The sequence below is a fragment of the Halichoerus grypus genome, chromosome 14, assembly GCF_964656455.1.
Source record: "Halichoerus grypus chromosome 14, mHalGry1.hap1.1, whole genome shotgun sequence".
In the NCBI taxonomy this organism is placed as follows: domain Eukaryota; kingdom Metazoa; phylum Chordata; class Mammalia; order Carnivora; family Phocidae; genus Halichoerus; species Halichoerus grypus.
Window position 1 is genome coordinate 23,269,359 of NC_135725.1, and position 288,358 is coordinate 23,557,716.

Below are 288,358 nucleotides of genomic sequence, written 5' to 3' on the forward strand. Positions count from 1 at the left end.
TCTAGAGTGGAAGAAAGCAGACTACCTGGGAATGGGGGTGGGTGGGACAAGAAGGAGTAGGGAGCACACAAAAGATTACAAAGGGGCATGAGAAAACTTTGTAGAGTTCACTGTCTTGATTGTGGTGATGGCTTCACAGGAGTAAACAGGCCAAAACTTAAAGTATATCCTCTAAATATCTGTAGTTTATTTTATGCTAATTATAATTCAATAAAGCTGTTAAAAAATACCTTTGTCCAGCTATACAACTCTAAAGTCATTGATTTTGGGGACACCTGGGTGGCTCAGTTGGCTAAGCATCCAACTTTTGACTTGGGCTCAGGTCGTGATCTCAGGGTCATGGGATTGAGCCCCATGTGGGGCTCCCCACTCAGCAGGAGTCTGCTTGAGATTCTTTCTCTCCCTCTCCCTCTGTCCATCCCCCACCCCGCTCTCTCTCTCAAATAAATAAATTAAATAAATAAATACATAATAAATAAATAAAATAAATACAAGTAAATAAAATAAAATAAAAATAAAATCATTGATTTTGTTTAAAGATGTGATTTTTGTTTATTTGAAAATCGAACGGTGCACTCTTCCCCTAGCCTTACATTTACACAAACCAGCACCCTCGTAATCTTGTATACGTGTTCACTTACTTATGTCTCCCTGTTAAAGAAGCACCCTCAAATATAAAACCTACTTCCTTTCAAAATAATGACCAGTTAAAAGTGATTGTCAATCCGCCGGCCCAGGTTCATGGGTATTTCATTTACTCTTATGGCATTGATCTTCCCCTTCACAGTCCTACCTCCGAAGCAAGACTAGAGGCTCCTAGGCTTGTGCATTCCCAACCCAGACACAGCCAAGGAAGCTTGTCAGAGGGTAAACAGATGAGAGTTTGTTCAACCAAGTTTATTAGCAATATAAAGAAGAATCAAGCAAGACTGCATTCTGTACATTATAGGGCCTACAGGGGAAAAAAAAATACCAAACCTCTCAGAAACCTCAGCCCACGGTACTCTAAATCAGGCAGCATGTCCCTCAGCTTTTCATACCTCTTCATTATGGCTTGTTGGTTAGTTTGCTGAGTTTATTTCTAGTTATTCTATTTATTCTATATATTATTCTATATATGATGTTCTAGTTATTCCCCCACTCACTTCTAACTTACCCACACCTTTGCCAGCTATCTGAAGAGTCACCATGCTAGAAAGCCTACATGATGTGAGCATGAGGCATAAAAGTAGCTAAAATTCTGATATGACCTTAACACCTTCCAAATTATATATTCAAGCACTTGAAACGTTTAGTGGCTGACTAAGCTTCTAGAAGCCATAACTTAGAAGATACTCAATGCATTTTAAATTAGAGGATCACTTGATTTCAGCAGAGCTAAACACCATTCAGTGGTTTCAATTATGTCGTGATTAAAGAAATTACATTTATTATTTGTAGGATTTGCCAAGGAAAGGGTGCCAAATAACATTTTTATCGATGATTGATACAAATAAACACACACATTATAGACATAGCAGTTTACGAATCATTATTTAATTGTATACTTTTGATGATGAAAGTCCTATTACAAGGTTGTCAGCAAACCCTGTTAAATGTCACTCCTTGAAAAAGACCTGCTGGGAGTCCTTTGAATATTTTGAGATGCACAGGATATCTGGGTAACAGTATGCCTTTCTGATACTATCACATTCTTTTCTCCCCCAATTTGGAGAGTGAGAATTGAAGATACAGTATATCCAACTCATCAGTGGTTGCCCCCTGACATCTACCTCATCTGTTTACTTTTCTTTCCTTCCTCTTGCCATCTAACACCATAGAAACTGTCGTTAGTTCTTCAGGGCCCTCCTGGTTTTAACGAGACTGAAAGGACTATGGCAGGCCAGAGGTGAAATGTACAATCCCATGTTTCTCTCTAGTATCAGTCTCATTTGAAAAACAGAATAAATTTCAAGTTGGAGCCACATGGGAATTAACGAATGAGGACTTGATGACTCAGAGGGCAGAAGTCTACTAGAATAGTGTATGTAGATAAGAGGTGGGGCTCTGAAGTTAGAATCAAAGTTGATGAGAAGAGAAAGGAACCGGTTCCTAGGAAAGAAAAAATGAAGGGCTGCCGCTCCATGCTGGGTAAATTATGAAAAGAAGTAAATGAAGTCTGAATTCTGGCTCTACTGTTGGAAGCTATGTGACCTCACCGTCTCAATTTCCTCATCTACCAAAAAAAGATAATATTTACCTTATAGTATCCACTGCTGCCCCAAATCTGTCATGTTATAAATAATGTAAAGTGTGTAAATATTTTAGAATAGTCCCCAACACATAATAACTGCTTAAAAAATGATGTGGTACTTCTGTAGTATTTTCCAAAGTATACTAAGAGGAAAATGTATTTTATGGGACATTATTTGGCATTATGTGAAAAATAGTTCTGTGGTCAAATTAATTATAATACATGGAGTCAAACAATTTTAAATTGTTTTTTTATTAATTTTGGACCTCTGAAAACATTTAATAGCCTAATATCTTTTGGAGAGCTATTATATTTGGCATTTCCCAAATTTATTGGATCAAAGGACAATTTTGGCTACATTCTATGGAAAATTCATTGGCAGTGGTTAATTACCTAATGGAAGACAAAGAATTTACTTAGGGCACTGGCAAATGAGAAAGTTTAGCTTCAATGAGTGTGTTCATTTCTAAAAAGAAGCTAGTTTTAATTTTAGCTTACATGTACTTTCTATTTTAATGTCTAATATTACTTTATTACATAGTTTTATTATGTAATAAATGTGAAATAAATATTAGAGGCACCATAATCTTCCCAATGCTCAGGGCTTCTAAAAGGTCTTTGAGAAAAACTGGTCTAGTATGGCTTGAATTTACCTTCATAGAATTAGTAAATAAGAGGACCTAGTAAATAAATAGTAAGTATCATTCATAGGAATTAGAGAACTCTGAGCAGTAATGGACTTTTATAATAATAAAGGGTCAATTCACCAAGAAAACATAGCAACCCAACATGTGTATATACTCAGAAGAGCTGGAAGGGAGGGCTGCCACTCTAGTGGGCCCATAGAGGAATTTTGCCTTAGGATGAATCAAACCTGGAATCTCACCCATACTTGATTTAGATGATATTTAAATGAGATTTCAGACTTAGAGTGAATGCTGGAATGTGTTAAGACTTTTAGGGCTACTGAATGCATTTTGTACATGAGAAGTCCATGGATTTGGGGGAGCCAGAGGGAGGAGTGTTATGGGTTGTGAACCCCCAAAATTCCTATGTTGAAGACCCAACCCACAGTACCTCAGAATGTGCCCACAGAGATAGGGTCTTTAAAGAGATAATTAAAGTTAAACAAGGTCATTGGGATGGAACCTAATCCAATATGACCAGCGCCTTTACAAGAGGAGAGTAAGACATCCATAAACCATTCATAAGCCCAAGAGAAAGGCCTCAAAAAGAAAAATTCTGCCAACACCTTGATCTTGGCCTTTTAGCCTAGAGAACTGTGAGAAAATACTCTTCTGTTATTTAAGCCCTCAGTCTGCGGTACTGACTAGCAAACTAATATAAATCCAAAATATATAAAGTAAAACTGACAGAACTAAAAAGAGAAATGGACAATCCACAATTAGAGTTGCAGACTTCAACACTTTTAGTAATGGATAGAACTAGTCAATAGAAAACCAGTAAAGATATAGAAGAATTGAATAATATTATCAACTACCTAGATGTAATTGACATTTATACTGTAATTTGTCATTGTGCTTAAGAATTAATATGTACAAAATGCCACCAAACAATAGCAGAATACATGTTCTTTTTAAGTGCACATGGAATATGCACCAAAATAGATCATATTATGTGTCACAAAACAAACATTAATACATTTCAAAGAACTGAAATCATAAAAAGTGTGTTTTCTGATCATAATGGAATTAAACTGGAAATCAATAACAGAGATAACAGAAAAGTCTCTAAACTGCTGGTTAAACAATCTTCTAAACAATCTATGAGTCAAAGAAGAAGTATCAAGGGAAATTAAAAAAATATGTTGAACTGAATAGATACAAATATAATAAATAAAAATACAATGCATAAAATATTTTTAGAATGCAGCTATATCAATGCTTAGAAGGTATTTTTAAATAGCAGTAAGTACTTATATAACAAAGAATAAGGATCTCGAATCAACAATGTTAGCTTCTACCTTAAGAAACTAGATACAAAAAAGTAAATTAAACCCAAATCAAGTACCAGGAAAGAAACAATAACATTAGCAGCAGGAATCAATAAAATTAAAAACAACAGTAAAATCAATGAAACTAAAATCTTGGTTTTTTAAAAAAATAATAAAATTGAGCAATACAGTCAAATTAAAAAAAGAAAAACACAACTTAACAGTAACATGAATGATATAGGAGATATAAAGAAAGAATAATAAGGGAATACTACAACAACCCTACAAACATAATTCAACAACTTAGATGAACTGGACAAATTCCTCAAAAACCATAAAGGAGCAAAACTCTCTGAAGATGAATTAGATAAGAGTTCTTAACTATTAAAGAATTTGAATTTGTAGTTTAAAATATCCAAAAAAGAAATCTGCACTCCCATATTATCTTATTAGGGTACCCTATTAAACATTTAAGAGGAATTAACACCAATTCTAAATAATACCATTCAGAAAATAGAAGACCCAGAAAAACTTTGCAAACCATCTTTTTTAGTTCAGCATTATCCTGACACCTAAATGGGACAAAATACTTCAAGAAAAGAATCCTCAACAATATATTACTAAATTGAATTCAGGAACACAAAGAATAATAATAATCCATAACCAAGTAGGATTTATCCCAGGGATGTAAGACTGGCTTAATATTTGAAAATCACTCAAGGTAATCCACCACATTAATATTCTAAAGGATAAATCCACATGATCTTATCAATAGATGTAGAACATTTGACATAATTCAACATTCATTCTGGAGAAAAATTTTCAGCAAACTAGGAATATAAAAGAACTTCTACAACCTGATAAAAGGCATCTATAAAAAAACCTACAGCCAAGATCACACTTAATGGTCTTGTGAAAGATTCTGTGAAAGTGAAAGACTGATTACCACCAAAATTAGGACCAAGGTGAGGATGTCCACTCAATACCACTATTTAACATTATACTGGAAGGCCTTGCCATTGCAAAAGACAAATATATATAAGTTACAGATATCAGAGAGGAAAAATTAAAATTGTCCCTATGTAGAGATGACATGATTATCTCACAGAATCTACAAAAAAGACAAAATAAAACTCTAAAACTAAAGGTGAGTTTAGTGATTATACACATAGTCAATACAGACATAAGAATTTATTTGTATTTTTATATACTGACAATCTACAATTGGAAACTGAAATTTAAAAAATTTTAGAAACTGAAATTCTAAAGAAAGAAATTTTCATGATCTGGAGGTAGGCAAAGAGTTCTTAGATGTGGCACCAAAAGCATGAGCTATAAAAGAATAAGTTGATAAATTGGATGTATAAAAATTAAAAATTTATGCTCAATCAAAAACATTGTTATAAGAATGGAAAGACAAGCTACAGACAAGGATAAAATATTTGCAGTTCACATACCTGAAAAAGGACATGTATCTAGAATATATAAAGAACTCTCAAACCTCAACAGTAAGAAAACTAGCAACCCATTAAAAAAATATTCAAGACTTAAACAGATAGCAAAGGGGGATCTGGATGAAAAATAAATACATGAAAATATATTCAGCATCATTAGCCATTAGAAAAATTGAAATTCAAACCAGAATGATGCATTCCTACATATCTATTGGAATGGTTAAAGTAATACTAATAATAGCAAATGCTATCAAAGATGAGGAGCACCTGGAACTTTCATACATTGCTGTTGGTAATATAAAATAGTACAACCATGGGGCACCTGGGTGGCTCAGTCTGTTGAGCATCCAAATCTTGATTTTGGCTCAGATCATGATCTCAGGGTCAAGAGATCTAGCCCCATGTTGGGCTCCCCACTCAGCGCAGAGTCTGCTTATCCCTCTCCCTCCTCCTCTGTCCCTCCCCGTTCTATCTACCTAACCAAAATAAATAAATATATACATATATATTTATATATACATATATGTACACACACACACACACACACACACACACACACATACAAACGAAATCTTCAAAATGGTACAACCACTATGCAAAACAATTTGGCGTTTTCTCATAAAATTAAATACATATTTATTATATGACCCAGATAGTTCACTCTTGGGTATTCACTCATGTTTTTCCTTTCCTAAAACAGTGAACATAAAGGACTGAGTTGTTGAATATGGCAGGACCAGAGACAGGAGGAGATGACAGTTGTGATACTCATAAACCAATGAGCAAACAGAAGTTTGGATAGGCTAACAACTTGCCTGAGGTCACATAGATAGTAAGTGGCAAAAGTGTATTCAAATCTGAGTCATTTATTTTAAATTCTGTGACTTTTCCATTGTATTTTAGTGAGATGGGAAGGAAGTTCTTTTGTTAGAGAACTTCTCCTGCGGTGTCAGAGCAGGAGGGGCCACATTATGATTTTCATGGGCCCCTTCTTTCATAATATTAATTTTAAACCTTACTTTTGATATAACATTTAAAAATTTTTTTTTTAAGATTTTGTTTTTTTAAGTACTCTCTACACCCAATGTGGAGCCCAAATCCACAACCCTGAGATCTAGAGGCCCAAGCTCTACCAACTAACCAAGCCAACCAGGCACCCAGCCTTTGATGTAACTTTAAATACTTCAAATGTTTTCCTATGTTAGGCAAAACTTAGTAGATTTTTTCAAGGGCCCGAAAATTTTCATTTTCTTTAAATTTTCATTTGAAGAAAATGAAACTTTTTCTTCAATTCCAGAAGTTTGTTTTTTCTCCTGATTTTAAAAGAAATTAAAAATTTTTTTGTGGCACCCTAATGTGTTGAGTGATCAGCAATATGCCTACTGTGTCTAATGGATAAATTGACCCTGCAGGCAATCTAAACATTGAGAAAATCCTATATACATTTCTTAGAGGAAGGGCATGATAGTGGCATTACAAAAATGATAATGCTTCTCACTCCAGTTGGCTTAAATCAGACCTTCAGGGAAAGGGTTAACACATAGTTATTATGTTGCTATAAGCAAATGCATTTGAATCGGTGGATCTTTACATTTTCTTTCCAGTAAAACAATTCAAACTCATTCGCTTCATCCACACCCATATACTATTAATTGCCAAGTGATAGTGAAGAGAGAATAATGAAGGGAGCAGACCCTAGGTTTCTAGGAAACTGTCAATCAATTATACAGCTTCCTTTCTCTGTTGTTGTAACTATTGGACCAACTGAGCTCCCTGAGCTGCAGTAATCAGCAGTAGCTGGGTGGGCACATCATTACCTGCATCCCCTACAGGGCAAAGCAAAGCTGATATTTTCCACTTTCAGACATCACTACTCTTTATCAAGGCTATAGCACACCTCTAATTGGGAATGCTACCATGAATCAACCTTTGGTCACACCTCTCAAATATCATATGAATTTATTTAATTTGCAGCTCTCTTTAGTAATTTTCTCTATTTCCCACTTGTGTGCCTTTATTCACGTGTTCTTTCTGCCTCAGGTACTCTTTTCCCTCTTCCATTTATCAGCCTTCTTGGCCAACCTTCAAGATCCAGGCTCCAAAGCCACCTATTTTTTGGCTGCTTTCCAGACGCTTGCTCTGAGAGTTAATATCTCTTTTCCTTCTATGTAAATTCTAGTTATCTCTGCCTCTACTCTAAAACACGTATTGTAGTTAACTGTGTTGTGTCCTTCCCAAGTCCAAGAAGAGAGTACCTTTCTTATTTTTCTATCTTCCATTCTGCCTAGAAAGTATTCAAAAGCAATTGTTGAATTTGGGGATTGAGTTGAAGATCTTTAAGTTCATCATAGCTATAATTCTTCCCATTTGAATCTCAGGTATCTTGATTTGAAAGATGCAAAATATGCAACCTTTGGGCATCTGAAGAGCTAATGCATGTTGCTAAGCACTTCAGACAATCCTCAATGTCTCTGAAATGTTATACTTCAAATAATCTGTTAAGGATTCAGGAAGAAGTCACTCAGTTAAGTCCCCATGCATTAGATCAAGTAGTTCATCAGAAACCACCAGTGACACCTTAAAGCAAGACCCCAAGTTACCTTTGATCACAAAGTCTTTGGCAGCTGCCAGTGTGCTCAGGAAGAAATGCCTGTATTTCCCCAAGTCCAAGCTCTCAAAAGGAGTATCTGCATTGAATCTACTTCCCACCTTCATCATTCCAACTTCCTCCAGGGTTATTACTAAATAACTTATGCAACTGTAATAGCTACCATTTCCCAAATGTTGACTGTATTTCAGGCACTATTTGGTTAAACACACATTGTGTCACGTTCCCTTAAAATATCCCATAAAGTGGAGATCACTATTTCCATTACAAATAAATTCAGATTGGACCAAAACTGCTCAAGATGACTGGATATGTTCTGCACAATCCCATTGGTGGTCAGAAGACCATATCTCTTTCTTCTAGCAAGTCTGTAGCATAAAGGGGAAGCAGCAGAGATGTGGGGGGTGTGTGGGGTTGTCTCTGGCTTGAAGTGGCCTAACCTTGTGTTCTATCACACGTCTCACACGTGCTTTGTACAAGGTAGATGCCCAAGAAATGTTGGGGCCGCCGCTGCTGCTGAACATTTATATGAACTCTTGAAAATCTTGAGAATAAAAGGCCAGGGAGAAGTAGTACTTTTAACTCCACAAAAAGAGGCGCGAAGTTTAGAGGCAGGAAAGACTAGAAATGAAAGATACATTCAGAAGTTCATGGCTACAGTTCACCAGCCTTATACTTGAGGAGGCTTATAGATACCTGAGTGCTTCTGCTGTATGTACTTCCTACCTCTCCTTTCTAAGAAGATAAAGGGGGGAGAGAAGGGAGGCCATGCTAACTTCACAAATATACATTTGAAATTGTATAGGAGGAGGAGGAGGCAATAAAACAGATTTTTATGATACCACTTGATGTTTAGGACTTAACTCCCTTTCTGAATATCTTTAACTGGGTGAATTAAAGGAATAATAGTGAGGACCCAGCCATATCGTATCAAGAGAATACAAGCAAGATAGCGAAGGTCCTTTCTGTCCACCTAACACATGGTGGAAGGTTTCTGTGGCTCCCTTCTTTTCCTTCAAAGACTGTGTAGAGCTTCCCCAGCCCATGCACGGGTCTGTCCTAAAGCCTGGGAAGTTTCTCTTAAACATGAGGCTTCATATAACAGAAAAGGCCCAGAGCTGGATTATCAGATACTTGAGTTGAGACCAATAGTGCTACTTAAGGCAGATTTGCAGATTTGGTGGAGTCACATGAGATCCCAAATCCCTCATCTTCAAGAGCTAGAACCTCTAACACTTATAATGCTGATAACTAACCTATCCACAGTGTTGTGAAGATTCAGTGGGATAATATATGAAGCGTATTTTGCAGCGTATTCAACATTTACTTCATATTTTTAATTATTTTTGAAATTGAAAATCTAAAAAACTAAGACCATGGTAATAAAAGAGCTCACAAAAGGGGACAAGTTTAGCATTCACTTGGGAATTAGACATAAAACAATCCTTTTAAAATGTGTTTTTATTCTATGTGGACATTGATTTATCATAAATTATTCATTATGTCTTTGAGGCTTGTTTAATCAGACAGAAACAATCAGAAAATGTGTAGGTCTAAGTGACTTTAGATATATGCCCACAGATTCACAGATTATCTTTGTTGCCTGAAACAAAAATCCTGGCATGGGGCTGGGAGTACTGAACCAGCAGGATTTCTCTTTTCTTTCCTCTTCCTTTCCTATCTTTTTTCCCCTGGGAAGTCTATGAATATCATTTTCTTCTAGTATTCTGTTACCTTTTCTGGGCTTCTAGAGGACTACATGTTTCCTACAGAATTAAACTTCAAAGGCAGCAATAAAGAAAAGTTTTGTGCAGTTTTGCAAACATAAGGGAAAAAAATCATAGATCCTGTCAGATTTGGAATCAGAATTAATTTTTCATAAACAAAGCATGATCCACTTAAAGTAGCCAACTTAGATGGCAAGAGAGATTTCCTCAATGCTACTAAAGCAATCCCCTGCCAGAGGCCTTCAGTAAGAGCATTTATAAACTGGGAAAAAAGGACTCTAGAATAACTAAAACCATTTAAAGCAGTAGGGAGAAGAAAGCCCAATTTTTCTAAATTTCTGATTGCCAGGAAAAAAATTCAAAAAATAAATATACATTATGACACCTAATTCAACCCCCCCCATTGACTAAGGGAACCCCATCTTGTGTAACATATGGCCAATTCCAGGAGAAGGTGCTTTCCGGTAAACTCGAAAGTCATACAAGATAGTAAGCCATCATCACTCTTCATTCTTTTGGAGGACTTAATAGGGATGTAATGGGAAAAAATGCTATCACAAAAAAAATTGATTTCCATTGGAAATAGGAATTTTGCCAGTTGACTATACCATGATTGGCTTCCTCACTTATATTCTGTCTCTGCCTACTGGGAAGCACTTGGAAAGTTTGGCCGAGCATCATCATTTCAAGTTCGTTTCATACTGACAGGAGTAAAAATGATGCTTACATATATGACGTTCCAAAAATTGCTTTCAAGACATCATTACTGCAATGAACATCTCAGAATGGGTTTTTTTCCTGTCTTCTTTCACAAACAGCTTATATAGAATATTTTCCCACCTCACATCCTTTTAAGTAAAACATCAATTTAAGCCTAGCAAGACTCTAACTGGGGAGCATTTTGATTCCTTGGGTGGATATGGTGACAATGTAACTAAACTTGATGCGTGGGGGAGGGCTTCCATTTTTTAGCATTCTGAAATTCCAAAAGCAAGTCTAGCTTTGCATTTTTGCCAAATTGGAGCTTATGGAAACCCTTCAGGGAGTGATTTGGGTTGCAAAGTGTGCTAGGGAAACAAGTTCCTTGACTAAGTGAGCTACCTAATGAAAAAAGATAGAAGGTAAACAGCAGCAATGACAGGGCCTATTATTATAAGGTTAGCCCAGCAAGAAAAAAGACACCAAATGTAAATACACATATTCATATTTAAAACATATAAATGCAAACCAACACTCCATGGTGCCAGGATCAAATTCATTCATTGATCCCCAAAGTTCTGGGTTCTACTGTTTGCCCTGGAGCAAGAATAGTGATGGTTCCATTTTCTCCCTGGTCTGATTGGTTTTGGAGCTGATGTCAATTGCTCCCTTCCCCTAGAAGTTCTCCATGTCTCTGTATATGTGCCTGCCACCCTGAGAAGTTAGGACTTAATGTGTTTACATGTAAATGGCAAGATAGAAATACAGATATAACTCCTCGTGGCAAGTCACAAGTGGAAATCCCTAAACTCCTTGCCTACTTTAATCTTGAGTGAGATGTCAAATCTGAGGGGCAAGGCACGGGGCAACCATTCTCTACGTGAGTATTCAGAGCATATAGGTTAGAACCCATAGTTCTAGTTGGTTCTTTGTATATTTTGGATACAAGTCTTTTATTGGATATGTCTATTTGCAAATACTTTCTCCAATGTAGCTGTTTAATTTTCATGCTCTTAACAATGTCTTTTGCAGAGTGGAAGTTTTCTATTTTAATGAAATTCAACTTATCAGCTTTCATGGATAGTTCTTTTGGCATTGTATCTAAGAACTCATAGCCAAGGTCACTAGATTTTCTACTGTGTAATCTTCTAGAAGTTCTGTAGTTTTGTGTTTTACATTTAGGTCTGTGATTCATTTTGAAAAATTTTTGTGAAAGATGTAAAGTATACGTATAGATTCATTGTTTTTTAACTTTGTTGTTGTTTGGTTTGGTTATTTGTTTTGTTTTTTGCCTGTGGATGTCCAGCTGTTCCAGCACCATTTGTTGTAAACACTATTGTTTCTTCGTTGGATTGCATTTGTTTGTTCATCAAAGATTAGTTGACTATATTTGTGTGGTCTGCTTTTGAGCTCTCTGTTTCATTGATCTATTTGTCTATTCTTCTGCCAATACCATGCTGTTTTGATTACTGTAGATTTACATTAAGTTTTGAGGTCAGATAGTTGTCAATCCTCCAACTTTGTTCTTCTTCAATATTATGTTGGCTATCCTGGGTCTTTTGCCTTTATATATAAACTTGTCAATGAGTTGTGTGTGTGTGTGTGTTTTTTTTTTTTGTAATGTAAATTCAGGGTACAACCTACAGAGTCTAAAGATTACTAAACCAACATGAAAGCATATATTTCCACTTTTACATTTAGTAGAGTAAACATCGGGTGATCATTTAAAAATAAAGATGATTTGTTTGTCACAAACTCAAATGATCTTTTTCAGAGCCCCTGTCTTATAAGCTATGTTGCTAGGGGAAGATACATTTTTCCTCCTTGCTACTTGCAAGTGTCATTTGTCAGACCAAGGCAAAGAAGAACAGAAGTAATTTCTAACTGTCATACTATAGAATGTATAAAATTGTGGGCCCTGTTATGTTTCCTCCATTTTTCTTGAATGATATGGAAAATGGTACATTCCAAAGGCTAACAACTAGTAGTAGAGATAGGACTTTATTTCTCCCAAAGATTACGCACAGGAAATTTGAGATACATCTTTCTCTAAAATTCAAAATCTTTTGGATCCTCTTCATTTAATGCCTTTGGCTTTTCAGGTAAAAACTCAAGTTTCCCTGTAGATTTGAAGCAACTTGGGCAATTTTGGAGAACAAACATATTATGTGGACTATCTGTATTAGGACCAGAAATGGGTTCAAATTCTTGGAAGAGGGGCACCTGGGTGGCTCATTCAGTTAAGTAACTGCCTTCAGCTCAGGTCATGATCCCAGGGTCCTAAGATGGAGCCCCATATCAGGCTCCCTGCTCAGTGGGGAGTCTGCTTCTCCCTCTGCCTCTTCCCCCACTCATTCTCTCTCTCTCTCTCTCTTTCTCTCTCTCTCTCTACCTAGCAAAAGTAAATAAATTTTTAAAAATCTTAAAAAACCTCTTGGAAGAGTTAATGCATATGGTAGATTAAATCAATAATTGTTAACTCTCCAAAATCTTCCATCAGTTCTTAGAGCCTACTCTTCTTTCAGAGGCTTTCCCCTGAAATCTTGACTCATTCTAAAAACATCTTTGTGAGCAGCTTTTCATTAACAGGCATGTTCCACATTTATTTAGCTGCCATTCTTTCCTTCATACCTGTGTCAACTCTGTTAAACTTTGTAGGGCAAGGATGGGTATGTCAATTTGACCCCATGTAATGAGACATTAAAAGCAAATTTTCAACAAGGAATAGGATAACAATCATTTACAGGAAAGAGTACAATCAGTAAGTCTTCAATAGGAGACCAAGGTCATGCTGTAAGCATTTTATATTGTCACATGGTGGTGTTAGTATTGGGCTTAAAAAAAAAAAAAAGAATCAGCAGATCTTTGCACACATGCACACATGCGCACACACACACACACACACTCAATGCAAAATCAGATCTTCTTCCCATGTTATCAGCAAGGAACATCCTTCATTGTCCATTCTTCTCATTTTCTAAATAATAGGAGTCCCACCCAATGGAAGTCCTGTTTTGGAGTGACTCATCTCTTTCAGTAATATTACCAGCATTTCCACTCTGTTCCAGTTACAAGATGCAGTCGCCAGAATAATTTAATGCCCTCCTGCTAATTGCCAAGGCTAATAGAGGAACTGCTACAGCTCTTCAAATGCTTTTCATTTACATGTTGATTTCTCACTTCCCACTTGGGAAAGGTGTGTTTGGCTCTAACTGCTTTTGATCTAATGGTTCTGTAGTCTGACCTACTTTCATTTTTCTTACTGCTGACATTTATTTTATTTTCTTTATTTAAGGGCAGAAAATAACAGAAAAGGTAATCAGCATGCATTTAGGTCGTTGTAAGTGTCCCAGTTACATTTGCATTTTTCTGCTTAAAGTCTAGTGCTGCCTTTGAATGATTTACGATATTTGGACAAGGGGAAAAATAACACTTCCTTCCCATAAATCCAGAGTGAAAACAAAGAGAATACATAATCCACCTGCCTTGATTTGGGACCATGTAAGTTACAACAACTACAGTCATAGATTTTTGCCTGGACTCCCAGATATCATCCCTTTAGGACCAAAATCCAGGTAAGGCAGAGAGCCTCACATTCCCCCACAGCACTAGAGGCTTTGAAGGACCCAGCAAACAGAAGCCTACCTTTTTGATTACTGAGTTTCAAGGCAGAGTGTGATCTTTGTCCCATATAGGAGAGGTGACATCCAACAGAGGAATCCCAGAGCTCTGTCTTACTCTTTTACTACAGGGAATAATACAAGAATTATGTGTGCTTCAAGGGTCATTTACATATTTCAAGAATCAGAAGGAGGTTGGTATAGACCTGTAAAATGATTAAGTAGCAATGAGGACACTGCAACTAAGAAGCAAAATTGTGCCACACTATTGGGCACAGATAGAATCACGGTGATGAGTTTAGTAACAAATGGGCCCCAGAGGGGTAGGAGCTCATCTGAGCCACCAGTTAGAGGGCCTTACATCAATCAGTTTCTCAGTTATGGTTTTCTTTTACTCCTCAAGAATTCAGAGTGCAGCATTTCCCAAACTGCTTTCTACTTTGTGATAGTTGCTCCTAAGATTTCTGTAGTCAAATTAAGTTTGAGGAATGCTGGTTTACAGAAAGTTTGTTCTTTTGTTTTTTTATTTATAATTTCTCTTTTTTTTTAATATGGAGATGTGTGTTATGACTCTTCCAAAAGAGAGGAAAGGTATTAAATATATTCCAAACCAACTGACCAAGGAATTCCCTTTATGAAATGACACTATTCTGTAATTGTTACTGAAATCACATGTGCATATGGTTACAAAATCAGATTTCCAGATGAAATGGTAATGACCATCACAGTCTCTGACCCCCATTTCTGGCCACTATATTCCTACTCCAGCAAGAAACTTCCTTTAACCAAGTCTGTTTTAAGATTTTCTGGTCATTACCTAATTTTTCTATCACACAACTTTACTGAGTTATCAACTTTTGAAATGAACTTTTGACCATCTGCTTTGATGGGCTGGGATTTTTAGTTAACTCATACCGTATGACTACTCTGCCTCCCCCTCTTCTTAAAATAGCTGAATAATTATTTTTAGTCACTTTAATCATGAGTTTTGTAACTTTAAATGAACACACACAAAACTGTTTCTTATGCCATGTACTTTTTTTTGTCCTTTTTATTTCAAAGTAATTTTAGATTTATGGAAGATTTATAAAGATAGCACAGAGAGATTCCATATGCCCTTACGTAGCTTCTCTCGATGTTAACATCTTATATGGCCATGGTGCATTCATCAAAATAAAGAAACTGACATTGGTATAATACTACTGACTACATGAGAGACATTATTTTTCTCTCAGTGTATTATTTTCCTGTTCCACAACCCAATCTTAGACAGCACATTGTATGTAGTTGTCTTGTCCCCCGACTCTCCTTTAATCTATGAGAGTTTCTTAGCCTTCCTTGTCTTTCCATCGCCCCAAACTTTCAAAGAATAATAGTCAGGTTTCTATCCAGTGTTTTATCATGACTGTACTGAAGTTATGGCTCTGGGGGAGGAATACCACAGAGGTGCCCTTCTTTTCATCTCAGGGGTATGTGACATCAGTGTGACTCATTACTGGTGATATTAACCTTGATCACTTGGATCAGAGGCCATCAGCGAAGTTTCTTCACTGTAAATTACCATTCTTCCCTTCCTGTGCACTGTTCACTAGAATAGCTAAGTGCAGCTATCCCACCTCAAGGGTGGAAGAATTAAGCTCTAACTCCTGCAGTCATGAGTACCAAAGAGTTTATGGGTATATGTTAAAATCACCACAAAAAGATAGTAAATTTGGGGGGGAAGATACTTTGAGACTATGCAAATCTTCCTTAAAGATTCTCCCGCTAATTTAGAATTCATCAGTGGACCTTGCCTGCAGTAATTATTACTGCGGTATTCTAATGGTGATTTCCTATTTCCCTCATTACCTCTGTATTTATAAATTATCTTCTATAAGGAAGATCTGTTCTCTCTCTCCTATTTAGTCATGTATGTATATATGTATTCAAATGTTATTTATATCAGTATGGTCTCATGGATATTGAACTTTTTTCTTTGGGTTACAATTCAATAATATAATTCATTTTTCTCACTTAAATTCTTCCACTTTTAACCACTGGCAGCTCTTTCAGGTTAACTCTTACGTCCTTTTGATGTGCTACCTTTTTTTTTTAAAGGACTTTCTTACTTTCTGTCACTATGAGATAGTTCAGACTCGTATTTATCCTAACCCAACCCTAAACAAGCCATTTCTCCGAGGTTTCCCTGGTTTCTTTTATTAAAGAACGTTACTTAAAAACAAATATCTGGGGGCACCTGGGTGGCTCAGTCAGTTGGGCGTCCGCCTTCGGCTGGGGTCATGATCACAGGGTCCTGGGATCGAGTCCTGTGTCAGGCTCCCTGCTCATCAGGGTGTCTGCTTCTCTCTCTCACTCTCCCTCTGTTCTCTCCCTCTCAAATAAATAAATAAAATAAAAACCAAATATCTGGATCCTAGGTGATCACTTCTGGTGAATGGACTATCACTGCTTGTATAGCCCTTTTCAATGGACAGGGCTAGGAAATGAAGTAGGTATGCTGACCTATGTGTACACACATACCTATATTGATTTCTGTACTTGTGTGTGTGTGTGTGTGTGTGTGTGTGTGTGTATAAACATGAGTTCATACTGATATCTCTGGCTCTATCTGGCGTAGGTTTCAACCTAGTATTTCCAGCTTGCTTATTTGTAACTTGTTTCTCTGACAGTGAAAATGGCTGGGCTCTCATAATCTACAATATGTTTATTTATTTACTGAAACTACTGTATGGATATAGTTAGTTTCAGAGTTGCTAAATCATATTCCTATAAGAAAAAAGTTTATAAACTAAAATATAATGTTTGTGTACAGTTTTTCTTTCTTTAGGCTTAGAAAATCTAACCTTACTCTTTTTCAAGAAATTTAGCTTCTTTCTTTCCTATCCCCTTCAATGAGTTTATTGCATTCACTTGTAATAACTCTATTAATGTGGAATATTACAGATTATGGCAAAGTGATATATCCATGATCACAGTACCATATAGAAGAGTTACACTGCCCTAAAAATTGCCTTGTGTGATCCATTTGTAGTCTACTTCTCCTCTGTTCCCAATTCTGGGAACCACTAAACTGTTTTCCATCCCTGTATAATTTTGCCTTTTCCAGATTGTTTTATAAAGTAAATCATACAATATATAGACTTTGGGGTCTGATTTCTTTCACGTAGCAAAATACATTTATATTTTATCCATGTTGTTGAGTGAATTAATAGTTTGTTTCTTTTTATTGCTGAGCAATATTCCAATGTATGGATGTACCCAGTTTATTTATTCACCCACTGGAAGGACATTTGGATTGTTTCCAGTTTTTGACAATTATGGGTTTTTATGAGAACATAAAATTGTAATTCCCTTGGCAGCATGACTGCTGAGTCATATGGGAAGTGTGTGCTTTTAAGAAATTGCTAGACTCTTCCAAAATGGCTGTACCACTCTGCATTTCCATCAGCAATGGAATGAGAGCTCCTGTTGTTCCTCGTTGTCTCTAGTGCTTGGTATTGTCAGGGTTTCATGGGGATTTCTTTTGTTTGTTTTTACTTTTAACTATTCTAAGAGTTGTGTAGTTGCATTTTATTGTAGTTTTAACTTGTATTTCCCTAAAGAAATAGCCAGTGAAGCTGCATAGGCACAGAATATCCCTTTGTGGAATATTATTAATTACTTATTCAATTTATTTAATACATATAGGACTATTCAAGTTATCTATTTCTTCTTAAGTGAGTTTTCATAGTTTGTGTCTTTTAAAGAATTGGTTCATTTCACTAAGCTTATAGAATTTATGGGCAGAGATTTATTTTTAGCAATTTCCTATTATCCTTTTAATCTTTGTTGGGGGAAGAGTGATGCCCCCTCTTTCTCTCCTGATATTGGTCTTTTGTGAGCACAGTGTTGTCAGCATTGGCAATGTAAAAATAAATATATAGCTAACTTTAGAAAAGTTTCTCTTTTATTTCTCTTTCTCTTTTTTTCTCTTTTATTTCTTGGTCAGTCTGGTAGAGCTTTGTTCATTGTAATGATTTTCTCAAGAACCAGATCTGAGCCTACCGGCATTAAATAAACCTCCTGTCCTCCAAAAAAAAAAAAAAAGAACCAGGTTTAGGTTTCATTGATTTCTTTTTTTTTTTTTTCTGTTCTTAATTTCATTGATTTCTGTGCTAATCTTTATTATTTTTTTTCTTTCTGCTCTTTTAGGTTTAATTTGCCTTCTTTTTCTAGTTTCTTATTTGATAACTTAGATTACTGGTTTTTAGATCTTTTTATTTTCTAATATAAGCATTTAATGCTATAAATTTCCCTCAGAGCATAGTTCCAGTTGTATCATACCAATTTTGATGTTTTATTTCCATTTGAATTAAGTGTGAAATATATATATATATTTTAATTTCCCTTTTGACTTCCTATTTGACTGAAAGGTAATTTAGAAGCATATTGCTTAGTTTCAAAATAGTTTTTACTTTTCTCTATATCTTTCTGTTGTTGATCTCATGTTTAATTTTGTTATGAATCAAGAAGATACTTTGTATTATTTAAATTCTTTTAAATCTGTTAAATTTGCTTTTATGGATGAGGATATGGTCTATCTTGGTGAATGTTTTATGTGCACTTGAAAAGAATGTGTATTCTGCTGTTGTTAAGTAAAGGATTCCATAAGTGTCAATTAAGTCACATTGGTTGACAGTATTGTTTTAGTCATCTATAGCCTAAATTATTTTCTACTTACTTGTTTTGTCAATTGCTGAGAAGAGATTGTTGAAGTCTCCAACTATATATTGTCTATTTCCTCTTTCAAATCTAACAGTTTTTGCTTCTGTATTTTGAAGCTCTCTTATAAGGTGCAAATACAATTAGGATTTGTAGGCTTCTTGAAAAAGTGCCCTTTTATCACTATGTCATGTCCCTTGTTCCAGATTCTTCCTTGCCTGAAATTAGCTATTCCACCTTTCTTTTAATTAGTATTTGTATAATATGCCTTTCTCCATCCTCTTAAAATATCTATGTTTTTTATATTTAAGTGAATTTTGTAGGTAACATTTAGTTCAGTCTTGCTTTTATCCATTTTCACAATTTGTCTTTTAAGTGGAGTGTTTAGATCATGTACATTAAAACATTTTTTATATGGTTGGATCAACATCTGTCATCAAGCTAACAGTTTTCTATTCTTTTTTTCTTTTTTCTGCTTTTTTCTTGTGTTAATAGAGCATTTTTATGATTCTATTTTATTTCATCTCTTAGTTTATTATTTATACTTTTTTCTACCTCTTTTCTAAAGTTAGCTATATATTTATTTTTACATTGCCAATGCTGACAACATTGTGCTCAAAAATTGTAATTCTGAAGCAGTCTCCTCTACTTTGCCTATAGGTTAGGCCTAAATTTTATATTTACAACACAATGGCTATGTAATATTATTCATTGGAAAATCATAAATTGTGCAATGATTACATTTCCTTCTTCTCAGTTAAGTACATAATCCTCTGCACTACTCACAGAAAAATATCCAAAAGGTTTCCCATTTCTAACATGCCAATAAGTACTCAAAAGCATACTGCATTTTGCTGTGTAGTTGAACCATAATTTTCTCAAGCAGTTTTATTCCTTATTTACAGTGTTTTTAATTGATGTTCTTTCTTTCTCTCCGTGAAGATGACACATATGTAATAGTCACCATATCCTTATCTTGTCTGAAGTTTACATTTTTCTACTGGTAGAATCCATTCAGCTATTTTCCTTAAAGCCCACGAACTTGCCATTGCAATTCTGACCATGACGTTTTTTGCACAGTATGTTATTCTTTCGTAAGTATCTAATTATCTTTTTATTTTATTCCCTCTTTATCACATTTTAAACTTATTTCACTGATTCATTTTTCAGGAATCCTCTGTTCTGCTCAAATTTAGATTGATTTTTCTCTAGGCCTATTGGGACATTCATTACTGCTCTCCTAGTGTGGAATAACTGTTCCTTGGATCCTGTAACTTCCTCCTTCTAGAGTTGCTTACTGCTTTGCTGGAACACTTCCTTAAGAATCCTCACAGGAAAGTGTGCTTTGGGAGGAATATGGGTAAAATTTTTATCCTTTACATATCTGAAAGCTGCCTTTATTCTGATTTCAAAATAATAATGATGATGATGATGATGGTGGTGGTGATTTGCTTAATAGAGAAATACATGTTAAAAACAATTTTTCTGTTCCAAATTAAGAACCATTGCTCCAATTTTGTCACCGAGAATTTTGATACTCTGACTCTTGATTCTTTGAAGTGATCAGTTTTTGCTCTTTGGAAGCTTATATAATCTCTCTCTCTCTTTTTTTTTTCTGTACTGAAATTTCACATTGATGTGCCTAGGTATGGGTTTTGTCTTTTTTTTTAAGATTTTATTTATTTATTTGACAGAGAGAAACACAGCGAGAGAGGGGACACAAGCAGAGGGAGAGGGAGAGGCAGAGGGAGAAGCAGGCTTACCGCTGAGCAGGGAGCCCAATGTGGGGCTCGATCCCAGGACCCTGGGATCATGACCTGAGCCCAAGGCAGACGCTTAACGACTGAGCCACCCAGGCGCCCCTAGGTATGGGTTTTATTACAAGTATGCTACTTGGCACTCAGAGCTTTCTTTCACAATCTATAGTCAGTCAGACGTTGTATCTCTTGGATTGACCTTCTCTCACATTTTATGGTAATCTTTTTGTTCTACATTTTATGGAAATTTATTTACTTTATCTTCAATGACACTGTATTTTAGTAACCATAATTTTATTTTTTAAGATCTCCTATCATCTAATTGTTCCAATTTCATATCATTTGCTTGTTTTGAGGGTTCATATCTTGTCAGTTTTCTTGAGTACAGTAATAAGAGGGGTGTTCGTTTTTAGTTGCTCTTTGTTTGCTTAATTTCATTTCTGTGTCCTAACTCAAGGGTCAGTTTTCTATCTGTTTATAATCTGTTTTCATCAGGGGTCAGTTCTTCTATTTGTTTATGATCTGTATTTTTCCTGGTTTAGGCTGTTCTCAAATGTTTGACTAGAATTGGTTACCCAGTCATATAAGAATAAAGCAATAAAAAGAATGGGATTTGTGTTATTGGAGAGGTTTTATAACTGCCAGTGATAGTTTTAAGATAAGTAAGGTGGGATGGGCCCTTCAGGTGATAGGAAATGAAGGATTTTATTCTGGGACACAATCATCTACACTAGCTACTCCAAAATCATTCAAAGCAATTTGTTCGACTCATTTCGGAGGAAAAATATCTGAGGTTCATTTGGTCTGAGATTTAAATGCCTGGTTGTCAGCCCTCTGTAACTCAATATGGGGTGGTTTATTGTTCCGCGTAGACTTCTGATTAATTATTCCCTATTGTTTTAGATCCATCTTTCACTCATGCTCCATTGGACTTGCAAATTTGAGTTAGAAGCTTTGTCAAAGTTCTACTAGGAAAAGTCAGCTGTCTTATTCTCAGAGACTTTTGTCTGTATAATTTAGGCTTTGGTTTCAACTTCTCAGGTTCATCAGTTGAAAATTCCATCCTTTTTCTATCTTCTGGAAATTTGATGGAGTTTCTCATTCTATATTATGCCCACTACGTTCCCTATTATCTTTATTATTTTGGGTTTATACCAATGTTATTCTTTTAGTTTTATTCTGTTGAGATCTTGTGAGGTAGAAGGGATAAATGCAGTTACTCAGTCTGCTATCTTAAACCAGAAGCTTTTGCAACAAGTATAAATGTTCTTCCCCCAAAAAAGTGATAAGATACTGATAGCTGTTAAAGTTGCTCTGATGGAAAAACAAATAAACAACACTCAAGTGGGAGTTCAGGAGACAAGGGATCTAATCCCAACTCTGCTGAGAAATCACCCCTTTTCACGTAGATAATTTCCTCATAAATTAGGGGGTTTGCCTCCACACTGCCTCTGGTAGTACATGACTCTTACCCTTTTTCATGGAAATCACTATGGTGAAGTAGAAAGAACATGGGCTTTGTGTCAGATGGATGTTAGTTTAAATCCTGACCTAGCCACTTTTCGTCCTGAAGACATTGGGAATTATTTACACCTCACTGGGTCTCAATTTCTTAATTTCCTAGTGATATCTGCCATGTATGCTAAAAATAAAAATGTATATATCTTTGCAAGCACATAAGAAGATATAAAATGAATATAAGTAAATATATTATTTGGATTTAACACAAAATTTTACTAGAATACAATGGCGCTTTGTTATACTGTTGTGCCGATTATTCTCTGATTGCCTCCCTAGATTCATTTTCTACATTCTGCCCAGCTCTGAGTCCCGGGGCACCTGCCTGGAGCATTTCTTGGGTACTCAGGCTAAGTTTGAGATTAGAGGACAAGAGAAAGGAGACAAAGGAAGTTGTGGGAGAGGTTTTTTTCTGCTCCTTCATTGCAGGGCAGGTGCCTCCTGTCATAAATCTCAGTCCAAAAGCCCCTCCTCTGCTGTGCCAATTTACCTGGGCTTCATTAACACTATTTCCCTCTTGGGCCCTTTGAATGTAAGAAGGTGGAAACATCCTCCTGTGATGTTTGTCTCTGCGTGCTTCACCATCTTATGTTTTTTTCCTTAAGCCTACCCACCCTTCGGTAACTAAGACCTCATTAGAGTCTTTTCATTTGAGCTGTCTTGGTTTATTGTTTCTTTCCTGGATCATGATTGATATAATTGGTGACTAAACATCTGTTAAAAGCAATGTTCCAACACATGTCTTAGAGAGAACAAGGATGGGGAGAAAGACAAGAAAAGGTATTTTCTTCCTTAAGTGGTGTGGATGGACCCTGTAACATTTTAAAAAGCCAACAGTTTTCTTGGGAACCTTTCCAGCTCTCATCTTCACCCCTACCATTTAATCAGATTTCACAACAAATATTTTCCCAAGCATCAAATTGCAACACCCATGCTGGGCAATCAGGCTGGTAGCAGAAGTGCCATGGGGTGGCTTTTGGTGGCAGGGAGATGGTGTTAACCTCTTTGATAATCTACCTCAGCCTTCCCCTTCTTGATATGAATGAAGATTTGACATTTGCTTAACCTATGCAAGTCCACAAAAAAGAGCATTATCCTATTTTCAACTTCTAAACTGATGGCCAAGTCTAAGTTCCTCCTGTGTAGTAATTCTTGAGCTGCCTCTGCCATTGTGTCTTCTCTGTCCTGCCTAAAATCAATCAGAAGAAATTGTATCTGTAACATCATTAATAGGACCCTGGACCAGGTCACGTGCCTGTCTTGTGTTGTAAGTTCAGTACCTTCTGCATACACCAGAACGCCAATGCAGATGAAGCTGTTGGGCATTGCACAAAGTAATTTATCAGGACTCTTGTGCTCTATAAATTGAAGATATAGTATGCAAACATAAATCAATAAATAGTTAAATAAATACAAGTGAAGTTACTGTCATTGGTGAGCTCATTCGGTAGGGTACAAAGAGCTGTTTGTCAAATATAATTACCACCATTCTCCCAAGAAGAAGCAGAGGCTTCCTTGAAAAGAACCTTAAGTATGATGCAATCATACGATATACTATTACATCGTATGTTCTTTGAATCTAAGAGGGAGGGGGGAGGGAACTTACCAAACTGGGTGGAGAGATTCTTCAAGGCTGAAAATACAGGGAGAGTAAAAAGTTGAGGCTGATGTAAGATGAAGAGTCAATATGCCTGAAACAAGAGGAACAGAACAGCAATAACAATTTTTAAAAGTACATTGACAAATAAACACAAGGAGTGATCCTGAACACTGATGTTTTATATTTTAAGTTTATAAAGAAAAAATTTTAAAGAACATAAGATACTTCCCAGTAACTCAGCATAATGTTTTTAAACAAGGGTGTTTATGGCCCTGAATTCCCTGGGATTTAAATGTAGTGACAAAGTTTTAACAGAGTTTTCAAGAGAGGACTATCACCCACTGCTTTTGATTGCCTTCCTTCTGTAGTTTACCTATAATTCTATGAACTTTTTAAACAAAAGTCAATAAAGATTAAAGAAGTGTGTGGTTTTATCCATGGAACTTTGCTATGCAGAAATACTCTAATGAAGACAAATGGGTAAATCTTGGTATGTAAGATAATCTTTTCCAAAGCCCCACATTTTTCCCTTTTATTTATATATATGTGAATGTACTTATTTTCTAATATTTTAGAGAAAATTTTAGGCACATAAAAGTAAAATAAATAATGTAAAAGTTGCCCTGGGGTGCCTGGGTGGGTCAGTCAGTTAAGCGTCTGCCTTCCAGCTCAGTTCATGATCTCAGGGTCCTGGAATCGAGCCCCGAATCTGGCTCCCTGCTCAGCCAGGAGCCTGCTTCTACCTCTCCCTTTGCCCCTCCCCCTGCTCGTGCTCTTTCTTGCTCTCTCTCTCTCAAATAAATAAATAAAATCTTTAAAAATAAATAAATACACAAAAATAAAAGTTGACCCATCATCACTGCCCAAATTTTATATACACTAACACTGTATCATATTTTGTGTTTTTAAATAAAATAAATAATTACAGGAAAAATGATGTTCACTAGTGTTCACTCCTCAACCCTATTCAACTTCCTTTCTCCACAAAGTTTATAGCCATCCTGAATTTGATGTTCACCTTTCTGTTCATGTTTTATTTACTGTTTTATTACCATTTTTAGCTTTTCTACATTCATATGTGAAAGTAAACAATAAAGATAAATATTTTCTTTTTAAAAAATATGCAATATTGATATACCTAAACTTTTTCAGTTATCTTAACAGCTGTATAATAGTATATCATATGATTGCATCATACTTTACTTACTCATTCTTCTACCATTACTATGAACACCTTTGGGCATATAGCATTATCCATAGGTGAAAGAATATCTCTTGGGTATTTACTTCAATGGGAAATTACTGGGCCATATTATAAGCATTTTTTATTTTGCTAGAAACTACCAGCTTGCCCCACAAAGTGGTTGTGCTAATGAACATGCTGTATATGAGAATATGATTATTCAAGTTACTGCCTTCTCTCCAACCCTTGCTATTATGAAGCTCCTTAAATTTTTTGACCAGCTAACTGGTGTGAAATACAATTCCATGGTTGTTTTAATTCATCACTTCTTGATTTCTAGTGAAGTTGAGTATACTTTCACATGTTTATTTCCCATTTGTCCTATTTCATGTTTGTCCTTTTCTAATTGATTTGTAAACTTTTTCAGTATTTTCTGGATACTAACCTGTTTGCCCATCATCTACATTAAAATGTCTTACTGCAATATTTTAGCTTCTACTCTGATTCTTTTGCCCTATAAAAGTTTTTAATTTTCACGCAGTTATATCTATCAGTTTTACTTTCTTTTTTTTTTTTTAAAGATTTTATTTATTTATTTGACAGAGAGATAGAGAAAGAGCACAAGTAGGCAGAGCAGCAGGGAGAGGGAGAAGCAGGCTCTCAGCTGAGCAGCGAGCCTGATGTGGGGCTCGATCCCAGGACCCTGGGATCATGACCTGAGCTGGAGGCAGTCACTTAACCAACTGAACCACCCAGGCGCCCTATTGGCTTTACTTTCCCAAGGGTAATGGCTTACATGTGTTGCTTAAGAAATTATTTCCTATGTTTTGGTCATGAAGATAATCTCCAAAATTTGATTCCCAGTGATTTTATTTTTCCAATTTAGATCTTTATTCTACCCAGAATTGATTTTCATGTGTGAAGTGATATAGTAGTCTGATTTTTTTTTCTTCCAAATAGAAAGCAACATGTCCTAACTTTAGTTATGGAACAGTGCTCTCCTTTGCACTGATTTGAGATGCCATTTTCATCGTCTAAGAATTCTCAAATATCCCTGGGTCTTTCTGGGCTCTTGCTTCTTTCTTGTTGAACTAAATCAACACTTGATGACACTATGTCATTTTCACATTACCTAAATACTATTGCTTTATTATAAGTCTTGAAATCACATGGGGAAATTCCCTCCTACTCTTTTTTTTTTAAGTCTTAGCATTCTTGGGCACACACACTTCTACGTGAATTTAAGTATTGATTTTTCAACCTTGGCAAAACAACCCTGTTGGTATTTGAATTTGATTAGAATTTATAGATTAGTTTGGGTTCTTCCCATATTTTAAATCTGTTTTAAATATTGCCACATAAAATAGCACAGACACTCAGGAAAGTACTAGAGGTCAACCAGCCCATATACTGTGATTAAATTACAAATTTAAATTCATTTTAACTGCGACATGTTGAAGAGAAAGAGAGGAGTAGAATCTTTTCTGTAGTTCACAGATTTTTTTGCAGTTATTCTAACAATCTGGCTAAATTAGACATGTTATCTCAAAGGTTTCCATCATCCTAGATCTGTCAATGAGCTGTAAACAGAGTCAGAATAATGATATGATCAATATTTAGAAGAAATAATGATTGGGGCACCTGGGTGGCTCAGCTGGTTAAGCGTCCGACTCTTGATTTCAGCTCAGGTCATGATCTCAGGGTCGTGAGATGAGCACCAGGTCTGGCTCTCTCCTTCTGTCTCACCCCTCCCCCGCCCGCATTCCCCCTACCCCCGCTCACGCACATGCTCTCTCCAATCTCTCTAAAATAAATAAATCTTTAAAAAAAGAAGAAATAATGATTAAACAGTATATGCTTACTGAACAACTACTTTATTTCCAGCACTGTGCCCTATTCTACAATACACAGAAAGTAGTTTCAGAATTGCTAGCCTATGATACTTATTTGTAATTCTCATTTGTGAGAAAACAAATTTACTCAGTAGAGTTAAATATGTTTTTATATACAGTCAAAACATTGTGCTTAAAAATTACTTGAGTATTTTTTTCCTTTGGAATGGTTATGTTATAGGAAATACAGTTAGGTTTATTTTTTTCTGTTTATATTGTTTTATGTTTTCTTTTCCCTCATCTTTGTTCATTTAGTTTTGTTTAATTTGCCATGAATATGTGAAACAGTAACATGATTCCATTAATTCTCTACCAAAAATTATATTCAGGGAAATGTCACCCCATACCCCTTTCACCCCATTCATACACATCCCTTCTAACAATCACATTAGTTTCTGCTTTAGTCTGTTTCATTTTACAAAGATCAGTAGATAGATGTTTGGTTATTTATTTATTTCTAACACAAAAAGAAGCATAGCACATATTTCTTTTGCTCTTTAATATTTTCACTTACCAATATATCCTGGAAATTACTTCGTATCAGTTCAGAGAGACCTTCATGCTTTTTTATGCCTGAACATTACTCCATTTTGTGGATAAACCATAGCTTATTGAACTAATCTCTCTTAGGTATTTAAGATATTCCCACTAATATGCAACTATAAGCAAAGCCACAATGAATGATCTTGTGCATATGTATTTTTGTGTTGTTGAAGAGGTATCTTCAGGGTAAATTCGTAGAAATGGATTGCTGGGTCAAAAAGCAAACACATATGTAGTTTTCTTAGTAATTGCCAAACTTCCCTTCAATTTATATTTCCTCCAGCAATGTGTGAGAGTGCCTATTTTCCCACAGACACACCTCTGATAGGTGATAAATAGTACCCCAGTGTAGTTTTAATTTGTATTTATCTCATTATGAGTGAAGAGGCTTTCTCTGTAAGGTTGTTACTCAGAATTTGCTTGCATCTCATTAGTCTGAACTTACATGGTCATACCTAGTTGCAAAGGAGGCTGAGAAGTATAATCTCTATCCTGGTAGCCATGAATCTAGCTAAATCTTGGTTGGGTGTGGGATCTAGAAGTAAGAGAGGTGCTGGGGAATGAAAAGGGACAATAAGCAGTCTCTCTGACAAAGTTCACTAAATGGTAGCTAGAAATTTATTAGATATATTATACTTCTGAGGAGTTAGTTGTTTATAAAGTAATCACTCAGGATATTCCTACTTAACACATATCTACTCAGTAATACTTTTAAAACATATGGATAAGATAATAAGTGCCTCACCAGAAAATGAAATTTTGGTGGTAGAAAATTAATATGGCTCAGAAGTGTTATGATAAAACTAAGTAGAAAATTCAAAGAAGACACAAAAAAAAATTGTACCTAAATTTGTGAGGTTAAGGAAGGCCCTCTTGAAGAAGTAGAGTTTAAGTAGAACATTAAAAGTTGTTCTCAGGAAGAGAAGTGGGTGGGCAAAGTAGGAATGGAGGATTTCTGGGAGAAGGATCTAAATGTTCAAAGTCCTGGAGTTGAGAAGGAGCGAGCATAGTTCAATATGTGTCCAAAACTTTGTGCAGTGAGGGGAGAGCTGAGAGATGGCCTGGAGAGAGAAACTGGGGCAGATCACCAGTTACCTTCTGGGTTCTGCCAAGAAGTTTGTATTCTATCATTCTATCTGAGGGCAGTAGGGAGCCATGTAAGAGTTGTAAGCATGAGAGAGACAAGTCAGATTGGTGATTTAGAAAGACTGTATCATATAGAGGATGCATGACAGAGGGGCAAGACTGGGCTAGGGTTACCAGAGAAAAAGAGAGAGAGTGAGAGAGAGAGGAAGTGAGGGAAGGAGGGAGAGAGAGCTGAGTCAGGTTACAAAACCATGATTTCTAATCATCTTACTAAATATCTACCAAAGATTCTTAGGTTAATTATGAATAAATTGGTTGAAGTCAGAAGTCTTCTAAATTAGGATAAGGGACATCATGTGGGGGAGGAGGATTGGAGTGATTTCATGGTTCTACCTTCACAGACATGTAAAATTCTGTTAATGTCCTATTTCTACAAAGGTATACCAATAAAACGGAGGAAGAGGATAGGTTTTGAGTAAAATATAAGGTTATTTTAAGATATTGTTCCTATCACCAAAGCACTCAAAATAACAGAATCCATTGGAAAAGGGAAAATTTCAAAATCTAATCTAAGTTTATTAAAGGAATCTTCCAAAGGACAACCTTCTTACTGCAATGTAGATTTAAATTAACTGATCTGTTGTATGGTGTGAATTTTTAATTAAGGCCAAATGTATATTCTCAAGATAAGTGGAGGATTTCAGCAATTATTTAGTTATTTGAGGCAAATTAGCTTCTTTTCTTGAAAACATCTAGTTAATTATGGTAAAAATATTGGATTTATTACTTGCATTACCTGATAATTGCCTCACTTTCTTCTTTCATTTAGTATCTGCCAATGTAACCTCAGAGTCCTTCATAAAGCTCAAAAGTTAATAACATCAAAGACCTCTTGGAAACTCAAGCTGCTGCTGTTTTTATAAGCATAGCCCATTCATTGGTTTTTCTAGGGGAGCAGGGTGGGAAAGAGCGGGGAGAAAGCTTGCTGCCCTCAGAGCTAACTGGTGCTTATAGTATCCCTAGGGGCAATTTCAGACATACACACACACACACACACACACACCACAATCCAAATGTTTCTCATCTTGAGCATTGTGAATAATTAATCATTTCTATTTCCCAAATAATCAACCATCTCATTTACCCTTTAATCTCCTCCAATGTGACAGAAATGGCTGGTATATGTCAAAACCATATCACTTAGCAGAATCGTTGCTTAAACACATTTGAAAGAGATAATCATTGCTATACTATGGTGTTTGGAAACTCTGGCTTTCTCTTTTGTTACCCAAAGTTTAATCTTTCTAAAAATCAATAAAGAGAGTAATTTTTTTATAAACGAGTCTATACTTCTTCTAGTAATGAGGTAACTAAGGTTTAGTCTGCAGTGTGCCAAGAAAGTTAAGAGCTAGGAATTCTTGTCCAGTTTTCTCTATAGTTAAAACAATAAAACAGGGGTGCCTGGGTGGCTCAGTTGGTCAAGCATCAGACTCCTGGTTTTGGCTCAGGTTGTGATCTCAGGGTTGTAGGATCCAGCCCTGTGTCACGCTCCACACTCAGCAGGGAATCTGCTTCTCCTCTGCCTCTCCCTCTGCCCCTCCCCCTACTAGAGCGTGAGCTCATGCACATTCTTGCTCTCTCTCTAAAATAAATAAATAAATCTTTAAAAAACCCCAATACATTACAATGTTTAACATTCAGTCTTACATGGATTACATATTAGTTGGGCTGAAACTTTAAAACTGCATCACTAATTCTCAGTTATCATTTCATGCCAGCATTATGCACACAATATTTTGACAATTTCAGATCTTTCTTCTTTGTCAATTTCCAGGAATTTGAGGTGTGATGGAATAGGGTACAGGGAGGTTGGAATGATTTCTTTGTGTTCTGGAGGCCAATGTAGATGACTTCTCTGATTTCTTTTCATGCTGGAGGAGTCAGTGGTTTGAATGCTGTCTACTAATGAAGATTTTAATACATTTGTGCAATTTACAAGCATGTGCTCATTTTTTCTAAATGTTTTATTGTTTTAGTCAATTGATTGATGCCAGGGTGGTTTGAATAAGCATCCAATTGCTTGATTCCCATTAGTAATTCAGTTGCAACAAGAAATTCCCACTTAAATGTCTGATGACTTCACATAAGACTGAATCTTGTTTCAAGGTTACAATTAAACTGGTCAATCACTACTAAACCTTTCACAGCAAATGTAGTATCAAATATCCATGTTTTGCTCTATAATTATCAGCCTCCCTTGCAGTTAGATTGGGGTAAAAGGATTATGCCGAAGCCAATGGATGAGAGTGGAAGTGATAAAAGCCATTTCCAGGCCTGGACTTAAAAAAAATTTTTCAGTTGATCTTCCAGTTGGTGTATGTTATGTATGTTGTGCAAAGAATTATTGCAGAACATAGTGACTTAAACAATCTTAGTTTCTGTGGATCAGGAATCTAGGTATAACTTAGCTGGCTGCCTCTTGATCAGAGTCTCTCAGAAGATTATGTTCAAGGTGTCAGGGGGGCTGCTGTAATCTTAAGACTCAACTTGGGGAAGATCTGCTTCTGGTTCATTCATGTCACCTGTTGGCAGGACTCAGGTCATCCCCAAACCTTGTGTGGAGACATCAGTTCTTTGTGATGTGGGCCTCTCCATAGGGCTGCTACCCACATTATGACAGCTTGATTCTCCCAAAGTGAGGATTCCAAGGGAGGAGAGAGTGAGAGAAGGAGAGAAGAAGCTGAACAAGTGAGAAAGACAGAAGTTAGTCTTTTCATAACCTAATCTCAGAAGTGACTTCCTATCATTTTTCAGTATTCTGTTTATCAGAAGTGAGTACTTAGATCCAGTCCACACTCAAGGAAAGGGAATTACACAAGAGTGTGAATACCTCGAGATGGGGATCATTGAGATCCACTCTAGAGGCTGTCTACCACACATGGAGATCCTCAAGGTCATGTGTCCCAGACGGTGCAACTACAAGATGGAAGCAGCCTAAGTGAAGCACCACATTTACACTGAGAACATCAACCTTCCTCAAAGGACCTGGTTGCAGAGAGAGAATCCCTGAACTCCTTGAAAGTCCCTCCTCCAAAAAAAGCACCTGGGAAGGCTGTGCAGGTGCAGGTATACCTACCAAGAAGATAGAAAACTTAACGTTCATCACCCAAATCAAATGACTGATATTTCTTTTGTGCAAGTCTTCTTATACATAAAAGTGAAGATTATTCCTATTCAATATATTTGTTAAAATAACTAAGAAAGATAAGTGAAAACACTTACTTGAATCCCACTTAAAATAGCATCAAAATGGAAAAAAAAAAAAAAACCCAACAACCTTGGAAATAAATTTAACCAAGGTAAAAGATCTGTACATTGAAAACTATAAAACATTGAAGGAAATAGAGGAAGACACAAATAAATGAAAAGATATTCTGTGCTCATTAATTGGAAGAATTAATATTATTAAAATGTCTGTACTACTCAAAGACATCTACAGATTCAGTGCAATTTCTATCAAAACTCCAATGGTATTTTTCAAAGAAAAAGGGAAAACAATCCTAAATCTCATATAGAACCACAAAAGACCCAAGTAGCAAAAATAATACTGAAAAGGAAGAACAAATCTGTAGGTACAACATTTCCTAATTTTTAACTATATGACAAAGTTAGAGTAATCAAAACAGTATGGTATTGGCATAAAAACAGACACATAGATCAGTGGAACAGAACAGAGAGAGCCCCCAAATAAACCCATGCATATATAACCAATTAATCTTCAATAAAGGAGTCGAGAATATACAATGGGGAAGGAAGAGGTTCTTTAACAAATGGTGCTGGGAAAACTGGACATCTACATGCAAAGGAATGAAATTGGACCCATATCTTACACCAAACACAAAAATCAACTCAAAATGGATTAAAGACTTGAACATAAAACCTAAAACTATAGACTTCTAGAAGAAAAGACGGGGTAAGCTCCTTTGCATTGACCTCAGCAATAATTTGTTGGATATGATACCAAAAGCAAAGGCAACAAAAGCAAAAAGTAACAAATGAAACTACATCAAACTAAAAAGCTTCTGCACAGTAAAGGAAACCATTAACAAAATGAAAGGCAACCTGTGGAGCGGGAGAAAATATTTTCAAACCACCTATCTGTTAAGGAGTTAATATCTGGGCGCCTGGGTGGCTCAGTCGTTAAGCGTCTGCCTTCGGCTCAGGTCATGATCCCGGAGTCCCGGGATCGAGTCCCACATCGGGCTCCCTGCTCAGCGGGAAGCCTGCTTCTCCCTCTCCCACTCCCCCTGCTTGTGTTCCTGCTCTCGCTGTGTCTCTCTCTGTCAAATAAATAAAATCTTTAAAAAAAAAAAAAAAAAAAAGGAGTTAATATCTACAACATACAAGGAACTCACACAACTCAAGAGCAAAAAAACAAATAATCCAATTAAAAATGGGCAAAGGACCTGAATAGACATTTCCCCAAAAAGAAATACAAATGGCCAATAGAAAATGTGCCCAACATCAATAATCTTCAGGGAAATGCAAATCAAAACCACAAAGAAATATCACCTCACACCTGTTAGGATATCTATTATTAAGAAAATAAAAGATAACAAAATGCTCGCAAGGATGTGGAGAAAAGGGAACCCTTGTACGCCGCTGGGAGGGGGATGTAAACTGGTATAGCCACTATGGAAAATGGTATGAAATTTAAAAAAAATACACACATAATAATATAAAAGATATACACACAATAATATAAAAGATATAAAAAAGAACTAATATATATATACACACAATAATATATATATTAGTTCTTTTTTATGCACATATATGCGCAATATATATTTGTATACATATATATGTGCAATGGAATATTAGTCAGCCTTAAAAAAGGAAATCCTGCCATTGATAATGTGGATGAACATGGAGAGCATTATGCAAAGTGAATTAAGCCAGACAAAGACAAATACTGTATGGTATCACATACATGTGAGATCTAAAAAAAAAAAAAAAAAAGCTTGAACTTAGGCTACGGGGTGTGGCAAATAGGGAGAGGCTAGTAAAAGGGCACAAATGTCCAGTTATGAGATAAATAAGGTCTGAGGCTCTAATGTATAATATGGTGACTCTAGTTGACAATATTTTATTGTATAATTGAAATTTGCTAAGAAACTAGAACTTACTCTCCGTCCAAAAAGGTAACTGTGTGAGGTGATGAATGTGTTAGTTAAGTCAATGGTGGGGGTCCTTTCATAATGTATGCATATATCCAATCAGCACATTGTACATTTTAAATATATTACAATTTCATTTCACAATTATACCACAATAAAGCTGGAAACAGCCTAGATTCACAATTCTCTGCTAGTTGGAAAGACATGAAGGAAATCTTCCCAATTCACATCACACTGTGGTATGAGCAAGTAATAAACTCCTGTTGCATGAAGGCCCTGACATTTCAGAGTTCATTTGTTCTGGGAGCATTAGGCGAGATTAGCCTGACTAATGTATCTGCTTTCATTTTCTGACACCCTAAATATATACATTTCTTCATTTTTTTTACAGATTCTTTTTTTCAAGAGCCAGTTTTCATTTTTATCACTGTTAACAATTATTACCAAACTAGTATTGAACTCTTGGTCTGTGTTGGTCTTTTTGTAAGTGTTGAAGGTAAAAAGGGGCAACATGTTGTGTCTCCTGTGTTAGGTCAGAAAATCCTTCATGGCATGGGCTGGGATGTATTTATTCATTTATTCATTTAAAAATATTAACTTTATATGCATTTTCATATACTCGACATTTATCTTTATGCCCCCATAGAGCTTTACTCAGAGTAGGTGGGAAATTAACTTTATTAAATGAATGCACTTAGAATCCAAGGAAATATTTGTTGAACTGTCTTCACCTCTATCCTTATTCCCCCTTATCACTTATCTCCTACTCGCCCTTAAGGTTTGGGCTTAGATAACCTTTTTTTCAAGGAAGCTTTCTGCAAACCTCCAATTCTGAGTTGGATGTCTTTCACGTGCTTCCAAAGTACCACATGCTATTTCCTGCCCTTATCATGCTCTATGGCAATTGCCTGTTTGCTTATATGACTTCTCAAGTGTGAACTACTGACTTAATAGCATTACTGTTTGCCCAGCATTTATTACCTAGTACACAGTAGGGATGCAATCATTCTTTAGTAAAAGGATAAGTGAATAATAGCATGAATAGTAGAGGCATTAAAGCTTTCCAGAAAACCTCTGTAAATATCTCAAACATGAGGACACTGAAGCATCCTGAGTTTGACCAATCGATGACTTATTTGACCAGGCTACAAAGACATGATTTTTCTCATCAGTCAAGGTGAGTAAAGGGAATTCATGGCTCTATAATCCAAGCAGCAGAAGAGGCAGGCAGAAGGAGAGAAGGGTGATAGATATTAGCTATTAAGAAGCATTGATTCAGAAGATGAAAGCCAGACCTATACAACATGGACCATGGTGCTCTGCAAGACAGAATAGACATGCATGTAGAGATTATTGCCTGGGAAGAAATACCTCCCAAACTATGGTGGAAAAAATAGCTCTGAATTTAAAAGCTTTGTATGCACAGGCCACAAATGTGGGGATTCATGTGTAATGTCCAGAATAGGCAAATCCATAGAGACAGAAAGTAGATTAGTGGTTATCAGGGGATGGGGAAAGGGAATTGGGAGTGACTGCTATCAGGTATGGGATTTCTGGGGGGAAGGATGATGAAAATATTCTGAAATTAGATAGTAATGATGATTGCACTACCTTGTAAATATAAATCTAAATGCCAGTGAATTACACACTTAAAGTGGTGAATTTTATGGTATGCAAATTATATCTCAATACAAAAAAGCTACTGAAACGTAAGATAGTATGTTATAGCTTTTATGTTATAAAAATGAAAATATCTGCATTAATTCTAGAGACTAAAATGCTCTCTGGCAACACTCCAATAGCTAAACAAGTTTTAGCAAGCTCTGGATTATTCAGAATAATAATTGGAAATAATAAGAATAATATTTTGAATTATTTTCCAGAGTAATATTTGGAAATTGGAACACTGGCTGGATATTTGATAACATTACAATTTTTTTTCAAGTTTTTACTGTGATCATAACAGTATTATGGTTATGTGTGTGTTTAATGCAGTCCTTATGTTTTAGAGATACATATGGAACTACTGAGAGATGAAACAGTATCCGGGATTTGCTTCAAAATAATGTAGAGGGGGGAATTTGATGGAGGAAGAGAGATGTAAAAAGAGTAGCCATAAATTGAAAGAAGTATGAAATCTACGTGGTGGTACATGTGAGCTCATTATAATTTTTTTCTACTTCCCTATGTGTTTGCAGTTTTCCATGATAGAAGAATTTAAAAACAAAATTATATAAAATATACTAAAACATACTTTGAGGAAAATGTGAATATGAAAGGGAAATTTACAAATATCAGCGTATTTACCAATGCTGTGATAAAACTTTGTTTTATACAAATTGCTATTGAAAATATTCAGCAGCTAAAGCCACTAACGTAAGCACTTGGAACATTTGGCTATGAATGAGTTAGAAAATTCTGTTACTCATTTTTTCCCTCAAATACTGCTGGTATTGGCTTGGAGCCTGGAAAACTGACTTCTAGTCTTATGTGCCTCTGAATATCCGTGTTAACCTGAACAATCCACCTACTGCTCTGTGCTATGCAAACAATTGGAGGTCTTACCAGTGCAATGAACCAGCCTCTATTTGAATAAGTGATCTTATTTTTACTCCATTCCACTAAAAATAATTAAGATTGGGTTAGCAACACATGTCATAAAAGCAGTGATTGTGACACTTTTGTTCACTGATATATTCCCAATTCTTATCACAATGTCTGGTACATAATAGATATCCTAAAAGCTGTGAATGAATGAACGGATGGAAGGATGGATGAATGAATTTTAAATAAGTGGATTTTACATAAGTGTAAGTAAATCCCAATATATCATCTTTGACTGTGAATATTTATATCTAAATTTCAATAAAATTTTTAGGCTACAGTTGCATTTCTCTACTGTCTAGACTAGTGGTTCTCAAAGTAAAACATCCATAGGAATCATCCAGAAGGCTTGTGTATAGATTTCTGAGTCCTCCTCCAAAATTCTTGAATTTGCCTTTCAAACAAGCTCCCAAGTGGTGCTCATGTGGCTGGTCTATGGAACGCACTTTGAGTAGCATTAATAGAGCCAGATTTTGTCACCAATTCTCTCCATCAGAATTATCTGGGGAACTTTTTAAATATTCAGATTCCCATGACTTCCCTAACACCTGCTGAATCAGAATTTCTGAGAGTGAGTCTCAGAAATACAAATTTTAAGAAGCTCCTTGAGTCATTCTTATGTATGCACACTCAGGTTTGAGCCTAGTGCTCTCCAGGAGAACTCTCTGAGATGTGGAAACGTTCCACATCTGCACTATCCAGCATGGTGGCAGCCGGGCACACATGGCTAGGGAGCACCTGAAATGTGACTACTCTGCCTGAGAAACTGAAGGTTTTTTTGTTTTATTTTAATTAATTTTAACTCACAGGTAAATTGCCACTCAGGTTAATGGCTACCATGTTAGACCTCAAAGGCCTAGATTTTCAACGTTTCCTTCTTGAAACTAGGATTTCCTTCAGTCACAGCAGAAGGGGAGACCGGGGTAGGAGGTTCCTAGGATCCCATCCTTTTCTACCAGAGCAGGTCCCCTTGGTTACCTTGAGCTTTCCTTTGATAGCATGGTTTCCCTGCCAACTGGAGTCCATGGCCATACTGAGACATCCCTAAAGCTCCTGGGAAAGATAAATCAAAGTGCTCTGACACATTTTCAAATGAATGGCACGTAGTTAGCTTGATGGAATCATTATCTTTCTGCCACATAATTATGCTTTGAATCTATTTTAATGCCAGCTTCTCAAGGGATTCCAAGTACACTCACCAACTTATTATCTCATTAATCCTCATAATGACTTTGTGAGCAGGAAAAAAGGACTCAAGTTATTATCCCCATTTCACTTGCAGAAAAACTGACTCAAAGGAAGTGAGTAGTTTGCTAAAGCCTCCCCAGGCAACTCCCTTATGGGATGTTATATTTTCTAGCACTTGCCATTCTCTGTAAGCATTTAAGATTCCTACAGTCAAGGACACCTCAGCCGCACTTTAAAATGCGATTTGCTTTCTTTGGCACTAGTTATCCATGCGGATGAAACTGGACCCTCGGTGAAATGGGACAATCCCAAACTGGACTCAGCCATCCTAGAATTCTGTGACAGCTTATGGCTCCTAGACTTCTCAGGGTTTCGTGGTACAACTCACAGGCTGCTAAATTAATAAATTTATTAAGCACAGCAATGTCCAAATAGGCATAGCAACACATACACTAATTGTATTTTTTTCTTTTAAGAATCACAGTAGGGGAAGGAGGAATGATCTGGGTGGACTAAGAGATGGGAAACTGGAAATGAAATAATAAGTATCTCTCTCCAAATGACAAATTTCAGGTCCTCCCTAGGTGATTTAGTTTCATAGCAAGATTTATGCCTGGGGCACCGTCCTCAACTAGATAGATTGAGACAGGACCATAGGCCATCACGAAGTCAAAGGCATGAAATAGTAATTAGCTACAAGTAGCCCAAGGAGACTCGAAAATGCTGTCAAAGTCCAAAAATTTGCAAAGCCAGCTACAGCTTCACTTTGCTTTATGCAATGTCATTTGAGCTACCTACACAAAGCCTAAAGAAACTAAAGCAACATCTCATGGATGGGTTTGTCCTGTTGGGAGGAGGAAAAAACTCCCACTGTCCTCTTGGTTTTCTTTAAACCAGAGCTTCCTTTCAAAAAGAGGGATGGGGGTTGAGGGGGTGCAGCTTCTGGTGGATGTTGGGGGGCAGGGAAGAGGAGAAGGAGAGGGAGATGAGTGCATGAAATCGGGATGGCATCCCCTGAGTTTAAAATGGAGAACACCTCCAAGAAGAGAGGCCCTGGGTAGACTTTATTCACTTAATAGACTTTAAGTGCCTGAGGACACAGTACAAACTTGTATCACATTATCAGACAGGCCCCCTCACAGCATCAGTGTCGGCAGAGGCTCATGAATATGTAAATACTGTATGTATCTTGGAAACATGCTTGACAAGAGAATAGCTAAAATGAACTGATTCCAGTTATAAGCCCATCAGCCTGCCATTCTTTATGTTTGAACAGGCAGGCTATTGCTAGGTGACAGATCATTAAGGCTATCTACTCAGTCAGCGGAAATGAAGAAATAATTTGTTCCTAATAACCTTCAGATGACCTCCCAGGCAAAAGAGAGTCTTTAAAGTGCTGTCTCTGCCGATACATGTCAGGCAGTGCGTGGGGTTCTTCTGGCCCCACAGTCAGAGCGGGGCGCCTGGTGAAACAGATTAATAAACACCTACTGACAGGGACACATCGGGAAAAGATCTCATCACCTGCCATTATCGGCGTGATGAATAATTCAGAGCTCTCCATCAGAGCCGGGAATTTCAGGCTGCACGGGGCTGTCGGCTCACAGGGAGGAGGCAAGCACGAAGGCGCTGATTGCCAGGATTAAACGGGGGGGGGCAAGGAGATATGCTTCTGTCCCAGACTGTGTGGGCTTCAAGGGGGTGGAAAGGCACAGAAAGACTGGTCTCTTTAGAAGGTAACCAGTAAGGTTTAGGGCCAAAGAGTCAGCAGGAACCTTCTCAAAGACTCCCAACCGTCCAGAAATATTGGTGCCCAGGGCAGGCCCCCAGCCCTTACTTGTCTATCACCGTTGTCGACGAAGGAGGCCCCAGCCTTTGTTTCTTTATCTTGCTGGTAGCTTCCGGAGGAACAGATAGGTCAGTCTCTCCAACATGCCCCTCACTCCTTGGGTACATTATTTTGCCCCCATTTCTACTTTCTTCCTATCTGTGAGGAAATATTCGCGGTACACATGTAATTACTATAACAGCTTTAAGTGAGACAGGCTTCTGTGGGGATCTCAGGATACTGTCTATCAGCTGCGTGATCCTGACCATCATATATGACCTCTCTGGACTCAGTTCTCTGATCTGTAAAATGGGTTCAATAATATCTGATTCGGACAGTTATTGTGCATTTTAAAAACGAGCATGCATGGAGAGGTCCTAGCAGAGGCCTGGCACTGAGCAAGTGCTCACTTCAGGCTGGAGACAAATAGCTGGAGACATCTACCCATCTGTTTTTGACCAGAGACAAGGCAGAAAACAGACTGCACAGCCAAATTTGGTAACTCAAGGGAAGTTAAATAAAGGGACCATTTCCATAGGTGCCCACAGAGTTTAGCAAACCAACAAGAGAGTGTGACATGCCTCAGGACTAATAACAGCAGGAATCCCTTATCTCCTCTAGGACTTAAGGGACAATCGGAGAAAGCCAGCTATTTAGGATGAGAGGTTTTCTGCCTGAAGAGACCTTCTATAGAAGGTCCCAGCCAACCATGATGACCTGGCAGGATGTGAAAACAGGATAAATATCCCCCTTTGCCAGATGAATGGATAAAGAAGATGTGGTTCATATATACCATGGAATATTACTCAGCCATCAGAAAGGATGATACCTACCATTTGCATTGACATGGATGGAACTGGAGGGGATTATGCTAAGTGAAATAAGTGAAGCAGTGAAAGACAATTATCATATGGTTTCACTCATATGTGGAACATAAGGAATAGCTTGGAGGACCATAGGGGAAAGAAGAAATCAGAGAGGGAGACAAACCATGAGAGACTCTGGACTCCGGGAACCAAACTGAGGATTACAGAAGGGAGGCGGGTGGTGGGATGGGGTGACCGGGTGATTAAAAACAAAAACAAAAACAAAAAAAAACACCTAATTTAAAGTAAAAGAAAAAAAAAGAGTGTTTGAATTGGCAATAAATGTTTGATTGAAAAAAAAAGAAAATCTCAGTTAAATATTTAAAGTTATTTTGTAAAAAAGATAAGTTCTTTTGAACAGTAAAAAAAAATATATCCCCCTTTCCCAGGGGATCCCTTTCACTGAACCCAACTAGAGGCTAGGCAGGAGGCCTGTTGATTTAAGGTCAGCTGCCTGAGGCAGACATGAAGGTGGGGAAAGGTGGGAATTGAATCTGGAGGGACAAACAGAAGAGAAACAGCCTATCAACTGACTGATCTGATATTAGGCACTTCTCCATCTATGGTGCTCTTTCAATGTATGTAGAGCAAATTAAAGACAAACCAAAAGAAAGGGCACATCTATGCATTTTAGGACCTTATAGACTAGACTAGTTGGGGTGGGGGTAAAGGGAGAGAGAAGAAAGAGAGGGAGAATTTCAACAGTATAATGGGGTCAAGATAATTTAGGTTATCATTTAAATCATTGCATATCCTTTACTAAAGCCACTTCACCACCTCTCTGGTTTGGTCATCCATAAAATGAAAACTTTGAACTACCTAATATCACAGACCTTTCCTAGCATGGAATTAATGACCTAAAGCATGAAAATAGAGTAGTTCCGTCATGCTTTCCCCTTCCCTTTCCCAAGTAGGTAATGGCATGGAAGACAAAGATTGCCATTCTTTGGAACTCAGAGTCACACAACATCTCTTCCTGAACTTGAACTTGATTGAGAGCTCATTATACTAAAACACTTTTGGTGAAATGTGTACATCATTCAGAGCCTACTCATTCCATGTGTTCAGCCCAATTTGAACTTCACTGGGCTGGAGCTTTTTTATTTTGGTCAAGAAGTGGGAGAAAAATGTGATGTCCTTTTCCTAAAAGATAAGCAGAGAAAAGCCTCTGGCCAGAAAACTAGAAGACCATAGATTCTTTTTTTTTTTTGAGAGTGAGTCAGCTCCAGGAAAACATCACTTTAAAGAATCTTGTTAAGTGGCTTAGAGATGAAGTGCATTTTCAAAAACATTTGGTCTCAAGAAATAGATCGAAAGTAAGGATGCACTTGGTAATTTGAGGGCTGAGAGGAGAGCAGGTAGGAAAGTGAGCAGGGCTGAAGGACACAGACTAAGTATAGTAGGAGATGACCTTGAGTAGATGTAACAGAAACTCTACATCATCTTCTTTTTAAAGCGCTCTCAGTGCCTTTGGTTCTACTGTATATTGTATAGAATCTATAGAAATAAGGAATATACCATGCTAGAGAAGGAAGACTTCTACCAGGTCTCAGAAGGCCTTAAAGAATAAGCTCTTCAGTCATTTGATTCCGGAACTAATATGTCATTTACTCATTCATTCTCTCTTTCATTCATAATTCATATTTTCAAGAAATATTTATTGAGTACCTATTCAATTCCAGAAAGTCTTCTAGAAATATTCATAACTCACTTAGATCTCATAGTCAGGGGAAGTCTCTGAATTGTAAATGATAAAGAAGAGCCAACCATGAGAGGGTTAGTAGAGAGAACATCCCAAGCAGGGACAGAAACCAATGCAAAGGCCCTGGAAGCCTGACGAGGAACATGAAGAAGGGTGGCGTGGCTGGAGGGTCATGAGTCTGGATAGCGAAGCCTGAGACTGGAGAGGAAGGAAGGGAGCAGGCCACGGGGCTTTGTGAGGGTACTCCCTACCACATCTCCAGACTCCAAATAATGAGAAAAAGCACATTGCAATGGAAAGTTCAAAGTCTTGTTGAAGTCGGTCTTCACATGTTAACCTTGCATCATAATTCAACAGATGGAAATGACAGGGCAAGCTCATCCAGTGATATGAAGAAGCCTCGGGGATGCAGTGAAGCCACAGTGAAGCTGCCCAGGATACAAGTCCTCTGCCCTTCTCTTTTTGTTAGCCAATATATTTGCATTTTTTTCTTACAGTTTTGATAGGGAAAGGTCTAAAAGGCCGTGTTTTACCAACACATTCTCCTGAGGCTCCACTATAGGGACAGGAAGGTCACATTTCAAAAAGGGACACAACAGAATAATTGGCCAGAAGCATGCAGCCCATCTGCACAGGAAGGGGCTGGAGATACACTCTTGTTCAGGAATGGAGAGGGGTCCCTGCTCACATGGCCTCTTTCTTCTGCCTGGTGTACTTTCGCCCTTGGACTGGAACTTAGAAGTGTTAAGAGGAAAACCACTGGCCCCAAATGGTGTCACTTAGACCAAGTTCCCAAGCCAGGCCTAATACTTGCTCTAACTGCAGTTTCAACCTCCCCCAGAAATGTCAGGAGTGTTTCAATGGGCTCCGATGAGTCTGCCTCATGGGCCCTCTTCATCCCCTGCACCGGCCCCGCACCAAGGAAGATGAGGTAATCTGCATGATAAGACCCCTTAGAAGTGGTCTTGCCTGAAATAGTCTTTTTCTTTTGCTAATAACTTTCTTGCCCTGGCCTCCTTCTGTAAAAATCTTCCATTTTGTATAGCTCCTTATAGCTCCCCTCTACTTGCCAGATGGGATGCTGCCCTATTCATGAGTCATTTAATAAGGCCATTAGATCTTTAAAATTTACTCCATTGAATTTTGTTATTTAACATAGAGAACACCAGTGTATGTTTTCTGGGCCTTTGGTTTTTCTCGTAAGTTTATTTCCAATATCTCTAAAAACATGGTTTGTCTTCTGGACACAGAAAAAAGGGAGGGCTGTTTTCCTCCAGGAACTTGTCTGAATATGGGTAAGTGTGCATGTTTCTGGAGAAGTTCCACTGATCATTTCCGGCTTGGGCTATGTTCTCCTCTATGTTGCTTATTATCTGAAGGAATCTGTTTCTGTTTTTGTTTTTGTTTTTCCCAGTAAATCTAGCCTCTGGGCTCTGCCATGCATTGGAAACTTTTTTCAAATGCAGGATCATTATTATAACCAGTAGCCATTAAATGCTTAAACAAGGCAATTACTGAGGTAAATAGTTAAATTTGTAAGTGACAAAGACGCTAAGCCAAAGAAAGCAGGGAGGGAAAAGAATAAAGGTAGAGATGATTTATAAAGAATGTCAAAAGAGAAAACAGTGGGTGTTTTGGTTTCTTTCTTCCTTCCTATGTCATTACACAGAATGATGAAGAGTTTCTTACACCAATAGGATTAAGACGTCTGCTGGAAAGGAAAATGACACCAGGCAGAGAGTCAGGAAAAGTAAATCCTAATTAGGGTGACCATATGTTCTGATTTGCCCAGGAAAGTCCAAGTTTCCACCTGTTCTTCTGGCATGGTTACTAACAATGTTCCCCCTACACTTTCAAAAAAATTATCTTTTGGGATGATAAATTATATGGTGGCATTAGCCTTAACGCTGCTTCCTCCAATAAGTGGATTTGTGTCTCTGGGTAAATCCCTCACCAATCCAAACTTCAGTTTTTCAAGAGTTTAAATGAGATTGTAACTAAGGTGCTTTTTATCCCCATATTCTGTGGTTCCGTTAAGGATAAAAGAAGAAAAAGTAGAATTTGGGGGATTATGGAATGTATATGCTTCAAATTAAAGAGTATCACTTACTTTTTGGGGGGTACGCTTACCTCCTTTGTCTTATCTAACAGCATTTATTAATGGTGATTGGAAGGTTACTCTATGTAGGCATTACACTAAAGATCTTAAAGTCATTATCTTATTTAATCCTAACAAAATTATTACAGTTTTTATTTTATGTGGACTCAGTCACTCGAAACCATCTTTCAGACCTAATTCTGAGTATAAACCATCATGCCATATCTAGGATACTCTCCTCAAAAACAACAAAGAAGGTACTTGGTGCATCAGCCAGGATAGGCTAAGGTACGCAGCAACAAAAAGGAACCCACATTTTTACTGCCTTAAAACATTTACTTCCCAATCATGTAACATGATCATGAAGAGTTATCTGGGGGTGCTGCTCTGTACTGTTCTCTCTCCAGAACTCACCAGGGGTTGATGGAGCAGTTACCATCTGGACTGTGGTCCCCGTGTATTGGTAAAAGAAAAGAGACAGAGTGGCACATTTTATGCTGGCTCCGAAAGCTTCATCCAGAAGAGACCACATCACTTCTCTTCCTATTTCACTGCCCAACTCAAGTCCAAGAGAACAGGAAGTAAAACTGTACAATGAGCCAGGAAGGAGAACAGGAATATTTGGTGAAAAGCACTAGTGACTACCACACCAGGGCATCCCCAGAACAAAAGATCTAAAGTCTCTCTTTCAGCTTTTGAATTCTCTCAGTTCCAATTCTAAGCGAAATTTCATAGAACGAGGTGTGCATCTTGATTCTGTTTCTTTAATACTTCATTAAACTCTTTGTTAACCACAGACTTACTAGCTCACCTCTGCTAAAACAAAAACAAAAACAAACCCAAAAAAAACCAGTTTCTTTCTATCCAAATAAGCAAGTAGAATGATATGGATATAAACTACTCCTGGTCCAATTATGCCCATCTTGTCTCTCAGAAGGTCTTAACTGTATCTACAATACAACTAAGAGATGACACTTCAGTGAAGGAAAAGGTGTGTTTACCTCAGGAAAGAGTGTCTTTATGACACTGATCTGCTCTGATGAATCCACTAATGTGAAATTTCTGACCCAATAGGCAGTGATTGCACAGCTCTGAGACTCCTCTCATTATTCATGAAATATGTGCCGTGCGGTGTCAGTGCTCTCCCTGCAGACTCACTGCCAAGCAATTACTCATTTCCATCACTTAGCTTTTTTATTATTATTATTTTTCAGTGGGTGTCTATATATTCCACACACTCCAAGAAGCAAAGCACAGTCCCAGAATGAAAATGATGCTTGTCTTGTTTGATTTTAAATAGAAAAGCACTTTCAAGTCCTTAAAAATTGATGTTGTTTTAAACTTTACAACAAGCAAGAGGGGAAACTGGTAGCTGCAGAAATAAATGGAGAGCAATCAGGAGCGTTTCCACTGTTATACATATTTGCTACCCAAGAGCTGCTGGAGGGACTATCTTATATATCCTGATTTATTTCCCTGACTCCCCCCCCAGGAGCCCTTAAGAGGAACAACGAACCAGAAATGGCAACGGAGCTCTGGTTGCGGTCCTTTGCCAAAGGCAGGAGTACTCAGGGGCAGTGGCCCATGCTTAGAAAAGGGACAGGCTCCAGGAACCATGTCCGTTTCTCATCACAAGGCTTGCTTGTTATGTCCTTGCAGATATAAAGTCTAACGTTAAAGAATGACTATCTTTTGCTGCTCTGTGCTATAATCTGTGCACAGCACTTGTAGCCCTGTGGATAGGCAACTGAGGAATATTCCAACCCCAGAAGTTGTGCCAGAAGAGTTTTGGAAATGATGAAACTTTATTAAATGAAGTGTCCTCAGTCCTAGACTCCAATCCTCCTGTGTGGACAAAATCTTAAATTCTATAGTCAATTACAGTTATGGCCCCAGCTCTTCATAGTCCCTTTATCTACCTGTTCTCATGTGAATTGGTGGTTCCTCATTAAAAGGGCAGAGTCTCTTTCACCATTTTTTTGAACATGAGCTGGTGTTATGACTTCCTTGGCCCACAGAATGCGCAGAAGTGATGGTGGACCAGTTTTGAACCTACATCTCTAGTGTCCTTGCATGTTGTCACTTGACCTCTCTTACACTCTTGCCATCACCATGGGAATGTGTCTGGGCTAGCCTGCTAGAAGGTGGAGCAGCTCCAGGCTGCCCTAATTGTCCCAGCCAAGGCCAGAAAGAATAGTTAACAGCCAACTGACCCTCGAGACACATGAGCAAGCCCAGCCAAGATCAGCAGAGCCACCTAGCCAAAACTCAGCTGCCCCAGACACATAACTAATGCATGTTTATTGTTAAACAAGTCACATGAATAACAGACTCATATCCCATCAGGAAATTGTGACTTTTCTTTTTTCCTTTCTCCCACACCTCACCCAGATATATTTTATTTACTTTGATCTTTCAATTTTCTTCAGTTTCTTTATTTTATTCCACATATTATTATTAAGTACATAACATTGTACTGGATGGCATGGTTAATGACTAGTGAACCAGAGAACTTGCTCTTAGGGAGCTCTCATTCTAACACAGCAGTTCTCAGTATTTTTTATCTTGACTTACTAAATGGATGGCATTAATATGCACAAGGTACTCTCAAGAGTAAATTTGGGGTTATGAACAATTCTTAGTGAATTTGATCCTTCTCTACCCGTGTTTCCTATACCCAAGAAATGGCACTTGAAAAAGCTAGTGAATCAAAGCAGCATTAAAAAATTTGAAACATATCATAGATGTCACCCTAAATCATTTGTATGTTGTTATTTTACCTACCATTTGCTATAAATAACTTACAACACACTTCCCTGCTGATTGCTATATCCTAGGTTTTGATGTCCCAGATGAGAGCAACTGGCCTAGTGGAAGGAGCATGCTGACATCTGGTTATTAACTGCAATCCAAAGCACACTGAAAGGAGGCTTAGCAGAAACACAAGCAAGGGATTGTGGGGGGGGACTCAGGAAGGAGCTGCACTTTCCAACTGAGACATAGAGAGAGGTTTCCCAGAAGAGTCGACATCTGATCTAAACGTGGGCTTTTGACTGAGATTGAATCATTTCGTTAATAAGAGAACACTCTTTAGCCATCTCCTCCAAACCCAGATGTCCCCCAGTCCTTTTGACTGGGCTCAGTAGAGGTTGAAATTTCAATCAGAGCAAAGAAATTGGGCATTATTGCCTCACTTTACTAAGACAGGTGGTGGGGAGGCAACAACTCAGAATGTGGAGCTCTGAACACAGCTTCCCTGACTCTGTTGCTATGTCTCCCCCAAAAGGATGTTGGGGGAGTCAGCTTCCCTCATGTGCATTTCCAGACAAAAGGATAAGTCAGGTCAGATCCACCAGTTCTCTATCCTTTGGTTAACAGCAGACCTGGGACAAACATGGCTTTCTTCTCCCTGGGCTAAAGTTCTTTCCACTTTATTGAATGTTTGATGATCTTTAGAAGTCCTTTATAACCTTGGCTTCTGAATCATGTTTTGAGTCTTGCCTGCCAGTCTAAAGGCAGGATTTATAGATACCATCCCTCCCACTCCTGCTTTTGAAGACCAAATCACAGGAGTCAAAGCTGCTTTTTACAGACAGAGGCCTTAGGGATTCTAGAAGACTCTATTTTCAGAAAAACTATTTCCCTGTTTCCTCCTCTCATGCCTATCCTAGCAAAATGTGATCTTTCAGCTTTGCTCTACTATATGGTTTTCCCATTATGGAATGGCAGAGGAATGGGAAATAGCTCCCCATTGGCAGTAGGTGGTACAATGAGAGCAATAAAGTTCTACAGAATGTATTGCATAAAGAAGGTTTGGAAAGGTGCATTCTTTTGTGGAGTTTGAAAAAAACTGGAGCTTCACTGGCAGATGGAGAAGGTGTATGGAGCCTTTGCTCCCCTCTAGGAAAGTCACAGTGCAGACTTTTAACATTTAAAAGCAAAGCTAAGCCATCCTCTTCAGTTACCAATTGTTTTGAGAAACAACTGCTGGCTCAGCCCTAATAGAGACTGAATGCTTGATGATAGTCTGCAACCTGTAGACTTACGGAATGCCTTGTTACCATTATGGCATCCCACAAAGCAGTACTCCTGACCAGGGAACTCATGAACAGTGTGCTGTCTGATACACCAAGCCATAAAGTTGGATGGGCATGGCAGCACTCCATCATCAAGTGGGAATGCTATATATGATACTCCTCATGAGCACGTGGCTCAGATTTTCATGGTTTCTACTTTTGCTACATTCCCTCCTTTCTTTCAACCCACCTCTAGGGATTTATGAGGAGTTCCCTATGACCAGTTGACTAAGACAGAAAAATTCAAGCTTGCTTTAAAAATGGTTCTACATAAGCTGGCAGGATCTGAAAGTAGGTGACTGTTACACCATAGCCTCACCTGGGGGTGTCCCAAAGAACAGTCTGGTGAGGGGATATTCTGCCAGCAGGAAGAACTTCCATGCAGCACACCTGGTTATTCATTTTTGTCTAGGAAGAGAGAGAGCAACATGAAATTACATCAATACTAATGGTTTGGTTGCATGGTCAGGGACTTGGAAGAATACCACATAAACACTGGTGGCAAGGAGGTCTGGAGAGAAGCCTCTCTCAGATCTCTCAGAATAGGCAAAATATGAAAAGATTCTTTTTTGCCTCACAAAAGAGAAGCTTCATGATCCAGGTGGGTAAGATGACCAATTCTGTGGCTGTTGGTCAGCCTCTTTTCTGAGCAACAGCTGTCCTTGCCCATTAAGCTAATAAACATAGTGACCATGTCAGCAGGGATGGAGGTTAGGCATGGACTCAGCAACATGAATTTCCACTCAACAAGGCTACAGCCCTGCTCCAGGTGCACCACACCTTGCTGGCTGTGCATCCACAGAGGCTGTAGCTGCACAGGGACAACATGGGTCCCTCCCCCGTGGATATCTCCTTAAGCTCCCCCTTTGTTGTCCCAAGTTGGTGGTAGGATGCACTGGACTTCTTGTATTTCTCTTCAAACTCTGACTTCAGAAGCTTGCCAGTGGGCATCCAGAGGCTGTATTAATAATTCTTTCCCTGATCCTTCAACTTCCACTTCCCCAGCAGGGGGCCACATTTGCATAAAGTCTAATTTCCATAATAAATCTGTATTTATTTTATGAGCCATAATACCCATGAGGCTTTCTTTCCTTGACTGAACCGTGGCAGGTGAAAGGGGATTAGGAAATGGCCATGTAAACCATTCACTGAGGCCCATGAAGATTGCTAGTTTTTCAGGAGGTGACTTGTATTTGCAGTTTGTTCAGTCTGGAAGGTGAGGATTAGGATGGGGCGGGCTTCCCATGTGTAGAAAGAAAGAAAATGAAATACTCCGGGTCCAAAATAATGTTAAAGGCTTACTTTTGATAGTAAGACTGCATATGATTTATGTTTTCCTTTTTTCTACAGCTCTATAATTTCCAAATTTTTTACAATAAATATACTTGATCTATCACTTGATTAGTGGAAAAAAATAACAAACTTTGTTTTGAATAAAGGCAGGATATTTAAATAGTACAGATCATTTGGCAACTTACATACATACACTAGGGCATAACATGCAATCCACTTGTTGAAGAGTTGAATTAATCAGTTTGCACCCAGTGTCAGTTATGGTTCAAAAAACATCCTGGTTTTCAGTACCTCATACAATAAGTAAGACTCACTGGGTGTGTTGGTGAGGATCCTCCAGCTACAAGAAGAGGCTTCCTAAGGCTGTTAAGTATGGTGGTTTGTTGTAAGAACACATAAGCCATTACAATTGCTAGACTTTTTAGTTGTCCTAAATTTCATGGAGGCACAGAGTAGAGAGTACCTGGCGCTTGGGCCTGGGTTGAGGTTCCTCTGACTCTGAAAGATCTCTTAGGGACTTGGGGGAAAGTTATGAGTCTTTACAGAAATACTTCACTAATAGATGGTTCAGCTTCTTATGGTTTTCTGTGTGTGTGTGTGTGTGTGTGTGTGTGTGTGTGTAGTTCTAACAAAATTAAATCATTTCTAAGAAAAAATTAAAAATCCATCTCATTCTTCGTATATCAGAAATATTTTATCTTACAGGCAATGGGACGTGATAGTGAAGTTTGAAGCAGGAATGTAAACTGTTCAAGTCTGAGGTTGAGATTAATAATGAAACCCCCCTGGGGCGCCTGGGTGGCTCAGTTGTTAAGCGTCTGCCTTCGGCTCAGGTCATGATCCCAGGGTCCTGGGATCAAGCCCCGCATCGGGCTCCCTGCTCCACGGGAAGCCTGCTTCTCCCGCTCCCACTCCCCCTGCTTGTGTTCCCTCTCTTGCTATCTCTGTCTCTCTCTCTGTCAAATAAATAAATAAAATCTTTTAAAAAAATTAAAAATTAAAAAAAAAGTAATGAAACACCCTGAAAATGGTACAAAGAGAAGAGTCACAGAGGCAGAGAAGCCAACTAGGTTGCTAGTATAGCAATGTGGGCAAGAAATAATAGTGAACTGACTCAGGAAACCAGCAAGAAAACCAGCATGAAGAGCCAAATGTTATGTTAGAGAAACTAATGAAAGTATTAACATAGTTAGAAACCTATTAGTTTAATTTTAATGAAAAGCCACATTTGTATTGGCAAAGAACAAAGAAAGGTTTGCCCTGCTTTTAGGCAAATGTATGTGGGATTTACAGTGCTACGGCTTTGTTAATAGCAGATTCTTCCTACCCATCTGACAAAGCAAATTGATGAGGCGTGATCCTGTGATTGCTATTATCTGAATGAGGGGAAAGTACTGATCACCAGAGATTAGACCGTGCTGCAGAAACAGCCCCCAGTCTCAGTGACTTAAAACCGCACATCACTCACACTGCATGTCCATCATGCTTCGGCTGGGGGGCAGCACTATTCTAGAGCTCGGCCCTAGGATCAGGCTGAAATTGCAGCCACCATCTGCCACCACCATAGGAGGGGGAAAGAGGTAGTGGCCAGCCACACAGCAGCCGCTGAAGAAGCCATCCGCAGTGGAACAGGACATTTCATTGGCCAAAGTAAACCATACAGTTCCACGCAATGGCTGGGGAGTAGAGAAGTGTAGTCCCACTACGTGTCCGGTCCGAAGCAGAAATCTTTCTGTGAACAACACTAACGCCCACCCCACTGACTATGGCTCACGGTTGGCAGTGATGTCTTGGCTGCCTTGAATCTCATGAACCACGCAGAGATCAGGAAACATGATTTAAAGTAAGACCCACCTGCAGCAGCAAGCAGTGATGCTATTAATTCCCACAAGCTTAGTTTGGAAGCCCTAAGGTCTTAGCTATTTATAGTTGCAAACACCCGCGACATTTCCTGACACATTATGGATGGGGAGCACAGTAATAGCCTTAGTAGAATTTCCGTTCTGGTTTCTGTCTTGTCAGGAATCTTCCCTGCGGTCTACCTAGGGCCTCCCCAGCCGTACCCTGGGCTTGTTCGTCACCTTCTGCCCTGCGGCACACGGCGACTGTTAAGCAGGTGTCCTCTCTCCCCGTGGGGAGGGCCTTGCGTCCACAAGGCTTTGTGAGTGCGGCAGCATATGCTAGTGGAGCACTGGGGCAACGGGCTGCGGGGCAAAGTCGGGGACTTAGCTGAATTAGAAGCATACGCTCTGGATATTCTGGTCTGTAGTCTTTACAGCCCTCTTTCTGCTTGCCGAGCAAACCTATCTACTTTCACGTGATCTGCTAGCATTCGGGATTTATTCTCTGCAATTTCTACTAGATCCAGTGGCCACCTCTCATCCCCTTGCATCCTCACTTTCTATAAACTGGAGAGAAGATGGTCTTTAGCAATAGTTCTGCAGTCCTTGCCAGAAACAGACAATAGAAGTAGTGCTAGAATGACGAGGGCCTTAAGACATCCCCTATGCTGGCCTCCACCTTCTTGGTACCCGCCAGCCCTCTAGGCAGGGATCCCCACACTTTCCTGATGACAATGAGCAATCAGGGTGTTGGTTAAAATAGATTACCCATCCTAGCCTGGGGAAGATGTGAATCAGCAGGTCTGGATAGAACCCAGGAGTTTGATTTAAAAAAAAAAAAAAACCACTTGAGATGAATCATATTGTCAAGCAAGTTTGGGAAACACTAGACTGTTACCTTCCTCTTGCAATGCCTGGATGTTTTTCAGCTTCACCAAACAAAGCTGCAAACCTGGAGAATACCACCACCAAGCCTTTCTCAAATAATCTCAACTCAATCTGCTTTTTTCCAAAATATTTCAGCCTCTAAGTATATTGAGTGTACTTTCATATAGTTTTATATAGTGTTGGGCTATTGTCCCCAGCTGCTGTGCTATGTATGTTTAGTTTCTCCCTAAAAGTATACTTTCCCTACGGTCAAGGACAGTGCCTCTACTTTGTCTTCCTCTCTCTCCTCCCACATCTAGGGACATCCATCCATCCATCCATGCACACACCTATCTACCTACCTCTTCCCATCAGAGTGGAAACTCCCTGAGAGCTTGATGACGCTTGCCTCATCCACGGCATCTAGAACTGCTCCCAGCATATACTATGGACTCTGAACAAATGAGTTTTGACTTGTGGGTTAAATTAAAAAGAAAGTTTTGAACAAGTCTGAGACATCTCAAAAGTCACAAGGTTGCCTGCTGTCTTCATGGTGCTTTATCAATATGATTATTCCTTTCTCTCCTCCTTTTTGCTCTCTTTCCAGTTCCTGTCCTTTTCTTCTGTCTAGATTCTCCTAAAGAGTGTTTTGGTTTTTTTTACCTAAATGAGTGGATAGAGCAACAGAAGCCCAGAGGTGAATACAAGTCGCGTCGAGTTTTGACTTTTGCCCAGCCACCATCTACTTCTCGTGCTTTGGTTGACAACAGTCTGAGTCTCCCTCAGGGAACTGTCTCTGGGTTGAGGTGAGATTATCCCAGAACTGACCAATCCACATATTCCTTGGCTTCAAGACTTACTTCAGGAACGGCTCTATCATCTCTGGGTCTAATCGAAGTTTGGGATTCTTGCTGGGACTCTGGGAAACACTGGCTCTAGTACTGCTTAGGCTGCTAGCTGGAAGAGCTAGTTTCCGGGAGCCCGCCCGTGGAAAGGGCCTGCCTGACACTGAAACTAACCCAGAACAGAACAGGACAAAGTACTGGCCAGAGAAGGAGATAGGCACAGTGTGACAGCAGGGCACGGGCCATGAGAATGTGAACCAGAACAATCTTTGGGACACACGTTCTCTTTTCCCTCACATGAGCACCCCGAACACTGACTGTGTGTGAAGCATAGTCCTCAGGGCAGGCTGGGTAAAGAAGAGAGCTTTCTTTGCAAGAAACAAACTGCCCAGGTGCTCTGCCCCCACACAGCCAGGCCAGCCTCTTGTCCTCCTTGACCCATATCACTCAGGGGCTTTCCTAAGTGCCCTTGCATGCTATTCTTAGGTATCTGCACTCACATTCCACACCGTCTGCGGTAGACTTGTTTCCACTCTAGTCCATGAGCTGCTCCTTGAGGGCCGGGGCGAGATTTTCCACCTGCAGGTGCTCCATGCTCAGTCCACACTGGTTACGCAATGCAGGGGTACACGTGGTAGATTACAGAGTTCACCTCTAAGTTTCTTCACCTTCACCAAATCCAAGGGACAGGCCTCCACCAAAATTTGGACCTACTTAAAGGAAAATGCTTCTTGTTTTCTTGACCTTGCTGGGTGGAGATGAGTCAGCTATGAACTGAAGTCATTGGCCCCACTCCTTCTCTTTAGAGATGACAGCCTCTGGACAGTCTGTGAGGAGATATGCCACTGAGAAGCAGACAGCAGCCTCCGGCCACTGGAAGAGACAGGCCATGACAGAGAGCCTGGCTCACTGCTCCGCTCACTGGAGGATGGCCGACGTGGCCCAAATGCCCCACGACACTCTGTGAAAAGTGGAAGGAAAACATTTCAGCACCCAAAGGGAGAGGACGAGAGAGTAAGAGAAAGAGCAAATAGAGATTTTTTTGCTTTGGTTTTGTTTATAGCATCGACTCCTAAGGAAACGGGAGAACAGCCATCCTTCTGTTAAGTACATGGATCCCACTGGATGGAAATGCAGGCTGAGGCACAAATTCCTGGCTCATTTCTCCCTTCCTTCCTTTCCTTCCTTTCCTTCCTTTCCTTCCTTCCTCCCTCCCTCCCTCCCTCTCCCTCTCTTTCTTTCTCTCTTTCTCTTTCTTTCTTTCCTCATAACATTTACCTCCAATTGTTAGAAAAAGTTGGTATAAATAGTTGTTTTCATTTGAGAAACACTTTGAAGATTCCACATCTTAGCTATTGTGAATCACGCTGCAATGAACATGGGAACACAGATATCTCCTTGAGGCACTGATTTTATTTACCCAGATATATCCCAGAAGTGAGAATGCCAGATCACCTGGTAGTTCTATTTTTAATTTTTTAAGGAACCTAATAGCTATACCAATTTACATCCCTAGCACCAGTGTACAAAAGTTCCCTTTGTGTCTGTTGGTGGGTGAATAAACAAAATGTGGTAAATATATATAATATGTATATATTTATAGATCTCTATATAGTTACATGCACACAGTGGGATACTATTCAGCATTAACAAAGGAGATACTATTATTTGCAACAATGTAGATGAACCTGGAAGTGAAATAAGCCAGTCATAGAAAGAAGAATACTGCATGATCTCATTTGTATTCAGAATCTAAAAAGATCCAACTCATAGAAACAGAGAATAGAATAATGGTTACCAGGAGCTGGGGGTTGGGGAAAATGTTGGTGAGATGTTGGTCAAAGGGTACAAAATTTCAGTTGCATGAGATGAAAAGTCTGGAAACCTAAAGAAGAGCATAATGACTATCGGTAATAACACTGTATTGCATACTAGAAATTTGCTAAGAGACTGGATCTCAGGTACTTTCACCACACACACAGAGAAATGGAACTATGTGAGGGGATGGACATGTTAATTAGTTTTATAATCATTTCACTGTATATGTCTATCAAAATATCATGTGGTACACTTTAAAAATACAAATTTTCGTTAAGGAAAAGAAAGGTCACTTTTTCTCAGTAACCAATTCCTATTACTGAATGGGATTTTGACAAGATTTTTCTGCCTAAAGGGAGAAGCCACCTTTACTCACTACTTCTTATAAGTGCTACTGGCTCTCTTCAAATTACCACATTACCTCATTATCTTCTTTTTGCCTTGTCTACCTTTTCTTCTTTGAACTCATACTGAAATCATGTCCAAAGAATGGACAACCACGTGTGAGCAGGATGGTGATCATGAAATACATATTGCACCGAAAAATAAATGCCAGTGGACATGATTCAGGCAATTAGACAAATATTTCTTACCTCTCAGCAAATATTTTGATGAACAGATCCCTTCTAGGGCCATTACTCTCACATTCCTTGTATCATCTTCTCAGCTCTGCTAGGCTCCCTCCTTCTTTTTGCTGCCTGCCTTGAGGGCAAACTTTAATCAAAATTTATATGTAAATCAAGATGGAAGAAGGTTCCTTGAAGAGAGAAGGAGCAAGGTGGTGGAGGAGTAGGAGACCTAAATTTTGTCTGGTCCCAGGAATTCAGCTAGATAGGGATCAAACCATTCTGAACACCTACGAACTCAACAGGATATTGAAGAAAAGAATAGCAGCAACTCTCTGAACAGAAAAGCGACCACTTTCTGGAAGGTAGGACGTGCGGAGAAGTGAATCCGAGGTGATATTTGGGAGGATAGACGGCGGGGGAGGGGCCTCCGTCGGCCACTTCTGGCAAGTGATAGAGCCGCGGAGCACAAAATCGGAACTTTTAGAAGTTGGCTCCGCTGAGGGACGTCGCTCCAGTGGCTAAGCGGGGGGTGGAACCCTCGTGGGACAGTGTGGTCTCAGGACCCTCACAGAAAGACCGGGCAGGCCTGAGTGCAGCAGAGCTCCCAGGTATTGGAGCGGGGAAGCTGGCTGCAGAGACGGAGCCAAGGCGCGGCTCTCAGCTCGGGGTTGTCATAAACCGTGATCCGCGGCACAGTCGGGCCACTGCTCTTCCAGCAGGGACCCAACAAGCGGCAGATCCGGGGAGACTCCTCTTCCTCCCCTGGGAGGAGTGGTGCGAGAGCGCACCGCAGGGATCTGCTGGGTTTGGAGACTCCACACGGGGTCGGGTGCCAGAGATAGAAATGCTCGGTCACAGGCTGGATGAGCACGGAGTGCGGCTGGAGACCAGGGAGACGGGAGTGATTGACTGCTTTTCTCTGGGGGCTCACTGAGGAGCGGGCCCCGAGTTCTCAGCTCCTCCGGGTTGGAGATTGGGAGGCCACCATTTTCACTCTCGTCCTCTAAAGCTGTACGGAAAGCTTGCAGGGAACAAAATCTCCTGAGAGCAAACCCGAGCAGATTACTTAGCCCGGACTGGGCAAGGGTGGGGCAATTCCGCCTCCAGCAAAGACATTTGGGAACCACGGCAACAGGCCCCTCCCCCAGAAGATCAGCGAGAATAGCCAGCCAAGACCAAGTTTACCGATCAATGAGAACGGCAGAACTCCAGCGCTAGGGGAATAATGCACATAGAATTCATGGCTTTTTTCCCCCGATTCTTTAGTCTTTCAAAGTTAATTTTTTTAACTTTCTTTTTCTTTTTTTTTTTGAATTTTTCTTTTTCCCTTTTTCAACCATCTTATCAATTCTTTTTTTAAAAATCTCTTTTTTAATTTATATTTTTAGAGTCATAATCTATCCCTTCATTGTAGTTAACCTTATTTTTTGCATATATATAAGTTGTTCTCCCTTTAAAATTTTGGGATACAGTTTCTTCTAACAGACAAAAATATACCCTAAATCTCTAGTGTATGGCTTTGTTCTAGTCTCCTGCCTAATCACATTCTCTCCCTTTTTTTTTGTTTTGTTTTTTAAAAAATTTTTCTTCTTTCTTTTTTCAACCAACTTCTTATCTAATCAATTCCTTTTATAAAATTTTGTATAATTTCACCTTTATACTCATATTCCATCCCTTCATTTTTGTACATATATAAGTTTTTCTTTCTTTAAAATTTGGGGAGGCAGTTTCTTCTAACAGGCCAAAACATGCCCAAAATCTAGTGTGTGGCTCTGCCTGATCATATTTGTTTGTTGTTGTTGTTGTTCTTTTTTATTTCCCGTTCTTTTCCCCCCGGTTTCAGGTCTCTTCTGATTTGTTAAGTGTATATTTTTCTGGGGTCGTTGTTACCCTGTTAGCATTTTGTTCTCTCATTCATCTATTCTCCTCTGGACAAAATGACAAGATGGAAAAAATCACCTCAAAAAAAAGAACAAGAGGCATTACCGACTGCCAGGGACCTAATCAATATGGACATTAGTAAGATGTCAGAACTAGAGTTCAGAATGATGATTATAAAATCCTAGCTGGGCTTGAAAAAAGCATGGAAGATACTAGAGAAACCCTTTCTGGAGAAAGAAAAGAACTAAAATCTAACCAAGTCAAAATCAAAAAGGCTATTAATGAGGTGCAATCAAAAATGGAAGCTCTAACTGCGAGGATAAATGAGGCAGAAGAGAGAATCAGTGATACAGAAGACCAAATGATGGAAAATAAAGAAGCTGAGAAAAAGAGAGATAAACAACTACTGGATCACAGGGGAGAATTCGAGAGATAAGTGGTACCATAAGATGAAACAATATTAGAATAATTGGGATCCCAGAAGAAGAAGAGAGAGAGGGGAAGAAGCTATATTGGAGCAAATTATAGCAGAGAACTTCCCTAATTTGGGGAAGAAAACAGGCATCAAAATCCAGGAGGCACAGAGAACCCCCCTCAGAATCAATAAAAAGAGGTCAACAACACAACATCTAATAGTAAAACTTACAAGTCTCAGAGACAAAGAGAAAATCCTGAAAGCAGCTCAGGATAAGAGGTCTGTAACCTACAATGGTAGAAACATTAGATTGGCAGCAGACCTATCCACAGAGACCTGACAGGCCAGAAAGGACTGGCATGATATATTCAGAGCACTGAACGAGAAAAATATGCAGCCAAGAATACTATATCCAGCTAGGCTGTCACTGAAAATAGGAGAGATAAAAAGCTTCCAGGACAAACAAAAACTAAAAGAATTTGCAAACACCAAACCAGCCATACAAGAAATATTGAAAGGGGTCCTCTAAGTAAAGACTGAGACTAAAAGTAACATAGATCACAAAGGAATGGAGACAATATACAGTAACAGTCACCTTACAGGCAATACAATGGCACTAAATTCATATCTTTCAATAGTTACCCTGAATGTAAATGGGCTAAATGCCCCAATCAAAAGACACAGGGTAACAGATTGGATTAAAAAAACAAGACCCATTGATATGCTGTCTGCAAAAGACTCATATTAGACCCAAAGACACCTCCAGATTGAAAGTGAGGGTGTGGAAAACAATTTACCATGCTAATGGACATCAGAAGAAAGCTGGGGTAGCAATCCTTATATCAGACAAATTAGATTTTAAACCAAAGACTATAATAAGAGATGAGGAAGGACACTGTATTCTACTTAAAGGGTCTATCCAACAAGAAGATCTAACAATTGTAAATACCTATGCCCCTAACATGGAAGCAGCCAATTATATAAGGCAATTAATAACAAAAGCAAAGAAACACATTGACAACAATACAATAATAGTAGGGGACTTTAACACTCCCTGTCACTGAAATGGACAGATCGTCTAAGCCAAAGATCAAAAAGGAAATAAAGACTTTAAAGGACACACTGGACCAAATGGACCTCACAGATATATTCAGAACATTCCATCCCAAAGCAACAGAATACACATTCTTCTGTAGTGCCTATGGAACATTCTCCAGAATAGATCACATCCTAGGTCAAAAATCAGGTCTCAACTGGTACCAAAAGATTGGGATCATTCCCTGCATATTTTCGGACCACAGTGCTTTAAAAGTAGAACTTAATCACAAGAGGAAAGTTGGAAAGAACCCAGATACATGGAGGCTAAAGAGCATCCTACTAAAGAATGAATGGGTCAACCAGGAAATTAAAGAAGAATTTAAAAAATTCATGGACACAAATGATAATGAAAACACAACTGTTCAAAATCTTTCGGATGCAGCAAAGGCGGCCCTAAGAGGAAAGTATATAGCAATACAAGCCTTTCTCAAGAAACAAGAAAGGTCTCAAATACACAACCTAACCCTACACCTAAAGGAGCTAGAGAAGGAACAGCAAATAAAGCCTAAACCCAGCAGGAGAGAGAAATAATAAAGATCAGAGCAGAAATCAATGAAATAGAAACCAAAAGAACAGTAGAACAGATCAACAAAACTAGGAGCTGGTTCTTTGAAAGAATTAATGAGACTGATAAACCACTGGCCAGACTTATCAAAAAGAAGAGAGAAAGGACCCAAATAAATAAAATCATGAGTGAAAGAGGAGAGATCACAACCAACAACAAAGAAATACAAATAATTATAAGAACATATTATGAGCAACTATATGCCAGCAAATTAGACAATCTGGAAGAAATGGATGCATTCCTAGAAACCTATAAACTACCAAAACTGAACCAGGAAGAAACAGAAAACCTGAACAGACCCATAACCACTGAGGAAATTGAAGCAGTTATCAAAAATCTCCCAACAAACAAGAGCCCAGGGCCGGATGGCTTCCCAGGGGTATTCTACCAAACATTTAAAGAAGAATTAATACCTATTCTTCTGAAACTGTTCCAAAAAATAGAAATGGAAGGAAAACTTCCAAACTCATTTTATGAGGCCAGCATTACCTTGATCCCCAAACCAGACAAAGACCCCATCAAAAAGAATTACAGACCAATATCCCTGATGAACATGGATGCAAAAATTCTCGCCAAAATACTAGCCAATAGGATCCAGCAGTACATTAAAAGGATTATTCACCACAACCAACTGGGAGTTATTCCTGGGCTGCAAGGTTGGTTCAACATCTGCAAATCAATGTGACACAATACATTAATAAAAGAAAGAACAAGAACCATATGATCCTCTCAACTGATGCAGAAAAAGCTTTGACAAAGTACAGCATCCTTTCTTGATTAAAACTCTTCAGAGTGTAGGGATAGAGGGCACATATCTCAATATCATAAAAGCCATCTATGAAAAACCCATAGTGAGTATCATTCTCAAAGGGGAAAAAATGAGAGCTTTTCCCCTAAGGTCAGGAACATGGCAGGGATGTCCACTATCACCATTGCTATTCAACATAGTCCTAGCCTCAGCAATCAGACAACAAAAAGAAATAAAAGGCATCTGAATTGGCAAAGAAGTCAAACTCTCACTCTTCGCAGATGATATGATACTTTATGTGGAAAACCCAAAAAACTCCACCCCAAATTTCTAGAACTCATACAGGACTTCAGTAAAGTGGCAGGATATAAAATCAATGCAGAGAAATCTGTGGCATTCCTATACACCAACAAGGAGACAGAAGAAAGAGAAATTAAGGAGTCGATCCCATTTACAACTGCACCCAAAACGATAAGATACCTGGGAATAAACCTAACCAAAGAGGCAAAGAATCTGTACTCAGAAAACTATAAAATACTCATGAAAGAAATTGAGGAAGACACAAAGAAATGAAAAAATGTTCCATGCTCATGGATTGGAAGAACAAATATTGTGAAGAGGTCAATGCTACCTAGAGCAATCTACACATTTAATGCAATCCCTATGAAAATACCATCAAATTTTTTAAAAGAAATGGAACAAATAATCCTAAAATTTGTATGGAACCTGAAAAGACCCCGAATAGCCAGAGGAATGTTGAAAAAGTAAAGCAAAGCCAGTGACATCACAATTCCGGACTTCAAGCTCTATTACAAAGCTGTTATCAGATATAGGAGGAAAAGATGGCAGAGGTGGGGACCCTATTCCAACTCATCCCCGGAATTGAGCTGGATATCTACCAGACCACTCTGAACACCCACAAAATCAGCCTGAGATGTAAGAAGATCTGGATCTCTTCAAACAAAATATTGCACACAGTTGGTTTCCAGGTACGAAGTAGGGAGCCGTGATTCTGCAGGCAGATATGGGAGGATAAACGGCAGTGGGAGGGAGCATGGCCGTGGGGATCCTACACCGCCGGTGAGCAATAGCCTCCCATGGTGGGGATGGGGCACAGACCCGCAGACTGGTAGCAGCGGGGAAAGGACTTTAGAGGAAACCAGAGCAGCAGGGCCACACGTATGAACTGGGGGCGGCTGGTGGTTTTAGAAGCACAAAGAACAGAGATGAGCCCCAACCTGGAGGTGAGGAGTGGGAGCACTGCTGAGGGGCACACAACCCAGGACACTGCAGTTTATAGCAGCACAGACAGAAACAGAAATAGTGTGGCCTGGAGAGTTCACTGAAGAACAGACTGCAGTCTCTCTGCTCTGAGGCAAAGGGTTGGAAACAGTCTCTTCTGCTCTGACTCTTGGAAGAGACACAGAAAGCTGCCAGGGAAAGCCGCCAGAGAACAAAAGACCCCAAAAAACCGGTTCCCACTGAGCCCATCCCCCACCACAGGGGGCAGGGCAACTCTGCCCAAACAGGGTTGCCTGAGTAACAGCACGGCAGGCCCATCCCCAAGAAGAAAGGCTGGGAGAACAAGAGGCCAGCAATCCTAAGGTCCCTAGAAAACAGGTGCATCTTGCTTGGATTCTAGTCAATAATTTGGACTCTGTACATTCCCTCAACCACCCATCAACAGAATGACTAGGAGGAGGAACCCACAAAATAAGAAAGACTCAGAGATTATGACTTATGCCGCAGATTTACAAATGGATGCAGATATAACCAAGATGTCAGAGATGGAATTCAGGCTAGCAATTGGGAAGACAATAGCTAGAATGGAGAAATCAATTAATGGCAACATAGAGTCTCTAAGGGCAGAAATGAAAGCTGAATTGGCAGAATTTAAAAAGGTATCAATGAGATCCAATCTAATCTAGATAATCAAACAGCTAGGGTAAGTGAGGCAGAAGAACGAATTAGTGACCTAGAAGACCAAATAATAGATAAAAAGGTAAAAGAGGAGGCCAGGGAAAAACAACTCAGGATCCATGAAAATAGAATGAGAGAAATAAGTGACACCATGAAGCGTTCCAATGTCAGAATTACTGGAATCCCAGAGGGGTGGAGAGAGAGAGAAGACTAGAAGATATACTTGAGCAAATCATAGCTGAGAATTTCCCTAATCTGGGGAATGAAACAAACATTCGTGTCCTAGAGGCAGAGAGGACCCCTCCCAAGATCAAGGAAAACAGGCCAACACCCCGGCATGTAATAGTAAAACTTGCAAATCTTAGGACCAAGGAAACCATCTTAAGGGCAGTTAGGGGGAAGAGATTCCTTACGTACAGAGGGAGGAACATCAGAATAACGTCAGACCTATCCACAGAGACCTGGCAAGCCAGAAAGGCCTGGCAAGACATATTCAGGGTACTAAACGAGAAGAACATGCAGCCAAGACTGTCATTTAGAATGGATGGAGAGATGCAGAGCTTCCAAGACCGGGCAGAAATTGAAAGAATATGTGACAACTAAGCCGGCCCTACAAGAAATATTAAGGGGGGGGAAAAAAAAAAAGAAATATTAAGGGGGGTTCTATAAAAGGATAAAGACCCCAAGAGTGATGTACAACAGAAATTTATAGGGATAATCTATAAAAACAAGGTCTTCACAGGCAACATGATGACAATTAATTCATATCTTTCAATAATCACTCTCAACGTGAACGGCCTAAATGCTCCCATAAAACGGCACAGGGTTGCAGATTGGATAAAAAGACAGGACCCATCCATATGCTGTCTACAAGAGACTCATTTTGAACCTAAAGATACTTCCAGACTGAAAGTGAAGGGATGGAGCTCCATCTTCCATGCCAGCAGACCTCAAAAGAAAGCTGGGGTAGCAATTCTTATATCAGACAAATTAGATTTTAAACTAAAGACTGTAGTTAGAGACACAGGACACTATATCATTCTTAAAGGGTCTATCCAACAAGAAGATCTAATGATTGTAAATATCTATGCCCCCAACATGGGAACAGCCATCTACATAAGCCAACTGTTAACCAAAATAAAGAGTCATATTGATAGCAATACGTTAATTGTAGGAGACCTCAATACTTCACTGTCAGCAATAGAACAAACAATCCTAAAATTTGTATGGAATCAGAAAAGACCCTGAATTGCCAAGGAAATGTTGAAAAAGAAAAACAAAGCTGGGGACATCATGTTGCCCCATTTCAAGCTATATTACAAAGCAGTGATCACCAAGACAGCATGGTACTGGCACAAAAACAGACATATAGACCCATGGAACAGAACAGAGAGCCCAGAAATGGACCCTTAACTCTATGGTCAAATAATCTTTGACAAAGGAGGAAAAAATATGCAATGGAAAAGACAGTCTCTTCAATAAATGGTGATGGGAAAATTGGACAGCCACATGCAGAAGATTGAAACTTGACCATTCTCTAACACCATACACAAAGATAAACTCAAAATGGATGAAAGACCTCAATGTGAGACAGGAATCCATCAAAATCTTAGAGGAGAACATAAGCAGTAACCTCTTTGACATCGGTCACAGAAACTTCTTTCAAGATACATCTCCAAAAGCTAGTGAAACAAAAGCAAAAATGAACTTTTGGGACTTCATCAAGATAAAAACTTATGCACAGCAAAGGAAACAGTCAACAAAACAAGGAAGCAACACACAAAATGGGAGAAGATATTTGCAAATGACACTACAGATAAAGGGCTGGTATCCAAGATCTATAAAGAACTTCTCAAACTCAACACCCAAAAAACAAATAGTCAAGTCAAAAAGTGGGCAGAAGACATGAACAGACAGTTCTCTGAAGAAGACATACAAATGGCTAACAGACACATGAAAAAATGTACATCATCATTAGCCATCAAGGAAATTCAAATTAAAACCACACTGAGATACCACCTCACCAGTTAGAACGGCAAAAATTGACAGGGCAAGAAAGAACAAATGTTGGAGAGGTTATGGAGAAAGGGGAACCCTCTTACACTGTTGGTGGGAATGTAAGTTGTGGAGGTTCCTCAAAAAATTCAAAATAGGGGCGCCTGGGTGGCTCAGTCGTTAAGCGGCTGCCTTCGGCTCGGGTCATGGTCCCAGAGTCCTGGGATCGAGTCCCACTTCGGGCTCCCTACTCAGTGGGAAGCCTGCTTCTCCCTCTCCCACTCCCCCTGCTTGTGTTCCTGCTCTCACTGTCTCTGTCTCTGTCAAATAAATAAATAAAATCTTAAAAAAAAAAAAAATTCAAAATAGAGCTACCCTATGACCCAGCACTTGCACTCCTGGGTATTTACCCCGAAGACACAGATGTAGTGAAAAGAAGGGCCATATGCACCCCAATGTTCATAGCAGCAATGTCCGCAATAGCCAAACTATGGAAAGAGCCGAGATGCCCTTCAATAGATGAATGGATAAAGAAGATGTGGTCCATATATACAATGGAATATTACTCAGCTATCAGAAAGGATGAATACCCAACTTTTACATCAACATGGATGGGACTGGAGGAGATTATGCTAAGTGAAATAAGTCAAGCAGAGAAAGTCAATTATCATATGGTTTCACCTATTTGTGGAACATAAGGAATAGCATGGAGGACATTAGGAGAAGGAAGGAAAAATGAAGGGGGGAAATCGGAGGGAGAGATGAACCATGAGAGACTATGGACTCTGAGAAACAAACAGGGTTTTAGAGGTGAGGGGGGTGGGGTGATGGGTTAGCCTGGTGATAGGTATTAAGGAGTGAATGTACTGCATGGAGCACTGGGTGTTATATGAAAACAATGAATTGTGGATCACCACATCAAAAACTAATGATGTATGGTGACTAACATAACATAATAAAATTTTAAAAAAAAGCTGTAATCATCAAGACAGTATGGTACTGGCACAAAAACAGACACATAGATCAATGGAACAGAAGAGAGAGCCCAGAAATGGACCCTCTACTCCATGGTCAACTAATCTTCGACAAAGCAGGAAAGATGTCCAATGGAAAAAAGACAGTCTCTTCAACAAATGGTGTTGGGAAAATTGGACAGCCACATGCAGAAGAATGAAACTGGACCATTTCCTTACACCACACATAAAAATAGACTCAAAATGGATGAAAGACTTAACGTGAGACAGGAATCCATCAAAATCCTTGAGGAGAACACAGGCAGCAACCTCTTCGACCTCAGCCACAGCAACTTCTTCCTAGAAACATCGCCAAAGGCAAGGGAAGCAAGGGCAAAATGAACTATTGGGACCTCATTAAGATAAAAAGCTTTTGCACAGTAAAGGAAACAGTCAACAAAACCAAAGACAACCGACAGAATGGGAGAAGATATTTGCCAATGACGTATCAGATAAAGGGCTAGTATCCAAAATTTATAAAGAACTTATCAAACCCAACACCCAAAGAACAAATAATCCAATCAAGAAATGGGCAGAAGACATAAACAGACAATTCTGCAAAGAAGACATCCAAATAGCCAACAGACACATGAAAAAGTGTTCAACATCACTCGGCATTAGGGAAACACAAATCAAAACCTCAATGAGATACCACCTCACACCAGTCAAAATGGCTAAAATTAACAAGTCAGGAAACGACAGATGTTGGCGAGGATGCGGAGAAAGGGGAACCCTCCTACATTGTTGGTGGGAATGCAAGCTAGTGCAGCCACTCTGGGAAACAGTACGGAGGTTCCTCAAAAAGTTGAAAACAGAGCTACCTTACAACCCAGCAATTGCAGTACTGGGTATTTACCCCAAAGATACAAATGTAGTGATCCAAAGGTGTGTGTGCACCCCAATGTTTATAACAGCAATGTCCACAATAGCCAAACTATGGAAAGAGCCAAGATGTCCATCAACGGATGAATGGATAAAGAAGATGTGGTATATATATATATATATGTATGTATATACACACAGACACACACACAATGGAATATTATGCAAAATCTTGCCATTTGCAACGATGTGGATGGAACTAGAGGGTATTATGCTAAGCGACATAAGTCAGTCAGAGAAAGACAAGTATCATGATCTCACTGATATGAGGAATTTGAGAAACAAGACAGAGTATCAGAGGGGAAGGGAGGAAAAAATGAAACAAGATGAAACCAGAGAGGGAGACAAACCATAAGAGACTCTTAATCTCAGGAAACAAACTGAGGGTTGCTGGAGTGGTGGAGGGTGGGAGGGATGGGGGTGCTGGGTGATGGACACTGGGGAGGGTGTGCACTATGGTGAGCGCTGTGAATTGTGTAAGACTGATGAATCACAGACCTGTACCCCTGAAACAAATAATACATTATATGTTTAAAAAAAATTGTAGGAAGGGAAAAATGAAGGGGGGGAATCGGAGGGGGAGATGAACCATGAGAGACTATGGACTCTGAGAAACAAACTGAGGGTTTTAGGGGGATGGGTTAGCATGGTGATGGGTATTAAGGAGGGCATGTATTGCATGGAGCACTGGGTGTTATACACAAACAATAAATCATGGAACACTACATCAAAAACTAATGATGTATGGTGACTAACATAACATAATAAAATTAATAATAATAAAAAAGAAGAAGATTCCTTGAAAATGCATAAAGCCAAATTCCACAGTGCTGGAGAAAGAGGTAACACTCGTGCAAATACAGCTAAGTATTTAATCAGCAACTCTGATCCAGCTCATGTGGAAGGGCAGATGAATAGGATTCCTATCAGGTGTGCCCAGCTCTTAAAGACCTAGTGTCTTATTCTCTTCTCTGGCAAATACGCTTACAAAATACAAGCAAATCTCCAAGGGCTACTCTTATGCACTTTATGCATGTTACCAATTTTCTAATCACTCATATGATGTTCACATAATGGCTTCTATTAACGCAACAAACAAGTTTTGCAACAGTGCCCTACATTTGTTTGATGCCTCTTGGTATTTATGTCTCCTGACAGTGATGAAAAAGAATCCCATGTCTTCCTTGATATTTTGAGGTAATTATTCCCAGTTGCTGTAATACAAACTGATTTGGCTCCAGTGGAAATCCCACTAACGGTGACAACCTGGTATTTGCTACCATTTGATCTCAGGAACAAGAATACTGCTTTATATGTCTATGTTGATACAAGTTTACAAAGAGATGTTGACAATTGTTGTGTATTCCGAAACACAGAGACTTGAGCTAGGTGTGACCCCTGAAACGAATGGCCAGTTTAGGTCTTACTCTCAAGTTTCTCAACTGACGGAGTAGAAAACAATAGTTGGTTTGCTAACTGTTGTTCTTTAGTATCATTTATATCCCCCTTTTCCTCCCCTACAAATGTTTTTCCTCAAATATGTAAGAATGTAGCATTGGCTATATAATTTGTGTATCGCAATCTAACAAATACCAGTGATAAAAATTGGTCCTATTTTATGTCATTTTTGGTATGGGTGATAATAATAACTAGTTTTAGGCAATTATATATCAACATTAATCATCATAAGATATGATTGAGTAGTTATAACTGTATCAATGAAATAGATGAAGGTGTAGGAAAAAAGGGGGTTTAGAAAGAGGTTGCAGACAGATGTTTAGGAGCTGACTTGCAGCATCTAGTTATGTACATCCCTCCCAACTTTGTAGTCAGTGACACCACATGGTAGCTTGACATTGGCCACCATGGAAGCATTTACACCACAAAAATTAGCAAACACTACAGATCAAAAACACTACTCCCCCAAAAGCTGGTTGGTAAACATTTGCTTGAACACCACTGGTTACAAAACTAGTAAGTAGTTGATTTGAGATTTAAACTATGTTCTGACTCCATCTTGGGTGGAAACCCCTAGCCAAAAAGTCAGGAGGCGTTTTAGCTTTGCCATGGAATTTTACGTCCTTAATTAAGCAAGCCCCTTCATGTGTGTACCCAGCATTTCATCATCTATAGCATGCAGTTCCTGAATCTTTAAATAATGAAGAGAAGTAAAAGGAATATTTAAGGGCACTATCAGTATATTTTTGCTTGTGAGGACAAGAGTCTGAGCTTTGGTGATCACCACCCCCGCACCATGTTCACTTAGTAGAATTGAAGCGAGGACACTCCTCTTCCCAGCCATCCTTCTCTAATCCCCCTTTCCCTGACCCCTTTTGGTAAAGTTCCCTCCAAAGCAGATTCTGAGACAAGGAATGGAATGCAAGTGATTTGTTATGGAAGTTCTCCCCAAGAAAGCCTGGGAAGCAAGATAGGGATGAGGAAGAAGCCAAACAAAGATGTGATTTCAGGAGAAAGCCATAGGGGCTCAGGACCATACATTATACCTCAGTTTGTCTGGCCTCAGATCAAGGGAACTGGGCTTTTGGGCACACTCCCCCCCTCCCCCACACACACACAGCCATTGGCTCTGGGGGACGGGAGTTAAACTCCCAGGCACTTTGATCTCTGCCTAGGGGGTTTGATTCCAGCACCATCTCTGGAAGTCAGAGATGCCAGTCATTAGCAGCAGAGCCTGGAGAGAGGGAAATGGGTGCACAGAGCTGGGGAAAAGGATGCAGAGAACCGGTCTTGATCCAGACTAGCCAAGGGTTAGCTGTTGTCAGAAAAACTGACATGATTTGTCTACTCTCCTCCTGGCCTGATGGAGGCATATTAGGGAACTACAGCACTCACAAATCTAGAAAATAAGAAAACAGTCCTTCCAGATAAAAATATCCAGTCCTATTTCGGAGAGACAGACAGACAAAGGCAGAAACAGAGATAGGGAAAGAGCATACATGGTGGACACCGCGGCCTGTGTTAACCTGACTGTGAGGGAAGTGGAGAGTCACTTGGGGAGGACACACAGTGTGTCCCCCACCACAGGTTGCCTCTGAATATGGAGCTTTTCATGTTATGACATGTCATGGTAACTGACAGTTTTCGGCACCCACCCTCCCCCCACCCTAAGAAAGAATAAAAAGTACATGGCCAGTACACTTTGAATGTAATTGGATAAGTGAATAAATGTAAGTGTATATTTATACTACTCTTTAGGTTTGCTTAGCAAAGAGATTGTACCAGATTTTTTGGCTGGGCATTCAGACTAAGCATAATGCAAAACTATCCATTTAATTGAATGGCATTCATGCCACAGGAAACCATTATACATTGAGAAAATCTCTTTGTAGTCCTGCATCATTTCCATGAAATCCTAATGTGCCACAGAAGATAGGGAAAGGGAGACAAGCATTGAACATGAACACTTGGAGACATTACTTTTATTGCATCTAAGCAGCCACACTCCACCACACACACAGTGCTCACCAGGTTTTGGTTTGGATTTTTTTGTTTTGGTTTTGTTTTGTTTTCTTTTTTTTTCCATTTAAAATCACCTGTTTATTTAGCTATTATATTTCTGTATCTGATAATGTATTTAAATGTGAGATATAGTATATAGCATTAATTGCCAAGTTGGTAACTTCTAAAATCATTCTCCGTATTTTTTTTTTTAGGCTGGACAGTATTCTATTTTATTATGTTATGTTAATCACCATACATTACATCATTAGTTTTTTAATTTTTTATTGTTATGTTAATCACCACACATTACATCATTAGTTTTTGATGTAGTGTTCCATGATTCGTTGTTTGCGTATAACACCCAGTGCTCCATGCAGTACGTGCCCTCTTTAATACCCATCACCAGGCTAACCCATCCCCCCACGCCCTCCCCTTTAGAACCCTCAGTTTGTTTCTCAGAGTGTTTTCTTTTAAAGAGTTATTTATTTATTTTAGAGAGAGTGAGAAGGGAGGGGCAGAGGGAGAGCGGCAATCTCCAACAGACTCCCTGCTGCTTCAGCCCGAATGGGGCTCATGAGATCATGACCTGAGCTGAAACTAAGAGTCAGCCACTTAACCAACTTAGTTACCCAGGTGCCCCACAGGTTTTGTGTTTTGGGGGGTTTATCTCCTATATCATGCAAGCCTGCATTTTTTTTAAAAGATTATTTTTCTATTTGTTCCTTTTATTTTACAGTGTAATCCTAGTATCTCAGGGAACAGAAAATCCTAGTGTGAAATAGTTAATAAGAGTTTTTAATAATCATTACTCATAAAATCTCAAGTGGCTTTGGTGGGCATCTGGTCGTCATTAAGAGGATTGAATTTATCAGACAAGTCATTTTGCTTAATTAGGTGGCTAACTGGCAGGGTCTTTCTTACTGAAAAAGGATTAAAATAATCAGTGAAAGCCTCAAGAAGCCCTTGATTGGACCATTTTGTCATTGTTTTAGTGGGTATCATCAAATTCCCACTTGCAACCGCTAGGAATTAATTCAAGTTCCAGGACCCTGCATAAAGCTCACATAACTAGTTAGCCAATTTAAACTAGGGCAACTTAACTAAAAATAATAGAGTGAATCAGTAGCTCAGGTCCTAATTTACACAGAGGAATTCGTGCTTTGGTATGATGCTTACTTTAAGTATGGTCAATTCCTACATTTCCAAGTCTAGCCTTAGAACAAGTGTGGCCTAATAACTTAGGAATGCCCAGTTGGCAAGCTCCAAATCATCCTTAGGTAGAGAAGGGGCTTCAGAGATTACAACAGATGTTTTAATTGGACATACACCAACTGTTCTTTCATGCAGAAACTAATAAGCTACAACTCAGTGGCATGTTCATTTTTTCATATACTGTATATCAAAAAGAAAAGGAATGCAACATTTGAGTCCCAAAGTTTAAAAAAGAAGAAGCCATCTAAACTATTTAAAAAGGGATTAGCCCTAGAGTAAATGATCAAGGAGATGATTGGTTTAAGTGGGAAATACTAGGGCAAAAGTCTGGAGTGCAATATCTCTCTTCACCAATACTAGGGGTTCTGACACTTTAATAGGCAGTTCAAGCCTTTCTCTTCTGGTAGTGTCTTTTTACCTTATTCCTGGATGGGAAACTGAATTCTAGTATTTGAATTCAAACATTCCCTGAGAATCCTGTGGAGGCTGCCCACAGCTCCTAGGTCTAATGACTCTATCAGGGTAGAAGAAACAATAATAATTGGATCCCACGAGCCTCTACTTGCAAGAGTCAAGGAATGGAAGGTAAACTGATTGAGCTGTGTGGCCAGGCAACCAGACTTGTGAACACCATTTGACAGAAAACAACCAGAGAAACAAGAAGGAGAGTTGGCCCCAGGGATCTCCAAATGCATAGAAGTGCCTATGAGTGTACTTGCATGCTCCCTATCTAGGATGGAGAAATTCCGGGCAGAGTTTTCCAAACCACTAATGCTTGCTTACAGTGAAGAAACGTGCTATATATGGCCTACACCTTAGATAGGTTCCTTCTTAAAATCTGTGACCTGAAGTCTGAAGCTGAAGCCACAAACCAGCTGGCCTGTCCTCACATTAAACTGTCTTACACAAGCTACCTTGTCCTCTACATAAGCTGAATTTTTTTTTTATTTTCAATATTTCGCTTATCATTTTTCCCTTCCCACAAACAAAGTTGACTGGAATCTTGCAGACATCAAATTTTAAAACTTTCCTATATAATTAATTTATGTGCAAAATCATGTGATCCTGGCAACATGGGAGGTTTTCATAGATTTTACCAAAACATAATAACCTAATTTATTTGTAAATGGGAATATATCAGATAAGAGGATAGGCTTTGATACGTGATGATCTTATTAACAGAAGCCACACAACTCGTGAGTCTTGATTCAAAATATTCTCTGTGTCTTACGCCTTGACCAGCAAATCCAAATAGGGTCACCTAAAAGTTCAAGTCTCTCATTAAAACTGCCATCAACTACTTGTGTATCTGGGAAGATTGGAAATTTTTTGGTCTCCAGTTTTCCTAAACAACAAAATGTGCGGGTTGGAATCCAAAGGAATTCATTCATGCTGCAACATCTATTTTCTTTTATTGACCATAGTCTATAATAAATTAGAAAGTTCACTGTAGCAGGAGGTGATTTTGTTTAAGTAAAAATTTAGGAAGAGAAATTTGGTAGCAATGTTAAGCACCAACCACAGAAGGGTGATTGTGGAGTGTGGTGAAGAGAAGTAATCATCATAAATGCCATTTATTGAGCACTTCCTGCAGACTATGGGATCCTCCAAGGGCTTCCTTTCATGGGCTTTATTGGTCTAATGGGGCCAATAGACTATCATTCAAAACACATATCAACATTTACCATTTCTGCCTTCTCAGAGGCGTGGCTTAATTCATATCATGGATCTCTACTCTTGCTTTCTTCTTTCAAATACTGGTAAAGGAGGGGACATGGAAAGATTGACATTTCAAAGTCTCTTCTGGAGTTGCAAAAAATAAGACTGGTTTAGTGAATTCTTGAGTAAGTTTGACAGGCCTCCATTCAAGTGGAAGGAAGGATAGTAAGCTAAGATAAAGTATCTTCCCAGGGGATCCAAGTTTGAGACGCTCAGAAAAAATGGAGTGAGAGGATAATATAAGAAACATATAGAGCCAGAGTTTACCAAGCCATAGAGCTACATAAAGCCCCCTCATCTCTCCAACACATGAGCTGAAGGGCTCAAGTTCTACAAGTCAGAATGGAGTCAGCGTAGAAGACAAACATCAGACATGAGAAATTAGAACTGATATAGGATAGTAGCACTCCATGGAGTTCCCAAGAATCTTGAAGAAGGCTTTGCTCTTCACATATAACAAGGAACGAAAGCATAGCACTTGTTTATAAGTCTAAAAGGACAAGAAGACCTCAAACAACTTGGAGATACTTCACCCTTAAATCTTACAGAAATTCTATAAAGTACATATTGCCATCCCCATCTTTGATCTTTCTATCCCACCATGGTCCCAAGAAGAGCATAACACTGTGTGTGGTTCAGGAAGAAAAATGAAGAGGGCTTGGAGCTTTGGTTTTTCAGGATGTCCACCAAAAAGCCACAATCTTAGGTGAATGGCATCAAGGACAGTTTGGGAGTGAGGTGATATAATGGTGGTGCTCACCATTGATTTCCCAAAATGGGGAAAGTGAACAGAAGCAGGATAAGATGTTCTGTTTTTACCTAGATGGTAATTAGAGGGTGGAATTTCAGAATACCATTTTTTAAAAGATTTTATTTATTTAGTAGAGAGAGAGAGTGTGTGCACGAGTGGGGAGGAGCAGAGAGAGAGGGAGAAGCAGACTCCCTACTGAGCAGGGAGCCCAACTCGGGGCTCAATCCCTGGACCTTGGGATCATGACCTGAGCTAAAGGCAGATGCTTAACCGAGCCACCCAGGCATCCCTCAGACTACCATTTTTAAGGTGTTTCTCACTCCTGTGACTCTCTGACTTGAGCAGCACAATCCCATCTGTGGTAACTGGGTGCAGCCAGAGTATCTGTGACCTACCTTTTGGTCCTGCTAGCATTCCCATAAACATCTGGAAGAGGGGAGTTTTTTGGTTGATTATGAAACAAAAATAATACTCAAAGAAAGGAACTTTCCTCCCCAAATGTCTTTTCTTTATATTCTTTTTTACTTGCTCTGCTTTTGTACAAAGTAAAAAAAAAAAAAAAGTATATTAACCCTTTCAGAAGATTCATGACCCCATCAGATAAATTTGCCCTCCCACGTTATCAGTACTAAATGTCACCCTATTGCCTTTACATTTATCATAGTTCATCTGAAGGATCAAAGCAAACTTCTAGTTAGTTTCCCAAAGTGGTTCTGCATAGTGTCAATTCTGGTGTCAAAGTCTTTGAGTTTATAAATGAAGATGCTGACAGAATGGGAAAGATTTGTTTGGACCCTTGCACATTTTTGCTTTCTCCCCTTGTTTGGAATATCTGGTTAGAATTCAGGATGAATTCTGTGTCTGTGGCAAGGAATAAGACTAACCAGCCCGTTATGAACTCAGAACTGGCACTCAGATTTAATGATTCTTATCTACTGATAACATCTGATGAGGCTGAGTCAATGAATAAGAACTACATGCTCTTCTGAAAAGAAATAGGCAAAATAGAATCAGTATAATTTGTGCTAGAATTCTAGGGTTATAGATGAAATGAAGATTTTTTTTAAATCATAAAAGTATTGGAAGCTTACCACAGGAAATTTGAGAAGTTTTAAAAATTTAAAGCCATCCATTTCTACAGTAACATTTGGTACATTTTTCTATATGTTTTGCATATATTTTAGAGTATGACTTATATGCAATTTGTTATACTGTTTTTTAACACATCATTTAAAAGGCTGATGCTGTAAGCTCTCTCACTAAAGATATTCAAGTGACAAAATAAATTCCTTATTGCATTATTGTAAAACCATGATTTATGTGGATTATGTGGATTCAAATACAGAGGATTTTAATTTTTTTTTTTTTTTTTTACTAAGTAAAACTGCGTTAACATGGGGGGTAAAATCTAAGTTTCTTTTTACCGTGGTGATAAAAAGTACTTAGTGTAGTTATAGTGTTTTTACCACAAAAATACTGGAGGGAAAGCAGCAGGCAGATTGGTGCTACTTTCCAGGCATGGCGGTTGAATCTTTGAATATGTATGTCGACGCTTCGCATCTGACCCTGGTCAGGACAAGCAAAACAAAAGCCATGTTCCTCCTGCTGTAAACAATAGCAATGACCCCGGGGTGAGAAGAGGCCCCGGCTCCAACAACACACTGCTGTTCCTGGCCTCTGAGCTCGTAAATCGTCTCTTTTTCTGTTGTGTCCATTCTACGTTTTACAGTTTCCAGCTAGATTCTGGTGCAGTCATTATGGCTATGGCCCAGGTATTTGTGCTTATTTGGGCCTGCCCAGTTCTTGTTGAAAGGTCACTGGCTCTTTGATTTTTTTGAGAAAAGACTTCAACCATGTTTTCCATCCTAACAATGGTTCTCATGGCTGTTATACTTCGGAAGCTGTGGGAGGTGGTAGTTGATTTTGTTTTTCTCCTATGCTACAAAATCTTTTTCAAGTTTCATTTTTCCTTTCTCACTCTACTTATTTTTTTCTCATGCAACTTTCCAATCAATGGTTCATTTGTTACCTAACCCTCCCAACGTTGTTTCAGGTGCTCATTTTCTTCCCCATGAGATCCTTTTGTCAGTGTTCTAGTGGACTAACTATGAAGGAAGGTCTTCTCCTTGCCACTGATTCCTCCAGAACCTCAGAGATCTCCCTGAGTCACAGGACGAGAGCCAGAGAGTTAGAACTCAGAAGGCCAGCCATTCGAAGGCATGAGGCCAAAAGCCTTGCCCTAATGTTGAAATGTTGTTCTGCTAATGTGTATCTCATGCCTAGTATTTCTTATTAATAAGACACTAAATAAGGGGCAATCCAGTGTTTCCATTGCCAAAAGAAAACGTCTCTCTTTTAATTAATCAATGTAAATGGGCCTTTACTGGAAAACAGAAGGGAAGTGTTTCTAGAACTCAGGATATAATGTTACCTCAGGGAATACCGTACCCTCTTCTTATTTTGAAGTGGAAATTTTTAAAAAATGCAGAGACGCTAGGTCTGGACAGGCTGAGAGAAGGTTCACAAATTATTGCCGAACAGGTGCTTTTTTGTAAACTCAGGACTTTTGTTTCTCAGTTTACTTTGGCTACAATTCATTTGCATTCAGTCTGGTGGGAGCTCAAATCAAGCAAATTATCTGGATGGAGCAATTTATGAAACAAGAAATAACTTATAGTCAAACTCCACTTCTTCCTTATTTCTCTTTCTCTTTCCCTCATGGACCAATGCAATTATCGCTCAGCCGGGGACTAACATAAATATTGATCAAAACAGGAACCCTGCAAGATGACTGCTTGGCTTGGCCTCGCTGCAACTTCCTGGTCCTTAGTGCCTCTCCTGGTGCAGAGGATAAGCTGCTTTCATTTCTCAGTTCCTTTTTGCTTTGGTTTTTCTTTCAAGACAATCTAATTTAAATTGATCCAAAGCCACCCAATTTTCCCTCCAATGTCATATAATCTATTGATTAACACGGACATTTATACAGGATTATATACTATGTAAACCAAAGGAGTTGACTTAATTAAGGAAAATCAGGAGGAGCTAGATTTCAAAAAACGTGAGCTGAGCACATGCATTGTCTTCTCTCTTTTCCCTAAATCTGCAACAGCATCTCCAAAGAGTGACAGAACCCAGGATGGAGATGTCGGCAGATGAGAGACTAACGGAAGTTTGGAGAAAGGGACCTCTAGAAATGTGAATCAGACTAACATCAGATTTTTCATTGGAATGAAAATATTACAAGGCAGCAATTCTGTCCTTCAGACTTTGAAAGTAAAATGATTTAGAACCCGTAATTCGAAACCTGGCCAATTTTTAAGTTGATTGTGAGGGCAAAATGAAGTTCTTTTTGGTAAGACAATATCTTAAAATGTTACTTCTCCAGAACTGTTTTTGAGGAGGACACTTCAAATTGTTGAACTCAGGGCCCTGAGTATGGACACTGAACAGAGGGAATGGGATCGAGAAACAGAGGCAATAAGGAGTCGCATGAAGAAAAAGTCCAAGAAGGTGGTCTGGGGATCATCAGTCCAGATGCAAGTAGAAACCGACAGAATCACTAAAGGATTGATTTGCCCAACAGTTAGGATTTTTTCTTAAGCTTTCATTTTTCGTTTTTTTTTTTTTTTCAACCTTTTGGAGGTATACTTAATATGCAAAAAGTTGCACATTTAATGTATACATTTTGATGCACATACCCATGATACCATTACCACAAAAAAAGTAATAAATATATCCATCACCTCCCAAAGATTTCTTGTGTCTCCTTGCTTTGTGATGGTGTATGTGTGTGTGCGTGCATGCGTGTGCATGTGTGTGTGTGGTAAGAACACTTAGCATGAGATTATATCCATTGAACACAATACCCCATTTCCCCCTCTCCTCATCCCCCGGAAACAACCATTCTGTTCTCTGCTTCTGTAAGTTTGACTATTTTAGGTATTTCCTGTATGTGAAATCAGGCAGTATTCTTAAAAAAAAAAAAGGAGGGTGTCTGGGTGGCTCAGTCAGTTAAGTGTCTGTCTTCAGCTCAGGTCATGATCCTGGGGTCCTGGGATGGAGCAGCTGTGGTCTGGTTCCCTGCTCAGTGGGGAGTCTGCTTCTCCCTCTCCCTCTGCCCCTCCCCCAGCTTGTGCTCTCTCTTGTTGACTCTCTCTCTCTCAAATAAATAAAATCTTTAAAAAAAAAAAAAAAAAGGAGAGAGAGAGAGAGAAAGAAATCAGGCGGTATTTGTCCTTCTGTGACCGGCTTATTTCACTTAGCATACCTTCCCAACCCATTCATCTTTTTGCAATATTTAGGATTTTCTCTTTTGAAGCTTTTGTTTTGCTCCAACCACGGACCCCTTATTTGATTGGGTGAGCTTTCCTTTAAAAGCTGTCCCCTGAGGTGTTTTTGCTGTCTTATGCTCTTCCCCTCCTACTGCCTTGGTCTGAAATACTTTGGTTATGTCAGTTTTGCCACAGTAGGGGCAAGGACAGGACAGGATTTCAAACAAATAGAGAAGCCGGTAAACAGTGTTAATGGGAAGCCCATTTGTTTGTTCCTTTATAAAACAATGAGTGAAACCAGGGGCAGGATGGTGGTGGCAAAAAAGGAGCAAATATTAATCTTTCATAAAGGGAATAGAAAAAAATCAACTATTCAATGATTTAAATATTTGGCAAGTTGACCATGACATTAGATGAGTAAGTCAGTAGGCTCCAACTAAAATATCTTCAAGGAAAAGGAAAGGATTTTAAGAAACTACAAAATGAATAAGAAATGAGGTTATTAGGGATATGACGAGAAAGGTATATGTATCATCTCCTGAGAAAAAAGCAAAGCAATCAAAAACTCCAGGGGAGGAAAATGCTGTACAAGAAAAGTGTAGCGCCAATATGAATTTGAAATTCAGCATGATTTTGAGCAATGTGTACAGTTAAAAAAAAAGAAAATCCATTTGATCTTCACATAAGGAACTTTCTTGGTTGAATGAGGGATGGGGTAGCGCTGGGACCATTAGAGAAGGAAATTTGATGACAGCACACTGTTGGAAATGCAAAAAGCAGTGGGAATGAGCTTCAATGATCAGAACATGCCTCTACTTTTCTATAATTCTTGCTGCTTTTCCTTACTCTGTCAGCTGAGCTCTAAGGCTGGCTTCCTCTTCAACTGCAAGATGGCTGCCTGTGTCAACAGAGCCTCATGTTTCTTGTTTCTAATTGAGGAAGGGGAGAGGGGGAGTGGAGTCCCATAATCATTGAGGTTGGCCTTCATTGGACCATCCCTGACCCAGTCCTCAAGACCACCATGTGCTGATTGGTTTTGGCATGGATTATCTGCAGAAAACAGAAGACGCTTGGGTGAAGGCAATTCTACCCAAACCACAGACTGCTGTGCCACAAGGGAGAGGCAAAATGGGTTTGTGGGAGGCAAACACAACATGCAACATGCCCTACTACTTTCATAGTTTGTAAACTTTGTAAAGAGATGTGACTTTTCCTTCAATTTCCCTTCAGGATTTAGAACTGCACTGTGCAAGTATAGTAGCTACTAATCATGTGTGGCTATTCACATTTAAATTTTAATTAGTTACAATTAAGTACAGTTAAAACTGGTTTTTCAGTTTTGCTAGCCATATTTCAAGTGCTTAATAACCACACATGGCTAGTGCTACCATATAGGACAATGCAGATTATAGAAATTTCTATCATCACAGAAAGTCCTAGTGGACAGCCCGATTGGCGCATAAATGCTCTGACTTGAGGATGTATGTTTTCTATGAAGTACCCTCCTTGGATATGCTTTATCTGTGACTACAATGCCTGTTTTTCCCCAAAGCTTATTTAAAGAAACATGGAGGTTTTTCAGCTTCAGCAATATTTCTTCCTTGTGTACTTACTTTTTCAAAGGAAAGCTTCCAGGGGTGACTGGACAGAGATTAAGAAGTAGATCAAATTTTTCGCCTTTCAGCCCTTTTTGGTTGCCCCTTATCGACCTGTTCCCTGATATGCCCTCCCTCTAGGTTGTGCTCCATTCCATTTTCCTCCTCAAACAGCAGCTGATACTCCATGACACAGTTACCATTAACTTAGCTTTTAAGGTGCATATCTCATTATATTGAAATTGATCTTAATGTGTTCATTAATGTGTGAGTAGTGGCTGGAGGGCTGGCACAAACTTTGATGCAAAACTCTGTATTTAACAAAGAAATGATTCAGTGGTAATTGAGTTAGCTAAATTTAGTAACTGATTGCCAATATAATTTTTTTTTTCTGAGTAGAAATAAATTTCTTGGGGTGTTTGAGGGATCATATCATTCCAGAATACACAAGAAGGAGCTGAAGATGGTGTGGAGTAAGCAGAGTTCTTCAATGTTTCTATTCAGGCATAAGGAAAAAGGCTTTGGAATAGGAGTGATGGGGATAGGGAGTGATTTAAAGGTTTATGAGTGTTAAAAAATCAGCTAAAAATTAATGGGACAATAACATAAGTATCATTTACTGGACACTTGTAGATGCCAGGTACTGCTTTACCTGTAATATTCCATTTCTTATTCTCAACAACTCTGTGAGATAATTACTATTATTTTCCCATTTCTTCATTGATAAGGAAACTGAAGGACTGAAATGAAGTGACCCTATATACGTGAGCCAGTCTTGTGATTCCAGGCTTGGCAGGCAGCCTCTGTGGCTTAATCACCATGCACTGGCTTGAGGAAGCCATTAAAACTTCCGAGTACCAGCAGCTGGCCTGTGTCCTACTATGGGCTTTGAATCTTTGCTATACCTGTTTATCAGGAAGTAAACACAGACTGGGAGTTCTAAGGTTAGTTGATTGGTTTTTATGAATCCCCCATAGCTGAAAAGATTCTAAATAGTCAAAGTTTGCTTGAGAGTAAGGAAATCCAAGTCAAGCTAAGCAGCAATTGATAAAGTAGAAATTAGTAGTAAAATCTATTCAACATTTACTTAAACATCTATATTAGTTTAAATCTTGCCCTATATTGACTTAAATCTGTTCTATGATAATGACTAGGGAATGTCAGTTATTTTCAGAGTGCTATTTTCCTATATATGGTTATATTGTTCTACAACAGAGTAGCCATAGGACTTTTCAAGGATCCAGGTGTCCCTCCACTAAGGCATTTTTAACTGCTTTAGTGAAGGGAGGTCCTTCTGGGCTTTCTTATTGGTCGTAGTTGGGGGATGGGTGTGCAGATCACACATGATAAATCCAATCTACCATTTGGATTCTCTCCAAAGCCTTTGGATTCTCTCTTCCATTACATGACAGGGAAGCTCTGGAATCTCAATCTCTTTTTTTTTTTTTTAATTTTTTTATTGTTATGTTAATCCCCATACATTACATCATTAGTTTTAGATATAGTGTTCCATGATTCATTGTTTGTGCATAACACCCAGTGCTCCATGCAGAACGTGCCCTCCTCAATACCCATCACCAGGCTAACCCATCCTCCCACCCCCCTCCCCTCTAGAACCCTCAGTTTGTTTTTCAGAGTCCATCATCTCTCATGGTTCTTCTCCCCCTCCGTGGAATCTCAATCTCTTAAACCGTAGACCACCATGGAATCCGAGTTTCTGCCCACCAACCAATAAGCTCTTAGAGCTACCTACAGCTGCATGAGCTAACACATTAAATCCAAAGAGTGAATTGAAGGAGAGAGGCAGTAAATTAGTAAGTGGCACAGCTAGTTATATATTGTTTACTGAAAAGAACAATAATCCTAATTGTTTAATTTCATTCAAGGAAATACCTGAAACATAACTCAGAGAAGTTAAACCCAGAATCCTCCCACATTTTCTAACAAAGCTATTTGCAAAATTCTACTTGTAAAAATTCAGCCAATGAAATAGAAAGCCAGATAAATGTCCTTTTTCTTTGTTTGTTAAGAGATTGTCTGCATTTCAAAACACTTGTCACAGTCTCCTACTTCTTGTGTTATGACTCTGTGCAACTGGAAGGGTTTTTGGCATGGCTGTATAAACCCATGCATTTCACAAAGAGAAGCAAGAGGGCCTGATCACAGACAATGAAACCTCTGATTACAGGCTAATTATCAGTGTGGTCTGGTCACTTGCTGACCCCTGTTGCCCCAAGACACCCGTATCAATACACTATACTGCCTTTCAACTTCATGTTTATAGTGGCATACAAAGCATTTCACAAAATAATGGGAAATGAATTTTCTGTGACTTAGTGGTGAAGGAGATATTTGGGGGAAAGGAGAAAACTTTTTCCCTGGGACTATCCCCCTTACTAAAGGATAAAATGAAATTGAGAGCAATATGGATTTGGTCTGATCCTGCCACAGGCTGGGGAGGGTGACTCGGCTGAGATAAATAGATAACACCATGTTTCCAGATGCATGTTCAAGGCATTACCCTTAGGGAATACCCTGCTATCCACACTTGTCTTTATCAGATAATTTTCAAACACTTTATTTTTTATTGCTTTTACCTTTTGTTGGTGGTGGTGGTGAAAACTCTCAAGTTCTACTCTCTCAGCAAATTTCAAGTATACAATATAGTATTATCAATTGTAGTCACCACGTTACACATGAGATACTCAGATCTTATTCATCTTATAATAGTTTGTACCCTTTTGAAAACCTCTTTCTGTTTCTCCCATCCTCCAGCCCCTGGCAACTACCATTCTACTCCGTTTCTAGGAGCTCACCTTTTGTTTGGTTTGGTTTGGTTTTTGATTTCACATATAAGTGATACCATGCAGTATTTGTCTTTCCTTGACTGGCTTAATTCACTTAGTATAGTGCCCACCACCACCTGCCCCAGTCCACCCATATTGTTGCGAATGGCAAGATTTCCTTCTTTTTCAAGGCTGAATAATATTCTGTTGTGTAAACACACCACATTTTCTTTATCTATTCATCCATTGATCAACACGTAGATTGTTTCCCTATCTGGTTATTGTGAATAATGATGCAGTGAACCTGGGAATACAGATATCTCTTCAAGATAGTGATTTTGCTTCGTTTGGATATATGCCCAGAAGTGGCATTGCTGGATCAGACAGTAATTCTATTTTTAATTTCTTGAGGAAACTCCATACAATTTCCATAGTGGCTGTATCAGTTTACATGCCCACCAACAGTGTGCAAGTTTTCCTTTTCTCCACATCCTTGCCAGCATTCGTTCTGTCTTGTATTTTTGATGATAGACATCCTAACAAGTGTGAGGTGCTATCTTGTGCTTTTGATTCTCATTTCCCTGATGATTACTGATGTTGAACACATTTTCTATTGGTCATTTATATGCCTTCTTTAGAAAAATTTCTATTCAGGTCCTTTGTCCATTTTTCAATTGGGTTGTTTGGTTTTTTGCTATTGAGTTATATGAGTTCGTTATATATTTTAGATATTAACCCCTTATCAAATGCATGATTTGCAAATATTTTCTCTCATTCCATAGTTGTCTTTTCATTTTGTTGATGGTTTTCCTTGTGTACAGAAGCTTTTAGTTTGATACAGTCCCACTTTTCTATTTTTGCTTTTGTTGCCTATGCTTTTGGTGTCAAATCCAAAAAAAAAAAAAAAATCATTGCCAAGACCAGTGTCAAGGAGTTTACTCCCTATGTTTTCTTCTAGGACTTTTATAGTCTCAGGCCTATGTTCAAATCTTTAATCCATTTTGAGTTGATTTTTGTTTATGGCATAAAATAAGGTGCAATTTCATTGTTTTACATGTGGATATCCAGTTTTTGCAGCATCATTTATTGAAGAAACTCTCCTTTCCCCATTGTATATTCTCAGAGCCTTATCAAAAATCAATTGATCATGTTTGCATAGGTTTATTTCTGGGTTCTCTATTCTGTTCTATTGATCTAAATGTCTGTTTTTATGCCAGTACCATACTTTTTAAAGTTTTTAAGTTTTGCTTACTATAGTTTGGTAATATAGTTTGAAAGAAGGAAGTGTGATGCCTATATCTTTGTTTTTCTTTCTCTACATTGTCTTGGCTATTTGGGGTCTTTTGTGATTCTTATGAATTTTAGTATTCATTTTCCTATCTGTGAAAAATAACACTGGAACTTTGATAGGGATTGCAATCTGTAGTTTTAGGTAGTATGGACATTTAACCATATTAATGTTCCAATCCATGAACATGAATATCTTTCCATTTACGTGTGTCTTCTTCGATTTCTTTCACCAATGTTTTGCAGTTTTAGTGTACAGATCTTTCATCTTCTTAAATTTATTCCTAAGTATTTTATTCTTTTTGATGTTATTGTAATAGAATTTTTTTCTTAATTTCTTTTTCCAGATATTTTTTTTGTTAGTGTAGAGAAACACAACTGATTTTTGAATATTGATTTTGTATCCTACAACTTTACTGAATTTATTACTTCTAACAGTTTTTGGTGGAATTCTTAGGGTTTTCTATATCTAATATCAGGTCATCAGCAAACAGACAATTTTACTTCTTCCTCTCTGATTTGGATGCCTTTTATTTCTTTTTCTTCCCTAATTGTTCAGGCTAGGATTTCCATTATTATATTGAATAAAAGTGAGACTGTGAGGTGAGAGTGTGCATCCTTGTCTTGTTCCTGATCTTAAAGGAAAAACTTTCAGTTTTTCATCATTGAGTATATTAGCTATGGGCTTGTCACATGTGGCCTTTATTATGTTGAGGTACATTCCTTCTATACCCTTTGTGTTCAGTTTTTTTTTTCTTTATCATGAAACAATGTTAAGTTTTGTCAAATGTTTTTTCTGCATCTATTGAGGTGACCATGTGGTTTTTTATCCTTTATTTTGTTCATGGGGTATATTACATTTACTGATTTGCATATATTGAACCATCCTTGCAACCCAGGAATAAATCCCACTTGATCATGGTGTACTTTCCTTTAAATGTATTGTTGAATTTGGTTTGCTGCTAATATTTTACCCAGGAGTTTTGCACCTATGTTCATCAGGGACATTGGCCTGTAGTTTTCTTGTGGTGTCCTTGTCTGGCTCAGGTATCAGACTAATGCTGAACTCGTAAAATGAGTTTGGAAGTGTTCCCTCCTCTTCTCTTTTTTGGAAGAGTTTGAGAAGAATTGTTATCAACTATTATTTAAATGTTTAGTTGAATTCACCAGTGAAGCCAGTGGGTTCTGGACTTTTCTTTGTTGGGAAGTTTTTGATAGCTGATTCAATCTCCTTAGTAGTAACTGCTCTGTTCAGATTTTCTATTTCTTCACAATTTAGTCTTTGTAGCTTGTGTGTTTCTAGGAATTTATCCATTTCTTAAAGGTTATCTACTTGGTTAACATATAATTTTCATAGTAATTTCATATGATTCTTGGTATTTCTGTAGTATCAGTTGCAATGTTTTATCTTTCATTTCTGATATTTTTCTTTTTTTTTTCTTAGTCTAGCTAAGGGATTGCCTATTTTATTTATCTTTTCAAAAAAATTAGCTCTTACTTTCATTGATCTTTCCCATTGTCTTTCTAGTCTCTTTCATTCATTTCATTTTATTTACTTTCTTCTACTAATCCTGGGCTTAGTTTGTTCTTTTCATGCTTCCTTGAGGCATAAAATTAGGCTGTTTGAGTTCTGTCTTTTTTCTTAATGTATGCATGCATCACTATAAATTTCCCTCTTCAAACTTCTTTTGCTGCATCCCAGAAGTTTTGGAATGTTGTGTATCCATTTTTATTTGTCCAAAGATATTTTTTTATTTCTCTTTTCATTTCTTGTTTGACCCATTGATTGCTCAGGACTGTGTGTGTAGTTTCCATGTATTTGTGAATTTTCCAGTTTTCCTCTTATAATCACTTTTTAGTTCTATACCATTGTGGTCAGAGGAGATGTTTGATATGATTTCAGTCTTCTTAAATTTCTTCGACTTGCTCTGTGATCTAACATATGATCTATCCTGAAGAATGTTGCATTTGCACTTGCAAAAGAATGTGTATTCTGCTGCTGGTGGATGGAATGTACTATACATGTCTGTTAGGTCCATCTGGTACCCTCAGGCAGTAGTTTGTGAGGTATGCAGTCAAATCCCTTGCCAGGAAAGACTGGAGACTGGTGTTTTTGCCTGCTCTCTCTGTGCTGAACCCTGAGGGGATAGCTGTGGCAAGTGTTTATGTGCCTTTTAACAAGTGTTTCTTTGTTTGCTATAGTCCTGTGGGACTTGTGAATGTAAGCCCTCTTCACTTTCAGAACTAGATGATATGGGCACCTGTCCCTTGGGTGGTAGCCCACATTGGGACACAAAAAAAATTATGGTCCAAAACTTTCACTCCCGTGGGAGAAGCTGAGAGTTGGGGATTCCCTCCTGACTGTATGACATTGTGCCAAAGGTAGGGTTTATTGTGAGAGCATGTCTCAGTCTTTCCTGTTTTAAAGTAGGCATTTCTTGTCATCTGATGTATAGGAGTCCCTCAACTCATTTTTGGATTTCTCTCACAGGGAATTGCTTTGTGTGGCTATACTCAGTGCAATCATGGGGGGAGGAAATTCAGGAGGAGCCTCCTATGTCACCATCTGGTCTGGATCCCCCAGGTTATCTCAAGTACTTTATAAAGGAGTAGAAATCTAGGAAGGAGGATGTGAGAAATTATTTCTCACAGATGCAAAATTAATATTGACATATTAGTTTTAGAGGCTATCATATATTGTGTCCTTTAATCCTGATGACTCTCCAGAAGCACAGGTGTTATCATTCCCATTTTAGAGATAAGAAAACTGAGTCCAGGAAGGATAAATGACTTGCCCACATTAGTAAGTCTCAGAACCTAGTTGACAAGTTGGTTAACCTCCTCTGAGGCTCCTATTTTTTCTGCTTTGTTGCCTCTTAATAACAGTTAAATCTTGTTAAAATACTTATTTAGCATCCAAATAAAATGTCTTCACAGCCTACACAGGGAAAATGCATCAATTATCCAGGCAACTGGAACAAATAAGACCTATGGTAGGAGAGGAGTTTATAATTATTTAGAAATAAACTGCCTATTTTATCCAATGTATTATAACAACTCTCCATTTCTTCCTTTCTTTTTCAGTAAGTCTAAGTACATAATGCCCGAAATATAATTTCTCTCACATTATTTATGGCCTCCTTCCTTCGATGTAGCTTTCTAATTGTAACAGGGTCAGCTTCAATTTGCCATATGGAAACTTAATTGAAAATGAGTGGATAATCCAGTCCACTAAAATGTCAATCCTATAAGGAGAGAAAAATAGGTCAAGTTAATAATTTAGCCTCATATAAGATTTACTGCCTTTCTTATTTTCTACACATTTATACTAGTCTTTTGTGAGTACTGGCTCTGGTTTTGAGAATTGGAAAGATCTTGCCTATAAAGTGTTCCATAAAGTAAACCACTGAAGAACTCTGAGGCTATCTGCTTTTCTCCTATAAAAAATGTTAATTAAACTTGATAGTATTATTAAAAATGATATTATAATGCATTGTCAAACATAATCCCAACATGTAATAAAAAGTATTAATGAACATAGATGTTTTTGTGAGTTTCTCCCCGTTTTGAGTCACATATGTTGGGCTAGAAAGAATTAAGTCCTATGATTTGCTACTTTAAAGAAGTTATTTCCCAACAGTAGACACCTTAAAAGCAGAAACTGGAGTCCTAGTACCTTGAATGAGCCCCTGCAAGGCCCTGTTCTCATTCCCTTACACAGACCCCAGTGAGTTTATACACACACACCTCCACATCATCTTCAGGTTTCAAGAAACACTTTTAAAATTATTAACTAGTCCAATCTATTTTCTTCAGATGAGGAAATGTGCCACGCATGTCAAAGCCTGAAATCACACAGTTTTCCACAGGCAGAAGCGGTACAGAACACAGGTTTTATGCCTAAACTGCCATGCTTGTGGCTTGCACTGCAGGGTCTCCTTCAACCACTTCCTCTTTAAATGCAGGAAAAGCTCATGTTCAGGGGGCATGCTTTACTTCAGAATTTCCAAAAGTCACTCACTTTGAGGAAAAGTTGCAGAATAACTTTCCCTGAAGAATAAAACATGTTAACTAGATACCCATCTGTTCAGGGCCAGAAAGGAGCTATGTACTCTTCAGAACTTGCTTCCTCTCCTATATCACTACCCTCCTCCATCCTATCTGCTATTTACATAGATATAATTTAGTCGAAGCTTTCAAAGAACTTGTTTCACTAGAGTCCTATTTATTTTGATTAGGAGATGAATCAACCAAATGTATGACTCATTAAAAAATTCAGCTTCATTAAATTTGCTTATAATAAACTGCATCCATTTAAAGAATAAAATTTGATGAGTTTTGACAGCAATACCGGTGAACCACCACCATTATCATGTTACAAAACATATTCATCACCTCCAAAAAATTCCTCAGGCTCTTTTGTAATTTATCCTTCCCTTAGCTCATAGCTCCAGGCAATGTTTGGTCTGCTCTTTGTCCCTATAGATTAATTTGCATTTTCTAGATTTTTATATACTCTGAAGTCTTTTGTGTCTCAATTTTTCCATCCATGTCGACAGTTCTTTTCTTTTTTCTACTGAGGGGTATTCCATTGTATGGATATGGTATTTGGTTTGTTTATAGTTTAAGGCCATTATTAATAAAGCTTCCCTGAACATTCACATACAAGGATTTATATGGACAAATGTTTCATTACTCTTCTGTAAATATCTAGGGGTTGAATGGTTGTGTGGTAGACATATGCTTACTATTTTAATAAAAAAACTGTCATGTTTTCCAAAGTGGTTTTCCATTTTATACTCTATCAATGATATATGAGCATTCCATCAGCTCCACAACTTTGCTAACACTTGATATTATCAGTCTGATTAATTTTAACAAGTTTAATGGTTATCTGTTAGTATCTTATGGTCTTAATTATTATTTCCTCAATGATTAATGATGTTGAACATTTTTTCCTGTGTTTGTTGGTCACTGTACTTCTTTTTTGAAGCATGTGTTCAAATCTATTATTGAGTTGGTTGTCTTCTTCTTGAGTTATAAGATTTTTTTTTTAATAAATTCAGGATACAAGTTCTTTTTTAGGTATATGTTTTGTGAATATTTTCTCCCATTCAGAGTTCTCACCATTTGCACCATGGAAACATTAATGGTCCCTATTTTTGAAGCATATTATGTAGATGGCAAACAAGCCAACAAATAAGGTTACATTGTATTATTCCACAATTTAATTTTAAAATATACATTACACACTTATTAGTAGTGATTATCTTCTCTTCATCCCAGGTTGTAAATTATGTACTTCATAGTCTGATTCTTCTTCTCTGAAAAATAATACATTACAGTTAATGCACGGGGTCTTTCTTGACAATAATATCCTTGCTATTTTAATGTCTAATTTAACACACACATGCACACACACATAAACACAAGCACACACACACAATGCAGTTCAATGACCCCAAACCATAATTGCCAGTTAAGCGTTTGTCTTATGTAAATGGATCTCTTTTCAAATGTGGAAATACCTGCTTAACAATAGTCTTGTAATTAGCCCACAAAACAGGCATGAACATTTATTAGAAAAACAAAGTGGACTCAGCTCATTTCCAGCCTGAGATGCTGAGCATCAAGGTTGAACTCAGAAGAGCTTTTATAACCAATGGATACAGCCCTGGAAATGCAGTTTCCCACTAGTGATGCCAAGAGACCCTTGAGTACAGAATCAGGCACTGTGGTGATAAACATCTGACATTTTCATTTGCAAGTATTCATGTTTCATTTTAGATAATGTTCCCTCTATTTACTTCTTCAGCAGCAATGCATCAAATATCCTACAGTGTAATCCTTCTCTCAGCACTTATCAATGAACTATGAAATAGTATTAAATAGAATTAATTAGAAGTTTTAATGAATCATGTCTGTCCTCATTTATTATACAATGTAATTTTCAAGGAGTGATTAATTACGAGTTACAGATGAGTGAATGGTTAATGTAGTTTGTTAACCTTACTAAGGAGTGACTGTACACAGCAAGCTGCTTCTCCTCTGTTTATTAGCATGCGGCTTTGTACCACCATCAGTTCAAGTGAATGAAAAGGTTTTAGTGACTTTGCAATTAATATGCACTGTCAGCTAATAATTTATTCCCTTATTTTCTTTCCTGTATATCATATGAACATTGTGAAGATTCAAAAGTAGAATTTAACCACCCTTACTTTGGAATGTTTCTTTTTTTTTTTTTTTTTTTTTTTTTTTTTAAGATTTTTTTATTTATTTATTTGAGAGAGAGAGAATGAGAGAGCAAGCACATGAGAGGGGGGAGGGTCAGAGGGAGAAGCAGACTCCCTGCCGAGCAGGGAGCCCGATGCGGGACTCGATCCAGGGACTCCAGGATCATGACCTGAGCCGAAGGCAGTCGCTTAACCAACTGAGCCACCCAGGCGCCCTCTTTGGAGTGTTTCTACAAAGCTATTAGTTTGCCCCTAGCACGTCCACCTGAGCTGCATGATTATTTTAAGTAGATCCTATTTAATACAAGGTGGCTCGTTTGAAATGATTCTCCCTGCATATTTCCTTGAAGAATATACCAATTTACCACATCATTACTATCATTATCTAAAAAGTGGTAGCTGGCTGCCCTTCATTTTCAATTTTCTTAGATGCACCTTTCAGAAGCTGAAAAATGCACAAGCTGACAAAAATGCAGTGGTTAAATACAGAATAATTTTGTGGACAGAAAGTAATTGAGAATGGCATATAGGAATGCCAAGAGGTTTTGTTTTTTGGTTTTTAGTTTTTGGCTTTTTTAGCCTTCCCAGCAGACACACTCATAAAAGACCATGGCATCCCTGGGGATGAGTCACCATCTCACAACATTCTAGTCTGCTTCTTCTTCAAAGAACTCATTTGCTGTGGTTATATGGAGGTGGAAACCCACTTGGCATGCCCCCACAAACACCTCCGTTTGCTGGCTGAACTGCAGACAGCGAGCAGCTCATTTTGCTGTGCAAAGCAGACGCTAGTGTTTTCTGCTCTGTATCTAGGGGAGTTTTGATAGCTCTTTGGAGGCCCAGCTAACCTCAGTAGGAAAAATAACAATACTTATTTATATTTGTGTGATATTTAATGATTTTCATTTTTTCATAAGTATTATCTTATTAAATCTAGGTAAAAATTCCATGAATAAAGAAACTATTATAAGATGTTAGCTGACTTGTCCAGGGCCCCATGAGCAGTGAAAAGATAAACTAAACATTCATAATTCAACAAATATTTACTGAGCACCTAATGTCAGACACCTACTAGTTGACTGGATAAGTCTAAGTCGTTTCCATCACGGACCTTAGATACCAGTAGGGGAGACAAGAAATAAATGATTAAAGATAGTGATAAGCCCCGTAAAGAAAATTTGAAAAGGAAAAAGTTCAGAGAGAAACTGGGCATGAGGAAGGTTATTTTAGACAAGGTAGTCCGAGAAAGCCTCCTTGAAGAGATGTGCTATCAGAACAAAACTGACTGATGAGGAGTCAGTTAATTGAAGAGAACATTCCAGGCAGAAAGAACAGCAAATCCAAAGGTCCTGAGCCTTTTGGTGTGTTTGAAAAAGTGCAAGAGACCGATGTGGCTGGAGAGAAATGCAGCAATGGAGAGATGAAGCTAGAGAGATACAAAGGGGAGATCTTCTAGTTAGTTCTCTTGGAGGTGCCAGCAAAGACTTGGGATTTAAACTCAAGAGATAATGGGTGTTGAAAGGGCTTTTCCAATCCAATTCTGCCTAGAATTTCTAGGACATGAGAAATGGAAGATAATGTGCTAGAACATCAGGTAGCATTTTAGTTTCCATTTCTCATTTTAAGGAAGAGAAGTAGAAAAAAGAGCTTCCCCTGGAGCCTAGAATTTGAAGCTATTAATATAAAAGTATACTGGTAATGTCCTATCTTCATTAGGGGACTCAACTGCCAGACGAGCAATGCTCTTTGAAGTCAAGGACTACTTTTTATTCTGTACTGCACACAAATCAATGTGTTGTGTTTCCAATCAGTGCTCTCTGAAATGAACTGAATGACCTGATATTTATTGCTCTGTCCAGCCCTAGTCTGAAAAATCCTGATAGGAGATGCCATGGTATTTGAAATCGCTGTAACAGAACAGAAGGATCCAGAAAGCAGCCCTCACTTAGCACTTGGCTTCACAGTGTGTGTGCTATCGATTCAGGCATCCAATTTGTCTGTAGTGGGGTATTGCTAATCCCTGAGGCAAGTGTGTAATAATGCACTTATTTTGCAAGCATTTTCTTCTCTTAAACCTACATTTTCTCACCTACTTCCCCAAGTTAAACTATGAGGAATTACAAATGTTAATTCTCTAAGGACTGCTATGGAAAATCTATTCCTGCTTCCACTCTATATAGACTCTGAGAGGTGATGAGCACAAATAAAGGAGCAATACCACTTTATGTTACTGCAATAGGATTTTACTCAGGAATCTCAACACCATAAGCTCCTAAAAGCCAGAATTTTTTATTAAGGAATTTTTTAGATGATCCATTTTAAAGTACATGCCTTTGTAATCACAAAAGCAAGTGCAAAAGAGAAAAAAACCTTTTTGGGCTACTCTTCTTAGGTTTAGTGGCCAGGCAAGGTCTATTCCTTGATGTGGTGATGGTTTCATGTGTGTATGTATATGTCCACTTTATTCTAACAGTAGTAGATTGGAAGGTAAATTGCAATGTAATAAAATAATATATGAACACAGGTATATGAAACAAAGTTCTGGCATTTGCCAAGTTCTATTGCATAGTAGTTAACAAGACTAAAAGGGGAGAAAGAATTTTTAAAATTACAAAATATTGTGAAAATGCTAAACTGTATGCTGCATTATAGAGAACAATATTAAGCTTCTCAGAAGAGATATTAAGTTAAAATGGAAGTTTGAGGAGAAAATTCACTGGTCAATTCATAATTTAATTTTTTAATAGACATTATTTTTTATAGCAGTTTTAGGTTCACAGCAAAAGTGAACAACAAATCCAAAGAGTTCCCATATATCTCCTGTTCCCACCCTTCCCCCATACCCACACAACTTCCCCAGCTATCAACATCCCACACCAGAGTGAGACATTTGTTACCACTCTGGTGAACCTACCAGTTGAACCTACATTGACACCTGATTATTACCCAAATTTTATCATTTACATCATGGTTCACTCTTGGTTTTGTGTATTCTCTGGGTTTTGACAAATGTATAATGACATGTATCTACCATTATGGTATCATACAGAATAGTTTCACTGCCCTAAATAGCCTCTGTGCTCTGCCTGTCCATCCATCCTTTCCTTCAACCCCTGGAAACCACTGATCTTTGTACTTTGTCCATATGAATCTACTTTTTCAACTCTAAATCCTATGAAGTTTAAAAACAAATCAAATATTTCAATGAAAGTTTAGCATTTGAGATATATTTTAAATGTAAAATATAGATCAGATTTTGAACACAAGTATGAAAAAAATGTAAAATGTCTCAATCATTTTTTAATGCTGATGACATGTTGAAATGATAACAGTTTGGCTACATGAAAAGAAATAAAGCATGTTGTTAAAATTAATTTTATCTATTTATTTTTATATTTTTAATGTGGCTGCAAAAATTTTAAATTACATATGTGGCTTACATTATATTACTGGACAGTGTTGCTTTAGACTTATGATAGCTGAACTCCAGAAATATCATTAACTGGGAGATCAAGCATTTCTCAGACATTATGAGTAAACTGCCTTTTACTCTATTTCATTAAATTCATATTAGCTAAAAATTTAAGAAATTTGCCTGCATAAATATGATTAACTGACTAGGCTAAATAATCATCAGCTGATACGTGGATGTAGTGAAGCCACATGGGGAAATTAAACATTTTAACCATAAACATATAACACAAGTCCCTGTTTTTTGTATGATATCCATGGGCCTTATAACCACATAGCCCCATTTTGCCTGCAAACACCATGCCACACAGTGCCATCAATCAACTCTTTGGTATACATCTGTTTCCATGTGGACCCTTGATCTGGTAACAAATGCAGAATTTTCCCAAGAAAATAGATAGAACTCGCTTATTTTTATCCCAGGCTGACAGCCTTTTCTCTTCTTTCTACCTTGTCATACATTAAATATGAAATCAGAAGGAAGGAGGGAGAAGAAGGCACTGCAGAGGGTTTTTGGAGAGAGAACAAGTGGAGGGTTACACACCTGCACTCTCCTTTTTCTCAGCTCTTAGATTCACTGATGCTTAAAAGGGGAAATTGCACTTAAAAGTGCTATATTGGTACTGGCGCTCAACCCAGTCTCCTCTCTCATCTGTGCTTCCACAATGCTGGGGGGTGCAGGGCAAAGCAGGGACCCAGTCTTTCAAAGTGTTCTTTTCATGCTCACTCAGTGCTTTCCCAGTTCTCGGATCCCACATACGGCATGCAGAAGGACGTGAAAAAGCATTGACTGAATTCCGAATGGCACATGATTGTTTCTGTTGCAGCACACATTCTAGAGCAGCTTTGTTTCAGCTCCCAAGTTAGAGGATTTTCATTAGATAGTTGGATTAATCTACAGTAAAATAACAAATCCATTTGTGGAGTGGGTGCAGGGGTATGGTTGTCCATGAAGAGGGAGCTAGGACGTGTACCTCACAGTATTTATAGCATGATGCTGAGAGAAAGCAATAAAAGTTTAATCATCTCTAAATACCCCGACCTTCAGGGTAACTTGAAGGTGCCCCTTTGTTAGATTTGCAAGTTACCCAAGCTTCTACATAACACATAGCACGATTCAATACCTGTCTCAATGACTAGACTATAGAATAAAGTAAAGAGGCTGTCAGCTCAGAATAAAAATAAGCTCCAGGAGGGAAAATATGGGTCTGGACTTTATTCCCAAAACCTACCCTAGTTCCCGGCACAGTATGCACTGAATAAAGATTTATTAGGTGAATGAATAAATAAATGCGAGAATGAAGAGGTTACATTTCATGTTCATCAGTAATGCTTTACTAGAAAGGATACTTTGGGAAATAGACCACAAGCCCATACGTATGGAATGATAGAAATCAATGAAGAGAGTATCTCACTCACTTTTCAATATAAAGTGCTCCACTATCAAAAGTCTGTACTTGTTCTTTAACCAGCTGCTGAGATATGGCATTGTAATTGAGGTAGATCATCATCTATATACTAGGATGTAATTTTTTAAAGTCTAAAGCTAATAAATCAAGTGTGTGTGTGTGTGTGTGTGTGTATTTAAGATATACTATTAACATTAAAAGGGGGGGGCGCCTGGGTGGCTCAGTTGGTTGGGCACCTGACTCTTGATCTCAGCTTGGTCTTGATCTCAGGGTGGTGAGTTTGGGCTCAGATTGGGGTCCACACTGGGGATGGAGCCTACTTAAAAAAAAATTAAAGGGGCGCCTGGGTGGCTCAGTTGGTTAAGTGTTTGACTCTTGGTTTCAGCTCAGGTCATGATCTCGTGGGTCGTGAGATGGAGCCCCGCATCAGGCTTGGTGCTCGGCAGGAAGTCTGCTTAAGATTCTCTACCTCTGCCCCTCCCCACCCCCCATTTTCACTCGTGTGTGCTCTCTCTCTAAAATAAATAAATAAATCTTAAAAAATATTTTTTAAAAAAAGAAGCAGAAATGATTAAAAGCAGTTGATTCTGAGGAGTGGATCTTGGGGTCCTTTAAGTGACTATTCCCGTGTTTGTAAGTCCTTCTGTATTTCGTTAACATATTTGTATTTTTTTGATGAAAAAAGAAAAATCTCTCCCTATCCATTTGCTAATAAGTCTGCTTCATAGTCACAAATTTTGCACTTAGTATCCTTTGTTTTATAATACTAAATATATTTTCTGAATTAATTTATAAGGTTCTTGACATCACACTCATGTCACATACATCTTTATACTTCTCATAATATATAGTGCAACATGCTCTATATAGTATATATTAATATCTGTTGATGATTAGTGAAGATTGGAGGTTATCATTTCTAACTCAAATAAGTCATGTTTCTAATTTAATTTTCATTTATTTTTCCATACTCTCTAAAGAAGCCCATTGTTGTAAACAACCTTACAACAATGGATATTGTCATATCTATTTTTTAATTAAATAAATATTGTAAGAACATATCATAAAGATAAGGAATTAATATATGACCTTTCATATAGTAACAGCCTAAACATATCGGTGTCTCAGACCAGCAACATGATGACATTTCCAGATGAACATTCAATGCTAATAATAATAATAATAATGTTACAGAACTTTTGACGGTATCTCAATGATTATCCATGAAATGGTTTACTATAGAAGAGTACAAAGTCAAAATAAAATAATGTTTGGGATTCTTTTTTGAAAGCAGTAAGTGGCTGGGAGAAAAGTGATGAAGTTTTAATCATCTGTAAATCCAGAGAAATGTCTGTGTGATCAGGCTATTTAGAATCATAGTATGTAATCATATAATCCCAGGGTTGAAGAGACCATAAATGGTCATTTTTCCAATTTTCCATCCAGTGCCTTTTAACTTCGTGCTAAAACATACCAATGAATAGGTATCCTGCGTGGCTAAATATTCTCTCCTAAGGAGAGTCATGGTGACTCTAAAATATTCTAACTTTTAGAAAATTTTCCCTTATATTGAGGTAAAAAAATCTCTATGTATAACTTCAATGGGTCAGTATGATCCATTAAGGCCATCCAGAATGAATCCAATACTCACTTCCTGCGAGAGACTTTCAGACACTTGAAGAGTAGTTTTTGTCTTCTCTTTCCTCAACTAGGTAGGGTGTGCCTCCCCCTCAGTGCTGGAGCCTGCCCGTAGAAACCACGTCCACTGTGTGTATTCCTGTAATTACTATGGCATTTCTGTCTTCTGGAATCTCGGTTACTTTGGGTTAAACTTTAGAGAGAAACATGGAAAGATCTAGAAAATCTAACATAAGGATCCTGGTAATAGTAGGAAGCCTAGAGGAAAGAAATCTGAACATTTGTTCTTGGAAGGAAGTCCCAATGTGAGGCAATGGTTTTCAAGGTCAAGAGTTTAGAACAAACTCAAGAAAACATTTACCATTCTTCCAACTACACTGGTGTTAAGGAATACATCCTACATCACAGCAGCTCTGAGTCACCCTCCAGAGCTATGGATACAGGATCTACAGTGGCAGGATGTGGAACAGACAGGCTCTGTTTATACCACCTTCTTTTTTTTTTAATCTTTGCCATTGCAATAGCTTGATTTTTATTTCCCTTATTGCATGACTTAGTTGTATGGTGTAAGAATACCATGTATTCTTGCTCATTTTTATTCTGCACAGATGCAGTTTTGACCTTCAATGTCTGCTCCTCAGGCTTTGAATGGCAGTGACACTGATATCAGCAACATCACCTTTGTCCCCTGTCTGACACGTTTGCAACTGCACTGGGCCAGGGGTCTTATTAATACGTTTTCCTTCCAGTATTTTATTAATAGCTGGCTTTCATTAAACTACTCTTATCATTTCAAGGCAAAGGGATTTCTCATTGAAATAAGAACAATATTTTGAGTGCTCATAGAAAACTGAGTTTAGAGTTCCATGCAATTACATTTTTACTCAGCTAATATCATTATCCTTACCCTGAAGGTTATCAGTGTGAAAACTGTCAAAATCTTTGCTTTTTCAACTTCTAGCTTTCCAAAATTATGGTCTTCCATTGAGGACACTTTAAAGTAAAGGATTCAAATTTCAGGTCTTCTAAGATTTAGGGAATGCAGAGGGTTATATGGAAAAATCAGTTATTCCTTGGACTTTCGTTTCTTATTTTGTTGGAAGCAACTCAGATATCCTCTCAGAACTGAGGTCATTAAAATGGGTAAGAAAAAATATGTGAGCACTCCTGGAAACCTTGGACTAAACCAAAAGTGGGAATCAAATCGAAAAGTGACATTGATGTCTTTCTTGCTATGACCAAATTAAACTCTAAAATTTTATTATTCCCAAGTTGTCATCTGTGTGTTCATGTCCATTTTATTATAACCACATTCTAGGTAATTGTCAAATTCCAATTTGGTTTAATTTTTCAGCTGGAGGGGAACTGTATCAAATTTCAAACTCGTGAAGTTACTTGGGAAAGGCAGAACTATCTTTACCTGTTGATCAGGAGAAAAGTGTGCAGAGTTTAGAAATATTTCTATGCTATTGCCCTACCCAGTAATGTGAGAGCAAACAGTGCTGACCATCAAGAAAGTCATCACAAATCTCAGGTCTGCTTCTCAGAATGCGGCCCAAAGAGCCTGCACCCATTTTACTGTGGGAGTTTGTTAAAAAATGCAAATGACTAGGTCTGCTCAGCTATGTTTGAGAAGGAATCCACTAAAAAAAAAAACCCAAACCTTCAAGCGTGTGACACCATATAAAATTTCACCATGAAGTTCCAGGCATACAACTCCCTTTATAGAGTTGGTCATCTACTAAATCTTTCCTTCTCTATATTTTATACTCAATATTTCAGGAAATGATTTATCCCCACTCCTCTCACATACACATCTCAAAGTCCCCATGCAGGCTGCTATGTAGATAACAACACAGATGTCAGTGACTTCCCTTAAAAGATCTCAAAATGCAATTCATCAAAAGGCACATGCCCTGGGTTTCATTTCATGTTAACAGAATCATACATTGTAATTCCTGACCCAGATTAGCATCACAAAGTCTATGATGTATTCTTTCCACTCTCATCCTCTGCAAGTTCAAGTGTTTTCCACTTGCTTTGCAATCTGCAATCCACTCCCTTTCCACTGCATCTTACTGTTGTTTGCATCTTTCTGTTTTTTGAAAATAAAAAGTACAGTTGTTGATTGAAGTAATAAAGCTTCCATAAAGTAGAGACTTACTGACTGATTTTCACCATCAGCATTCAACACTACTGCTAAAGAGTCACTTCTATCAGTTTCTAAGTTAGCATAATTCAGCCTTTGAATTCCCAGGAATTCATAAAATATCCAGAACTTAACATCTCTAGATCTGTACAGTGTCTGAAATTGTGCTTTTGTGGACTGATCAGAAAGAGCTAAACCCACCACTTGCCCAAGCCCCAGTCATCCTAACCTGCAACTCCAAGTCAGGATTTGCTCAAAAATGTCTGCCCACAAGGCTGACACCATTTTTTAGAGGCATTCTTTGAAGCTAAGACATTATCACAATTTATTCAGATTCTCATTACATTGCAAATGGTGGAGATGGCAGGTCACCCATACGTTAGCATGTTTCCAGATTAGCTTGTTGTCACCTTGAGCTACAGAAGAACTGAGACACAGGACTGGTTGATTTTAGTAGGGTGTGAAGGCACAAAAAATCAGTTTGTAAACTCTTTGAAGAAGCGAATACATGTCTTTGAAATTCCCGACATATCTAGCATATCATTGGTCTTTATAATTGCTAAACAATACTTGGTGCAGAGAGCACCAAGAAGCAAACTGAAATCATTTAATGTGCTTGTAGAAGGCTGGCTCTTCTTACCTTGGCTTTTGCTGATAAAACTGTTCACTTTGACCTCAGCTTACTGCCCACTTATATGCCGGCTTATTTCCTTGACATCTCTGCCTCCATGTTCTATATGGGTGAGTTTAGATTTCCTAAAGTTTTGTTTCTGACCATCTTATCCTGGAGATAAAGAAAGAGCAGATATGAGCCTCTGTGTGTTTGTGATTGTGCTGGTGGGGAGGAAGGAGTTCTAGAAATATTATTTATGATCATCTCACCTTCAAAAGGGAAGTAAAAGTTACTCATAATATGTGTAGGTTCAGATATTGAGTATGCTTTATTTAGTATGTATAGTACTTATTAGATAAGGCAAAAATAATTTTATTCAGATCAGCACACCCCAGTATGGCATTTAAAAAAAAATTCTAATATGATTTAATCTTTACTATTTAATCTAATATGATTTAATCGAGTTAAAGAGGACGGTCCATTAATTAGATGCCAACTTCTTTCAGGGGCTTTAGGAGTAAATAAACCAATAAAATGAAGCATCATTTCCAATGCATCAATGGGGAGCTGACTGTGTTTTGATGGGGAAGGTGGGGAGCAAGTGCAGAAGGAGAGAGGAGAGGACACTGCCTGACATTAAATAAGAACCACACCTTTTATTAGGGGATGGAAGGAACTGCTGCAGGCAGCCACTTCCTCTCAGAGGATGTGATGAGACCCCGCTACCCATTTGTCTTTATATTTGTTTGGTTGTTTGTTGTTGTTGTTTTCTGAAAGCATTGTAATAGCTTATTTTTCTTTAACTCTGGTTACTTTTTTCCCCCAGGTTTATTGAGGAATAATTGACAAATAAAAAATGTATATATTTAAGGTGTGCAACATGATGGTTTGATATAAATATACCTTGTGAAATGATTACAGTCAAGTTAATCAGCTCACAGAGTGACCTTTTTTTCATGTGATGAGAATACTTACTATCTACCCTCTTAGCAAATTTCAATTATACAATAAAGTATTATCAACTATAGTCACCATGTGATATATTAGATCTTCAGAGCTTATTCATCTTGTAACTGAAGGTTTGGACCCCTTTAACAATCTCTCCCCATTTCCCCAGCCCCAGGCCTGACAACCTGACAACCACCATTCTACAACTTTTTTTCTATGAGTTTGATTTTGTTTTTTGTTTTTTTAAATTCCACATACAAATGATACCTTGCATTATTTGTTCTTATCTTTCTGGCTTAGTTCACTTAGCAAAATGCCCTACAGATTCATCCATGTTGTCACAAATGGCAGGATTTCTTTCCTTTTTAAAGTTGAGTAATGTTCGTGTGTGTGTGTGTGTGTGTGTATCTCCATTCACCCAGTGACTGACACTTAAGTTGTTTCCATATCTTGGCTACCATGAATAATGCTGCAATGAACACAGGAGTACATATATCTCTTTGATATAATGATTTTGTTTCCTTTGGATATGTACCCAGAAGTGGCATTGCTGGATCATATGGTAGTTATATTATTTATTTCTGTTTTCCATAGTAGCTGTACCAGTTTACATTTCCACCAACAGTGTACCAGGGTTCCCTTTTCTCCATATTTTTACCAGCATTTTGTTATCTCTTGTCTTTTTCATCATAAATATCTAAAGAAGTATGAGGTAATATGTCATTGTGTGTTTGATATGCATTTCTCTGATGATTAGTGATATTGAGCCCCTTTTCATGTACCTGTTGACCATTTGTATGTCTTCTTTAGAAAAATGTTTATTCAGGTCCTTTGCCCATTTTTTAATCAGATTGCTTTTTTTGCTATTGAGTTGTATAAGTTCCTTGTATATTTTGAATATTAACCACTTATTGGATATGTGGTTTGCAAATATTTTCTCCCATTTCATAGGTTGTCTTTTTATTTCATTGATGGTTTCCTTTGCTGTGTAGAAGCTTTTTAGTTTGTGTAGTCCCACTTGTCTATTTTTGCTTTTGTTGCCTATACTTTTGGTGTCATGCCCAAAAAACCATTGCCAAGACTAGTGTCGAAGGGTTTGTTCCCTATATTTTATTCTAGGCATTTTATGCTTTGGGTCTTATGTTTGTCTTTAATCCATTCTAAGCTGATTTTTGTGTGTGGTGTAAGATAGGTTTCTGATTTCATTCTTTAGCATGTGGATATCTAGTTTTCCCAGCACCATTTACTGAACAGATGATCCTTTCTCATTGTGTATTCTTGACTCCCTTATCATAGATGAGTTAACTATATATGCTTGGGTTTATTTCCGGCTCTCTATTATGTTCCTTTGATATATTTGTCTGTCCTTATGCCAGTGCCATACTGCTTTGATTACTACAGCTTTGTAATACAGTTTGAGATTAGGAAGTGTTATGCCCCTAACTTTGTTCTTTCTCAAGATTGCTTTGGCTATTCAGGGTCTTGTGTGATTCCATACAAATTTTAGGATTGTTTTTCCTATTTTTTGAAAATGCCATTGGAGATTTTATAGGGATTGCATTGAATCTGTAGATCACTTTGTAACTCATTTTTCTTTGAATGGAGTGAAATTGGATAAAGCTAGTCAAGAAATGGCTAGAGGGATATCCCCCACAGTAGTCCCATTACTATCCACATTTGTTCTAGAGAAGAGAAGGCCAGGATACCGAGATTATCTTGTCTGCTTAAAATCCTTCCCGTGTTAGTGTGAGAGAACAGAAATTTGGCCAGTTTATGCCATTTCCTTTTTTTGTCCACAACAACAATAATAAACAAATATATTATTGAGTAGTTACTTTGTGCTTGGGACTATGATAACATTTACATGGATTATCCCTTTACTTTCCCATATGTTGTGAAAGAGGTACTATTTTTACCCCATACAGATAAAGAACCTGAGGCTTAGAGGGAAGTTAAGTATGTTACACAGCTGCTAAGTACTGAGGCCAATATTTGAATTCATGTACTGCTGAATCCAGAGGTTACATGCTTAATTCCTGCAGAGAACCGCCTTTTAAAGGGCCCTCTTCCCTGCATAGAACCTCCTTTTAAAGGGCCCTCCTCCTACATTGTTTAAATCCCAGATTTCATGTGCTTTATTTGGTTCATCTGAAGAAGTGGAATGGGGACAACAATGGGCTGTTTACTTCCAAAGCTGCCTTAACAGCCATCTGGAATCATTATGTCCTGCAGGAGGTTATTTCTCAATCTGTAGATCTTAGAACACAGGGGCCAGCCCACTAGCAGACTTGGGCACAACAGATTTTGAGAATGGGTGTGGAGTAGAGCCTATCTCAGATCAGCGAACCTCAATTTCTACATAAGAGAGAGAAATCGTAACAGCCAAACTAATTTAACTGGATATAGGGGTGGGTAGAGATTGGAGACTGGAAAGGCGTGCTTGTTGTATCACCCTTCTCAGATTTTCCTGAGTCTCAGTTAATTTTTGATGAGTGCTAGAAAGCAGTCAATGGGAGATTGAGTTCTTTCATGAGTTTTTAAAATCAGGGTGTTTTGGAAGGAAAGATGGCAGAGGAGTAGGGGACCCTATTTCAACTGGTCCCCGGAATTGAGCTGGATATCTACCAGACCACTCTGAGCACCCACGAAAATAGCCTGAGATGTAAGAAGATCTGGATCTCTACAAGCAGAATATTGCAGGCGGTTGGTTTTGAGATACGAAGCAGGGAGCCCTGATTCTGCGGGCAGATATTGGAGGATAAACGGCAGCGGGAGGGTGCCTGGCCGTGGGGATCCTACACCACTGGTGAGTGACAGCCTCGCGTGCTGGGGACGGGGCACAGACTCACAGACCGGTAGCGGCAGAGAAAGGACTTTAGGGCAGCCCCCGAGGCAGAAACCCAGAGCGGCGGGATTGCGCGGGTGAACTGGGAGTGGCTGGCGGTTTTAGAAGCACAAAGGGCAGAGACGTGCCCCGACCTGGAGGCAGGTCTGGGGGTGCTGCGGAGGGGCACACAACCCAGGCTGCTGCAGTTTATAGCAGCCCTGATAGAAATGGAGACAGTGTGGCCTGGAGAGCTCACTGAAGAACAGACTGTGATCTCTCTGCTCTGAGGCAGAGAGTTAGAAACGGTCTCTTCTGCCCTGATCCGCAGAAGAGACATGGAAAGCTGCCAGGGAAAGCCGCCAGAGGACAAAAGCCCCCAAAACTGATTCCCGCTGAGCCCATCCCCCGCCACAGGGGGGCAGGGCAACTCTGCCCAAATAGGGTTGCCTGAGTAACAGCGCGGCAGGCCCCTCCCCCAGAAGACAGGCTGGGAAAACAAGAGGCCAGCATCCCTAAGGTCCCAAGAAAACAGGTGCATCTTGCTTGGGTGCTGGTCAATAATTTGGACTCTATACATTCCCTCAACCACGCATCAACAGAATGACTAGGAGGAGGAACCCACAAAATAGAAAAGACTCAGAGATTATGATTTATGCCGCAGATTTACAAATGGATGCAGATATAACCAAGATGTCGGAGATGGAATTCAGGCTAGCAATTGTGAAGACAATAGCTAGAATGAAGAAATCAATTAATGGCAACATAGAGTCTCTAAGGGCAGAAATGAAAGCTGAATTGGCAGAACTTAAAAATGGTATCAATGAGATCCAATCTAATCTAGATAATCAAACAGCTAGGGTAAGCGAGGCAGAAGAACGAATTAGTGACCTAGAAGACCAAATAATAGATAAAAAGGTAAAAGAGGAGGCCAGGGAAAAACAACTCAGAATCCATGAAAATAGAATCAGAGAAATAAGTGACACCATGAAGCGTTCCAATGTCAGAATTATTGGAATCCCAGAGGGATTGGAGAGAGGGAGAGGACCAGAAGATGTATTTGACCAAATCGTAGCTGAGAACTTCCCTAATCTGGGGAATGAAATAAACATTCGTGTCCTAGAGGCAGAGAGGACCCCTCCCAAGATCAAGGAAAACAGGCCAACACCCCGGCATGTAATAGTAAAACTCACAAATCTTAGGACCAAGGAAACCATCTTAAGGGCAGTTAGGGGGAAGAGATTCCTTATGTACAGAGGGAGGAACATCAGAATAAAGTCAGACCTATCCACAGAGACCTGGCAAGCCAGAAAGGCCTGGCAAGACATATTCAGGGTACTAAATGAGAAGAACATGCAGCCAAGAATACTTTATCCAGCAAGGCTTTCATTTAGAATGGATGGAGAGATGCAGAGCTTCCACGACCAGCAGAAACTGAAAGAATATGTGACCAATAAACCGGCCCTGCAAGAAATATTCAGGGGGGTTCTATAAAAGGAGAAAGACCCCAAGAGTGATATACAACAGAAATTTACAGGGACAATCTATAAAAACAACGTCTTCACAGGCAACATGATGACAATTAATTCATATCTTTCAATAATCACTCTCAATGTGAATGGCCTAAATGCTCCCATAAAACGGCACAGGGTTGCAGATTGGATAAAAACACAGGACTCATCCATATGTCGCCTACAAGAGACTCATTTTGAACCTAAAGATACATCCAGACTGAAAGTGAAGGGATGGAGATCCATCTTCCATGCCAGCGGACCTCAAAAGAAAGCTGGGGTAGCAATTCTTATATCAGACAGATTATATTTTAAACTAAAGTCTGTAATCAGAGACACAGAATGACACTATATGATTCTTAAAGGGTCTGTCCAACAAGAAGATCTAACAATTGTAAATATCTATGCCCCGAACATGGGAGCAGCCATCTACATATCCCAACTGTTAACCAAAATAAAGAGTCATATTGATAACAATACGTTAATTGTAGGAGAGCTCAATACTCCACTCTCAGCAATGGACTGATCATCTAAGCAGAAAATCAACAAGCAAACAAAGCTTTGAATGATACATTGGACCAGATGGACCTCATAGATATTTACAGAACATTCCACCCTAAAACAACGAATACTCATTCTTCTCGAGTGCACATGGAACTTTCTCCAGAATAGACCACAAATCAGGTCTCAACCGATACCAAAAGATTGAGATTATTCCCTGCATATTCTCAGACCACAGTGCTTTAAAACTGGAACTCAATCACAAGAAAAAATTTGGCAGAAATTCAAACACTTGAAAGCTAAAGACCACTCTGCTCAAGAATGTTTGGGTCAACCAAGAAATCAAAGAAGAACTTAAACAATTCATGGAAATCAATGAGAATGAAAACACATAGGTCCAAAACCTATGGGATACTGCAAAGGCGGTCCTAAGGGGGAAATACATAGCCATCCAAGCCTCACTCAAAAAAACAGAAAAATCCCGAATTCACCAACTAACTCTACACCTTAAAGAACTAGAGAAAAAGCAACAAACGATGCCTAAGCCATGCATTAGAAGAGAAATAATTAAAATTAGAGCAGAAATCAATGAATTAGAAACCAGAAACACAGTAGATCAGATCAATGAAACTAGAAGTTGGTTCTTTGAAAGAATTAATAAGATCGATAAACCACTGGCCAGACTTATCCAAAAGAAAAGAGAAAGGACCCAAATTAATAAAATTATGAATGAAAGGGGAGAGATCATGACTAACACCAAGGAAATAGAAACAATTATTAGAAATTATTATCAACAAGTATATGCCAATAAACTGAGCAATCTGGATGAAACGGAGGCCTTCCTAGAAACCTGTAAGCTGCCAAGACTGAAACAGGAAGAAATTGACAACCTGAATAGGCCAATAACCAGTAACGAGATTGAAGCAGTGATCAAAAACCTCCCAAAAAACAAGAGTCCAGGGCCTGATGGATTCCCTGGGGAATTCTACCAAACATTCAAAGAAGAAATAATACCTATTCTCCTGAAGCTGTTTCAAAAAATAGAAACAGAAGGAAAACTTCCAAACTCATTCTATGAGGCCAGCATTACCTTAATCCCCAAACCAGGCAAAGACCCCATCAAAAAGGAGAATTTCAGACCGATATCCCTGATGAATATGGATTCCAAAATCCTCAACAAAATCCTAGCTAATAGGATCCAACAATACATTAAAAGGATCATCCACCACAACCAAGTGGGATTTATCCCTGGGATGCAAGGGTGGTTCAACATTCGCAAATCAATCAATGTGATAGAACATATTAATAAGAGGAGGGAGAAGAACCATATGGTCCTCTCAATTGATGCAGAAAAAGCATTTGACAAAATACAACATCCTTTCCTGATTAGAACTCTCCAGAGTATAGGATAGAGGGAACATTCCTCAAGTTCATAAAATCCATCTATGAAAAACCCACAGCGAATATCATCCTCAATGGGGAAAAGCTGAGAGCCTTTCCCTTAAGATCAGGAACACGTCAAGGAGGCCCACTCTCACCACTATTGTTCAACATAGTACTAGAAGTCCTAGCAACACCAATCAGACAACAAAAAGAAATAAAAGGTATTCAAATTGGCCAAGAAGAAGTCAAACTCTCTCTTTTTGCAGACGACATGATACTTTATGTGGAAAACCCAAAAGACTCCACCCCCAAAGTACTAGAACTCATACAGCAATTCAGTAATGTGGCAGGATACAAAATCAATGCACAGAAATCAGTTGCTTTCTTATACACTAACAATGCAACTGTAAAAAGAGAAATTAGAGAAACGATTCCATTTACAATAGCACCAAAAACCATAAGATATCTCGGAATAAACCTAACCAAAGAGATAAAGGATCTATACTCTAGGAACTACAGAACACTCATGAAAGAAATTGAAGAAGACACAAAAAGATGGAAAAATATTCCATGCTCATGGATCAGAAGAATAAATATTGTTAAAATGTCTATGCTACCCAGAGCAATCTATACCTTCAGTGCCATCCCAATCAAAATTCCAATGACATTTTTCAAAGTGCTGGAACAAACAATCCTAAAATTTGTATGGAATCAGAAAAGACCCCAAATCGCCCAGGAAATGTTGAAAAAGAAAAACAAAGCTGGGGGCATCACGTTGCCCGATTTCAAGCTATATTACAAAGCGGTGATCACCAAGACAGCATGGTACTGGCACAAAAACAGACATATAGACCCATGGAACAGAATAGAGAACCCAGATATGGACCCTCAACTCTATGGTCAAATAATCTTTGACAAAGCAGGGAAAAACATGCAATGGAAAAAAGACAGTCTCTTTGATAAATGGGGATGGGAAAATTGGACAGCCACATGCAGAAGAATGAAACTCGACCATTCTCTAACACCATTCACAAAGATAAACTCAAAGTGGATGAAAGACCTCAATGTGGGACAGGAATCCATCAAAATCCTAGAGGAGAACATAGGCAGTAACCTTTGTGACATCTCCCACAGCAACTTCTTTCAAGGTACATCTCCAAAAGCTAGTGAAACAAAAGCAAAAATGAACTTTTGGGACTTCATCAAGATAAAAAGCTTATGCACAGCAAAGGAAACAGTCAACAAAACAAAGAGGCAACCCACAGAATGGGAGAAGATATTTGCAAATGACACTACAGATAAAGGGCTGGTATCCAAGATCTATAAAGAACTTCTCAAACTCAACACCCAAAAAACAAATAATCAAGTCAAAAAGTGAGCAGAAGATATGAAAAGACACTTCTCTGAAGAAGACACACAAATGGCTAACAGACACTTGAAAAAATATTCATCATCATTAGCCATCAGGGAAATTCAAATCAAAACCACATTGAGATACCACCTTACACCAGTTAGAATGGCAAAAATGGACAGGGAGAGAAACAACAAATGTTGGAGAGGTTGTGGAGAAAGGGGAACCCTCTTACACTGTTGGTGGGAATGCAAGTTGGTACAGCCACTTTGGAAAACAGTGTGGAGGTTCCTCAAAAATTTAAAAATAGAGCTACCCTATGACCCAGCAATTGCACTACTGGGTATTTACCCCAAAGACACCGAGGTAGTGAAAAGAAGGGCCATATGCACCCCAATGTTCATAGCAGCAATGTCCGCAATAGCCAAACTGTGGAAAGAGCCGAGATGCCCTTCAACAGATGAATGGATAAAGAAGATGTGGTCCATATATACAATAGAATATTACTCAGCCATCAGAAAAGATGAATACCCAACTTTTACATCAACATGGATGGGACTGGAGGAGATTATGCTAAGTGAAATAAGTCAAGCAGAGAAAGTCAATTATCATATGGTTTCACTTATTTGTGGAACATAAGGAATAGCATGGAGGACATTAGGAGAAGGAAGGGAAAAATGGGGGGGGGGAATTGGAGGGAGAGATGAACCATGAGAGACTATGGACTCTGAGAAACAAACAGGGTTTTAGAGGGGAGCAGGGACGGGGGATGGGTTAGCCCGGTGATGGGTATTAAGGAGGGCACGTACTGCATGGAGCACTGGGTGTTATACGAAAACAATGAATCGTGGATCACCACATCAAAAACCAATGATGTACTGTATGGTGACTAACATAACATAATAAAATTTAAAAAAAAATCAGGGTGTTTTGTATTAATATCAATTCAATTAAAATTCACGGTATTGAATCCTTGTCAAGGAAGAGCAGGTAATGATTTTACTTTTGTTGGGAGTTCTTGTTCTAAGATCAGGGCCTTGCATATATTATGACAGTCCTTTCTAAAAGGATCTTTTCTCTCATCTACTTAAAATTCTTGCATGCCTTCTAATTTTAGTTAAAAGTCCTTGCCAAGGCTCACAGAGCCTTCCTCTTCCCAGTCTTTTACACAGCCCCCGCAACTCTGTACCACGTAGAACTATTTGCAAGTCTCAAAACCTGCTTCACCTTCTGCGCCTTGTGGGCATGCATCCATAGTGATTCTTCTGCTCCCAAAATGATTCCCTACTTGTTTACCTGGCCAGTACCACCAACTCAACCTCAAATATCAATTTGTATTTCCTCACTCTGGGTCAAGTTTCTGAATGGTCTCACCCAAGCTCAATGAAAAGCGCGGGCTAGCGTTCTCATCAGTGTCTACAGCCCAGCAGGCCGTCAAGAACTCATTCTGCAGTCATACAGCAGGGTTCGAACTATCCCTTACCACTTAATAGATGAGTCAACTTAAAGCAAGTTATTGACTTCTCTGTACCTCAGTTTCCTTGTCTAGAAGATGGATATTAATAGGACCATACTCAAAGATTATTATAAAGATTAAATGACAACATAAAGAACTTAGCACAGCACTCATTATAAATTCTCCACAAATGTTAACTAATAATCCCTGATCAGTAACACTACATTGTTTTAGCATATTTATTGTCCTATCTCTCACTAAACTGTGAGCAATTTAAGGTCAGTAACTGATCTTTTGTCTTGGCTTTCCCTTGTGCTTAGCACATAGTAGGTGCTCCATAAGTGTCTATTAAGAGTGAAAATTAAGTATCATGAAGATGACCAATGAATGAACAAGATGCTCATGCTTAAATATGCCAATTAGTTAATTATTGTGTTAAACGTGTCTAGGGGTCTTTAAATTCTCCAATGGTGTGCTCACCTGGTGGAACTTTGACTTGATGCGCTACACATAAGTTACATCCATAACATGTGAGCATGAGAAAGTGGCCTTTATCAAAACAGTATAAATCTATCTGATATGCAGAGAACAGCTTCAGGATTAGAGCCTCTAGGTGGAAAGAGATCATTATGATCCTGGTCCCCAATTCTTTTCCCCTCTCCCCTGCCCTATGTGAGATTGTTTCTGCTGCCACCAACCAGCATGTAGGGTCCCGCACCTGAAGAACCCACTACCTCTTGTAAACACCGACCTCAGCTATATACTGAAATACCATTCTTTGCACACTCACAATAGCTGTCCAAAATGACAAAGAATATGAAAATGCCCAAGTTTCTCAAGTACAGGTTTATGATAATAGAACAAAGAAGTCCTAAGGTCTAGTACCCTTTGCCATCCTGTGGAAGCTGTGGTCAATTGATTATTTCATTCCATAGCTGCTCTAATTTCCATCTACACTACAGAAATTAGGAAGGTATGAATTATGTTTCCCAAATGCTGTTGCCTCTGGGTTACAGACGTGATTAAGGTTCTCCGGTCACTTTCATGAATTCAGTGCGGGGAGGGTGGAGAGAGGGAGTGGCTGGGGCAGTGTCCATTTTGTCTGCAAAGTTAAAGCTCTCTCATGCCCTAGAAGCCAGCATTGGGGCCCGTAGTGTTCCAAGTCCCTGGCTCTCTAATGGCAACATAGCAGTGTTATTTCTGCCACATTGTGTTGAGAGTCATTACTAGGGGCCTGGTAGGGAGCCCACTTCCTTCAGCCCAACCACACTTCTGTAAGCATCTAAGTTCTGGGATTAAATTCTTTTCTGCTTAAAATAACTAGAATAGTATGATACAATCCCCTTGGCAGCCTTTCCTTGCAGCTTTGTTGTTGCTATGGTCTTGTTCTCTAGCCAACATCTTCTCCCTTCCTGGCTCCCCTTCCTTTTTCCTCCAACCCTACCCATCCTGTACTAGAAACTGACTTAATGACATTGCCAGTCTCCAGATATCTCTTGGTTCTCAGTTCCCAGTCAAGGTTATAACCCATTGCACTCAGTTTGCTTTCCAGCCCAAAGGTTCACCTTCTCATTAGGAAAGACACTGCTCTTTACAGTTTGCACACACTCACCGAGTCCCAGGGAATACCTTGCCCCAGGGAGGGCTTTTGGATCTACTCACTTTGGGAAAAGTTTTTCCCCTTTTCATGGTGTCAAATAATTTCACCCACTACAAATCCCTCATAGAAGAATACACCACAAACACAAGCCTAAAGGATATTCCAAGAACACAAACTCAATCACAGATAGTGATAACTGCCACACATAAAACTACAGGTGTCCACAGGAATTGAGCTCCAGTTTTTTGCAGGTTACTATGTGTTTATTCATACATGCGAACACCAAGGGTCTTTTGCTTTCTCCTCACATTTTACTCTTCCCACTCCCTTCCTAAGAGAGGAGGTTTACTCTCTAATGCTAAGATCACATTTTGAGAATGCTAAAAAGTTACACAGCCAGGATGTGAGCACTTTGAGAACAAGAACTGTCTTAACCATGTTTCCATCCTCAGTACCTAGCATTGAGCCTGGCCCAGAGTAGCCACACGCATTCCCACAACAATTCTGTAACACCCACTGGATGTGCTACAACTTAATTAAATACCGACACTAACTCCTCGGAGTTCACACAGACCCCACAGGTTAAGGGCTCAGTCCCATAAGACTGCCCCAATTTCAGGTACCAGTCAAAAGTCTCAGGTGTCTACAACATAACCCACACTGCTTCCCATCCAGCTACAAATTCGAGCACTCTCACAACACCCTTCAGGTTTGATAATTCACTAGTGACTTACAGAACTAACTGAGGACACTACACTTAAAATTAGCATTTTGTTATAAAGGATATAACTTAAGAACAGCCAAATGGTAGAGATGAGCAGGGCCAGGTCTGGCAAAGAAGAGTGCAGAACTTCCATCCCTCCGGACTTGGGGGGTGCCACTCCCCTGGTATATTAATCAATATGTTCACCAATCTGGAAGTTCTCTGAGCTTTACTGTTTGAGTTTTTATTGAGGTTTCACTAGGTGGGCATGACTGATAAAAATCACTGGCCAACCATTTGAATTCAATCTCCAGTCCCCTTTCTCTCCCTCAAGGTGTGGAGCTAAAAATTCCAACCCCCTAGTAAAGTGCTTAGTCTTTCAGGCGGGGCCAGCCCCATCCTTGAAAGATCCAGGGGCTCACCTTGAGTCATCTTATCAGCATAAACTCGGTGTGGTGGAGAGGGGCTGCTTAGGAATAACAAAAGGCACTCCTATCAAGAAAATTCCAAGAGTTTTTGAAGCTCTGTGACAGGAAGCAGGGACAAAGACTGATATCTTCTTTATTATTTCACACCATCTGAGACACATTTGCCAAATTGAGTTGAGTTGGCTACCTCCAAGTTCCCGTTAGTCACTTTATACAAATTAAATGAAAGGGTCTTCAATTCTAGGATTAAAATGCTCCCATTGGAAGTAATGGTCTTTAAGCTCTTCCTTGAATATTCATTTAAAACGCAGTTTAAATAATCCCCAATTGAAAGCCTGAATTTAAGTCCCTTTTTAACTAAGATGATAGGAGATGAATTCCACCACCCCAGATGGGCATTTAAGGCTTTACTATATTTACTACTAGCATTTTTATATCACCTTTGAAGTTGCTATTGTCGGGATACCAGATAACTCTATGGCCAGATTCTGGGTGAATATACAGCCCTGCCGGCCAGAGTAAATATCAAGCACTTTGAGTTTTATCAGGGTAAGCACACAGTAGAATAAAACATTTCTTTGTGTATCTGACTAGTGTTGTTTTTAGAATGGAAATGGAATGAGGGTAGAGATGTACAGTTACTATGCTTCAGGGCTCGTACTGCTTTGATTAGAAGACAGAAAAGCTGCCAGGAAAGGTTTGCTTTTGTATGGAAGGAGAATTTAAGATAGATAGATGATAGGTAGATCCATAGGTAAATGATAGACAGATATTTATATTTAGAGATAGACATATATGTGCATATATATATAAAGGCATATATTTGAATATACAGGGAGTCAGTGAGCTTTTTTTCTACAAAGGGACAAATAGTAAATATTTTAGGCTTTCTAGGTCATACGGTGTCCATCGCAATTACTTAACTCTGCCATCGTAGTGGGAAACCATCCATAGACATTACATGAAGGAATAGTCATGGCTGTGTTCTAATAAAGCTTTATTTATGAACCCTGAAATCTGGATTTTATTTAATTTTTATGTGTCACACAAGAATATTCTTCTTTTGATTTTTTCCAACTATTTAAAAACATAAAAACCTATTTTGCTCTCAGGCCATTGTTGCAGGCAATCTATGATGATGTCTCATTGCTCTGGTTGCATGATCTGAGTGAAAACTGCATGACCTGGAGCCTCTTCTTCTTCCCATTCTCCCTCCTCTATCTCATTCTTGAAAGACAAGATGGGCTTAATGGCAAATGTGCCCCAGATACTTCCAACATTGACTGTTCTTGCTATTAATATCAAGGTAACATAGCTGGTGACAGCTTCTTTCATTGATTCATAATTCATGTCCCCGTTAAAGGGTATCTGATCTGATGAGTTATACATATTTCACTCTGAATATGCTAATGGTGTCAGTTTATATCAAAATAAAACCACAACTTATTTCTTTCTTGACTAGGGAATTAAGGGAGAAAATGCCTCCATTGGGGGTGGGTGGGAAATCCCAAGGCCTGGAAAATACCTCTGACTCTGAAAGATCAAATCCCGTTCAAATCACAATCAAACTGCCTCTTAGAGATTATGCCCAAGTCAGTGGTGGGTGTCCTATGGTAATATGGCAGTATCTCTTATGTACCAGCTTCATAGAGTTTCAAGCTTTGCAAATATATTTCAGGAAGTGGTTGTATTTTTTAAAGCAATTTTTAAAATTCTCTGTTTAAGTGAATAGGTTCATCAATCAGAAAGCCCAAAGTCAGGTGAAAAAAAGGGCAATTTTTTTATTGTTATTAAAGTAGGTGAAATAATATCTGAGGCCTGAGGCTCAATTTGTGAAGAGCATGATCCACGGGACTCCTGTTCAAGGTAGGCAGCTGCTGAGATACTTCAAAAGATCATCTTTATTGCAGAACAATTGCCTGACCCAGTTTCCTGGTCAGCAACATGCTTTTGTAGAAACTTCAGGAGCTGATGAAAAAGCTCAGCAAAGTTAGCATGTGTACTTTCATCTGGGGCTACTGGGAGGAGAACTATGAAAACGTTTTCAGGTCCCTTGGATTTAGCACTGCCAGGCTATGGCCATAGGAGCAAAGAATGAAACAAAAGACATGAGCCTGTTTTAAAAGACGGTGTCTAATTTCTTGGCAAATGTGCTTGCTATTAGGGTTTGTAGGACACAGAGGTCTTTCTATATTCATAGTCTTTTGCCTATCAAAACATTTTGATATTGTAATAAAATCCTACTGGAAAGTACATTTTGACCATTGACTAAGGATTCACTGCCTCGGTATAAAAAGATATTCTTCTACCCAGTCTTATGTCTCCTTGAAAAACAATTCTTGGTGCATAAGCATCTAAACAATATTTAATTTGGAATCCCGACATGCATCATAAAACTAACATAAAGAGCAACAATGTATGTTTTAATGATTTCAAAGGGGAAAACACATTTCCACAAATGGCTCTAAGTTAAGTTCCATTCACTGCATTCTGGAAAATATGACATCTTTAAGCAAAGAGCTCTTCAGCTTTTTATTTTAAGCATCTGTGTACTTACATTTATCAGCAAAAAGAATCTTTCAAAAGAGCTATTCGGTTTTAGAATTTCCTCTTTCAGTTTTTTTTTTTTTTTTCTTCCTTTAGGTTCATTTTAGAGAATGTCATTTTAATTCATTTTTAACCCTACTTTTTGTAGTATTAGTTTCCTAGGGTGCTGTAACAAAGTACCAAAAACTATGTGGTTTAAAAAAATGGAAAACTACATCTCACAGTTCTAAAAGCATAAAATCCCAAATCCAGGTATCTGTAGGGCCATGCTCTCTTTGAGGACTCTAGGAGATGATCCTTCCTTATATCTTCTAGCTTCTGGTGTTTTCCAGCAGTCCTTGGTGTTTCTTTTCTTGTAGATAGCTCAGTACAGTCACATGGCCATTTTCTCCCTATGTACCTTCACTTGGTCTTCCCTCTGTGCATTTTGTCTCTGTGTCCAAACTCCCCCTCTTTATAAGGATGCCAGTCATATTGAGTTAGGGCCAATCATAATGACTTGATTACCCCCCTAAAGCCCTATGTCCAAATAAGGTTGCATTCTGAGGTACAGGGAGTTAGGACTTCAATGTATCTTTGCGGGGGGGGGACACAATCAACCTATAACACTTGCATTGTTATGAACATAATATAATGTTAAATAACAAAAATAATAATATTTGCAGAGTGTGACTGAGAAAATTCAGCAGCACTAAAGAAGGTGACAGGGTCCTTAAGTCATTTCCAGCTGTCTTACACCTTCACAACTTGGGGTGTCTGTTCACAAATATAGCTTAGTCCAGCTCATCCCAAGCTAACTGTAGGAGGGGATGGAGGGGATAGGTCTGGATCTCTTTCTGGCAGAACTTTTCCTCAAGGTTCCTAATAAAATATCTGGACATTCATTCTGACCCTCTGAGAATTCACTTCAAGGCCCTCCAGGTCCACCAGCCACAGTGACCCTACAAATGAGCTAGCACCAGTGGAGTAGAGCAGTCCACACTGCAACTCTTCTGTGACTCCTCTGATGAGGCATCACTCCTAGCCCGTGCTGGGGCAGTGGGAGACACTACGTCCCACAGATCCATTAAGCCTTTGGCATATGAGTGTTGGGAAAATTTGTTTCAAACAGAGATAAATATCAGAGCCTAGAGCAGTGGTTTTCAATTTGAATCACCTGTAGAGTTCTGAAAAAGATCTTGGTTGCTGGTCTTCACCCCCATGCTTGTAACTGGGTTGGGTTACTGTGCCATCAGAGCCTGAGCATTTTAAAGCTCCCCACATCTTACTAATGTGCGGCCAAAGGTGAGAACAGCTGATCTAGCAGTGTTCCTCAGACATAAATATATCTAGGAATCACCTAGGGATCTTGTTAAAACACAGATCTGATTCCACGGGTCTGGGATGGGGCTTGAGTTTCTGCATTTCTCCCAGGGGATGCCATTGCTGTTGACCCACTGACCACACTTTGAATAGCCAGAATCTAGAGAGCTAGTTCTCAAACTTGGCTGCACAATGGGGTATCCAGCAGAGGTATACAAACTACTGACACTTGGGTTTCACCTCCAATGATTCTGATTTGGTCAGGGGTGCTGTGTGAGCTTCAGGGTTTTTAAAAGCTTCCTATGTCATTCTAAAGTGCAGCCCAGTATGGGAACTACTGTAATTGAAAAAGAAACAGTCTTCAGCGTTTCTGGCAATCCAACAGTGTGAGTAGGTGGGCTACATTCGGCATCACCTTCAACAGCAGGATCAGCAAACAGATACACCTCCCCTCCAAAGCTATGAACACAAGTGTACCCATGCTGGGCAAGGGAAGGTCACACCAGTGAGTACCAAGAAAGGTGCCTAGATAATCCTGATGTTCTACTTTTAGGTTTCTACCCAATATTCATTCCCTTCTTACCATTGCTATATGCTCATTAATACACTGACAACTGTCCTAGTGATGTCAAGCATTCTCCCTGAGTCATGCTTAGGGTCCATTACTAATTGCCTTTCTCTTCCATGTCCCCACTTCCCCCATAGAGAGAAGGCTGGCTGGACCTATGGGCTCTCTGCAGGGAAGAAAGAAAGACTGGCTAAGTTCCCAGGGAGAGTGGCACCTAATGGACCAGTTCACTTGTTGGGCACATAATTTAGAAAGGTGTCAAAGTGTGAGAGGTAAAACTAGTGAGAAAGGAGGAAAGAGAATAGTTTAAAGTGATTTTATTACACTGTGTTCACCAGTGGGGTGAGTGAGGGGAATATTAGTCTCCAGGGGAAATCTTTAATAGAATTGATAAGGATCACAAATGCATTCATGGCAAATGCAAAGTGCTCCTAAGCCTGACTTCAAGGCTTGTGCAGCATAAAAACAAAGGTTGTACAAGGAACCAGGAATTTGTGCATAACATATTTTTTAAAGTTCTTATTCATTTATTTATTTGAGACAGTGCGAGTTGGGGGAGGGGCAGAGGGAGAGGGAGAGAGAGAATCTCAAGCAGACTCTGCGTGGAGTGCGGAGCCTGATGGGGGGCCTGATCCCAAGACCCTGAGATCATGCCCTGAGCCCAAATCAAGAGTCAGATGCTTAATTGACCAAGCCACCCAGGTGCCCCTGTGCAAAACAAATTTTTAAGGACAGGTGATGGGGTATCAACAGGCAGAAGTGAGAAAGCAGACAAGGCTGGTTCTGGGGGATGGTGTTAAAAGAGATTAATTAAATCTCCTTTATCGTGGTCAGCCAAGGGCTTCTTTAGTCCACCTGAGAGCTGAAACAAGCTTTTGTAACAGCAGTCAGGACTGCTGGAACAGACCTGACCCCCAGTGACGAAGGCTGAATACTCCCCACCACCAGCGGCACCGCCAGGATGGCATGGCCATATATCCAGTCCTAATTTACACATGTTATCCCAACATCTGGTGCAGTTTGGCATTTTAGCACTCTCATTGTGTTTGGGTTTGGACAAGAAGTGGTCACCCGTCAAATGGTAGACTATATGTTACAGGCCAAATTGTGTCCCCCTAAAATTCATGTGTTGAAGCCTCTGCTTGAGTCATGTCTACTAACATCCCATTAGCCAAATCAGGCCACAAGATCAAGCTCAAAGTCAAGGATGATTAAATATACTCCACCAACCACAGCCATGGTAATGGTGTGAATATACAATAGTATTTAAAGGGGAGTGAAAAATTACATTAATTATTTGATCTACCACACTTAAGTTCTATCAGTGTATTTTTAGAGGTTGACTGGCCATGGACTTAGTCTTAATAAGTGAACTTCAGACTAGGGACTTACCATTAAGCATATTTAGAATAATTGTCTAGACAACATACTATGAAGTAGTCACTTCCCATTGCTGAGCCTTAGTTTCCATAAAAAAAATAAATCTTCTAACTAGATTGGCAATTATAGCAACCACTTGGCCCAGAAAATGTTTTGTTTATTTGTTTAATTAGTTGCAAATATTTCAAAGGATTTCACATTAAAATCCAGTTTCTCTCAATAAACTGGAGACTCGGACAACAATGTGCATCAAGACAACAATCACCAGGACTAGAGTTGCATTTCCCCCTTAGATGTCTGCCCTTTCCTAATGCCACAGTCCCCACCAGGCAACTTCTGTCAGTTAGGCTATGTGCTTACCTTCTAATTGAGCTTGGAACCCCAATCTAGAGTGTCCAGCTACAACATTCTGAGATTCTAAATTGAGACAGGTTATACTCCCAATACATGCTCTTCAAACAGTCTCTGTGTTTGGCAGTGTTTAAGTTTGGGGTGAAGTTCTTACTACAACTTTAGCCTTGCACATAAAATCTATTCTTCACACCCTTTATTCAGTCAGAAGGGAATGCTTTCTGAGTCACCAGTGCTCCAGGTTTCTGTGCAGGGATGTTCTCTTAAGGGTTGAAAGCTGTGTGGCACTAACGGCATCCTGTTTGGGGACTAGTTGGGAGCTTATCCTGAATAGAAACACAGCTTTTCTTCCCACACAGCTTCCTCCATCCATTGGTTGTTTCATCAAAAGAATCATATCCAACCAGCTGCCCTACCACTGGAAACAGCTTGTCTTCAGGACCAGCTACATTGATGAGTGGGCTTTTGGGCATGCTCTGCTCCCCCACACTTTATCACAATGAGCAAAGCTCTATGAGGGGTGTCTCTCACAAGAGAACCTCAAAGAAAAGTTGTCAGAAGCTGGAAATAAAACAATAGATAAGAACTCTGTGGCAAAAGTTGAGAGATTGAAAGATAGGTGATTTTGTTATGGTTGTTTATTGGTTTGGGCTGGGCAGCTGCCCTAGAAGATTGAAAGGAGCAAATGAAGAGAGTCCCAGGAGCAATACATGAAAGAGAGCATGAGAACTGTAGAAAGTGAGAAACCTAGGAAAGCCAGAAGTACCATGAAAAATAGCTAAAGAAAGAGATTCCATCCATCTTTCCTGCTTTGACCCATTTGAACACTGAAAAGTATCCTTAGGTGAGGGCACCCTTACTGGGGCTTGAAATAACATTTGCAAAGTCTTTTGTAGTCAAATACATTCATACATTTTTATCTCATTTAACCTTTTTAAAATGTCTGATCTTTTTTTTTTTTTTTTTTTTGTTACTCCTAGAAAATCCTATTTTTGGCTGGACTCAGACTTAGATATAAAAGCTCTCAAAAAGGACAGCTATGTCTCTTGGCAATCTCTTCCTGGTATTTTTCTTTGGCCTCCTTCATTCTCTTGTCCAAAAATTTATCAAATTCTGCAGCCCTGCCCTTATTTTTCTTAGTACACCATTTCTTCAGAGCAATTTACTGACGTTTGTGTTGTAGGACAAGTGGAGTAACAAAACACTGAAACTTAAACAGCTTAGCCCTGGGTTTCTTACCTTCTTTGTGCAGGGGCTTTCTTATAACACACCAGTGGGCATCATCTTCTTTAGAGAGATTGAAAATTTGCAAATTCTGCTAGTTCTTTTGGGGCCCCAGTGACAAGGCACAGTATATCATAGTATCTAGTCAGTCCAGGGATAGAAATGTTTTTTTTTTTTTTTAAACAATAACCAAGCTGAGAACACTCAGATTGGTATCTACAATGAAACCTTGGACAGATTTGTGCTTCCTTTCTCCAGTTCTCCTTGGTCTACAATAGGAATGCCCCTACTCGGTGATAAGCAGTCGTAGCTATGCTCAAGACAGCTTACTTCATGGGGAAACCTTGTTTGCTGATCTGGACCATATATTCTTTCCACTCTTCACTAGAGCATCAGCAGCAACTTCTGTGTCCATACCTTTCTCATAAAGATATGAAGTTTGCATTCATCATCCACTTCAATGAGTTTCCGGCAGCTGGTGACTGGGAAGGAGATTTTCAACTTCACCCTGAAACAGCTGATCATCTCCAAGATGCCCTGAAAAGGAGATGGTCCCATTTCATCTTTACTACAGTCCTTTACTGTACATCATTATCTCTCTTTATACATGAGAAACAGAAGCAGACAAAGAGATTTTTCTCAAAATTGTTCATTCCATAAATGGTAGAAACAAGATTAGAAACTCTTTCTCTGCTGCCCCAGACCATGCTCCTTCCACTGCATGAACCTGCCATCTTTCGACAAATGGGTGGGGATGGAACCAAGCCTAAAACTGTTAAAACACTTGCCAAAATTCACACAGCTACTAAATAGCAAAGCCAGGATTTGAAGCCAGTCTTTCTGACTCCAGGCCCTAAATTCTTAAGCACTTTGATGACTAGGATTTCTAAATCTTTCCACATAGGTAGATATCAATCTGGAGCTTAAATATATCCTGGGGAGGGAATTATATACATTTATAACTATTGAGAGAAAATAAAGGAAGAATTATTAATATTCCTAATTAAAATGAATCCTCCTGGCATACACAGCCACTAAGTATGCAGGTATAGTTTAAGGAAAGAGCCAGGAGCCTCTGTGTGTACTCCAACCCTCTGTGTGTCTGTGTGTTGTATGTGGTATTGTGTGTGTGTGTGTGGATGTGGATGTAGGAAGGGAGCTGAGGTGCTCTGATGGAAACAGGGGTGCTGAGGTCAGGAGACACACATGGGTCTGATACCTGATGGACAAACACAGGCAGGTCAGATTAGTGCAGTAGAAAGGAAGGTCCAAGGTCCATTAAGATCAGAAACCAAGAACTAGGGTATAAATTTATGATCATAACCAAAGTTGGAGAGAATGCTCTATGTACTATTTTGTAAACATTTTGTTTTCTACTTTGTGGATGAAGAAATTGAGGTTGAGAAAATGTAGACACGTCGCCCAGTGCCAGAGTCAGAACACGGCAGAACAAAGATTCAAACCCCAAATGTCTGCGTCCGCAAGTAGCAAGATGAAGGCAAGGCACTTCCCTGTGCAGGAGGGTTCAGATGAATCTAGGCTATTAGGAAATTTACCAAGGCTCAGTGAAGGCAGAGGGCCAATTTCCCTTAGCATGGCCTTCAAAAGGAAATACATCCAGCATCCTACAGTCACATTCTGGGAGAGGAGAGAGCACTTGTTTTTAAATGAAGCCACTTAAATTTCAGGATAAGAAGACACAGAGAACTAAACAGTAGATTAAAAGCTTTACTATCTTGGGGGGGAGAATGTTCAAACTATTCAGGCAAAAAAAAAAAAAGAAGGAAAGAAGGGAAGGTGTGGGGGAAGAAAAGGAGCAAGCAACAGTGAAAGGGAGGAAGAAAGGGGTAAAATGAAGGAAAAAAGGAAAAGATGGACAGAGAAAAGAAAGGAAGGAGGGAGAAAGGAATGAAAGAAAAAGAGTGAAATGTTAAAGGACATGGGGCCACCATATATTAGAGCCCTGAGCAGTGAATCTATAGACAGCTGTCACTGAAGGTTATTTTCAGATACTGAAATTAAATATACCCTTATCTTTTGTGCCCCTGTAGATCATGAGTTCTGGAGATCATGGTCTACAATACATACACAATTTTGATAATTCTCCAAGGACTTAGAACAATACTGTGCATACAGTGGGTGTTGAATAAATAAAAGGTTGACATTGATTGATAGTCTCTTCCCTAAAGGAAATTGATCTCCAATTCAAATCTCCAGCATAACACTGAGCAAGGTTAATCTTCATATCCCCACAGATGGAGACTAATGGGATAGGCCTAAGTAGGCAGAAGTGCATCAGGAAACCAAATTGGGAAATGATAGCTATTGTCACCCAGGGAATTGCCAAAAATGGATGTCACTCATGGCCCCCAGCTCTAATGTCTGAACACTTTTTTCCCTGCAGATACAAACAGACTGGTGAAAGAATCCTGACCAAAATGAAAAATGCATATAAACAAAGTTTTAACAAATTATTGAAAACTGACTTTAGGGGCACCTGGGTGGCTCAGTTGGTTAAGCATCTGCCTTTGGCTCAGGTCATGATCCCAGGGTCCTGGGATCCAGCCCCACATCGGCAGGCTCCCTCTGCTTCTCCCTCTCCCTCTGCCTGCCCCTCCCCCTGCTTCTGCTCTCTCTCTCTCTCTCTCTCTCTGTCAAATAAATAAATAAAATCTTGGGCGCCTGGGTGGCTCAGTTGTTAAGCAACTGCCTTCGGCTCAGGTCATGGTCCCAGGGTCCTGGGATCGAGTCCCATATCGGGCTCTCTGCTCCGCGGGAAGCCTGCTTCTCCCTCTCCCACTCCCCCTGCTTGTGTTCCCTCTCTCGCTGTGTCTCTCTCTGTCAAATAAATAAATAAAATCTTTAAAAAAAAAAAAAAAATAAATAAATAAATAAAATCTTGAAAGGAAAAGAAAACTGACTTTAGCAAGTTTGTCACAAACAACTCTTAGTTATGAAAAATCTTAGTTTCTGAAAGATGGCAGCTGCCAAAATGCTAAAGGAAGGTGACGGGCACTTCCTCCTCGTCATCCTCAGACCAAACTCAGTCAAAACACTGCCATACGCGCACACAAGTATTGAACAAATGCACATCAGCAAAGTGGTTCAGGTGCTCTGTAAACAAACATCCATTAGCAGGCTGACTCTAAGCTCATACAACCTGCTCTGTAAACTTGAAGAAGCCCTAACTCTTTGTCCTTTCAGGGACTCCTGAACACTTTAGCCAGTCCGTGCATCTTAATTATCATTCATTTCACCAATGAGAGCCCATTTCTAATACCCAGTATGCTGACTAGAAGTTGCCAGTTTCTCCAAAAAGCATTTATTTCTAATATTCATTATGCCAGTTAACAAATAAGGACATAGTATCCCTATGCCCCATGCCTTTAATAGTTACCTCTGAAGTGTGGCTTTTGTTATATAATGTTAGATGATCACCCCTGAAGTGTGGATTCCTATTTATAACAAGTGACTACCCCTTGAGTAGTAAGACCAGTACTCATGTTTACATTATACTAGCTTTGTGTTGAATACTTTACAGTATATAACAAACAACATAACATAAATGATGAGCCATATTAAAATACTCTCCTTTTCTCTTTAAAAATAATGATTTTAATAACTGGCAAGTAAAATACATTCCAATATTTACATTATATATTTTAATATTTTCTTCTTCTTGAATGGGAGAGAATATAAAAGACATAATTGCCTATTATTCATATAAACACAAGTAAACCCAACCCAGCCACTCCAAGATAATTTCATACCCTGTGACTTACACAACATTTTGAGCAGCAACTTTCATGCTTGTCTTTTCAGTTGAGGGAACACACATCAACGGGAGTCACTCTGCTTTCCAATTTCTAGGTGCGGCTCAATCCCCAAGTCCACAGGCTGAGGAAAGTCCATAGTCCTCCACAAGACTGTTGTAAACTCCCATAGGGCCTTATAGTTTTATGTCCCCTTAGGCTCTTGCAGGTACATGAAGCTGTATGCCTGGACTCACTGTAGTTCAACTCATGGGTCTCACCCACCCCTGCATCCCAAACCTTTTCTCATCACCTGACCCTAAAACGGAAGTCAGCTCCTTTCACTGATTTTCAGAATATGCTCACATGCATTTTCTTATTTACTCACTCACTCATTCATTCACTCACTCACTCATTCAGTGTCTTTACTGAAGCTTTGGTAAAATTGAGATGATTTATTTCCAAATACAAAACTCTAAAATTTAAAAAGAAAACTACTTATTTTGGCTATTCTACCACACAGACTGATGTCCCACATCCGGTTGCTTACTGGTCCTCTGCCATAGTGGAATGACTGGTTTTATCACATATTAGTTACATTATTTTGTAGAGCAGGGTTCCAGACTGTCCTTCAAAGTCTGTCTTCCCTCAACCCCAGTGCTTTCAAATTTTGCACCTTTAGGTGGTTTGATTTTTCCAATAACACAAGACTTTTCACAATTGGGAGGAACAACAAACAGCAAAGGTATTCAGCGTAATGGCCATTTTAAAACCATATTATGTGTGAGAAAGAAATACCAGGAACATTCAAATCACAGAACAATTATCTAGAAATCTCTAATACACATTTTTTCTTTTTTTTTTTTTTTTAAGATTTTATTCATTTATTTGACAGAGAGAGACACAGCGAGAGAGGGAATACAAGCAGGGGGAGTGGGAGAGGGAGAAGCAGGCTTCCCGCTGAGCAGAGAGCCCGATGCGGGGCTCGATCCCAGGACTCTGGGATCATGACCTGAGCCGAAGGCAGATGCTTAACGACTGAGCCACCCAGGTGCCCCTCTAATATACGTTTTCTAACTTTCAATCTCTAAGTCATTTACATAAGAACTATTATCCAGGAAGGGTCATTTCTCCATTCTTCTCCTCTAATGTTGGAAGAGTACGTTATTATTTTTTCCACATCTAATTTTGTGATGCATGACCTTTCTTCAGTTTTCTAGAGAAGAAGAGATTATTTTATTTCCTACATGATGGAGATCTTATTCTCCCAAAGACAACCTTTCTCATTCTATTCAACTCTCTGAAGATGAAAAACTAACCCTTTGAGATTATAAAAATAATCCACAGGTATGTTTATATTCCCCCTGGGGTCTGGATTATAAGGTGACAGAGAAAGAGGCTGGCATATTTATTACCAATAAATTTCTCGTGTTTGTTCCCTTTATTATTATAAAAAAGATAAATCTGAGGTCCATTTGCCTATCCAAATGCAAATGAGGGAAATGTGGGTGGGCCCCTGTGTCTTCTGATGCCTGAGTACTGCAGAAACCAGAGAGCTCTAACCCAAGTAGCATGGGCAAGCATGTTTGCTTCCAGAGCAGTCCTGCCCAGATGCATGTGAGAAGTTTGGGAAGCATGAGTTGCCTAGAACTGTACTTTTGACTGTGTAGGAATATGTTTTGTGAAAGATAAGCAGCAATGAAATAGCAAATCTATAGCAGCACTACTTCTCAAACTCTAATGTATAAAGGAATTAGCTGGGATCTTATTAAAATATAGTTTCTGATTCATCAGGTCTAAGATGGGGCCAAGAGTCTGCATTTCTAACAAGCTCCCAGGTGATGTCAAATGCTGCTGGTCCAAGACATTAGAAACAAGTGGAAATCCTTGTATGGATTCCAGAAGACATTCTAAATACAAGATATCTTGAGTTTTAGTTCAATGTTACTAAAGACCTCAAAACTATATATATATTTTTAAATGTCTGGATGAAGTCAAACTGTTTTAAATTTTTTTGTGGAAGTAAATAGCATACATAAAGAGTGAGGAAATCATGTTTCATGGATTTTTCACAAAGCCATTTAACCACCATCCAGACAAAAAAAGAGTGCATTACCAGCATCCCTGAAGGCTCCTCACACCCACATCTAAATCACTACTCTTCCCCTCCCCCTTCTCGAAGGCAACCACCATCCTGACTCCTTTAAGCAAGATTGGTTTTGCTTCTTGTAAACTTTAGAAAACAAAATTATGCACTAAGTACTCTTGTTTCTGGTTTCATTCACCATTATATTTGTGTTATTCATCCACAATATTGTATGAGGTTTGTTAGGTTTCATTCCTCTGTGCCAGGGTTCAGCAAACTTTTTCTTTAAAGAGCCAGACAGTAAATAGTTTTAGTTTTGACTGTCAAAAATACCCAACTCTGCTACTGTAGCATAAAGACAGCCCTAGACAATCCAGAAACAAATAGACCTGGCTCTGTTCCAGTTAAACTTTATTTACAAAAGCAAGGTCATAGTTTACTGACCCCTCCTCTATTGCAGTCCATCCTAAGTATTTATCATAATTTATGTCTCCATTTCCTTCTTAATGAGCATATTAGTTTTCTATTGCTGCTGTAACAAATTATCACAAATTAAGCATCTTAAAGCAAAACAAACTTACTATCTCCCACTTCTGTAGGTCAGAATCTGGGTGGGCTCAACTGGTTCCTCCCCTCCAGGTCTCACAAGGCTGAAATCAAAGTATCAGTGGGCCTGGGATCTTATCTAGAGGCTCTGGGAAAGAAATTGCTTCCCAGCTCATTCTGGTAGTTGGAAGAAGTTGGATCATTGTCATCATAGGACTGAAGTCCCTGTTTCCTTGTTGGCTGTCAACTGGAAGCTGCCTTTAGCCCCTCAAGGTCTCTCTTTAGTCCCTGTACACGGCCCCCTCCATCTCAGAACCAGAAACAACACAGCAAATCTTTCTCACACTTGGAATCTCTCTTCCAGAGGCTTCATTTTTTTATGATTTACATTTAAATGTATAATCTTCCTCAACTGGTTTAGGGTATGGTATGAAGGAGTAATGAAGAATTACTCTTTTTTTTTTTTTTTTTCCTGTCTGGATATCCAACTGACCCAGCATGTTTATTGATAAGATTGTCCTATACTCCACTGCTCTGTAGTGTCAAACTGTAATAAGTCAGTGGCCATGTATACGTGAGTTTATGTTTGGACTACTTGTTCCATCGGTCTAGTTCTCTATCCTTACACTACTAATGACTATAGCTTTATTACAAGCTATCTGATAGTGTAAGTCTTTGAATTTTGTTCTTTGAGACTGTGAGTCTGGCAGAGTTTGACCTGAGACTGATTTTGATTGGCATGTGCCACCTGGTAGGGAGGCTGTGAGCGTGGCTTCCATGTGCCTCTAACTACTGGAACTACCAATGCTCACTGTAAAGAACCTAGGATTCACTGTATGAATTAATTAGTTTGCTATGCATTGCTAGGTAATTTTGAACTTTATCCTGAAGGCAAACAGGAGTCAGTAAAACAATTTATGCAAGCAATTAGATTTTTAATTGCTTTTTAATAAAGAAGTTAGGTGAGAACAACATGGTTAAATTTTATTTTAAACAAATACACTAATAATCATAAAGAAGATGGGTGGTGAATCTGGAGTTTATTGAAGTGGTTAGGTCTAGAGATGACAGGACCCTGAGATGGGCTGGTGACAATGGTAGTATAGGAAGGTGGTACAGGTAAAAAAAGATTTAGTGGATGCTACTTGGAGATTAATTATAACTGGAGTGTTGACTCCAATAATGAGGGACATGGTACCTAGCCAATACTACTGACAAAGAATTCAGGAAAAGTTATGTATAAAGATAATGGGTTGAGTATTGAGTACATAGAGATTAAGTTGCCTGCAACCTATCTAAATGGGAACATTTATCAGAGAGAAAGAGGGGCTGATGCTCAGCAGAAAATCAAAGCTGGAAATAGGTTGGGGGGAGTTTTCTCCATTTAGATAATAATTGAAGCTATGACTAAATCAGATCATCAAGCAAATGTGTACAAAGCAAGAAGAAAAGAGTCCTGTGAATAGAATCTTGGTGAATTTCAACATATCTGTCAGACACACTAACAGAGAGAGAAAGAGAATGACTTGTTTTAGAAGTGGAGAGGGAATCAGGAACAGACAATGATCTTAGATCCACCTCCTGTTACAACTTACTCTACAATAATAGAACTATTGCATCTCTACATAGCAACTGCTCTACTTAAAATACATAATATTGTATAGAAAAAATATTGACCTTGTCTTTGTCCTTTCCAAAAGAATTCATTAAAATAGTTTTTCTGTAGTTGAAGCATTACCTATGATGTTAATCAAATTATATGACCACACCAGAGATTAATTGACGAGGAATGATAATAATTTTTGTGATGCAGTGAGGTAGCCTCATTTTAATTAAAAACCAATAATGACAGAGAAATGGGGAGGAAAAATTTTCAGCTGGAATCATGTGCTCAGGACTACAAAGAATAACAGAGACTTTTCTTGGAGCATGGAGATAGTTAAGGGGAGATGGTTAGACTGAGAGGGAGTTGGTGTATCCCTATCTTCAATCCAGGATTCTATTTGCATGTATTGGTAAACACTGGATATTTCCAGCCTCTGATGATGATGTTGGGAGTTCCTAGTGATCTCCCTGCAGTTTCCTAGCAGGGTCCCTACAATGAAATGCCTGCAATGTGGATAAAAGTGAAAAGCAAGGCATGCTGGGACAGGAAAGCCACTCTGCCAGCCAAGCTGTCCTCAACCTGTGAAGAGTCTGTTGCCCTCTGGGCTCATGAACACAACAACCAAAGGCCATCAGTTCATGGGTTCCATGTTCATTTCATCCAGTAAAGGAGTTGCTTCATCCACAGGGCAGCAAAACAATATAAAATTAGAGGAGGGAATCAAATCAATAGTCAGTCCAGCAGGAGACAGTGAGTGTTCTCCTTTGAGCTATTAGCAGGTGCACTGGGTGAATACAGATAAGTTGATAAATGGCTGATTCGATAGACTGGTAGCAAACACATGCTTTGCCAGAGATGACTTTTTAAGTCACCATACATCAAACAGACAGTGTCAGCCTTTGAGGATAAACCTGTGAAGCCTTGTTGTGCTCTTTGAACTACCTCTGAGACCCAGAGACTGAAAAGGGGCCTGAGTGTTCCTCTGAATCCATTGGGAGGATTGAGAGCTTCAAAGAGGAGCGCCATCATATCCAAGGGGAAATACATTGATTGAAAGAACCAGTGTGAAATAGTCTTTAATAATTACCAGAAAGCTGGAATCGACTGGTGTTTTGCTGAGCTATATTTTATCTTTATTGGATTAACTGTGACACAGTAGGTTATGTCAAAGGGAATCTGCATGAATATTAAAAGTAAATGTGGTGTGAATAATAGATAACTTACATTAGATGCACCAGCATGCAGTAATTTTTATTCACCTACATAATTAGATTAAAACAAATCTGCTGAATAAAATACATTGTCTTACTATAATCTGGTTTGAAAATATCCAAAAGTTATGGCCATAAGGATGTTTGCTGGTATTTTACATATAAATACATAATTCACCCTAAGAAATGTTTTCCAAAAGGTCCCTGGTAGCTACAAGAGTGGGTGAGAGTGAATATTAACAGTGTGAAGCCAGTAAGAAATACCCTTAAGGTCAAATAAGACTTCCACAATGTTGATACCAGAGTAAAACCACCAACATGTAACTTTTTTGTTCATCTCTGGGAAACTATGAGGAATAGTAAATTACCTAGGAAAATTAACCTCCAAAAGCCCTTATCTGCAAACTAAAAGACCGCCATGATTATTTTCAGATGCCTATTTTCCTTTGTCTAGCTCTAGATCTGCAAGATAAACTTATTTTTAAATCAAGCTACATTCCTCTTTTGGGCTGGAGAAAGCTGGCATCAAGATTTTTCTAGTAGATCTCAAAGCCTCCTGGTCTTTAAGCTGGTAGCTTCCCATCTTCCACCATCATCTCCCCAGAGGCTGTTTTCCATTGCTGAAGAAAATCAGCTAGAATCTGTTGTTAACAAGAGGCAGGTTCCAACATGGATTCCACCTAACTGTGGATGCTGGGGACACCCCCATCCATCTTTCTCTCTGTTTCTGGAGACTTCTGAATATCCTGGGCCATTGAAAAAGAGTGTCCATGTAGGGGCATCTAAATGTGGCTCAGCAAGGTATGCAGGAGGAATGGACATCACTTCTGCTGGTTATGCTGGCAGATGTAGGTAAAAGGCTCTCCCCAGAGGGCCACATGGCTCATCAACCAGGTGATAAGTGGGGTTTACGCTCATGCTGGTGGTTGGGCTGCCTGTCTTCACTGGTCCCCACAGCTCTCCAGTGTGGCAAGAGATGGTGTTGGGCTCTTTCCACTGATCTTGCTTTCCTCCACGTAGTACCCCAGATTTCAGTTCCCTCCGTCGTCCAGCTCCTCTTCCCCCTTCCCAGCCCAGTGCACCTTGGCTAGATGGCCACATGACCTGATTTGTCTGAGTCATGTCCTGGCCTACTCATTTGGTCCCAGCATAATAAATAATAATGCCTCCTTTCACCCTCATCTTTGACCTGTGTGGGCATTAAGTGATGTGGTCACCCTAATCTTGTCCAGTCTTGCCAAGGAGGTCTTTGTCTGGGTCCCCAGTCTTCCCTTGCAATCTGCTGTTACAGCACAAACTTGATTCCTTGTTTCTTGTGGGGTCCTATGCTTGGATTCTTAAGAGCCTTTTCCCCCACCTCTTCACAAAATCAACTCTTGCAAATGAACATTTAGGTATCAAAGTTAGGTTTCTGAGGCTGGCAGCACAAACTTATTGTGGAAGTCCAAGATGGAACATTAACTGCTTTGCTCTCTCTTTATAGTCCTACCACTCTAATTCACCTCGAGGCAATGGAGATGGTGGATAGTGGAAAATGTCATATACAGAAAAGTCCAGAAAGGAAGCCCCAAGGGTTCATATTAGAAGCTATTTTCTCACTATTCTCCCACTTCCAGGCCCTCATTCTTGTCACACTTTCTGTGCCTGGTGTAAGTTTTGGGGAAAAAATAATAATCGCTATTAATTCTTGAGTATTTCCTAGTACCCAGCACACAGGCAACCTCAGGTACTTGCAGTAACCCTGCAGGATGGGTATTATTATCATTATCCCCATTTAACAGATGTGACAGCTGGTGCAGAGAGAAGCTAACTCGGCTGTGAAAGGTTATGTAGCTCGTAAGGGGTTGAGCCAGAAGCTAAGCCTGTGCAGTCTGACTCCAGAGCTCATGCGCTTAAACAAAAGGCATTCCTAGGGGCGCCTGGGTGGCTCAGTTGGTTAAGCGACTGCCTTCGGCTCAGGTCATGATCCTGGAGACCCTGGATCGAGTCCCGCATCAGGCTCCCTGCTCGGCAGGGAGTCTGCTTCTCCCTCTGACCCTCCCCCCTCTCATGTACTCACTCTCTCTCATTCTCTCTCTCTCAAATAAATAAATAAAATCTTTAAAAAAAAAAAAAAAGGCATTCCTAAAGACACAAAACGTGCAGATCTATAACTTGGCAGATTAATCAAAATGCAGTATAAACTTCCATTCCTGAGAGAGAAAAGGATATAGGAAGTGCTGTCAGAAACCCGTTTTCACTTGTGTAGTTTCCCCCAAATGACCCTAAAATCCTCCCAAGAGCAGCTTCCAAAGAAGCCCTTGCCTATCTTCTTCTCTGACAGGATGGGCCAAAAGTCTTCCCCCAAGAATTGCTCTCTCCTCATAATTATTCAAATCTGTGTGCATTTCGGCTCAGAAGCAAGCTCTCTGCGTGGAAAGGGTCAATGGAGGAGACTGGTTAAAAGCACAGCAAATCTCGCCAAAGGCAGGACTCACAGTGGCACCTGAGCTCCACCTACTGTGCTTCCTGAGGTTGCCTCAAACCCCGGAGCCCAGCCGGCCCAGAACCCAGGCGCCACTCTGCTCCCCAGGGGCCCATGGGCTGCGAGGACCCCACTCAGTGAAAGAGCCATCAAAGAGGCTGCCAGGATCAGACTCCTCCAGTTGGTTCTCTCACAGCTTCTCCCAGGAAGTGAGAGTTGAAGGGAATGGACAGAGATAAAAATCTGCAAATGTAACCAGTATTTAAAAGATGAGTAAGAACAAATGACTCTGTTGTGGAAATCTAATTCAACATGTATATGCATCCGAGCAGAAATCACTGAAGCCAGGCTCTCATGAGAGTTTATTATAGCACGTAAACAGCTAACTAGCCATTATTAACGGAGAGTGCTTTAGGATTGTCAAAGCAATCACACCGAAATGACCCCAGCGCTATCTAATCTCCATCAGACATTCAATATATGCGCGGACCTCTATCGATAAGAAGCTATTAATATCTCAAAGGCAAGGTTGTTTTTTTTCCCTGATCGAGTTAGAGGTGTTTTTCAGTGATGGATGAGGTCAAACTGTGACCAGCAGAATTTGTCAGAATGAACACAGACATTTCCACATGTGGTGCTTGGGTTGCAATTTTCATTTGTGGCTTTTATGTTTCCTTCTCAACATTTCACAGCAGTGGCACGTGTTTCCCAAGTGTGCACCCCGCACCCCTTGTACTGCGTTACATCCCTTTGCAGAACAATTCTGGGCCAGGCCATCCCAGGAGGTTACAGCTAGTGAATCCTGTATAAATTTTTTTTTCCTTGATCAATGTAATGTATGCATGTAGTAGAAAATCAAGTAGAAGACACTAGCTTATAAAATACAGTGAGTGCCTGTCAACTGCCAACTTCCCCGTCTACTCTCCAATGGCAATCACGTTTATTTCTGTTTCTCCTTCTTCTGAGAGTCAGACATGGATCTGAATAATTTGTTTTTAGGGCTAATTCTTGATGTACAAACTTTATGTATTTCCAGTCTAACTCCCTGCCTGCTGTGATTGAAAAGGATCTTGTTTACTATCACCTTCCACACCCTCTTCCCCTTCCCTCAATTAATAGTTTTATCACTGTTTTTAGTGCTTTTCACAGTTATGTTTGAAACTGCAAATGAAATACATAGCCCCTGATTGCATGTTCCATACAATTTTGAAAATAGAGAATGAATCCAGGGCACCTGGAAGGCTCAGTCAGTTGGGCGTCTGCCTTCGGCTCAGGTCATGATCCCAGGGTCCTGGGATCCAGCCCCGGATTAGGCTCCCAGCTCAGCTCGGAGGCTGCTTCTCCCTCTGCCCCTCCCTGTCCCCGTGCTCACATAAATAGTTGAAATCTTAAAAAAATATACAGAATGAATCTTCCCAAGAGCAAATTTGTAAAATAAGAATTTTAAATGTGTCTATCCTTCCCTCTCTCCCACCCACCCTCCCACTTCCCAATCTATTTTAAACATTTAATTGTAGCTCTTGTTTTGACTACAGGTTGGTTACAAAAGTTTACAAGCATGATTGTAACTATATAAATATTGCTCATTGTGAAGTCAGAGCATGGTAGAGTTAAACTTCATTGTCTGAAGTTCCTATGACATCACCCCTCCCTCCTTGTTTAAATCACAATGCTCCTAGTAACAAAGTCCCTAGTAAAATTTCTCCTTTCTTTCCCTCTACCAGTAAATCAAAATCATGCCATATTTTGGGTTGTTTTGTATTTGGACCATGAGTTTTATTTTTTTTTCTGGGCATTTCTTATTGCCTTTCTATTTTTTATAGTTGAAAGAATTATATCTCTTCATCATGTGTCAAATGTTTTACAGACTCTCATTCTCTTTCACTTGGTATACATCCCTATCTCTTGAAGATTTGGATCCCACTAACCCATGTTCTAATTTGGACTTTTGTAAACTTACTACTCAACTACTCTCCTAGAATTTTATTTTATTGGATTTGTAATGTCACTAAGTTCCCTCCTTTGGGTGCTGGAGTATATCCTCAAGTAATTTCCTCAGATGTGGCAAATAAGAAGTAAACATCTTGAGTTCTTGCATATTTGGAATGATTTTGTTTCGCTCAGAATGTGATTTGATGTGGGTTAGGGTTTTTTGTTTGGTTGGGGTTTTATTTTTTTAAATTCATCCTGCTTATTGGTTACTAATTTCTTTTATTGCAAAGACTCCTTGTTCTCCATAGCTTTGGGGTTTTGTTGTTGTTGTTGTTGTTGTTATTCTCTTATTTCTTTAATACTTTCTTCCTCTCCTGTACATTCTCTCTGCTTTTCCTCTCTCTGGATATCCTATTAGACAGTGGTCTGAACTTCTGGACTGATCCTCCATATCTTTTATTATTCATCTAGTATTTTCTTTCTTTGTCTTTTTGCTTTATATTCTGAAATCTTCCAAATTTTCTATTAAATTTGTTATTATGGAAATCATGTTTTCAATTTCCAAGAGTATTGTGTCTTCTCTGATGATTTGTTTGCAACCTGTTCTTTTTAATTTTATTTTATTATGTTAGTTAATCACCATACATTATATCATTAGTTTTTGATGTACTGTTCCATGATTCATTGTTTGCATATAATACCGAGTGCTCCATTCAATACGTGCCCTCTTTAATACCCACCACCAGGCTAACCCATCTTCCCATGCCCCTCCCTTCTAGAACCCTCAGTTTGTTTCTCAGAGTCCATAGTCTCTCATGGTTTGTCTCCCCCTCCAATATCCGCTCGCTTCATTTTTCCCTTCCTACTATCTTCTCTCTTTTTTTTTTTTAACATATAATGTATTATTTGTTTCAGAGGTACAGGTCTGTGATTCATCAGTCTTACACAATTCACAGTACTCACCATAGCACATTTGTTTGCAACCTGTTCTTTTATAGGTGGCATCCCATTTTGACTCTGAGAATTCCAATTACATTTTTTCAGAAAGTCTTTTGTTAATTGAAACATTTACTGAGATCTTTGGGATTCACATGTAGTTGTAAGAAATAATATACAGAGATCCCAACTGTAACTCAGTTACCCCTAAAAACATTTGTGAAACTATAGTATAATATCACAACCATGATAATGACAATCCACTGATCTTATTCAGATTTCTCCAGTTTTACTTAGACTCAATTGTGTGTGTGTGTGTGTTTAGTTCTATATGATTTTATTATATGTACAGGTTTGTGCATCTGTTACCACAGTCAAGGTATTGACTAGTTATCACCATAAGGATCCCTCATGTTCCCTTTTTACCTTCCACTACCTTTCCTACTCCCTTCATCTACTAGATAACCACTAATCTGTTCTCCCATTTCAATAATTTTGTCATTTTATTTATTTTATTTTTTTAAAGATTTTATTTATTTATTTGACACAGAGAGAGAGAGAGAGGAATCACAAGCAGGCAGAGTGGCAGGGAGCGGCAGAGGGAGAAGCAGGCTTCCTGCGGAGCAGGGAGCCCGATGTGGGACTCGATCCCAGGACCCTGGGATCGTGACCTGAGCCGAAGGCAGACGCTTAACGACTGAGCCACCCAGGCGCCCCAATTTTGTCATTTTAAAGTGCTATATAAATTAAATCATATAATACGTAACTGCTTTTTTGACTGCATGAATTACCTAGAAATTCATCCAAGTGGTATTTTTATTGATCTCTTATTTTTATTTTTGAGTAGTAGTCCATGATATGTATATAACACAGTTTAACCATTCACCAACTGAAGGACATTTGGGCTGTTTCCAATTGGGAGCTATTATGAATAAAGCTGCCATGAAACATTCATGTATAGGTTTTGTGTGAAAATACCAGTTTATTCCTCTGGGATAAATACCCAAGAGTGCAATTGCTGGGTCATATGGTAGTTGCATATTTAGTTTCATAAGAAACTGTTGAACTCTTTTGCAAAGTGGCTGTGCCATTGAACATTCCCACCAGTAATGTATGAGTGAGCTGGTTTCTCCATTATCTTCACCAGCATTCTGTGTTCTCACTTTTTTCTTATTTTAGCTGCTCTGATCGTTGTATACTCATATCTCACACCTTTAAAATTTGCATTTCCTTGATGACTAATGATGAATATCTTTTCATGTGCTTATATCCTCTTTAGTGAAATGTCATTACATATCTTTTGCCCATTTTCTAATTGGGTTCTTTGGTTTTTTCCTGCTGAGTTTTGACAGTATTTCATATATTGTAGATATTAGTTCTTTATTGGATATGTGGTTTGTGAAAATTTTCTCCCAGTCTGTAGCTTGCCTTGTCAGCCTCTTTATATGGGTGTTTACAGTACAAAAGTTTTAAATTTTGATGAGGTTCAATTTATCAACTTTTCCTTTTCCCTCCCATTTTTTTTTTCATACTTTTTGTGTCAAGTCTATGAAATGTCTGCCTATCTTTAGGTCCCAAAGACTTTTTTTCCTATGATTTTATTCTCTAAGATTTTTATAAATTTACATTTTACATTTAAACCTATCATCTATTTTGAGTTAATTTTTTTTTAAAGATTTTATTTATTTATTTGACAGAGAGAGAGCGTACAACAGGGGGAGCAGCAGGCAGAGGGAGAGGGAGAAGCAGGCTCCCCACTGAGCAGAGAGCCCAATGTGGGGCTTGATCCCAGGACCCTGGGATCATGACCTGAGCTGTAGGCAGATGCTTAATGGACTGAGCTACACAGGTGCCCCTATTTTGAGTTAAGTTTTGTACAAGGTATGAGGTTTCAGTCAAGGTTCACTTTTTTACCTATGGATGTCCAATTGCTCTAGCACCATTTGTTGAAAGGCTGTCCTTCCTTTAGTGAATTACTTTGGATCTTTGCCCAAATCAATTGGGCATATTTGTGTGGATCTGTTTCTGGGTGCTCTTTTCTGTTCCATTGATCTTTGTGTCTATCCTTCTGTCAATACCATACTGTCTTGACTATAGTAACTATATAGTAAGCATTAATGTGTGATACAGTGACTCCTCCCCCTTTATCCTTCTTTGTCAAGGTTGTTAGCTATTCTACAGCTTGTGCCTATCCATATAAATTTTAGAACAAGCTTGCCTATGTGTATAGATACACCTCCTGGGATTTTGATAGGACTTGCATTAAGCCAACAGATCCACTCAGGGAAAATTGACTTCTTTACTATGTTGAGCCTTCCAATTCATGAACACTGCATGTCTCTCCATTTATTTAGGTCTTCCTTGATTTCTTTCATCAGCATTTTGTAATTTTCAGCATACAGATCCTATATATGTTTTGTTAACTGTATACCTAAGTATTTCCATTTTTTTGGAGTGATTGTAAATGGTATTGTGCTTTTTATTTTGGTTTCCACATGTTCATTGTAGTATACAGAAATGGGATTGATGTTTTTGCGTGTTGATCTTGTATACTGTGACCTTGCTGAACTTATTAGTTCTAGATGTTCTTTTACAGATTCTTTGGAATTTTGTATATAGAATCTGTGAAAGAGACAATTTTATCTCTTCCTTTCCAATCTGTTATGCTTTTTACTTCATTTTCTTCATTTCAGTAGCTAGAATTTTCAGTACTGTTGAGTAAGAGTGGTGAGAAAGGACATCCTTGCCTTGTTCTTGATCTTGGAAGGAAGGCATTCCATCTCTCACCATGATATTAATTGTGTATTTTTTGGTAGATGCTCTTTATCAAGCTGAGCTAATTCTCCTCAATTCCTAACTTGCTGAAATTTTTATATCATTAATGTGTGTTGAATTTTGTCAAATGTTTTTTTCTGCCACAATTGAGGTGATCATATGCTTTTTTCTCATTCAGGTTGTTGATATGGTGGATTACATTGATTAATTTTTTAATGCTGAAACAGTCTTCCATACCTGGAATATATCCAACTTAGCCATGGTGTATAATTCTTTTTATATATTATTAGATTCAAATTTGTTGAGGATTTTTGCATTTAAGTTCAGAAGAGATATGAGTCTATAGTTTACTATTTTTTTGTACTGTCTTTGGCATTGGTATCAGAGTAAGGGGGGTCTATGTCATCTTGTTCAGACTGGAAGTCTTCAATCACATGTTTAAAGTTCTATTCTGTTACTTATAAATTTGCCTAATTATATGTTTCTTTTTGTCTTTCCTCTCCCATGCTTCAGGATTTCTTAAATGTGTAGTGATTCTTACTTTTCTATTCATATTAAGTATGGAGTATGAGGCAGCCTGAAAAGAAGCTCCATGTAAGTGGGTGGGGCTTGTCTACTTCACTTTATCACGTATAGGCAGAGAGCAAGCCATCAGTATATGAAATACTATTAACAACTTTCTGAAGGACAGAAGGCTATTTTAAAACTCAGAAAGAACAGAGCAGAGATACTGCCCCAGGAGTATACACAAGGAAATCTGCTGATTAGAAGGAAAATGAGAGTTGTGAGCCACAGCAAGTAAGATGGAAAGGAGAGGTGAGAAGTGGTAATGAAAGCACAGGATTATTTCAAGTTTTACATTTGCAGTTGTCCACTTTTTCCACCTCTTCCCTTACTGTCTTCTGTTTTATCTGCAGATAAGGTCTTCTCAAAGTAAGGTGACAGTATGATTGACAGAACTTAGGGCAGCTACCTTAGTGGCTGGGCTCAAGAAAAAATTCTACTTCATTACAGCTTTATAGATACCCAGATATTAAATGGCTGTCTCCTAGCTTATACACTCATGTTTTCAGGTTGCTATTTTGAATCAAAGTCTAGTAGAATATGTTATTAAATTTCTCTTAGGAAATATTGATCTACCCCAATGCCTGAAGAGAATGATAGAGTTTTTATCCAGTTTTTCTCTTTATAGCAAGAGTAGGAAACATCCCTCTGATTTTAAAGCACTAACCAACTGGCAAATTCTCCTACTTTCTCATCTATAAGTAACATGATACTTAAAACTTTACCTTCTATCTCCAATCTTAAGGTCCCCCTTCCACTCTCACCTTTGTGATTCTAGTTCCATAAGGCTGGAGAGTGCCTGGGATGGACAGCTGAGGCTATTCAAGCCTTGACCAATAACAGAATGAGGCTTCAGGTACGGAATATGCTGAAACCTGAAAAAGGTCAGAAACAAGGTTATCAAGCACCAAAAACTATATCCATCAGGTAGGTTTACAGGACAGGAAAAACACAAAAATGTGATGCTTTGTTGTTGTTGTTGTTGTCATCGTCGCAATGAAAGGGTTTTTTACAGCCAAGCAGACCCTGGAATTCTGCAATGGCTTTAGGTGTATATCAAAGAGCAGTGCTCTTGGAGATTGGAAAGGGGTCCTCAGATGTCATCAATATCATTGCTGACAGTCTGATTGGATACTTCCAATGGCAGGGAAGTCACTATAGTAGGAGTGACTTCCTGATGCTCACAGCATCAGAAAATATTTCATAAATAGTTCAACACATACACCTCCCAAAAATAAAGGTGGCTGGATGTTTTGGTTTGCCCAGAGCAGTTCCATTTTATACCTATCATCTTGATATGATTATTAAGTGTGCTACCTTTCACTTTCAAAAGTCTCCTGGTCATCTGCCTACAATTGCCATATTTTAGTTCTAGTTTTGTCCCTGGAAGTACAGAAGGTTCTCAATATATGAAGATAATCAGTACCCAAAAAAGAAGACCACCTAAAGTGAATCCACTTTAAATGGGAACCAAAATCTCATGGTGAAAAATGAAAAAAATGTTTGACTGGGCCAATACTTTGAAAATGAAATTTAACAGTATAGAAAAGAAGTGTGTGAAACTTAACAGTATAGAAAAGAAGTGTGTTTATCTTGTGCCACTAATAGAATTTGGGTAAGAAATGCATCTATATGCTAATTCCTAGAATTAGTTTTTCTGAAGAGGCAAAAAATTCAGATATAAAATATTGATAGAACATTTATCACATCACATCTTACTTTTACAATATTACTAAAAAGTGGGTAATTTTTGCAAAAGTACTCAAAGGTTTCAACCATTTTCCCAAGGGGTTCTCCTAATCCTTATTATTATACTAATTATTCTTATTTGAAGTATCACACAAGCTGACTTTTCATCTTATCTTCTTCAATCTTCCTTTGGACAGCCATGCTTTTCAACAGCTTCACACACAAACTAGTAGTCCTCCAACATCACTTTCATCAATTCTATAAAATCCTGTATGGTTTGCAAGGTAATTTGCCATTTCCCCATGTGGTAAATTACATTGATCTGCATCATATTGTGGACCACTGATCAACATCAAAGAATGTGGGAAAATAAAAGACAAAAAAAATTGATGTGATAGGTATGGTTTTATGTCAGTATTAAGCAGAAAAGGCATTTTATGCCTGAGCTTTTGAAACTGTCAGAATTTAATTAAAAGTCAGGTATGTGCTCTCTGTCTACTTTTAATAACAGTAAGTACCATTTTTGAACAATTACTATATGTTAAGCTGTTTGTTAGGCAGTGTGAGTACAGAACTGAATATATATTCTTTAACATCAAACAAACAACTTAAAGCAATTCAGATAAAAGACAAGGATCTAGGCAAACACAATGCAATGGGATGTACAGGTAATCAGCAATTTCCTAGTGGGTGGGATATTTGATGAGTGAGTTAGAGTTTGGCCATATAAAAATGTGAGGTGGGAGAAGGTGGCCCCAGGCAGAGGGAGCCTGTGAACCTGTGTGAAGTTTAAAGATGAAAATAGTAGGGCACTTTCTGAGAACTGCATTGACAATTTTTCAGAAATGGATGGAGCATGGCATACAAAGGAACAGTGCCAAGGAATGGGACTAGAGAGGGTGTCATGACCAGGCATTAATTGGCCCAATTAGTGCAACAGAATAAAACCAAGTTACCGTGGATGAATAAGAATTGAGAAGGAGCAGCCCACTCAATCAGTATTGCCCTAACCACCACCTCTAAACTATGATACTGAGGCACTTTCTTAAAGTTTTCTAACCTAGTGTTTTCTCATAGTGTATTATTGTGTTGCTTTCTCACTAGCAATAGTTATGTTAGCCTAATAAAAAAAGGGTATAAATACATGCAAAACTAGATAGATTAGATTAGATAGACAGATAGACGGACAAATAGGTAGACAGAAAGGCATTTTTTTTATACTGAAGATTTTTAAGTGCTCCAATTTGCCTTCCTTTATTTGCTAACACCTGCAGAGTACATCCATAGTCTTTGACTGTTTCCAGTTCTTATCTTCAATCAACTAAGATAGGCTCAGGCCCACCTTTCAAATGTAAAATTATTCTGGCAAGTTATTTGAGCTAAAATTTTCATATAGCAGGGTTACAGCTAGCGAAGAAAACAAGAATTCTCAAATATGACCTTGAATATGACAGATTATAAAATATGATATTAAAAAACCACTTTTAAATCATAATTTTGACTTGTCCTGTCTTGAGAAAATGAGAAAATGCCTTTTTTACTGTAAAACTACATAAATCTCAGAAAATAACCTACCTTGTGTAATTGAGTGTCATAGGTCAAATTCCCTTGAGGCATACTCTGTGACAGGGATTTGAAGATGCACAATGAACTGAGATAGTGCTCTTGAGAAAAAGTCTTATAAAAGAGGAAATGAATCAGGACAGAGAAGAGGTAACAACTGAGCAAGGATATGGTCTCACATCCACAAGAGCTCTGGAGGATAAATTATACCACAGTGCTGTATTTCCTTGAGGCGGGAGCTTATGTACTCTCCTATCACTCAGCCTTTGGCTATGGCCCTTCCTTGGGATGCAGGATGATATTTAAGAACCCACCAAATAAAAGCAATTTCTACAAAGTAGAAAGTCATCTGTGAGCATTTATAGCATCCTGCTAAAGAGGATGGGGTGGGGCACCAAAACAATGTCTAATACAGTCCACCCCTTGTACTGCTCAAATGTACTTGTTTCTCACATTCCATTCACTCTATCCAGCATCCAGGTGCAGCTACTCCAGGTTTCTATGGCCATAGTTCCTAGGGAGATTTACAAAAGGGAATTTGTGGGTCAAACTACCATACTTGATGTTGCATTTAAATCTGAGACCATGTTGTTATTACTATTTCCATCCTTTGCCATCCAGATTTCTCTCACTCTTAGTTCATAGTTCTGATACTCTAAGTACTTATCTGATGGGAAGATCCAGATCCTTGCCCCTAAGGGATCTCAGGCCCTTATATGGCTACGGTTGCCAAGTGACTGAACATAAGAACACCAAGACATGCCCTAGTGGATTACTTTAATACCAAACATATTCTTTCCTGCCCCAGTATATGGCAGCATTCCTACTACTTATGATATTCAGAGACAATTACCCATGCCAGTGGGGTAACTCATTTCTGTGCTTACTGGTCTATAGGAGCTCAGAGTGATCAGGTGGCAACCTTAACTTTAAATTGAATGAGATTCTGACTGTGTTTTCTGGTGGAAGTGTCTCTCCCAGTCGGGGAACTGGAACCACGAGACTGACAGTCTCCAGTCTTGGGGATGGAAAGCACAAATCCCCCCTTACAGTCTCTGAGAATAATAAAGAGCAGGACCTTTTCTACTTCCACCCTTTGGTTCCCAGATCCATGTAATCTACCTATTTGGAACTCAGACCCATATAATAGTCACCCCTCCACTTGTGTCTCAATGTTCTAACAGCCAGTGGTATTTAGATGTAGGGGAAACTGAAAAGGTGAGTATCTTAGACTGATCCCTCCAAAACAGAACTTGAGATAAGCATCCAAATACAAGGGGCTTATTTGGGTGATAATTATAGGAAGCCCTCATAGAGGAGTGGGGAAATGAAACAGGAAAGAAAAGAAAACCAATACACATGCATTAGTGAACAGGTTACTGCTGTGGGCAACTCTGAATCAATCCCAATAGGAACCTATGGAGAGATTGTGAAATACACCTTAGTTTTCCACCTGAGGGGCTAGGAAGCTAATGCACTTATTTTTCAACTCTCATCCATAGTTGGCTAAGGGTTACTCCATTTTGCCCTCTATGTGGGTGAGAGAGCCCTCAGGTTGAGAGTTGTAGAAGTTGGCAGTAAGACACTATTGGCATATATGGGAATGGTGAGTGCCAAGAAGATATGGTGGGGGCACTGACAGAATTTACTGGTAGGCATCCTAAACACCATGAAATTAAGTTCCTAGTACCCAGTAGATCAGGGGCTTGTAAGAGATATTTAGCCAGAGTTACCTAGGGGGAAATACAGTTACATTTCTTAGACTGGATTTTGTGGATGAACATTTATATACCTTACAATTACATTCATACTTCACTTTGATATGGGAAAATCAATTCAAAATGTTGCTATGTACACCATCAGAGCCATGAGAAGAGCAACTGGTCTGGAGTTGAGAATTTGCATTACAGCTCCTAGTGGGCCTTGCCTTCTCCCTTGGTAAAAAGGCAAACACCTAATTCCAAGGAGTTTAGTTTCTGTAAAAAGCATTAAAGTTCTGGGGTAAGAGGAACTATAAAATGACACCATAAAGTTGACAGATCTCAATTTACTGATAAAGAAGTACAAATGGCACATATCAGAGCTACGTTATGCAAGACCCTATAATTACAGATATTTATTTTTTTTAATTTTTTTTTAAATTTTTTTTTTGTTATGTTAATCCCCATACATTACATCATTAGTTTTAGATATAGTGTTCCATGATTCATTGTTTGTGCATAACACCCAGTGCTCCACGCAGAACGTGCCCTCCTCAATACCCATCACCAGGCTAACCCATCCTCCCACCCCCCTCCCCTCTAGAACCCTCAGTTTGTTTTTCAGAGTCCATCGTCTCTCATGGTTCTTCTCCCCCTCTGATTCCCCCCTTCATTCGTCCCCTCCTGCTACATTCTTCTCCTTTTTTTCTTTCTTAACATATATTGCATTATTTGTTTCAGAGGTACAGATCTGAGATTCAACAGTCTTGCACAATTCACAGTGCTTACCAGAACACATACCCTCCCCAGTGTCCATCACCCAGTCACCCCATCCCTCCCACCCCACCCCCCACTCCAGCAACCCTCAGTTTGTTTCCTGAGATTAAGAATTCCTCATATCAGTGAGGTCATATGATACATGTCTTTCTCTGTTTGACTTATTTCGCTCAGCATAATACCCTCCAGTTCCATCCACGTCGTTGCAAATGGCAAGATCTCATTCCTTTTGATGGCTGCATAATGTTCCATTGTATATATATACCACCTCTTCTTTATCCATTCATCTGTTGATGGACATCTTGGCTCTTTCCACAGTTTGGCTATTGTGGACATTGCTGCTATAAACATCGGGGTGCACGTACTCTTTCGGGTCCCTACTTTTGTATCTTTGGGGTAAATACCCAGGAGTGCAATTGCTGGATCATATGGTAGCTCTATTTTCAACTTTTTGAGGAACCTCCATACTGTTTTCCAGAGTGGCTGCACCAGCTTGTATTCCCACCAACAGTGTAGGAGGGTTCCCCTTTCTCCGCATCCCCGCCAACATCTGTCATTTCCTGACTTGTTAATTTTAGCCATTCTGACTGGTGTGAGGTGGTATCTCATTGAGGTTTTGATTTGGATTTCCCTGATGCCGAGCGATATTGAACACTTTTTCATGTGTCTGTTGGCCGTTTGGATGTCTTCTTTGGAAAAATGTCTGTTCATGTCTTCTGCCCATTTCTTGATTGGATTCTTTGTTCTTTTGGTGTTGAGTTTGATGAGTTCTTTATAGATTTTGGATACTAGCCCTTTATCTGATATGTCATTTGCAAATATCTTCTCCCATTCTGTCAGTTGTCTTTTGGTTTTGTGGACTGTTTCCTTTGCTTTGCAAAAGCTTTTTATCTTGATGAAGTCCCAATAGTTCATTTTTGCCCTTGCTTCTCTTGCCTTTGGCGATGTTTCTAGGAAGAAGTTGCTGCGGTTGAGGTCAAAGAGGTTGCTGCCTGTGTTCTCCTTTAGGATTTTGATGGACTCCTGTCTCACATTGAGGTCTTTCAACCATTTGGAGTCTATTTTTGTGTGTGGTGTAAGGAAATGGTCCAGTTTCATTCTTCTGCATGTGGCTGTCCAATTTTCCCAACACCATTTGTTGAAGAGACTGTCTTTTTTCCATTGGACATTCTTTCCTGCTTTGTCAAAGATTAGTTGACCATAGAGTTGAGGGTCCCTTTCTGGGCTCTCTATTCTGTTCCATTGATCTATGTGTCTGTTTTTGTGCCAGTACCATACTGTCTTGATGATGACAGCTTTGTACAAGAGCTGGAAGTCCAGAATTGTGATGCCGCCAGCTTTGCTTTTCTTTTTCAACATTCCTCTGGCTATGCGGGGTCTTTTCTGGTTCCATAGAAATTTTAGGATTATTTGTTCCATTTCTTTGAAGAAAGTGGATGGTATTTTGATGGGGATTGCATTGAACGTGTAGATTGCTCTAGGTAGGATTGACATCTTCACAATATTTGTTCTTCCAATCCATGAGCATGGAACGTTTTTCCATTTCTTTGTGTCTTCCTCAATTTCCTTCATGAGTGTTTTATAGTTTTCTGAGTACAGATCCTTTGCCTCTTTGGTTAGATTTATTCCTAGGTATCTTATGGTTTTGGGTGCAATTGTAAATGGGATCGACTCCTTAATTTCTCTTTCTTCTGACTTGTTGTTGGTGTATAGGAATGCCACTGACTTCTGTGCATTGATTTTATATCCTGCCACTTTACTGAATTCCTGTATGAGTTCTAGCAGTTTTGGGGTGGAGTCTTTGGGATTTTCCACACAAAGTATCATATCATCTGCAAAGAGTGAGAGTTTGACTTCTTCTTTGCCAATTTGGATGCCTTTGATTTCTTTTTGTTGTCTGATTGCTGTGGCTAGGACTTCCAATACTATGTTGAATAGCAGTGGTGATAGTGGACATCCCTGCCGCGTTCCTGACCTTAGGGGGAAAGCTCTCAGTTTTTCCCCATTGAGAATGATATTCGCTGTAGGTTTTTCATAGATGGCTTTTATGATATTGAGGTATGTACCCTCTATCCCTATACTCTGAAGAGTTTTGATCGAGAAAGGATGCTGTACTTTGTCAAATGCTTTTTCTGCATCTACTGAGAGGATCATATGATTCTTGTTCTTTCTTTTGTTAATGTATTGTATCACGTTGATTGATTTGCGGATGTTGAACCAACCTTGCAGCCCAGGGATAAATCCCACTTGGTCGTGGTGAATAATCCTTTTAATGTACTGTTGGATCCTATTGGCTAGTATTTTGGTGAGAATTTTTGCATCCATGTTCATCAGGGATATTGGTCTGTAATTCTCCTTTTTGATGGGGTCTTTGTCTGGTTTTGGGATCAAGGTAATGCTGGCCTCATAAAACGAATTTGGAAGTTTTCCTTCCATTTCTATTTTTTGGAACAGTTTCAGAAGGATAGGTACTAATTCTTCTTGATATGTTTGGTAGAATTCCCCTGGGAAGCCATCTGGCCCTGGGCTTTTGTGTTTTGGGAGATTTTTGATGACTGCTTCTATTTCCTTAGTGGTTATAGGTCTGTTCAGGTTTTCTATTTCTTCCTGGTTCAGTTTTGGTAGTTGATACATCTCTAGGAATGCATCCATTACTTCCAGGTTATCTAATTTGCTGGCATAGAGTTGCTCATAATATGTTCTTATAATTGTTTGTATTTCTTTGGTGTTGGTTGTGATTTCTCCTCTTTCATTCATGATTTTGTTGATTTGGGTCATTTCTCTTTTCTTTTTGATAAGTCTGGCCAGGGGCTTATCAATCTTGTTAATTCTTTCAAAGAACCAGCTCCTAGTTTCGTTGATCTGTTCTACTGTTCTTTTAGTTTCTATTTCATTGATTTCTGCTCTGATCTTTATTATTTCTCTTCTCCTGCTGGGTTTAGGCTTTATTTGCTGTTCTTTCTCCAGCTCCTTTAGGTGTAGGGTTAGGTTGTGTACTTGAGACCTTTCTTGTTTCTTGAGAAAGGCTTGTATTGCTATATACTTTCCTCTTAGGACTGCCTTTGCTGTATCCCAAAGATTTTGAATAGTTGTGTTTTCATTTTCATTGGTTTCCATGAATTTTTTTAATTCTTCTTTAATTTCCTGGTTGACCCATTCATTCTTCAGTAGGATGCTCTTTAGCCTCCATGTATTTGAGTTCTTTCCGACTTTCCTCTTGTGATTGAGTTCTAGTTTCAAAGCATTGTGGTCTGAAAATAGGCAGGGGATGATCCCAATCTTCTGGTACCGGTAGAGACCTGATTTATGACCTAGGATGTGATCTATTCTGGAGAATGTTCCATGGGCACTAGAGAAGAATGTGTATTCCGTTGCTTTGGGATGGAATGTTCTGAATATGTCTGTGAAGTCCATTTGGTCCAGTGTGTCATTTAAAGTCTTTATTTCCTTGTTGATCTTTTGCTTAGACGATCTGTCCATTTCAGTGAGGGGGGTGTTAAAGTCCCCCACTATTATTGTATTGTTGTCGATGTGTTTCTTTGCTTTTGTTATTAATTGCCTTATATAATTGGCTGCTCCCATGTTAGGGGCATAGATATTTACAATTGTTAGATCTTCTTGTTGGATAGACCCTTTAAGTAGGATATAGTGTCCTTCCTCATCTCTTATTACAGTCTTTGGTTTAAAATCTAATTTGTCTGATATAAGGATTGCCACTCCAGCTTTCTTTTGGTGTCCATTAGCATGGTAAATGGTTTTCCACCCCCTCACTTTCAATCTGGGGGTGTCTTTGGGTCTAAAATGAGTCTCTTGCAGACAGCATATCGATGGGTCTTGTTTTTTAATCCAATCTGATAGCCTGTGTCTTTTGATTGGGGCATTTAGCCCATTTACATTCAGGGTAACTATTGAAAGATAGGAATTTAGTGCCATTGTATTGCCTGTAAAGTGACTGTTACTGTATATTGTTTGTGTTCCTTTCTGGTCTATGTTGCTTTTAGGCTCTCTCTTTGCTTAGAGGACCCCTTTCAAGATTTCTTGGAGGGCTGGTTTCGTGTTTGCAAATTCCTTTAGTTTTTGTTTGTCCTGGAAGCTTTTTATCTCTCCTTCAATTTTCAATGACAGCCTAGCTGGATATAGTATTCTTGGCTGCATATTTTTCTCGTTCAGTGCTCTGAATATGTCCTGCCAGTCCTTTCTGGCCTGCCAGGTCTCTGTGGATAAGTCTGTTGCCAATCTAATGTTTCTACCATTGTAGGTTACATATCTCTTCTCCAGAGCTGCTTTCAGGATTTTCTCTTTGTCTCTGAGACTCGTAAGTTTTACTATTAGATGTCGGGGTGTTGACCTATTTTTATTGATTTTGAGAGGGGTTCTCTGTGCTTCCTGGATTTTGATGCCTGTTTCCTTCCCCAAATTAGGGAAGTTCTCTGCTATAATTTGCTCCATTATACCTTCTGCCCCTCTCTCTCTTTCTTCTTCTTCTGGGATCCCAATTATTCTAATGTTGTTTCGTCTTATGCTATCGTTTATCTCTCGAATTCTGCCCTCGTGATCCAGTAGTTGTTTATCTCTCTTTTTCTCAGCTTCTTTATTTTCCATCATTTGGTCTTCTATCTCACTGATTCTTTCTTCTGCCTCATTTATCCTAGCAGTTAGCGCCCCCATATTTGATTGCACCTCATTAATAGCCTTTTTGATTTCTACTTGGTTCGATTTTAGTTCTTTTACTTCTCCAGAAAGGGTCTTTCTAATAACTTCCATGCTTTTTTCAAGCCCAGCTAGTATCTTTAAAGTGATGATTCTGAACTCTAGATCTGACATCGTACTAATGTCCGTATTGAGTAGGTCCCTGGCAGTCGGTACTACCTCTTGTTCTTTTTGTTGAGGTGATTTTTTCCGTCTTGTCATTTTGTGCAGAGGAGAATAGATTAATGAGAGAACAAAATGCTAGCAGGGTAACAACGTCCCCAGAAAATATACTCTAAACAAATCAGAAAAGACCTAACCAGTGGGAAAAAAAGGGAAAGAGAGAAAAAAGAAAAAGAAAGAAAAAAAGAAAAAAGAAAAAGATAAAGATAAAAACAAACAAAAGCAGAACAAAACAAAACAAAACAAAACAAAAACAGAATGTGATCAAATATGATCAGGCTGGTTTATAGATCAGTGCCACACACTAGATTTTGGGTGTATTTTGGTCTGTTAAAAGAAAGTCCCTCCCAAAATTTTAAAGAAAGAAAAACTTATATATGTACAAAAATAAGGGTTGATATGATGAAGGTTTGGAATATGACTGTAAAGATGGAAATTATAAAAAATTTTTAAAAAGGATTTGATAAGTTGTTTGAGAAAAGAAAGAAGAGGATTAAAAAAAAAAAGAAAGAAAAAAGGGAGAGAATGTGATCAGGCAGGGGAGTAGAAAAAAACCATACACTAGAGATTTAGAGTATATTTTGATCTGTTAGAAGAAACTATCTCAAGATTTTAAAGAAAGAACAACTTATATATATATGCCAAAAATACGGGTAACTACTATGAAGGGATAGAATATGACTTTAAAAATGAAAAATAAAAATGTTTTTTTTTTAAAAAAGGGATTGATAAGATCTTGGTTGAAAAAGGGAAAAAGAAAAATTCAAAAAAAAAGAAAAAAGAAAAAAAGACAGTTAAAAAAATAATTAACTTGGAAAGACTAAAGAATCATGGTAAAAAAGCCATGGATTCTATGTGCATTATTCCCCTAGCGCTGGAGTTCTGCCGTTCTCACTGATCGGTAAACTTGGTCTTGGCTGGCTGTTCTCGCTGATCTTCTGGGGGAGGGGCCTGTTGCCGTGGTTCCCAGATATCTTTGCCGGAGGCAAAATTGCCCCACCCTTGCCGGTCCGGGCTAAGTAATCTGCTCGGGTTTGCTCTCCGGAGCTTTTGTTCCCTGCAAGCTTTCCCTACAGCTTTGGAGGCGGAGAGTGAAAATGGCGGCCTCCCAGTCTCCGCCCCGGAGGAGCAGAGAACTCGGGGTCCCGCTCCTCAGTGAGTCCCCAGAGAAAAGCAGTCAGTCACTCCCGTCTCCCCGGTCTCCAGCCACACTCCGCGCTCACCCGGCCTGCGACCGCGCCTTTCTATCTGGCACCCGACCCCGTGTGGAGTCTCCAAACCCAGCAGATCCCCACGGTGCGCTCCCGCACCTCTCCCCCCGGGGCAAGAAGGTGAGTCTCCCCGGATCTGCCGCTTGTTGGGTCCCTGCTGGAGGAGCAGTGGCCCGACTGTGCCGCGGATCACGGTTTATGGCAACCCCGAGCTGAGAGCCCGCGCCTGGGCTCCGTCTCTGCAGCCGGCTTCCCTGCTCCGATGCCTGGGAGCTCTGCCGCACTCAGGCACCCCCGGTCTTTCTGTGACCCCGAGGGTCCTGAGACCACACTGTCCCGCGAGGGTTCCACCCCCCACTTCGCCACCAGAGTGACGTCCCTCAGCGGAGCAGACTTCTAAAAGTTCCGATTTTGTGCTCCGCGGCTCTATCACTTGCCAGAAGCGGCCCACGGAGGCCCCTCCCCCGCCGTCTATCCTCCCGAATATCGCCTCGGATTCACTTCTCCGCACGTCCTACCTTCCAGAAAGTGGTCGCTTTTCTGTTCAGAGAGTTGTTGCTCTTCTTTTCTTCGATCTCCTGTTGAGTTTGTAGGTGTTCAGAATGGTTTGATCCCTATCCAGCTGAATTCCTGAGAGGAGAGGAAATCCAGGTCTCCTACTCCTCCGCCATCTTGCTCCGCCCCCTATAATTACAGATATTTAAAAAAATTAATTTAATGGCCAATAATTCTAAAATGGCCAAAATTTTAAAAGCACATGTGAGAATCAAATAAAATGGAATAAAAGCAGAGTTCATCTTAGACTTTTAAGGAAATTATGGACTAATGATTTCTGCAGCAACCTTATAACAAAATAACTCCAGACGTCATTAATACTAAACGAAGTCTGAAACTCTAAGGCAAACCAGATATAGAATCTTCCATGTTTAAGGGCACAACAGTAATTTTGATTTACTTATTTGAGAGGAGTAAGCATAAAGAGCTCCAACAAAGACAGTAATATGGTATAGTAAAATGAATATAAGGTGTTAGAAGATCTGGGTTTTAGTCTTATCTTCAGCACTTACTTGACTGGAAAAACCTGCAAGTTTCTAAGCTTTGCTGAGCCTATTTCCTGAAAGCAATCATGATACCTTTCTATACACATTATTGCAGGGTTATACTAACTGAGATAATATATAAAAAAGTACTTTGTAAATGACATATGTTCAACACAATTAGGCCTTAGTTTATGTTTCAATGATAAAAATGCAGAGCAGAGACAATTAACCAGATTGAACAAATAAAAACCTCCCACTATGCAATTATAAAGAAAAGGTGGATGCTAGGTAGTAAAGGTAATTTTGTGTAAACCATTGAAAAAAGGAAATTTTGTAGGTAGGACTTCCTAGTCCTCACATTTATCTCACCCTCTCTCCTCTGGTACATGTGAGAGGATTGATTACCTTTCCCTGCCACTTTGGAACTGGGCAGAGCTATGTGACTACTCTAGGCCAATAGTCTGTTAGCAGAAGTGATACCTGACTCCACAGGGCCAAAGCTCTAATAGCCAATGCAAAGCCCCCCGTGCATTTCCTTCACCTACCAAGGTGACTGAGGAGGCCTTAGTTGAGATGGTGGAGCCAAAAGATCCAAGCCACTTCGGTAAATGAGGTGGGTAAATGAGGAACATTACCCTGGAGAGTCACCTGGACCCACAGTAGATTTTGCATGAGCAGAAATAAACCTCTATGAGACTTTGAGTTTGTTTTGTTTATTGATTTTTGTTACCACAGAATAACTCAGCCTATCCTGACTGGTATAATCACTGAGATAATTGTCAGGGGTTTCTATGTTCCTACAAATAACACAACCACAGAGTTCTGCTGATGTTAAACTTTAGACATCAGAATCTCCTAAGTGCTATTAATCAAGAAAACTTTTTTGAGTATTATTCAAACCCTTCAATTTACTAACTTGTCTTTAAGCTGCATTTTAACAATGCTAGAAAAATTGGTTGGCTTAGTAAATTCAGAAAAAATAAGTTACTTTCCTTCACTCATGAGTATGCTTCCACAGACATGTTTAGAGTCACTACTGAATTTTTCCACCATCCCAAATTTAGTTTATATTATTTATAAAATATGTAGTAGAATGCACCTGGCTAATTGCAATAGATTTCCAAGACATGAGGTTGGAGATGATTTTGTTATATTTATTTATGATCCCACATTCTTCTAAAAGGATTTGAGACATAAATGACAAATTATTCTCCAATTTCCTTAATTGGTCTTATTCCATAGCAAAGTGCATTGCTTTGAACCAATCACAAAAGGAATAGAATAAAGTATAAGGATGGATGTGTCCATTTATATTATAAATTATGGATTATAAATCCATAGAATGAGCACCCACAAATATATCTGCCATTACCACAAAATCTCCATGACTTTGGGCAAATTATTTATAGTCTATTGCCATTTCTATGTCTATGAAATCGGGAATGTTGGCCATTCCAAACATACTATAATGAGAGAGACAGGTAGCCTTGGGGAAAGGGAATGTGTATAGAGAGCAACAAAACATTCCAAAGGGCACTCAGCTCATTAGAAAGGAGACTTACAAAGTAAAATCAAAAAAAAATATTTATTTTATTTTTTTTAAAAGATTTATTTATTTATTTATTTATTTATTTATTTATTTATTTGAAAGAGAGCAAGCATGAGCAGTGGGGAGGGGCAGTGGGACTAGCAGACTCCCCACTTGAGTGAGGAGTCTGATGCGGGGCTTGATCCTAGGACCCTGGGATCATGACCTGAGCCAAAGGCAGACGCTCAACCAATTGAGCCACCCAGTAGCCCCAAGAATATTTAATTTAAATTGCAGTGGCTCATCAAGTATATAGTTGGTTTTTAATTTCTCTTTTATTTTGAAAGAACTGACTAGAAAAGACTACCTGACAGAGTGGAGAGGAGTCATGAGATAGATTTCTGAAGAGGACACTTTGTTTCCTACATGACTTTGGATTAGTCTCTTAAATATAAATCAATGTCACTAACCTCTGAGATGTGTGGTTCAGTGATTTGGAGTTTTGTTACTGATCCTTATTATGTCATGGTTGTCAAAGTATGGTTACCTGGACCAGCAACAGAAGCATCACTTGGGGAATTTTTAGAAATGTAAACTTGGCTCTACCCCACCTATTGAATAAGTACTTAGGTGGGGCAAGGCAATCTGTTATAACAAGTCCTGCCTGTGGTCGTTATGCATGCTGAAATTTGAGAAAGATTGGGCAAAAGGGTCTTTCCTTAGAAATCTGCAAAATGTACCGTGATGCAATAAATGTATTCTAGCATTCAGAGATCAGATATAAATCAAGCACCTGTAAGACCTTTTCTACCAGAGAATCTATATTTTCTGATTCTTTTAGATTAAGATCTGACTCCCTAAATTTCAAAATGGAGCTAGTTTTTATGTTTAAGTAATAAACCCTTGAAAATATGCGATTTATATTGGAAGTGCTGACACAATCTTAATGATAGCATTGCAAATGGCGATGCTATAATTAAGCTTCGATCTCCTTTGGAAAAAAAAAAGGAGAGAGAACGTGAAGAAGGAGGTTACTGTTCAATGAACTGCTCTGTCATTTGCCGCAGTGATTCTTAATTGTGTCTCATTACGGCAAGATGATCATTACTCTACTTGTCTGTCTGATTTAGAGACCACTAAAAGTGTCTTGTAACACGCAGCCGTCTCCCTTGCAACAGTCCTTTGGCTCTCACCCTCATTACTCAGAATCTGTCCAATTATTTGTCATTAAAGTAATAAAAAGGACTGCAGCAGAAAATGTGGGAGGTAACTGTTGGAGGTCTGCCCGGGGAGGAAGAAAAAATGCAAACTGTTTTCAAGGCACTGGGAAGGTGACATCGTTAATTAAGTGTTAGGGAATATGCAAATCAGTCCCACTCTCAAGAGACTGTAATAAAACTGAGAAAACATTATTATCACTGCAAGTAAGAGAAGGCCGTGTTACCCCATCTGGAAGACTATGTCATTTTCTAGTGGAGACTCAGGCAAGGAAGGGAGGGGGCTGGGAAAGAGATGAAGAAGGTGGAGTTGTTCAGGGCCATTGAGTGTGCTCAGGCTGTTAAGAGTTCAGAATTAAGGTGTCAACACAGAGGGCCAGTGGATTACAACTTTTAATGAGGGGTGTTTGTCTAATCACAGGATTTGCACACCCAATTTCCTTTGCAAAATGACTTACAACTCATCAGCAGGCAGTGTTTCTGTAGGTGAAAGGAAGGGGAAAGGAAGTGAGGGGGAGGCTGACAGCTGGCATAGTAGGCATCTTGGGGGTTGTTCCGAAGGCGGTAATGAAGCAAAGCACTTAGAGGTATGTGGGCACTTGCTTATTTATTAAAAATATACTGAGCACCAACAAAGGCCTCTGGGCCTTTGCTCAAGCTGAAACCTCTCCTGTCCTCCTATAACTTGTTGTCTTGGCCAACTCATTTCTCATCTTTTGGAGTTTGTAGTTAATGTCAATTCCTTGTGAAAACTATCCCTTATTCCCATCTACAGATAAGTATACCAAAGCAAAAAAAGTATGCTTGCTATGCATACACAGATTCAAGGCAAATTCTCTTGCTTCCTTATTCCATACAGTTTCAGATATTTATATGAAACCTTCCTATATGGAAATATTGGGAGCCATACCTGACCCTAGAGTTTCCCAGGTGGACTTTATTTCATCACAAGGAAATTAAAGTCTTCTCAATAACCTTTAGGAGAAGTCATCTTGCATACTGCATTAGTTAACGACTGCTTCATTTAGATGCTTAATTAAAACTCAGAAGTCTATATGTCAGCTGGGCTTTCTCATGAGCTTTGGTCACCTGGAGGTTGGGTTAGGTGACCCTGCTATTGAGTAGGCTGGGCTTGCTCACATATTTGGCTCTAAGTTGGCTGAGGAAGGCCTTAGTTTGGACAGCTGGGCTCTTCCTCCCGGGGTCTCTAATCTTCTAATAGGCTAGCATATGCTTGTTCACAGGCTGGGGATAGGGTTCTGGGAAAGAGTGGAAATATGCAAGAGGTTAAGGCATAGGCTTGGAACTTGTGTGCTCTCACTTTTGTCCCATTTTATTAGCCAGAAGATTAATTCTAGAATCAAAGGATGGGAATTCACTCTACCACTTAATGGCAGGAGCTACACTGTAACACTTCAAAGGGCTTAGAGGCAGGCAGGGTTGAAAAATTGAGGTACTCAATTCCTATTTGCAGGTGTGGACAGAGCTGAATGTCCTGTGCTGTACGGATCATGGGGGCATGGGGGTATCTTATTTATGCCAAAAACCACTTTCAAGAGATTGTAATAAAACTGAGAAAACAGGTTCCTTCCAAGCGCAGAATGAACTTCCTTGTATTAATTTCCTAAGGTTGCTGTAGCAAATTACCATGAACACAGGGGATTTTAAAAAGGTAAATTTATTTCCCCACAATTCTGGAGGGTAGAATCCTGAAATCTTCCTCTTCTGTCTCTTGTAAGTATATTTGTCATTGAATTTAGAGCCACCTGGATAATCCAGGATGATATTCTAATTCCAGAATCTTTAACTATTATCTGCAAAATAAAGTAATATTCACAGGTTCTGGGTTTAGGAATAGACATACATGTTCAGAGGTCACTCTTCAGCCCACTGCCACCTACTATCTGGCCCCACTCAAAGTATGCACATCATTTCCATGTGCAAAATACATTCACCTCATCTCAAGATTCCTGAAAGTCTCAACTCATTATCGGCATCAACTCAAATTTAATTTCTCATTGTATATCAACTCAAAAGTGAAAAATCACATCAAAATCATCTAAATCATGTCTGGGTGAGACTCATTATGATCCATGCTGGGACAAAATTCCTCTCTATCTGTGGACCTGTGAAATGAGACCACAAGTTACCTGTTTCCAAAACCCAATGCTGGGACAGACATAGTGTATAACAGTTACAGACATTACCGTTCAAAAAAAGAGAAAATGGAAGGAATAAAGGAGTCCCAAGCAATTTTAAAATCCAGAAGGGAAAATTCCATTAGGTTTCAAGACTGAGAATAATCCTCCATGGCTCAGGGTTCTCTCCTCTGGGCCAGAGGCTCTGCCCTCCAGGCCGGTGGCAGCTCAGTAGGCCTGTGCCTCTCGACCTATCAAGCTCTTCAAGTCATTCTGCTTTTTGTTTTTGTTTTTGTTTTATTTTGTTTGAAGAGCACAGACTGAGCACTATAAACTAAGTAGCTCTATGAGCTTGTTTCTTTACTGTAGACTTCTGTGAGTCCAACAGACAACTTTCACTTTGTCCTGTCTCTTTCCCCTTCAAGGTTTCCCCTCAGCTAGCAGTGTTTCTGCTGATACAACATTCTCAAAAACCCTTTGGGTCTTCTGTGTATGTCACAGGGATCCATACCAGTAGACAAGAGGGTTCCCCACACATCTTTCCTGGAAAACCTCAACTCTATTTCTGGATTCTGCCAAGATGATTATATCCATGAGTCACATGCCCAACCTCCTCAGCAAAAGATTGTTCAGACACACCCTTGGCCTTCTCTCCAAGGTGCATTTTCCTAACAGTGTATCTCCCAAGCATCTTTTGCAATCAGAATATGCTGAGAGTTTCCCAAATAATCAAGAGATTGCTCCTTTTTACTTAACAGTTTCTTCCTCAATTTATCTCTTTCCCCTTGCATTTTACTATAAGAAGAAGAAAACAAGCCACACCTTCAACACTTGCCTTGGAAAACTCCTCAACAAAGTATTCAAGTTCATCGCTTAAACGTCTGTGTTCTACAGATTTAATGCAATCCCTATCAAAATACCAACCGCATTTTTCACAGAACTAGAATAAACAATCCTGAAATTTGTATGGAACCACAAAAGACCCTGAATAGCCAAAGCAATCTTGAAAAAGAAAAACAAAACTGGAGGCATCACAATTCTAGACTTCAAGTTATATTACAAAGTGGTAGTAATTAGAACAGTATGGTACAGGCATAAAAACAGACACTTAGATCAATGGAATAGAATAGAGAACTCAGAAATAAATCCACACTCATACGGTCAATTAATCTTCAACAAAGGAGGAATGAATATGCAAAGGGAAAAAGTCTCTTCCAAAAGTGGTGTTGAATGAAAAATGAAGCAGCAGAAAGAGAAATCAAGGAATCAATCCCATTTACAGTTGCATGAAAAACCCTAAAATACCTGGGAATAAACCTAACCAAAGACATAAAAGATCTGAACTCTGAAAACTATAAAACACTGATGAAAGAAATTGAAGATGACACAAAGAAATGAGAAAACATTCCATACTCATGGATTAGAACAAATATTGTTAAAATGCCTATGTTACCCCAAGGAATCTACACATTTAAGGCAATCCCTATCAAAATACCAACAGCATTTCTCACAGAACTAGAACACGCAATCCTAAAATTTGTATGGAACCATAAAAGACCCCTAATAGCCAAAGCAATCTTGAAAAAGAAAAGCAAAGCTGGAAGCATCACAATTCCAGACTCCAAATTATATTACAAAACTGTAGTGATCAAGACAGTATGGTACTGACACAAAACAGATACATAAATCAATGGAACAGAATAGAAAACCCAGAAATGAACCCTCAATTATATGGTCAATTAATCTTCAACAAAGGAGGAAAGAATATGCAATGGGGGAAAAACAATCTCTTCAACAAATGGTATAGGGAGAATTGGACAGCCACATGCAAAAGAATCAAACTGGACCACTTTCTCACACCATACACAAAAATAAACCCAAAATGGATTAAAGACCTAAATGTGAGACCTGACACCATAAAAATCCATGAAGAACACAGTCAATAATTTCTCTGACATCAGTCATAGCAACATTTTTCTAGATATGTCTCCTGAGGCAAGGCAAACAAAAGCAAAAATAAATTATTGGGACTACATAAAAATAAAAGTTTCTTCATAGCAAAGGAAACAATCAACAAAACTAAAAGGCAACCTACTGAATGGGAGGGGATATTTGCAAATGACATATCCAATAAAGGGTTAGCACCCAAAATATATAAAGAACTGATACAGCTCACCACCCAAAAAACAACTAATCCAATTAAAATGGGCAGAAAACTTGAACAGACATTTATCTAAAAAAGACATACAGTTGGCCAACAGACACACAAAAAGATGTTTAACATCACTCATCAGGGAAATGCAAATCAAAACTACAAAAATAGCACCTCACACCTGTTAGAATGACTAAAATAAAAAATACAAGAAACAATGTGTTGACAAGGATGTGGAGAAAAAGGAATCCTTCTGCACTTTTTATGGGAATGCAAACTGGTGCAGCCACTATGGAAAACAGTATGGAAGTTCCTCAAAAAATTAAAAATAGAACTACCCTACAATCCAGCAATCACACTATTGGGTATTTACCGAAAAAATACAGAAACACTAATTCAAAGGGATACATGCATCCCTATGTTTATTACAACATAAGCTACAATAACCAAACCACACACACACACACACACACACACACACACACACACACACACAATGGAGTATTATTCAGCTATAAAAAGAATGAAATCTTGCAGTTTGCAACAACATGGATAGACCTAGAGAGTATAATGTTAAGCAAAGTAAGTCAGAGAAAGACAAATACCATATAATTGTATTCATATGTGGAATTTAAGAAACAAAAAAATGAGCAAAGAAAAAAAGAGAGACAAACCAAGAAACAGACTCTTATCTATAGAGAACAAACATGGTTACCAGAGAGGAGGTGAGTGGGGGGATAGGGGAAATAGGTGATAGGGATTAAAGAATATACTTATCATGATGAAAAAAAAAAGTCTATGGTCTACACAAGTATAGAAAACAAGTCAGCCATATTTTCTGTTACTATATAACAAGGATTGTCTTTCCTCCAATTTCCAATAATATGTTCCTTATTTTCTCCTTAGCCCTCACTAAAGACTGTCTGTCTTTAACATCCAAATTTCTTCCAGCAGTCTATACAAGGCAATTGATCTATTTTATCATGCATCTCAAGATTTTTCCAATCTCTACCCATTACCCAATTTCAAAGCCACTTTTGCATTTTAGGTGTTTATTTACAGCAGCACCCCACTCCTACTACCAAAATCTGTATCTATTTCCTGCAGCTGCTTAACAAATTACCACAAACTAGATGGCTTAAAACTAAAGAAATGTATTCTCTGACAGTTCTGGAGACTAGAAATTCAAAATCTAGCAGGGTCATGCTTCCTCTGGGGATCTTAGGGAGAATCCATTTCTTGCCTCTTCCAGCTTTTGGTGGCTCCAAGCGTTTCTTAACTTGTAGACACATCATTCCAATCTCTGTCTCCATGGTCACACTTGTCATTAGATCTAGAGTCTACTATGATGATCCCCTCATCTCAAATTCCTTAAATTAATTACATTTGCAAAAACCCCTTTTCCAAATAATTTGACATTCACAAGTTCTGAGGAATAGGATATGGACATAGCTTTTTCAGGGCTACCAACCAGTCCATTACACTGTCATCACCTCATTATTGTAGCTGATTCAGTTGTGAGGCTAGTAACAGCTCTGGTCACACATGCCCCAGTTCTCACCAATCCATGTGAATTTCTTTTTAGTTATCTACTATTATATAACAAATCAACCCACAACTTAATGTCTTAAATAATATTATCTAGTGATTCTAGGAGTTGACTACATAGGTCTTCTATTTCACTTCATGTCAGCTGGGGCACTAGGATGGTTGGAAAATCCAAATGACGTAACTCGTATGGCTGCCACTTGGTACTAGCTATTGGCTGAAGTTCAAATAGGGCTGTGGCTGGGGACCACAGTTCTCCACTGTGTGGGCCTCTCCTTGTGGTTGTTTGGGCTTCCTTACAGCATGGTGACTTGATTCCAACAAGGAGCATCTCAAGAGGAAAGAAGGATAAGTTGACAGTTCTTTGAAGGCCTGGGCTTAGAAATATTAGGCTAAATATGACAGAATTCTATTGGTCAAAATAGTCAGAAGACCAACCTGTATTTAATGGAAGTACATCATGAGTATACAGAAATGGGATCAAATGTTGACAACTATCTTTGGAGGCCAGTTACCATAGACTTCCTTCCTTTACCCCACCAGCAGATCTACCATGAGTGTTTCACAAGCATGTCTGGCTGAGTGCGTAAATGAGAGTTGAAATCCAGCTTATGCTCCACTTGCCAAACCACTTACCTTGGCTAGAGCAGGGCTATTTCCATTCACATGAAAGGATGCTTTTCCCACATTTTCCCTATGGAATAATGGTAGCTTTGTCTACCAACAGACCCAGAAGTTAGCACTGTAGCTTTCACTATGATTACTCAACAAAACCAAGATTGCTAGCACAGGGATTTTGTATTTGAACCAAAAGTATGTTGATCTTAAAGTTGGAAGTCCTTTGTTTGAGGCTGGCACCTGCTACTTACTAGCTAAGTTGACCCTAGACAAGTCACTTAACTCTCTGCGATGGAGTTTCTTCATCTGCAGAATAGAGACAGTAATTCTTGCCCTTTATCACTCTCACAGTGTGGTCAGGGTCAAGTGATAATACATGTGAGACTACTGTGGAAAATACAGGATACTATGTAAATTTAAGTCTTCATCCAGAAAGTATGCTCACTCCCACCTAGTTTTGCAGATGCCAATCCCCTTTCTTCATTTGGGAATTAGAGCACAAAGGGCCATGAAACACTGGCCCACAGAAATCTAACCAGAGAAAATTAGTAAGAATAAGGCATTTTTGTGTTGACAAGAACTTCATATTGGAACAAAGATCATCAGATATTATCACTCCTATACCTCATTTGCCAGGTCCTCTCAACTATGGAACATGAGGAGCTAAGAATCAGTCCGAGTTCCTACAGTATTCTATATTTATTTTCCAAAGCCCTCCAGGAGGAAGACTATTACCTGCCCACTTTAAATGAGTGCAATGCATATTGAAAACACAAGGCACTAGGTAAATGATAGATAATTACCAAGCACACATTGACATTATGTAAAACACTCTGGCATTTTTCTGTGCTGCGATCCATTGAACTGTATCACTTTGATGACCAAATAATGAATTACTGTCCATTTATTAATGCACTGTGTGTTTAATGCTAACCTTCTCCTATGTCTCCTCAATACCTTGACAATGACAACTAGTGCACACACAAGGTGGGTGTGAATGCATCAGATTTCTCATTTTTATAGCTAATGAATATGCTTTTCAGACTGATGCCTCCAAGAATAATTTTTATACCCAAGTTTGCCATGCAAAAAGGATTTATCTGCAGAGTTGCCTTTTTACACATTTGCGTGGTAGAATGAATTCAGTGTCAACAGATAGCCACAGTTACTCTTGGGAGTGTGAATAGAATCTATCCATTGTCCAGCATCATATTAATGCAACAAAATAGGACTTGATATACTGTAGTGTTGAACTTATTATCACTTACTATTGATAATAAGCTGTTACTTGCTATATGCCAAAGTCTGTGACAAGTGCACTATACATATTTACTTACTTAACCCTCACTCTAAACCCTGCAAGGTAAGTTTCTCTATCCATGTTTTATAGATGAGGAATTTGAGGTAAGAGTTTACCTAGCCTGTCCAATGTTACTTAGGATAATAAGTGTTGGAACTGGGGTTCAAATCCGGGTCATATTACCTCCAAATCCCAGGCCCTTAGATGGCACTGGCTGGCTTCCAGGAAATGTTAGTTTTTCCAGGAAGCTTCTTATGGATTTGCAAATTCCATAGTCTTTGGACCAAACGAAGTAACAAGTCCCATTCAGTTCTATCACTCCATACCTCATCTCTACAAGTGAAGTCCTGGGTTCTACCTCTCATCTGAATTTTAGTGAGTCTATGTGATTTAGACTTTCCAAACTCAAAAGTGCAAAAAATTCTTCAGAGAAGTAGAGAATGACTCAAATGTGCCAAACCATTTGAGGAGTCTTTGTTTAAACTACTCAAGCCCATTTTGAGGCCAGGCTCAGTAGTACATAATAACCCAGAACAAACAAATCCAACTCTGAAAGCACTGGCAAGTTGATGCTAATTTTACTAATTTTTTATGGGATGGAGAGAATTCACATCACACACCAGATGACCTTAACCAAGAAGAACAATTTTACTAGACATCTTTGTTTTCCCAGAGTTCCCTCCCCTTTATCATCCAGTTTCTGACTTGCTTCTCCCTCTTTCTCTAGTCTCTTCAAATGCCCTTTTGTCAATTTAGTTCCTCCCTCAGTTTGAGTACCCAACTCAGTAAAATAAGGCCGTGTTAAAAAAGGAGAGTTGGCTACTAAATAATAATTTTGATTTCTTCCCTCTCACGTAAGTTAGTGATGATGTCAAGGCATTCCAGAAGGGACATTCACATTTTGGGGGTGCATGCTATATATTTAGTTGATTTCATGTACATAAAGAACTGAAAATTAAAATTCAAGATTAATGTTACTATTCTCATTTTTACATAGGATGGAATTGAGTCTCAGAAGTTAATTGATTTGTCCACGTCTACACAGTTAATAAGGTTGAAGAACCAGGTCAGGACTCCAATCCACATAAATTTTGCTTATTCCTGACTGAACGGCTTGACACAAAGTCCCCTGTAGATACTCAAAATATTAACTGACTAAATGTATACTCAATACAGATGAATTTATACCTGCCTCAGGGTATTGCAAACAAGACCATCACTTCTGTAACTTAGTGAGCACTTAAGGACAGTAAGAAAAGCTGCAGTCACAGGGACAAACTGTGTAAGTCACTGATGTATGCAAACTCCCTTGAAAGAAACTGGAAGCCAGAATTTCAAGGGGAAAGAATTACAACACATTTTATATTCCCAGAATAAAGTAAAAAACATAGTCCTAATTCCCAAAACGTCTGAGGCAAAGCAATTATCTTTGGCTTTTCCCTATCAAGAGACAAGTTCTATTTCCCTTCTTGGGACACTGAAATAAGAGTTTTAAAACTTGGTCGGGGGTGGGAGGGATGGGGTGGCTGGGTGATGGACATTGGGGAGGGTATATGCTATAGTGAGCACTGTGAATTGTGTAAGACTGTTGAATCACAGACCTGTACCTCTGAAACAAATAGTACATTATATGTTAAAAAAAAAAAAAAAGAAGAAGAAGAAGAAGATAGGAGGAAGGGAAGAATGAAGAGGGGGAAATTGGAGGAGGAGATGAACCATGAGAGACTATGGACTCTGAGAAACAAACTGAGGGTTCTAGAGGGGAGGGGGGTGGGGGAATGGGTTAGCCCAGTGATGGGTATTAAAGAGGGCACGTACTGAATGGAGCACTGGGTGTTATACGCAAACAATGAATCATGGAACACTACATCAAAAACAAATGGACGTAATGTATGGTGATTAACATAACATAATAAAAAAAATACTATAAAAAAAACTTACTAAGGTAGTGTGGCAGAGAATGTTATGTGTTCCTCAATTCTGGCTTCCTTTTCTTCATGGAAACACAGCTGTGTGATAGTGCTCAGCACCCTCTGTGATTGGATTCTGGCCAACAGAATATGGGCAGCAGGGATATCTGCCATTTCCAGGTCTGACCCATGGACATCTCCCATACAGTCTTCTACATTCTTGCACTTTCTTGGAAGATTTCTTGCAAGACCCATAAGATAGAGAGAACTTATATGCCTGAATATCTTAGTTTGGGTTCCCCTGAAAGCAAATGACTCAGGTATAAATCATTTATTGGGACAGTGATCCCAGAAAGCAGGATGAGGAAGCAGACATAGTGAGATAGTGGATGAAGGAATTTATTTAAAGGGTGAGTTATTTAGATCATTGATGTGAGCAAAAGGAGTGTATTTCCTGATATTTCCTGAGAGGCCTGCCAACTGCCCCCCAGGATTATCTGCCCAAAGGTTGGGAGGGGGGAGCACCTGTGCATCAGCTCTCATCTGTCATCCTCCCATCAGCCAAAGGCTGCCTTCAAGGGTATTAATACCCCTGCTGTTCTAAGCTGCACGAGTCTAGGGTTGAGTGATCTCCCACACAGTCCTGAGGACACGGAGTTCAAGGATCCCCAGGGAGAGAATGAGGACAAAGAACATGGTACAATGCTGGAGGTGAAATGCTGCCAACAAGAATTGTTCATACCTGTCACAGTTGGTAAAAAGAAGCAAGGCCCAAAGGATGGAGCTGGGGGCCATGATGTGTCTGCTGAAAGACAGTGGAGCAGAGCCCTCCCTCCCCCACAAAGCCACCCACATTGAACCATGACATGAGTGAAAAATCAGCTTTTATTGCGGTGAGTCTCTGAATTTTAAGGCTTTTGTTTTGTTTTGTTTTGTTTTTAAAGATTTTATTTATTTTTTGACAGAGAGACAGCGAGAGAGGGAACACAAGCAGGGGCAGTGGGAGAGGGAGAAGCAGGCTTCCCGCAGAGCAGGGAGCCCGATGTGGGGCTCGATCCCAGCATCAGGTCATGGGGTCATGACCTGAGCCGAAGGCAGATGCTTAACGACTGAGCCACCCAGACGCCCTTTGTTTTGCTTTGTTTTGTTGCATTGTCTAGGTTACCCTGATTAATACAGATGGAAGAGCAGACAATCTAGAACCTATATAGCTTTTTATTTTGTCTTAGCCATGATGGATGTTTAATCATCATTATTAGTTAAGTGATAGATATTCAGCTACATTGGAGGCAAACCATGATAAAGTAAAAATTATTTTCCTAAGCCTCATTAGAAATTGAAAATGCAGTATAAATTTTAATTAGACTAAAATTTTCATCTTTTAAATAAGATTTTCAAAGAATAATAATATTCACAATATTGAAAAGGTGACAAAGTAGTTCTGTACAATAGTATCATTGGAAGTATGAACAAGTAAACTTTCCCATTCATTAATTTGTATCAATAATACATATTAAGTATATTCTAAAAATTCCTAAGTTTATATTCTTAGATTCTAAAGCTTCTAATTAATTTACTTATTTGGGTCTTGCCTTACCCAAGAAGGTATTCAACATTACTACTTTGAGCCTTCCAGAAAGCATTTCCAAAGGATATAGTCATAAATTCAAAGATTTAAGGCACAAGGAAATAATGCCTCATTATTTATAATGGCATACAATTGGAAGTGAACTGATGTCCAACAATTGGAGATTCATTAAATTATGGCACATCCATATAATGGACTATTTTGTGTTTATGCCTTCAAAAATATTTAATGTCCTCAGGAAGTGTTCATGCATAATGTTAAATGAAAAAAGATACAAATTTGATATGCAATACAGTATGTAACACAAAATATGCATACATAAATTAACAACCGGAGAAAAATATATTGAAACATTAACACTATATCAACATTTTAACAATATGCCTGCTAGCAATAGGATTATGGCTAATTTTAATTTTATTGCTTTGCTTTCTTTATTTCCTAAATTTGCTATTATGAGTATATATTTCCTTTACTATTGTAAAGTTATTAAAATGTTTTAAATTGCATTTTCCAAGTGTGTTTTATATAGAATGATGGCAGGTGTACTAGCAGAGTCGTCCTGAGACACATGGAGCTTTCGCTAGCAAACTTTACAACTGGTGGACAAGGTTGTGTAGGGCATGTTATATATAGCATTTAATTAGGGCAAAAGTGCTTAAATAGGAATGCTATCATGTCACTCTGTGGCTAAAAATTCCACAGCTCCCCTGACCCCTGCCTTCAGAATAAAGCTCCAACCCCTTAGCATGGCGCGGAGGCCTTTTCTAATCCAGCCCTTGCTTATCTCAACAGCTGACTTCTCGTCTTATCCACAGGTACCTGCTCTCTAGCCACAGTGATTTCCTGGAAGTTTGGGGGTACATAGTGCTACCTCTGGTCTCAATGCCTTCAGACAGCTGTTTGTTGTGCTTGGAAGGGAAGAAGAGTGGGTGAGCAGAAAGTGTGAGAGAGGGAAGGAAGAAAAGCCAGCGTATGGTGCCTTATTACAGTTACTGCTGTGAGCTAAGGAACTCAATTCACTGGTACCTCCTGAGAAGCCTCCCAGATTTCTCTACCCAGAAGTCTACAGTGAAGAGAATTTATCCACCAATTCTCATCTTCTGTTGGTTAAGAATTGCCCCTGGGGCATTAACTCCTTTACATGTCTAAAGTGCATACATACTAGGGCTGCCTCTCCTCCCCGAGTCCCTCTGACTTATTTCTGTTTACCCTTCAAGATTCATTTCATAGTTTCTTTAGAAAGACTCCCCTGATCACCCTCCATACCAAACTCTTAGAGCTACCTCAGGTACCCCTAATCCAAGCACCCTTAGCATAATGCTCTCCTATAACAAAAATAGCATTGATCACACATCCTGTCATCATGCCTCCTGTAACTAAGCCTTCTCTCCCACTACTGGTGCCAAAGGGCAGGGAGCAGATTTTTTTTCTTCCATTTCTGTATTTCCACCTGTATTCTGTACCCACGCAGGATCTGGCAATAGTAGGCATTTAATAGATAAATGTCAGTTGATTGAATGCAGCAGATAGTGATATTCTTTTAACAAAGCATAAGCATACGGTAATATCCCTTACACTGTTTCCAGATGCCAACTGAATCGTTTTCCTCCTGTGCCATATCTCTATAACCTCTACTCCTATGCCAATTCTCACTAAAGTTTCTGATAAGCTGCAGAAAGCAGAGCTATATGACAGCCCGCATCACCTGTTATTTGTGTATCAGAAGACATACCAAACCCAAAGAGAACTTAAACAGTATAGCATGTCATGGTAATAAATTATTCCAATTCTGCCCCCTTCCTAGCTTTACAGTTGCTCACATGTCCTTCTTCCTGTCAGCCTAAATTTGTTTTCTCTGTCGGATGCTGTCTGACCTCATCATTAAAGATTCCTTTAGAGCCCCAAATCCTCAATTCTGACTTTTAGAGAATACTTTCTTTTTTAACCTGCTGGCTTTCCCTAAAATCTGCAAATAGGCTGATTCACTTTATCTTCTTCAATATATTTTACATATTGTGTTTTATTTTATTTATTAAATATGCCAAGGGGTACTTTCCATGTCACATTAATTTTCTATTTGTACAATGGCACAAACACAAAAATATACATAATGATACTGGTGTTTTACCAACAGTTATTCAGTCATATTCTCAACAAAATTTAAGTACCGCTGTCAAGATTCTTAATGGGGTTGTCCTGTTTCCCTATTCCACCACACAGCACTCAATCTCTCTGATAAATACATACTGAAAAAAATGGTAAAAGAATATATATTTGAAAGGACAACAAGTGAGTAGCTTTCCTACGATACCCACAGGTTGTCAGTCTGACTCTGGGCTTTGATTGTACCATATTTTTAGTTTGTGTTTTTGGTTAATTCATGCTTCTTCTATATAGACAGAGGCTTGCCTAGCACAACTGTCCCTAATCTCAGATAGCTTATAGGTAGTCTGTTATGACTTACAGGGGGGCAATTGGAAGTATCAAATGGCCTCAAGAGTTCTTGAGCAAATCAGACCAGAATTGGAACCACTGAATACTAACGATTTTCTTAAGCTGTTAAACATTCTTTTCTCATAAGCAAATGAATACAAAAGACATTCTGTAATCTAGGCCAGAAGTCAGCAAAGTTTTTCTGTTAAAGAACCAAATAGTAAATATTTTAGGGTTTGTGGGCCATATGGTCTATCTCAACTACTCAACTCTACTGTTGTTGTGCAAAAGCTGCCACAAACACTATGTAAACAAATGGGAGGGGCTGTGCTCCAATAAAACTTTATCTATAAAAACAGATGGGGGGCCACATTTGGCCCATAGGTTGTAGTCTGCCTATCCCTGGTCTAGATAAAGAAGTATTATTCTCAAAAATCTAAAAAGTTCAAAGGAAGACTACTCCTTTCCATAATTAAGCTCTTTTTGTCAGGACAACAGTGTGACTAATTCTTTTATCAAAGCCAAAGCACAGAATTGACTCCCTTCTCTAAGATAGGTTGGTCACCAAAATGCAGCCCTGAGGCAGCTTGACTCTTAATGGAGTCCTCCTGATTGAGCTCCAGGTTTTGTTTGGTTTTCAGCAATAATCAGCAACTCAGAGCAAAAGTGTATGCTAAGTAAGGAAATCTAATTATGTTCAATAATCAGAATCTGTATATTTTGATTAAAAGTAACAGGAAAAAGCTAATTTGATTTCCTAATGTGATACACAAAGACAAACTTCCTGTGTCAGAGACTCCCTGGTAATCCTGCTGGAAGGCTCCAATTTGACATCTGCTTAAAGGAGAAGAAGATGATCTTCTTGGAAAAATGCAACTGGCAGATTTTGTATCTGCCCACATCCACTTTCTTTTGTCCAGGTAATTTCTTGATGAAACTGGATTTATACTGATTAGAAGTTTATAGATTATAGTTTTCAGAGAAATCAGGATAGAGGTTACTATGCAACCTTATAAGGAAAAAAAAAATCGATTCCCTATTCAGGGTTTAGTTTCACCTGAAGAAAAGAAAATTAAACTATGACTCAGAGGAACTGGAGTTCATATAAGAGTTATTACAAAGGGACTGCAGACCCATGATAATGTAGTGTTTCAAGACTTCATTACCCGGAAGTAAACCTAACCATTGATGCATTCCCTCACTGAGCAGCTCCTCTATGCCAGTTGCTTCCAGTGGTAGAAATCCATTGGCATCAGTCCTGCTTATGGTCTTTTCCAGACAGTGGTATGGAAGAATTGATCTTGTATATCAACTCACGCTCATTACTAGTTTTCAGGGATAGCTTACTTTAAACAGAAATAATGCATTTGACTCTATTAGCATAATTAGGTCTTGGATCTGTATTTTAAGCTAGAGGTTTTTAACCTTTTCATGCTGTGGACCTCTTTGGCAGTCTACTGATGACTATGGATCCCTTATCAGAATAAGGTTATTAAATTCATAAAGTAAAATACACAAACAAAGTCCATGTGCGTGCAAAGGAAAACCAAATTGTCAAGGTTTTTTTAACCTCTTTTCTCGCTGTCTCTTCTTTTTCTCTGTTTCTTCAAGTCCTTGTCTTTCCTCCTCTTGGCTCTCTGAGTAAGTAAAGGTTAGGGAGCCAAAAAGCAAACTTTTAAAGCCAAGAGCCTCTATCTTTCTAAGATTCCAGGCAGCTTTGAAGTAAACCTGTCAGTAACAGAGGAATGCTAATGATCTACCCAGCTAAGAAAACAGTAAACTTACCCATGATTCACCTCATCCATGGCATGGGATGTGTCTATCTAGTTTAGACAGTAGGCATCATTTTCTGACTCGAGCAACCAGCACGCCTTACATGAGGAATCCTACCCATCATTCAAATCTCAGCTTAGTTCATTCACCACTTCTTCTGGGAACTTGCACTGACTCCCAGGATTCTGGGCAAGGTTATCATACTTTTCATGCCAACTGCACACTGAATACCAGAGAATTCACCAAGCCATGTAATAATTTCCTATTAATATGTTAACATGTCTATCACCTACATTGGCATCTTTATAGTGCCTGGTACAAAACTTTAAATACACAGGGACTCAAAAGAGTATTTGTTGGAAAAAATTCTAACAAGGCAGGCCCACCATCAGCTCTTCATTATTCTTCTTTGCTGCTATACCAAACCTAGATATTCTCCAAGAAAGCTCTATAATGTGGATGGCATAAGGCATAAAACACCTCTTTAGGATAAGACAGATTTCAGACTAATGATTAAGTTGCAAAATTTCTAGTTGAATCCCCAAGATTTTCTTTTGTAGTATGTGATAACCAATAATTGTCCTTATGCTAAAGCTCGAGTATAAGATTTCAAGTACCCAAAAATCCAAATGGAAATGTGTCCAGATACTCACTAAAAGACATGTTAGAATGTTCGTGTCAGTACTACTCATAATAGCCCCAAACTAGACACTACCCAGTTGGCCAATAAAGGTAGACTGGATGAATAAAATATGATATATTCATGTAGCAGAATGCTAGAGGCCCACGAGAATAAAGAAACTACATGCAAAGATATGGATGAATCTCACAATACAATTTTGAGAGAAGGAAGCCAGCAAAAAATGTACATACTAGATGAGTTCATTAAAAATGGGTGACTTGGGAATTGTTTTTTCAACAAATGGTACTAGGACAACTAGATATCCACATACAAAAGAATAAATTTGGACTCCTACCTCATAGCATATGTAAAAATTATATCAAAATGGATTAAAGATCAAAATATATGCATAAATATTCATGATCTTGGATTAGGCAGTTTTTATGTGTGATATCAAAAGCACAAGCAACTTGTATCTAGAATACATAATGAATTATTACAACTCAGTAATAAAAAGACAATCCAACTAAAAAGTGGTCAAAGTGTCTGAATAGATAATTCTCCAAAGAAGATATACACAAATGGCCAATAAGAACTTGAAAAGATGTTTAGCATCATTAGGTATCAAGGAAATATAAATCAAAACCACAATGAGATACCATTTCACACCCAACAAGATGGCTATAACTGAAAAGACAGACAATAGCAAGTGTGGACAAGGATGTGGAGAAATCAGAATTCTTATACACTGTCAATGAGAATGTAAAATGGTGCCCCTGCTTTGGAAAACAGTTTGGTAGTTCCTCAAACATGTTACCATAAGATCTAGCAATTCAGGGCGCCTGGGTGGCTCAGTTGGTTAAGCAACTGCCTTCGGCTCAGGTCATGATCCTGGAGTCCCGGGATCGAGTCCCACATCGGACTCCCCGCTCAGCGGGGAGTCTGCTTCTCCCTCTGATCCTCCCCCTCTCATGCTCTCTGTCTCCCATTCTCTCTCTCAGATAAATAAATAAAAAATCTTTAAAAAAAAAAAAAGATCTAGCAATTCTACTCCTAGGAATATACCCAAGAGAAATGAAAATGTATGTCTGCACAAATACTTGTACCTGAATATTTACAGCAGCATTATTCATAAAATCCAAAATTCATAAAATATGGAAACAACACAAACATTCATTTGCAAATGAATACATAAATAAAATGTGATATATCCATACAGTAATTGGAAATATTATGAAGCAATAAAAAGAAATGAAGCACTGATACATGCTATAACATGGATGAACCTTGAAAACATGCTGAACGAAGGAAGCCAGTCACAAAGAACACATATTGTATGATTCCTTTTATATGAAATGTCCAGAAAAGGTAAATCCATAGAGACAGAGAATAGATTAATGGTTACCTAGGGCCAGAGGATAGGAACAGAAGAGGATGTTTAGGTGTAATGTTTAAAGAGTATGGGTTTTTTTTTTTTTTTGGAATAATGAAAATGTTCTAAAATAGATTGAACTCTTTGAATATACTAAAAGCCATTGAATTGTATATTTTTTTTTTTTAAAGATTTTATTTATTTATTTGACAGAGAGATAGACAGAAGAGCACAAGCAGAGGGAATGGCAGAGGGAGAGGGAGAAGCAGGCTCTGCACTGAGAAGGGAGCCCGATGCGGGACTTGATTCCAGGACCCTGGGATCATGACCTGAGCCGAAGGCAGACGCTTAACCATCTGAGCCACCCAGGCTCCCGAATTGTATACTTTAAATCGGTAAATCATATGGCCTGTGAATTATATCTTAATAAAGCTGTTATTAAAATAGATGAAACTAATCCATAGTGTTAAAAATCAAGAGAGTAATTATCCCTGAGAGAGGTGGCTTGAAGAGCACTCAAGAGAGACCTCTGGGAAGACAGAGATGTTCTGTTTCTTGATCTGAGTCCTTGTTAAAAAGTTACACGGGTATATTTATTTTGTGAAAATTCATTGAACTGTATGCTAATTATTTATGTGCCTTTTAGTGTCTATGTTTTAATTTACTATTTTTAATCTGAAAAAAAAAAAAACCTAGCTGGATGTGGTAGACAAGAAAATATTCCCCTAAACTGTCTACATCCTAATCCCTGGGAACTTTGCATGTCTTATCTTATATGGCAAAAGGAGTTTTAGGTTGCAGATGGAATTACAGTTGTTAATGAGCTGATCTCAACGTAGGGAGATAATCCTGGATTATTTATATGAACCAAATGGAATCACAAGGTCCTTAAAAGTGGAGGAAGGAAGCAGAAGAGAGGTCAGAGTGATGTGATATGATGTGAGAAGGATTCAACTTGCCAGTGCTGGCTTTGAAGATGGAAGAAGGGGCCACAAGTCCAGGAATACAGAAGCCTCTAGAAACTGGATAAGGCACAGAAGTGATCCTACCCAGAGCCTTAAGGAAAGTAATATAGCCCTACAAACACCTTGAATTTTAGTTCAGTGATACCCATGCCAGACTTCTGACCTTCAGAACTATAAGATAATAAATTTCTATTTTTTAAACCACTAAATTTATTTGTTTTTTCTCATGAATTTATGAGAAAAAATAAATTTATTTATCCTCATGAAAACTGAGAGACATCAATTTCTAAATACCTATTTAAACAGAATTGAGTCAATTTTTTTTTTTTAAAGATACCCTTTAGGCAACATGGAAGAATTCTGGAACAAAAATCCCCCTAACTAGGCACAATAATCTTGCATGTAGGCACAAATCCAGTACCAGTGCTAAACTCTCATGTGTCTCATCCATGACCAGTGACAGCAGATCCCAGTAAAGAAGAAAGTGAGGGACTAATGTGTCCCTAGATGACCCAAACCCTGGCAGGTGGCCAGCTTAATGATGTGTTAAGGAGATCAATCTGGATAGCTATTAAAAGAAGTAGTGCCAATGAGAAAGAGAAATGAATGGGAAAGTCTTGAAAGTTTTCAAACTTACATCTTATGACATTTGGTTGAGCTGTGTTCTGTAAATTTGTTGAAAGTTTCAAAGCTTGAATGCCTGATCCAATTCTGAAGTAATAGCCAAATTCTGTGGTCCAAAACCACAGAAAGCCAAATTGAAAGGAAAATGGGACAGATAATTCTTGGAGCACAAGTAAATTAAAAAGTTTACTCTAGTTTCACTTTACATGAAACTAATGACTTAAGTCAAAAATAATAACAAGTACAAAATGAGTCTGAAAGTATGGCAAGAAAAGGTAGTAAGATGGCAGTCATGAAAATGATTCCTTTATCATAGTCTTGAGTATATTCAAACAATGCCCCTGAAACCCTAAAACTTAGAAAACATGACCTCTGCACCATTTCCTTTCCCTTTAAATAGGAAATATTCAAATTACCCAATAGAATAAAACTTGTTTCATTCTCTTTCACTCACAAAACCCAAAAAGAAAACGTGTGAGTGCAGGCATGTGTTCAGCCTCCTCCTTGATTTTAATAGTTCTGACGTTTTACCCAGAAATTATATGGGATCCTATATAATAATCTCATTCTTAGGACAAATAATACTGTTTCTCCCCCAATTCAGATTAAAATACTCCTTTCATACTATGAACGTATTCTCCTAGCTGAAGACATAGTATTCAACTGTAAAATCAATTTCTAGATCCAGAGAGTAATGTTGATTCCTAATGCTACCCTAATGCTTCCATGATTCCATAAGAGAACAATTCAGTTCCATCCTGAAGCTCTGGGCAGAGATCAGAGCAAAGATCCTGGAATCATAAACATTCCATCAGGGTCAAATCCCAAAACTGAAAGGAAGAAAGAAAGGCCTCTGTGCTCCTTCCCAAAGCTCATCAGAGTCTTTTCTTGGTTGTTCTGGGGGATAGAAATTGCCTCCCTCTGTGTACTCTTTAATTTTCTATCCTTATATTCACCATGAAGAGGGACCTGAGAAGGTTAACTGAAGAAGGTTAACCCACACACAATATGCATTACCCATTGCCCTTTTCTGATTTCAAATTAAGTATATAATTAGTAAAACAGGAAATCCATGCCTTCTGGTGATGAAAAATTAGGAAATCAATAGGTGGTTGCCTCTGCAGAGACTCAGGGGACTTTGGGGTCTTTAGTTGAAGCTGCCAGTTCTAATATCTGAATGGCAACACAGGCATCCTCTTCAGGCCTCAAAGCACTGAGCAGATGCCCCACTTCTGGGCTGGCTGGCTCTGAAGATTTGCAAAGAGAAATGAAAAGAAGAAATTGATCTGTGAAAATGTAGGTAACAATGTAGAAGCAATAAAATTGCTCTTAATACTGTCAGAAACCTTCAAAAAAAAGATTTTATACATTTCTTAAAATATTAAAATGAAGAGATACTGTTTTCTTCTCCACCCCTCCTCCCAAACTGCTACAAATGATGCATTCCTTCCAGCGTTGTCTGCTATTTCAAATGCCATGTTTTAGAAGTTGTTATGTGGCTGCCCTCTTAGGTGTTGGAGGATATATAACACTTTTTACCCTTAATTGTGTGTTGCCTTGATTTTATGGCCTGCTTGCACAACCCAGCATTCTTTTAGTGCTGTTTGGGGGATGGATACATTTATTGATGTACGGAGCTTTCTGTGTTCATAAACTCCTGCATATGGAGACTTGAATCAACCTTTCTGTGTAAATTTTTTTTGGTGACACTATCCTTTTCTAAACACTAGTAACCCATAGCCAACTGAAGAAATAAACAGTCAGGTTCGTGTATTTATACTCAGTCTATCCCCAGCCTTGTAAGGTGCTGTGTAGCGTACAGTTTCAGCACTACATAAATAAACCATTGTTGTATTCATTCACTTAGGTTTATGAACAGTAAAATCCCAGAATTGTTTTGTTTCATTCCAAGCCTCAATGATTGCTTTTAGAGAAATATACTCTTTAATTAGCACCACTGGATTATTCCCCCCAAGATAGATGTAACGCCTCATGTAGCAATTAGTATTTTGGAATTGTGTTATAATTTCTGCAATGCAAAATTAACCTAGATTGAGATCACAGGTGTTCTTCTGAAATATTTTTAACCTGGTTTCTTTAAAGTAAAACATAACTGCTATTCCTTTTTCTTTCCAAAAGTCTACCGGGAAAGTCTCCTCCTTCAGATCTAGCTGAGTTTTTAAAAGCAGGGGCTTTGGAGGGAGCTGGACTTAGAATCTACTCTGAGCTCATTCTGCATGATCTGTCTGGGCCTCGATTTCACTGCTTATAAAAGAGGATTATTCATTCCTACATTTTAAGGTTGTCGAGAGGATTGAATGTATTAGACTTTGCCACTAGCCTGACTCATACTCCTCCTCAGCTCTCAGACTTGTCTAGGAAGCCTTTAATGATCCTCAACCCTGGGCCAGGTTCTCCACTTATGTACTCCCATTAGACATTTTATTTCCTTTATCATAGTGCTCTGCATTTTTTGTACACGTGTCTGAGTCTATTTCCCACCACTTTCCCTCCCCTTCCCCTTACCATTCCACACACTGCTGACTATAAACTTGCTGAGAGCTGAACAAGATCTATATTTTTACAACTTGTGATAGTTACTAATGCTATTCACCAAATATGTCCATTTACTTGCCCTTCTGGGCACGTGATGGGATTGTACTTCCTGACACCTTGTGTGTGGAGTGGGCCTGTGTGACCATTTGATCAGTGAATCATCAATAGGAATAACGGGAGTCACTTTTAGGACAGAGTATTTAGTTGCTGGTTTGATTCAATTTTTCCTTTGGTAGATGGCAACACTCAAGATGGTGGTTATCTGATGACTCAAGATGGTCAGTCAGCATGAGAGACTACAATGAGCAGGGCCCTCCATTGGTCCATGACGGACACACAGAATGAACAACAAATAAACCTTTGTTGGTTTATGCTACTGAGCTTTTGAGGTTATTTGTTATTGTTGCCTAAATCAGCCCATCCTGATTGACACACAGATGTACTTCCAGTCCTTGACATAGTGACTAGCCATGGTAGATTCTTCATAAACTCTTAGTACACAGCGTTTTTCATCAAACATAGTGCTACTAACCAGGAGATACTCTCAATAGCATGGTTCGTGATATAGCATCCATATTTTCCTTGCCCCCTATAATCATTATCTGTAGAAAATATCTTCTGTGGCCTGCCTTCAATCTTGTGGAAACAAATCATATTGGATAAGAAGTTGTGCCTAAGACATTTATAAATGAACCTCCAACTGCCTCTGGTGATATAAACTAATATTTCCTAATCTTTATGTAGTGAGAGGGGACCTCCTGGCCAAAGTTAAGAAATGAATTCACTAGTGTCATTAATAAGAGCTGAATAATGCATTTTCTTCAAAAACCCAACCTGTCATAGGTATATAAATATTTTTTTTTCCTCTATTGCCTATTGATTCAAGGACCCTCCTGAGTCTTTAAGCTCCTTGAGTACTTGAGGTTTTTGAAGAGCATAATATTATTGTTAATTATGGAAACAGTGATTTTTTTTCTTATTCCTGTTTCAAAGGTTTTAGAGACCAATAGTTGGGTAGATAGATGGAGCACTACCTCCATGCAAGAGACCTTTGGACTGTGGTCCTATAAGGATGGCCAGGTAAGGGAAGAAAGTGAAGAAAATAAAAAAGAGAAGGAATGAAAACAAGAAAAAAGTTCAGGAAGAGAGAGAGAACACATTAGGTTCAGAATATATATATATATATATATATATATATATATGTATGTATGTATGTAATGGCTTGGGAAAACCAAAACAGATAGCAGTAAATTTGGTAATGAAATTATTAAACAAGTGAGCAGTGAGATGGAGAAGGAAATGAGACATATCCTTTAAAAGTGAACTATGTTGAAGGCATCAGTTCATTATAACAAATAGGCCAGACAAGCAAAGTACAGAAAAGAAAACCATATGACCTAAAGGCCAGGTCTCAAAGACAGAACAAAGAGGAAAGAGATAGGAAGTATTATAACAATTCATATTAAGAACCCATTTAGAATGGTAATTAAGGCAAAGATGGAAATAATTTTGCATGTGCTGTATTGAGAATTTCCTTTATTATTTGGTTTGACCAGTGTAAACTTAACCCCAGGCTGTAGGTACCCCTCCAACACAACTTCCACCATCTAACACCCAGGGTTCTGGAATTACAAAATACATCTTTGTTATTTTCTACTGAAGATGAATTCTTTGCCTGTGACCTTGGAATTCTTGAAGCTCATTGTTTGCTGACAGATCTAAATTCTAGCTCAGCTAAAGAATCAATTGGGAAAATAAAGAAGAAAATAGCAGAATACAATGAAGACCACACACATAACATTTGGCTGTTATATGTTGTTTCCTGTTTTGGCCACTTTTTAAAGATTCACATGCAATTACAGGGAAATAATACAACCAGGATATTTGGGAAATACTCAGACCCATGCACTCACCAGGAGAGTGAGGAAGATGAAGAGAAACAAGACAAGCCAATGATGGCATCACTTAAATATATTCCCCTTGAGGTGTTCCAAGAAGGGAAGTTGTTCAGCCACAGAACAAAGACAGCTCATCTTCATGCATGATTATTCCTGAATAGACCAGAGCATTTTTCAAAATCTTTGAAAGAACTTCAAAAAGAAGGAAGAAAAGTTCTTAGAAAACCCAGTCACATTAAGTCAGAAAATGTATGAAGCTGAGATAGAACTGAGGAAGGCATTTATGCCACACAAAAGGTGGTTGAAATTAAAATATTGAACAGAACAGCCAGTCTCAGGCCCTAACTAGTAGAAATGGTAAATGATTAGGTTGGCTCAACCATCTATATTTATTATTTTTAATAAGAAATTAAAACTAATTTTCAATGCTTTTTTTTCAAAATAGTACTTATACATAATATATACAGTATACATATACATACATAAATCTCATACATATGTATATATATGTGTGTACACACATAACATATACATATATATTGTATACGTACTGTGTATATATACACACATGTGCAATTTGTATATGTATGTGTGTACATATATATACATACATATATGTGTGATTTGTGTATACATGTGTGTATGCCTTTTTTTTTTTTCCCAAATAGAAAAGAGCTGTTCAAAGAGCTGTTCTTCCAGGACTCTGAGTAACTTACTTTACCTAGAAAAAAACATTCTGGAAAAGGTTAGATTTAGAATTCATAAAAGTTGACTTGGTAATGTAAGCTTCCTGCAGTCAAGGACATTTGGGAGCTGGCACCAGCTAAGTGCACAATAACTGAATAACTGAACTACAAAGTTATAAAGGGAAGGACTCATTATTATAGTTATAAGCTGTGTGTGTATTAAAGAACTTCAGTGATTTCAGAAGCCTTACTTTGCTATTTTTATTATCTTGTAGTAAAAAAAATAAAACAACTGTCATATTTCTAGATTAAAATGGAAAACTCTATCCCAGCAAAGAGAGGAGAAAAATCATGGGTTCAAAACTCTCCAATATCAGTAAAGCCCAGAGATGTCGTTTCTGACGCCTGCAACTATATTCTTTGTTCCATTCCTCCTCTGCTTCCTCTTGGCACTAGACCTGCTATGTAACCTCCCTGAACTTGACTTCTCATCTGTAAAGTAAAATTGGTGAACCCCACCTGCTTCATCTCTACAACAGCCACACAAGAGAAATGTCAAAAGAAGGAATTAGATGGAAGGGGGCTCAGAACTCAGGGCTGAGCAAGCTGAGTCTACACCATTCACCCCAAGCAAAATCTGCCAACTGTGACTGTCAGATAGGATGTTAAAGGTTATAGAGCCACATCACACATAAAATATTGGGTGGATAGGGGGAGGCAAACTCACAGAAGAGGCAAAAGAAAGACCTCACAAAAATATCTGAAGGGATATCCTTGTTCTACCCTTTTGAGTGAAAGGCAAAGTACTTCTGCTCTAAAGGAACAAAAAGATGGGTCCAATATCAGTTCTGCAATAAGATGTTAAGGGACATCAGATACATTTGTGGATAATGGGGCCAATTAGTGGCAATCAATCAAAGACAATGTGCCAAATATGCTGCTGGCATTCTTGTTAGAGATCACACTCTGAGGGATGGACAAGGTGAAATCAGAGTGAGAGTCAGAGGGTCTGGGATCCATCATGGTGGGCCTCAAAAGGGAGCATGAATTCTATAGATGCAGATGGGGGCTAAGGATGCTATTTCAGGCAGAATGGACAGAATGAGAAAAGGCAATAAAGTGCAGATACCTTTGCCCTGTGCTGTGAGTAGTGTGTGAATGATCAGTTCTTTTGGAACTCATTTGCCATCCGTGAATGGAATAGGCAGAGATAAGGCTTATTGTGGATGATCTCAGTGCTGAGGTGATTAATTTATTCTTAATTGGTAAGGAAAAGTCAAGCCATTGAAAGTTCTCATTGACAAACTCTAGTCCTTATGCCAATAACTAGACTCAGAGTAATATACCTGGGACCTATCTATATTAGTTTTATCTACACTATTACCTTGAACTACCCACAACCCAAAATGTGAAATTTAGAATTAGCCAAGGGCAATGTGTGATGGCAGCATCCTAGGTTGTGAAAATAAATCTGTGGAATACGAACCTACAGACACATTGAGTTTTTTTTAAATGGATTAATTTTCATTGCAAATAGGTATGTGTTACAGTATTATTGTTTGGTTCAATTCTAGAAGTCAGTTTAATAGAACAGAAACTAATAGATCCCGGTTGACCGTGAAGGCACAAATTGGCATGGGGAGTGGCAATGTCACAGGTGTGTCATCTTTTCCTCCCCCATGTAAGAAGGTACAATTACACTGACAAATGAATGAAAGAAAAGAATGAATGACTTGCCCAGAAAGATAAACCAAATGTTAATTTTACGTAGTCTAAGATGTATGAGGCTTGTAAAGTGTTTTCATTTTCTCCAAATAGAGCTCTTAAAGTCAAACTTCAGAGGGTGAATTCCAAAGCTGCTTAGAGCACTGATGCCCTCATGTGGGAAAAAAACAGTTAACAGAAATTTCAACCTCTAAGAAGTACAAGACACCTGGGGAAATTCTACATAACACTAGAAGAAGGAGTGGATGGCTCATAAAATGGTTATCGCTATACATTTAGAATTTCCTTGTTCTCATTAACGTTCTTTAGGCATCTTTGTTTAGCACTAGAAGCTGCTAGAAATCAGCTGGAAATACATGGGGTGGCAATAAGTCATTTTTCTTGTAATAATAGCTGTAAGAATTTTTCAGCTAATTTCCAGTTAACACAAAAATACATTAAAGCTCCTGAAAAAACAGTACTAAATGTGTTATTTGAGGTGTTCTATTCATTATATCTGTCTAATATTATCAGTTCCAAGATGCTGATTTACTAATGTAGAACTATATGTAAGCACAAAAGCACTGCAAACCTCAAGCTAAGCCACAGCCCAAAGTTTCTGCAGTTTTATATCCCAGGAGAAAATCCACTTGCAATTAAGAAAATTCACCCTAAAATTCAACCTGTTCTCTTTACTGTGCAAAAGTACTACTCCAATTTGCTTCATTGGAGTATACTAACATTTAGAAACCTGGAAGAAAATGGGGCAGCAAAGGAGCCCAAGAAGGGGCAGTTGGAAGAGTAGGAGGAAACCCAGAATATATCTAAGTCACCCCATTTTGCTATAGATATTCCCACCCAGTCATATTCCTCAGAATGGAAAGATCTAGAACTTTTCAACCAGCTTTTCAGGCAGCTATTTCCCCCAGGCCAGCGCTCACAGACTCAGACATAACTTCGAAAGGATCATCTAAGAAGGTACACAGCCAACTGGAAGTTCACTACCTGAAGTCCAGTTGCAGCCATACAAGGAATACATCATCTTTGTTTTGATCACAGGGCTGCTGTAAGGCCACACATCGAATTGTGAGATATCAGTGCTGTCAGTTTTCCTCTCCCATGTCCTTTCCCCCTGCTTCATCATCACCCTTTATCCCCTCTATTATTTATCTATTCCCCTCACCATATAAAACACACTATCCATCAATTCCAAACTGGTATAAGGAGAACAGAATGTTTTATTGCACAATACAATCACTGACCAATTACTAACAGATGTCAGCAGCTCTGTGTTGAGAAGGATTCTGAGGCTGTGTCTAGGTTCATTTGGAAAATGTATGGGAACTGAAAATAACGTCTTTCTTGAGTTTGTGTATGTGTGTGCCTTTGAGGGGTAGGTCATGGAAGGGCCAGTGCAGCATTAACATAGTTTAGATTTTTCTTCCTCTCCTATATACATGTTAGGCCCCCTGAATTCCTCAGCATTCTCTGATGATACCTGAGTCTTCCTGCTTCCTAGTATCTACTCTTCCCTTAAATGATCAACTCCTATTCGCTCTTCAGGACTCAGCCAAAATGCCCCTGCATCAGATATTCCTTCCTCTTTATAAAGTTTATAAAGTGTATTTTAGCTCAAACTAGTGACATAAATGTGCCAGTAAGTTGTGTGCTACTTGACAGTGGGAACTTTGTTTAATGCAAGTTTTTATCTCTGGAGCCTAGAAAATGTTCATTGAGTAATAGAGACCAGTTCTTCCAGGAAGAAAGGAACAGAAAGAATGGAAAGGAGAGAGGTGCTCTCTCTCCCAGCAGTCAGTGCTCCTCTGCTTGGTATCTGAGGAGCCAAAGTTTCACTTCCTATGAAATCAGGGATTTCAAGCTTCAAAGACAGGGTGGGGTAGCTTCATGAAAGAAGCATCTTCTCCACTTTGCCCATACTCACCAGGTGTAATACTCCAGCCCCTTGATCACAGCAAGACTTGGTCTTTCATTTTTAATTTTCCTCAAGTTTCTGGTGAGCCTTTGTGTTTGCACAACTCATTTCTGTGTGTCACATTTGCCTCTTTGCCCTTGGATCCATTCTCTGCCTTCCCCTGCTTTGGTCTGAACTCTAGGGGACTGATACCAAGAAATCACATTTTCTACTGGGTTCAGCCAATGGCAGGCACTTGCAGGAGATATACGCAAGGGCGAAAGAAAATGCCAGGGTATTTCTCCCTTTCTTTTCCTCTCTGCTCTGGGCAATCTACCAGTGGAGGCTGCGTCTCCTCCATAGCCCCTGCTTCCCTTGAGCAGTGCCCCGTGGTGTTTCCAGCTCCCCAGGGGTGAGCTCCCTCTGGCACTGACCAGGACAACACCCCTTCTTCTCTTTGTCTTCCCATCTCTAGCAGTGAGAGCAATTCCCTGCAGTTGCTAATCCCTCCTGTTGGCTCTTTCATCAATTCTAACACTTTTGTTACTAATTCCCCACATTAAAGTCCACTGAATAAACTACCTGGTGTAGATTCTGTTTTCCTGACACGGCACTGACTGATGCCCTGTGCTAGAGCTGTTCATATATGCTTTGAAACAGCGTATATCTTCTTCAGATCGAATGGAAACACAGAGCATTGTAATATTTGCCATCCACTATGTAGAGTATATCATAATAGGACTATAGAAACATAGTGAGAGGCACATCAGAGGGAAGAGCACATTGAGGATTCTGTCCAGGGTCTTTATTAGGTATTGGACCAAGGGGAAAAAATTAAAAGGATGTAATTTGTGATAGGCTTAAGGACTAAGATGCAAGGAAACTACTTATAAGTATAAATACGTATTTATAAAATATCTTCTCATGCCCTCTAGGACAAGTAGGGGAAAACTATATTCATGCAGAAACTTTTAATGGTCCCATCCTCCTGCTACACCTTAGAAATCACTGGCTTATTGCTATACAAATTAGATCAAACGGGGAAGGAACTCCAGAAACATCTCAGATCTTTCTCGCTTTGTTGTAGAGAGCAGTGGAGCAGGCCACAAATTGAGGAAGGAAGTCCTTTATATGTTTCACATTTACCTGCATGCCTTCAGACCCCAGGGCAGAGATCCTCTCAATTGCAGGTGGGATGGGGCAGAGCCCATTGCTGTGCAGAGGCTGCAAAACTGATGGGAGAAAAACCAACTAGGAGTTTCTGCCAACCCCCATCTCAGTTGGTAGTTAAGACAGGGAGGGAAGAAGAAAAACACCCACAGCAGACAGCCTGTGCCCTGTTTTATTCCTCACAATTGGGTTTTCAGCTGAAGGGTGGAGTCTGGAAATGAATGTAATTTGCAGCTGCATACCAGAGGTGACTGAAAGGCTCAAGCACAAAATGAAAAGCTCAAAAGCTTTGGGGCCTCATTCCAAGTCAAATCATTACCAAAATTGCCAACCGATTCAGGAGCAGTGGAACAAAGTAAATCAGAATGACAGAAATTTCTTTATCTTTTGAATAAAATTTCAACATCCCATTCCACAAGGTTTATTTTTCTTGTTTATGTTATCATTATTTCTTATAGAAATTGTAAGCATTTTTATCTGAAGATTCATTCTCTCATTAAACCAACACCTTTTCTCTTATATTTTTGAAATTAGTTTTGGTTCACCATTGGTCGTTGTTTTCTTTTTCAGACACACCAAATATACAAGTTGGATTTCTGCATTTTGTTCCTTATAATCTATAATTTACTGTGAAATGTCTTGTATTTCTTTATCTTCTTCCTGCTTTTCTTTCAGATTTTCTTAAGCTTGTTCCCACTTGGCTGATTTAGATTTCTGCCATATAGATCCTTTTACTGCTTCTAATTCATTTTAAGTTCTGTGATGGAGTTCCCTTTATATCTTACTCTGCTGCCTTTATGCTATAGGAGTTTTCATATGTTTCTTTGTCATTATTTTCTGATTAGTCATCTTTGAAGGAATTACATTTTTGCTGGATCTGCTATTTGCTATAAAAAATCTAACAAATAGGAAAATAAGGATATTTTTTCAAGTTGATATATGTCAAAAAAGAGCCATTAGCAGCAATAATAAGGGAAGGATGTTAGCTATCATCATCATCACTTCACATGTTTCTACAATTGCTAGCCAATACAATTAGTTAAGAAAGAAAAAATTATTTAATTTTAGAAAAGAGAACACAAGGATTATATTATTTTCAAATTACATTATTATATGCATAGAAACCCCCTAAGGAAGCACCCAAAAAAGTAATACAAACAGAATTTGATAAGATGCCCAATTACAAAAAGATTACATAATCCCTATATAGCTTCCCAACATATTGAAAATACCCACTTAGTTATGAGAAGGATCATTATTTCAATCAGAATTTAATAGTAGGTGAAAGGAAAAAAAAACTTTAAATAATAATGAGAATTTGTTGACCCACATATCCAAAATGTCCAGAGGTAGAGCAGGCTTTATATGCTCAGTTCAATGTGACGGCCCAGTGTTAACAAATATGCTGTTTCTGTTAGTCTCCCCTTTTCTTTCATGTCCTGCAGGAAAGATCATCTCTCATCTAACTGCTAAGTGAAAGTCCTGGATTTCTCTCTCATTGGCTAACCTTAGGCCACACACCTTCCAACAAGTCATTATGATGAAGGGTATTCCATGTATTAATTGGCTTTGGCTTAGATTATGTAGCCTCCAGAACCTACCATTGTAGCAGTGGGATGGAATTAACCACCTTTGGAGTTGGAGGTGGGCACAATCCCAACCAAACCTGTTCATTTAAAATGGGGTAGGCTGAAAGAGATATTAAAAAAGGCAACCACAGGGAGTTCTTGGCTGGCGCAGTCAGAACAGCATGTGACTCTTGGTTTCAGGGTCATGAGTTTGGGCTCCACCTTGGGTGTAGAAATTACTAAAAAAATAAACTTAAAAAAAAAAAGGCAACCACAGTTGATAATGATGATGATGGTATGATGATAATGTTGATAATGAGATAATGGTGATGTTGACAGTACCAACAACAGCTAAATATACTGTGTATTTAACAAGGACCAGTCACTTTGCTAACCTCATTCTTATCAGATTTAAATGCATTAACCTCATTTGGTTCTTGTGTAAACTAAATAATACTAAAGAGCTTGTTACATAATAGTAAAATAATAATTATTATTATCATGAAAGGAATAGCAATAGGACGAGGAATAATAGTGGTAATAATATTAGTGGCAGTGATAGTATGGGGTAGGTAGGTGCTGTTATTCTAATTTTATTGGTGAGGGAACTGACACTTAAACAATTTACATAATTATTTTACCACAAGTGAGGTTACATTAGTTTAAGATAAGTTGCAGAGCTAAAATTCTAATGCTAGTCTGTCTCACTCAAAAGTTAGTCCTAAAAGAAATATATAGGATTTATATATGAAGAAAAATCAAGAAGCAAAATGGTTTGAAACAAAAGAATATCAGAACAGAGGGAAAGTTATACCTTGTTCTTGAAAAGGAATACCCTATATTTAAAAGATTAAAATATGATTTTGCTATGGTCACAATGAAATTCCCGGTGGGAGTGTGTGTGTGCGTGTGTGTGTGTGTGTCTGGTGGTGTTTTGCTTTGTGAGTGAAGACAGAGACAGTAATGTTCACAGAGTATTTCATATACTCCTTTATACACCCAACTCTCCTATACTTAGGCAGGACTAGGTGACTGGTTCTAGACCTGTGCTGTCCCATGTCATAGCTACTAGCCATATGACATTATATAACTTATATAGTTAACTTATTTTTTCCCAAAACTTAAAATTCAGTTCCTCAGTCATATTAACCACATTTCAAATGCTCACATTTCATTAGTTACAAATGGCTAACGGCTACTGTATTAGCGCAGATTATAGAACATGTCCACTATCATGGAAAGTTCTGTTGGACAGTGGCATTCTAGACAATGAGTGGGGAAAACATGTATCTCTGTAGCTCATACACAGTCCTCCAGCTGCTCTCCATCCACTCAGGTGACTAGGGAGCTGAGGTAGTGTAGCTATGAAGTGTTGGAGCCACAGTCAGCCTGGTGCCTGAGTAACTCTGTGGAGCAAATCCTTTCCCCTGCCCCACTCACACCAACCCACATGGGACATACACTCTGAGTAAGAAATGAACTTTTGTTGTGCTAACCCCCTGAGATTTGGAGGTTGTTTGCTACCCTAGTTCAACTACCCATTCATGACTAGAACTAAGGTGGCAAGTGCTAGTGACAGATATTATAAGGAGGAGGGGATCCTTGACAAAGAGATTCTAAAATGCAAATGTAAAATAAGCATAAGAAACCACTTAGTAAAATTCTGGAAAAGATGGGTAAAAAACAAGCTTGTGATAGTTCGGACATTAAAATATACTATAAAGTTACAACGATTGAGAGAGTACAGGAACAGGCAGACAGATCAATGAAAGAGAATAGATGTGAGAATAAATTAAAATTCAGTGTGAAATAAAGGTCTCATTTCTAATTACCTGTGTTCACTTCTATCTCCCTGTGGTGCTAACCAGGGTCTTGGAGTTTGACATGGAGGTGCTTTCTCTATTTTTCTCAGAAGGCTTGCCCCTGATATAAAGCCATCTAGCAGCCTGGTCCACTAACACAATGTGCCTTTATGATTTTATAATCCCTTGGTCCCATCTTCAATGAAGTTCATCTCCACCCTGTTTTCTCGTTAATTGTAATTGCCTGAGGCATTCTGCTAACTTATTGTCTGTTAACATTTCAATTCCTCAGAGTCCTACTCATAAGGCCAATCCTCTTATCGCCCTCACAGTTCATATATTTTGAATGAAGATGGAATTTATGCCTCGCTTGGTGCGATGCTCTATGAAACTTACAAACTTATATTTTACCCTCTGAATCCTTCTGTCTGTGGTTGCTCACCTCTTCCCCGTTCTGCCAAAATAGTTATTACATTCCATATAAAACATGCTCTGCACTTCATCAATCTCATCAACATTTTATGATATCTAAATTTGATCTCTTCTATTTCTCTATTCATGAGCATATATACCTAATATAATAATAAATATTATATACTAATAGAGTCCCCACTACCAGGTAAAATTATGCTCACAATCTCAGTGATGATGTTGGCCCTCAATTTCCTTTGGCATATTCTACTCAAATCTGGTATCATCTACAAATGTAATCATATTTTTCAGTCCAAATAATGCCTGAATATCCACCTGTCTTTATTTTTCCAGCGTTCTATGGAGACAAACAAAATGGCTATGCTTCAGGTGAAAACTTTTAGATTTTCACATTCTACTGTATGCCAAAACAAACACTATATATATCAATTTGAATATTAAAAAATAACAAAATACCAGTTATCAGAAGCATAAGGGAGAAAAATTGTTTTTAAAGATTTTATTTATTTATTTGACAGAGAGACACAGTGAGAGAGGAGAAAATATTTTTATAATCTAGAGAAAGGCCTTTCCACCTGTGACACAAACACTAAAAACAATAAAGGAAAACACTGATAAATTTGACTGTGTAAACATTAAATATATGAAGAGCCCTAGCAAAAACACCAACCAAAAACTGCATAAACATGTAACATGTTTTAGCATAAAAGCTAAGTGATTCTGAATAAAAATGAGGTAACTCCTTTAATGTAATAAGGTTTAGATACTTTGTAAGGAAGACTTAGAAAAAAGATGATCACTTTAGTAGAAATCTGGACAAAGGATATAAATAGTTAAGTCATAAAAGAAGAAATACAAAGAATGAGAATATATGTATATATTCTCTCTATATAAGTATATATATATAAAAGTATTCAAACACCCAGGTAATCAAGGAAATGTAAATTTAAAAATGCAAAGACATTATATCCAGCTTCTCCCATAACACTAAAACTTTAAAAGAAGGACTAAAACCCAGGGTTCAGGGAGGGTGCAGAAAGACAGTCACGTTGGTGATAGGTGTAAGATGTTACAACTTTGAAAAGAACAGTTTTTAAAATATGTGTTAAAGTTTAACAGAGATTTCATGTAATAATCGTAGTACTTGAAATTTATGGCAAGGAAATAATCCCAGAAGAGTGTTGCGGTGTTGTTTATACCAGCAGAAATCTGGAACCGCTCCATCTATATGGCAAGAGGAATCTGGATAAAAGGTGGGGTAAAGACTTATAATACAATACTTACTGGGCACCTAAAGTGGTGATGCATTTCTATATTCACTGACATGGAAAAAAGGTCTGGGTCCTATTACTGAGGAAACAAAACAGTTGGGTCCTGTCTGTATATCTGTATGTATATGTGAACCCATTTATGTAAAATTACACATTGAAAGCTATGTGTTATAGATAATGCATAAAAAGGCACGTGCTGAATGGAGCACTGGGTGTTATACACAAACAATGAATCATGGAACACTACATCAAAACTAATGATGTAATTATGGTGAATAACATAACAATAAAAATTTTTTTTTTAAATGAAAAAAAAAAAAAAGCCAGGAGACGAACCATGAGAGACGACGGACTCTGAAAAACAAACTGAGCGTTCTAGAGGGGACGGGGGTGGGGAGATGGGTTAGCCTGGTGATGGGTATTAAAGAGGGCACGTTCTGCATGGAGCACTGGGTGTTATGCACAAACAATGAATCACGGAACACTACACCAAAAACTAACGATGTGATGTATGGTGATTAACATAATAAAATTAAATTAAATTAAAAAAAAGTCCAGAGTTAATCCAATAAAATGTTTCAATAACAATCTAAAAAAAAAAAAAGGTGAATAAAAGAATGTTTATTGAAATAGCAATTATTATCCCTAGTTGGTGGGGTTTCAAATGATTTTTAATGTTTCTTTTGTACCTTCCTGGATCATATTTTATTAAATTTACAATGTATCTGTGTCTGTTATAATAAAAATCATTCATGTAAATAGAAAATAAGAACAAAGACAATTATGAATGCTATACAGCAACAGGAAAAATGTTTATGATACTTATGAGAAAAAAAATCACAATGGAGTTGCATCTGCACTATGTATATTAAAAACAGGTGGGTTTACTGGCAAGGAATAGAAAAGAATTTTTAAAAAAACAGGAGTCAATAATGAATATGTTCTTGAAGTGACACAATTGATTTTTCTTATAAAGATGTCAGCTTTGTTCTATTACTTGCTCAATAAACATATTTTAATTAAATTTAAGTATATTAATAGAATAGGTAGAACCTACATAAAGGAAGAAAGGCAGATGCATAGCAGGTGCTGCTGGTTTGGTGAGAAAGAAAAGTGATCAGAAGAGAGTTACAAACTGCAGGAGATTTGGAAGAGACGTGGCATAGTTATAAAGTATATAACCTCAACCACACCCCCAAATCAGTCTATGGGGAAATTTCCTTCTGGGGATATTTAAAATAGCATTGATATAGAGATGAAATGGTGAAAGAAAATAGCAACTCACTTTGTACCCTTTATCTAAGCCTCTTGGTCGAAAATATTTCCAATAATGATGCCCACAGAGGAAACACAGCATATGTTCATTTAAATTTGTGTCAACACGAAGCTCTTCAACATAGCCTTGGTCTCACAGAGTTGCCTGCAAATTAGTTATAACTCACTATGGACTTTTCCAGTCTAATTAAACAACCCTGCCAGACCAGCCCCTTCATATGTCCATACCTGGGAACTCTGTTAATGAAATATCCACTGAATGTCCACACATATCTAATAGTGTTACGAATGCCCTACGGTCATAGGACCCTTGGGACGGAAGGAAGGGCTTCCAGGTCCTCGCTGAAGATTATCCTGGGGTTTAACAGACACAGGCTTCAGAGAGACTTTGTACCAGACATAACATTTTCTGCATATTTCAAGCTTTTGAGCCTAGGAGAATCTCTGAGAATTAATCGGATGGAATCCCAGCCTCCAACCCAGAAGGATGCTCCTGGTTTCATAGGGACCGAATGCACAGCCACTGTGAGCTGAGAGCAAAATGCATTTATCTCTGACAGCTCAGGCTTTTGCCTCCAAAAAGGAGAATCCGGCAATTGCAGAATGTTAGCTGTGGAGGCTAGAGAGATCATACGGCCAGCCGCCACAGCCCTACGAGCTGCCTCAAGGGCAGTTGCTGGGAAACTTTTTGGAATTTGGGTGAGTGATTGAGGCAAACTGACAGGAGCTCTTGGACCTCTCACTTCTTCCATCAAAGCAAACATAGGTCAGACTTCCCACAGGACTTGGTTTGAGGTGTGGGGGGAAATTGTGACAGCCATTGAATTGGACCGAAAAATCACTGGGCATCTTCAGTTAAAAACAAGGTGTTGTCTGACACACCCTCTGAGTTATCTGATTCTCTGGGGACTCTGGGCCTTTCCTTGTCTTTGATCTACTTTGTAATTTGTAGATAGCTGAGAACACTGCAAAAGACGCATATCCCCAGACCTGTAAATTCTGTCCAGGAGGAACAATTGATCCACTCTCCCCTAAAAAAGGACAGTTTTGCATCTTTTTGTAAATTAATTTCCACATTCCTGATTCAACAATAAAAGTGTGGTAATTCAAATTCATTGAACCAGTTCTAACATCTTACTGGTTTCTCTCATTACTTAATGAGTTAAATAGATTCTCTGACAAGTGTTCATTTTGTATCTGTATGAGAGTCATGATTTTACACTTTAAAAAAAATACTTTAAAATAAAAAAGACTATTGAAACTGAGTCTAGCCCCAATCCCCATATTTCATATGTGAAGGAACTGAGGCCCAGGAAGGTGAAGTGAGGAGCAAAGAAATATCAGCTAAATTTTCCTCACCAAAGAAATCCTCCTTATTAAATGTACACAATGAACATGTAATGCTGTTTACTCACTTATGCTGTGGAGAGATGAATCAGTCGTACCACTCCATATTTTATGATATATACACACCAACATGAAGGCTGAATTACCAGCAGAAGATGCTGGAATCATATGGACTAGATTTAATGCCCAACTCTCCTACTTCCGAGCACGACTCAGCCAAGTCACCTTTTCCTTGCCTCGGCTTCCTTATCTGTAAAGTGGCGATAACAATAGTACTTTCCTCTTAGGACTGGTATAGCATTAAACTGGATAATGCTTAGTAAGCTCCTGAAACTTTGCCTGGCACATAACAGGTGTTCTGCAAATGTTACATGCTATTACCATCCACGCTCGTCGAAGGTTTGCTTTTGGAAGAGTTATCATATTGAAATGCACTAATATAAAGTACAGGGATACCTGGATTTATCTCTTAGGTGTCATTGTGAAAAGTTGTAGCTAAACTAAAGTGTTATACACTGAATTCTATTTTAATGCTATTAAGGCACCTCTTGTTTACAGCAAAGTGTGCATTAAATTACTTGATTAAATTAAAAAATAATTTTGTAGCACTTATAGCTACCCTCTGATTTATTACTGGATTTTAATAAATAGTTTTAAGACAGACCCAACCTACATACAGGAGTACATTGTTATTGGCTGAGGACACCATTTCTAGGGATATCTACGTATGGTTAATACTATGGATTATGTGGCCAAATAGCCTGATTCTACTGTAATTTTGGCAAGAATTCAGTAAAATAAAAAATATCATTAGCAATGAAAATTTGTTTAACAAATAGGGAATAACATACTCTCAATTTCACATGCAATTATGATATTTAATCATTACATATTTGACTCTGTATGTTTCTCAACAGCATTTTACTCAACACCTTAATAGTCCCTCTAAGCATCCACCCCAATGTTTGTACATAATGGATGTTTAACAAATGTTGTTAAATGATCTATAAGCTACTGTATATTGTATTTTATGTCCTACTGGTAACCTATGCAGCTGTGACCTGAACATAAGAAAAGGAGCTCAGCATTTGATCTTCCTGTGCACAGGGATGCTTCTTGTTCATTTTTTTGTTCTCATTATTGTTCTCCCCTCCAAACTCCCCTTTACTGTGCAGTTTTAGGATGCTCTATAATTAGAAGCCAGCCAGGCATCAGCTACTTCCTCTGGGCAAGTTTGTGCCTTAACACCTCTCAGTGACCTTCCATGCTAATTAAACTGCGTGTGAGAATAAAGAACATTGGTACTTAACTGAAATAAAAAGCAATTAAGTGGAAACATTTGGAGATGATTGTATGTTAATAAGAAATCTTAATCAATGTGAATACCTATGAGACTAACAGATGCACCTTTGAAGAATTCATATTTTCTAATAAAAAAATACAAACTTCCTTGTTTCCTAACATGTGCACAAGCTCATAAAAGTCTTTGATTTGTTTCGCAGACCAAGGGGAAAAAATTACTCTCTCTTTTATTTTCTTTGTAGTTTTCTGGAAATTGCTAAACTATCTCTGAAGCACAGTTTACTTTCTCAAATATAGTAATTGAGAGTACCCTAAATTTTATCCAAGAAATCTAAATTTGGGTTTCTTATCTTTCTAAACCTTGGAAACACATTAGTAATGTGCATTGTAAGTGCAGAAATAAAATAGATTAAATGAAGAAAGTTTAGATCAAGGGGCAGCAAACCGTAGTCAGAGGCCATAGTTGGCACCGCCTCTTTCTATAGCTCATCAGCTGGGAATGGATTTTACATTTTTAAGTGGTTTTTAAAAAAAAAAAAGCACAGAAGAATATGAGATGGGGACCATATATGACCCACAAACTCTAAAATATTTACTATCTAGCCCTTAACTGGAAAGGCATACCAATCCCTCATTTAGAAATGGGGAACTGGAGGGGGGCCTAGATGGCTAAGTCAGTTAAGCATCCAACTCTTGATTTCAGCTCAGGTCATGATCTCAGCATCCTGATCTCAGGGTCCTGAAACTGAGCCATGAGTCAGGCTCCGTGCTCACGGGGGAGTCTGCTTGAGATTCTCTCCCTGCCCCTCTGCCCCTTCCCTGCTCATGCTCTCTCTTTCTCTCCTTCTAAAATAAATAAATAAGTCTTTAAAAAAAAGGAACTGGAAATATTAGTGCAACCCACATACATAAAACCATCTTAATTGACAATAAGATGAGTTAAAAGTTTGGATTAAGGAAGTTTAAATTTAATTTACTCATTAAATAATGGATTAATCCAATAAATATGTATTTAAATCCAACAATGTGCCAGGGAATGTTCACATAGTTAGCTCATTTACTTCTTACAAATGCCTTAGGAGGTATCCAACATCCCCATTCTCCTATGAGGAACTAGAACCAGGACTAGTTAAGGACACTGCCCTATGTCACCCCATGATTGAAGCTGATATGTCTTTGATTCCAAAGCCTAAAAGATTTTCATTGTGTCATACCAGCTTTGTTACTGTAAAGAACATGCAGGAATGCTTTTAATGGCCAGTAGTGTTCAAGAACCTGTTTTGATTAACAGATAAAAATGATCTGAATTAAACATTACATTTTAGTATAAAATGAATGCTTTGGGGATATTGAAAACAATTGTTTCTTAAGTAAGACATTTTCCCACAAGTTTTATGTACTGTGAATTATCTTTTCAAATATTCTCCCTCTCCTATTCCCTAGACATGTAGGGTACACTTAAAAGCATTTGACACGGTTCAAATTAATACATTTTCGGAATTATCCAATCCAAATTAGTGAGGTTATTCATATCAACCACAAGAATTACAGTGTGCTTAATCCATTTAGGGTATATGGTCCTGAGTAGAGTAACTGCAACAATGCTTCTGACCCATAAATAAGTTTCTACATCTACAAATATAGAAGAGGATCAGTAACAACCAAAGTTCTCTAAGATTTCTGCAATCACTTTGCTAGTTTGCAAACTCCGTGATTTCAGAAAGAAAAAATCTTGGAATTAACTCTCATTCAATTAAATAAAGACTTGTTTGTTCATAGGAGAAAGTCAGTAGAGTGTTGACAAAGTTTCCCCAGATAAATTGAACCTACTATGTTCCAGACTACTGTATTTTGGTTATACATGGACCCCTCATAAATATTCACAGACCTCTTAAAAGACCAAAGAATATTGCATATGACATGCCTAAAAATAAATCTTATCTAATGTTGACAAAGGGGAATTTTGGTTGGTAAAATGATGCATTATTCTTCTCCACTTCAATTCAACAAGTTTTTCCCCCTATTTTTTATTAAATTTTATTAAATATCTATTATATTGTTTATATTCAGTTTTCAATGTGTACAGTATGCTAGAATTGTACCAAACAACATGAAAGAAGTACTTCAGGCCTTCTGGAACCTTAGGATCTACTGCAGGAGGCAAGTAATACAATATTCTGTTGATTCTAAGATTACATTTTTTAATGTTATCATCTCAAATTGGGGTATGTCATACAGTTGCTGTTGACCAGGCTAAACTCAGGATGTAGCTGTCATTGCCCAAACATGCTCAACACTTGGTCGTCTTTGTTCATATTTTCATCACTCCAGTTAAATCATGTGCATGGCTGGCTACATGGAGTGAGTATAATTACATTTAGAATGTCTTAAAAATATTACCCTGTGTGAGGGGCGCCTGGGTGGCTCAGTCGGTTAAGCAGCTGCCTTTGGCTCAGGTCATGATCCCAGGGTCCTGGGATCGAGCCCCACAATGGACTCCCTGCTCACTTGAGAGCCTGCTTCTCCCTCTCCCTCTGCAGCTCCCCCTTCTTGTGCTCTCACTCTCTATCAAATAAATAAATAAAAATCTTTTAAAAAAATATTACCCTGTGTTATGGCATTAAAATGAAAAATCTCTGCAATGCATAAAAATGCACTGAAACTAGACATAAATTTTACACAGATTAAGCAAATAATTGTTTTTGGGAAAATTCCATACGTTTTTTACAATTCTACATTTTATAATAAAGCAAAAACTAAATATGTTATGACACCTCTAAAAAAGGAAAATAATCCCAAAAAGGTAAACGTGTGTGTGTGTGTGTGTGTGTGTGTGTGTGTGTAAAGGATTGCCTATTTTATACCACACAATGCAAATAAGAGCAGGAGACATTGCCAAATCCCTTAAAATAAATGAAGAAATTTCAAAACAGGAGGCTACCATGACTATTGTTAAGAAATTGTAGAATGCATAGTTTAACTGGAAGTATTTCCTTCTTTCTTTCTTCCTGACATATAAAATAATGCTCTATCTTGGAAATCAATGTCATCTGAAATATGATGAAATATGGTACTTACAAAACTAGTAAATGGCTATGCAAAGCAGTTTGTATCAAAACTGAAATGAATGGTTTGGAGAGTGCAGGACTTTGATAGAGGCCTGGGAAAGCTTTCAAATGAAAGTAGGAGCTGAGTTTTGTGGTAAAGACAAGCTGGAATTTAAAAGTGGGAGTAAAGGTGAAGGTGTTCCAGCAGGACAAAGATTATTAAGCACATATCTGGAATGAGATCAAGTCTGGTATATCCAGGAGAAGGTACAGACGTAAACTTAGTTATAACAAAAAATAACATTTTGAGAGTTGTCACAGGACTAGACCTGAAGTTTCCTAAAGGTCAGACTGAGGAATTCAAGTCATACACCAGAGTTAATGGGGATCATATGATCGTTATTTCTCCTTCATTTGGTTAGAATACTAGGTTTTGAATTCTAGATTGGCATTTTTTTCTTCCAGTAGTTTAAAAGTACTGTTCCATTATATCCTAACTGCTGTTTTTCTGAGTTTTGTTTTTTTGGGTTTTTTTTTTTTTTTTTTTTTTTGAGAGAGAGATCACAAGTAGGCAGATCGGCAGGCAGAGGCAGAGGGAGAAGCAGGCTCCCCACTGAGCAGGGAGCCCAATGCGGGACTCCATCCCAGGACTCTGGGATCATGACCTGAGCCGAAGGCAGATGCTTAACCGACTGAGCCACCCAGGCACCCCCTAACTGCTGTTTTTCTGTTGGGAAGTTATCAGTACGTTCTCCTTGATGCTTTGGAGGTAATGTAGTTTTCTTTATGTTTATCTTGCTTGATACTTGCAGGGTTTTTTTTTTAGTATTTTTTAAAATTTTATTTTAGAGAGAGAGCATAAGTGTAAGTAGGGGGAGGGGCAAAGGGAGAGGGAGAGAGAATCTCAAGCAGGCTCCCCACTCAGCACGGAGCCCAACAGGGGTCTTGAGCTCAGACCCCAAGATCATGACCTGAGCTGAAATCGAGTCCGCCCCTTACTGGACTGAGCCACCCAGGTGCCCCATATTTGTAGGCTTTTTAAAATGTCACTTGAAGTCTTTAGTCAGCTTTGGAAAATTATTGACCATTACCTCCACTTCTGCCAAAATCTCTTTCTCTTTTCCTTCTGGGACTCTAATTACATGTAAATTGGACTTTTCACTCTGCCTCACAGGTATTTAACAACTGTTTTATTTTCCCCCCTGTTTTTCCTCTGTGCTTCAATTTAAATCTTTTGTCATGACCTTTTAGTTCACCAGTCCTGCCTTCTGGTGTTTAATCTGCTTATTAAATTCATTAAATTCTTAATTGGGGATATTGTATTTTTCAATTCAGCAAGTTCCATTTGATTATTTTGCATAGATTACAATTCTCCAATAAAATTATTCATCCTGCATTCTGTTGTCTTGGACATCCTAATCATAATTATTCTCAAGTCATTGATAATTCCAATATCTAGTTCACCTGTGAGATTGTTCACATTGTCTGTTTTGTTGTTGTTGTTACTGTTCTTGTCTCAGTTTTTGCTTGTATAACCCTATTATTTAACAATCTTAGTAGCTTTGGTTTGAGTGCTAGACATTATTTATAGCAACTGTAAAAGCTCTGGATGATGTTATCATTTTCCCATCAGAGTTCCATCTTTTCTTTGCTGGACAGAGTAAGGGTGAATTCTCTTATTCCAATTAGGGATTGAGCCAAGTTAAGGCTGCATTGCTCTTAGGAAATGCTCAGTATATTTGTGGCTTGCTGTTATTCCTAAGGTCTAGTGTGTTAGGACCTTCAGCTGAGAACATGATCGGTTCACCAGACCCCCAAACCCTGGCAGGCCCTGAAATCTAACATCTCTGTTCTGTGAAACTGAAAATTTCTAGTCTACATTTCAGATATTTTCAGAATTAATTTGTAGCACAGTGTAGCTTCAGAATTTGGTAAATGTCTTGGGAACAAAACTGGTATGTGTTTGAAAATACTCAAGATTCTAGTTTTGTGTCTTCAGTCATTTCAGATTGCCAAATGGAATGATGTCTCTGTCCTCCAGAGTGGCCCTTTGCCTGGGCAAATCTTATCTGTTTTCAGCCTCTTGCTATGTCAGAATCTGGTAACAAATTCTGGTTAACACTGGTTATAGATCGTTTGCTCACCTCTCTATGACTCACCTCTCTCTGGAATCTTAGATTCTTTAGGCTGACTTCTTCAAAAGCTCACTGATGCCTTTAAATTCAAAATTTTTGCATTTTATTTGCCTTTTCTATTTATTCTTAAAAAGATTGTCGGTTTACAGAAAACTAATACATTTTACCTAGATACAGAATTCTCAAATCTATAGGTCCTTAAACAAGAGACTGATATAATAAACTAGCTACTTCCTAGAGGATAAAAGAAAATAAGCTGGGAAAGATGGAACAGACCTTGACAAAGGTGGTCACGGCAGAAATTGAAAGGAAACTTGGAACTCTGAAAGCATTACTTCTGCTTTTTATAACACCTCCAAGGTAGATATTCTTGGCCTCACTTTACAGATGAACCAATAAAAAGACTTAGACATGTATTATTATATTTTCTAGCCCCAAAACCTATACACTATTCTGTATGGCATAGTGGAGCTTAGTCCAAACTGGCTCTGCCATCACTAATCCTCAATTGTTTGACCTGTCAATGGGAATAGTAATATCTGTTTCATAGAATTATGGTCAATGAGATAAATACATATGAAAGCACTTCATTAACTATAAAGAAGTAAATGTTTTAAAGGAAACCGGAATTTGTTTTATCAGGTATGGTAAGACACACACACATAGAAATGGCTTCATGAAGAAAGAAGTTTTTACATTCACAGATCCCAAGAAACTGGAGGCATAGCAGTGGAGAAGCACCAAGTTTGGTCAGGAGGCAGAGAGAGTGAAGGGAGAATCTGGGCAGGAGCCCTTGTGATAGTTTCTCCAGGAAGGAATGAGTGAGGCTGGATAAGGAGGTTTGGGATTGGCTAGTCTGAATAATTTCAGTGGGCTCTAGGGTATAGGGTCTGTCCCTAGTTGTCTAGTACCTGGCCCTGGTGTGATTAGGGCAAGTGGATAGTGGTCCAGAGTGTGAGACCCAAGAAAGGAAGTGGTTGGGGGTATGGGCTCTAGATGTTTGTTTGCATATGAAAAACACACTCCCAGGTGAGTTCTTTGCTATCTCTAGGAATTAGCTAATCCTGAGAGGGGCAGTCCCTCCAAGGTAAACAAGGCTCCAAGATGTCAGCATCAAAATGAAAAAACAAAAGATTTTATTAACACAGTATATAAATAACAGTGACATTTATCATTCTCAAGCACCAATATTCTGCTAACTCTGGACTCATGAAGAATAGTAAAATATTCTAAAATTTTAAAATCCTGCCTGGGCACGTTGTCTTGATGACATGTGTACATAGACCCCTGGCTTCTCATGGAGACTCCCATAGCTCAGGGGGAAAAAAGGAATCTCTGTTTTCCCTTGAGTAAACAATATAATGGCATCAGTGATATTTTACTCATTAATTCAGTGCTGTTTATAAAATCCCTAAAATGTGATGTTGATGGCAATAGTATTTCAATTAATAAATTTAACATTCCAAGTTTATTTTCAAGCAGCTGTTACTTGTTATATGAATAAATTATTTTCTAAGAAAAAATCATACCAGAAGCATATTTTTAAAATATACCACATTATACAGATTATCTCCATTGTTTGTTTTTATTGAATTCTCTACCCTGACTATAAACACATTTGCAATTTGAGCAGTGCTCAACAGTGTTCAAACTAACAAATTAGCTTCCTTCTCAAATACAAATGTTTGTGGGGCATTTTTTGCAGTGTGGGAGTCTGTCAGTTTCAGATCTATTAAGAGAAGAAAAGTCCCCATGCTGTATAATTTTGTTTTCCTAAAAGGTGGGCAATTAAAATAAACAATTTCTTAATTGTATAATTTATTAGTCCAAAACCAAAGTATATATCATAACAATCAACTCCAAAATCAAAGGAATTTCACTCCAATTATTGGAATAATTTATTTTTTACCAAGACAGTATAAGTACAATGTATTCCATAATAAATAAAATTATCCTTTTGGCAGAGGGAATAGAGCACACATTAATATCCTTTATTTCTCAAATCTTCCCTTAAAAACTGTATACTGGGGGGAAATGGTTCTTATCTTATGTTTCTCCCACATAAAGAAAGTTCACTTAGTGGAACTCCTTGCCCCTCTGTCCTTTCCTTATTCCACCATCTGGGAGAGGTTGAGGGTCACTACACTGATGGATGCATTTGGAAATAACACCTGGGTATTCTTCTCAGCTCAGCACTCCTCCTTCTTCCTCATGGTGGTGAGCAGACTGACAGAGAGCAAAAGTCCTCTCTGCTCCTTCATACCATATATCCCTCCTGGGCCAGCCACCTTTACCAGGAAGACCTGCAACCACATGTGGTAGGTTGCCTAATTCTGAGTTTATTGATCAAGCTAGTCTGATCATTATTGGTAATAAAGATGTTTTGGGGGCACCTGGGCAGCACAGTTGGTTAAGTGTCTGACTCTTGTTTTCAGCTCAGGTCATGATCTCAGGGTCATGAGATCAAGCCTCATGTTGGGCTGTGTGCTCAGCGTGGAGTCTGCTTGAGATTCTTTCTCCCTCTCCCTCTGCCCCTCCTGCTCGTGCTCTCTCTCCCTCTCTCTCTCCAAAATAAATTTTAAAATCTTAAAAGAAAAATAAAGATGATATTTTGACCTCCATCTTTATTCTCTTATTTATCGAATTGTTTACAGAATCTGGACAGAGGAGATGGCACTGTTCACCTAGAGACCTCCACATTAAAGAATCCAGTATCACTCCATTTCCATCGTATTGTAACATTAACACACACTTCTAGTGCCTGTTTCTTCTGTGCCCTGTCATTGAAAAATGAACAAATGATACAGATTTATTCCATTTCCTTTCCACTATTTGTTAGCTTGAATAATGGACTAGGGATGCCTTGTTACAGCAGCAGTTTGTTATTGGGGGTCTTAGAAGATCTGGAGACCTCCAGAGTTTTCAGATGTGCTATAGAAACTGTGTTGAGTAGGGTATGGGGTTGGGAGGTGGGAATGTTGGAGAAACTAGAGTGAGAAGATCGAGACTCCAGGAATCTCACCCCAGCTTCAGAAAGAACCGTTCAACTCTCATCTGTTTAATACACTAAGTTGCCATAAAAGCAGAAGTTTGAAGAAATTTTCCATTTTAAAATGGCAGATTAAAACCTACTATCTCCTACCATCTTTCCTGATTAGGTAAATATTTAGCAAGATACTGTTACAAATCATTTTGTACTTGACAAAAAGCTGTCTCCTCTGGAGAATTTTCCCTTCGTACTTAGTATGGGAGCCATAACCTGAGCCATAACACAGTGAAGGAACGGTTCCCTGAAGTCAAGTCGGGGACTAGCATGATGGGGACAGAGTACTTCTTGACATAGATGCTCACTCTAGAAGTTCAACTTTTAGGTACTTTGGCTTTTGTTCTTCTTAGAACTACTGAAGTCTGGTCATGAGAGAACCTGGGAACCAGTCTCCAGCACCCAAATTGTAATATATAAAGAGATTTATATTGCCTTAAACCGGATCCACTGATATACAAATAATTATAGGCCAAATGCTGAGTGGAAATCTGAATGATAAAAAACTCAGCAGGACAATGTTTGCTGTCTGAGCTCTCTCAGAAGTTGCCTTTGCCAGGTTCAGAAACCATACACTCCAGTTGTTCATCTGCTGGCTAAAAACTGTAACACATATTTTGTAATCTTCTATAGGTCAGACATTATGTCTTAAATCCTACTCTCCTGTGCCACAAACAGCAAACAAACACCCTTTTGGCTTTGTAGTGGCAGCCAAAATTGTGATGTTTATGAGTTTACTATCTTGTAAACCAAATGAGGCAGTTGGAAAAGAAAAAAATAAAGTTCCTGGCCAAATATCTTTAGGAAACTAGCTAAAGGAAATGTTAATTATGAAGGGACTTTGTCCTAACAGCAAGGAAGGGCTAAGTTCCAGGTAATAATTCACTCATAGCACATAAAACCAATTCCTAAGAATTAAGAAGTATTTTCGCTTTAATTTTTTTATGAATACTAATTGACAAAAATAAAGCCCAAGCACAGTATCCCTACATTCAGGACCAGCTATGTAATCTTCAGGGCCTTGTGCAAAATGGGAGTGAAGGGTCCCTGCCTATACTCACATGCATGAGGAAAACATGAGGGACCATGTTGTGATACTGAAAATCCACAGTAAAATGCGTTTCACTGCCTTTCACCAGACCTGTTCCTGAAACAGACACGATGAAACTATTTCCTATCTCGCTTTCTTACTTCCATATCTAGTGTTTGGGTGAACATCTTCACAATCCTCATCTTAGCCACTGCCAAATTAGGCATCCCATCCTTAATTTATCCAAAATTTCTATTTTACATAAAAGAGCAATGTCTTTGTTCTCTTCGTGCTAGTCATGAGAACTAGCAACTGGCTCATTGTTCAGGGCCAGCCACAAAGCAGGATGGCTCTTCATTTTCATGGACAAGTTGGTGGGTTTGGGGAAGCAGAACTGAAGGTAAATCTGAAATGAGCACAACTGCTCTACATGAAGGGGGAGAAGAATTTGATGTGTGAGGAGTAATTCAGGAAGGAAAGAGCAAGAAGAGAAGGAAGAGAAGATTCAGGAAATGAACTTTGAGATGTGCAATTAGATTCTTTTTGTTAATCCCTAAGATTATCAACAAGATCTGTGTGACTGGTTGTCTATGAAACTCACAAGAAAAAAAGTGGACTGCCACCCTGGATCTCTATGTTACAGAACAGTGGCTACTAATGTGAAAACAGAACCAAACAAAAACTGAAGGATGAGTAGGGAATCTTGACAGCATGAAGAACTTCAGAAATTAGACTCTTAGAAAGAGGAGTGGGGAATTTGGACTTCCACGGGCTTTGGAATTAGGGGACTGGAACCATATTTTCTAGTTCCAGAAGCAATGGGTGTTCCAAGTAATGAGAATTTTACTATGTGCCAGGCTTCATGGGCACTACTTCCCATGTATCAGCTCATGTAATCATCCCAACAACACTATGAAATAGGCATTATTTTGCAGATGATAAAAATAAGATACAAAGTTGTTATGAGATTTTCCCAGGATCAGACACTAAGTATTAGAGGTAGGACTGGAAACCAGGCAGTTGGCTTCCAAAACCAAAGACACTGACTACTCTAAAACTCTATCTTCTGTACTGTCCCCTGTGGTCCAGGAAAGTAGATACTACCATTCAGAATTTACAAGTGAGGTAACTGAAGTCAGAAATATTAAGTAACTTATCCAAGGGAAGCTAGTCAGTGGCAGAACTGAGATCAAAGAGGATGCAGCTGATTCCACATCCTTGCTTTTGCCCTAACCCCTTTTGGTTCATCTGGACATAGACCATAAGGTTCAAATTCTAACTCCGCTCGTCACTGTCTATGCAGCCTGAGTAAATCACTTAATCTGCTGGATTCTTAGTTTTCTCATCTGTAATGGTGCAATTATAACTACTTTGAAGAGTAGCTCTAATGGAATATGAAGTAACACATGTGAGCTGGAATTCATTATGCAAATATAAGGTATATTTACTGCCGTTGTGTTGGAATGAAAGGACAGTACTTCCCATGATGCTTTTCACTTTCCCATTGCTCAATATTCACAAAGGAGAGAAGGAAGAGATCTATCTTTTGAGCAATGTTAATTTCATCCTACGGCTTTTGATTTCATCCCTCTGAGTGATCCAGTCTCATTATATTCAGTCATTCACTCTAAATGCTTGGCAGGCATCCAAATAGTTATTTGTCCAACTCAATAATCTAAGTTTATTGTCTTAAATAAATCACACCTGACAAATAACTCATGCTTCCAAATGATCTTTAAAAGTGGGTGCTAAATGACATATCAGATAAAGGGCTAGTATCCAAAATCTATAAAGAACTTATCAGACTCAACACCCAAAGAACAAATAATCCAATCAAGAAATGGGCAGAAGACATGAACAGACATTTTTCCAAAGAAGACATCCAAATGGCCAACAGACACATAAAAAAGTGTTCAACATCACTCGGCATCAGGGAAATCCAAATCAAAACCTCAGTGAGATACCACCTCACACCAGTCAGAATGGCTAAAATTAGCAAGTGAGGAAATGACAGATGTTGGCGGGGATGAGGAGAGAGGGGAACCCTCCTCCACTGTTGGTGGGAATGCAAGCTGGTGCAGCCACTCTGGAAAACAGTATGGAGGTTCCTCAAAAAGTTGAAAATAGAGCTACCATATGATCCAGCAATTGCACTACTGGGTATTTACCCCAAAGATAAAAATGTAGGGATCTGAACGGGTATGTGCACCCCGATGTTTATAGCAGCAATGTCCACAATAGCCAAACTGTGGAAAGAGCCAAGATGTCCATCGACAGATGAATGGATAAAGAGTAGGTGGTATATATATACAATGGAATATTATGCAGCCATCAAAAGGAATGAGATCTTGCCATTTGCAACGACATGGATGGAACTGGAGGGTGTTATGCTGAGCGAAATAAGTCAAACAGAGAAAGACATGTATCATATGACCTCACTGATATGAGGAATTCTTAATCTCAGGAAACAAACTGAGGGTTGCTGGAGTGGGGGGTGGGGTGGGAGGGATGGGGTGGCTGGGTGACAGACATTGGGGAGGGTATGTGCTATGGTGAATGCTGTGAATTGTGCAGGACTGTTGAATCATAGATCTGTACCTCTGAAACAAATAATGCAATGTATGTTAAGAAAAAAAGAAGAAGAAGAATGTAGCAGGAGGGGAAGAATGAAGGGGGGGAAATTGGAGGGGGAGATGAACCATGAGAGACTATGGGACTCTGAAAAACAAACTGAGGGTTCTAGAGGGGAGGGGGGTGGGAGGATGGGTTAGCCTGGTGATGGGTACTGAAGAGGGCACATTATGCATGGAGCACTGAGTGTTATGCACAAACAATGAATCATGGAACACTACATCAAAAACTAATGATGTAATGTATGGTGATTAACATAATAATAAAAAATTTTTAAAAAGTGGGTGCTAAAGTGACATTGTCAATTCCAAAAATCATGGATGATTTTAAGGCTTTTAACAAAACAACTTAAAAGTTTGACATTTTGGGGCACCTGGGTGGCTCAGATGGTTAAGCGTCTGCCTTCGGCTCAGGTCATGATCCCAGCGCCCTGGGATCGAGCCCCGCATCGGGCTTCCTGCTCAGCGGGGAGCCTGCTTCTCCCTCTCCCTCTGCCTCTCTCCCTGCTCATGCTCTCTCCCTCTCTCTCTCTCTCTCTCTCTGTATCTCTGTGTCTCAAATGAATAAATTAAAAAAAAAATCTTTAAAAAAAAAAAAGTTTGACATTTTAATTTATTGCTGTACTGCTTCCTATAACTGTACTTTGATTGGTTCCCACTACTTCCCAAGTAGTAACTTTTTCACATGAAATATAATTTACACTTTTAGACGAAATCAGATAGGAACAGTGAAGGCATGAGTAATGTAAATATAAACCTCTTCTTAAAAAGCCAATATTCTGCATTATTTAATTTTCTCATTTTAAAAATGTTAATGTCAGTAGCCACAAACATACAAAGAGCTGGATGTATTTAATTTCCACAAAAAGATACTGGAAACTCATTTGTATAATTTTGGAATCTCATTGAAGAGTGTGAAAAATAAATTTGTTACTCTATGTCATGAAAACAAAAGAAAAGTACATTAATAGTCTGATCCCAAATATCACAAATGTTGGACTTCAAAAGCTACACTGAGAAGAGACAAAGTAATGAAATAATGTCTAATCAATATATTTGAATAATGTAAGATTAAGATCATTAAGTAGTCGGCTAATGTTTATCATTTCAATCAAATCAAAGTTATGTTTTAATGGAGGAAAGTACTGGCATGAGTAACTCAGAAGAATATATCATCAAACAATTTGTATTAAATATATGAGTACTTTGCTCTTTATTTGAATGTAAATTCTGGGAGAAACTCAATTTTGTATATTCATGATATTACAACTAGATAATGAAATGTGCTGAAAATGTCCAACTAAGGAGAATTGGTAAAACTGATGCAATTTCTTATTGTTTTTCCCAGCTCACTGCTCAGCATCCTCTTCTGTAATAGGACAGAAAACATGGTATGGTTAATCCGAAGCTCTAGCTTAAAAGGAACCTGGCTTCTCCCCTAGATTGCTTGTTAACCATTCCTTTACCTGGTCAGAAGAGGTCAATATGAAACTAGGTACGTTAATTTAAACAGTTCTCCCTTTGATCTGTCCTCAAATAATCATCAATGTTATGCCCAGAAAAGACAGAAAGAAAGCAGATTAAATAGCAATATAAATACACTGGAAACAAGATATGCTGTAATTTATGTGCCAGCAGATAATTGATAATAGAATGCTTTGTAATTAAACATAATACATCCCATATAAACACAGTGTTATGTTTCAGTAACCGTATTTCTGGAATACAGTAACTAAATACAAAAACAGAGAGCCATTAAATTACTTAGAGTGAAACCTATTAACAATATTGAACTTTTCTGTCAGGATTTAGATTGTGATAAGTTGACTTAGAGTTTATATTATTAGTTAAAAATAAAATATTAACGAAAAAAGGTTTTCAAACAGTTTTGCTCGCCAACATTTGCCTCTAATAATTAAAATGCCAGCTTATTCAATGCTTATATCATAAAAATAACAATTCGGGGCATCTGGCTGGCTCAGTTGGCAGAGCATGCGACTCTTGATCTTGGGGTCATGAGTTCGAACCCCATGTTGGGCATAGAGCTTACGTAAAAAAAACACAATTCAATATTATTTTTAATACCATATATTATAATTACCATATATTGACTATATAACTTGTTTTCATGTTCAATCACCTGCAGGGATCCCTATATTTCTTCAAAAGGAATAAATGCATTTCTTTCATATAGGGATATGTCAGGTCACCCTTAAGAAGTCAGACTTTATCAGATGACATGGTTACCTGGTACTTTGGGGACTATTCACACAGAAAATCCAGGTAATTTAGACAAGGATATGGCTTTCCTCTTAAGAAAAAAATAAAAAATCAACTTTAAATTATAGGGTCAGCTGAGTGCAAAGTCCTAAAGGCATCAGCTAATTAAGTAATGTTCTGCTGCCCTGGGGCTGTCTACAGATTGCATTTAAAAAGTAACTGATAGATCAAGTTACATTGAACAAAACACACACACACACACATGCCCATGCACACATGCATACACCTGAGTACACAGTAAATGAGTGCATATAAAGATTGGTGACAAATGAATAAGATCTGGAATCAAGTTAATAGTGTTGTATTAATGTCAATTTTCTCATTTTGATATTGTACTACAGTTATATAAGATGTCACCATTTGAGAGAAGGACACATGGGACTCTGTGTACTATTTTTGCAACTCCCTGTGAGTCAATAATTATTTCCAAAATAAGAAGTTTTTTTAATAATCCCATGATAATATGCCCCAGTGAAATGACATATTGCTAATACGTAGAATGCTGGATCAGTACCACAGAAAAAGATCTAAATGTAAATTTTTTTTTAAATGGGTCATTAATTTGCTGTCATTTCTACCACTTTTTGATCCAAAGCTTTAAAAAAAAAAAAAAAACTAAGTTTAGGTTAGGATTCGGGTCTTTATCAGAGGTGTGCTGGTAAATGTTTAAGAACCAGTTCTTGAGAAGGGAGCTCTGATTTGTAGCATTTGCCATTTTCCATAGTGTAAATATTCCACCATGATCATTTTAAACTACAAGTGTAATAACCAGCTCACAAAATTCCTGAATATTTAGCAATCCATTCTCATATGAAACCTGTTTCACCAAGAAAGAAAATGGGCTCTTGGCCCCTTGGACTCCTTGCCCCATGGAGAGGGTGCAGCAGCACAAGGGCCAGAGTGATTTAAGGTCCCCCTTGTCTGAATTAAATCATCATCCCATATGCCAACTTCATCCACCTAATTCTCTCTTGTTCATTCACTTTATATCTGAAACGGATTCAGCCAAGATTAGAAAAATCTGATAAAATTTGGAGAAGACATACTTACTAAGTATTTCTTTGTGGGATAATTCCTATTTCAATGGTTTTCCTGCCACATCACATATCTGAACCATGCCACAGGCTGTAACCAATTTGTTTATAACTGATTTTAAAGAATCAAAGCACCCTCTCTTATTAGTACACTGTAGATTCCAGCAACCACTTCTGCAAAGAATGATGAGAGCTTCTTTGGAGATTTTGTGCTCTTCACTTAAAATTCATTTCTCTTCTATCAGAGAGAATCATGGTCTTTGATAAAGCATGTGTTTGTTTCTTGCATCTTCTCTCCTCTTCTTCTTGAAGATTATTTGGAGAACTGATTTGCTTTTTGTCTTTCTAGACAACATTCATTAGACAAATTATGAGTGTCCTTATTCCCTGAGAGGGGATCCCACTAATTTCTATAACCTGTCTAATCATTTTTAATCACTCAAATTAAAATCCCCCAAAAGTGTGTTAACCTGGCCTAAGATCACTATGGAAGTTTTATATTAATTCAGTTCATCTATTCCTATGATTTTTTATTAGAGTAAAATAAAATCCAAGCCCATTTCCATGGCCTATAAGATCATACATTCATTCTTTTTCAGACTGCAGATAAAATTAATTTAGTGAATTATAACTGACATTGTGTTTTAATGAACGGCATGGCACAACATGCCACAGTACAACATAATTAGAATAGAATAGAATAGAATAGAATAGAATAGAATAGAACAGAATAGAATCCATTTATGAAGTATTATATGGGAAACTATCACCCAGAGTTGCAATCTAAAAGTTATTTTTTACCTCTAGTAATAATTTTAAAAATCAAATTCCACAACCCTAAAGGCCCTGCCCTCCCCTGTGCCCTCAACCTCCTTCAAGCCTCTCTCTCACTCGTCGCCCACACTGGCCCTCTGGGTTTCTTAAATACATCAAGTTCATTTTGGTCTCAGGAACTTTGCCATTATAACTATTTCTTGAAAGTTCTAACAATGAAGGCAACTCTTTGCAGTTCTAGTTTTATTTTCCCTTATATTTCATGACATTGAGCACCTTTTCACATACTTATTGCTCATTTGGATATTCTATTTGGTTAGGTGCCTGTGCAAGTCTTTTGCCCATTTTGTTTTTGAGTTGTCATCTTCTAATGAATTTGTAGTTCTTTATATTTTCTGTGTATGGATGCTTTGTTCAATATAGGTATTAGAAATTTCTTCTCCTAGTTTACCTTTTGTTCTCTTATTGGCATCTTTTCATAAAGAAAGCCATTTTATTTATTTATTTAGGTCAGCACTTTGGCATTTTGTTTCAGAAATCTTTGTCTACCTAAAGGCATAAGGATTTTACCTATGTTTTCTACCAAAATTTTTGTTTTGCCTTTCTGTTTTAGGTCAATTATATATGTCAAATTACTTTTTACACACAGCATGAGGTAAGGATCAAGGCACATTTTTTTCCATAATGATATTTCATTGCTCCATCCTGTCCCTACTTAGCAGTTTCATCTCTGTCTTACCTTAAGTGACTATATATGTGTGGGTCTATTTCTAGACACCCTATTCTGTTCCATTGGTCTATTTTTCTGTCTCCATATCAACACCACTCTATCTTAAACACTGTAGCCTTATAGTGATTCTTCAAAATATTGGTCTTTAGCAATAAAAAGGAATGAGCTATTAATAATATGCAATAACTTGGATGGATATGAAGGAAATTATGCTGAGTGAAAAAACAATCCCAAAAGGTTACATGCCGTATGGTTCCATTAATATAACATTCTTGAAATTATAAAATTATAAAGATGGAAAACATATTAGTGATTGCCAGAAATTAGAGATAAGGGAAGGAAGGGCAGGAGATGGGTTTTATAAAAAGTCAGCACAAGCCCAAAGAATCCTTGTGGGAATGAACTATTCTATATCTTGATAATGAGGGTGATAACGTAACTCTCCCATGTGTTAAAATTACATGGAACTAGGGACGCTTAGATGGTGCAATTGGTTAAGTGTCTGACTCCTGGTTTCAGCTCAGGTCATGACCTCAGGGTCATGAGATTGAGCCCTGTGTCAGGCTCTGTGCTCAGCACTTGGGATTTTCTCTCCTTCTACCTCTGCCCCTCCCCACCACTCCCCCAACTCAAATAAACAAATAAATCTTTAAAAATAAATAAATAAAATTACATGGAACTAAATACATAAATGCACACACATTTGAGTGCATATAAAACTGATGAAATCTGAATAAGGTGTATGGGTTGTATTAATGTCAGTTTCCTGGTTGTGATGTTGTACTACAGTCATGAAAGATGTTACCATTGGGGGAACCTAGGTGAAAGTTACATGGGGTATCTATATCATTTCAAACAATTGTATATGAATCAATAGTTATCTCAGAACAAAAAGTTTAATGAAAAAGTATTGAGTTTTCCAATGAACATAGGATAGCACCCCATTTATTTAGATCTTTTAAGTTTTCTCTTGGATGTTTTGTATTTTTCAGTATAGAGCTGTTGCACATTTTTGTTAGATTTCTAGGTATTCTAGGTGTTGATACTATTTTAAATGACACCACTTTAAAATTTCATTTTCCAGTTATTCATTGCAAGTATGTAAAAATACAACTGATTTTGTATGTTGATTTTTATATCCATTAATCTTGCTAAATTCACTAACTGTAATAGTTTATTTTTACCTTATTTCAGATTATTTAATAAGCATAATCATATTTATCATCTGTGAATAATAATTTTACTTTTTCTTTCCAAATTTTATTTTTTTATTTCTTTTCTTGATTTATTGCACTAGCTATGATCTCTAGTACAATACTGATTAGAAGTGGTATTATTAGATATCCTTGTCTTATTCACAAATTCATGGGAACATGTTCAATTTTTCACCATTCAATATAATGTTAGCTATATGTTTTATCAAATGTTTTTACCCATCTCTATTTTTCTCATTCTGTTAGTGTGGGTGCTGCACAAATCTCATATTTTGTTCTATTCTTTCCATTCTTTTCTTCTTACTGGAGTTCAGTTTGAATATTTCCTGTTTTTTGAATTTGATAATCCTGTCTTCTGCTCTGTCCAGTCTGCTCTTAAACTCATCCAATAAGTTCTTAATCTAACAAATTAGGTTTTGCAGTACCCAGTTTTTTAATAAACAGATTCCAATTCTCTTCCAAAATTCTCAAATATTTATCCATTTTGTTCATGTTTTTCTCTATTTTTTTTAACATACATTTAATAGTTATTTTTAAATACTTGTCTGGTAACTCCAAGATTTGAATCATCTTCTGTTGCTTGTTTTTTCTTTTGTCAGTCATATCTTTCTCCCTTTTTTGTACCTAGTCATCTTTTATTCTATGCAAGAAATTGTGAATAAAGGAATCATGGAGACTGGAGTTGATGCTATTTTCCCCTGAGAGAGGGTTCACTCTTCTGTTAGGCAGATGGAGTGAAGAGATGTTTATCTTATTCCAGTGAAACGCTGAGCTGAGTAAGGATGGATTGTAATGTAAGATAGACTCTCTCCAGTATCTTGAGCATGAGATCAGTCTTTGTTGCAGGCCTCTCTCTCTTAGTGGACCAAGAGACTGTGGGATGTTTGACTCAGCCCATTTAGTCTTCCGTCCAACACCCCACCATGCCCCAGAACTAAGGAAATTTTTCCAGAGAGAAAATAAACCAAATGTCTAGGGTCCCTTTAGATTCTAGTTCATAATGCCAATCCACGTTAAAATATTCACTGGTTTCTCTTTCTCCCATTAGAATCTCTATGCTTATGGAAAGCTCAGTCCTTAGCCTGAGTAAATGCCCCCAGGCATGCGCATCTCAGCTCATCAAAGAAGGGCTCTTCAAACACCTCAACTAAAAAAATGGACAAAGCACTTCAATAGACATCTCCAAAAAAGACATACAAACAGCCAACAAGCACATGAAAGGATTCTCAGTATCATTTGTCATTAGAGAAATGCAAATCAAAACCATAATATGACTGATACTACTTCAAGCCCCTAGGATGGTTCTAATTTTTTTAAAAAGGGAAAATAACAAGTGGTGAGGATGTAGAGAAATTAGAGCCTTGTGGCATGTGGGAATGAAAAAATGGTTTAACCACTGTAAAAAACAGTTTGGTGATTCCTCAAAAAATTAAACATAGAATTACCAGCAATTCCACCCCTAGGTATATACCCACATGAACTGAAAACAGGTACTCAAATAACTATTACATGCATGTTTAGAGCAGACTATTCACAATAGACAAAATATGGAAACAGCCCAAATGCCCATCAACTGATGGATAGTATATAATCCCATTTATATGAAATACTCAGAATAAGTAAATCCATAGACACAGAACACAGATTGGTGGTTTCCAGGGGCTGGGGAATAGAAGAAAGAGGAACAACTGTTTAAAGGGTATGGAATTTTCTTTGGGGAATGATGAAAATGTTTTAGAACTGGATAGAGGTGGTGGTTGTGCAACAGTGAAAATGTACTAAATGCCACTGAATTGTTCATTTTTAAATGGTTAATTTTTATTTTTTGTGAATCTCACCTCTATAAAAAAGAGTTCTTTCTCCTAGGGAAGTTTAGGTTATATACTCTTTTTAAAAAATTATTTTAAAATGTATGCACTTCTTTCTAGTCATTACAGTGAAAAGAATGGCCTACCCAGAAGTAAACCTCCACATGCTACATTTTTAAATAGTTTGAATCATTTATTACTTTCTAGAATTATTGTGTAGATTTACTTATTTCCTTCTCTATGATCTGTCTGTGGTGACCTTTAGCTCCTGTGCCCAGATTCCCCTTTAGATGCTCTAGCAGAGCAGGGACCTTGTCTGTTTTTCTCACTGCTACATCCATACATCTCATAGAAGGCCAATCCACAATAGGCACTTAACAAATAACTCCTGAATGCATAAAGTGTTTCCATGAAAAACAGAGCAATAGCAGTTTTCTTTTAATATTAGTTCACATAAAACTCCCATCTATCTTTGTCCCTGAGTTAATTGATAAACCTGCAGTTACCGGGGTGGTGGAGGGGGGAGTTATATTACTATTGCCTCCAAAGCAAAAATCAGCAGGGAGGAATGGGAAACAATTTTTTCAAGTCAAGGACACAGAACGGGTCATTAAGGGAGATTCATTAACACCAAAGATTCACACACAAAACAAGGAAGCTGAACAGTTATCAAATGCAGCTGCAGCAAAGGCAATTTTGCTCTTGCAATCCTAGAGTATCGTAAGCTCCTTGCGGCCTGGGAAACTTCATAAACTAGGCCCCAACATGAAGTGGCAGAAATTAAAGCAGTCAAATCAGGTGCCACATTGTCAAGAAGTTCCTGAGAGAGATCAGAGAGTGACAGAACATATTTGCTTACCTGATCTCAACTGACTGGTCAAGCTATGAAGTACCAGAAAAAGACCATCGCAATCAATGAATCTGCTCTGAGCGGTGGCTCTCAAGGGCTCCTCAGCAACTCTTTAGGTCCATCTGCAATATGAAAACAGCACCGAAGATATTCACCCAGCCTTCCTTCATTAAGCGTCATTGCCAAATTTAGATCTCACTTCAAATGTGTGCGCTCTTAGGTTTCCAACCAAGCTTGGCAATTCTGGAATTTATGTAACAAGTTCCATTGACTTGGTGGGAATTCAGACTTAATATTTCTAAATAAATAGGACATAGCAGGCAAGAAAATGGTTAATGAGTCTTCCCAGAAATCGAATAGCCCTTTTGGAAAATGGAAACAGCTTGAGTGGATTAAAATCACTCTTGAAAAAGTAACTGCAATATAAAATCTGGCTTTTTCCTGAAATAAAAATTCAAGTTCCTGGTGTTTATTCATTCCTCTATCTTGTTCATCCAATGAAAGCTTAACCAAAAGCTGAGGATTTGAAATTGTATCACTGCATCTTCCAAGACTTGATTTCTATGTAGCTTGCAATATATATTTTTTTATTTTCCCATGCCAAATTCATTCATTTCAGGTTTGTTGTACCACAAATATCGAGCAACATGTTCACAACAGTCTGTAAATAGATTTCATGTGGTTATTTCAATCAGTAACTATTATTTTAGAATAATGTGTGTTGCCTTGTATGTAGCATTTTATATAAAGTATCTATAGAAGATCAAATGAAAGTGTATATTAAAGCATGACAGTAATAGGTTTACCCTACCATTTAAATAGCATTTATTTCTTTTTTTTTTTAATTTTTTTTTTTTAAGATTTTATTTATTTGCGAGAGAGACAATGAGAGACAGACAGCATGAGAGGGAGGAGGGTCAGAGGGAGAAGCAGACTCCCTGCTGAGCAGGGAGCCTGATGTGGGACTCGATCCCGGGACTCCAGGATCATGTCCTGAGCCGAAGGCAGTCGCTTAACCAACTGAGCCACCCAGGCGCCCCAAATAGCATTTATTTCTTTGTAGAGTCTTTATTAATTCTTGGTAAAGCCGGGATTTTGGCACATCAATAATACATAGGACAATTATATCAGTTTCTATTCAGAGAGACGAAGTTCAATTTCTGCACAAGCTATGAGCCTGACTGACATTCAGTAAGCTCTTGGAATCTGAAAATAATAATAATAATAATAAATTGTTTAGCTTGTTTTTCCTTTTTTCAAGAGACCCACATCTAATTGCTTCCCAAAATAACCCCAACGTCTTGGTATCAACATATCTGACTTATAGGTGATCTCAAACCTTATTTTTTTAAATAAAAAAGTACTTTCCTGATACTAGTGTGCTATTTTCCCTTTAACTCCCATTTTTACCTAGTAATCCCTGTGTTAGAAAAAGGGATATTAATTGTATCTACAACTTCAAAAAGAAGTGTTTGTAGAGTCCTTCATTTCAATCCCCCTTGATATATGTTCCTCATTTTATTTATAAATGATGTCTTCATGTGTATGCATTTGGAAGAAACTGACGGCAAACACTGAATACTCCTGGTGGCTACTGGTAGAAAGAGGTGACTTTATTCTTCTCATCCTTTATAGGACATTAAGTCTCTGGCCATGGGTACCTATACCGTCCTAGCTCATAGCCTGAGATTGACATCAGCTCCCAAATACAGCTTTAGGTGAACAGGAAACTTTCTCAGGAGAGATATTTTTCACTTCAAGTTGTACCTAGCTGAGCAAATGCTGCAGGACAGGAGTTGGCCATCAAGAGGCCATCAGGAGAAGGCCATCAAGAGGCCACTGGAACAGAAGAAACAACCATTTCTGTAAAAGAGCATGGCACTGGGTTGGGGGACTCACTGACCCCAGGCAGTAATTTTTTCAGGTGAATTTAGAGGTCTGTAAAAGCCAATGTGTCCTCTCTCGTGAAAAACAAACTTACTTCTTAGGTGCCGGGGGCAGTGAGTGCTGAAAATTATAGAAAATCGTTCCTGAGCTGCCCAGTCATGAGCCTTTCAACAGCTTAAACTGCTGGAACTCACACGCCCCCCCCCCCCCCGCCCCTTTAAACACATGTGGGGTGTCTTTGTGCCTTTAGTTCATCTATGGAGACTGTTTCCTTCCCAATTTCACTTTTTCTAATGAGGTTGATCCAGAAACAACTCCTGCTCCTGCTCTAAAGCATAAACTTTTTATTCTAATTTCATTTACATAAGCTCTTTTCCTCATTTCCGATTATCTATTTTTGTGACTATCTTTCTATATAGAAATAGCAATATGCTTGATAATCAGGTGCTTCCCCAGAGTTCCCTGGGGGTGCTAAGTAAGATATGTTGTATCATCTGTCTAAAATTGGAAAAACTATGAATTCCAAGAATTTAAGATTAGCAGAGCCTTCTGTGGGCCTGTTTTAGCCATGTAGACTCAGCAGTAAGTAAATCTTTGGTGTGTTCACTGAGACATGGGAATTGTTTATTATATATTCCCTGGCAAACATAGTCTATGTTAAGTAATATGCATTACTTGTTAAACAGGATAAAGTTTAAATCTATCAGTAAGTCATTTTCATTAAGTATCTATGAAATAAATCTTAAAATTGAAAATCTTAAAATTTGAAATACACTGATTCAAAATACTTTTAATTAAAATGGTAAGTGATTGCTTAAATCTCAAAGAAGATTCCTCAGATTGTGTGTTACTGGGAAAGAGATTTACAGGAGAGTCCATGGTCCCAATGGCTCCTTGGGAACGCTGGTTTCTATAATACTGCTTTTTGAAGAATGCCCAGGGCAGAAGCTGCCGCAAGGGCCTCTAATCTAAGAGAGGATGTAGAAGAAAGCAAGTCCTGGAACTCCAGCATCATTTTGGTTGAATCTTGATAATTTTGACTTCAGTAATCTGCCAATGCTGCATACTAGTTCTTATGAAAATTACTACCTGCCTCTGCTTACAGCACACAGAAAATTTAGAAGTAAAAGGACTCGAAGTTTCTCTGCATAAAAATTTTACTGCTAATACAAGATGTATTTATTAGGAAACATTATCATCGTTCAAGTTTAACTACTTCCTTGCCAAAGTGGCTACCCTGAATTAGGATTCCAGCTTCCAACTGCTTGATCAGCAAGATAAGGTGTGTGGGAAGGTTCTCTGTATAATCAGGCTGAAGAACTGTGAGACCAGAGGGCTGTTTCAAGGCTCAGAAGTACTCACCCACCAACTTCCGTTCCCCTGGGATCCCTACTACCAGACTTAAATATAGGTCTCACGTGGTGTTGTATCAGCTCCTATACTTGCCTGGCTCTAGCTAGTTGTTACGGGGATTGCCAAAAAAAAAACCATTTAGAAGGCAAATTAAATTTTCATTAGGTATCAATAGACATGAAGTATTCGTAATTACACAATTCCACCAGTAGGAATTTATTCAAAATAAATAATCATAGATACCACAAAGTTTTTTCTATTAGAATGTTAATCACAGTTTTGTTTCCTTTTTAATAACATCAGTGAAAAAATTGGGTATAACCTAATGTCCAAAAATGGGAAACTGTTTAAATTAATTTCATTATAAAACAAACATAGTCAATGATGAGTTAAGAACAAGGCTTTGGAGCCACTTATACTAGGATTAGAATTACAACTCCACTCTTAACTAGTTGTTCAATCATGGGCAAGATGCTTAACTTCTTAACAACTATTTCCTCATCTGTAAAATGGTGATAACACCTACCTTATAAAAAAAGACTGTGGGGGAATCAAATTACGTAATTTAGATATACTATGTAGCACAGAGTCTAGTATAGAGTAAATACTCATAAAATTAATAGTTATTGTTGTAACAATAAAACTGTATGTAAGTATTAAAGTCATGTTGTAAATGAGTATTTTGCAGGGCGCCTGGGTGGCTCAGTCAGTTGGGCAACTGACTCTTGATTTCAGTTCAGGTCAGATCTCAGGGTCATGGGATAGAGTCCCGGATTGAGCCCCACATCAGGCTCTGCACTCGGCAGGGAGTCTGCTTGAGATTCTTTCCCTCTGCTCTTCACCCCAACTTATGTACTCTCTCTCTCAAATAAATAAATTAAAAAATATTTTGCTCTAAGAAAATACTCATAATTTATTGTTAAGAAAAAAATAGTAATGAAATAAAATATAGTGGATGAATTTAATTTTTTCAAAAATCTAAAAAATATGTGTGTGGGTATAAAATAACAGGAAAGATACAATATACTTTAACAGTATTGATTCCTCGTGATAAAATTATGGGTGATTTTTGCTTTTTTTCTTGGTGTTTTCTTTCAATGATTATATTAAGTATTGCGAACTGAGTAAACAGGTTTTTTGCAAACATGTAGAAAGATGACTGCCGCCACAGAATAATAATAATAATAATAATAATAATAATTTGCTTTAAGAAGTGGAGAGATTGCTTCTAGCTAGGAGGAATTAGGGAAACCTACAGGGAGGATATCACACATGAAAGGAACCCCAAAGTACATGCAAGTTTTGCTCGGGCGTGGATAAGGAGGGTACTTTTGAGGAAAAAGAACAGAAAGAAGAGAAATGAAAACCTATAAATGTTTAAAAGCTGTTCAGGGAACAACACATGCAGTTCAGTTTCCTACACATGGAGTGCCAGAAGGGGTTTCCTGCGTCTAGATCAGAGAGAATATGAAGGCCAAGGCTAAGAATTTGGGCTTTGTTCTAAGTCCAGCAAAATGTTAATAGAGCTCTTGGAAGAAAAAAAAAAAAGAGAGATCTGTGGTCAAATACATTAAGGAAAAGCTTCTTTAGCCTCCTCAGATATTCCCAGCATGATCAAAACCTCTGCCAATTGTACCTTTAAAAGACAGAAAAACACATCATATTTAATCTTTTTACTCCAATATTTGTATATAGATCAAAACACTATTTGCCTATGCTATCCTAAGAATGACATGAAGTACAGACAAGCTTTGATAAGGAAAAGGAAAGGAGAGAAAGTTCGGAATATGGGAGTCCTATTGGTATAGAAAAATCGTGAATGAAACATTTCAGGGAGGCTTTTAGGAGCTCAAGAGGCAGACAGTTGGAAAGGAGCACACCAAGGAATGCAAGGTAGAATGCAAAAGACAAGTTTACCTCCTCCCAGTCCCATCTAAGCTGACCTCATCTGCAATATCAGGTGGGAAATTTTCATGAATAAGATGCAATGAGAAGTCTCAAGGTGGTGAGTCTAGGAAGAAGCACTCTCTGCTCCCATCCTAACTCATCATTTACAAATCCCTCGCTAACACAATGAAGGAAAGGAAGCTCAATGGCTCTCCAGCTGCCGACCAAGTAAAAAGGAGAAGCTGTGTCTGTAACATAACCACTTAGCTCTCTATGCCCCTTTCCAATCTGACCCTTTTTATGTCATTATCTTTATGTGTATTACCTTTATATGTGTTACCATTATAGCACTTTCAAACGTATCATTTCATCAACAAATATAACAACTCCACTGAAGCTGGTAGAGTAGATAATCCCATTTTACAAATGAAGTTTATTAAAGTTAAGACTATAGTGAATATAGTTTTAAAGAGACCTCGGGGCGCCTGGGTGGCTCAGTCGTTAAGTGTCTGCCTTCAGCTCAGGTTATGATCCCAGCGTCCTGGGATTGAGCCCCACATCAGGTTCCCTGCTTACTGGGGAACCTGCTTCTCCCTCCCCAGCTCCCCCTGCTTGTGATCCCTCTCTTGCTGTCTGTCAAATAAATAAATAAAATCTTTAAAAATAAATAAATAAATAAGTAATAAATAAATATAAATATAAAGAGACCTCTATCACACATAACCACAAGGCAACAAGTTAGACCACAAATTTCTAGAAGCATTTACTGTGATTAACAAATACTAGCAAATATAAATATATAACATAAAAAATGCAAAATAAATGCTAGCAAATATAAATATTAAACAAGTAATAACTGTAAGTTGAAGATGCCAGTATTACATGTATAAAATATTCACAATGTGAAAAATATGAGAAAGTTTGGCCCACAATGGGAGGAAGCAGAGAAAACATGTGCATCCATCACATCGAAATCAACTGATTTCTAAAATGTGCTTAATTATATCTTAATGACAAAAGACACAGCAGAAAGGACCACTTTATAGTTATCCTAAATTATTGAAACCCCATACATTTTAGTTTTTTAAATTATAGCAAGTACCATTGTTCTGGCAAATCCATCTGTCTTTTTCATTGCATGACTTGAAAGGGTCAAAATCTATCTTAGAGAAAAAAAGGGGGAAAAGTGATCTAAGAAACAACATAGCAGACTCTTATATCCCATGCAATTTCCTTCTCCAGAGATAAACATCAATTTATCAGCCTCGTATGTAAACTAGAGAAACTGTATAGGTCCTCAAAGATTCCTTGTTGAACATTTTTGTGGAATGAAGTTGAGCCAATATTTTGACTAAGTCATAGGGGAAAAGAGAGTTTAAAGTTTGAACTCTGATTTGTTCAACTATTAGATAATTGCTCATTGTTCCACAGAAATTATGAAGCAAGTTGAATTGCAGCCAATTACAAATTAAATTTTGCCAAATCCACTTCCAATACACTATATATACTGGCCCAGGGCAAGTGACTATAAACTAGAAACATTTTAGTAATGCTTAAAGATAGGAAAATCAAATTTATTGGGCCTCATCATAAGCATAGTAAGCACATTTTGCAATAATTTTCATAAAGAATGCACTACAGTTTAATGGACACTTCAGGTTGTGAATAATTATCTATCTTTGGGATCTGAGACAAAGGAAATGGAAAGCTCTCCACAGCTAAAATGAGAATCAGATTTCTAGATTTTATCTAATCTCTAGATGTGTGTGCGTGTGTGTGTGTGTGTACATGTACATACGTATGAAGAGACAAAGAACAGGGAGAGAGAACTCCAAATTTAAAACTTTGTGGGAGTAATGGAGACAACAATTCTATTTATTTGCCCTCAAGATATTAACAAAAAATCAGAAATATATTTAACAGATCACTCATTATTCTAAATTTACTCCAATAATACTAGAAAACAGTTCCATAAGTGGGAATATTAGAGTATTCATTTTTGTCTGAGTTCATAGAATCTCATGAGGTTTTAAAAACTCATTAGCTAATAGAATTGCTCTAGATCTGGAAGTTCACTAATAAAATAAAATTCTCCAGTGTTTAGCAAAATTGTACTTGATAATTGGTTCTTTGTAAATTGCACTTTGATGGACCTTGTCCACAGCTTATTTCATGGAGGAGAAAATATATATATAAATCAATTAAAAATTCAGTGTCTATATATTCATACCAAGTAGCTAAAATACTGTTTCCCAGACACAGTAACTTTTTATTTTTTTTTAAAGATTTTATTTATTTATTTGAGAGAGAGAGAGAGCACATGAGAGGGGGGAGGGTCAGAGTGAGAAGCAGACTCCCCGCTGAGCAGGGTGCCCAATGCGGGACTCTATCCCGGGACTCCAGGATCATGACCTGAGCCGAAGGCAGTTGCTCAACCAACTGAGGCACCCAGGTGCCCCACAGTAACTTTTTAAATAAAACAAGACTATATAGCACTCAAGTTTGCACCTTATATAAGTATGTCCTTTAAATATTGGGATGGCACATATTTCTTCTCTTGATTTATATTCGGATAATTTACATCTTTAATATTTTGGTAAAGACCCAAATCCAGTGGACTGAATCAAAATAGATCTGACTACATTCTCTGGATACATGGAATTTTCTCATGAAATCTGGAGATGACTCTGATGGATTTAACAAATTTTGATGACCTGGAAAAAATAAAGCTACTTTTGCTGTTATAGAAAACTCAGTGGAGGGGCACCCGGGTGGCTCAGTCAGTTAGGCATCTGCTTTCGGCTCAGGTCATGATCCCAGTGTCCTGGGATGGAGCCCTCCATCAGGCTCCCTGCTCAGTGGGGAGCCTGCTTCTCCCTCTCCCTCTGCCACTCCCCCTGCTTATGCTCTCTCTCTCTCTCTCTGTCAGATAAGTAAATAAAATCTTGAAAGAAAAGAAAACTCAGTGGTCAGAACATGATTCCCACCCACCTGGAAAGTCTTCTTCTTTGACCTTGATTGTCTGAGAGATGAACAAGTCATTTCTGATTTGTGATTTCTTATAATGCATTCTATTTTAACTTGACTAATTTATATAGATTTACCACCAAATATTTTTAATCTGACTATTAAGAAACAGTCTTATCATGAAAAGGGAGGATACATTCCTTCAGAACATGGACACTTAATAAAATTCATTGTCCTAATTTCCAAGTGATTTAAGGAAATCCATCTGGAGAGAACAATATAACTTATGAGAAAATCCTACAGTTAGGAAAATCTGCCAGGATTGTCTTCTCTCAGATATTAATATATGTAAATAGTTATACTTTGTTATGTTTGTACATATACATGCATGTATATAAATGTATATACAATAATAAATGTACTTTCACTGATTTATTAGCAATCATAGAATAAGTTTATTTTTAAAACTCTGGCAATTGCAAAGCTTTGTCAGAGAAAATGATAAGCCAACAATGACATTTCTTTTTTGTTTTTACTTCCTATATGCAGGTGAGAGTGGTGGGTACAATTTGGGGAAGGGATGATGATGATATGGATGTACTTGATATGTGTATTGAATTCAATTCAACAAGTACTTATTTAATGTCATCTACAATCACTGAACAATAAGCATTAATATTGTGGAATATACAAAGAAGAAAATGTAAAGATTGGCTATGCAAAAATCCTTAGGGAAATAAATCATTCTTGACATTTAGGATGGCTATAGTTTTACCTATTTAAGCTCACAAATATGTTAACTTTGATCATTTCCCTTTTAAAGTAAAAATGAAATTTAAGATTTTAGTTAACTTATTATAAATATACCATGTTGTAAGTAAAGTGATGTTTTCAGGACTTACTAATGCATTTATTATTATGTGGCTTTAAATTAAATAGCCCAAGACCTCTAGGATATTTGTATTTGTGTGTGTATGTGTGCATGTGTGTGTATACACTTCTTAAAGTTTTGCTGTTTCCTCTTTCACTTTCAACATAATTACCAGTGTGTCTGTCTATAGCAGTCCTTTTCCTGCTTTCTACTTCACTCCTATTAACTTATGTGGCCGTGGAGACCACTCAATCTGACTTGCTAAAGATGTTTGTAAAGTAAAGGTAAACAGGCTCCAAGTAAGAGCTCAATGATCTGTTTTGTGAAAAAGTGAGTATTAGCATATGGGTTTTGAATCATCTATGTTGATTGCTCTCAGTTCTGTTCTGGAAAAGTAAGATTGCCAATGGATTGAGTTCTGTTCCAGTGAAACACAGGAGCCTAATTAAGAAGCATTCTTCATCCCCAAACAAAAAGACCTGACAATATTTGACCAATGGAATTTCAAAATTGCTATGGGCCAGTGTGTGTTAGGTTCCTCACAATTTTCCCTTTTTCAAATGTAAGGGTTTACCCAGTCATCTTTTTCCTGTTTTATTATTTCGTGTTGGAGGTGTGATGATAGATGACTTATGTTTTTAATTCAAAGGTTTCTGAATCAAGAGGAGCCACATCTGGACATGATATAGATCATGATATCCTAGACTTTGAGCCCAATACCTCGGATACCTTTGGGGAATCTGAGATAAAGATGACAATATTTTGCATTTGGATGAGTTGAGACTATATTGTGCTACAGTGGTAGATTGTATTGATGGGGATTTCATTCTTTATCCACCATGTATCCTTACATTTTGCCAAATCACTGCAGTACCTTAACTCCATGTGTGGGGTGATATGCCTTTTCAATGGGCTCAATCATTTGACTTGCTTTGGCCAATGAAATGTTAGCAGATATCACATGAAGAACACCTAGAAAAGAGCTTACTAATTGAGGTTTGCTGTCTTGTGTCGCTACTATAAGCACAAAAACAAGCCTAAGCTAGCCTGGTAGCTGGATCATGAGAATCACATGGAGCAGAGATGAGTTGCCTCAGACTTCCTAGCTGAGTCCAGCATGAATCACCTGATAATCACTGGATCGCACAGACAAGTTAACAAGCTCAGCCAAGATCAGCCTAGTTGTCTAACCAAACCACCAACTGACCCCAGATATGCACACCAAAATTCTTCATGTTTTTGCCACTGAAATGTTTGTGGTGGATTGTTATGTGGCATTATTCTATAGAAAATGCCTGATAAAATTATATAATTCCCCTACTAGACATTAAAATATTGAGGTAAAGGCCTAGTCTAATTAATCTTTGAATCTCTCACCCAGCAAAGTCTTTCATACACTTTTTAAAGTAAATTAATTTTGTTTATTTAGAAAATAATTATAGAAAATGTGGATTGCATTGGATTATCTTGTTTAGAAGAACCTCAAAGAATCCTGCCCAGTTACCTAGCCACAAAATTTTAAAAATTAAAAAGAAAAAATAAAGTTGCTGCAAGCCAAAGAGGCTATTAAGACTGTGACAGAATTTATTACTGTGGGTGTTCCAAGGGAGAAAAGGTAAAGGTACCCAGCCACAGAATTAGATGGTTCAGTGAATTAAACTCTTGAGTAGCATTTGTTAGTTATGGGCTAAAAAAACTAATGCAATTGCATTTCCTTCTTATCAGCAACACAACAGAGCTTTTATCACTATAAACTGAGCAACACCAACATCCCTACAGTAGCCCTCAAAATAACACGGTATATTTTATGAATTTATTGATTGCTCCCTTTATCTCAATAAAAGCCTTACTACCCACAACCTACAGAATGGGAAAAGATACTTGCAAATGACATATCTGATAAAGGGTTAGTATCCAAAATCTATAAAGAACTTACCAAACTCAACACCCAAAAAACAAATAATCCAGTTAAAAAATGGGCAGAAGACATGAATAGATATTTTTCCAAAGAAGACATACAGCTGGCCAAAACACACATGAAAAGATGCTAACAGCACTCATCATCAGGGAAATATAAATCAAAACTACAATGAAATATCACCTCACACCAGCCAGAATGGCTAAAATTAACAACACAAGAAACAACAGGTCAGTTGGTGAGGATGTGGAGAAAGGAGAACCCTCTTACACTATTGGTAGGAATGTGAACTGGTATAGCTACTCCGGAAAACAGTATGGAGATTCCTCAAAAAATTAAAAATAGAACTACTCTATGATCCAGCAATTGCACTACTAGGTATTTACCCAAAGGATACAAAACTATTAATTTGAAGGGATACATGCACCCTGATGTTTATAGCAACATTATCAACAATAGCCAAATTATGGAAAGAGCCCAAATGTCCATTGACTGATGAATGGATACAGATGTGATATATATATATATATCTCAGATACACACACACACACACACACACACACACACACACATGGACTATTACTTAGCCATCAAAAAGAATGAAATCTTGCCATTTGCAATAACATGGATGGAGCTGAAGAGTATTATGCTAAGCAAAATAAATCAGAAATACAAATACCATATGATTTCACTCACATGTGTAATTTAAGAAACAAAACAAACATAGGGGTGAAAAAAGAGAGGAAAACCAAGAAACAGATTCAACTCTAGAGAACAAACTGATGGTTAACAGAGGGGAGGTTGTTGGGGGATGCGTTAAACAGGTGATGGGGACTGAGGAGGGCACTTGTTGTGATGAGCACCAGGTGTTGTATGCTAAGTGTTGAATCACTAAATTCTACACCTGAAACTAATATTATGCTGTATGTTAACTAATTGGAATTTAAATAAAAAACTTGGGAAAAAAAAGAAAAGCCTTACTACCCAGCTGGCTATGAAATGTTACTGGTGGCAAAACACTGTCTCCTAACTGCAAAGCTAAAAGCTTCATCGTTTGCTCTTAAACCTTCCAGGAAAAAAAAAAAAATTGTGTTGCTTTTCTCCTATCCCATTTTATGTAGTCTTTGACTTTTAGTTATGGCCAAGTAAAACTATGACTTGTGACTTACTTTCTCTAAGAATTAGCTTCCTCTATCTGGAACAACTTCACTAATGTTTCACTTACTAAGGCACTTTAATTGGATGACTGTGTCTTTTTATGTTGCCAAAAAACTCATTTTCTATTTTAATAATTTAAAACTGGGTATGGGCTAACAACAAACAGAAATGTGGTACATGGACTACCACTTCCAGCTGCCAATGAATGTGTCAACCCAGAATACTATATAGGAACAAAATATACTTCATTTGTTACCAAAACCCCAGCACTACAAAAAAAAAAAAAAAAAAAAAAAAGCCAAAGGATATTCTATATTCTTCTAGCTTAAGAGAATAAATTCCAGAAGGAAACTTGACCTATGGGAAGTAATGAAGAGCACAAGAAAAGCTAATAAATAAGAGGTAAAAAATAAAAATTAAAAAAAAAAACCACTGTGTTTCTTTTATTCTTGAAATTCCCTTAAAGGACTGTCCAAAGCAAAAGTAATATTTTAAGTTATAACTGATAATGCATGTGGAAATAAAAGATATGACAACAAGCACATAAAGGAAGGGGCAAGTAACTGAATTATACTATGTTAGGATATTATGTTATAGACCATGAAGTGTGAATTTGGAAGTAGAAATGGAAAGTGACAGGTGTGAAATGTAAAATTTTACAATATTAACACTAAACAGGCCTTGATAAGTTAAAGATGTGTATTGTTAGTACTAGGTGTAAGCTCTAATGAAAATAATCAAAATTATACCTATAGAGCAATATCTATAAAGCCAATAAGGGACAGAAATTGGAATACCAAAAAAAATTTTTTTGATGAACCCAAAAAATGGCAGGATGATCAGAGAAAGAAAAACAAAAGGGATGAATGGAAAACAAATAGTAATATGGTACACTTAAGCTCATCTATATCAAAAATGACATTAAATGTAAATGTACTAAACATTCCAGTTGAGATAGAGAAATTTCAGACTGGATAACAAAGCAAGGCCCAACTACATGCTTCTTACAAAAAATACATTTTAAATGTAAAGATGCAGGGTAAAAGTAAAAGGATGGAAAAAGATATACCATGAAACCAGTACGTATAAAATACGTGGTATGGTTATACTAATCTAGGATGGACTAAACTTCAAGATCAAGAATATTACTAGAGATAAGGAAGAATATTTCATAATGATAAAAGGGGGAATTCATCAGTAAGAAATAATGGTCCTAAATGTGTACACACTTAAATAATGAGCTTCTAAATATATGGGGGAAATACCTGGTAGAACTAAAGGGAAAAATAGAACTAAAGGAAAAAGGGAAAAATAGAACTAAAGGGAAAAATCAAAATATCCAAAATCATACTTGTAGATATTGAACACCCTTATTCTGGTAATTGACAGAATAAGTAAACAAAAACTCAGTAAGGATTTAGACAATCTGAACCACAGCATCGGCTAACTTACCTAACATTTATGGAACATAACCCCCAGTACCTGCAAAATGAACATCATTTTCAAGTGTGTATGGAATGTTCCATATGCTAGCCCATTAAATAAGTCTCAGTAAGTTCCAAGGATGGAAATTTTGCAATGTCCTCTGACCACAATGGAATTACAAAATCAACAACAAGGTGTATATAGTAATGTCCAAAATATTTTGAAATTAAATAACAGATCTCTGAATAAACCATGGATCACAAAGGAAATCATTACAGAAATAAGAAAATATTTCATACAAAATAATAATCAAAACACAATATGTGGGGATGAAGCTAAAATACTGTGTAAGAGAATACTTACAGCATTTTTTTTATTATGTTATGTTAATCACCATACATTACATCATTAGTTTTTGATGTAGTGTTCCATGATTCATTGTTTGTGTATAACACCCAGTGCTCCAATCAATACGTGCCCTCTTTAATACCCATCACCAGGCTAATCCATCCCCCCACCCCCCCTCCCCTCTAGAACCCTCAGTTTGTTTCTCAGAGTCCATAGTCTCTCATGGTTCGTCTCCCCCTCCGATTCCCCCCCCTTTATTTTTCCCTTCCTACTATCTTTTTTTTTTTAACATATAATGTATTATTTGTTTCAGAGGTACAGGTCTGTGATTCATCACTCTTACACAATTCACAGCGCTCACCATAGCCCATACCCTCCCCAAATGTCTATCACCCAGTCACCCCAACCCTCCCATCCCCCACCACTCCAGCAACCCTCAGTTTGTTTCCTGAGATTACTTATTAGTCTTAATAGGCTATATTAGAAATAGAAAGTTTAAAATAAATGATTTATATTTACACCTTAGGAAGCTAGAAAAATAAAAGCAAATTAAACCAAAAATAATTAGAAAGAATAACATAATAAATATAAGAAAAACCAATGAAATAAAAAGTATATAAATAACAGAGGCAAAGTTAATTCTTTGAAAATATTAAGGAAATTGATAAAAGCTTTAAAATACTAATCAAGAAAAAAAACACATTTTCAATATCAGTAATGAAAGATGGGATATTACTATAACTATAGATCCTAATTATACTAAAAGGATAATAAATGAAGAGAACAACTTTATGTCAGTAAACTTGATAATATAGATGAAATGAATACATTATTTGAAAAGCATTATTTATTGTAGCAAGTTCAAAAATAGAATGACAGTCATATATTTATTAAGGATATTATATTCATAATAAAAAAAGCTTCTTTCAATAAATAAATCTCCAGGCTAGATGGTTTTACTAGTGAATTTTATCAAACACTTAAGGAGGAAATAGTACCAATTTTATATAAGATCTTTCAGATACTAGAGAAGGGAATGCTTCTCAATTCATTTTATGAAGGCAACGTAAGTGATAATAAACCAAAGATACCACAAAAAAATAATATTACAGACCACTATCCATTGTAAACATATTTGCAAAAATCCTCAACAAAATTTTAGCAAATAGAATTCAGCAATATATACCAAAGATAATACTTCATGATTCAGTGGGTTTTATCCTATGAATGCAAGGTTATTTAAATCTTCAGAAATCAATCAGTGATGATCACCATACTAACAGAACAAAGGAGAACAATCAAATGGACATCTCAGTACTTTCAGAAAAGGCAATGGATAAAATTCAAACACCTATTTATAATAAATACTCAACAAGCCAGAAATACAAGAGAAATTTCTTTTTTTTTTTTTAAGATTTTATTTGTTTTAGAGAGACAGTGTGTGAGTGGGAGAGGGCCAGAGGGGGAGGGAGAGGGAAAGGGAGAAAATCCCAAGCAGACTCCATGAGGACCGCAAAGCCCCATGGGGGCTGCAGGCGGATCTCAGGACCCTGAGATCATGACCTGAGCCAAAACCAAGAGTCAGAAGCCCAACCGACTGAGCCACCCAGGCACCCTGAAGAGAAATTTCTTAATAAAGAACATACATAAAAAAACTTACAGCCAATCATAATGATGAGATATTGAGCACTAAGAGCACAAGCAAGGCAAGAATACCCACTCTTGTGGTTTCTATTCAATATTACACTGGGGTCCAGCCACTGCAATGAGACAAATAAAAAAGAAATAAAAATCTTAAAAACTGAAAAGAATTAAAACTGCCTGTATTTTCAGAGGACATATTTATCTTGTTGAAAATGCCAAGGAATACACAAAAACATTTGACTAGAATTAATAAGTGAAACTAGCAAGATCACAGGATATAAGATCAATATCTGAAAATCAGTTATAAATTGGGTATCATCAAAATTGAAGACTTCTTATCTTCAAGAGAAATTGAGAAAATAAAAAGTCATGCCACCCACATTGGAATAAAATATTCATAAAATATATATGCATATAATATACAAATAACCAAATAAAATAAAAACAAGAGACTTCTACAGATATTTCAAAAAAGAAGATACAACTTGGATAATAAGCACATGAAATCATGCACAGTCATTAGTCCTCATGGAAATGCCATTAGAAGCAAAAGTGAGGGTGCCTGGGAGGCTCGGTTGGTTAAGCATCTGCCTTCAGCTCAGGTCATGATCCCAGGGTCCTGGGATCAAGTTCCACACATCCAGTTCGCTGCTCAGTGGGGAGCCTGCTTCCCCCTCTCCCTCTACTACTCTCCCCTTCTCATCCTCTCTCTCTCTCCTGCTCTCCCTCTCAAATAAATAAAATCTTTAAAAAAAAAAAAAAGAATCAAAAGTGAGATACCATTTCACACCCCCTAGAGTGACCAAAATTAAAAGCATGAAATTCTAAGTGTTAACGAGGATATGGAACAAACTGAACTCTCACATGTTCTTGGTGGGATTATAAAATGGTCCAATCATTTTGGAAAGGAGTTTGTAAGTTTTTATAAAGTTAAAATACCCTTACCACATGATTTGACAGTTCTGCTCCTAGGTGTTTACCCAAGAGAAATGAAAGTATGTGTCTACAAATAGTAAGGATATGTCTAAAAAAAAAAAAGTTCAAGAATGTTCTTAACAGCTTTGTTTATTAAAAAAAAGCCCCAAACTGAGAATAATCCAAATGTACATTAACAGGGAAATGGATAAAAAACATCATAGAATGATCATACATTAGCATTATGGTCAATAATAAAAAAAATTACTGTTACAAGCAGAAAAATTGATGACTTTTCTAAAACATGTTAATCAAAAGGAGTCATCAGACAAGTTTTAGAACAGACAAAACAAGTTCTAATAAAAGAAAATCAAGGGTTGTTTGGTGTTAAGAAGGATTGACTGCAAAGGGACACAGGGAACTTTCTGGAACAACAGAAATATATGTCACAAGTAGTGTGGTGGTAATCCAGGTGTATACATTTGTCAAAACTCATCAAACTATTCATTTAAATGTATATATGTGTATATAAATAGGGGCGCCTGGGTGGCTCAGTCGGTTAAGCGGCTGCCTTCGGCTCAGGTCATGATCCCAGGCTCCTGGGATGGAGCCCTGCATCGGGCTCCCTGCTCAGCGGGGAGCCTGCTTCTCCCTTTCCCTCTGCCCGCTGCTCTGCCTACTTGTGCTATCTCTCTGTCAAATAAATAAATTTAAAAAAAAAAGAAAAGAAAAAGAAAATCAAATGTAAATAAATATCACAGAAGAATCCACAGTAGAAAGCAGTAAATCAGTATCTCTTTTCAGACATTACTTTAAATCAGAGTATTTATTACAGGGAATAGAGCAACCTTAAACGCTTAAGGTATTTGCTAGTATGCTCTGAAAGATAAAGGAGATGGATTTTTGGACAGGTATAATTAGTTTCAACATATGCTTTTTTACATTGACCCTTTTTGAGATCTGTGATTAGCAAATATTAATGTATTTCTACTCTCAAATAATTTCATGAAATTCATTTATTCCTAGTGGGTGTGTGAAATCATGTGGTTGACTGTTACTGCATGAAAGATATGAGATGCCCTTCTTCATTAGGTAAGAATCATGCATATCTAATTTTTCATGGAAGATTAAGTACAAGATAATATACAGTACATGAAGAAAATTTAAATGGAGATGCTGTTTGTGGTTGACTTACAACATGAAGTAGGTGTTCAGGGCATCATTCTCCTGCATTTAGTAAGACTAAGTAAGGTTCTGAATTTTAAAAATAAAATGTTTTACCAATTTGTCTTTAAAGAAAATGAGGTGACAGTCCAGTAAAATACTGATGCTATTTATAGCATCAAAATACTGATGCTATTACTTCATAATAGCAATAGTTAGAAGTAGAGAATATTAGTTGATGTGGCTGAAATGAAGAAATCTTCACAGATATCAGAAAGAGATAGCTAACTCTTCCCTAAAAAGGCATGTAATTGTACATCCACATTTTTAATAGTTACCTCTGAAATAGGAAAGCTGAAGCAACATCATTTTAGAAAGGCTCCATTTCTGCTATTTTTCAGCTAGGCCCCATTTACTCATGTTCCATATTTTGCCTCTGAATAAGCCAAAGAAACTATATTCTCACTTCAAGGGGGAAGCAAGAAAGCTAATCATTCTTGGACTTTTGATCTAGGCCCCAAACACCTGATAACACTTAAGAAGAGCCAGATCCCAAACATGTCCCAGGACATTAGTTTCAAACAAACCTTGGCTGAGGCCAGGATCAATACCCCTACCTTCAGTAATTTATGAAATAACACCTATTGTTACCTGACACTTGCCTTTGATTGGACCCCTACCGTGGATTCCTGAAGGAAAACATACTCTAGACCCTTTCCTAATCAATATAGACCCCCAGCCCCAAGCAACAATGAGACTCATTCTCTTTTCCTTTCTGAGTCCTCCCAGACACTCCATCTGCTATCGTCTATCACTCACCCTATTCAAAACACTCTTTTCACTTTCTCCAACTTGCATTTGATATCCATCCTGCATGAAGCCAAGCGCCCTCTTGGCTGGTCCTGTGGGACCCTCCCCAGGGTTCTCGGACTCAGCCTGCCTGCATCACATCAGGCCTGAAAATTATGGAAATCACTACTCCCAGATCATTATATCAGCACAAGAATGCTTCTTGAATGCGTGTATTCTGTACTTTGAGCAAGTATCGTACAGTGGATTTGAAATGCATAACTTAGTCTATGTGTGAACTTAATATATTTTAATTAACATAATGGTTTTTAATGTGTTAGAAATAAAATTAAAAAATTAAAAAAGAATCACACCAGCTGTTATGTTCAAAATAGTCAGAGGGCAAGAGCAGAAGGAGAAGTATCATGAGGTACACACTGTAAGATGTAAGGTAGTTTACCTCTTTGTTTAGGGAAAGGATAATGTTCCTGTTACTGCAATAATGACTCTCCATTCCCAGATAAAGACTGATGAGAATAAAGACCATTTCCAAGAACTCAATCCAGCCGTTGTAGAACATGCATTTTTAATTTAAAGAAGGAAACAGATTCTAAAGTGTAACGGGGTCCAGTCTTATTCCAGTAGGTACCCGAGTGGAATCATGGAAGCAGCAAATACTAGTCAGAACATTAATATGACCCATTGGTTTCATGGGAGTAGAATGCTATTTCCTATTTAAAAGTTATAGGGCTGTACAGATATATTTCCTTTTTTCAATATGAGTTTAGACTGAATTGTTCTAGAGAATGAACATCTGTTCTTAGGAGAGGTGTGAACATATGTGTTTAATTTTAAAGAAACAGATATTCTTGCAGCTCAAGCTGGAGGAGCCCTGGGCCTCTGGGGGACCTCTAATCTGGGGACTCTTGCAGTCCTGCATCGTCTCTTACTTCACTCATCCTCTCTTCTGTGGATAGTTAAGAGTTTATAGGCACCAAGGATCTTATTTCCCAAAGTCTAGACCAAATAACCTAGATTTAAATAAGGAATATTTCCAAGTATTTAGTTTCCTGTGGGTTTTGGCATAAGGACCCCAGGAAGGTGTGCTAAGATTGTCAGGAGATGAGAAGAAAACTCTTTAAAGACAAAGGCAAAAACCTTGGATCAGAGTAGCAAGTTAACAAATGGCTTGATCCCTTAAGCAGCTCCCTTTGGACTCCCCAGTAAGGCATATTTAACAAGAACTTTAAACTTGACCCCCTTGCATTGTAATTCCCATTGCAAACTGGTGCACACCTTCAGTGAATAACTATGTAAGTTCCTGCAAAGCCTGATGATGTGATCTTGGGGAAGCTGAAAGCAAAAGTCCTAAAAGAGAAATCTGCCCCTTCGGAACTTCACATGGCTTCTGCTAGGGGGCTTGGCTTAGATCTGATGGAGGGAATGGAGTTCCATGAATATCACCGCTAGTTCAGCGAGCCTGGAAGGAAAAATGAACAAATGGGGAGAAGAAGAAGCAGGGAAGCAAAGTGCCAGAGTATTAAGAAGAGAAAGAGAGAAGATATTTTTAGGCGATAAAAAAAGGGGTGAGGAATATTTATTATGTACGAACTACAATTCACCTGATACTGCACTAAGGCCTTAGGGCATAGGGACTCTTGTACATAAACAATCACCTTAGGAACAGGTGTTACTGTTTTACCAATAAGGAAACTGATGTTCAGACGGTTCTAATAGATTCCCGAAGCTATGTAACTATTAAATAGTTGCATAGAGTCAGGATTAAAATTCAAGTCTGTATGACTTGGAAACAATAATTAGAACCAAAAGAGAAAGCCACAGAATGGAAAAGAGAAATGAACCAAAACTCACATTGCGGGAAGATGGTGGACAGTTGCTGTGTTATTAGCACAGAACTACACAGAAACCTCAGTGAGAGGTAGCTGTTCCTTCTTGGACATTTTAAGTAGCTAATTAGCTGGTATTTACAGCTCTTCAGTGAGATCCTCCACTCTTAATCTTCAGACTGACTGGAGCTTTTCTCCCCTAAGTTCTTAAAACACGGCCTCAGATTGACGGCATAGGCATCATCTTCACCTGGAAATCTGTTAGAAAGGCACATTCTTGGGCCCACTCCAGACCAGAAACTCAGAAACCCCAGGGGTACAGTTCAGTAAACGAGTTTTAAAATTTAATTTTGTTTTGACATGAAACAACACAGACTTATGATCTCACAGTTCTGTAGGTTAGAAGTCCTACACAGGTCTCACTTGGCTAAAACCTAGGTGTTAGCAGAACCAAGTTCCTTTCTGGAGACTCCAGGGCAGGATCCATTTCCCTGCTTTTTTCAGCTTCTAGAAGCCACCTTCTCGCTTTCATTCATGGCCCCATCCTGCATCTTCAAAGCCAGCAGCAATGAGTTAGATCCTCCTGGCATGGTATCACTCTGACTTTCTCTCTTCCACTTTCAAGGAAGTGATTATATGGGGCCCACCCAGATAACCCAAGATAATCTATCTTATAAAGTCAACTGATTAGCAACCTTAATTCCATCTGCAACTTTAAATCCACTTTGCCATGCATATTCACAGGTTTCAGGGAGTAGGAAAGGGACTATGTTTAACACCCCAGCAGGTGCTGCTGAACGCACCGAAGTCTGGCAGCCAGCACTGTGCACCTCAGCATTTGCCATGGGCTTGGTCCCCAGGTTTCTCTGCACCACATTATTAGAGCCCCGGGTCCCCGAATCTGACAGAATTGACCATAGCTGAAAGACCTATGTACAGATGACAATTTCATTAGGGTGAAATCACAACCACCAGAGACTGCAATGAACTTTTCCAAGCTACTGAAGCTTGTCACCTTCAGAAATATCATCATTAAGAACCTGGATGGAATTCAAGAGCTAATATAATTTACTAAGAATCTATTAAACAAGCCAGGCCTGTGGAGTTGTTCTGCCACATGAGCATTTTTCACTTTAATGATTAGACTGAGAAGAAAAGAAACCAGCGTGGCTATCCAGATAGGCTGGCTGAGAGGTCTTTTCTCAGATGCTTCTCCCATGCTGTGACAAAAGCCTACGACTTAAAAATAATGGAAGAACTAAAGCCACAGAAAAGAATAATAGTGTTAATTGGGATCACAATAAAATATATCAAAAGTATAGGAAATGAATTATTATTAATTCATTTCAAGCTATTGAGGTCATTTGGAACGCCACGTACAACCAGTTGTTATTGCTTCTCACTGGCCAGCCCTATTTCAGGACTCCCCTTGAACTGGCGATCTGTGTCCTGCAGTACAGCCACAACGTACATTCACCCTGCCACATGCTCTTCTGTAATTATGGGCTTTCATTGGTGCATAATTGTACATTCAGTTTATTCAGCAACATACTGAATGCCCAGTTTGCTGGTTCATTCATTCGTTCATTCAGTCATTCATTCTTCTAATAGGAGTTTAATATGCTATAGGCGTTAAATTATGAGGACACAATGTAAACTAAGACAATAAATAATAAATAATAGGTAAATAACCCTAGTTCATGGGTCTGTGAATGTTCCTTTTTTCCACAGAATTTGGAAATACGAGTAGCATATTGAGATCACTGATAATACTCTCAGTGAAAACATTTTTGCTAAAGATGCTGTGCTCATTTCCTCAATGAGATTTTTCTATTAAATTCTTTTGTACTTTCTTCCCCAAACTTGAACCTGACCTTATGTTCACCTTGATATTTAGTTGATGGTGAGTGGCTTTTTTCTTTCTTTTTTAATATGCAGTATTCATAAGAACATGTTGTAAGAGTTAGATGTGGGCAAAAAGGTTAGTAGAGCCAAATTAAACCAAATTACAGTAAGTAACAAAAGAGGAAATAAAATATTTCATTAAAATGATACATTCTTATTATGTATTATCATGTATTTAATACAGGACTTGCTATACATCACAAGTGTGTTATTGCTATGCATATTTAGGGTAGGAAAGTAATGAAAATAATATTTCATTCTGTTATAGTAAAGTGGTTTTATGGGCAAAATTTGAATGGAAAGCAGTAAAATCAAAAAGTAAACCTGATATTCTCTGAGATAAGGTTAGGCTAGGAGGGTAGGTTGGTGGGGGGAGCGTGCTTGAAAGAAGTGAGGAAGGGACTAAGAGGGAGGGAAGATAAAGCATTCCAGTTTCGTGGCAATAGGTCTGAGTTTGTGAGGGCTGAATTCAGCCAGGGGCTTTGTGTTGTAGTGAACCAACATCCACTTCAATGGAGGAAGCAAGAAACAATGGAATACCATGGTCAAGACATTCACCACTTTCTTAGATGGAAGGAGGCAGCTGCAGATGGGAAATGTGCTACAATAAAGCAAGAAGGAAGTGGTAACCATCTTAAGGGAATGAGAAGTATGGTAGCCAGAAACTCCAGACCAAATGAAGATGCTGCAATAAATTCACCCCAAACAAAGGCACCTACGCAAAGCCCATTCTCCTTCTCAAGCTCAGACCTCAGAGGGTTTCTTTTTCTCTGTGCACATTGGAATGGCCTGGAAAGTCTATATCTCTGCAGTGGTACTTGCAGATTTCTTCTTACTCATGAGCTGAAGCAGAAGGGTACACTTAAACAAACCATGATGCAAACACATTAAGGTGGTTAGGGATGGAGGGATGTGTGTGAGACAGACATAAACACACACAATGTTTATGCATCCTAACCAAAATGGAGCAGTGTGTGACTCCTACTTTAAAGCCAGGGAAAAGGCCTTCATTTGTTCACTTTAAATGACTGGAGCATAATTCACTCTGAAGTTGCTATGAAGAAGGAAGGAGGATAGACTAACCTTTCGGTGCCACACCTGGTCCACGATTTCCCAATGTGTTAATGAATTTCCTGAGATGGGAGAGTCAGACCTGCTGGCAGTACATTAATCTGAGGGAACGTGAAGCAATACATCCTCCAAACTCAAAGGTGGTGAACCAATTTAGAAAATGTTAAATCAAATCCAAGGCATTCCCTAAAGACAATACCAAACTGCAAAGCCCAAAGACACCTGGAAAAGTCACTCCGGCACAACTCACTCGGTTTGCTGCTGAGTTTCTAGCCTTCCTTCTTTATCTGCGGAAAATAAAGTATATGATCCTGCACCTCTCTGAAATTCCTTTCGGTACAGATGCTTGTCACGGGACCTATAAACACAACAGCAAGCTGTTTCTCAGATGCAACCACCCATGGGTCAGCACCTATTCTGTTCAATACTCCTGCAGAGATACGTATTTTTGAAAGGCCATAGAGATAAATATATGTTTAAAATAATGATTTTTTCATTAGGAGTAACATACTGAGGGTGAGAATCTACTGGTAAGTAAGCATTTTAAAAATAATTTTAAGGGATCTTTTTATTGGTAGAGTGCAAAAATGTTTTTAAGATGGGTTGTTAAAAATGATAAGCAGATGAGGCAGAAGAGGGAAATGTAAAGGAATGTCATTCTAAAAAGGTTTTACTAAATTTAAATACCCAAGACCAAATTTAGTGTGATAAAATTGAAGGCTCACTTGGGTTACTCCAAATGATGACACTGCTCCAAAATCTTACTCCCTGGGGACAGCGGAGGGGAGGACAGTGTCTCCTTGTCACTCTATTCCTAAAACTGAGCCAGATACCTGGCACAGAGCAGGGGGTTGATAAATGTTCAGACCCACTCAGTATGATAACCAACCGTCTTGGGGTCGTATCCCCCAGTTTTAATCTTGGTGTTTCCTTGGGTTTCCTGCCCCACTTTGCTCTAACACTTGCAGCCTGAGAGCCTGGCCTTCTTGGGAGCCTACATGCACTCGCAAGTCACCCTCTGTGTGAGCAGCAATAGACTGTAAGACTGCAGCTTTAATTTCAGGACATTCTGTCAAGTTACTTTCCAAAAAAGTCCACAGCAATTCATATTTCACCAGAAGTTTATGAGAATACATTTTTCCCTGCTTTCCTACCTAAAATTATTATTCTCATTCATTTTAATTTTTGACAATCCGATAGGTATAACGTGAAAGTTAATGGCTGCTGTAATTTATATTCTACTCACTGCTAGTGAACATGAGCATATTTTCATCTATTTATTGGCCATTTGTATTTGTTCATCTGTGAATTACTTATTCATTTTTAATCTATTTTTTCTATTACATTGTTTTTCTCTTTTGTTTGTTTTCACCAATTTGTAAAAGCCCAGTGCACATGATAGATATTAGCTCTGTTACGTATGTTCTAAATTAGTTTCATCTATAATTTGCCTGTTAATTTTGTTTATGTTATCTTTTGTGTGTCCACTGTGGTTAATTTAAGCAGAAAAGATGTTAATAAAAAATGTCAGCTATTTCATGTATTTGTTGGGGGGGGGCGGTTGAGAAACAGACTCAAGGTTAAGTTTGGAGGAAGGATATCAACCCATGCTGCAGAACTGGCCCAGTGAATAATACTACCCCCAACACACATGCCAACAACCAGCTTCCCTGCAGCCATGACTGCTGCCACTGCCACGGTCAGGGAGCTGGACATAGTAAGAAAGCCCAGCATCTGATGGTCACCAGTCTTAGGACGAAGCTGAACATGAAGCTGGCAGAATAGGCAGACACAGGAAGCATGGCACCATTAAATCACGCCTGAAACAATCCTGAAGCCCATCCTACCTCTGCATTTCCTGTTAGATGAAATAAAAAACGTCCCTATCATTTAAGCTTGGTTGAGTCAGGGTTTCTAATACTTGAGCTGATAAAGTGTCCTAAGAGATGTAGACATAATCAAGTTCTGATACCTTTGGTCATGGTACATCTTTAAAAACGTTTTCTATGTTTCTGTGACAATAGATCAATTGACCTACTGATCTGGGAAAATTTCAATTCTACTTAGGTTGTCAATTTAGGTTGCCTTATGTCAGAGCCATTTTTCTGACACAGAAACATACACTGTGCTACTTTTGTTAAAAATAGTAAGGAAAAGTCTAGAGCTCCACGTTGCTCAGATTTCTTGATGAACCCCAAAGCACTAAGGTTTCACAGAACACCACGTGACAGATCTGTACCTCTGAAACAAATAATACATTATATGTTAAAAAAAAAAAAAAGGAGAAGAAGATAGCAGGAGAGGAAGAATGAAGGGGGGGAAATCGGAGGGGGAGATGAACCATGAGAGATGATGGACTCTGAAAAACAAACTGAGGGTTCAAGAGGGGAGGGGGTGGGAGGATGGGTTAGCCTGGTGATGGGTCTTAAAGAGGGCACGTTCTGCATGGAGCACTGGGTGTTATGCACAAACAATGAATCATGGAACACTACATCAAAAACTAATGATGTAATGTATGGTGATTAACATAATAATAAAAAATAAAAAAATAAAAAAAATTGCTATAATGCCAACACCACAGTCTAAGAGTAAACTGAAGCCCAGAAAGTTTACACTATAATTTAATTCTATTTTGCAGATTTTTAAAAATTTATTTTTGGACATGTAATATATTCACATGTTTTAAACACCAAAAATACAAAATGTTTTTCAGTAAAGCATATCCTTTTTTCCCTCCCATATCCCATTTACTCAGTTCCCTCCCTCACCACAGTGTTATTTCTATTTCCAGATAGGCTTTAAATTAATATATGAATGTAAAAATATTTATACTACTCAGACACATTTTCACACACACCTATGTCTTTATAGCTTTTGGACTGATGTAGACAAATAGCATTCTATATACATGGACATATATATCTATGCATGTATGTGCATACATGCATCTGTATGTATATGTGCATATATATTTTTATATTTTTCTGCCATACTCTTTTCCGTTGGCAATGTATACTAGTGATCTTTCTGTATTAATTTGTAGAGATATTTTTCATACAGTTATAGCAACATAATGTTCCATTATAGGTATGTAGCATGACTAATAAGTTCTTTATTGATGGCATTAAGATATTTTTATCTTTCTGCCTTACAAATAATGCTGCTGTAAATAATCTTATACATACGCCATTTCAAACTGAATGCATATATCCATGGGATACATGCTGAGAAGTGGAATTTCTGGGTGACAGGGTAAGTACATTTGTAATTTTGATACATACTGCCAAATTGGCCTCTATCATAATTGTACCAATTTACATCTCCACCAGTAACGAATGTATATTTCACCCACTGCCTCACCACCATCTTGTGTTATCAAATTTTTAGATTTTTGCCAATACTATAGGGAAAGAGAGCATGTCTTTTTTATTTTTCACTTCTCATGAGTGAGATAGAGTGTCACTGCATATGTGTAAGAGCTATCTGAATGCTGTTTTCTGTGAACTTCTGTTCTCCTTCTTTGTTTTTCTTTTGGCTTGATCTTTTTCCTACCAATTTCTAGAAACCCTTTTTATATTTGGGAAATGAGCTACTTTTCAGTAATGTGATTTACTGAAATTTACAATATTATTTGGTTTGTCATTTGTAGTTTGATTTACAGCATTTTTTGCCATTCAATTAGAAAAAGGGAAAGAGACATAATATTATGTTGTGAGTTTTATATACTATTTACAAATCTTTTATGGCTTTTTAACTTTGTGCCAGCCAGAAAGGACCTACCCACTCTAAGTTTAAATAGAATTCTCCCTTTATTTTTACTATTATGGGTTTCACTTTTGATAGTTTAGCAACTCTGCACTTTTCACGCTGTACATTGTGAAATACTAGGGATGCTCACCTACTCCAATATTACTTCCTGTATAGTCCAGCTTTTCCACACTGATTTGAGATAAAATTCTTATCATACATAAGGAGACCATTTCTTGATTTCTATTTCATAGAATTGGTCTGCCTATTCGTTTTCCAGTATCATAATGCTTTTAATACCTGGGGCAATATGGTCTATATTGAATGCCATAGCACTGGTTCCCCTTCTTGTTTTTCTTCTACAGTTTTCAGTTGTTCTTGTTTTCCTTTCTGTACTAAATTTAAAAATCAGCTCATCTATTGCTGATGTCTGAACATTGGTATTTCCATTTGTGTTGTGATAAAATTAAATCAAGGAGAATTAATGTTTTTGTTGCTGGGGTTTCATGTCCAAGAACACAATATGCCTATATACCTATTTAAGTTGGGGGAGAGAGGGTGCTGCGGGGGTGTTTTATGTTTTCTTCTCATTGATGGTGGTATTTATCATTAAGCTTATTCCTAGGTATTGTTTGGTCAACTTTTTAATTTTGAGGCAATTATACATGGACATGCAGTTGTAAGAAATAATATAGGGAGATCTCATGTCCCCTTTACCCAGTTTCCCCAATAATAACATCTTGCAAAACTAGCACAGTATCACATGAGGATATTGACATTGATGCGGTAAAGATATAGGACTTTTCCGTCACCACAAGAATCCATCATGTTGACCCTGAATGGCCATGTCCACTTCCTTCCCATCCTCATTCTCCCCATAACCTCCTGGGAACTACTAACCTGTTCTGTATCCCTATAGTTTTGTCATTTTAAGAAAGTTTTATGAATAAACTTATATAGTATATGCCCTTTTGTAACTGACTTTTTTCTTTCACTCAGAATAATTCTCCAGAGATTCATCAAGGTTGTTGCTCGTATTCATAACTTATTCTTTTTTATAGCTGCGTAATATTCCGTAGAATGATTATACCATAATTTGTTTAACTAGTCACCTATTGAAGGACATCTGGGTTGCTTCCAGTTTGGGGCTACTACAAATAGATCTTCTATAAACATTTTTGTATAGGTTTTTGTGTGAACAGTAAGTCTTCACTTGGAAGCATAAAGGATCAGAGGTTGCCGGATCATATGGTAGTTGCATGTTGAGTTGTCTAAGAAACTGTCAAGCTATATTCCAGAGTGATCATATCATTTTACATTCCTACCTGCAATGTATAAGCAATTTCTCTACATGTTTGCCAGAATTTGGTGTTGTCATTATATTTTTTTTTTATTTTAGCCATTCTGATAAATATGTAATGATATCTTATTGTACTTTTAATTCGCATTTTCCTGATAGCCAGTGATGTTGAAAATCTTTTCATGTACACATGTATACATCTATACAGACCCTTCGGTGGAATTTTTGTATGTCTTTTTCCCATTTTTTATTTTAATTGTTTGCTTGTTTTTGCTGAGTTTTGAGAGTTCCTTATATACTCTGGATACTAGTCCTTCATCAGATATGTGGTAAACATTTCCTCCTGTCAGTAGCTGGTTTTGTCCTCCTCTCAACAGAGTTTTTCACAGAGCAAAGGATTTAATTGTGAAGTTCAGTCTAGCAATTTTTCCTTTCATGGATCATGCCTTTGATGTCAAGTTTAAGAACATTTTACCTAGTCCTAGACCCCAAATGTTTCTCCTATCTCATTTTTCTAAAAGTTTATAGTTCCACATTTTACATTTGAGTCCATGACCCATGTTGAATGAGCTTTTATCTAATAATGAGACTGAAGCTGAGGTTCATTTTCTTGCCTGAGGGCTCTAACCCCTTTTGTTCTAACTCCTTTTGCTCAAAAGGCTATCCACTGAATGAATTGGTTTTTCACCTTTGTCAAAAATAAGTTAGGACTTCCAATTTCTGCTCTGATGTATAAACTTAGAGTTATTACTCCCATCCTCACAACAAGAAAAAGCTGAACAAACTGAAAATCAACAACTCTCTTAAATCCAGCAGACAATAGAGGTCACAGTGCAAAGCACTTTCTCTACAACTGGAGAGATGGACTAATAGAGAATCACAGTTTACCAGGAATAGAAGCACCTAGAGCCAGTGCGGGTAAAAACTCTTAAAATGTAATTGAAGAATGGCTGGAAGCTCTTGTAGACTAGTTTGAGATTAAAAAATCTGAAATTCTAGTCTAGGGGACACACTTTCATGAGTTTTGCCTCCAGGAGCCCCACCAGGTACTAATGGTGAAGACTGGGCCCAAAACATCCCCTCATGCTTTCAGCAAGAGAAAAAGTAACCATTTTGAAATATACCTGCAGCATTCTCTTCTTCCTTCTGTTTTCTGCAATAAAGGTCAGCCCTCAAGAGAAAGTATTTTGCCAAAGCCTAATCTGACCTGTGGGAAGGGCAGTTAGCCAACTGCAGGACTCTGGCCATCCTGTCACACATTAATAAAAAAAAAAGAAAAAGAAAAAGAAACTCTCCTGTCAAACCTTCTGAAGGTCACAGCCCAGGGACTCTGGCCATCCAAATCACAGAGATTGAGACATAAAATTATAGCATGCTTACCCTCCCCAGTACCTTGCCCCACATCAACAGAGCTCCAGGACAGGAACTGTAACTATAGCTGTAACCACCGCAAGCACTAAACACAGCCTAAGTCCTAGCCAGATAAGCATAAAACTTCACATTTAAAGCCTACTTACCTCAATTCCTATTATCTGATACATCATGTCTAGCTTTCAACAACAAAAATTACAAAGCATGCTAGAATACAAGAAAAAACAGCCTAGAGAGACAAAGCAATCATCAGAACCAGACTCAGATATGGCAGAGATTTTGGAATTACCAGACTGGGATTTAAAATAACTTTGTTTAATATGCTAAGGGCTCGGGGCTCCTGGGTGGCTCAGTCATTAAGCGTCTGCCTTTGGCTCGGGTCATGATCCCAGGGGCCTGGGATCAAGCCCTGCATCGGGCTCCCTGCTCAGCGGGAGCCTGCTTCTCCCTCTCCCACTCCCCCTGCTTGTGTTCCCTCTCTCGCTGTGTCTCTCTCTGTCAAATAAATAAATAAAATCTTTAAAAAAATATATGCTAAGGGCTCTTATGGAAAAAGTGGAAAACATGAAAGAACAGATAGGTAATGTGAGTAAAGAGATAAAAACTCTAGGAACGAATCAAAAGGAAATGCTACAAATAAAAAACACAATAAAAGAAATGAAGAGTGCCTTTGATGAACTCATCAGTAGACTGGGCAAGGTTGAGGAAAGAACCAGTGAAGTCAGACATATCGATAGAAACTTCCGAAACCGAAATACAAAGAGAAGAAATAATGGAGGAAAACATGGAACAGAATATCCAAGACTATCCTCTAACTGTGAGATAATTTCAAAAGGTATACCATATGTATAATGGTGATACCAGAGGGAGAAGAAAGAGAGGAAGAAGCAGAAAAAAATATTTGAAGTAAGGAAGCTGAGATTTTTCCAAAATTAATGACAGACACCAAATCAGAGAACCAGGAAGCTCTCAAAATACCAAACATGCTGAATATCAAAAAAGGCACTAGACATGTCAATATTCAAATTGCGTTAAACAAAAGACAAAGAGAAAATCTTGAAAGATGACGCAGGAAAAAAATTTTACTGAGAGAGGAACCAGGATACAATTTACACTGGACTTCGGAAACCATGCAAGCAAAAAGAAAAGTGTTGAAAGAAAAAAAAAAATCACCAAAATAGAACTGTGTATACAGTGACATTATCCTTCAAAAGTGAAGACAAAATAGACCTTCTCAAACAAAAACTGGCGAAATTTATGTTCAGTAGGCCAATTTTGAAAGAAATGTCAAAAGGAGTTCTTCAGAGAGAAGAAAAATGGTATAGGTCAAAAACTTGGATCTACACAAAGAAAGAGAAGTGTTAGAGAAGGAATAAAATAAAATAAATAAATAAAATAATAAATTATTATTGTTATCTAATCTAATAGATAACTCCTCTAAATAGCAATAGCAACAATGCATTAGGTCATTATGGCTTATAGGTAAGTAAAATGAATGACAGCAATGTTATAATGGATAAGACAAAGGAAGACAGTGGTAGACTGCACTACCCACTAAGCAGCATATTATTATTTGAAAGTGAATTAGATTAGTTGTAAATGTATATTGCAAGCTCTAGGACAACCAATACAAAAATTTTCAGAGGTAAAATCAGTAAGTTAGTAAGAGAGGAATTAAGAGAGAAGAGAAAATTGAATCATATAAAATGTTCAATTAAATCCAGAGAAGGCAGAGAAGCAGGCAAAGAAACAAAGAACATGGGCAACAAATAGAAAACAGTTACAAATATGGTAGATATTAATCCAATCATATCTATAATTACTTTAAATATTAGTGATCTAATTACACCAAGTAAAAGACAGATATTGGCAGAGTGGATTTAAAAACAAGACCCAACTATATGTCATCTACAAGAAATACATAATGATACAATAATTAAAAGAAAAGATATGGAGAAATATACACCATATTAACACTAGCCAAAAGAAAATTGGAATAGTACTATATTACTTCCAGACAAAGCAAATTTCAGAACAAGGAATATTATCAGGGATAAAGAGGAGAATTACATAAAGATAAAGAGGTCATTCTCCAAGAATATATAACAGTTGTTAACATATATGAATCTAACATAGTGTCAAAATACATCAGGCAAAAACTGACAGAACTGCAAAGCAAAATAGAAGAGGGAAATTTAGGGGCACCTGGGTGGCTCAGTTGGTTAAGCATCCACCTCTTGATTTTGGCTCAGGTCATGATCTCAGGGTTGTGAGATCGAGCCCCATATTGGGCTCCATGCTGAGCGCACAGCCTGCTTAGGATTCTCTCTTTCCCTTTCCTTCTCTCTTCTTCCCTCCCCCCCCCAACTCCCCACCACTTGCTCACTCCCACTTTCTCTCTCATAAACGTGCACACACACACACAGTAGAGGATTTAAAAAAACTATGTTAGTGCAACTCTTGATCTCAGGGTCATGAGTGCAAGCCCAACAATGGGTGTAAAGATTACTTAAAATTAATTAATTATTAAAAATAACTATGTTTAATATGCTAAGGCTCTGATGGAAAAAGTGGAAAACATAGAAGATAAGTAATATAAGAGATAAACACTCTAGGAAAGAATCAAAAGAAAATGCTAGAATCCTGTTGTATTAGGGCCTCACCCTTACGAACTTCTTTAACTTTAATTACCTCCTAAAGGCCCTAAAGTCCAAATGTGGTTACTGTGGGGCTTAGGGCTTAGGGCTTAGGGCCTCAACACACGAACTTAAGGGGGGGCAGGATTCAGTCTACTGCATCATGTAGGAATCAAATCTATCCTGTTGATTGTGTTCTTTCTATGTTATTTGTGTCTCTTTTGGGGATAAAACAGACATAAATGTGTAGGTGTAAATTTCTTTTATTTTAGGCAATAGTTGTTTAATTACATCTTATTTTTTTATTTTATCATTTTTTATTTTATCATTTTCTTCTTAATAATGACACTTAGGTTTGTTGAGTCTTCTTTTCCTGCCTCTAGATCTACTGTTTTTAAATCCTTTAAAACTCTCTTTAATTTATATTTCAATTATTTTCATTTTTCTCAGTTCTTTCTTATATGTGTCTTACTATGTTTCCCACAATCCATGTCAGACTAGCCTTCTCCCAGTGTTGTCTTCTTTCACGATAGTTTATTGTTTTCATCTACTATTTCCTGAGCTACACTAGCTCATACTTTATTTCCTCTTACTACCTCATCATCTCTTCCCTAAGTTTTTTGCTTTTTGCTTTTTTGCTTTTGTTTTACTTTAAAGAAGCAACTGGATCATAAGGTTTTTAGTTCGTGTTAAAATCCTTATTCACAATTTCCATCTGTCTCAGGGCAACATTTTTCCTGGAGAATATTGTTTGTCAACAAATTTTACTGTGAGTTCCTCCTTTATATTTATAATAATATCTTCTTACAGATGCTGTGCAAGTTCCTTCCATGTTGCTTATTATTAAATGAGTTGGAATTTTATGGACTGACTATTTTCTAGGACTTTCCATAGGTAGGAGGAGGAAAGGTAGCTTTCCAGGCTAACTGGTTTTTCATTGCAGAGGGTTCTGATTTCTTCTGCTTCCACAAAGCAAGGTAATAGTTTTTTGCAAATATAACTGGTCTGTGGGTTTCTGCTTCTGCCTCTCTCAACCTCATTGCTTCTCCAGGGTGTGCACACCCTCACTTGCACTATCTCTCCATCTTTAGACCTATCCCTATTTCGGTCCTGTCTCTAACATCTTTCACCTCTGCTTTTCCTGGCTCATTCCCAGTGTCTCGTGCATGAAACTAAACTTATTTTGGTACCCCCTACAAATTACTTCACATTCTATTTTCTAGTTTCTCAGACAATAATGTTTATGTTTTTGTTTTCACTTCTCTTTGTTGCTTGCCTTTGTTTTTTTGGAGAACATGGAGATTGCTAAATCTATGTAGTCTTCATTCTAAAATCTTCTAGAAATTATGCCATCTACAATTAGGAGACACTATACACACTATGTAAAGCAGCTGCTCAGTTGTTCCCTGAGTACAGCACTGCTTCAGTCATCTCTGTAACTTTGGGACTACAGAAATGTGACAGCCTAGGGTATGACTAAGCTTGGTGTCGCTGGAAGAACCCCAGTCCAGAAATATAAGACTTGGTGTTCACCCTTCCCTCTGCCACCGTCCAAGGTAGAACAAAACAATGATCCATCTGCCTGGGCCTCCAGTCCTCCAACTGTATTGGATGTGATGATCGCCATTAGCCCTCCTCTTTTGAAAGGTCAGCAGTTTTTGCAAATATTATGACAAATTTGGGAATACATCAGACTTCAGGACATAGTTACCCAGATAATAAAGATTAAATTATACACTAAAAATAAGCGATTTATACTGAGTCAAACTTCTGAAAGAGTGCTTAGCCATGACACTTCCCTCCCTTCACTGTATCTCTTCTTAAGCCCAAACTTTTTAAATTTGGCTCTTCCAGCAAGTGTAATTTGAAAGTATGGGGACATGTTTTCCCTTTTCCCTACACTTGGCATTTTAATTATTAAATGCTTTTCCAAGTTAAATTTTGAGTGCACAAGCCATGCCACTGTCTAATAATTTAATTTAGAAAACAAATTACATGTAATTTCCCTGACAATCTGAAATCTGTAAACCACTAAAATGGAGTCAACTCAATGAGCAACATGATAATTAACACTCATAATAAAATAATTATATTTTACACTGGAAATGTCTAAAAATTCACAGTACTTCTTTATATCTCTTTCTGCTTACTGACATTAGGAAAACAGAACAATTTTGCTTCACTTCAAAGAAAATTAACTGAAATTTCTTCCCAGTGATCAAATTCCACTAAAAAACTAAAGGTTCTTAGATAAAAATCTATAAAAAGAATTGTCTTTATTAATAAAATTGCTGAAGGTAAAACAGTTTTAAAGGCTGTAGGTCAAAATGTGACTCTCCCAGGCGCCTGGGTGGCTCAGTTGGTTAAGCGACTGCCTTCGGCTCAGGCCATGATCCTGGAGTCCCGGGATCGAGTCCCACATCGGGCTCCCTGCTCAGCAGGGAGTCTGCTTCTCCCTCTGACCCTCTTCCCTCTTGTGCTCTCTGTCTCTCATTCTCTCTTTCTCAAAAAAAAAAATGTGACTCTCCCAAAGTAACCTAGATTTGGGGAGGTGGTAACTCCAGTCACTAGAGGACAATTTAGTGAGTATACACAACCCGGACATTGGTTACTAAATCCTACTGATACCCAGAGGTGCCTGGGTGGCCCAGTCGGTTAAGTGTCTGCCTCTCGGTTTCAGCTCAGGTCATGATCTCATGGGCCCTGAGATCGAGCCCCACATTGGACTCTGCACTCAGCAGGGAGTCTGTTTGAGGATTCTCTCCTTCTGCCCCTTCCCCCACTCACTCTCTCTCGATCTCTCTCCAAAATAAATAAATAGATCTTTTAAAAAATAAAAATAGTAAAAACTAAATCCTACTGGTACCCAGTTTACATTCAGTTACCAGCTTACTGGCATCAAAGATGACTTGTTAGGAAATACAATATTGTTTAGTTTTGTTTGGGTTTCAATAAATAAAATGCTATGTTGGATTCTCCTTACAAAAACAGGTCCCATGCTAAAATGGAAACACACGTGATAAATATTCTTATCATGACTAACAACCAAACCCAAAACCAGAAATGCACATTTTCTCAGCCTGCTCCTCTTATTGTTCATTTTAACAATTCAATTTAATGTTTGGCTAGTGTGCCTGACAAAATAGGTGTGTCACAGACACTACTGCGTCGGAGTTCCTCGACATTGTTTCTAGTGCTTTCAAGGTGGTATGGACTGAATGTTTGTGTCCCCCCTCCAAAAGTCATATGTTGAAATCCTAACCCCCAATTTGATGGCATCAGGAAATGGGGTCTTTAAGAGGTGATTAAATCTTGAGGGTGAAGCTCTCATGAATGGGATTAATGCCCTTAAGAAAGAGACCCCAGTGGGTTCTTCTTCTCTGTAATGAAGACACAATGAGAAGACCAGGAAGCAGGCTCTCACCAGACATTGTATCTGCCAGTGCCTTGATCTTAGACTTCCCAGCCATCAGAACTATGGTATTTTTGTTACAGCAGCCTGAACAGACTAAGACACAAGGTAAACATAACCATCCCCTTTTACAGATGTGGGACTCAATAGCCAGTGATATTGAGGCAGGAGATAGGAGGAGTAGAGCACACACAGATTTCACTCTCGAGCTGCCTGATCTTTCCAGTCACCTTGGTATGTGCACCCACACATATGCATTCCTCTAGGAGAGCTGGGAAATGCCATGTTCCAAACTGCAATGCCATGAAAGGGAACCTGGTGAATCACACACATTTCTGCCAGAAGTGACAGGTGCCACTTCCCCTCATGTTTTATTCACCAAAGCAAGTCACATGGCCACACCTAGCTACCAAGTGTCCAGAAAGAGGGAATATTTGGCAGGCAGCACTGATGACTATGCTGTGTAGTCTGGAGGTTGTACCTGTGGATTATGAGGCTAGTGAGGTCAGTTCATACTTAATGTTGAATGACTTTGAACTCCATGTTCTAGGATAGCAGGAACCACTGATGGTTTTGAGCAAGAACATGACACCACAATGGGTTGAGCAGCAGTCGGAATTCACTAAGTAGACATGGGCTGCTAGGCTGCAAGACCTGCTTCTCAATTATTGCTCCAAACCAACACAGTTATGCTTCCTCTTACTCGTCAGAGCAGAGCCTGCTGCACACTTCTCAGACCAGCTCTCCCTCCTAAGAACCACAGAAGGATGTGATCTTTTAACGCTAAAAGGAGAAACTATTATCTGGCACAAGGTGAAGAGTCTTGCTGACACCACTTCAGGTGAATTGTAGTTGTACCTGGCAGGAAGGTGATGGAGAGCTCTCAGAGGAGAACGGCCTGCCCCCAGGAGCAGGTACAATCACATGGCTGTGCAATTGAACTTGCTCATCGTATTTAGTGGCAAAACTTTAGAGGCTCCCTCTCTGAAAAAGAAAATGTATACAAATACACACAGAGACACAAAAATGTAAGGCTTCACTATGGCTTATCTTATTATTAGAGGGACAAATTCCAAGATGTATGCTCATCTCTACAGAAGGAAGTTGTGCCCATTTCCCCAAGTCTAGTCAACAATTTGTAGCCATATTGCTGTCACTTTAGGTATTTAGAGGGACATCATTTATTTACACACTGGTTCTACATATGGTTTTTTTATAATGTCTAAGATAGAACCATCTAAATTAGATATTTAAGACTATGAGACTATTTATACATATAAGGTACAGGATTTGAATATAGAATATGTAACAAATCATACAACTAAAAAAGTTGTTATAATAAAAATGGACAAAAAAAATGTAATCACTCCACAAAAGAAAATCTATGAATAGCCAATAAGTTCACAAAAAATGCTCAATACTGTTATCAGGGAAATGTAAATTAAAACTGTAATGAGATCCAGTCATACCTACTAGAAGAGATAAAATTAAAAAGATTGGCAATATTGATTGTTGCCAAGGATGTGGAGCAACTGGAATTTTTATCCACTGCTGGTTAGAGTATAAAATTGTACAACCTCACTGGAACTGTTGGCAATTTCTTATAAAGTTAAATTTACATCTACCCTGTCATTGAAATATTTCACTCTCAGGTGATTATCCTAAAGAAATCAAAACATAGATCCACAAAACGACATCTATAAGAATGTTCTTCCTGCTTCATTCAAAATAGACAAAAACTAGAAATCCAAATGTCCATCAAGAGGTGAATGAATGAACAAACGATGATAAATTTGAGTCACGGAGAACTACTGTGTAATATGAAAGAACAAACAGGGGCGCCTGGGTGGCTCAGTTGGTTAAGCGTCCTACTCTTGATTTCAATTCAGATCATGATCTCAGGGTCATGGAATCAAGCCCTAAGTTGAGCTCTACACTCAGCAAGGAGTCTGTTTCTCTCTCTCTCTTTCCCTCTCCCTCTGCCCCTCCCCACACTTGCACACACACACTCTCTCTCTAAAATAAATAAATAAAAGAACAAATAATTGCTTCTTCCAGCAACATGAGTGAATCTAGAAAACATCATCCTAAAAGAAAAAAGGTGGACACAAAAAGCTCATACTGCATGATTCTGTCTCTATAAAGTTCTAAAATAGGCAAATTAATCTATGGCAATAGAACTTGCCACAGTGGTTACCTATAGGTGGAGGGAGTGAGTATTGACTGGAGGGGGTGCAAGAGAATCTTCTGGGGTAATGGGAATGTTCAGTGTCTTGTTTTGTGTGTCAGTAATGCAGGAAATAGTGTTTGTCAAAATTAATTATGCTCTATGTTTAATACCTGTGCATTTTACTGTATGTTACTTATACCTCAAAATATTAAAAATAGACAGTTAATAACCTGGTTTGAATAATCTCAGCTGAGATTTCTTAGAAAAGCATGAACCCTGATATATCTGCCATACTTAGTCCTATTTTAGAAATTACCAATGTACAGTATAGTATAATACATAAATCAAAAAATTGAAAGTCTGCAGTAGACAATAACCAACATAAATCAGTGAAATGGTCTGGATATAACAGGAAGGAGTGGTTGGGCCCATGGTGAACTACAGAGAGAATGCCACATCTTGTAGAAGCCATCAGATAGTGCTCTAGCCAATATTTGCTAACCCAGGGTTGCCAGATCTTGATTGTCAAAAGAAATCAGAAATCTATATGTGAAATACATTGATACTTATACTTTGGCTATTAATTTACAGCTAATTTTAATTTGGCTATATATTTTGGGTTTTATATTTTTAAAAATATAAACACCAAGCAAGCTGAACATTATGCTATATATAAATAACTGGAAATTACTCTCGTTTCCTCCGTCCTACGTCGACTGCAGCCATCTCATTACAGCTTTGCTTCCCAAGATCAAAGGAAGCATGAAGAAATAATCATTGCTCAGAAACTCAACGGCAGGGCATGCCTTCTTAATCCAAGCAAGCTCAGGTCCTTTCTGATTGGTAATGGAGGGAGAACATCAATGCCAAAGAGTGCCTGGATCTTATTTCCAACTCTTATCTTTCAAAATTTCCCTTCCTCTTGTAATTGCTCCTTCCCTCCTGCCATCTCCCTATGCCAGCCCTTAGGAGGCACTGCCCTGAAGTGGAATTTCTATGCCATCTCTCTCCTCTCTCTCTCCTTTCTGATCGCTCTCTCCCTCTCTCTCTCTCTCTCTCTCTCTCTCTCACACACACACACACACAAAGGGTATGCACACATACCCAAAATAGCTGAGGCCAGGCTTAAATCCTTAAACCTGGCTTCACTAAAGATTATGAAGAAAAAAGAATGTACAAAAAGATAATGTAGTTTCAGATTTAATTATCTGACTCTATTCTGTTATTTTCAGCTTCTGATGTCCTACAGACCACTGTATCTTTGACTAGATCCTAGCCTGTCTTCATGGGTCACAGGTAGGATGATCCTACATTCCAGTTGTCTTGGGATGATCCCAATGTATGCCTATTTTCTTGGCATAATTATGAATAGCTTCCTGCTTCACTTGCAAAATTTCTCTGGTTTGAAAGATAAATTTTATGGTCACTCTAGTCAAAGGGCATCTTTGGCTTAAAGCTGGAATATCTAACTATCATATCTAGACTTTGAAGCCTATAACCAAGAAGGAAGCAAAGTTTTTTTTCTAGCTTATCCATGGCTCATCTTTTAAGTCCCAGTTCCCTAGCCCAAGAACCTAAAAATAACATGGAATTCCACTTCATTTCTGATTTTTAAATTCATAATAAAGAAAATAAATAAATATGTAAAGCTAATGAATGTGTGGTTTGCCCAAGATAGGCACTGTAAGAGAGATTATCTGAGTCCCTAAAACACTGATTTTAACATGACTGTAGTACACAGAATTAGTAGCATAAATAATGGATTTGGTAAGAAGACCTGATGGTATAAAAGCAAGGTCTCTGACACAGAGTTGATAAAATGGAGGAGAGCCAAGGGAAAGAGGGTGTACTGGAATCTTTGAGAAAGGATGCCAAGCCCCACCTACAAAGTCAAAACCCTGAATGAAGTTTAAGGTCAATGAAAACCTTATACAGGTTTGGGGAGATAGCAGATCAAGGGTCCTGTGCCTATCTCAGAGTAAAGCCAAAGTGGAGCTACAGGCCTTAGGGAAGATCCCTGCACCCATCATTGTTGCGTACCGTAGAGCAACATTGGGTCCTGGGGGTTGGAGTTTTAGAGTGTCAAAGGTTAAGTGCAGACTCAAGGCAGGCAGATGAGGGCAAACTTTAAAGTCTTAGGCAACGCAGGTAGTGTGAACAGTACATTAGAAAATTTCTAGGACTCTACAAGAGGGACTCATTTGGCTGAGAGATGGCTCGTTGCCAGGCAAAACCTCATGAGTGGTTCAAAAGGGAAACATATGGCCTGACGTGTTAACCAGAGGCCATGGCAGATGGGGAGTCACAGTGGATACCAGTTTATAACAGAGGACAATGAGCAAATGACCAGCCAAGATGAGATATACCTTTGTGGATCCCAGCAAGGGACCAAGGACAATCATGGACCAAGTGCCCCCTTCCCTTGATAATATCATGCAGCCCAAAAGACCCTGGGAACTTAGCTGCTACACTGAGGAGGAGTGGGAGTGTAAGAACACATTGGTTTTGACCATGTTTATCTTGAAATGTCTGAAAAATAAAGTTGACTGACTTTATCTTGAATCAGGGAAACTAAGTTTTCTGCTTTGAAGCCCAAAAAGGGTGTAAAACAGAAGCTAAGTTTTATTTTTTGCACATCTGAGTCTGCAGCCTATGAAACTCATGCCCACTACACTATTTCCCCAGATGCTCTATGGTTTTTTGTTGTTGCTTTCTAACTTATAAAAAAAAAAAAAAGGCATTAAAATCTTAAAGAAAAGCAAGTTTAGTGACTAGATTTCACTGAAAAAAATGCATTCCAACTCCATAGAACACCCAAAGAAGCCATATATCTGGCCTATGTGTGTGGCTTTTCAACAAGTTGACTCATAATCCATGACAATGTTCCCACAATCAGGAAATCTAATTTTTGTTATTTGTTTCAAATTCTGCCCCCACCAGAACTTGCACCTGAACTGCCAAGAATAACAAAATTGACAGATTTGTAATTCAACTCTCCATTTTGCCTTCCTGTTTGTTTGATGGATGTGTAGATTAGCAGTGAAATGGCCCAAGACTAGCAAGAAAATGAGGGGAAAACATCTGGTCGTGGTCTCATAACACAACTTTACCTCTATACCCCGCCAACCATCTCCATCTATATCTTTGCTTTAAACATATGAACATGTACCAGCATGTGTGCAAGTGTGCACACACACACAGACCTCCTACCTATAAAAAAGACCCAATTGTACTAATATTTTTAGATAAGGTCCATTCTTAACTTTAAAATAGGAATAAATTATTTATACCTTTAACTTTTTTTCATTTACATTCATCCACTTATTTTTTTTGTTTTTAAAGATTTTTGCTTATTTATTTGAGAAAGAGCGAGAGCACGAGCGGGGGGGGGGCAGAGGGAGAGGGAGAAGCAGGCTCCCCACTCAGCAGGGAGCCTGACACGGGGCTCAATTCCAAGACCCCGAGATCATGATCTGAGCCAAAGGCAGACACTTAAACAACTGAGCCACCCAGGCATCCCCATCTACTTGTATTTTTAAAAGTCTCAGGGAGATTCTTCTAAAGAATTATCCTCGGCCTCCAAAATCTCTTTGGAATCTTTTTGGAATCTATACTTCCAAACTTTTCTCATAAATGCAATAGATGGAACAACTTCCAAGCCTCCTACCTTCATACAATGACCTCTCAGCATTTATAGACCTCCCAACCAGTTAGCTATCTTCTTTCTTTGCAAGCACCCACATCAATCACCAGCCTCAGAACTTTGCCATTTCCCTTGTATGTGATGGTGGATCTTGGAGTACAAAGGCCTCAAATGTTCTCTCTCATCTCAGTTCCCAGGGCACAGGTCCAGTTCAATTCAACATATCTGGCCTGCTTACATGGCCAGATACTACTCACCATAACCTCTAGACATTGCTCCCCTCCAAGGTCTTGACTTCTGGACATTCCTTTTCTCTGACCATAGCTCATCTCCTTCCATTTTTTTTCTAATTTCCACACTCTCAATAACTCTACTTTATAATCATTATGACCCCTAAATCCTTGAACTCTGCCATGCCTGTTGGATAGGCAAGGACCTTCATTTGACTCTCTAACTGGCCTGGACCCAGTGACCAGTCATTTATCACAACCTTAGAATAGTCCCTTACTCCCTCCTCTTCCCACAATATACCACTTTACCTTCACAGATACTCCAACCTTTTACTTTCCCTCATAATATGGCCCCATTATCAACTGCCAAATACTTCATGAAACACACTTCTACAAATGTAATTTTATTAACTTGAAGTGAGCTTTTGATGTTGCCTGGGGATCCTTTCGTTCCCTATTAGATATTTCTCATATTTCTCAAGCAAGGGGTTCAAAAGTTCTTCATTCTCCTAAACCCCCACCTCCAACCCTATCCAGGACCCCTCAATTTCACCCTTACCAAGATCGATTCAATAGGATAGGATCTTTTTCAACTTCCTTCCAGTTGTTCTCAAAATACTTCTCTATTTTGCCACTTGATTCCATCTCCTCCCTGTTTTGTTCCAGAATTCTCCCTTCCTTGTTTCTCATTTTCAATCTCTCTCTCCAAGTTCTTTCAACCAAATTAAGCAACATTCTCAATTTTCTCATGTCCTAAAACACTTACCTCCACACTGACCAGACTATCATCATTCCATGTCTCTCTCCTCCTCCTTTTTATCCTCTTTTCAATAACAATTTATGGAATAAGCATTCTAATTTCATTCCCATCTTTGGCTCTCCATCCACTTAACTCTTACCAGCCTTCCCTTCTCAGTGACCACATCTCAATGCCTACCCTCCATCCCTTTTCTGTAGTATTTGACACTGCTAACCCCAGCTTCACTGAAACTTTTCTCATCTCCACTGAAACTGGCTCTCCTCCTACCAATCAATCTCTGATCAATCTCTGCCCCATTTTTAGCTCTATTTTCTCCTGTTCCTCCAAGTATAGTCAGCCCACAAATTCTCTCCCTCTCTAGCCTTTTCTTCACTAAATGTGTCACTCCTAACATTTCATCATTAGTTTTCTAGGCGTCTTCACTTGAACATCCATTTGCATCTCAAAAACAGTAGTTACAAAGTTGAATATATCCTTTTCCCACCGCCATACGCCACTTTCTCCAGAAATTTCTATTTTTGTTAATATTCTTTATCATCCTAAACCTCAAAGTAGTTGCCAAGCCATACATCCTCCTTTGCTTCCATATTTGAGCTAGTCTAACAGCTAATATCTTCCAAATTCTATAGCTCTTTTTGAAGTAACACTTGTGATCACTTTATAGTTCAAAATCTTACTACCTTACATTGTAACTACTGGAATAACTAACTGGCCTCCACTCTCATCCCTTTTTCCTCTGAGTCATCCCAGATACTTCCTTTTGAAGCACAGCTCTAATAATACCACTTCTCCTATTCCAACAGCCAGAGGTATCCCATTGTCATCCTAATAACTACAAACTCTCTATCCTGGCATTCAAGGACTTCTACAATATGGCCCCAGCCTGTTTCCCAGCCATCTCTTCTACTTTTTCCTCATGCTCATCATTTGAAGAAGCTGGAAGAAAAATCCTGAGATGGGTTAAAATGGAAAAATTTCTTTTTTCATCCTCCTTTATACTCCCTTTGTACAAAGGTTTACCTTATCACTTAAATTATCTACGTAAATGTCTGTCTACTCTTAGCAAACTATTTTAATTTCTAGTTGTTATGAGGGAAGATTGGGATGGGGGAGGAAAATAAATAAACATAGTTCTCAAGAAGCCAACACCCTTTGTTCTTAACTAGCATTTGAACAAAATCATGTTATACAAGAAACGTAATTGGTTTTTCAAAAATTCTAACACAACACTAGCATCAAATAAATTGTATTTATTGTTACAGCTATTATATAGTCTTCGTAACTCTGTAAAGATTACATTTAACTTTTATAAATTAATAGCAATGTGAAGGATTCTTATCCTTTGACATGCAAATTAATTAAAATCCCTCCTCCCCCCAGCCAGTTTTGAATCCATTTGCAAATTCATTTCAATATTCTTGATCTGTAAATACATCTGTTCTTTAGATTGTCCTTTGACTGGTCCTAACATCTTATTAGTTCCCTCATTTAATTAATAAGCTCAACAAAGTTTTCAAGATATATTCATTTTATATATGTATGAGAGTCATGTTTTTACTTCTTTTTGAAAAGTATTCTTCAACAAGTACCTATACCACTGACTGCAATTACCATCAGAGAAGAAGGATATCAAATCTGTCTGCCACCCACACAGAACATTAGCAGGCACTCTGGAATTACAAACATAAAGCCTCACTTAGGCTTCTGTTTGCAAGTAAAGGAGCTCCTATACTCCCCTTCATCTTTCCTCAGGGGTTATGGAGGGATTACATCAAGCTACCCTGAGGGTAAATACAATATTTAGGAGGACCCTAGCAATACCCTAAAGACTGCATCAATGTTCCATGAATTAGCATACACTGTTCCTGAAGCCTCTAATGTGTGTCAAGGGAGTGACTTAGACCCTGGGAAAATCTGATTCAATATGAGGAAAGATTTTCTCAATAAGGAGAACTGAATTGCAATGATACGAAAGGGAGTCTTGCCAACACTAAAAAACTGTCAGTATGAGAAATGGGGTAGCGCCGTGTGGCTAGGGGGGCCCATTGGATTCTTGCTGAATGTGTAGGCCACATGCTGTACCTGAGCCACTCCATAGTCTAACTGAAGCTACCAAAGGACAGACATGGATGGGGGACCATCCATCTTTTCTGGAATGGAAATCTGCTGGGAAGAGCCACTGCTAAAGCTAAGAAAGTATCACTCTATCAAGCCTGAGCAAAGGACAGTCTAGATTTAAGTGCTTCCCATTTATCAGTCAATCCATTATGGCTTCCATCCCAGCCCAGAGAAGCTGAGGGACCAGGAGATCCCTGTATGTCTCCAGCATTTCCTAAATATTTGGCCCAGAATTGGACAGAAGAGAATGCTGTGCATTGGCCACTTACCTCCCGTAGTCCTTACCCTATTAGGACAACAGTGCTCTGGGTACAGCCCACAAACATGCCCTCTTCTAGGCATGGACAGCTGCCAAGGACGCTGTCAGCAAGCCCAAAATTCAGAGGTTACCTCAGAATGATAACATCTGACTCCTTTCCCATTGTTTGTCTCTCAAAGTCACTTAATTTCCTCTTTTTCCTTGTTAATTCACATTATAAAAACATTGTTCTAGTTTAGGTGGAATTCTTTTCTGCTTCATTACACTTTTCTTTCTTTCTTTCTTTCTTTCTTTCTTTCTTTCTTTCTTTCTCTCTCTCTTTCTTTCTTTTTCTTTCTTTCTTTTTTGGACTTCCCTCCCCTATGTCTGCAATGAGTACACACCACCTCCCTCGCAACCTCTCTGCTTTTAGCAATAATTTGCACATAATGGAACAGCCAGAGGGGGTTTGATCAATGACCTCTGTCTCGGAGATGCTGTTCCTAGGGAAACACATCTGCCAACATAAAGTATTGGAGCAATCACAGCTCAGTGAACGCAGTAATAAGCAACTGTTACTCTGGCGCCATCAGTCATGTTCAGTTACAGACCTGAAAGGAAATGGCACCTCAGGGAGCAATGTCCTTCCATAAATTTGGGCAACAATGAAGAATGATTTGCAATCAAGTAATAAAAGGCCCAAAAAAGGTCCACCATGCATACTAACATCCAGTACAGCTGACAAAGGAAATAAAAAACCTTGGCATTGTTTGCTCGTTATGTAAACTACACAGCTGTCCAAGCAATTAAGATATGATTTTGGGAATTCTCTCGTAAAAATTTGCTAACAGTGCTTCCACTTGTGAAAGTGACATTCTTCTTTATCAGTAAAGTGCATTTCATTAAGGTAATGCAATTTCATCAAGCTTAATAGTAGGAATTGCTTAACCTTATGGCAAGAGTACGTAAACAACATAAAATTAATGTCGCTCCTCATGTGGGGAAATAGATTTGCATTAGTGACAGCGCTGATCAAGTAATAAAGAAAGCCAATAGTAGATAGAGCCTTCATGTCCATGGGCTCTAGGGGCAAACAGCTGCTCTCTAACCCACATGTTGGGAAATCTGTGCCGGCAATAAAACAGTTAAGTGTAATCTCCATGCAAACCGTTGAGCTGAAAAGGAAGAACAGATCTGACTACTAAAAATTTGACTTTAGGACAAAACAAGACACCTATCTTACTGAGAAGGAACACAGACTAAGCAAACAAGAGAAATTAAAGGAAAGTAACACTCTGACCCAGCACCAAATTGTAGCCCCTTCAACCTATTCTACACCCTTTGTGTCTTATATACTAGAGGTCTTTCCTGAAACTGGGTAGTGCCTACTAAAAGAAGTCTTCTCAAACCAGAGTTCCATTTTACTCTTCATTTCCACCAATTCCAGCTAAGGCAAATTTCCCCTCACAACGCAAATATCATAGAGTTCACACAAAGGAGTTAGGGCTTGAAAATCATTGTCAGTGGAAGAAAGAGCCCTTCATCTTCTATACAGAGTCCTAAACCATGGTTATCCTTGAAAAGTTTCATCCTTCTCCTCAATATATGTTTTCATCAAAACTGTTCATGATAAACACAACTGATTCATTTCAAATCCCCTCCTCCATTCTCCCATCTATAGCCAAGGAGTGGGTGAAAAAAACAAAAGCAGAGTCTAAGTTATTCCCAGATTATACTATTAACCAGCAACGATTGCATATTCATCTTACAAGCCCACTCCTTAGCAATTGAACCCACAGTCACTGCTCACTGTGGACTGATTTCCAGATGTGAGAAAGATGGAGGCCCTGACCTCAGGGAGCATGTGGCCTGATGAGGAGGACAAGCATGCAAATAAATGGAGAAAAGGTAGAATGAAATAAGCAATACTTCAGCATTTGATTTGGTATTAGGAGCAGAGAGGAAGGTGGGTTTAATTTTGACAGTGGATTGGGATAGTGAGTCTTCATGAACAGGGTAACATTTATTGATAAGAGGGCCCTTTCAGAATATGACTCCACTGTGAAATCCTTTAAGGAGAGGGTATAGATTGTGAGACACACTGACAGATGTGGCTGGATTGAGAGTTTAGAGACAGATAATGGAGAGACTTGAATGACTTGGGGTTCTTTAGGAGCCAGATGGCAAATTCAAAGAAGGTAATCAAAGAAAGTTTAATGGTGGGGTATTTACAGGGTGTGGGCAGGATTAAGCAAAATTCACCGAGAGTGAAATATTCTATGACTAGCAACAGCACGGAGTTCTTATCACCCTGGAGGAGATTGGGGATGGAGGGGTTCAGAGAACTAAAGGAAAAGTGGTAGCTATAGCTATAGGACTAGGTCACCCAGAATGAGCTATGGTCTTAGGTAGAAGGATACAGTCAATAACAACCAAGAGGAATACAGTCCACCAAAGAGGAATGCAAAATGAACAAATAGCTTTATCTCTCTCCGCCAAAGGGCAAACCCAACCAGAAGCCAGAAAGCAAGGGAGCCCACTGATCCAGTCAACAAATGTCCGCCCCAAGGACACAGAACAGGGGGAAAAAGGATGGAGAATGGATCTAGGGAAGCAAAGAGAAAATACCCAGCGAAGCCTAATCATCCTGATAAGAAATTTAGACAAGGGTTTGACCTTCTTGGTTACCATTTTGGTAATAATTCTATGTGAGTAGGACTATAATATTCCCACTTTAGATTATGAGCTACTTGAAAACATGAACTGTGTCTTTATTATTATTTTATCCTCTGCATCTAGCACAGGCAAGATACAAGTTGCAACATGAGAATATAAGTGTCTATCAATTAAATAAGATTGATGTGGTCAAACCTCAAATGCCACAGAGAATTTGTGATTATGGTCTTTGGAAACCCACCCTTGTTCTCTCAATGAGAATAGCAGTAGATGGATGTCAAAATGTATGGTGTGCAACTTTTGAGATCTATACAATTTTCATATAGGGACCAAATCTTGAATGAGTCATCTACTGCAAAAGGAAACTTAAACATGATTCTTGAGGCTTTAGGAACCAAAACTTTGCAATCTGTCGTATGGTGTGCTGAGTGTAGGATAGGACCACAGAGGGATGATAAAGGCACAACACACTGGCTTCCTCTGCCTGCAGAGAGCTGGAGATACAGGCCACTTTTCCCTGGGAATGAAAAGGGAAGAATCAGGGTAGCAGCCTTGCAGTACAAAAAGTCCTGGGCTTATCATGAGCAGCCCTGGGTTCAAGAGTCAGACATGCTGAGTGTGACTAACATGACTGTCAATAATTCTCTAAACCTCATTGAGCCTGAGCTGTCCATAGGTCAGGTGAAAATATTTCCTATACCTCAGCATCAGCCTAGGTGAAAGTGAAATTCCATATGGAAATTTATATATAAACCGCAACACAAGTAAAAGGTGTTATTTTGGCTGCAGCTTCCTGGCGTTCAACAATTGTTTGGCCCACAAGGTACATGCTAGCCTCTGAAAATGGATCCTATACAACTCTCCTTCCTCCAGTAAGAAGAGAGTAAAACTGAGCAATTTGAGCGTTAAGAGGTTATCCTTAGACACTTCTTTCGTGACTTTTACAGCACAAAAGGAAGAGAAACCAGATTTTTAAATTTCATTTCATCTATCTATCTATCTAACCTCAAAGGAAGCCTGGAAGAGCTTTTTTTTGTTGAATTATGTAGGATACCATGTCAAGCTTTGCTAAATTTTCCGTCACATGCACACAGTCACTGAATAGCTACCTCTTTTAAGTTGTGATGAATCTCTACAGCATGTTGTGACTCAACATCCTGCACTAAGATTCTCGGGGCAGTTCAGTGTTGGAGGTGGACAATAAAAATTTTGCTGTGGAAGAGAATTACACTATAGAAAGTTTCAAGTATGCTGAATGATAAGGTGAACTAGAATGTTAAAGCGGAGGTAGCTCCTTGTAAGAAATCTTTAATCGATCATCTTAAATTCTCTCCCCTTCATATACTTCCACCACCACCACGACCTTAGCAGTCAACCCTTGATAATGGCCAAATCTGTTGGACTTGCTCTCTGCTTGTATCTCTTTTTAAGAAGCAGCATAATGTAGTCTTACCATCATGCTCCTTGGAGCCAGACTGCCAGGGTTCAAGTCCTAGCTCTGCCACAAGCTGCATGACCCCTGGGAAAATGTATGTAACCTCTCAATGCCTTCAATTTCTTCATGTACAAAATGGGAATAATAATGAAACCGCTTAAAAAGCATAAAGACGAACAAAAATCAAAATGGCTGCACTAATGCTTCAGCGGAGTTCGATTTTAAAATAACCTTTTTCCTCTCTTCTGTAAACCCATTCTCCCTTCATAGCCTTTTGTTTCAGGAAACAGGCACCACCCTAAAAACATGACGAAGGAGGCTGGTAGCACATACACAATTCCCATCAAAACTAGCTAGATCCTGTCTTTCCCTATAAACCACCTCCCACCCCTCAGCCCTTTCCTCTGGGCGGCCTTGCAGATTTTGAAGGCCATAGCCCGCTGCAGCCTCCTTTGCTGGGCAAAGCAATAAAGCTATTGTTCTTCTTTATCCCAAACTCTGTCTTCGAGGTACATTTTGGCTCTGAAGCATGGAGGTCGGTTTTCAACAACAATAACAGTATCAACCTCATAGGCTGTTACAATGCCTGGCCCGTGGCTTTATATTTTAATTAAAAAATTGCTTGTGATTTCAGAAAATAAACCTATTTGGCAGTTTTCTGGATTTCTGTGGACAGTTTATTTCTAAATAAGAACTTGGAGACCTTTCTAAATCAACTGTTTAATGCACAGTTCTCCAGATAATGTTGCTTTCAAAATCTAATGCTGCTTCTAAATCTGTTCATGGATTTTCCTGACCACCATGGAAAATTCTCTCACCAAATCTACCAACTCTTGTCAAAAGACCTATGTTCAAGTGCCAGTACCTCTGCAATAGGAAATTGGGTCACTAACCATTTAGGTTATATGGGAAATTCACTTAACTTCCTTATATTTCAATGTCCCCAAATTCAATAACATTGCAAGAGGAAGTCATAGGATTTGGAAACACAACTATTAGTGTTTTCAGGGATTAGGGTTTGTATGAAGGGGTTCAGAGAATCCAATGGAGTTTTGGAATTCTGTCATAAAAAGTCTAAAAGACATTTCTGCACAGCCTAACTCCCCTAAGTAGAATCACTAATTCTGCCTTGTTACACCCAGGAGTAATATAAGCTGGGCAGAAGGATGAGGAGAACGGCCCCCGATAGCACTTCCATTTCAGGGCCCTCAGACACTTCAACAAGCAATGTGAAATCATTAACAATGAGATAGATACCCTGAAGCCCCTCTTTGGGAATCCCTACAAATTAAAAGACTAGAGAAGTTACCAAGAAAACTGTAACTGCCTTTAATGATGGAAGCACTAATGTGGAAGAAATGCTAACGCCCAAAACAGAGGTTATCTCCTCAGTTAGGGGAGCAGCACCTAAGACACTTCCCACCACAGGCTCCTGTTCCTGGGAAGCTCTAGCAACCATGGTATAATAGGAAAGGACAGTGGACAGAGACTCAGAAGACCAGGATTTGAGGCCAGTCTCATAAATTCACATAACAGGAAAAGTATCTGTCAGAAATCTGGAGTGTACAAAATATGGACAGGCAGACTCAGGTATGAAGGTTATGTATCTGCTTAGTTCACAAAGGTACCTGAGTGTCTGTGATCTTTGCTGGCTCAGCTTTATTCAGAGGAATTTATGACACTGCTCTTCCCATTTCCTAATCACAGGTGAGAGAGGCACAAAGATGGGGCCAACTACAGGCTGAAGTATTCACAGGTTTTGGGGATTAGGATATAGACATCTTGGGGAGACCATTATCCTACCGCACCAGTAGTGCATTTCGACAAGGAGGGACATTTAATGGCCTTCCACAGAAAGTGACAGAGCACCACCCAGCGGGCTTCCTGCTGCAAGTCAGGCTACAGGCAGGAAATGACTCTCCTACACAAGTAGATACCAAGGGGCCCTCCCATTCCCACACAGAACCCTACTCATGGCCAGGAACACCACAGCAAAATATAAAGGATTCAGAGAGATCGATGTTTCAGAGATGATACATCAGGCAGCTAGTCTTAGGAACACATATTCAGCTAAGTGTCCATGGAGCTAACTGACTTAAAGACCATCTTCCAGGAAATGACATTAGATAAGAGAATTGAGGAATAAAAGCTAGCCCATAATGGGCTAAATTAAAGACTATTCCCTTGGCCACACTGTGTCATTGTTATCACCCATTACCCTAGTAAACAGAAACTATAAAGTGATATCAAATCGATGATCTCCTGTAGGGTCATTACAGTGTCAGAACTCAATACCTAACATATAAGATGTTAAACAAGAATACAAAAGATGTTGAATAAATGAGAGTGGATGCTATTCTGGAGCCTTTTCTCTCATAAATATACAAATGATTATAATATTTTATTTTATATACGATATTTTAAAACTTCTAAAAATAGGAACTTGATTTTTAATGAAGATCAGTGGCCACTGTGAAGAACCCATAGGCTATATATGTCAATAAAGTTATATGTTCACATCATGGGATAATGCATATAGTTTCTGGGTGTGTGTGTATACATATATGTTTTCATAGCATCATGATGAAGAACCAAGGAATGCCTAAAGCCTGCTCTGCTCTATAATAAATGGCAAAAATGTCTGCATAGAGACCAGAAGTTTTAAAATCATACACCTGGAGAGCAACAAATGCAGAACCCGGGCAGGACGGAAAGCGAAGTTGCTAAGTGAGTGTTTGAGAGCCAGGCCTGCGGTGGTACTTAATTCACAATGGACTTACTTCACGAGGTTGTTAAAAGGACTCGTAACTGTTTAAAATGCTCTGCTAGCCAACCAAACTAGCCAACAGAACACCTCCATGGACTTTACGACAATATTGTAGCTTCCTTACCCAGATCAGGAGAGAACTGCTGTCTGCAGTCCTCCCACTGACATTCTGTAATTCCAAAAAGTCAGGAGTTCCTTCCAAATGGAAACCAGGAGAGTTACAAGGGAAGCTACAGGACAGGTGATTAATTCTTTTAAAAACAGTAAACTGACAAATCTAGGAGAAAACAATCTGCACTGCCTAATGGCCCACTGCAAAAATGGTAGTGATCTAATATATGGGAGTAGAAGTGGAAAATAATGAAACTTGTTTTAATTATGACAATATAATTTCTACAAGGTAATAAAGACCATCAGATAAAACAATTATTGAGGTGTAGTGCATGCATGCACGTGCACAGAGTATCATTAATTTATTTAATGATACAGCAATAAGAATTATACTTTTGTTTTTGGGGGGGAGAGACATTAAGGGTTTTTTTTTCTTTTTTCTCTCCTATAATTTTGCAATTCAGGGTATTTACAGTCCAGGTTCTGAGTTTAAGATTTTAAATCACGGTCAATGCTTCTGTAAATTTTTCTATGCCATATAAACCATAAAATAAGATATTGACTGTTTTGGAAAATATGCAACTAAAGATCAAAATCTCCCTGGTCTGAGTATCTAATGAAAGAAACTGGACATTGAAGGGCTTCATCAATACTAACTTGCCCCCAAATCATTCATTCATTTACGCATAATTTTTGAGCTCCTACTCTGCTTAAAGAATTGAATTGAACCAAAAGGTTGATTTGCTTTCTATTACCAATTTCCCCCCACTATGTCTTTTCATCAGAGACAAATTGGACTACAGAAAAACTGAGACCACTTTTCATACACATTTGGTCTTTTGATGGTGCAGATCAGTTTCCAAAGGCCTGTCCTTTAGGGTATAGTGAAGTGTTTTCAGCTAATTTGGTATCTACCGAAATTTGGGGACTGTCTATTGTTTCTCCTATGACAAAATATCAAAGCTCTAAATAGGAAAGTTCTACAGTTAAGACCCCATTTCATAATATAGTGCCGAACACCCCCAGCCTTTGATGTGCTGCTACCCTGGGCATGTAGCTATATACAAAGTACAGCATTTGTAAAATATTTTGATTACTATATTTTTAAGTTTTCCACCACTAACTACTCATGACCCACCTGACCCCTGAAAAATGGCTTATCATGAAAGAAAACAAAAATAAAAACCAAAGCTAAAACAAAAACCAGGAGTAGTCTGTTAGAAGAGGCAGTTTCAAAGACTTACATTTAAACACAGACACAAAACAAAACAATTAATACATCCGAGAATTCTGAGGGTTTTGTAGCATTACAGGGTTTCTCAGCTATAAAGAAACATATTGAATGTTTAGAGCACAGCCCATTCTTCACTGCTTCGGTTGTTTCCTTTTGTTTACAAGTCCCTGCCATCCTTCTTTGTGAATTGAATGCTAAACTATCTCTGGAGAGATGTTATATTGCTTACAGAATGCTTCAGCAGATGGTGCTTCCTGTTCCAACAGAAGGCTGTGATTATACCTGAACTCTTCAAGAACTCTAACACCGAGAAACAAGATAAATGAAAGTCTTGAAAAGTTTTATCTCTTCCCTCACTAGCCTGCTAGACTCTCACCCACCCACTGGCCCCACTCTGTCACATCACCAAATAGAAGCACCTCCCCCCCATCCCATCACCCCCTCATCGAGGAGACCCCTGTTCTAAAATGGCGCAAACACCCTAACCGCAGAGTTTGTTTACGAATTCCTGAGAGTATTGCTCATTCAGATTCCTGGTCATTGTGCACTTGGATATCTGAACGACCCATTATAAACAACGAAGAAAAGAGAATAGGTCTTCATCAAGAAGTGTCTATAAAAGTAAATTGAAATACTGAGAAGGACACCTGGTGCCGAAAGTTCAGGGTTATAGAGAAATTTATCTCCACACGTTTGGAGAGAAACTGTCCTTCTCAAAAGACCCTTACGTGCACCCTTTGCGGCAATGCTGTCATCTTTGAAGCTGAACAGCACTTCTTGGTGAGTCTCAAGGACCTGTCACTTTATCCCTTGAAGCTCTTTTCTATTTTTCTCTTCCTAAATGTCTTTCATGCATTTCCTTCCATGATTAGTTTAGTTCACTGTCCAAAGCAAAGGGTAATTCCTAATTTATCCTATTCTCCCTCTGTATGCAAAGGGAAAAATGCCACAATATAATAGAAGAGGGGAAAAAAGCCCTCGTGCACATACACACACAGTTACTTCATAGACATAAACTGGAAGATGGCAGGCCTTCTCTTTAGCAGCCTCCTGTCATAGCATCCTGAGCATAAGGCTCTTTCTCTCTATGCCCCTCCAACCCCCAATGTGGCCTTCCATTGTCCCAGCGATTACCCAAGGAGCCCAAAACCCTTCCCCTACTTTCATACTTACCCTCAGGGCTCTGTCCCCTCATAGAACAAGGGATGACAAAGACTCAGGCAATTAGTAACTCAAGTGAAACACAACCTTTCAATGAAATCCATTACATGGAATTTCAGACCTAAAGACTACTGAACAATCATTTAATTCAAATCCTTCATTTCAGAGATGAAACTAAACCCCCAATTTTTACTGGTCTGCCCAAAGCTATATGGAGCCAAGATAGTTCTAGAACTTGAATCTATTATTAAATCTGTTATTAAACATAGTATCAGTCCCAGTCTTAAATATGCAAATCTCATAAACACTTGAATAAGTAAAACATTATAAATTTCAATGTATCTATGGGTTTGGCTATCTCAGTGTATCTAGCTACAACCTAATGTACTGGTAGTTAGAAAATCAACTGGCAGGCATTTGTTTAGTGACTTTACTACCTGCTGTGCATCCATGGTCACTGTCAAGGTAGCACTGAGGATATAGTGATAATCATATTATTTATTAACACAGAATAACAACTTTTATTAATATGTTTATGTATATTTCTAGTATTTTGTTCTAAGCTTTTAGATAGGCTTTCTGTAAAATTTGGATTATATTATATATAGTCTATATCATTTCTTTTCTCTTTTAGCATTATATTGTGAGCATTTCCTGCATCTCAAAAATTTTCCCAGCTTTATTAAGGTATAATTGACAAACAACAATTGTTTGTCACATACATAAGGTGGACATTATAATTTGATATACATATACATTGTGAAATGATTACCACAATCAAGCTAATTAACATATCCAGCACCTCACATAGTTACCTTTTTGTGTGTGTGGTGAGAACACCTAAGATTTATTCTCTTAGCAAATTTCAAGTATACAATACAGCATTATTAACTATAATCATCATGCTATGCATTAGATTCCCCAAAACTCATTTATCTCATAAGTGAAAGTCTGCACCCTTTGACGAACATCTCCCCATTTCCCTCACCCCTCAGCCTCTGGCAACCCTCATTCTACTTTGTTTCTGTGAGTCAACTTTTTTAGATTCCACATACAAGTCATACCATACAGTATTTGTCTTTCTGTGTGACTTATTCCACTTAGCATCATGTCCTTCAAGTTCATCCATGTTGTTGCAAATGGCAGGATTTACTTCCTTTGAAAGGCCGAATAATATCCCTCGGGGTGGGTGGGTGGGTGGATGTGTGTGTGTGTGTGTGTGTGTGTGTGTGTGTGTGTACACCACATTTTCTTTGTCCATTCATCTGTCAATGGATACTTAGGTTGTTTCCATACTTTGGCTATTACTATGAGTAATGCTGCAGTGAACATGGGAGTGCAGATAACTTTTCGAGATAATTATTTCATTTCTTTTGGATATATACCCAGAAGTAGGATTACTGCATCATATGGTATTTCTGTTTCTAAGCTTTTGAGGAATCTCCCCACTGTTTTGCACAATGGCTGTACCAGTTTACATCCCACCAAGAGTATACAGGGCTTCCCTTGGCCACATCTCTGCAAGCACTTCTTATTTCTTGAATTTTCCTTCAATCTGACAGGTGTGAGGTGCTATCTCACTCTGGCTTTAATGTACATTTCCCTAATGATTAGTGATGTTCCCTAATGACCTTTTCATATTTCTGTTGGCCATTTATATGTCTTATTTAGAAAAATGGTCTATTCAGGTCCTCTGCCCATTTTTTAATTGGGTCATTTGGTTATTTGCTATAGAGTTGATGAGTTTCTTAGCTATTTTAGATATTAACTCCTTATCAGATATAATGATAATCAATTTAGATATTGTCACTGTCACTGTCCTTATGCAGCTTACATTCCAGTAGGAGAGAGAGAAAATAAACTAGAAAACAAGCAAGATAATTACTGATATTGGTATAGTTCAAAGAAAGTAAAATTGTAGAAGAATGATTGGGGAATGGGGTAAAAGCAGCACTGAGGCTGCTTTAGCTGGAGTATTCAGGGAAGCTTCTATGAAGGGACAACCTTGGTGTGGAAAAAATGGCAGGAGATGGAGCCACCCACGCAAAGATCCAGGATGGGATAGGCCAAAGAATCATTCAGTCATCCATCCTCCAGAGATGCAGCAAATTCTGAAGCAAATGTGCAAACCAACCACCCACCCAAACTCTCAATAATTTCCCACAGGCTTATATATATAATTTATAATATATATGAATTTTATCTATAGAATGTGACAGACATCAACTTTCAACTTTCAGAGTCAGCTCCATCAGCACTGTCTTATGGAAAGAAAATGTGCAGTATATATAAGAATTTTTAGCAGCCATATTAAAAACTCCAAGGAATCAAGTGAAGCTGACATTAATAACATATTTTATTTAATCCAATGTATCTAAAATATTAATATTTCACTATACAACAACAAAAATTATTGAGATATTTTACTTTTTTTTTTTACTAAGTTTTCAAAATCCAGTGTGATTTTTAGAGCAAATCTCAGTTCAGACTAGCTACATTTTAAGGACTCAATAGCCACATGTGGTTAGTGGCTACTGTGATGGACAGCATAGTCTATAGAGTTTGAATAACATAGTGTCTAAAAGTTGTAATGTTTCTTTATAATACATTTCCTTAACGAGAAAAAAGCCAAAATATGTAATATCTGTGGGGTTTTGTTTTGTTTTATTTTTTGCTTCTCCCAATTTGTCCTGGCCTTATGCCACTTCATCCTTTAATACTATACTGAGAATATTTAAAAATTAAATCTTTTATTATTTTGTGGTACAGAGATTTTGCCTCCTCCTCATCACTTTTATCACCTCAATAAACTAAAAGGCTTTACATTTTTACTACCACACATTTTAAATCTTCTAACTCTTAAAAATGTATAGGCCCAGTGTGTGCATGTTGTCAGGCAGATTCTGTGCTGTTAGAGACTGAGCCAATAAAAAGAAAGTTTATTAATAACAAAAGGCAACATGGCAGATGCGAGAGTCTAGGTTCATCCAACTTGGAAACTAAAGACCAAAAGGAATGTCTTATGGGGCCTATTGGAAAAATGTCTCCCAACTACATCAGCTGACTTCCTTCTGTTCCATGCTTCACCTGGGGTGCTGACTGAACACAAAAACTCTAGAGTTGCACATTGGTGAACAAGAGCTCAAGTTAAACCATCCAACTGCAGGATTCTAGAACAAGATACTCTTAAATATTTGTAGAATGAAGAAGGACAAAGGGCACTGAAGAATAGTGACAGAAAGAAAGAAGGGGAAAGAGAAAGGAGAGAAAAGAAGGGAATCAAAGGAGTTGTGAATTATGAAACAAATACATCTCTAACTTGATTCAGGGAAAAAAACTGTCTTTCCAGTACTGCCACTAGGCAACTGGGGAACCAGCCTAAGCCCTGAGTATTTGGAGACCCTGATCTACCACTCTTTCAGCTGTTAATATTCTACATGGGAAATAGCCTATGGGTCCAAAAAGATAGCCCACTTGGAGCCTGTGCCTTCTGCCCTCTTCTAAACCATGCTGTCCATACCCAGAAACCTAGACGTCCCTGCCAGTAAGACCCTCACCTGTCTGAGGGGCTTCTGAGGGCTTTTTCCTGCATCTCTACTTGTGATGATGCCCTGGGCCACATGAGGAATGGCCAAAGAGCAGCTGTTTGTGTGGAAGAATGCAAAGAGAACTGGACAACTGCAGGCTGGGGTGTCTATCGGCATTACATAAAGCCTCTCAAGGTTTGGGAGGGAGTCAAAAGTGGGAAAGGAAGGGATCCTCTTGTTCTAGGCCCCACAAATATTAGAGGCTGGTGGTGTTTTCCATGTAAGACAGTCCATTCAATCAGATGGTAATTCTGCATTTCATATTGGTTGAAAATATGTTGGGTTAGGTCCTCCTGTAATATTCTTCATGGTGGCCATAGGGGTGTGTGTCTCTAATTTACGGTACATTATAATTAGTGGTTGCCTACCTGTGTTTCCTGGTTTAAACTTCAAAATAGGAAGAATGAGCACCAACATCCTTACTTCTTTATTCATTGCTAGTGCTACAGTTTATGCAGAAAGGGTGAACCAAGCCAGGAAGCATTTCTAGTTTGAGAGCCTGAAATCACAATCACAGAGCTACCTGAAGTCTACACGGGTCCAATCACAGTAGCCATACCTGCACAATGCCACTCAGAATGGAGCTGGAGGGGAAGAAAAGTCAGAAGTTTATGAGGCAAATCTGTAGAAACCACTTAAGACATTCAAAAAGAGAAAGAGCTATCTGAATCAGTCTGAGAAAGTTTAAAGACCATTTCTACTTGGTGAGTTAGTTTGGCTTTGGGGATACAAAGGTAATCAGAAAAAGATGGAGCCTTGGTGATTTAAGCATATGGAGTCCTGAGACATACATTCATTTCAGGTTTCTTTCTCCCCCCGCAGTTTTGAAAAATTTATCCTCGCAATTGCTTTCTTGATGGAGACATGAATTATGCTTCCTGAATAGTGATGAGTACATTTAAAAGGTTCAGGGCTGAATGCATGAATACTCAGACAGTTGGCTTCTTCTTCCTAACTCATAATTCCAGCCTTCCCAACCATTAAAATCAAATGGGTAAGCTTGTAAGAATAGGTTTGCATAAAATATAGGCAAGACTTCAGTCCAATTTGGGTTAGGCCAGGTATATCACAAAATAGCTTCATAAAAGAAAGGATCAAGACAAAAGAGAAGCTCAAAAATATCTCAAGTTAATTAAGATCATTGGTTAGATTTTTTAAAAATAAGGCTGTTAATCTCTAAAAACTAGCAGTTAATTTGATCTGCATGATATTTAGTATGAAATAACTAAATATTGTTCTGCTTTATTTTACTTGTTTTTTCTCCTTTGAGTTTCATATGAAGTAAAGAAAAACACAGGTCAAAGAAAGTGAAAGATATCAATCTTTTTAAAAATCACCTTGCACTTTTAAACAAGTTGACGTTCAATCCAAATCATCCTTACTATAAAAGACAATGAGTTCACCACATACTGACAACCTAACGGAAAAAAATGATCAATTGTAACCAGTCTCTTATTTTCTGTTTGTGTGTGTGTGTGTGGTGTGTACATATCTCTGTAATCACTTTTGTGTTTCCTTGTTTTCCTTCTCCGAGTAAACTCTCTAAGAAGGCATGGACCCATCAATGCAACCAAAAGGCATTATAAATTCTACTTCTTATCTTTACACTAATACAAAAGTTGTTTCCATTAATCACTAAGTGCCCCAACAATCTAACTAGACTTGACTTCCATTTGTACAAACTCCAGGTAACTAAATGTGGACAAATGGGTATTATTGTATGAGTTAAATGACTGGCTCTAGTCAGAAAGAAAAGAGAAGTACTTGATTTAGAGAACAGGGACAGAATTAAGTAGGCATTACACACTTCACAGAGTTTATTTGGTTTCATTATGCAGTATCCACAGTTAGTCACACAGGGAGAAAGGAATAAAAGGAGTGTGAGTTAGGTGTTTAAATTTGTTCAAGTATTACAGTAATGAGTTCCACAATTTACCCAAAAAAAGTACAGTAAAATACCACTCTAATAGCACAGCAAGCTCCATTAGTCACTGTGGGAAAGGCAAAGTGCTTTAATTCCTTCCAAACTGTCAAGAAGACAAGGAGGGATGGAGTGGCTGAAAGTGCCTTTGTGAAGGATGTCACTTTTAACCCATCTAGAAATAAAGGTGGTGCTGAGCTGAGGGGCGGGGACATAAAAAAGAATTCTTTGTGCATCACGTTACCCCTTTCCCAAATGGGACACTGTGCTAATTCCCTGTGGCTGCTAGAATAAATTACCAAAACTTGGTGGCTTAAAACAACATACTTTATTTTCTGACAGTTCTGGAGCCCAGAAGTCCAAAGTCCTTTTCACTGAGCTGAAATCAAGGTGTCCACAGAACTGTGCTCCCTCCGACGGCTCTAAGAAGGTAGAATTTGTCCCACACCTCTTGCAGGTTCTGGGCACTGCTGATATTCTCTGGCTGGGGCCACACCATTTCAGTCTCTGCCTCCTCCTGTCGTGTGTGTGTGTGTGTGTGTGTGTGGCCACTTTGGACTCTCTCTTTTATGGACATGTGTGATTGCATTTAGAACCCACCTAGGTAATACAGAATACTCTCAACTCAAGATCCTTAACTGAATCACACCTGCAAAGACTTTTTTGGGGGGGAGGGTGGTCATATAAGGTAACATTAACATTCACAGGATCTAGGAATTAGGATGTGGATATCTTTGAGGGAGATTTTTTTTTTTTTTAAGATTTTATTTATTTATTTGACAGAGACAGAGACAGCGAGAGCAGGAACACAAGCAGGGGGAGTGGGAGAGGGAGAAGCAGGCTTCCCGCGGAGCAGGGAGCCCGATGTGGGGCTCGATCCCAGGACCCTGGGATCATGACCTGAGCCGAAGGCAGACGATTAACGGCTGAGCCACCCAGGCGCCCCGAGGGAGATATTTTTTAGCTTACATGAACACCATTCAAATGAGTGGAACATATCTCATGTCTTTGCGTATAATTTCATCGTTCATCGCCAGCGAACAGTGCCCTTATCTTTGCCCCACAGTAATGCTAATGGAAGGCCAACATGGGAAAGGGTACAAACACTGGCCCCTGCCTACCCTGAGCTACCTTACTTGGCCCAAAGTGGCATCTACCTCTTGTAAGAATATGACTCGAAAGGCCTTTCTGACAAGCACGGATTTTGCTTATTTTGACAAGCCATCTCTTGTGATGATGCCCCTTCATACTGCCATCTTATTTCAATCCTCATCTTCAGGGTCTACATTTTATCACTACACACTCACTTCTAGTTCTAAATGTGTCTCCATCTGTCTTCATCCCTTGACTAAACTAGTTCCATCTATGTCCTCAAAGTCAAGTGACAGCATTTCTCCCTGTCTTCCTTTCACCGCCCTGCTCCCTCCCACCCCTACAAGCCTCCCCTCTGGCCTTCCTCTTCAGTGTGACTTTGGAGCTCACACTTCTCTTGGTACATTTTCCCCCTCTGAGATCTTAACCTCTTGTGGCTCTTGAACTGACATCGCCAACTGCCGCCCCTCAAGTCCTCACCCAGTGGTTCTTAAGTATCTCCTAGGAAGCCTGATAAAATGCAGATTCCTGGGTCCCCTGAGAGTTTCTGGCTCAGTAGATCTGGAGAGAAACCCAAGATGTTCCTTTTTACAAGCACCCGAGTAATTCTGATGCATGTGGTCTGTAAGCCAAGGTTCCAGAAATGTTCTGTAACCATATTACCAGTTGCCTTGTGAACCTATTGACATGTTTCTCCACCTGCAAAAACTAAACTTGCATGAGTTCAAACATAGCCTTGCCAGATGTTGAACTTCCGATTTCCCTTAGTGGCAGTACCATACTTTCAGGTATCCAGGAGGGTACCTTTGACTCTCTCCCTTGCCCCACTGCCCAGATTCCAATCCACATCTAGAATATTCCACTGAACACTCTCTAGAACACCTCTGGCAGACTATAGAACCATAGGATTCTGGAGAGGGAACGAATTAAGAGGCTAGAACTAACCATACCAGTCCTTTCAATTCTCAGGAAATTGAAGCCCAGAGAGGTTCTAGCAGAAGATGAAAAGCAACGTATCTGAAGATACCTCTGGAGGCCAGGGGAGGGGTTCAATTTTTCTAAGTGAGCAGGATCTCTCGGGAGCCAGACAGTTTAGATTTACATCCCCAGCTCTGCCACCTACCAGCTGTGTAACAGAGGAAAGTAACCTAACTTCTCTACTTGCTACCACTGCAAAATGGAGAGAATAATACTCTCTACTCCACTGACTTGTTGTGAGGATTAATGCGTCAATCAATATACAGAAAGTGTATAGAACAGTATACAGGTAATGCTAGTCACGTGTTAGCTAGTATTATTATTATTATTATTATTATTATAAAAGCCACTGAGAGTATGCCCTAAATTAAAGCTTAACTTCTGTTTGATACCTGTCTGCTAATTCTATAGGTTTGCATCACGCATGTACTGTCTTTAAAGAACATCATTTGACTCAAAAAAAGGGTTGCAGACTCCAGGTGTCACAATTTTTATAGACATGCGGAACATACAAGCCACGGGTGTCACAAAGCTGAGGTATATATCCACTGTTTGCCTGAAAATAAAGGTTATCCATGACACATACCGGCACGCAGCTATTATTGTAAAATATTTATTGGGCACTACAAAATACTGCAGGCATGGCACAAAATATAGAATAACGGTCTCTCCAGACCCTAATTGATTATGGGCCATATATTTTTAAGGGAAGATGCTACCAAGTTACTTAACAGAGAATGAAAGATTCTAGGCTTTCAGGCAAAGGAAAAATCATATAGTCTTAAGGGATAGCAATGATTTATGGTGGGTTTAGGGGGGTCTGTCTGTATTTCTTCTTTAGCAACACCACGTCTGAATCTTTCACAGCCTTTCTTTATACAGAGGAAGTGTGGTGCTGGTATTTACACTGACACACGCCCATCTTCCAATTATAGGATCATTTCATAGACTAAAGATCTCTCCTCTTTGAGGTCAGGCACTGGGGTACGAGATGACATTGTATATTATAAATATCAGAACACAGCCACAGGATCATAAAATTTTCAATTATGTTAGCATGGGATAGGTTAGAAGGACAGAAAATTGGCAAATGAAATGAAACAGTATGAAATATTTGAAAATGAGCTGTCATTTGGAGAACTTAGAAGTCAAAATATTTTTACTTATTGTACCATTACTGTCCTTTTCTTCAACTATTCTTTTCTTTATTATCCTTTTTCTTTCCTTTAAAGGGGGAAAATGCCATTAAGATGAAATTTGATGTAAATAATACAATAAGACTCAGGACAAGACATTCAGGGCTTAATTCTTTCAAAATAAAATCACATGTCTCTTTCTACTAGGCTCCTGAACACATGTACAAACAGACCTCCCTTTAGTGATCCTGAAGGGAACAAGAGTCCCCAGAGTCAGAGAACAATTCTTAGTTGGACAACCTAGTCATCCAAAAATGTGTATATGTATGTGTTCCATAATCTTAAAAGTAGCTGATACTAAAAAGAAATAAAAGGGGAGGAAATGCTGACTATAAAACAGTATCAGCAGACTACAATTTCACCTTTCTTTTCCTTTTCTAGTCATCTTTCATTCAGTAGAAGTTCACACAGTGACATCTAGTGCACCTGGTGTAGCTATGACAGCCTGGAAGAGGCCGAGAAGCTGCCTGGCACACTTCAGTTTTCTTCCTAGCTAAAATAAACTCATGCAGGAAAGCTGAAAGGCTAGTCCTTCCTCTCAGACCCCAATGTGCATGCATCTCTTAATTATCATTTGAATCTATTTAAAAATGTATCATGCTTATGGACTCTAATTCCAGCCCAGTTCATTTCCCCACAGTTAGAAATGCTGGATCATTAATACCCATAATGAAGGAGAAAGGCAATTCAGGGACTTAGCCAAGTAGGGACCCCTCTTTCGAAGATGCTTGCCAAGATGGGCTCAGCAGCTTCTGAGCTACCCTTCCTAAGCTTTTCCCAGTGTTTCTGCCTTTAACACACCACCTAAAAGACCAACTAGCTTGCTTCTTCTGAGTTCTACTATAAGAAACCCATGAGAGACCTGAAGAAACTGCACACTTTTTTTTGCAAAGCATCTTTCTTACAATGTTATCAAATGAGCTCCAACTCAGACAACTTTCTATAAGGAAAGGATTCCAAAATTCCTTCAGCTAGATTAGATGCTCTTTAAGAGTCAAGAGTTGGAATCTCCCAAATAGCCACTTTGTGCCTTACACAGAGTAAGTGTTCTGAATGGATTTTCTTCTGCTTACTTTGTATTAAGAGCAGCCTCTTTAACTGTTAATTTCTCCCTTTCTTATACTTCAGCATTACTCATGTGCTTTACCTTCTACAAAAACTGGTTGGAGGCTGGATAAGAGCTAAGAGAGAATCCAATGGCAAAGGTAAGACCCTTTCAGAGAATACATTCCACATAGGAAGGCTTCACTTCAGCAGTTAGCCAAAGCTGCAGTACTCCCTCCCACAGAGGACCTGTGGGTGCAAGAGAGACAGTCTTCCCAACACCTACTTAGTTCAAGGAGTGGGACTGGCTGAGGAGTATTTATTAAAAAAAAAAAAAAATCACTCTCACTACCATTAAGTTTGAGTCAATGAGCTAAATTGCACCAAGATATATCAATTAACTCAAAATGCCAGGCCATTTCACAAAACAATTAAACATCTAAGAATCTATTCTAAGTAAATAAACAAAAATGTAAATGTACATGAAAATGTCTACACATTCCAGCATGATTCATAATAGTAAAATTAAAAGGTTACACCTACATGTCCCATGGTAGGAGACTGATTCATTTAATTAGTGTGGCCAACTACATCCCTGGTGTCCCAAATCCCTGGTCCCCCTGAGTTCACCAGCCATCACTACAGAATTTCCAACACGCGGACAGCTTCCTATTTTGGCTGCCTGGGTCTCTCTTCCTCTTTGGCACTATAGAAGGGCCAGAGAGTCCAAATCTCCCAGGGTACCTTCAAGGAATGTAGGATGAGAGACCATGGATGTTCCACATGGTGCCTCAGTGGGTCTCCAGCAGGACTGCACCCCAGGTGACCCCGTGGCAAGCCTTTCATCAATGTACTCCCTTCCCTGACTCATTTTCCCCGTTTATTAATTGTGGTTGCTGGGATCACCTCCAAATAAACTACCTACACGCAAGTCCTTGTCTTATGTCTGGAGAGCCCAAAATAAGACGATTAGGCTATATGCATAAATTAGTATTCATTAACTAACATTCATGTCCATGTGACAGGCTGGTTCCAGTGCTAAAGCTGACAACGGTGCCCACAGCTGACAACCAAAGGTACCAGTCACCCTGATATTCTAAAAGGAGCCCAGAGCAGCTCCATGCAGTCAGGGCCAGACATCACCCCATTTTATTTATTCAGATGCAGCAAAACTAGCCCTTCTCCTCCCAACCTTCCCTTTCTCAATGTCTCTGTGAAGACAACTGGGTAGGTCAGAAGTCATGCTGGGCCTCTGGGGAGATGCTGAGTTCATGCTGAGGTGCTATCTCCTCCCCTCCTATGGGGAGCTTCCTCCTTCCCAAGTCCCAGAGAAGAGGCTCCAAAGGAAAAACTGTAGGGGCTGTGGAATATTCTGAAGAAGCAGAGATGAGAGCGCTGCCTCCCTGCAGGAAGCTTGCTGAGCTACAGCAGCAGCCTGCAGCCCGATCTGATGCTAGCAAGAATCTGTGGGAGGGTCTGACGGGCACCCTCCCGAGTTCCAGGCACGGCAGACACAGAAAGTAGTGCCTCGTCTGGTGAGGAGATTTCTGAAGGAGGGTGCCTGTTGGAGTAGCCAGTGCAGGAAGGCTTGAAGGGCTCAAAGTGCAGCGTCCCAGGAAAGAAAGTACGGCAGTGCCGCCACATACAGTTGTCTGTGGCCATTTGGCAAGCTGTCCTGTTCTGGAGATGAGAAGAGCCGAGCTTTGAAACTTGAAGTGTTAAAATGTCCTGGACTCACTCTGCCTTAGGGAACCAAAAATGGGACTGTTGCAGTCAGAGAAAGCAACAGGAAGGTGGGGGAATCTGACCAGGATCACTGAGAGCCAACACCCAGGAGGAAAGGAGCATCGGCTGCAAACAGTGACTGGGAAGCTAAAACCCCCCAAAACTAAGACTCTTCAGTAAACTAGTTACATTTATGAAAAAGTCTCAATGATATCACAAAATACTTATGATATATGGCAAAATATAAAATACTAAGTGAAAAAGGATGTAACATAAGACATAAGAGATCTATAGAGAGATACAGAGGAAATGTATGGATTGGTAAGGAAGGAAATACACTATGTTGACCAACATTATCTCTGAGAGGGGGAATTATGGGTGATGTTATTTTCTTTATAATACTCTACTGTCTATATACTTCTTAAGTATGTATAATTTCTGAAATTAAAAAAAAAAGAACATGCTATTTTAGAAGGATACAAAAGCAAAGAAAATAAATGCCAAGATACGGTCTACTTTTAAAAATATGAACTTCGGCCCCTGCTCCTCACCTCACTCGCAAACTGGTTCCTGCCTGGGACAAATGACTGACCACCAGCGGCAAACACCCCAAGGAACATACTTCTCTTCTGCCCATCTCTTTAAACCTGAGGAAAGTAAAATTCTCACAGGGACTACAATTTTATTACTCAGTGATATGCACTAAACAAAAGATTAAAAACAGTAAGTTAATGGGAAAAGAACATTAAAGAAAAGTTCCTTAACCTTACACTGCATTATATGAATCCCGGGCTGTCCCAGGAAGGAGGGAGGGATTCGATAGCCGCCCATCTTGGGAAGGCCTCCCTTGAACAACGTTTCAAACCATTTTATTCCAAAGACAAATTCCCTTTGTGTTTCTGGGAAAACTTGGGGACCCTGAGTCCCTCAATCCTACATACAACATCGAGGCAGAACAGCAGTGATTACGGATACTGCTCTGGAGCCAGCTCAGCCTGGGATCTGATTCAGGCTCTGTCACTTCCTGGCTGTGGTAATTAGGTAAATTACTTAACCTCTCTGTGCCTCAGTTTCCTTGCCTATAAGATGGGGCTAACAATGGTATCATGTGGTTTAAATAAGTCAACACGTGTGAAGTTCTTAGAAGAGTGCCTGACTCTTTCTTAGTCACTGCTATCAGTGGTATTCATGGGTACAACTGAAGCAAGGACTCCTGGTTAATAAATGCCAGTTTGCACCATTTACTTAGGAGCAAATCATCCAAACAATGAACTTTCCAGGTTCTTGTCTTTTGCCCATTGTTAGCAAGTTCCATGACTTTAGCACCATTACCCCGAGAAGAAAGGTCAGAATTCATGGGTTCTAGTATCATATAAATGGTCACTGTCATTCTCATACAAGTGTTGAAGTCACCATCAATTGTGCCTCAGTTTCCCTGTCTCAAAAGATGACTATCATCGCTTGCCCCACCAATTTCACAAGGTTCGTCAAGAGCAGTGAATGAGAAAATGTGTGTGAAAATGCTTTGAAAAAGTAAAAAGCACTATATAATACAAGTAATTCTAAACAGACCAATAATTTAAATAAGATAAGACTCTAACAGGTTCTTCCGACTTCTTGGGAAGAACCCTTACAAAAGATTAAAACCTAAATTATGTCAGGATTTCATTACTCCATGCTCTCCTAGGCCATCGCTACTATTGGTAACTACAAGGTATATCAGTGTGTGTATATATGCATCAGTATGCTACATGCTTCAACATGGTAGCCATGAGTCACATATAGCCACTGAGCATATGAAATGTGGCCGGTCCAAATCGAGAAGTGCTGTATGTGTAAGACGCACCAGATTTTGAAGACAGTATAAAAGAAAGAATGTGAAATATCTCACTAATAAGTTTTATATTTGCTGCATGTTGATTCTTTTATGCTGACTACAGGTTATATTGACTACATGTTGGATATATTGAGTTAATTCAAATATATTACTAAAATTAATTTCATGTGTTTCTTTTTACCTTTAATGTGACTAGTAGAACATTTAAAATTACATATAAGGCTCACATTGTGTTTCTATTGGGCAATGCTGCCTCAGACAATAACAGATCAATTTTTAAGAGGGACTTGGAAACACGATGTCAGTAAATGAAGTACCTGGAGGCATGTGAGATGGGAAACAGGAGGTTCTTTGCACTTAGGTTTTCGTGCCACAACAATCTCATCGTTATAAGTTGCCTTGGCATTAAAGCATACCAGTAAGGTAAATAAAAATTCTGGCAAGCCAAAAGGAAACATTAAATTACATGACCTTTTTTAGACAAATTGTTGCTGTGAAAGAATCACAACGGCAGTCCTGAGCGTGCGCTTGTGGTTCCAGGTAAGTGCTTACGGTGAGCCTGAGTAAGACCACAGAGCCCCCAGGTGCGTCCAGCACTTGCCTCAGCAGCTACAAAGTGTGCTTGAGCAGACATAAAACATTTGAGCCAGATATTGAGAGGCTACAAAAATCACAAGCCCCTCTGACACCTTTTATGGACAGCTCAGTCTAAGGACAAGACAGAAAGCAGCAAGAAAGATGTTTTGTTTTGTTCTGTTTTTAACCTGTTCAACTCTGCCTACGCCAACATTTCTGGAGTTACTGGACTGCGAGCAAACAGGACATAAAAATAACGGCTGTACCCAACAAAGATCCCGTGGCCCAACAGCCAGCTGCTTATCCATTTGGGGTACAGTTTATGTTTTGTGCCAACCACCTGAATTCAGGGTATGGCCAATAAATAGGCTGTAGAGCGCTTGGCTACTTGCAGTGGATGCATGAGAGGCCAATTGCATGAAGCAGTGAAGAGAAAAAGAGAAAATGTTTCATTACAATATGAAACCATTTTACAGTATTTAATGTTCTGTTTGTTTCCATAAAAGCAGCAGGGGGACCCAGAATTAGTAACGAATGTTGATTTTTTAATATGGAGGTTGGAAGGGAAGAATTTCACAATTAAATGAGAAGGAATTACCACTTTTCAGTCCAGGATGGACTTATTTTGAGCAGAAAAAAATAAAATAGTACACAGAGCAATTACAAATATAAATTCAGAAAAACGGGCGCTTTAAATGTTCAGTGTCAATAATCAATTTTAAAAAATTTATCAAGGCAACATCCTTCTTGCTCAAAGGAAGCAGATAATATAATGTGAAGAGAATTTAACTATAGTTCCAAGTGTTTAGAACTCAAACAAAAAAGTAAGTGGTGACATATCTGATCCTCAAAACGCTGAAAAAAGAAGTTTTATGAAAATCTAAATGGAGTTTCTTTCAATGCTCTTCTATCTTAAATTTGTAGATTTCCATGAAAATAAGTTGTAAATACTAGAGTACATAGGATGTCAATATTGTAGAACTTGTAAGGAGACCATTAATAAAGAGAAGGGGTTTTGGGAAATTCATTTGAATTAGATTTTTACATATAAGCTAGTCAGCAAATTGAGCCAGCCAGTTTGTCAGTTGGCCACAATATTTTTCAGGGTTTGTCTACTCAAGATGTTGGCAGGAATGGTCAATAGATTTCCTCACAGAGGCTGCCCAAGAGCTATGTTAAGGACTCCCAGGTCATGTGTGCACTCTGGCTTGGCACGAAGGAGTGCTGCCGTTGATTAGTGATGTCTGACTAGAAGAGGCCAGGGTTATCCTTGTGCCATGTCTTTGCTTTCCCTACAATGGAAAGCATAGTTGTGGAAACACCTTTCCTACCACTCTGCTCTGGAGCCAGTTCATTTAGAATAGAATCATTTCACAAGCTATTGATTGCAGAGTCAGACTGTTGTACTCAAAAAAGCAGAGTGTAGGAGATATTATTTCCCAAGCTCACCTCTCCCTACTGCTCTGACCCTCTCTTCCTTACAGAAGGTACTTGTACTTACTCATCACTCCTCTTTTAAGGGCACATTAACCTCTTCCTTCCACCTCCAACACAAAATGTTCTCCAACACATGAAAATTTCTCTGCTGTGCCCAAACTATGGATGACAGAAATTCTGCAAAAGCAAAGATCTGTATAAAAAATAAAAATTAAAAAAAAAATTAAAAAACATTTACCACCAAAAGGAACACTATAATGTTCTCTTCTCAAATTATTCAGACCTAATTTTTGAGGACTGAATTAATGCCAACCCTGCCCTTTAGCTTACTGCCATCTGCCAGGAGCCATCTCCCAGGCAGAAAGGTCACAATGCTGTATGACGCAGGCACCAGGGGACAGACAGGATCCAGGCTTCCCTCCTCGATGTCATTCACCTCTCCTGCACCAATACAAGCCAGCATCAGTTATCGCTGTCAATGTCAGACAGTCGCGTATCATCAATTACAGGTGGCAAAAGCTCAACAACTTTGAGCTTGCCTTGAAAAGAAAAGTGTCCAGATGCTTGTACCCATTTGGCAAAACCTTACTCAAATCCATACAAAGGAAGCACATCTTTTCCCATTAGAGTGGTATCTGTTAACACAGACAGCAAAATAACAAGTTGAATCATGTGAAACGGTCATTTTTCTAGGCCAAAGATAGTCAATTATCAGCAATTCCATATGGTTCAAACTAACCTTGCACAGACAATTGTCTGCACTGGTATTGGCACTTACTTAACTAGGATTTGAACCCTGAGTTCGTCATCCTAAACACGTAACAAGATAACCAAATATCTTATTTCAGAAACATTACAGACTGTGGTGATTTCCTTATGAAAGGAAATGTACTTCTATGTCACATATTTCTTTTCTTCTATTGCCTTTGGCATTCATTTATTGAATATTTATGTCAAGTTCTGCCATGTGTATCCAATGAGACTCATGTTCTAGTGGAAGAGACAGACGTGTGATGAGGTCCCTGTGAGAGGGAAACCAGGTTCACCAGGAATATACCAGAGGTCTGCCCAGACTCCCCTGAAGATGTCCAGACAGACTCTTGAGTCGGTGGAGGCAGCATTTTGGCTGGGTTCTCAAGGATGGATAAGGAGAGCCAAACTGAAGTCCAAGAGTTGGTGGAGTGAGAGAAGGGGCTGGTGGTAAGGACAGGGTCAATTTCTAGGTAGTCCTGGTTCCAAAAGAGTTGGACATACAATTTTTCCATTCACAGCATCGCTGGCTTGTTCCTGCTGTTCTGATTCATTATAACCCTGTCTTTTCCAGCCACTAGTTGCAATGAATAAATAGTAATATTAAAATACCATCAGGGAAGATCCATTATACTCAACTCCTAAACGGGGAGGAAAAATATCTTGAAGCTTCATAGGTGTTTCCATTTAGCCTGGGGACCAATGTCATGTTAATTGACTAGATAAATACTTGGGGAGCTCAATCTTGCTGCTAACATTGTAATTCCTTCAGTTCCATTCAAACTTTGCCTAATCTCTGGTAAGAATAATATAAAACAGACCTAAATTTCATTTTCAGGAAAAAAAAAATGTGCAACACATGAGGTCCACTCCTGCAATAACCTTCTGGCGTGGGGGTTGCCATTTGGCATTGCCCATGGTGGCATCTGAAGCTCACAGAGTACGGAGCCGCTCTCTCATAATGCAGCTGCAGGTCCGCCCTCACCCCGCTTTAGAATGGCATTAAGGGAATTGTCTTCTCTGGCGGGGAAAGACCACTAGAATCCAGAGAAGGAAAACAAAGGGCACCCTGCTTAGAGAAGCTGCCAAACGCTCAGACTTTTCATGTTGCATTACACTTGTCACCGTAAGATGTATGTTCCTGGCTTCTCCCGCCCTGTCCCGCAGCCGTCAGCTGTCAGACCCTCCCACTCAGAGTCCACAGTGAGCATTCAGCTGCTGCAACTCAGGGAGAAAATCAAATACTTTTTCTATGTCTCATTATCAAAGCAAAAACGGAACAGTAACTGCCCAATTCAGTTTATATAAGAAATTCAATGAATTACATTTCCATGAATTAAAAAAAAAAAAAAAATACAAATGTTAGCATTAGCATCTCTGGGACTGAGATAGCAGTGAGGGAGGTCCCTTGGCCAGAACTGCAGACTTTTGCGGTTGGAACCCAGGCTCCGAGTCTGAGTGGCCATGCCGAGGACCATCCCAGCCTTCCCTCTTCTGCTCTTGCTCTTTGCTCACCCAGTTCCTTATGCAGCCTTTTCTGTCTTGGAGACCTTGATCAAGGAGGAGGCAGCTCTACTTTGTCAGCTACACTGAGCTAACTACCATGAGCTAAGATGTATTTGCACTCATACTTTTAGTTAAAGATCTTATTCTGGCAAGGAGTAAAGAAGTTGAGGGAATAATAGGCAGATGGGTGTTTCCCAACTGGAACACTGAAAAAAAAAATCTTTTGGTTGAAGCATAACACACATGCCGCAAAGGGCACAAATCACACGTGCCCAGTGACAACCCCCGGAGAACCTACACCCAGCTAACAACAGAACAGTACCCCTAAAACTCCCTCCCGGTGCCCCCGTCCTGTTCCTCCCCACATCAAGGGTAACCTCTATTCTGACTTCTAACACCACTGATTCATTTGAATCAACTGGGATACTTTTGAGTCCCAGTAATTATGCTGGGACAAGAGGCATAAACCAGGACTCTCCGTGACAAACCCAGAGGTATGTTACCGTAAACATCAGTCCCGTTTGGTCCGTTTCCCAAGGCACTTTGCACTGGCCCCCTGTCCCAACACTTGTACATTCTGCGTGTTTGTTAAATATGCAACAAACTCCCTGATACTAGAGGTCAATGTCAAGTCTGACTCTTCATGTTTTTCTCCCAGCACCATTCAGTGACTGTCTCATGCTGCCAAGGATCCAACAAGCACTTGTGTTTCTAAATTCCCCATCCCTCATTATCAGGCTGGGCAAAGAAGATATGGTTTTACCTCCATCCAGTCCTGATAATGCGATTTGCTGAGGGAAGCTGCTGCCTGAGGAAAGTCTCCTGTCAGCCAAGCATCAGCCTGGCCCCTTCCTGCCATCAAGCCATTACATAACCTGTGGCTTTTGGCTAGTCCTGCCTATTCTCTGAGCATGCCTCCCCTACCCTCCTGGCTGTGTCTGTGCATGTGTGTGTGTGTGTGTGTGTGTGTGTGTGTATGTGGTGGGGGTAGTGACGCACACTCTCCTCAACTGTCAGGCTCCTCTAAGCCCTCTAGGCCTCCAGCTTTGTCATGCCTGCATGGTCCAATTTTAGCAAGAATCTTGTTAAGTCAGTTTAGAAAGAATCCCTACCACAGAGCCTCAGTATCTGAGCGAATTCCTTACCCCCCACCCCTGGTGTCTGATCACCCAGGCCTGCCTTCAGCAAGAACCCTCCCAAGTGTTTTTGGCCACGGTGCCCCGTGCTCCCCACGTTTCCTCTTAGTAACCTTCCATCCGTTGCCTCCACCCTGCCCCTCAACTCTAAGTCCCTCCTTGTCCACACTGTACTTGGAACTGAGCCCAGCTCCACAATGAGGTCTCTCTCCCCCCAGCTACAGTTGTTCCCAAGTAAAATCCGTCTTTATGCTTCAACTACTGTCAGACTCTGGTTTTCTCTGGGAGGGAGGGAACACACGTGCACCCATGCACGGGTTTTCTTCTTCTTAGTTTTGCTGCCACTGGCCTATGTTAAAACAAAATAACTCCTTTCCAGCCCCCACCCCTCCCATGCCTTGCACCCACCATTTGACCCGCAGGCAAATGAAGCCATTCAAATATTTGTTCATCGTGTCATCTGTTCCCATCCGACCTTGCAATTCCTGTCATGCCCCACATGTCAGTTTGAAGCATAACGTCATTAATACCTCCAGTGCACTAATGGATGCTTCACACATGAACGCATTAATGAAATGTGTTATTGTTTTCCCTCACAGGACATTAACAATCTACCTCACGCTGCGTCCCGAAGCCCCGCGGAACTGCTGAAAACCACTAGCTATCAAATGAACCCTCAGTTCCGCCTCAGTAACTTTAAGTTCAAGTTTATCACTGAAGCGTCACTCATGTGAGAAGAAGATACAAGCCTCTGAGGGCTCTGGGGCCCAGCTTCAATTACCATAAAGAGTAACAGGAGGCCATGGCTGCAGGAAGGGGGGTGAGGGGTAGCGAGCTCTGCATGGACACAAACGCTGTCGGGATGAAATAGGAAGGACCCGGGTGTCACTGGGATGATTTGTTTCTTGTTGTTCCCCTTTGTCTATGGACTGATGGTTTGAATAATGAAGACGGTATTGGTTTTCTTCCTGAGTACGCCAGCACAGGAGGTCTGCTTTTCTGATGGCACAGCTGACATATTAAAAGGGATTAAAGTTTCTGTACACAGGCAATGTTTAAATTAGCTTCCTTAAGCCCCAAAGAAATCTTTCCAGCTGATTTGCAAAATGAACCCCAGCACGGCCCTCAGCCACCCTGCACAGGCTGCCTAAACAGAGCCGGGGTGCTCTGTTTGACCAGCTGTTTTGCAAAATCAGAAGAAAAGGAAAGGCAATTCCCTTTCAACACTGCCTCAGCCAGTATTTCTTCTGTAATTAAAATTGAAAGCTTTCCCCAACAGGTTCTCAGAGGCTCTCCCGGAGAAACAGATTTCTCTTTCCCGGTATAATTAAGCACAAATTGTAAGGTGCACGGCTTTGCCGTAGCAGAGCGGTAAATGGTCAAAGGTGTTCCATCCAAGGCTGGGGGAAGCTTTTGTGTTTGGTTAGCTGTTAGGAAATGCTAATTGCTTTTTCTCTTGCCATTAGGCACTAATCCCCACTGTGCTGGAAATTTTTCGCAGGCTGGGGCCAGAAAGGTGAAGGGAGATGTAGAACACAAATGCCACACACAGAATCACCTGGACCGGGGAATTGCCACACGGCCAGGGAGACGATTGCTTGTCCGGTGTTTGTGCCAACAAAGCACCCCACACCTCCTTTTATTCTTGTCCTGGGGAACGGGTTTAAGAGGAGGTACTAAATGTGGTCTCTTGAATGTCTCGGGTCACTAAGCATGTACCCTAAACATAAGCTTCCAATCGAAATTAAGCATCTAATCAGAAACTCCCCCACAGGAACAGAAGTCAAGGCTTAACTCTTTCTTGGGCTGCTGACTGCAAGAACTTGGCTGCTTGCCTGCCAGAGGCATGGGCCCACATCTCACAGCTGCTCCTCTGAAGGGGAGAAAACCCATAGCAAGCTCCAGTCTTTACAGCGTGGCCTTCCTTAGGAAGGCCGCTCCTTACAGGAGGATGGTGTATTCTGCTTCTCACACACCAGACAAGGCAAAATGGGCTGGAGCCACAGCACCTTAAACACATCTGCCTCCACAGGTCTCATCCCAGAAATGCCCTTTATTTTAAAGAACAGGCGGCGGGAACTGTGACCACAGATGACAATTTTTTCTTCCATTTTATATGTTAGCCCTATGCAGAGAGCCTCTAGAGGGGCCCTATGGGTCCTGCCCCTCTGGTGTTCACACCCAGTATAATCGCCCCCTCCCTCTGAGTGTGGGCAGGACCTGTGACTTCTTTCTAGACAACTGAGTATGGCAAAAATGAAGGGTTTTTGCAGATGTTATGGAAGTCCCAAATCAGTTGATTTTGAGTAAATCAGAAAGGAGATTATCCCAAGTGGACGTGACTCAATCAGGTGAAAGCCCTTAGAAGAGGGACTAGGCTCCCTATAGGTCAAAGATTCTCTTGTTAGCTTGAGGAAGAAGCAGCCATGTTGGGAAAGCCCACATGGCAAGGACTGCAGGGGGCCTCTAGGACCTGGGGTGGCCCCCAACTGACACCCAGGAAAAAGCTGGGGCCCACAGTCATAGAGCAACCGGGAAATGAATTCTACCAACAACTCAAATCAGCATGGAAGTGGATTCTTCCCCAGTTCCTCATCCTTAAAATGAGGCCCAGCTAACAAGTTTATTAGAACCTGGTGGGTCCCTAAGCAGAGGACCCAGTTAAGCCATGCCTGGACTCCTGACCCAGGAATCTGTGAGCTAAAACCTATGTTGTTTTAAGCCACTAAGTCTGTGGTAATTTGTTATGCAACAATAGATAATACAATCCCTAAGCATTCAGATCCGCCATTTTAAAAATACTGGTGTTTCACTTATACTGCAGCCATGGTCCCCATCACTAAGATCTCTAAATCACCAGCCAACTAATAAGTTCCTTCAGTGCATCGCCCCTTGGGTCTATGGTGCATACTTTTTGAGACAACTGACTGAGATTTTCCGTCATTCACTTTCCATTTCTTCTCAACCTTGTCTTTTTTGTCATTGAGACAACCCATATTGCAAAGAAAGATCTTCAAGTGAGTGGAAAAGTACATTAAACAAAGAGATACGGGCCCGGTACCTGACATACAAATAGTACAAAGACAGATTGTTTCTTTCAATTAAGCTTTCTACATGCTGCTAAAAAGCACAGGCACGGTAAAGAGAAAAATCATACTTTATTCCAGTTTGTCCTTAGCTTGAGGCTTATGTAGTCTCTAGTTCATCAACTTCCAGAAAACTTTCAAAGTTCTCAACAAATACATTTTGTAGTTAGATCATTTTAGAAATCAACTTCCATATACGAAGAGAGTTTTTTCCCCTCATCAAGTTTAACAGGCTGAATTTATTTGTATGGAAGAGCAGGCCATGAAAGACCAGGATACTTGTGAATACTCCAAACACCAGAAATGATGAATTATTATAAAGTGATGCCAATTAAGGCAGTGTGCTATTTGCACAGTGATTTAAAAAATAACAAATCAACAGAATATAAAGAAATGCCCAACACAGGCCTATTCATGTATTGAAATATGATATATGGAAGACAGGACACTACAAATCAGAGGGGAACCGTGTTCTATACAGTAATTGATAACCCACAATGGGTTCCCAATGTGTGTGTTGTGGGGGGGGAACTACATTCCCAAATTAAGTTTTCTTCAGTTTTCTCTTATTTAACTACAAAGCTAAGCAAAGAGAGATAAAGGTACAGCCAATATTCTAAAACTATAACAATAAATAGTACCATAAATGATGTAACTTTCCCACATTTTGTGGTCACACCTTTCTCATTTTTTAAATAATGTACAGTTGAGAGTGGCTGACTGACCTTTTTAAAAATATATCTATTTCTGCCTATAGTTCAGCTCCTAAATATATATGCTTAGCTTGTGATTGAGAAAAGCGATCCATTAAAAAACAGTTGTAACATGGCTTTGGCCTAACAAAAGCCAAACATGGGATGATCCAGCATTTGAGATGTATTTCAAAATTGTAGGATTGTGGAGACTGGACAGGAGAATGAATTCAACAAGCAGTCATGAAAATGACAAGTGTTGAAGCAAGATAATGGGCATTTAGGGGATTATATTATACTATTCTACCCACTGCCGTATATGTTTGAAATTTTTCATGACGAAAAAGGTTGCAAAAAAAAAAAAAAAAGAAAAGAAAACAGTGTTTTGCTCAAATGTCGCCAAGCTTCTCAAATAAGAAAGTAAAAGTTACAAAAAACTTGTGTGCTCTTATTTTCAGAAAATACACATACACATATATGTGCATAGATAGAATGTGTACACATGTATTTAGGCATAATAAAACACGTGCCTATGTTATGCTATATATATCATATTATGTATATCATGTTATTTTACATATATATAACTTTTTTGAGTGGACAATTCTGTATTCTAATGGCTTTCTGTTACAGCTGAAAATCCTAATCTTTTGGCTATCTTCTGTTTGTCCCTCCAGGTCCACTCTCCACCTTCCTTTGGTGACCTGCATGAGTCTGGTTTACAGGATCCCAGTCCCTGTGGCTTCTGATTGGGTCTGGACAATGGAGAGCACCAGAAAGATCTGAGGGAGGGAAGGAGGATAATGAGGTCAGGGGATTTGTTCCCCTGGCTCTATCCCCACCGCATAGCCTCAAAGTAGGATGACTATGTCCTTCCACGGAAGGTCCCTATAATCCTCAAAGAGACCATTTCTACAAGACCTCCTTCTGCTGGGTTCCAGAAACTGATTGCTTACTTCTTCCCTTTGGACATAGAGGTTGTATCAGCTCAGCTGCCACTGTCCCCAGATTCCTGAGCAATCCCTTATGTGGGCTTTGTACTCACACCTTTGTAAGAGTTTTGTATGCCATCTGTTTTCTATTA